Source organism: Armigeres subalbatus, chromosome 3 (assembly GCF_024139115.2).
Source record: "Armigeres subalbatus isolate Guangzhou_Male chromosome 3, GZ_Asu_2, whole genome shotgun sequence".
NCBI classification, from domain to species: domain Eukaryota; kingdom Metazoa; phylum Arthropoda; class Insecta; order Diptera; family Culicidae; genus Armigeres; species Armigeres subalbatus.
The window spans coordinates 336,306,438-336,594,795 of NC_085141.1; the positions used below are offsets into that span (position 1 = coordinate 336,306,438).

Here is a 288,358-nt window from a genome sequence, read left to right on the forward strand (position 1 = left end):
CGTTGGCGGGGAAGGCTCGACTGTGGTGAGAGAAATAGGGCCTACCTCAAAGCTTGCGGCAAGTATGCGTCCCGGTGTGGCTTGACTATATTGCTTACTCCATAACTACAACTTCCTCTGAAGATACATTCAGTGGATCTACGGCTGTGGCAGCAGGTCTCGGGTGCCAACAATTTTCGTCAGATCTGTTGTCGCAGAACTCCCTGTAGACAATTCCTTTCGGCCATGTGGAGGTTGATAATGCTTTGGATTTCAAGTCCATGCTCAACCCCACTTTGAAGGATACAAAGGTTAAGGTGCTGATGTCTCTTCCTTTGGCGACAAAGGGTAACCTGAATGTCTTCGCTGCCCATAGGTGTTTTTTAGCTAAGGCACACACTTGATCGGCAGTAACACCAACATCTCTGGCGATCCGAGACAAATATAACCACAATTTGGGCTGAACTGCAGGAACAGTGGCAATTCCAAATGATGGAGAGGAATCACCAGCTGACACAATAGGATAACCGGTCTTGATCACTCCTGAAATAAAGCAATTTAAGAGAGTTTTAGTTCCAATGGGAGTATATCCCTTTAGTCTTTTACGCTGCTACTAACTGATCGATTATTTTTGAAGAATATGTATTTTCATGGTTGGCCAAATTAAGCCAATTCAAGTGGACAAAACCGGTACACTTACTCTAGTTAGAAACGAGCACTGGTCTGGCAACATGCTGCCGTAGTCATACTTTTATCGTTTTTCATAAAGTATCAATTGTCAATACGTTGATAATCATCCAGGATGGATAAATCTTGACTTGGAGATGGGATGGTCCTACCAGAGACCAGCCTCATGTTCGAGCGTATTCACCGGCTTAGAGCTCGAATTCACTAGGTACCTTAAGGGGAAATAAAATTGGCAACCAGCAAACACGTGTTTTAAGTGAGCGTTCATGCTGCCGCTCGGTGTTCCACTACCACAGTTATAATGTTGTGGGAGATGGAAAGAGACAAATGACACACCGTCGATGCTTTGATCAGAAGCCTCTTTCCTTCGTCCAATTTTTCTTGCACCTTAATCCAACTCACTTGAATGAAACATGCCCATCTTTTGGCAAACCAATTGAGTTGGATGATCAACTCAGTGGATCAAGTCTTTTGCTAATTGGCAAATTTGATGTACTAAGTTCAGATTTGAACTTGATTCAAAACGATTAATATATTTGAAATAAAAAATGCAATAAAAAATTAAAATAGATATAGGTATTCAAAAATTAAATATTCAAATCGAGGAGCGCATAAATTCCACCATCACAAATCCCACTCTGGTGATTTATCATCATCGTCATCACTGACAGTCTTGACAGCGGAAAATGACATCGGTCCGGTGATCGGTTGACGCAAGAAACGTTACTCCTTTCATGGAGGACCCATTGTTGCGCTTTCCGTCTCGCGATATCTGTCAGTGGCTGTTTTTGCTTGGCCGCTGCCGTCATTCTTTGTACGCGTCGCAAGTTACCGTAAAAGAAAAGTATAGCTTCCTTGTACGAATCAACCGCAGATTGGTTCACTTTTTTTCCTCGACGTCCGGGTTAGTGTTCCGGCAAAATTCCCCCGCACTCTGTATGCACTGGGAAAGTGGTCCCCGTTGAACAGCGGACGCGAACGGTTCTGATTAATGATGGCCCCTGGGGCATTCGATGTGACGGAGTGTTGCAGGATTTGCTTGAAGAATGCCTCTAGCGGGGCGGCGGTACGGATCGATCTGCACCAGGAGAAGACGGTGGCGGAGATTGTCGAAGAGTTGTACGGCATCTACGTGAGTGGTGAAACGTCCAGGAATCGATTGCGTGATGGGTATCGGTTTTGTTTTGATTGCAGATCAAGGATTCCCACCGGGGTTCGAGCTTTATTTGCGTGCCCTGCTACCGGAATGTCGCCAATCTGAAGGCCAATCTCGATAGGCACAACACGAAATCAAGGCTCGTAAAGATAAACCAATCGCTGATGGAAGCGCAGGATGATGCCTTCCTGGAAGAATCCGATGGTAAGTTTATTGAACTTGATTTATTAGATGTTTGTGGGGGAAGGGTTGGGGTTTTGAATGGGTGTTCCAAAATGGAGGCTTAGCGAAGACTCGAATCGCTATTGTTTCGAACATTGGAACAATGTTCGAAATCTGTTGGCGACATCTGGTGGATCTTACTGATACTTATCAGCACAGTGGGATAGATGTAATAAATGCTGGGCATAATCAATTTTTAGTGATATTTACCAAGGCTTTTATAAACTATAGCCTATCTACAATATTTATTTGATGAGATTCAAAGTAATAATGATCGATAGGATATAAATCCTCGGATATATGTCGGCTTGGGGCGGTATTGCCAATTGTATTAGGAACAAGTTCAACTCCAGGATTAAGATTTGCCTAACCATTGCATTTCAAAAATGATCAAAACAGTTTCTACCTGAATCAGAGATGATTTCAAAAAACGCATATGATTTGCTTTAGGCAAATTTTGATATTGTCGTAGTGCCAGTGGACAAGAAATCAACATGGAACACGACATTTTCAAGCGAAACATCATTTGAACATAATCTTAAATAACCTTAGCAAACTTTTGATATAATTTTTGGACCGTGCTCGTCCTGCTCCGAGGGCGGGAACATTATCACCCAATGCCAAATGCACTTTAAGTGGAGCAGATGGTGGTAGTGTGTAAATGTCAAATACAAGCAAAATCGATGAAAGCGCCATCGGTGACCGATCGACCACCTACACACTAAGTTTTTGTTACTCGAGCTCGGCAAAATCGGGCACCGCTGTAGCTCAGTAAATTCCAGAACTGAACTTCGGCAGAAAATTTGGTTTATTACTGATTTTCGGCAAAATATTTACCGTATCTCGGCAAATGAAACGTCACTTTTACTGAGATCTCGGCAAAAATCGTGTTTGCTGAAACTCGGCGGTGCCCACCTCGGGAAAATAAACAAAAATGCTGAGATCTCGGCGAAAATTTTTAAGTGTGTACACAAAATTGAATCTACCGTTGAAAAGGTGAACGATGAAAAATGTGTTGAGTAAAACGTCTGTTTCTCTATGCCCATAATGTTGGGAGCGGGCCATTTGGCATAAAGTCATTTGGCATAAGTCCATTGGGCATAAAGGTCATTTGGCATAACGGACATTTAGCATAATTGTGATCAGCGTCAAAAGTGAGGGTTTTTTGGCATAATGGACATTTGGCATAATGTTTCGTTGCGTTCGCTAAATGGTGACTAAGAGGTGCGGGAAACACCCAGAAATAGTAAATATAACATCCGTCGATAATAATATTAAAAAGACATTATCATCTCGTGGAAAGAATGCATTTGCAATGCAATGCAAAAGTAGGCGCATGCCCGGATTAGAGCAATGGTGGATGTAATCCCTTCTTTAAAAGTAGGCGTGTGGCCGGATTATGGCAATGGAGGATGTGATCCCTTCTTTAAAAGTAGGTGCTTGCCCGGATTATGGCAATGGAGGATATGATCTCTTCTTTAAAAGTAGGCGCTTGTCCGGATTAAAGTCATGATGGATTTGATCTCTTCTTTAAAAGTAGGCGCATGCATGGATTGTAGCAATGGAGGATGTGATCCCTTCTTCAACAGTAGGCGCTTGCCCGGATTATGACAATGGTGGATGTGATTCCTTCTTTAAAAGAAGGCGCTTGAACGTAATGAGGCAATGGGGGATGTGATCCCTTTTTTAAAAGTAGGCGCATGCCCGGTTTAAGGCCATGGTGGATGCGATCCCTTTTTTAAAAGTAGGCGCTTGAATGGATTATGTCTATGGATGATGTGATCCCTTCTTTAAAAGTAGGCGCTTGTCTGGATTATGACAACGGTGGATGTGATTTCTTCTTAAAATAAGGCGCTTGCCCGGATTGAGGCAATGGTGGATGTGATCCCTTCTTTGAAAGTAGGCGCTTGCATTGATTATGGCAGGTGATGTGATCCCTTCTTTAAAAGTAGGCGCTTGCCCGGATTATGACAATGGTGGATGTGATTCCTTCTTTAAAAGAAGGCGCTTGCCCGGATTGAGGCAATGGTGGATGTGATCCTTTCTTTAAAAGTAGGCGCTTGCCCGGATTATGGCATGGTGTATGTAATTCCTTCTTCAAAAGAAGGCGCTTGCCCGGATTGAGGCAATGGTGGATGTGATCCCTTGTTTAAAAGTAGGCGCTTGCCCGGATTATGACAATGGTGGATGTGATTCCTTCTTTAAAAGAAGGCGCTTGCCCGGATTGAGGCAATGGTGGATGTAATCCTTTCTTTGAAAGTAGGCGCTTGCCCGGATTATGGCATGGTGTATGTAATTCCTTCTTCAAAAGAAGGCGCTTGCCCGCATTGAGGCAATGGTGGATGTGATCCCTTGTTTAAAAGTAGGCGCTTGCCCGGATTGAGGCAATGGAGGATGTGATCCCTTCTTTAAAAGTAGGCGCTTGCCCGGATTATGACAATATTGGATGTAATTCCTTCTTTCAAAGAAGGTGCTTGCCCGGATTGAGGCAATGGTGGATGTGATCTCTTCTTTAAAAATAGGCGCTTGAACGGATTATGGCAATGGAGGATTTGATTCGTTCTTTAAAAGTAGGTGCTTGCCCGGATTGAAGCAATGGTGGGTGTAATCCCTTCTTTAAAAGTAGGTGTGTGGCCCGAATTGTGGCAATGAAGGATGTGACTCCTTCTGTATAAGTATGTGCTTGCCGGGAATAAATCAATGGTAGATGAGATCTCTTCCCCGAGTAGCACAATTAAGATTGATTTGGTTGCAGTAACTCATATGTGACTTGATTGGTTTTAGTATCTCGTCTACGACAAGTGTATTGCTTGTGTTTTTAAAGCTAGGCGCTTGGCCGGATTAAGGCAATGGTGGATTTGATCCAGTCTTAAGGCACATGTTAGAATTGAAGCAATGGTGGATGCAATCCCTACTTTAAAAGTAGGCATGTGGCCGGAATATGTCAATGATGGATGTGATCCCTCCCTCGGAAGTAATTCTGCCGTTTTGTTATTTCGTTCTTCCGGAAAATGTCTTCCATCAGTCTAAATTTATCAGAAAACAGCCTCGACCTACTTTCTCTATGCTAAACAATACATGAAATATCCCCTTCGCTTTCACAGTTCGAAATTATGCCAAATGACCCACTCTTTTCATGCAGTTCAAAATTATGCCAAATGTTCGTTATGTCAAATTACCATTATGCCAAATGGCCTTTATGCCAAATGACCTTATGCCAAATGGCGTTATGCCCAATGACTTTATGCCAGACCCCTCCACAGGTGCTTTCTCGGTTATATATGCGCTCGTTGCCGCAATTTCAGTGGTAATACGATTCTGTCTTCTCTAACAAGGGTACCGTCAATCAACCCTAATTCTTTATCGAATGCTTGGTATCGGATGAGCTCCGTCGGCCAACTGTGTCCTAAGGGCTTCAATAACCCCGCTCAGCGTCGAATCATGCAATGTCTCGTTACGTATCTCTTCTAGAGTAATGGCTGCTGCCGATTGCACAGAGGAAGTGCTGTGTATTGTCATCAAATGGCGCATCTTCTTTAGTGCACAAGCGTGGAAATACATCTGATATGTTATTAGTTCTTCAATATGTTTTATTTGGAAGTCTAGAGGCTAGAGGCGTAAGGCCCAACCTTGCGCTCGGGAACAAGCTCGCTTACCGTCTCTGAACTTTCCCGCGAAGATGTATTCGAGCGTTTTATGGTCGGTGAAGATCGTGAAATGTCCGGCCTTTTGATGCGAAGCTAATGATCCTAGATCCTACAGGAGAGGCATCTACGAAAAGTTCTTTTGAATCCTTAAGATCGAAGAATCCTAGCTTGTGACCCAAATATTAAAATACCAGCCAGCGAATCACGTTTGTATGCTTAGTAAAACTCCTGGAAATATTTCCGGAAGAATTCACCCCCAGGAATGGGTGGTTTAGAAATTCTATGTGAGTTTCGAAAGGTGTTCAGTGGAAATTTCTCGAGAGTTCTCAAAGTAATTTATGAAGAGTTCGTGGAGGAATTCCTGGAAGAACTCCAGGGAGATTTTCAGGAGAAATTCCTAGAGAAAAAATTGGCGGACATTCTACGGGACTACTCGTAATCAAATCTAAATAATCCCCAGGTAGTTCCTGAAGTAGGTCACGGAGGAAATTTCGTAATAGCTCCTTTGGAATATGTGGGCTCCATAGGTATTTTCACATGGAATTTGGAGGATTTGTTTAGGATCTTCCGAAACCAATCTTGCAAGAATATCCGAAAGAATTATCTGAGATACGTCCGGACGAACTTCCTAAGGAGTTCCTGGAGAAAGAAATTTTTGAAGAAACTTCATGACGAATTCCTGGAAGAATTTTGGTTGAACTTTTGTAGGAATTCAGGGTAGAACTCTTGGAGGAGCTTCCAGAGGAACTTCAGGATGAATTCTTGGAAGATTTCCATGAGGAATTCTAGACTTCCGGACTTCCGGATGAGTTCCTAGAGGAACTTTTGGAGGAGTTCCTGGAAGGTTTTTCGGAAGAATTCCTGGAAGAACTTCCGAGGGAATTCTTGGAGGAACTTCTGAGGAGGAATTTCTGAAGGAGATTTCTGAGGAATTCCTTGAGGAATTTTTGGAGGTACTTCCGGAAGATTTTCTGAAGGAACTTCCGCAGGAATTTCTGAAGGAACTTCTTGATGAATTTCTGAAGGAACTTCTGGAGGAATTTCTGAAGGAACTTCTGGAGGAATTTCTGAAGGAACTTCCGGAGAAATTTTTGAAGGAACTTCCGGAGAAATTTTTGAAGGACCTTCCGGAAGAATTTTATAAGGAACTTCCGGAAGAATTTTCGAAGTAATTTCTGAAGGAACTTTCGAAGTAATTTCTGAAAGAAATATCAGGAGAATTTTTGGAGGAACTTTCGAAGGAATTCCTAGAGGAACCTGCGGAGGAGTTCCTGCAAGAACTTCTGGAAAAACTTCGGGAAAAATTCTGGAGGAATTTCCGGAAGAATTCCTGGAGGAATTTCCGGAAGAATTCCTGGAGGAACTTCCGGAGGAATTCCTATAGGAACTTCTGGAGGAGTTCCTGGAGGAACTTCCGTAGGAGATCCTAGAGGATATCCCGGAGGAGTCCTTGGAGGAACTTCCGAAGGAGTTCCTGCAGGAATTTCCAGAGGAGTTCAGGAACTTCCAAAAAAATCCAAGAGTTTCCGGAATTTCCTCCAGAAATTCCTCCGGAAGAATTCCTGGAGGAACTTCCTGAGAAATTCTTGAAGGAACTTCCCGAGGAACTTCCGGACGAACTCCTGGAGAAACTTCCTGATTAATTCGTAGAGGAATTCTCTGAGAAACTCATGGAGGAATTTCCTGAGGAACTCCTAAAGGAATTCTCTGAGGAACTTTTTGATGAATTCCTGGAGGAATTTCCAGATATATTTTTGGAAGAACTTCTGGATGGATTCCTGGAGGAAATTCCGGAAGAATTCCTGAAAGAATGTCCAGTGGAATTTGTTGATGAACTTTCGAACGATCTCGTAGAGGAACTGCCGAAGAAACTGGAGAATTTTTGACGTTTTAAATCAGTGCACGCCGCCGCCGATCACAAACGGCGTGACACCGCAACGCCGCCGACGCTGGCTGAAAATGATCTATCACGCCGCCGCCGGTGAATTTTCAATCAGCGCCGGTATCGCCCATTCCTACTCCTTCTGCCGACAATTTCTGCGGATATTGTAACGCAGTGTTCGCTGCGTGATCTTTCGATAGATACAGCTGACAACCGTGCTCCAATTTTACTGACAACGAGTTAGTGATAAAAATCAATGTTCGGACCTCTGAATATGTGCACAAGGATAACATCCGAGAAATGCCGCCCATCTAGCAGAACATGGTCTATCTGATTGCAAGTTTTGCCATTTGGGTGTCTCCAGGTGTGCTTTCGTGCAAAGTAGGGGCTACTGATGGCCATCCCTTTTTTTTCTTTTTTTTCTTGAGCAAGGGTAAACGGAAATCTGCAACCAGCCACCTGAGGAGGTAACTCAGGTAGTGTGGGGATGGGTATGTCATGTAACTCTTACCCGACACACTAAAACCAAAACCCTTTCGCCAGTCCGTACCCCCGGCCCGCAATTAAGCAATACATCAGGGGAGGACTATTGAGAACGCTCACGCCTATGCAAACGCACTTGACGTGCGTTAACCGCGCATAAACCGCAATGACCTCTATATTTACATACTGAGGTCCCCGCAGCCCACCCGCGACATGTTGGTTGTCGGGGTGAGCAAAGTGTTCACTGCATCACAGGTGCCCTTACTGCACTCGTTGGTTTTGTTCAAGACGCCACCACCGCTGCAGTTTCGACATAATCTGTTGAGATGCTGTATTCGACGCATTCCATATAGCTTCCACCCGGCACATCCTCTCGACGAGGTTGTCCGTGGTTGTATACATACCGCTAACAAGCAGCAAGGCATTGCGTTCTACCTCGAATCGCGGGCATGCGAACATCACATGCTTTGCCGACTCTACCTCACCTACACATTCAGGACACTCCGCAGAATCTGCGAAGCCAAACATGTGTAGGAATTTTTTAAAGCAACCATTTTCAGACAACACCTGTGTTAGGTGGAAGTTGACTTGACCATGCTTCCCATCAACCCAGTTGGACACATCCGGAATTAGTCTGTGGGTCCAACGACCTTTGACTGCGGTGTCCCATGCTTTTTGCCATTTGAGCAACGAGGCTGCTCTCTTGACACGTCGCACTTGCACCGATTCCCTTTCGTTGTAGCACTCTACATTTTCCTCTAGGAGTATGTCAATCGGCATCATCCCAGCTATAACGCACACTGCCTCATATGATATGGTGCGATATGCGCTTGCGACACGTAGGCACATCAGCCGGTGTACTCTGATCATTTTTTTTACATTGTACTCGGCTTTTAGTGCTACGGCCCATGCCGGGACGCCATAACGGATGATAGACAATGCTACGCCAGCTATCAGCCTACGCACTTGACTATGCACCGCCGATCTGGTAGACATCTTTCGTGATAAAGATTTTATCGCCAAAGAAACTTGCTGACATGCATAATCGACGTGGCTCGTAAAATTGAGTTTTTCGTCGATCATCACGCCTAGATACTTGAGAGACCTCACGGAGTTAACTGTGCAGGTCCCTACTCTTATCCTCACTTGCTGCAACCCATGGCATTTCTATGCACCACCATGACTTCCGTCTTGTGGTGTGCAAGGGACAACCGCCTCGAGTTGAGCCATTCTTCCACTCTGCCAATCGCGTTTGAAGCCTTCAGTCTGACTTCGTCGAGAGTGTCTCCTGTTACCTCCAGCATTACGTCATCCGCGAAGCCTTCAATCTTCACATCGGCCGGGATACTTAAGCGTAATACTCCAACGTACATAATATTCCACAGAACCGGTCCGAGGATCGATCCCTATGGAACACCCGCTGACACTTCGATCGACTTTTGACCAGCATCCGTGTCCGTGCCCCGCATAGCATTGTTAAACGCGTTTTTTACATCAAGTGTAATCAACGCGCAGTACCTAATACCTCTTCTGTTTAAGCCTTTCGCTATCTTGGCCGTATCCGTTACCGCTCGAATTGCTTCGATGGTAGAACGGCCCTTACGGAAACTATACTGGTTGCTGGATAAGCCACCAGCACACTCTGTATAAGTCGACAATCTATTCATGATGACCCTCTCTAGCAGCTTCCCAGCTGTGTCGAGTATGCAAATTGGTCTGTATGCCGAAGGGTCCCCCGGCTGTTTGCCAGGCTTCGGTAATAGCACCATTTTTTGCCGTTTCCATCGATCTGGGTAGTTTCCTTCGTCCATGTATCTCTGGAGGCAGCTCCTGAACATATCTGGATCGGCAAGAATGGCGTGTTTAAGGGCCAGGTTTGGAATACCATCCGCCTTATTGAGCTTAAGTTAACTAAATTTTCTTGCGGCTACGATAAGCTCTTCGTTAGTCACTAGCGGTATCATGTCGACTGACTCGTACGGAGTAGCGGGCCAGCTCGATGATTCATGCCTCGGAAACAACCCTTCGATTATTTTGGCCAACATATCCGGAGATTTCTCAGGTGGCGTGCTGTTAATCCTGCATGCATCTCCCTATGGGGTGTCATTCGCCATCCTGAACAGTTGTTCAAAGCAGGCTGGCTTGCTACATTTAATCTCGTAGTTCAGAGCTCTGCTCGCTGTCTAGAATACCCCACGTCTATCGAATCGCCCAGCGTCCGTTCTATCACGTCGCAACCTTCTTTTAGCTCTAAGACAGGTTCTACGAAGATCTGCGATCGTGTACACCACCAGTACACTGGTTGTCGATTGCCTGGGGGCTGGGTCTTCCCTGACATCGCTATATCACAGGCACGTGTTAGTACCTCCGTCAGTTCGTTACCGCTCAGTCCTATAGTCCGACTTTCTCAGCGCAGCGCCTCCTCCAACAGTTCTTGATTGAACTGTGAGGTGCGCCATCCGGGATCAGTTGCACCACCCCTTCTTGTCGTACTTTTCCGGGTATACTCGACCATAAAACGTACCTCCTGATGGTCGCTAGAAGTATGACCCTCGTGGACCATCCATCCTGGTTCTTCGGTCCATCCTGCGCTGCAGAAGGTGACGTCGATACATGAATCACCGCTCGGTCCTCTAAACGTTGGCACTTGACCTTCGTTCAGCAGAACTACGTTCAATACCGCTAGTGACTCTAGCAGGATATAACCTCTAGCGTTAGTGAACCGGGAACCCCAGTCCACTGCCCACGCATTGCAGTCACCTGCTACAACTACTGGTTTAAGGCCAGTTAGTTTCGCCGCAAGACTATGAACTACCCTAGTGTACTGCTGCTCTATACTCCATCTAGGAGGACAGTAGCAGCTACAAAAGTAAACTCCGTTTACCTTTGCTATGACAAAACCCTCATCGTCGGGAGAAGATATTATCTTCTGGATGGGATATCGCCCACAAGTCCAAATTCGCACCATACCGGACGTGTCCGCAATCCAACTGCCGTTCCCAGCAGGGATGCGGTATGGGTCGGACAGCAAGGAAACATCAGCTTTACACTCGATAACCGACTGTTGTAGCAGCAGTTGAGCCGCCTCGCAGTGGTTCAAGTTTAGCTGTGTTACTTGCATGTCTCGACCCTTCTAGAGGCCGGACAGGCCTGAGCACCGGTGAGATACCTGTTGTCTGCCCCCGGAGGACAGATCAGACATCTTGGTGCAGCCTGGCCATCCCTCTGGCAGCAGCAATATTTACTAGCCGTAGGCCGTTATTATTGGTAGCGGAGTAAAGGCTCTTGCTATCGATTATGGGACGGAAAGAGTCCTCTCGACGACCTGAGCGTTAGTGTATCGGATAACTATTTTCGATTCTATAACATTCCCCAGAAAACCATACCCCAGAAAACCATTCCCCAGAAAACCGTTCCCCAGAAAACCACTCCCCAGAATGTACCATTCCCCAGAAAACTATTTCCCAGAATGAAACATTCCCCCGAAAACCATTCCCCAGAATGCACCATATCCCAGAATTGTTTTCATACATTTAAAAAGATTCTTGCAATGAAGAAAAAAAATTTTGGTGACTAAAAAACTGGAATGAAAAGAATGGCTCGGGAAAAAAACTACAAAGAAGTACAGTTCAATCTGATATAATATACTTTTCCCATGATCTTGGTTCGCTTGATAACATGTACAATGCGCGCCGCAATACTTTCTGTTTCGACGGCATGTTAAGCAATGCTGGAGTAAAAGTGTGTGTCATATTTCTGTGAAAGCATTATTATTCTGATAGAAAAGTATTGAAGTCATTCCATTTTTTAGGTTGTCACCCGTTATAAGCCTAAACCAATGGACCTTATTATTCACGCCAATTTTCGAATTACATGAATGGTCGCTCTTAATTGGTATAAGCGAACTTTGCAAGAACAAATGTAGAATCTGCAATGAGATACTAAACGCGTGCTGTAAAAAGTAAGTTTGAGCAAATGTGTGCTTTTCTAGAAGCCTTAAATTTTTTTTTTTTTTTTTTTTTTGTCTTTATTTAGGAGACTTTCAGCCCGAGGCTGGCTCATCTCCAAACCTTAAATTATGATTTACCTTATTCCCGGAAAATGCCTACAGTAACCTTTATGTGGATTCTCCTATGCTGCCATCATACGTATATTTGTCCCATATTTGATTGGATTACTACTTGCATAAGACAGTTTTGCGTATAACGACAGTATTTGAAAATTAATTAAATTTTATCCAATAAACCTGTGGATTTTTATTATTGCGGGTAAATTCATATTTCAAAAGAAGGCATCATCCACTTGTTTGCTATACTCCGGGCAAACGCGTGATTTGAAAGAAGGCGTATTTCAGGAAAGTGTGTGAGTCAAAAGAATGTATCACTCATTTGCCCTTTTACGAGCAAATGCGTAGTTTAAAAGAAGGAATCATTCGTTAACATTATTTCGGGCAAATTCGTGCCTTTAGAGAAGGAATTATTTACTAATTTTTATATTCTGGTGCTTTATTTAGGACAAACGCGTGCGTAGCACACATAAATTATAGACTTATTTGCCTTATTCAGGGAAATGCGCGTTTTAAAAGAAGGAATCATCGACTTAATTGAATCATCGACGGGTAAATGATTGAGTCCCTATTTGTTTCCCCAATCAAGGCGTGCTTCAAAGAATTTTTTTTCTGTTCTGGGGTGAAGCCAGAATAGACGTGATCATATGCTATAGCTATGCTAAAGCCAGAATAGCCGTGACCATGCGGTGCGACGTGACGTGACAGTGCAGTTTAACAGTTCATTGATAATAATTGTTATTCCTTTGCGTGAATCGAGTCGCATCGCACGTCGCGTTTACTCTGGCGGCACCTTCCCGAGCAGCACCCATGTTTCAAATAGATCACTGCAACTTCTATACGACCAGATGCAGTTACAAATAAGTCGCAGCAACCAAATTTGCATCAATTATGCTGTTTGAGTTATGGTCATTATGCCAACAGGCACATTGTATTGGAAACTATCACCCTTATTCTTGTTTACGGACGAACGAATCGCTTTCGTTCGAACCGTTCCTCCATTTGATTTTGCTGGCGTAAACGAGAATGCACGCACTTCAACTTTCGTTCGAAAGCGCGTTCGTACGTAAACAAGAATATGGGTGTATAGTTTCTAACAATTGCCACAATGGCCCTTGCACATCCAACTCATCAAGACATTTTTTTTTATGTATGGTCTTGCGATGATATTTGTAAGAATACAAGAAAATGAAATCATGTGCATCTATATATTCTGTTTTCTGGGGAACGGTACATTCTGGGGAATGGTTTTCTGGGGAACGGTACATTCTGGGGATTGGTTTTCTGGGGAATGGTACGTTCTGGCGATTGGTTTTCTGGGGAATGGTACATTCTGGGGAATGAAATTCTGGGGTATGGTTTTCTGGGGAACGGTTTTCTGGGGAATAGTATAGAACCATATTTTCACGTCATGCTTTGGGCACTTTCCATTAAGACATTTATACAGCGCGTCCATCACGTCGCGTCGTCGGATTTATTGTTTGTCAGAAGGCTGTATTGAAGAATTTGCTTTATCTGCTTGTCCATCACTACAAAACCAACTCCATGTTCTGCTTTTTCGCCTCCGCTGTAATAGATGTTGTATTTGAATGCTGTTTTGGAATCCACGGCTCTGAATTCACGTTCTCTGAATATAGGCCACCGCATTTCTTGGATAGCGACCACATTTATTCCAATCTTCAGCAGTTCACGAGTAGGCTCACTCGTCCAAGTTTATTTAGGGTACTTACCTACCCGTACCGAGTTTCCAATCATAGTCCTTATTTCTTTGCCGGGTCGGTTGCCAAAACTAGATAGAGCTGATAGAGCGCTTATTCAACCAAAAATAGCCTTCTTTAGATAAACTAGCTTATTCAGCTTAAATTGTTTGTGGGGAGGCGCTATTTGAGCCACCCTCTTGTGGTGGACAGACGTTCGATACGTACTTGTTCACTCTGATGTCAGAAGTTCCCTAGTTCTCTAGTTCTAGAAGTTCTCTAGTTCCCAGGCTACACTACCAGCCAAGTACGCAACCCTGAGCTGGCGGTCGACCCGTGGAAGCGTGTGATACGAACTAGTGGGGATCAGGGCCGTATTGAACGCTCTTTCCTTGATGTCAATCCACAATTTGCAGCCCGCCTTAGTGATTCTCAAAAATCTGGTATCTACGCTTTCACATTCATTCCGTGCTATCACTTGTTTTTAAAGAATGTGTAATCTACTCTCAAATTATTTCGCGCAATCTTTTAAAGAAAAAACCACATACTTATTTTCCTTATTCGGACAAGAAATAATCCTCTTCTCTTTTGCTTTTCTTTTGGGCAAAAGCGTGCTATACTTAAAATAAGAAGCTTTTAACTCTCTCTGCTTTGGTCATTTCGCCAAATGGCCCATGTTTCTAACGATTAACATTAATGGAACTTGGACATCCATCTCATTAAGATAAATGATAAATATGTCACACAGTAAGTCATAGGCTTCCATGTGTCCAGTTGATATGTCCATATGCAGGATCTAGTGATGATGTCTCATAAGAAAACATGAAAGTTAAATCTATTTTCTAAGCAACGGTATATTATAGGGAATGGCGTACTTGAGGATGGATCAATATCAAACAAGAGAGTTCTGTAACTCGTGCTATATTAGATAGAGTGGTGAACATGCACACATGATTTTCTTTATACACCCATTGATTAGTTTCTTAAAAAAAATTCTTATTTATTCCAGACGACGATATCTATTGCGATTCAAAGCCGGGATACCGTCGACCAGCTTCCTCTCCGGTAGACATGCTACTCAATTTGAAAGACTGCATGCAGAGCAAACGGTTCCGAGAAGCGCTAACCGACCGCTACGAGCTAGGTCATCTGCTGCTGTCGGGGCCAATCTGTCAGAAGGGTGCCGACAGTTTGGACCAGTGGCATCCTGTTCAACTGTACTGCCACAAGTGTCGCTGCAAATTTGACTGTCGAGCCACGTTTGACGAGCACATCATCTCATGTAAGTTTAAGTGCATATTCTGTTCGCGAACCTACACGCACGAGGAAACGTTACAGCTTCATTCGTGCCCTAAGAGGGATAACTATAAGAAGTCGAAGAAACGCAGGGCGAAAGTTCATCGTTTCAATAATTCGATTAAGTTGAACGCCGTTGTTACGCCGTCTCCTGCGAAGGAGCAGCCACCCGCCAATGCAGCTGCATGCGTTGAGGAGAAGGACAAGGAAGAACAAACAAATGTGATCACAATTCCAGAACTATTGCCTCCTCCTGTGAAAGCCCCAACCATTGAGGGAGAAGCTAATCTAGACGCTGAATTGACAAATCTTTTAGAAAGATGGTACGGGCAAGGAGAAGAGATTGAGGAACTAAGCCATCTTAGTGTGGGAACTATTGATGCGCCTCTCGAAAATGGTGTTTTTACAAACTCTGAACTCTACAGTCGTATTATTGACTCTAATTATCAAAATAATGCGAGTGCGCCAAAGCCGGCTATTTCCGTTCGACCCATGAGTCAGTTGATTGAAACACCAGTGGAACAGAGCCTACCTTCCAATGTTCCGGATTTAGCGCCTATCTCCAATATAAATACCCAGATACCACTTCCGATGGACGTAATAGAGATCGATGATGATGATGATGGACACGCCGCATTACCGGTGGGACCTTCAACAAGCGTTCCGGTAACTGATAAACCGGAGCAGACTTTGAGTGAAAAGGATATCCTTAACATTGTTAAACATTTCCGAGGTATTGACGAGAATGAATCATATCTCGTAAAAGCTAAAATAAATGGAGCGCAGAAGCTGATTTGCATCAGCAAACGGAAAAACGAAGGAGGTACGCAAGGTTCTGTTGTGACGTCTGTTGGGCAAAACAGTAACTCAGCTCTTCAATCAGGCAATAGAAATCCTCAACAAATTATAATATCGCCTGCAGTTAAGCAACCCTCAAACGTACATAATGCCAACACGATAGTGCAGCCTGCCGCCCCAAAACCTTCTTTGACTGTTAAAAACCTATCAGTAATCAATGGGTCCTCAACGGTCTCTGTTACGGATAGTTCTGCGGGTCCGCAGCTGAAAATTGCACACGTACAATCTTTAGTTGCGGATCCGAGTACATCGCAAAATACAACTGCGACACACCCACAAAGGCTCCTAAACGGGGTTACTCAGTCGATCACAACGGTTGCTACCAAACCCAACCTAGCAGTTCGGAAAATGCCGACCGCGACGTTCACCGTCAAAGCTGGTCAGCCAAAAACTAGCGCTGCAAATAAGCCAGCTCCGCAAAGGATAATCGTAGGTAGCAGCTCACTGAAATTCGCCAATGCCGCTGGTGGGGCAGCTACTCGTTATGTACCCATTGCCCCGAAACAGGCAGGAGTAAGCCCACCCCGACTCATCGTACAGAGGAAGCAGGTTCAAACCATCATCCAGTCGTCGACGGTAACGCGCACTAAGGTAGCTGGGAACGTGGAGTCCACTATAACAAGCAGCAGCAGCACAACTACCGATATTAACAATTCCATGCTGAGATCACAGCTGCTTCAGCAACCGCCGAAGACGTATCCAAGCGTTAGCGGTGTCGCGCAGAATGGGAATCGAAACATCGCTTGCAAATCGACTACCCTAGGTGGAGCGTTAGCTGGCCTGACCGGCCCGAACAAACAGTTCAAGCTGAATAACACAACTATCAAACGAATGAATTAATCTCGCGCGAGCCAACAACCAACTGAATAAGATTCACAGGTATTTTAGTGGTTAAATACTAAGCAACATTCTACATTTATGTATTGTAGAATTGCACCTTATTTGCTGAAATGGTTAGAACTTTGAGCACGTCGTCCTTTCGACAGAAACATTCGGAAAATGGTGTGCAATTGTATAATAGGTCTACGAATTGGAAAATATTATCGCACTAGCGTTTAAGTGTATATTTTCAAAGCAAGTTTACTAACATATCACAATCCTTAAAAAAATCATATCACAATCCTTAAAAAAAATGTTTACTTTGTCAGTATCTGAAAAACACCATTCAGCGACAAATTATGCGCGAGGGTAAACGTAAATCTCGCTTATCTTTTTAAAAGACCTAAGAAACCATTTAAGGAAATTCGAGCTAAGTCATTAGTCCTACACAGCTCCTCAAAGCAGGCTCTCTTACTCAAAGTTTAAAGCTTTGCTCGCTGTCTTGAACACCTGCAGTCTTTCTATCCTGTATAAAACTTATATAACGGATTCAAAAAATCTGATTGCACCATTGAAGCGAATTATATTACGAAATGGTTTGGTAAAGATTGAGAAAAGGTTGTGAAACATGCTGTAAAGTAGTTATACAGGCACGTCAAAAACAGCTTATAGATTCGCCAGATTTGTTGATCATATGTACAGCACACATAATCAGCCATTTTCCTAACCTTATCCCTACGTTTGACAGTATCGTATCTATTCTCTCTGGTGGCACTAACTTCTTTATGATCGGAATTCTATCCGTACTGAGCTTAGGTCTAGGAGTCTAGGTCTAGGAGCAGCGGTCATGCGTCTTCGGAGTTCCGCAGTCTGGCTCACTGCCATCTCCTTCTCCTCAGTAAGTCTACTTACTAGCCTCCAGCGGGGACCTCCATTCCTGCTTTAGGAACATCCATAAATCACATAACGCTTAGAATTGGAAGGAGGGGTTGCCTAAAGTGGGGCAATCCATAAAAAAATTCAGATGTTTCATACAAACAGTGTGACAGGGGGGAGGAAGGTGGGTTAGTTGGAAATGGTCAATTTTTGCGTTACGTAATTAATGGATTTTCACTTTGCCTTTACAACTATGTTGCAGAGGGTCATCACAGACACTCTCACAGACACTGTAAATAAATACCACACGAGTGTATTTCGCACAGAATTTGGCCTAAAAAAATTATAGAAATATTTGTAAAGCTGCATAAATTGGTACCTAGGATGTTGAAAAACAGTTGAAAAATGCAGTGTTTGGTCACATTACCTGGAGGGCACATACCTTGTTAGAATGACAGGTGGGAAGTCTTCGAAGCCCTTCGAGGGTCTTCTTTCTCGCCATAACCACACGACGCATGTCATCCATACACCAATCGAGAGCCTTTCGTTGTCAACGAGTACAATGGCAACGACGGCATCGAGGAGGACCACCTGTCTTAGATGAGCGTTTCGTACATGATACATTTGGTGCGGCCTTCCTCAGCCGTGCGGTAAGATATGCGGCTACAAAGCAAGACCATGCTGAAGGGTGGGTTCGATTCCCGATCCGGTCTAGGGAATTTTCTCGACTTCCCTGGGCATAAAAGTATTATCGTGTTTAGATGGTGTTAGCCTCATGATATACGAATGCAAAAATAGTAAGTTGGCTTAGAAACTTCGGAATTAATAACTTAGTGCTTAGAGAACACTGCGAGAGAAGCTGCGAAACGGTAATGTCCTAGTTGGGGATGTAATACCCATAAGAAGAAGAAGAAGATAGTTGGTGCGGCTGAAAATCTTTTTGCTTGCAGTTTCTTCTGGAACCCATAGCTGCGTATCTTACGACTAACAACCGTCAGCAAGGATTCAAGGTAAGGGGTCGTACCAGTGGCGTAGCCAGAAAATTAGTCTGGAGGGGGTTTTCTGAAAAAAAGTTTTCGAGAAAAAAAATTTCTTCCAAAAATGTTGTCTTTGGGGGGGGGGGGGGGGGGTTATACCCAAAACCACCCCCGTGGCTACGCACTGGGTCGTACACTAATTACGTAAGGAACCACGTCCATATACCACGTGGACAGGTTTTGATCAGTTATTGATATCCCCCGTGAATAATTGCTCATATAAATTATGAAAAAAATGTATGAACCGTGGAAATTCGCCATACCCTCCTTCCCCCTAAATTGTCCACGTGGTATACGGATAGCCCCTAAGCATATTTTCCGGGTTTTCGAACCCCCCTCCCCCCATGTCGGATTTTTTTCCCATACAAATGATTTTCTTTTTATATGGAGCGTAACAAGAAATTAACAGACCTCCCCTACCAAGAAAAATGCTTACGTAATTAGTGTACGACCCCTAACACATTTCTGACCACCTCGAACTAAATACCCACCCTTTGATGATTTAGTTGTCTTGATTTGTTGAATTATTCTCACCTTCCTGACATGAATGGAACCTTTTGGTGTAGTCAGATATAGAAAAAAATGCGTGAAAAGTAAAACGGAGAAGAATTCCTGTTTAATTTGACCACTAAAAATCCATAGTTCTGTCAGTACCTATTCGATTGATAATGTAAACTACTGCCATCTATGAAAACTTGTCGTAAGATATTCGAACATGTGTGTCTTATCTAATTTAAAACGTAACCTCCCAAAAATAGAGGTATAATAAATAAAGGTAATTGTAGTTTATTACCTCTATTCTCCCAAAGCAAAAGTAAATAATCATTAGGGTTACTATTCCGATCATCCTATAAAATTTTAATTATTAAATTATCCTATAAAATTCTAATCTACGAATTTGTTTGTGATAAAAAATCAATTTATTGCTTAAAATACTCGTTTATTCATTTATTTGTTTCACTATACATCCAAACCTTCAAAATCTTGATCATACAACCACAAAACTAAAACATTACTTCTCCAGTGGGGCGTAATTCAGCAGTTTCTCAATAAGATCGACATGGCCCAACAGCATACGGCGGCAGCAATACCGCTTCAGTCCGAGAGCATCCAAAGCATCACTAGAAAGGAAATAGTTTCGGAAAGTTGAATTAGCGCATAGGTATAATATCTCAGGGTATAATTGGTGAACGGACTCAGGGACATCAATTACTCACCCTTCCGTATATTCGGCTTGTAGGAGTCCCAAATAGGATTCCCACTTGTTACCGATAACTTTGCCGCATGTGAAACACCTCACGGGGATAATCATGTTGAGGAACCGAATTGGATGCTGATGCCTGTAGAGTTTGTTTTCAATTGCTAATAGGTTCAGTTATCATCAATTTACATACCTATTTTATTATCCAATATGAAGGAAAATAACTTTTCACAGGGAAATTCTAAAACCCGCGTTCAAGCTGTTCAATAAAACGATGTGGATACTCGGGATACTCTCGATCAAAACAATTTTTGACATATCAGCAGTTGTCGAAAACTCGAAATGACTTCGAAAAGTTGAGCAACATTGAGCAACCCCACTGAAAAAAAGCTAAAAGGCAGGGTTGCCGATTTCCATATGCACTGGTCAAGAGAAAATGAAATTTCACACTTTGCGACACACAATTACCATGAGAAATTTTTTTTTTTTTTGTGTGTCTTTATTAAAGAGACTTTCAGCCCGAGGCTGGCTCGTCTCCGATACCATGAGAAATGAAAATGCCCAGAAATGGGTGTTTTTTCACCCATCTTCGAGATAACTGGACTAACCCATAAGGTGGGTAGAGTGGCTTTACCCACAAATGGGAAGAAGGTTTGTACGTCAAAATGTATGTGTAGTTTTCACCTGGGTGCTGCGGATAGAGCCGCTTTTTTGCTCTCAAGCAAGTAGAGGGATATTTTGAAATCAATCCCATAAGCAAAATTATTTTGCAGTTACTTGGCTGTCAAACATTTCCCGCTCTTCGAATTTATCTTTCCATGCTGCGTGAGGGCGCACAAATGCGCTAGACTCTACATGACTTTATGATGGTTTATATATATTCCTGATCCAATCAGCTGATGAATCTCGTGACATTTAGTAACGAGTGGTTTTTAATTGCATTCCTACTAATTTCCCACTCGAAATATTATGTGAAAATATTTGTTACAAAGAATACAAAACTCAAACTAAGTTAATTTTAATTTTTTGTTTTTCAAATTATACCAATACTTCTCGATAAAGGATCTGAAACGAACATAACCACAATCTTCAATGTTTGGCTCCGGCACAATAGAAAAGTTTGGCTTCAGTTTGACAACCAAATCGATTCTATTCGCACCACCCAGGTTTTCACTCACCTTCCTAAAGCTAAAATTTCTTCAAATGGGTGAAAATCACCCATCTGCAGCAAAATATTTTCAGCGCTGATGAATTTGTTATGTTAAATAAATATTATTAAGATATTAAACGGAAGTACATGCAATACATTATTTATTGATTATTCCTCATGTAAATATATACAAATTACAGAAGCTTAAGATTAAGGTTTTTCCAGATTTGTAGTTGTATCAGCCATCAGTGCATTAATCCTCTGGGTCCTCTTATATGTATCCAAATTTCACCACTGTCTTCAAATGCAATGTAATCGTGAGATTATCGTGTTATTGACCCATCCGTTATAGATCCATGACGAAGCAAGCTAAAAATCACAAAAAAGGTTTACTTAGGCTGTGAACCATTCCACCGATTCGTTTAACTTTTAGTTAAAATTTGACAGTTCGATGGTTATTTCACCGTGGTTAAAAATAACCCTGCTCCGGAGCATGGTTAGATTTGACAGTTCAATAGTTAAACTTTGTTCACGAGAAAATTGACGCCAAATCCATTTCGTTCCGAATAACTAACAATCTGTCAAAACTCAAATGGGTCGGCTTCGGAGTAAATTTTTAACCACGATGGGAAAATAACCATCGTAGTGTCAAATTTTAACTAAAAGTTAAACGAATCGGTGGAATGGTTCACAGCCTTAAATATCAGAGTCTAGTGGAAGCCGATTTACACTGCTCTCATTTTCTTATAAATTGAACAGTTTTAAAAACCCTGAAATACTTACGTTCAATGTCTTGACTGCATTATTATCATTACTCATTACTTAATTGACGTGATTATTTCTGGACTTTGTCTCTTATTTGGTCGTTGAAATAAATTAAAACAATTTACAGTAAGTTTTCTAAGGATTCCATTCTAAAATCTCGCGAAAAACTGCAAACAGATTTTTCATCCATAAAAGGATAAAAAACCACCACACCTTGGATTACACTCAGAATTGAGAATAAACGAAGACTGTTTAAATTTTAATCATTCTAGTGATTTGTTACATTTAAACATAGCCTTGTATAAAAAGTATACTATCAAACATTAAAATTTATACTAAGGCAGATTTTTGCTTGAATATTTAATATTGTATTACTATATTGCTTGCCAGGGAGACATGTTTTCTATACTGAAACACGTGAAACAATCAAGAACGTTTTTTCGATGTAAAGATTTGTGGCGCACTTATGGCGAATCATTCATATTTTTAACGTAAGTAATTCTGTAGAAAACTATATTGACAGAGAACATTAAACATGTAAAAAAAATATTTTATAGGTATTTACCTAAAGGCAAAAATCTGTTCGCACGATCCGCCATAAAAAAATGGCAGAAAGACATCGAAATTTGTGCCTTGAACCGATCGTTTTTTATGTGACTGCAGTGACCACGAATATAGATCCATCGTGACCAAAACGTACACTGACAAAAATCCAATCATATCCATTATGTGTGGCACACATAAATTTTGACTATAGCATTTACCACATAACGGCTATGTGAATTCGCATAGCATATATGTGGAAACACACATAACCATTATTACCTAATAACCTTTATGTGGATTCTCCTATAGCGGGTGGTTATTAACGCACACATAAAATTTATTTGGAAATTTCTTTAGATTTTTGCCATTAAAAATGTGTGGATTTTTATTAGTGTAGGAATGCCAAAGTAAAAAAAAACAGCACCCGGGTACCTCAAGAGTCAGAACTCAGAAGCCATCAAGTGGCGGAACATGTTTAACGGACGAAAGCGGAACCCATGTTAATCGGACAGAGATAAAATATAGAGGCAAACCGTGGCCATACCAGATCGGGACTTGGGGAAAAATGTCAACGATAACGCGCTGTACTGGATGGAGATGGATCGCGGTCATATGGACCTGGTATTCGACAAGATTGATAAGCATCGGTATCTGTGGGACACTTGTTATATCTGGCGCCATTCACCGAGGTGTTGGAACGGTGTCGTCAGTGAGTCGGTGTCGTCGATGCCGTGCAATAAGAATGGCGATGGAGGACGAAACTCTGACCGAGTAAAATGAGGAAAATAACAGTTCATGGACGATGTTATTTTCGTGCACGTATGTATAGGATTGTTTGCTGCTGTTGGCGTGAATACCGTCGTTGCGATACGGGCTCAGCATGGACGGTCATCATCATTCCGCCGGAAAATCAGACATGCCACTGGTTGACTTGACAGAATTCGAAGACCAGGATCTCGCGGATTTTATGTGCCGAATTAGTCCTCCGAGCGTAAACCTATCATCGAATTTGCCTTTGCACTTCCGTCATAGAATGACTCAGTTAATTTCTGCTATTAAATAAATCAATGAAACATAATTAGTAAGACCTAAATCGACCTAAATGTTATGAAAGAAATTAAAAATTTATTGTGTTTATTGTTTCTGACAGAACAAAAACAAAACTAAAATCATTAAAACGGCTTTATACTATTGCCAAATACTGGGAAGTTATACTATGCGTTAATAAGTTGAAGTTATACTATCTCCGTTTTGTCCAAATTTAAACTAATGCGGGGTCAACCAGGCGAATAGCCAGTTAGCATGAATTTTAACCTATTTAGTATACATTTATTTCTGAGTGTACATGAAACTGTTTGAAAGTGGGCACTTTTCACCCAAATTCGAAATTTTGAAATCACCCATCTTTTTGACAGCTTCATATAGATCTCGAAGGTGGGTAATTTTAAATCATGTCATGGGTGTTCTCAAATCTCCGTGTCTGCGTTAGTGCCCAAACACAATGTGAACGACAATGCGGCACAACGGTAAAGAGCCCCGCACATAGGATACGTTTGCGTTGCGTTTGACACATTTTCCATGGGAAAACTGTCAAACGCAACGCAAACGTATGCTATGTGCGGGGCTTTTAACGGCAAATTTCCAACACATGTAAGTGCCCAAACACAATGTGAACGGCAATGCGGCAGAACGGTAACGGCAAATTTCCAACACATGGAACTATATGGTGCAGCCCACAATGACGGCGCTGCGGCAAAAGTGACATTGTACTAAATCTCAGGAATTTAGAACTTGGCGGAACAGCAAAGCGGTAAACGTCAAACGTCCCAATCAAGATCAACGAATGAGAATGCCTGAGGTACTTTTTAAGATGATTTGTAAACAAATATATTTTTGCCTCAAAATCTGCTCACGAATGTATATATTTTCGAAGAAACAGCAATTCATGATGCCCTCCTTTTATTATACTAATAAAAGTGAAAATAATGACAACAATGTTACAAAAATAAACTGTTTGTGGCTATTTTGAACTGTCAGTATCGCCTTTGAACCGTTCACATTGTGGGGTTGGTTAGCGGCAAAGCGGCAACGGCAGAACGGCAACGGCAGTTTTAGAACAATTCCACTCTGCCGCAGTTCCGTTCTGCCGCATTGCCGTTCACATTGTGTTCGGGCACTAACAATATGGTGCAGCCCACAATGACGGAGCTGCGGCAAAAGCGACATTGTACTAAATCTCAGAAATTTGGAACTTGGCGGCGCGGAACAGCAAATCGGTAAACGTCAAACGTCCCAATCAAGATCAACGAATGAGAATGCCTGAGGTACTTTTTAAGATGATTTGTAAACAAATATATTTTTGCCTTAAAATCTGCTCACGAATGTATATATTTTCGAAGAAACAGCAAGTCATGATGCCCTCCTTTTATTATACTAATAAAAGTGAAAATAATGACAATAATGTTACAAAAATAAACTGTTGGTGGCTATTTTGAACTGTCAGTATCGCCTTTGAACCGTTCACATTGTGGGTTGGTTAGCGGCAAAGCGGCAACGGCAGAACGGCAACGGCAGTTTTAGAACAATTCCGCTCTGCCGCAGTTCCGTTCTGCCGCATTGCCGTTCACATTGTGTTCGGGCACTTAAGCCCCAAACGCAATGCAACGGAACGGCGACGGAAACGGCAAATTTGACAGAAAATATATGGGCTAACTGTCAAATTTTCCGTTTCCGTCACCGTTCCGTTGTATTGCGTTTAGGGCTTTATATTCAAATAACTTCATAACATCTGATGAAGGGTGTGTTATGTAGTTTATGTTTGCATACATAAAAATTATAATGATATGGAAATGCTAATATCATCTTCCAAACTTGGACGTACATGTTCATGATAGAATTAGAGGCGAAAGTATAGAATTGATAGTTCCGTTAGGATACGGCAGGCATGAAGAATGTTTTTATAGAAGTCGATTTGAAAGCGAGCGGAGGGCCAAATTTCCCTTTTTGTGGCACAGACCTGTTGGTCCATATATAGGGCAATATTTGTGATGGCACATATCACACGACCAGGCTTGTAAAATGTCATCTGCATGTCATTTGACTAATTTGTTCATAACTTTCTTTAGAAGCCAAATTTATTGCATAATTTTAGATGTGCTCATAACGCTTGAGTAGGGCTATATTTTTGTCCAAGGGTACATTGCTCTAAATATAATATCTTAGGCTGGAGAGTGAAAACTCTCCAAAATGTCACGTGTCATTTGACATAATGTCATTTGAATGACATTTTGCCTCCCACGCCCCAGATTACATATTTACAGCAATGTCTTGTTAGACAAAGTTGTAGGCACATTTAAGCGCTATAAGTTCGTCATACATCATGAATTGATAGCTATCTTCTGGAAAAAGTTCTGGGAAAATTATACAAACGAATGCAAATGACATTTTACAACACTGCACACGACCTTCCTTCTGCCAAGCTCCCGTATGAAGGGGGAAGGAAGAATATCAGTGTGGAAGCTGATATATCTCCACTGGCAAAAGGAAGGTGGTTTGACTTGCTCATATGCCATCGCGTGCGGAAGGATTTGCTATCGACGAGTACTGTCTCCAAATTTCTAATATGGCATCAGCATAATGAATCGTATATGGGTTAAGTAAATAAATTATACGATTGCATTTTTATTAGTCTATACAAGTATTAAATTCGCGAAGTCGAAGCAAATTCTGCTCTTCCCTCTTATGGGAAACCCCATTGCTATCTGTCAGAGTTTGAGTGAAACATGGCCGCCATCTTCTCCTCTCTGTTCCTCTACTGTAAAAAGCCATAAAGAATTGTCATTGTTTGTGTGAAGAATTTTGCTTCGACTTCGCGAATTGAAATTAATAAATCTATAAAATAAAAATGAAATGGTCTGTGTTCGTATCCGCATAATTTTTTTTTTGTTCTTTATTAAAGTGTTTTTTTAATTTTAAAATTAAGTTCAACACTTCGTATCCGCATAACTCGAAAACGGTTCGAAGGATTTTCTTCATTCCTTCAGCAGATATGTTCTGTAATGTTTCCGACGGGTAACTGGATACCAGCTTTTCGCGTACGGTAATGGCGGCTTCTGTGGATTTCAGTGTTTCCGTCCCTGTACTTCTTTGACATCTGGCTTGGGTTTGACAGCTTGATGAACATCTCCCCTCATCATGGAACAAGAGGAAAACGGAATGTCAAACCCAAGCCAGCTGTCAAAGAAGTACAGGGACGGATACACTTTGAAACCCATAGAAGCCGCCATCACCGTGCGCGAAAAGCTGGATATGATATTTCTTCCTACGAAAATCACGACTTAAGTTGAGTAAATCGTGAAAAACTGAAATTAAGATTTGTATAGGATTTTCGCTTGGCCAGTTCAGAACGCATATTTTCGCCTACTATGCAGGACAACGTCTGCCGGGTCGACTAGTATTTAATATTAATATTAATACAGTAGCCGTTCGATAGCTACAAAATGTTTACTTTTCAGTTAACGAATGCCGTTCGATAACTGCAACGCATTCTGGACGTCAAACGGTTGTCAATCGACGCAGGACCAGATTTAGCCAGAAGGAGGCCCCCGGGGCCGACAGATTGTGGGGGCCCCAAAATTTACAAAAAAGGTTGTTTTTGGTACATAAGATTTGTGGGGGGCGCCCCCCCCCCCCCCGGACCCCCTATATACATACGGCCCTGAATCGACGTCAGATGCAATAAAAGTGCATCTAAATGTGCGCAATGCAGCTGTTATTGAGTTTGACACCAGTTTGAAGTTTAGCGGTCCGATAACTGCAAAACTGTTGCAACTATCGAATTGCAGTTTAAAAGCATTGCAGTTAAATGACTTGCAGTTATCGAACGTCTACTGTAATAATAATATTAATAAATTATTTTATCTTAGGGTCTGTCTCATTTGGAGACTTAAACTTAAAAGTGACAGTTCGAAAATTAAAAAATCACCCCGTTAAAAGAATGGCTGGTGCTACCCAGCAATTCCAATAGGACATCGATGGAAAATGATTCGATATCTGTCAAAAGTAATCTTGCTCTGCGAGCAGGGTTATTTGATAATTATTGAAATGTCACTTTTAAGTTTAATTTCAGTTTAATTATCCAATTGAGACAGACCTTAGGGTCTGTCTCATTTGGAGTATTAAACTTAAAAGTGACAGTTCGAAAATAAACAAATCACCCCGTTATAAGAATGGCTGGTGCTACCCAGCAATTCCAATAGGACATCGATGGAAAATGATTCGATATCTGTCAAAAGTAATCTTGCTCTGCGAGCAGGGTTATTCGGTAATTATTGAAATGTCACTTTTAAGTTTAATTTCAGTTTAATTATCCAATTGAGACAGACCCTTAGTAGGTAACTGTTATAAACTATAGTTTCTAGTTTCATATATTTTCTTTATGGCAGCACGGTTTAAAAAATTCGGAATCTGAGTGCACTGCTGCGAGACCTGCGACCTGCGACACAGACACACTGAGAGGTAAGTCGAGTAAATAAATAAAAAATATTATAAATAAAATTATTTTGATCTGCGATTCCTTTTCAAACGTAAGTTTTGTTACTTTCTTTCGAGGTAAGGTCTCCTGCTGCGTAACATATTCTACATGCTTTATCTTGGGTAGTCTTCTACTTCCACGCGTAGATAATTCAAATAATTTTGTTGATTAAATTGTATTATCAAGATATCAGCTGAGAAGCAGCTGAAACACAGCCGAACGAAAGAAGGAGAATAATTCTAATCAGTCGATGAAAAAGGTGAGTAATCAACCGTAAATAAGTACCTACCTACATAATAAAAGAATTTTATTCCATTGAAGATTGTCGTAGATGTGCATCGAAGATAATGTGATATTTTATTTTCTGTTTTGCAGACATTGACTATATCAAAACTAGAATATTCGTAACATGAGATAGTGGTATTATTTTGGCCATAAAAGGGAAATTTCACAATATTCTATAGTGGTAAGTGTTACAACCAAGTTCAATTATAGCTATTTTCATTGATTTCCTTTCAATTTGTTCTATGAATTATAGTTACGCAATTTGTTGCACAAAAAACGCAAATGCAGTTGTTAGTAACAGTTTCCCGGCTGCAAATAGTGCTTGCACTGCTGCTGACTATGGGATCTGGAACTCCACCAGCAGATGCGTATGGCGATCTACCGGTGAGCAACATTCCTATCTACAGCGATGGGATTTACTTCGAGAATTTGAAGCCGGTGAAAATTCAAGTTAGTACCTGGACACTCCAATCGGAGTACGAGCTGAAAGAGTTTGTCGACGAGATAACGTTAGCCAACAGCAGTGTAGCTAAGCTGATTACGGCATGTAACGAAATGATGAAAAAGTTCCCAGGCAGTTGCGAAAGCATTGGGAATTTAGTGGAGCTAACCAGGGAGTTGAACGATTTTCAAAGTCTGCTGAACAGTTTGTGCTCTGATAAAAGACGCACAAAGAGAGGCATTTTGAAATCCTGGTTTGGAATGATGGACGACGAAGATCGAGAAGAAATTTCCGGAAACTTCAGGAAAGTCGATGAACAATTGGATACACAATCCTCGAAAGTGGAGCATTTTTTCAATAGTACCAACAAGGCGATTGCTGTACTGAGTGGAAACATGTTTCAAGTAGATCCTAAGAAGCCGGGTACAATCGATTACAGTCGTGAAGGACAATTGCTTATGATGGATATTCTGTTGAACAAAATTATTCGGAAAAAGGAACTGTTCATGAAGCTTTTGCAGTCCTCAAGTTCTGTGTCATTGGTGATGACATTGTTGGCCCTACTCGATTGCTGAACGAAATCGAAAAGCTGCAAAAGATACTACCGGAAGATTTTACTTTTCCGGTGCAATTTACATTGCGAGATGTCATAAAGTTGTATCCACTATCAAAGGTGGTTGCTTACGTGGATGATTGTAAAATGAAAGTCAGCATCCTGCTACCTTTATGCAACAAAGTGGATTACACTACACTGAAAGGAACGAGCGTTCCAATGATGAAAGATGGCATTCTGAAGATGTTTCCATTGGAGAACGATGTATTGGTGTACAATATGCAACATCATCTCGGAATGATCATGAATTACGACGAGTACAAAGCCTGCAACCATTTGAACGATTTTGCCCTTTGTAACACTCACCATTTAATTAAAAACTTATCCTCTGCCGAAGACTGCATTGTGACATCATTCTTCAATCGCACAACCGCCGATTCGGACTGCCGAGTTAACCGACTGCAACTGCGCCATCAAATCTGGATTCAGCTAGCGGATCCTAACCGTTGGATTTACGCCGTACCCAACCGTACTTCGGTCGTGGTCAACTATGGCCTAGGAAATAGCAAAACCATCGAGCTCAGCGGTGTCGGAATGCTGAAACTTACTCGGATGTGTCACGTGCGCTCACAGGACATCGTTCTCCAGTACGTACCTGAATTGCGCGGGAAGATGCAACCGAACACGCTCGGTTTCCAACTACCAGCCGTGGTAACACGAGACCAACCCAGGATAATTTCCGCCAGTGACAACAACAAAGTGATCCTAGCCGGCCAAAATACGGAAACCGCTCTGCAAGATCGATCGCATCTAACCGGCATTCACTACGAGCCGGCATCGTTTTCACCGTGGGCCATCGTTGGCATCGTTTGCGGAGTATTTATCGTCACCGCGGTGGCGGTTCAGGTTTACTTCAAAATGGTCAACGAAAAGCGACGACAGGCGCAGGTGCTGACACGAATGCAACAGCAGGAAATGGCAAACCCAAACGAAAGTTTTACCAGCAATAGATCTCCGAACAATTCGCAGCATGCATTCCTGCCTGAGGGGAGAGCTACGGCCCCGCCATACGATTTGTCAAGGGAGGATTAGTGCTGCAGCGAATGAAAAGAGGATTGATTTAGAAGTGTGCCTTTCGTAAACAACTGAGGATGCCTGCATCCTTTTTTGATGTGCAGTGGACTATTTTAGGACAGTTTGGCTTGTGTGATGAGCTGATGATGGGCTGTGTTTAATTAGTTTAAGATTGCGAAAATAATCAGAAAGGTTTCGCACTGCTTATGACTATGTAGTTAGGTTTTATTAAAAATAGTTTCGATGGAGTAATATGATTTAGAAATATACGTTAGAATTATATATTCGATTTAACAGATAATCACAAATAATAAACTGATTCCTCTACAGCAAACAATTTCATATACATAAATCAACGATTAAGCAGTATAAAAAGTTAATTAAAGAGCTTGGCAGTGCAAATAAAAAGAATCCACGTGTTTGGGTGATACTCAAACGCATAACTTTACATAGGCGTAATAATGACTAAAAACCAGATCTCCTAGTGGTATGCGCAGCCAAGGTATTTAATTACCAGAATTGAAAAAAGGTTATAGACAAAAAAGAAAGATGGTCGCTGAGGATCCCTTTCTGTTCATTCTAAAACATGCTGATCTGAGTACACAACTGAAAAACGATAGGGATTTTGTGTTGACATTTAGCTCCCAGGCGCCAGCAAAAGATGTATTCACCAGTGGTGACATATCTATGACATATTTCTAAAATTATGAGAAAATATAAATTCCTAAGAAAAAATCTGTTAGATGCATAATTGCCGAATATTTTACTCTTGAGAATTCGACGAGTCCCGTGAAATAGAAAAAGTATGATTAAATAGGGTCACGGAGTAAGTTTGTTTGTTTGTTTATTAGAGACACTTCACACCGCCATGGGTGCATTCGTACTCCCTACAGTGCCAGCCGCTGTCGAAACCATTACACTAGTCTTGAAAACACCGACAACAGCCAGCACTGGGGAAGCGCTTTGTGTAATATTTCTTCGACGATTCGTCGGGGCCCTTTCCCGGATGAGAGGACTGCTGCTGCTTGGTAGCGACCTGGAATTTTTTGCGAGACAGTATCTGTTGGCGGTTGGAATAAACGAGTACTGACCTGTAGGACGTTTTGCCCCACAGTGCCAGCCGTTGCCGAAATTACTACACGATTGTATCCCGATCTACCGGCAACAGCCGGCACTGGGGAAAGGCTTCGTGTAGCTCTGCCGATGATATAATTTTGCTGATACCATTTTAAGACCTCCCACCATTCAGAGTTGCTCGTATAATCGCGTTTGGTGCAAGAACACCATCAGTTTCTTTGTTCTTCCTTCATCATTACTCAGGGCATCTCTCAGACTAGTAGTGCTGATGTCGTTCTCCTGTCGTTCTTTCTCATACTTCCGGCAATGCAAAATAAGGTGTCGTACGTCGTTTACGGTTCCACAGCAATCGCAGGTGGGCGGAGGAAAGAGTGGGTCAGCCGCGTGTGGCCAATTCTCAACCGAGTTAGGGCACGCTGGTCGGCTACGCTACCCTGGTCTGCCCACCTATTCGTATCATATTTTATCTCCCTCAGCTTCGCGTCGCTACACTCATACCACTGACGGAGTCGTATCGCCTGTTTTACCATTCGTAACGCATCTTCTCCAGGGATAGGCGTGTCAATGACAGGCTGTTCCCTGGCCTCGTTCGCTAGTTGATCAGCCACAGTATTTCCGTTCACACCAGTGTGCCCGGGGATCCAGCAGAAACGGACAGGTTTGTTTTGTGCTGTTTGTTCTATTTCCTGGATCCACGGATGTTTCGATGCTCCCGATTCTAACGCCAACAAGCAGCTTGCAGAGTCCGTTAGTATCACCAAGTCGTCATTGATATTTCGCATAGTTACCGCCTTCTTGATGGCATACGCCTCCGCCGAGAAATCGCTGCATTCTTTCGGGAGACTAAACTTTCGGACTAGGCCATGGGAGCGGACCCAACCTTGTCATCATGCTTGGAGCCATCTGTGTAAATTACTGTCGACCTGTGAAATTCGGTTGAAAGTAGCTGTTGGACGACTGGACGAACTCTGTCTGGTGGGTCGCCGGCTCGGACACTGTTCTTTACATCCCATACTATCGACGGTTTACGTGCGTGCCAAACACGATTGCTCTGCCTTATGAGCTGGCCAACAGCGGGAAGCGCTGTACCCGTTACTTCGAGTACACGGTCGGAAGCTCGATGAACCAGCGGAAGGATGCTGTTGTGTCGACTTTTAGCTAACATCCGAATGGCCGTCCGTGCAATAGACTGAACGGCCAATAGTTCGAACGGTAGATTGCCAGCTTCAGCCATGACCGAGTTAATCGGGCTAGTTACGAATGCTCCGGAAGCGTAGCGGACCATTGTGTTATATGCAGGAGCGAGACTTTGCAGGGTTTCCGGACCTCCTCGGCTAACTAATCCTATTCCATATGTCAGCTTTGCGGTGATTAAAGCCGAGCCCACCTGCAGAAGAGTCGTGCGATTGCCACGCGGAAGTTTCGCTCCGATCATCTGCAGGATCCTTAGTCGCGATTCGCAAGCTTTCTTGGCCATCTTACAGTGCGGTTTGAACGTAAGTGTTCGGTCGAGAGTGACACCTAGAATCCTCAGGCGATTGGTCTTCGGGATGAAGGATCGGTCTATAGTGATGCTCTGTGTCGGCTCACGGCGTGCATTTGGACTACAATAGAATGTTTGCGATTTCGTCGCTGATATGGTGAATCCAACACTCTTCGTCCACTTATCCACTGCCTTGACTGCCGCATGCAGTTTCCGGTGCAAACCTTCTCCCTTTGACCTTCGTACTACGAGAAGGATATCATCCGCGTACAAAAGAATTTGAACTCCGTCTGGCAGCACACGGAAGATCGGCTGCATGGTCACGAGGAACAACGTCACGGACAAACGGAACCCTGTGGAACTCCGTTCTCCTGCGAATATTGTTGAGACATGTGTCCCCCTATGGACACCTGGAAGGTGCGCTCCGAGAGGAAGCTTTGCAGCATGTTCAGCATGCGCCCTCGAATTCGCCAAGATTTCAAGGTTCGTAGTATGCCATGTCGCCAGGTGGTGTCGTACGCCTTCGACAGATCAAGAGATGCAATAAGACAGTGTTCGTCAGTGGTAGGTAGCGACCTTTCAAGCTCGGCAAAATACGTGTCCGTACCGTGTCCTGCACGAAAAGCATGTTGACGCTTGTCGAGTCGTCCACTCAACTCTAGTTCGGTGATCAACCGGCGATTAATGATCCGTTCGAAGAGTTTAGCCATGCAGCTGGTGAGTGAGATTGGTCGAAATGCGTTGACACCGGTCTCGTGGGAGTTAGATTTCGGGATCGAAATGACTATAGCATTCCGCCAACTTTCAGGAAATTCGCCACTGCGCCAGATATTGTTAAGCAGTTCAAGCAGGCACGTCTTCACGGACAGAGGCAGATGTTGTAGCAGAGGATACCCTATTGAACCTGGGCCTGTTGAGGTACCTTGTCCTTTGTCGAGGGCCCACAAAAGTTCACCGAGGGTGATATCGATGTTGTACACATCATCGCTGTTTTGCGAAAAATCGATGAGTTTTCGTTCAGCCGCCGCTTTCGCTATTTGGAACGAAGGAGGGTAGCTGGAGGTCGCAGATCTGTTAGGTACGACCTTGCATGAAGGCGAAAGGCAAGGTTCGGACCGGCTAGGTAACATAAAACGCCTCAAAACATGAATGAGTTGTGTGCAAACATTTATTTTACATTCATCTGCCCGTCTCACAGTAAGGTTTTCTCCTGGGGTCTTAACAACTACCCTGCATGCCTGCTAGATATTTCCTACTCTCTTCCCCTCCTCCTCATCTTCTTCTTTCACTTTCTTTCCATTTTCATCCACATCTCGTGGCTACTCACGTATCCCACTCTATACAGTTTGGGTTGCTTCCACTGTACCATCCGGCGAGCGGTTACAAAGGTGCACCAGAGTGCCTGCTCCTGGATCCCGGTGGGAATTCCTGAGGAGAAACTGGCCTACAGCTAGACCACCTCGCAGATCGTGCCCGAATCCACCTCTGACCACACGGTGAAATGCTGCCTGCACAGACTACCGTCTCATGTCGTTTTCGGTTTTAAACCTGGGTCAGGTCCGACCCGACTCTGAATAACCGAACGAAACACGAATCGGGATCGAGTCAGTATGATGGTGTTAGTGAGATCTCAAGCCCTATTATCTGTTTTGTTTTCAGTTCGCACTGCCAGCTGATAGGCAGAAATAAAAATATTTTATCAGATTTTATACAGATTTTATCTTTTGAATTTTGTTATTAGTGTTATTTTGTTTCTTATTATATAAATTGAATGGGGAAGTCAGATTTTTCTTCTGTTAATTGTTTATTTTAAAAATGACAGTTAATCCATCAATAAATTTATGTGATTAGAAGCTTGTGATGAATGGCGACGGCAATGTGGATTGCCGTGAAGGAATTTTGGCGCTCTGGAACATTTCCGGTAATTATGCCAATCCGTGTTTCCCGATAAACTGTTATACTGGTTCTAAGTGGCGTTCTGGATAACAGTGATTGTGTTACATTTGAATTATCAATTATGCCATTCAAATGTAATAGAACAAGAAAATATGGAAACACTTTGTAAAAAATCCAATAGAAAAATTATTGAGATTTGGGGCCTTTTATTTTAAAACAAAGAATCAAATCGCTCAAGAGTTGACTAACATTTTTGTATTTTCCTCCCAAGAGGGGATCCTTTGGGATAAACCGCGATTTCGCCAAAACTGCAACAACCAAGTATACAAGAAAGGCAAATATTTTTTCTCTACATAATTTTCCACTACATAACAGGAGATTCAACATAATAAATATCAACGGGGTAAAATATGTCTTTGTCGGTTTTTTAACGAATTACAACTAAAAATCCTTCTTCGATTCTAAAATTATGCTTAATTCGTATAAAACTGTTCCTAAATTTACATTTGAATTTATTTTCTGGCCAAGTATCATCTGGAGTGTTACTAGGTAGCAAATACACCCTCTGCAAGGTGAATAATTAATAAAACTATTGTACATAATTGGGCTTATTCTACGAGTCGAGTGACGTGAGGTGAGTCGATTTTAGCAATTCTCACGTGAGGTGACCATGTTATTCAAATGGGGCTATACGACTCTTCTCACGTCATTCGAGCAATCTCACGTCACTCCACTCGTAGAATAAGCCCAAATCAGAAAAACGTATCATTTGTTGATGGCAATATAGTTATCAGGGTTAATACATTATGTTTATATTCTTCAAATCCGTAACCTTAAACAAATTATTCACAGAGCTGCAATAACGAATAAAATAATGGTATGAACATTTTAGTATAAATAATAATCCAATACTCCAGTACGCTATTTTCCCATTGAGAGAGCAATTATACCCAAAGCATATAATCGAATACACAACGTAATAGTGAATAAATAGCAGCCACAGCTACCTTCTCGTCATTGCATTTATCAATCACATTTTCATCAAAATTTTTAACCATCATTTTGTTTCTAACGGAGCTACCGTCTGAAGTAATCAGCAAAAAATATGTCGGTATCTGAATCCATTTCACCATCAGAGAAACTTGAAGACAACACACAATTAAAATAATCCATTTTTACGTGCAAGACAGCAACAAAATTGATAAATTCAACAAATGAAACAAAAACGATTAAAAGTCAAATACCCATCCGCACCCTTCCGTGTCTTTCATATATATGTTTTCATTTTCCTTTAGCGTAAACATAAACACCTGTTCGACAGTTTGTGTTCGAATGTATTGGTGAACCTAGGTTCGATCTCGATAAATCGGCAGAGCGAACCTCGTTCGTTTTGGTCGGATCTGGTGCGGATCGCGATCCAACCTGAACGAATAACCGAACGTTTTGACAGCTGTTAGAGCGGCTCCGGGGCAGAACTAGGTTCGACCCAGCAATAACCGAAAACGACATCAGGTTGGACGTACCCGACGAATTCAAGGCCAAAACAAAAGCCCTGTCAAATAGGTTTCATAAGATTTTGCTTCGTGCTCAATATTTGTGGTCAACTTACTCCTAGTGGAAACTCTTTTGGGTGGCAATCGTTCGTCCTACCGTCGATGGCGATCTGCTTGACCTGAACAACAATCTGGAGGAGCAATTCGCTTTTCCGTTGGGCTGCGACCTTTGCTTGAAGGTACCGTCGTTCCCTCTTATGCGTGTCGCCTGCACTTCGAGATGACTGATTAGAGGACTATATTTGTCTTTTTATGCCACTACTAACCTTGACTCGTTCAAATCGTCTCTGCCGATCACGTTCCGCGTGGCTGTGGGATCGTTGAGGGGTTCGGTCCGTGCTGTTGCCAATCCTTTCTGTCTTCTATCCTATCCGAGCTTCTTTGCTTATGGTGAGGGAATTGTCACCGCTTGCCTAAATTTTGAGACTCATAATGGAATGTTCCTTGCCAACTGAATGGGAACTAACCTCGAAATGTGTTGCCGCCTTCCCTTGGCGTGTTCCGCCAACAACCGTTTGAGAAAACGGGTTTTCTGTCTTTGACGAATTACTGCCCACGGCGGTATCGATGTCGGCGATTTATCTGTTGTGGAGCGCCTCGCTCTGTGGTTCCGGTTACGTTTGTTCCTTCCGAACACCGGAACGTCTACACTAGCCGTTCTTTTTCCTTCCTTGTGTCACGAGCAGCACTCCCCAGATGCCGCGGACATGGCAGACACCACAACTCTGTCTCCTCTACTTCGTTTGTGACAGCCAGCGGCTCTCAGTGTGTCGCGAACGGAAGCGACGAATTATTGTTGTGTTGGTTGCGAGTGACAAGATAATTTCCTATTCCCCTCTTGTTTGCAAGACAGACTTCCCTTGCAGCACGATGTTTTAATCGCAAAGTGTTCACTTATGCTCCAGGGTTTGTTTATTTTTATTTTCTTGAGTTTGCACACATAACAAAATACAATTAAAAAAGCTTCAAAATACGAACGTAACAGATCTTTCGCTGTAAACTTTCGCTAGTTCTTCTGCTACTTCTTTGGGATCATCCGTGAACCCGTCCGATCGCTGGAGGACTACCGGACGCTGTCGCCGATTACCACGTAGAGTGTTCACGGTCCGCCACAATTCAGTCGACGTGCTGCTGGGTGATATTCTCGCCACGAACTTTTCCCACGATTGCTGCTTTGCCTGAGTGATCGCTTTTCGTGCTGCTGCCCTTGCTTCTTGAAATCTCGCCAGTGCTTCGGGGTGATCCGGGTCGGATGACTGGAGTCGTCGAAGGGAGCGAAGACACTTTCTTCTCCATCGGATTGCCGTTTTTGCTTCGGGGCACCACCACGGAGCCGCTTTTGGTCCAATTTTGCCGCTGGTCCGAGGTATAGATTTTATTGCTGCCGCTGTAATCTTCTCAGTAAAGCTGCTTACATCCCATTCGACATCTGGCCGGATTGTTTCTGCCGTGAGCTGTTCGTACAACGGCCAGTCAGCATGGTCGTAGAGCCACTTCTGCCGCGCTGTCCGTTGATTCAACCATCCCTGGATGGAAACCGTGATCGGGAAGTGGTCGCTATTGTGTGTGTCCGTCAAAGTACGCCATATGAACTTACGAGCCAGGCTCTCGGAGCAGATGGTCAAGTCGATTGCCAAAGTATATCCCGTAGCCGGGTCGATACGAGTATGCGAATGATCGTTTAGAATTACCAACTGTTTATTCAAAGTCGTTTCGGCGATGAAACGACCAAGCCGGTTCGAATGGTTTGAGCCCCACGCGACATGATGCGCGTTGAAATCTCCACTGGACCTTCTAGTTGCTCGAACAACTCACCCATTGCGGCCTGACATTGGACAGAGCTCGGCGGAATGTACACAGAAACTACGGTTTCCTGGATCGTTGCGTGAATGCGAGCAGCAATAAAATGCAGTGGGGTATCGATCTGTACACGATCAAATGGTATGCCTTCCCTTATAGCAAGGCCAACCCTGTGTTGCCAATAGTACACGCTTTTTGATTCTAAGAGTAAGGTATAGTTCCTGCCGACGAAATCTGGTGGGACAACGGTTTAGTTCGCTTTGGTCTCCTGGAGTGCCACGACGCAAGGTTCCAGATCGGCGATGAGGAGCTTCAGCTCACTAATGTTGGCCCTCATACCACGCAGGTTCCACTGTAGAGCGAAAACGCCGCCAGAGCGACTATCCGTGATGGAGCATGTGACAGATGACGATGTGGATACTCTTCGCGTTGGTTGATCAATTCGACTATCCGATGAAGGGACATCTTCAGGAACCGCAGCTTGGAAGTGACCTGGAATGTTGGACGAGACAGTATCTGCCTGTGGTTGGAATAAGCGAGTACTGACCTGTGGGACGTCTTGCCCCACAGTGCCAGCCGTTGCCGAAACTACTATACGATTATTTCCAGATCTACCGGCAACAGCCGGCACTGGGGAAATACTTTGTGTAGTTCTGTGGACATCGTCGTTGCTGGTAACGCTTCTATCGGGTGTAAAGCTGGGTAGATTATACTTGCTTGTGAATGGCGGTGGCCAGTGAAACGAAGGGCTACCTCTTCTCTCTGCCGTCTATTTCGAGTTTCCGTTATCGTGGTGTATTCAGTATTTTGATCGGTTACGGAGGCGAATTCGTCATCAACGGGTTGGGTAAGACGTTCCGGATGACTTCTTCAACCTGCCATACTTGCGTCGGAAGAGGTACACTGAAAATAATCAACACGCTCATCCAATGTTCTTTTACACGTAGATCTAATGTGTTTTATAACACACTAGTTTCACTAGTAAACCACGTTAGTTTGAATGCTTCTTCCCATGTGCATCTAACGTGTTTCATTATTTTTCATTTTGACTAACAATCCACGTTAAATTCATCGGAAATAGTATAGAATCGATACCACTTGCCAATCCTGTACATTTTAACGTGTTTTAAACATCGATTTCTTTAGGTTCATTATACTGAACCCCTTGTTAAGCATGGTGAGAAAAACTTTGTGCTTTCATATTTACAACACAGTTCAGCGTGGTTCAAACGGTAATAACGGCAACGGAGATGAATTTTACAAAAGGTAAGTTCGGCTTAGTCTTTTCTTAATACTTAATACTTAATAATTGAATTTACAGTTACATACAAGCGACCGACAGCTGTTCGTATATTCCAGCAGCATGGAACAGATTTTTGGCAGCAGGATGTAGACGACATTCCATATAAGTGGCACCATTGGATTATTTTGTGCCATGCACACTAGTCGGATGTTTAGTTCTCGATGCAATAATAAATTATTTTAAAAAGTAAATTCTAAAATGCGTTTAATTAATGTTTGTAGATAGTTTGCATTTAGAAGTGGATGAAATAAGGCACGGTACCCATTTTTGACGTCCCCCCCCCAAAAGCAATCCATAATGATTTAACGTGTTTTTCATGTGTATTCTTCTAGTAGTTCAAATGAATCAATCGTTTTGAATTTTGACATTTGCAACTGGAATTACACGTTAATTTAGTATGAAACTCAACTAGTGAAGATTCACGTGTGGAACCAGTAGTATGAGCGTGTATAATATTTTCAGTGTACTACACTTTCCCTACTTTCGAACCGATTGAGCTCATTGTCCGTGTTCGTGCCTTGGTCGTCGTTGTAATTCATGCGCTGCTGGGGAGTGGAGTTATCGAAAACCATGTTGACTAGGGCATGTCTTCGGTATCTCCGATTCCTCGCTGGAAAAAATCCATTTGCGTGAGGTCGTGGGTAACAGCGGTTTTTTCGGTGGCGGTCTATGGTCTGGTGAGGTTGCCGGTTTGGTGTGATTGCTTTCTTGAACGACTGGGGAGTTGCTCCTCGACCGAGTGGCGACGCCTGTCGTCATGTGGGTTGGTCGTTGTTCATGGCCGTGGTGCGGCATTTCGCGACTGATGGTTTCGTAGTCTTGATTCTGTTTTACTTTGCCGATTTGCTGCCTGATTTCTATTTGGTTCACAATTGCCGTCATTTGCTCGATACTGATGTCCGTTTACTTTATTCATGCAGTCGGGCGATTTCTTTATCTTTTTTCATCATGGCCATTTCCAGTTCCTTCAGCTTTCTCTCGATCACGGTCTGCTGTGCTGCTGCTTGAGCGTAACTATTTCCTATTTGCTGTTCAGCACGTTTTCTGGCCTCTGGAAAACTCAGATTGTTACGCACTTTGATTTTGATTACCTCTACTTCTTTTTTATAAACCGGGCACTGGCGATTAGTCGGTCTGTGGTTGCCCTTGCAGTTCTGACAGGACGGTGCCTTATCGCATTCTTCTCCGTGAAAATTATCGGAACAGTTAAAGCAGCGTTGCGGTCCAGGGCATCGTATACGTGTGTGGCCGTAGCTGAAACACCCATAACATAGCATGGGATTCGGAAAGTACGGACGGGTGGGAACACGTAGCAGGCCGACTTTGATGAATTCTGGGAACGTGGTCTTACAGAATGTAAGGATCAACGCAGGCGTATTTACCTTTTTACCACCCTCATTCCTGGTGATGCGTTGTACACGGACAACATTTTCGTTGATTACCCAGACAACCAGAATGCATGCATAATAGAATTGTTTTTTTGTTATGCGATGCCTATGCACACAATTTTCATCGCATACCAGTCGCGAAAACGCTTTTTACGTACAAAAGTGGAGGCGATATATGTGTATTTTTTACGCGACGTTGCACGGCAGTATATGCGATGTGTACGATTTTTATGCGAGTTCGTTCGTTATACATTGCGATGTAGTTTGTGATAACAAACTCTGTTTGACAGATAATCCGATTTCATTTGAGTTTGTTTGCATGAATATGCGATGACAACAAATGAAACTGGAATTAAGTCGTAAAAAAGCCTACTATGCGGGAAAATTCATAAACTGATGAGCTTCGCACCTCAATGCGATTTTGATGAAATTTTGATCGGTCAACGATTTTATTCGTACATTCTTATGCGATGCGTGGTTGTCTGGGTAGTTCTGTTAGGATATCCTTTTCTTCCATGTAAATCAGCTCAAAGCAGGAGATGACGCATCTGCTAGTGTTCAGATTTGGATGGGGAATGACTTCAACGTCGGTTCCGTCGATGAGCGATTTCAGTTTGAGTAGTTTGGTAACTTGGGCTGGATCCCGAACACACAAAGTGTATTTTGTGCCTTGTGCTTCGGTTTTAGCACTTTCGATGGCTCCACCGGCACATGCTTCAACCGTTTTTCCAATGATAAAAGGATTGATCGGCAGTGTGGCACCATCTTTTGCGGTTAGCTGAAGGAACGTTAACTCACCAAACTTGTTTGTTGGATCCATATAATTTGGTAGTCTACGTCCAACAGACCATCCGGGGTCGCCGCTACTAGCGGCCGCCATGTTGAATTAGGTTGATTGTACCACTATGGCAACGGTCACCCGTTACCTACCCCAAATGGACTAACGAAGAATACACCCAACTTTCTATGTCCCTTCAACCTCAAATTTATGTAATTCTTGGTATTTCACGCCCCACTGTAGGCACACAATTACGGTGGGCACTGTAAGATTCCCAGTATACACTTTCGGACACTTTTCAGTATTTAATTTTTCCTTCGAGATTTCGAAACTTTTCGACACTTTTTATTTCTACCAAAAATCTTCCTCTGGGTGTACCGCTACCCACACCATCGACAACTGAATGAAAACAGCCGGACGATGGCTGTTTGTTTTGGTTGTCTCCAGCACGTGTTGAATACACTTTTCACTTCGCTTATCCGTTTTTTCGTCGATTCACAGCTAGTCTTCACTGTTGCGATTTTGTAGCACTGTATACACTTGTTCGTGAACGTTTGAAATGCGGCGGCCGCGAATTACAGGGGGAAATACCTGTCGTATTCCGAGAGCGCGCACTATGCCACCGCACGAGACGGTGTGTCAATCACGATGGTCACGGGGTAAGAGGAACAGAATACGTGACATAATTTTGTACGCCGAATTAAGGAGGGTTATTCCTCGGTAATTGGCGCACTCCAGTCTGTGCCCTTTCTTAAAGAGAGGGCAAATGAGGGCGTCCAACCAGCCAGCAGGCATTTCCTCGTCTTATATTTTTGACATAATATGGTTGTTGCGAATGCAACGAGAGGAAAACGCGGTTCCGTAATTTTAATCGTTGTTTATTGTCGCAGCGATAAGCGCAGCGATTAAAATTTTCCTATAAACGAACAATTGTTAAGTTTGTTACAATAAGCTTAGTATTAATGCACTTACGTTTGTAAGCTTTCCTAATTCCGTTGGGAATGGATCTACAGGTTTCAATAGTGAAAATAAGCAGCCAAAATACTACTATTTACGAGCTACTATTAAAGCCGTTGCATGTACCTGAAAATCTATACCAATTATTAGCTGTAACTACAATATACGCAATCTCAAACTTTACTTCTAATCACGCAAATTTATAAATAAGTAACTATTCGGGAACAGAAAGCACATAAGTATAATGCCGAGAGCTAATTATATCCAATTACATACTCTATAATAGAACCTCTATGGAATAAAGCTACAACAGTATTTCAATCAAAATAGCTAGTCATCGTTTGACAGCCACTCTTTCTGATCGACGTTTATATGACATTTGTGACGAGTATCGCAGTCAACTTCACTATAACAAAGCAAAGTTTCAATGTAGGTGCCGCGTACCAGTTAGGGTGTACGCAACAATGGTGCAGAACTTCATAAAGCTGCTCACTGCTCTTTAACAGTTTTTTAACCTCATCTAGTGTAGGTGACTCCACAGCTTGTCCATCGTCGCTAATATTTATTCTGTTCACCGATGCACCGTCACTTCCTCTATTAAACAAAGTCTCGAAGTGTTGCTTCCACCTGGCAGCCACTTTGGTTTTATCTGTCAGCAAATTCCCTTGTTGATCGTTGTACATGATGGGAGATGGCGCTGTCTTTCTCCTTTTTTCTTTCTGCGGTGTGTTCGTTTTTCGGCTGCTCTTGCTTCCTTGTACCGATCTCTATTCGATCGGGTACCCGACACCTGGCAACGTTCTTCCCAAGATTTTTTTATGTACAGGTTATCCGACTTGTCAATATCCCCAACTCAGCCATCTTGGATTTTTGTATGGAATTTATGCTCGTTTGTTTACGTTTTGCACTGAAAATGTATGTTTCCCCCCCGCGCTGGTTATTCCCATCTACTGACGAAGTCGGATAACCTGTACATAAAAAAATCTTGGTTCTTCTCGTCTGTCACTCTCTGACACTCCACATCGAACCAACCCGCCTCTGTGCAGTGCCTACCACTTCTCGTGCTGTTGTGCTCATCGCTCCATGGATCGACTCACATAGATCAGAAAAATATATTAAGCTCTTTTAGTGGAATGTATTAAACCGTCTAAGACGAATTAAGTACTGTCCATTTAATTCCACCAGTTTTTTCACATAAATCGTTGATGTTGTCGCTAACGTTGATTGCACTTATCCGTTCGTCGAGATTCTGGCGGTACTCAGCCGATACTCCTTTCGCCGACAATCGCTAGATATTGTAACGTATCGTATGCTGTGATCTTTCGTTCGATACAGCTGACAACCATGATCGAATTTCACTGACAACGAGATAGTGATCAGAGTCAGTGTTCGGACCTCTGAATGTCCGCACATCGATAACATTCGAGAAATGGCGCCCATCCACCAGAACATGGTCTATCTGGTTGCAAGTTTCACCATTTGGGTGTCTCCAGGTGTGCTTTCGGATGTTCTTTCGTGCAAAGTGGGTGCTATTGATGGCCATTCCTCTGGCAGCAGCAAAATTCACTAGCCGTTGGCCTTTGTCATTGGTAGCGGAGTGAAGGCTCTCCCTACCGATTATGGGACGGAAAAAGTCCTCTCTACCGACCTGAGCGTTAGCGTCTCCGATAACAATTTTCACGTCATGCTTTGGGCACTCTCCATAGGATTTATCAACACATTCATAAAACGTGTCCTTCACGTCGTCGGATTTATCGTTTGTCGGTGCGTAAACGTTGATTCGGCTGTAATTTAAGAATTTGCCTCGTATCCTCAACACACAGATTCGTTTGCTCATGGGTTTCCATCGCATCACTCGCTTCATCTGCTTGCCCATCACTACGAAACCAACTCCATGCTCTGCTTTTTCACCGCCGCTGTGATAGATGTTATACTTGAATGCAGTGTTGGTCGTGGGTTCCACGGCTTGGAATTCACGTTCTCCGGATCTGGGCCATCGGATTTCTCGAATAGCGGCAACGTTCACTCCAACCTTCTGCAGTTCGCGAGCCAGAAGGCTCACTCGTCCAGGTTCATTTAGGGTCCTGACATTCCAGGTACCGAGTTTCCAATCATAGTCCTTATTTCATTACCGGGTGGGTTGCCAAAAACAACGTCTCGTATTCTATTCAACAGATAGAGACCGCTTGAAGAGTCCTTCGTCGGCGAAAACCAAGCAGGTTTTCGTAAGGGCCGATCAACGACGGATCAAATGTTTACCCTGAGACAAATCCTTGATAAATTCCTGGAGTACAACTTGCAGACACATCATCTGTTCATTGATTTCAAGGCGGCGTACGATTCAGTGAAACGGAATGAATTATGGCAAATTATGCTTGAACATGGTTTTCCGGCGAAACTGATACGGCTGATTCGTATAACGTTGGGCGGATCGAAATCAAGTGTAAGGGTTGCGGATGAAATATCGACGTCATTTGTTACCTTAGATGGATTAAAGCAGGGTGATGCACTCTCGAACCTACTGTACAATATAGCGCTCGAGGGAGCGATTAGGAGAGCTGGCGTGCAAAGAAGCGGTACCATTATCACAAAATCGCATATGCTCCTGGGATTTGCGGACGATATCGATATTATCGGTGCCGTGAAAGAGGCTTTTGTGCCTCACGAGGATTGGACTCACGATCAATACCAGCAAAACGTACATGGTACATGGTCGTTGGCAATCAACATGGGTTTATTAGTGGTGGTGGTAGCGAAATGGTGCTGGATGGTGAAAAATTTGAAGTGGTAGAAGAATTTGTGTATTTTGGAACATTAGTGACGTGCGATAATGATGTGACCCACGAGGTGGAAAGGCGTATTGCAGCTGCAAATAGGGCTTATTACGGGCTTCGTAACCAGCTTAAGTCCCGTAGTCTGCAAACGAAAACAAAATTCGCGCTGTATACTACTCTGATTCTTCCGGTGGCTTCATACGGCCATGATACATGGACGTTAAAGGAGGCTGATCGGAGAGCTTTCGGAGTGTTAGAGCGTAAGGTACTGCGGACAATTCTCGGCGGTAAACAGAAGAACGGTATCTGGCAGCGTCGCATGAATCACGAATTGTACCAGGTGTATAAAGGGCTGGATATTATAAGGCTTATACAACACGGCAGATTACGGTGGGCTGGTCACGTTGTTCGTATGCCGGAAGAACGTTGAGCGAATATTATATTTAGTAGAGAATCCGGAAGAGGCCGCAGGCTTCGTGGAAGGCCGCGTACGCGATGACCATTTGCAGTTGAAGAGGACCTGAGGGCGCTCAATGTTCAGGGCGACTGGAAGCGATTGGCCCAGGATCGAGTCCAGTGGAGAAGGATACTCCATTCGGCGTAGGTTCATCGAAGAGCTGTAGCCCATCAAGTAAGTATGCATTTAAATGTGGAGATTATGACTTTGTAGGAGGGATAATTTGGTTCTAATTTATTGTCAATCGATTTGATGATAAAATATCATTTTGGAAGAGTATTTATGGCAAGGTAAAATAATTTTTAAGCATTGTTTCTAATGCGAAACACAGTTTCTATAAAACGTGTAATCTCGTCGAACAATGTATAATTTAAACATTAGTAATATAGTGAAAGAATCATAAGTAATGTTGGTGGTGTCGAGGGTGGTGTTGTACAAAAGATATTTTAGTTACCAGATAAAGATTGTCCCTTCGGTTCCCTTTGTTCTGCTGTCCGAAACATGTGTGGTACATAACTGTCAAATCGTATGTATTTTAACTTCATTGACATTTAGATCCCCTATCCTCGCCAGCCAAAGACGGACAGCGACGACAGCGACAATCTTTATCTGGTAACTAAAATATCTTTTTGTTGTACTAATTGCGTTGAAATAAATAAATTTGATCGAAAATACGACATTCTAACATGAAGTTGCAAATGGGGCAAGATGGATCAGCACAATCAACAAGAGAGTACGGAGCGGAACCATCGGCGAAGACCACTGCGACGAAAAGGGACTAGCGATTGGAAACTCGGTTCGTGGAACTGCAAATCTCTCAACTTCATCGGGAGCACACGCATACTCGCCGATGTGCTCAAGGACCGTGGATTCGGCATCGTAGCGCTGCAGGAGGTTTGTTGGAAGGGATCAATGGTGCGAACGTTTAGAGGTAATCATACCATCTACCAGAGCTGCGGCAACACACACGAGCTGGGAACAGCTTTCATAGTGATGGGCGATATGCAAAGGCGCGTGATCGGGTGGTGGCCGATCAATGAAAGAATGTGCAGGTCGGTATTAGGTCGGTTCTTCAACTTCAGCATAATCAACGTCCATAGCCCACACTCCGGAAGCACTGATGATGATAAGGACGCAGCTGCGCGGAACGTGAGTACGACAGCTGCCAAAGCCACGACGTCAAAATCATCATAGGAGATTTGAACGCTCAGGTTGGCCAAGAGGAGGAGTTTAGACCGACTATTAGAAAGTTCAGCGCTCACCGGCTGACGAACGAAAACGGCCTACGACTAATGTCGTTTTCGGTTTTAAACCTGGGTCAGGTCCGACCCCGACTCTGAATAACCGAACGAAAAATGAATCGGGATCGAGTCAGTATGATGGTATTAGTGAGAACTCAAGCCCTATCATCTGTTTTGTTTTCAATTCGCACTTTTATCAGCTGGCAGAAACAGACATATTTTATCTATTGAATTTTGTTATTAGTGTTATTTTTTTCTTGTTTTATGAATTATGGGGGAAACCAGACGTTTCTTCTGTTAATTGTTTAATGACTAAAATGACTATTAATCCATCAATAAATTAATGTAATTAGGAGCTTGTGATGAATGACGACGGCAATGTGGATTGCCGTGAAAGAATTTATGCCAATCCGTGTTTCCCGATAAACTATTATGCTGATTCTATATGGCTTTTTGGGTAACAGTGATTGTGTTACAGTAGATTTGAATTATCAATTATGTCATTGAAATGGAACAGAACAAGAAAATATATAATAAAATATAATAATATAATAAAATCGAATACAAAATTTATTTAGATTTGGTGCCTTTTATTTTAAAACAAAGAATCAAAGCGTACAAGAGTTGAACAGCATTCTTTTTTGCTATTTGCATTCTTTCTGCTATTTTTATCCCCAGAGGGGACCCTTTGGGATAAATTGCGATTTCTTCAGAACTGCAAAAACCAAATATACAAAAGAAGCAAATAATGTTTTTCACTACAAAATCTAAACAGGAGATTCAACATAATAAATATCAATGGGAATAAATATATCTTTGTCGGTTTTTTAACGAATTACAATTAAAAACCTTTCTTCAACTCAAAAATTATGCACAATTCGTATGAAAACTGTTCCTAAATTTGTTGAAGGCAATAGTTGCTAAAGCCTTATAAATAATTAATGCCAGGGTTAATACATTATGTGTATATTCTTCAAATCCGTAACCTTGAACAAATTATGCATAGAACTGCAATAATGAATAAAATAATGGTAAGAACATTTTGGTATAAATAAATTCATAGCGGCAGATACTCTGGTACGCTTTTTTCCTGTTGATAGAGCAATTATACCTAAAGTATACACACTTAAAATAAATCGCCGAATTCGGTAAAATTTTACCGAAATCTCAACAGCAGAACTGTTCGGTAAAAAATTTAACTGATTTTCGGTGATTTTGACAGTCGAGCAATGGAAAAAATACAAAAATCTGTAGAATAAATTACCGAACAGTTCTGCTGTTGAGATTTCGGTAAAATTTACCGAATACGGTGAAATGAGGTAAGTGTGTATGTACGAATACACAACGTAATAGTGAATAAATAGCAGCTACCTTCTCATCACTGCATTTTATAAATCACATTTTAAACAAAATGTTCAACCCTCATTTTGTTTATAATGAAGCTACCATCTGAGGTAATCAGCGAAAAATATGTCGATATCTGAATCCGATTCACCATCAGAGAAACTTGAAGACAGCACAACATTAAAATAATCAATTTTTGCGTGGAAGACAGCAACAAAATTGATAAATTTAACAAATGAAACAAACAAAATCAAATACCCATCCGTGTCTTTTACGTTTTCATTTTCCTTTAGCGTAAACATAAACACCAGTTTGACAGTTTGTGTGCGAATGGATTAGTGAATCTAGGTTGGATCTCGATAAATCGGCAGAGCGAACCTCATTCATTTTGGGTCGGATCTGGTGCGAATCGCGATCCAACCTGAACGAATAACCGAACGTTTTGACAGCTGTTAGAGCGGTTCCGGTGCAGAACTAGGTTCGACCCAGCAATAACCGAAAAAGACATAAGTGATTTCGCCGCCTCCAAGAATATGGTCATTCGCAGCACCTACTTCCAACACAGCCTCCCGTATCGGTACACCTGAAGATCACCACTGCAGACAGAATCACAAATCGACCACGTTCTGATTGATGGACGGCACTTCTCCGACATTATCGACGTCAGGACATATCGTGGCGCTAACATCGACTCTGACCACTAGCTGGTGATGGTTAAATTGCGCCCAAAACTATTCGTCATCTACAATGTTCGGTACCGACGACCGCCGCTGAACGACATAGAGCGACTGAAAAAACCTGATATCGCCACTGCATACGCGCCGCATCTCGAGGCAGCGTTGCCGGAAAAGGGTGAGGGCTCCATTTGAGGACTGCTGGAATACAGTCAAAACAGCCATTAACGACGCAGCGGAGAACAACGTCGGGTATATGGGTCGAAGTCGACGGAACGATTGGTTCGACGAAGAGTGCAGACAGATTCTGGAGGAGAAGGACGCAGCGCGGGCGGTCGCGCTGCAGCAAGGTACCCGGCAGAACGTGGAACGTTATAGACGGAAGCGGAGACAGCAGACCCGCCTTTTTCAGGAGAAGAAACGCCGCCTGGAAGAAGCGGAGTGCGAGGAGATGGAACAGCTGTGCCGTTCTCAAGATACACACAAGTTCTATCAGAAGCTCAACGCATCCCGCAAAGACTCCGTGCCGCGAGCCGAAATGTGCCAGGATAAGGATGGGAGCATCTTGACGGACGAACGTGTGGTGATCGAAAGGTGGAAGCAGCACTACGAGGAACATCTGAATGGTGCTGAGAGTACAGGCAGTGAAAGTCAAGGCAGCGGAGGAGATGACTACGCCAGTTCAGCGGACGATGGAAGCCAACCAGCCCCCACCTTGAGGGAAGTTAAGGATGCCATTCAACAGCTAAAGACCAATAAAGCAGCTGATAAGGATGGTATCGGAGCTGAGCTCATCAAGATGGGCCAGGAAAAGCTGGCCACTTGCCTGCACAAACCGATAGTCAGAATCTGGGAAACCGAACAGCTACCGGAGGAGTGGAAGGAAGGGGTTATATGCCCCATCTACAAGAAAGGCGACAAACTGGAGTGTGAGAACTTTCGAGCGATCACCATCCTTAATGCCGCCTACAAAGTGATATCCCAGATCATCTTCCGTCGTCTGTCACCATTAGTGAACGAGTTCGTGGGAAGTTATCAAGCCGGCTTCGTTAACGGCCGCTCGACAACGGACCAGATCTTTACTGTACGGCAAATCCTTCAAAATTGCCGTGAATACCAGGTCCCAACGCACCATCTGTTCGTTGATTTAAAGGCGGCATACGACAGTATAGACCGCGTAGAGCTATGGAAAATTATGGACGAGAACAGCTTCCCCGGGAAGCTTACCAGACTGATCAAAGCAACGGTGGATGGTGTGCAAAACTGTGTGCAGATTTCGGGCGAACACTCCAGTTCGTTCGCATCGCGCCGGGGACTAAGACAAGGTGATGGACTTTCGTGCCTGTTTTTTTTTAAAGACGCGACTACTCCCGATGGAGTTCAAACCTAAACTGGTTCTATTCAATTGATTTCCTATATTACAACAAATGCTTACATGCTATATGCCTCGTCAGCTGTCGTTGTCGTCAAGTACGGTCATAGTCTACTCGGTGGTGCGCTGACCCCTGACGTCAGCAGAAAATATGCGCGTTGGTGCCCTGGTGCACCGGCACTTCAGCTGTCCGGGTTCTGAGTCTTAAAAGAGTGTAGATAGCAAAAATTATGATCATAGACGAAGTGAAGGAAAATCCTCCAATTATTGTCCAATGATGAGCGGTGGTTGTATGCTTTAGGTTTCCCAGATGATCCAAATTTTTGTGGTGAAGTTTCCGTAATAGATGAATGTCTGTTGGTTGTTCGATGTGTCGCATGGTTACGTTTAAGCCTGTTGATGGTGTGAATATGGGATGATCAACTGCATTGATGATTTGGTTAGTGAACGATATGTTCCGGATTGAAACTAAGCAATTTGTATAAGTGATTAGAAATGAGCCAACTAGTTTTCTGTCGGATACTCCACAAGTATTGAAGAGAGTGTCATTCACTTCGTTTAGAAGTAGAATCGTCGAGCTCATTTCGGTTATGGTTGGGTAATGCTCAATGGTTTCATAAATGCACTTGCTGTCTTGACCGGTAACTATGTTGGACAAGCATTCGTCTGTAGACACATCTTTCAAGTTGTTCGATCCGCCTTTGGTAGCACCGCAACCGCTGCACTTGGCATGGTACCCCCGGATCAGAGAAACGACTGGTATGACGGCGAATGTGAGCAGTTATTAGAAGAGAAGAAGCATGGGCAAGATTGCTCCAACACCGCACGAGGGCGAACGAGACACGATATAAACGGGTGCGGAACAGACAAAACTCGATTTTCCGGAGTAAGAAGTACCAGCAGGAAGATCGAGACCGTGAAGAGACGGAGCAACTGTACCGCGCTAATAACACACGAAAGTTCTATGAGAAGTTAAACCGCTCACGTAAGGGCCACGTGCCACAGCCTGATATGTGTAAGGACAAAAACGGGAACCTTCTTACGAACGAGCGTGAGGCGATTCAACGGTGGCGGCAGCACTACGAAGAACACCTGAATGGTGATGTGGCAGACGAAGATGGCGGTTTGGTGATGGACCTGGGAGAACGCGCGCAGGACATAATTTTACCGGCTCCGGATCTCTAAGAAATCCAGGAGGAGATTGGCCGGCTGAAGAACAACAGAGCCCCTGGGGTTGACCAACTACCAGGAGAGCTATTTAAACACGCTGGTGAGGCACTGGGTCATTTGCAAGATTTGGGAGGAGGAAGTTTGACCGCAGGAGTGGATGGAAGGTGTCGTGTGTCCCATCTACAAAAAGGGCGTTAAGCTAGATTGTAGCAACTACCGCGCAATCACATTGCTGAACGCCGCCTACAAGGTACTCTCTCAAATTTTATGCCGTCGACTAGCACCAATTGCAAGGGAGTTCGTGGGCCAGTACCAGGCGGGTTTTATGGGCGAACGCTCCACCACGGACCAGGTGTTCGCCATTCGCCAAGTACTGCAGAAATGCCGCGAATACAACGTGCCCACACATCATCTATTCATAGACTTCAAAGCTGCATATGATACAATCGATCGGGCCAGCTATGGCAGAACACGGATTTCCGGATAAAACTGACACGGTTGATCAAAGCGACGATGGATCGGGTGATGTGCGTAGTTAGAGTTTCAGGGGCATTCTCGAGTCCCTTCGAAACCCGCACAGGGTTACGGCAAGGTGATGGTCTTTCGTGTCTGCTATTCAACATCGGTTTGGAAGGGGTAATACGTATGGAAGATGTAGGAAGCCTACATCAGACTAAAGAGGGAAGCTAAGCGGATCGAACTAGTCATCAACACGTCGAAGACGAAGTACATGATAGGAAGGGTTCAAGAGAAAACTCACATTCCACCCACCGCGAGTTTGTATCGGTGATGGTGAAATCGAGGTGGTAGAAGAATTTGTGTACTTGGGCTCACTGGTGACTGCCGAAAATGATACCAGCAGAGAAATTCGGAGACGCATAGTGGCTGGAAATCGTACGTACTTTGGACTCCGCAAGACGCTCCGATCGAATAGAGTTCGCCGCCGTACCAAACTGACAATCTACAAAACGCTTATTAAACCGGTAGTCCTATACGGACACGAAACTTGGACGATGCTCGTGGAGGACCAACGCGCACTTGGAGTTTTCGAAAGGAAAGTGCTGCGTACCATCTATGGTGGGTGCAAATGGCGGACGGTACGTGGAGGAGGCGAATGAACCACGTGTTGCATGAGCTGCTGGGAGAACCATCTATCGTTCACACCGCGAAAATGCGGTGAGCGGGGCACGTAGCCAGAATGTCGGACAGTAACCCGGTGAAAATGGTTCTCGACAACGATCGGACGGGCACAAGAAGGCGAGGTGCGCAGCGGGCAAGGTGGATCGAACAGGTGGATGACTTGCGGATGACTTGCGGACCCTCCGTAGACTGCGTAATTGGCGACGTGTAGCCATGGACCGAGCCGAATGGAGAAGACTCTTATATACCGCACAGGCCACTTCGGCCTTAGTCTGAATAAATAAAATAAAATAGTGTAAACAAAATGATTTCGTTGGAGCAAGTTGCCATCACGGAGACCATCAAAACTCTTCCCAGAAGAAATAAGCTGGTAGAAGAATTACTAAGAATGATGATCCCTTGGCACAAAAGGTGAAATCAGTGCGATGTTTGAATTGTTTATTTTTATTTTTATTTTTGTTTTCATTATTTTTTCAATATTAAACATTCACTCACTAACAGTAGCACACGTTCACATATTCACTCAATCTTTTTTTTCTCATCTACTTTCAAACTGATTCTTTTCTTATATCCAGCTTTTTACGCAACAGTGCCATAATGCTTTGAATAACCCCTCTTGACACATGCTGTGTACACTATAATTTTGCACCATAATTTTATTAAATGGATCTTAGCAATCTATGAGTAGGTAGTTAAAATTTTCAATGAAAACATTTAACTGTCACAAAAGGTGAAATCAGTGCGATGTTTGAATTGTTTATTTTTATTTTTATTTTTGTTTTCATTATTTTTTCAATCTTAAACATTCACTCACTAACAGTAGCACACGTTCACATATTCACTCAATCTTTTTTTTCTCATCTACTTTCAAACTGATTCTTTTCTTATATAATCCCTAACTCTTTCACTTTTCACTCAATCACATTCTCACTCAGTCACTAGCTTACACACATAGTGGCTCCTTATCTCATTAGCTAACTTCCTTACCCACTATTATACTTTTAAATTTATTCTTATATTCACCTACTCACCCACTATCTCGCATACTCAGTCACAAGCTCACTCACTTTTTCACCTTTTGATTAATTCGTCCGTTTTTTCCCAAGCAGCACAGTGTTTTTTTTTTTTTTTTTTTTCAGGTTTCGGCTGATGCGATTCGATCAAAAAACCCAAAAATACACAAATCAGCTCCTAATAAATCAGCCGAAAATTATATAAAAGTTTATTTGATCATCATGCTATGTTCTGTGAAATTGTTCTGTAGCATACCAACTGCCGTTTTTGCAATTCTGAGGTCAATCGAGCAATCAGAACCAACTTTCAGATCGAATGAGTGACGGAGGTGTATTTTCCTATACATTTTGGCTGAAATCCCCATACAAACTTCAAATCAAATGCGCCAGCTTATGCAACAAGCGATTGAGCTGAAATTTTCAGAGATTGATTTTCTCACCCAACGACACAATTCTGGGGGGTGCCCCGTGGAATTCGACAACATTTTTTTCTTCCCATAGTAATCTGGGCCAGTCTACAGCACACTTTCCATAAACGAGTTGCTGTCACTTATGTACGACCAAATCCAGTAATATATGAGTTGTTGCAACCAAGTCGGTCCAAATTGTGCAACTCGGGTTTTATTCTTACTCAAATAATCATTAATTTGTTTTCTCGCTTACTCACTTACCACTCATTCACTCACTTACTCATTTATTCATTTGCTCACTCAACCAATCAGTCACTCACGGTTTCACATGCTTACTTCCTCACTAATTGATTAACTAGTCCTTCAACTAATTCACTCAATCTCTCGTTCCCCTTGTTCATTAAATTTTTCTCACTCTCAAGCTTTCCTCATCATATGATTAACTCTTCACTCACTCACTTATTCACTGATTTAATTACTTACCTACTTATACACTCACTTACTCACTCACTCATTAACTTACTCGCTCACTTACTTGCTCACTCATTTACTCACTCACTTACTCACTCACTCACTTAAGTAGTCACTCATTCTCTCATACGATTATATCTTCATTTATTGGTTTATCACGTTCGTTTACTCATTTATTATATGAACAATTGTCTTTCATTCACTCGTTCGCTTAGTCACTGACTCACTCACTTGCTCACTTACATATTCACACACTCACTCACTCACGCACGTGGAAAATCTGCACTCTCATCAACTTTTTGATAGGATTCTACATACAGTCATATATTTATGGCACTGGGGTTGCTTTTCACGCAATTTGTTTTTGTTTGTTTTGGCACTTGGAATTAATAAAGCTTTGCGTTTATCGCTCGAAAAAATCTACAAAAAAAAAACAAGGAAAAATAAGGTCGTTAATTTGAGGTCACCGAAAAATTGATGAAAATCAACCGCATAAAAAGCGAGCTCGGTGTATATGAAGGTCATGTTATCCTTAAAGCTGTTTTTATATCACAATAACCAAAAAACAAAGTAGTTTGAGTGGTTTCAACGAATAAAATAGTTTATTCCGGCTAGATTGGCAAAATACCCCTATGTGGTCGGCTCCGGGGTAGATCCCTACACTCGCTGGCGTGTGTAAAGACAAAAGGTCGAAGGTCAAAAAGTCGAAGGACAAAAGGTCGAAGGTCAAAAGGTCGAAAGGACAAAAGGTCGAAGGGTCAAAAGGTCGAAGGGACAAAAGGTAGAAGGGACAAAAGGTCGAAAAAAATCTGAGTCAAAAGGTCGAAAGAACAAAAGGTCGAAATGACAAAAGGTCGAAGTGCCAAAAGGTCGAAACAAAAAATATGAGCCAAAAGGTCGAAGGACAAAAGGTCGAAAGTCAAAATGTCGAAGGTCGAAAGGACAAAAGGTCGAAAAGTCAAAAGGTCAATAAAAAATCTGAGGCAAAAGGTCGAAAATCAAAAGGTCGAGGGTCAAAAGATCGAAAGGACAAAAGGTCGAAAGATCAAAAGGTCAAAGGGACAAAAGGTCGAAACAAAAAATCTGAGTCAAAACGTCGAAGGACAAAAGGTCGAAAGTAAAAACGTCGAAGGACAAAAGGTCGAAAGTAAAAAAGTCAAAGCACAAAAGGTCGAAAGACCTGGACAAAAGATCAAGTGTTAATCAACCATTCTTTTGCTCATTTATGTTTTCCCTGATAATATTTCATTTTTCATTTTTCCTTCTTTTAGTCATAGGTCGTTATTTCGTGATTCGCATACAGTCCCATCCCGATTTTGGCAACACCCGTTTTTGTCTACCCCCGATTTTGGCAACACCCGTTTTTGGCAACATTTTCTTCCCGATTTTGGCAACAACCTCGAAAATATTTTTTTAATACTTTTTAGTGCTAAAACTTTTTTATAATTATGTAATATGATCAACAAAACCAAAAGTGAATGTCATTAAGGTTTATATGCGTACTATGGGCTCTGTACGAATAGTGGGCACTTTCGCTGAATTAATGAACCACAACTCATATTACCGCACATTGCAAACAATGTCTATTGAAACTTTTCTGCTCTTTTTATTCACGTTTTCCATGTCCCTATTCACACTACCCTGATCTAACCAGCCCACCGTAGAATGTCATATTTTTTGGCATCTCACTGATTTTGTCGTCGATAAGCTGACTAACACCGTTGTACATAGTACAACACCTATTAAGCGAAGCCCGCTGTTTACATCACAATGCAACTAATACTGCATGAGTGATCCAGGAACAAGCAACCCCCGTAGGTTTAATTGCTAGTGATTGGCACATTCGATTTTTTAAATGCGCTGTCTAACCATCAAGTCGTTTTGCTAATTACGCGCCACTTTTCTGATATCAGCCGAGAAACCGTAATTTTATCATTTTATCCGTCTATCTGCTGAATTCCCGTATATAAAACAAGCAACAGTTTTATTTCAAAGAGTCTTATTTTTTTTAATTAGGCAAATTTGTCTAGCGATTAATATCAGAATACTGTTGGGTCCTGATGTGTCAATTGCATAACGAACCTTTTGATTCCAGCATGTTTGCCAACAGATCAATAGTAATGGTAAGAGTTTGGTAACATGTAACCGTAAGGCTCTCGAGCAGGCATTGACTTAAATCAGATCATGAGAAAAAATCGGGTTAATCTAAGCCTACTTGATGCTCTGCCGTGAAATTGAATGTTCGATTATTCATCGTTTATTGATCTTCAACGCTCATCAATGGAAGCTGATTGAGTGAAGTGAATCACTTGGTGACACAAAAATAAGCGTCGTTCCAGTGCGCTGATAGAGGAAGTCATTTAGGCATTCTAAAAATGAAGACCTCCATGAGTCTGGAACACGAGTACACTGAATGGGAGGCGTTGATGCTTTCTCTTGACTATCTTATCACCTTCAAAGAAGGGCGAATAAAAGAGAATACATGATGTGGTTTGATTGTTTGGTTTCATTGTACTAGAGCAAGCGGGGTACGAATGCAAAAATCGTTGCTTACATGGATACCTCACCACGGCTTGGCTTGTTAGACGGTGTTGCTCATTGTTTATCACAGCAACGATCGCTCCTACTCATTGTTTGACATCCCTCTTAGTGAGGCAGTTCACTCATTGGCTAATGATGTAGCATAGATTGCCACGTTGCGTCTCCGAATTTGTCTGCTGATATCGTTATCGGAGGTCAAGTGAGCCCTACATGAATTCTTCAACCACTTCATTTTTTTCGAATAGCCGTTGTCTTCTCTTAAGCCTACTTTGTCTTCAACGTTTTAATCACTAGCATGGAGAACTATAGTGCGATGAGCTGCAGCGAGCACCAGTAGGTTGACTGCTATCGAGTGTCAGAGGTGGCATGCCGCAAATGGTCTTCTAGCTTCCACTTGACCACACTATCACTCGTAGTGCGAGGCGCAAATAGTGCGCATGGATCAATCATTGCCGCCTGAAATATTGCTGGGTTGAGTGCTAGGAGACCGACTAGTGAAAAAAGATTTGGTTTTAGTTAGTCCAGTGTAGTTAACACATACTCACACTACATTGGATACGCTTGACCAATGTGCAGAATGGAGATTTCCGCTACCATTTTCTAAAACAATAGAACGTCTTATGCCTTGTGTTCGTTTTTTCCATAATGTCAGCGAAAATTGTGCACAGAACTTTATTCTTAATCACACCGACCACAAGAAAGTTTGCCTCCATCAAAATCCATAAGAAGCCGAAATTTATAGCACATTTAGTCATCTCGGATCGCTATTTGATTTATATAGTGAATTATGATAAAAACAAGCATTTTCGGTAGACCAAAATTTATATGAGATGTGAGATTGAAGTCAGCACTTCAATGGACTACTATAGAAACGTTTTTTATTACTACAATTTTTTGTAAGGACATGGCCGACGCTATTGTTAATTTCAAATATTATTTATTATTAAATTTGTATTATGAAATTGACTAATTAGTTACATTATGTTACAATCTCCGAGTTATGAATAATATCGCAAAAATGACAATTATGATGCACGTGCATCACTTAAACACACTACACATACTTTGTAGTATATATTCTAAGTATTTAGCTTCAATCATGCAAACAAAAAAAAATTGAAATTTTGTATGAAATTTTTTTCCCGTTTTTGGCAACATCCCCATTTTGGCAACATTAAAATCCGGTCGTGTTGCCAAAATCGGGAAGGGACTGTATAGCATCTTCTAATGACAGTGATTTTATTTTTATGTGCTCAAAAAATGATACGTTTTTGTTCACAAAATTTGTTTTTAAGTAACTATAATCGAATATACATTATACATTTATTTTTATTATTAGAAACCGTTACACACTTAATTTTTTTTACCGGGATCTCAGCAAAATGGTCAACTTTTACCGAGATTCGCACAGCCGTGCCCCAGCAATCATGTTTTTTGCCGAGATTTCTGTCAAAATTACTGAAAATCAGCAAATATTTTGCCGAAAATCAGCTAACAAACGTCATTTCTGCTGAAATATCAGTTTTTTCAGGATTTTTGCCGAGCTGCAGAAATAAAAACTAAGTGTGTACGTTACGCTGTAAAGTTGGGAGGGGTATGGAATTGCCAAAATTTGCGTTAGGGAAGATCCACTAATTACGTAACGCAAAAATTGGGAATTTTCAAACCCTCCCTCCCCCTATGTCTCACTTTTTGTAAGAAACATCTAAAAATTTTGTATGCTTCGCTCAACCCCCTCTAAGCGTTCCGTGATTTATGGACGCTCCATTACGTGATTTGTGAACGTTTGTGTTTCATTTTGAAGTCAACTAGTAACCCTCTAACGCCCAAGACCGCCTTCAGACGGAAAACTTTAACATTTTTTTCAAATTTGTAATTGCTCAGATTTCAAAATTGATTTTTTGACCTGTTTCATTTACCCTTGTTATTTTTTCGACCCTGCTTTCCTTCGATCTTTTGTCCTTTCAATTTTTTGAATTTCGACCTTTTTTCCTTTCATTTTTTTGACTTTCGACCTTTTGACCTTCGACCTTTTGTTTTAGACTATTTATCCTTTCGACCTTTTGTCCTTTCGACCTTTTATCCATTCGGCCTTTTATCCCGACATTTTTTCCTTTCGACCTTTTGTCCTTTCCACGTTTTGTCTCTTCGACCTTTTGTCCCCTCGACCTTTTATCCCTTCGATCTTTTGTCCTTCGACCTTTTGACCTTCGACCTTTTGACACAGATTCATTGAGGAAGATGCGCGTGCGGCCGGTGTACAGGGACTAGGGAGACTGGCGATTGGCAGCCAACCCGGGCAGCAGCCACGAACAGAATAGCAAAACATGGTATGGACTTGATTGATATAAGAGATAAAAGAACAGGCAATCAAAAATTTGCACCGAAATGTCATTTAAATATCAAATATTAAATATCAAGATATGCTATGGATAAGAACAAACTAAAACTAATGGCACTTGATATCGATCACTTATTACAAATAACATATCTTGATATCTTCGTGATATATTAGTGCAAAATATGGATATTTTCGTCTGATCTTTTATCTCTTATATCAATCATGTCCATATCTCATTTTGCTATCTTATCAACATTTGATATTATTGAGCTATTTTCGTCTACTCGGGAAAGAACGAGCGACCTGGAATAAAACATTACATTCGGTTTTGCTCCGGCCAGAACAGAGTGTACGACCATCATAGGTATGGCTGTATTTCAACAACAAGAAGGGTACTTTCGAAGAAATTTCTATTTTAAACATCAACAATAACTTTAGACTTTTGTTTACTTTTATTTCATAAACGACCATGACTTTCCTGTTGAGCCAGTCTTTATCCTTCGTCTTCATAAACTTTTTCGAAAAACACCATATCTTATGCAGTTCTTGGTTTGCTTCCTTCTTCTAATAATATTTTGAGTTTTTTTCATTTGATGAATGTATTTCAGTATGTATGCATGTATGTATGTATGCTGTAATGGGGTGTCTCTGCGTATGTTATCAGTGCTGTTAAAATTAACTTTCGTTATTCTGTTAAACCTACTTCCTCTAAGGATTAATGTTACCTTTTGTTATATCGCCCGTTTTAGTCTTCATTCAATGGTTGTTCGTGAATCGATTTTGTTTTCTCTATCCTACCGCTTAATTTCCTCCACAAATTGTGACCACTTGTTCGGGGGTTATCCAGTCATGTTAAGCAATGTAATAATAGTTAATTGTAATTGTTTTCCAACGATCGACTACGTCGCACCACATTCCGTTGTAGCACATGCTTTCTACTGTTACCGTACGGTTGATAAAGTGTTGTTTTAATTCTTCATTAAAATGTGTACGTTATTGTTGCTTGGATATTAAATTCTTGCTCTCTACACCGAAACGCTGGGTGTGTAGGTTTGGGAGGTGTTTATTTGTTGGGTATGTGGCGAATTTGTTATTCTAGTGTGGGATTTTAGATTAGCGTGTGTATGATTGTGTGTACTGTTCAAATATTTTGTCTAATGCATTAAATGTGATTGTGTTATAGGTAATCGTAGTTACTTAGTTTGAATTACTATAAAATTGGTTTCATGATTAAGAATATTTCATTGGCAATGACTTCGGGGTCATGCTTCTATGAGAGGGGTATATTACTACAAAAATGTTAAAGATTAGGCATAAGGTTCTTGTTCAGTTTTTTTTTTCAGTGGAGTGGCCTCAGAATATATGTTCTAGGAGCGGGGATCTACGTGTCGTGTAGTGTTGCGGAACCTTGGAACGCTTCCCGTAGTGCACGCTAAACTTTTTGTGTCGTCTTCAATGATCTACTACTTAAAATCGGCTCTTTCGTTAAAATTCGTTTCATTTCGCAACAAACAACCTCTACCCAATCATTTTACACGTAATGAATAACCTTTATTATTGGTAAATTGATTCCGAGTCAGTCCACCGAAATTTGTTCTACACTTTTGCTGTTCGTATATATCGAAAACATCGCTAAGGAACATTAATCAAATGCGGTCTGGGGTCCAATGGATGTATTTTGGACCAGTATTTTTGTCTCTCTGGTAATTTCGGTAATTTACCCAGAAGCAGCTCATGGTTTTGTGCTATTTATGATAGCTTGGTGATGAAGGTGTCAATTTTGGTCGATGTATTTCCATTAAAGAAGATTTTCAAATTTAATCAGCGAAATTTGTTTAATGATCGTTTCAGCATTTTTATATGTTCATATTTTCAGTTGCATAAATTTTATCTATTTTTTCGAGGCAAATTGATCATTTTGAATCGTTTTGAAAAATAAAAAAAAAATAAACCAAATCAATATATAATCTGCATGATAAATGTGTTCAACAATATTCTTACTTCGTTACAAATATTTGATTAAAATTATGTCCCATTCGTATCGGGCTTATTATAAATTAATTTTAATATTAATCAACCTAATGAGTTTTTGTACTAATAACAACATTGAAGCAAACTGAAAATCCAGTAAAAATATTACAAAAAATAATACTTTAATATCAGATTGCGACACAAGATATTAATTACATTTTTTCCAACAAGGCCGCACTCTATGCGCCAAACAATAATAAAGTGGTTATACCCCGATGGGCAGTTTTTGGGTGCACTATCATAGGGTGGTTATGCTTTGCAGTAGGCACCGATATCGAAATGCTTTCAATGGGATTAAATTTTGCTTTTTCACCGCATCGATGTTGCGTTTCTGATTCCAATGTTTCGACGAAAGGATTAACGCGGTTTACGTTTCGGTAATTGATTGGTTTGAGGTGGTGGTTCAATGATTTCGGGATACCGTTTGGATGATGGAAATGGTTTCAGAGCACACTGCGAACAAATGAGGAATGACTGATAATAAATGAAGTTTGATTATGGATGTTTTTTTTTCAGAAGTATGTATGTAGGGAGAGGATTTACTTGAGCAGCACCCCTTTCCCTGTCCCCTGTTTTCACTACATTCAGTTGGATTCCATCCAAATGACTTGATGGTTTGTTCTCATCGCTAGACACTTACAGAGAAAAAGGAGCAATGCTCATCTTCATCTTGAAACTGTAAAACATCCTAATGTTAAGGTGCCCCCAACACACGTGACGCGATTCTGTCGCCGTTTCATTGCCTGCAGCGACCCAACGATAGAATCGCGGCGATTAGTTGTCGCCGTCGCAGCGATAAAATCGCTTAGGTCTGAGGAGCCTTTATGGGGATTTTACTGTTTCCGAAAACCATGTCCGTATGTTTTTTCGCTCTATGCGGTCAGTACGTGGAGGCGCGTGGTGTATCTTAGGGTAATGTTTTTTGGCCTTGGGAATTTCAATTCACCAAAACGGTAGATGTTTTCATGTAGAAAAGCCTAATTTTTATTGCTTCGTGTCTCTTAATCTGATAAAGAGGGAGGGGCTTCTGTCTTTTTTTTACAATCCATACATAAAAATGTGGGAAAGAACTTACTCTGGGGGAAATGAAGACACAAAATTTGAAATTTTGGTTAGAATGTGGCTAAGTAATACATTTCGGAGAATATTGGAATATGTGTGCAGCTCAGATAGCGCAAAAAGCACTCCCAGAGATACGAAGCCTTTTCCACACTAAAACCTCCTCATAGAATTATTTCAATAATTAGGTAATTCATGACTTTCCTCCGGAGTTCTTATAAGTACAGACGACTCGTCATATCTCGATATCTCTCCCCATGTCGTTTGTTTTCTCTGTCGCTTCAATTCACATACATTTTTGCTTTCTACATCTTGGTAACCTCTATATTTCGATATCTAGCTTTCTCTATGTGTTCTGATCATATTCAAGGATCTGTTCAGAATTCATTTTCCCGATGTATTCGCACTTCTAGAACAAAAGACACTCCTTGTGCAATAAAAAAACACTTCGGATACAAGAAATGACATTTTTTGTTGTTGTCGCAACGAAATTTTTAAATCTAGTACTCATTTGAATGTTTACTTCCATTTCCCAATCACTCCTGGACCGTTCAATATTGATATGTAGACAGTCGACTGTATTTTGCCCACCAGTAAGATGAGCGGCTAAAAAGCAAAATCTTGATAAGATCCATTGCAATTCTGTCTTTCACACAGGATACCGTACTTCTCCTAGCACCTCCTAGCATCAAATGTTTGTACAGGTTTGTACAAGTGGCTCGACTCGCTCGATGTCTCTACGCATCTTGATACTCTGCCGATCAGCTGATTACAACCCATTTTCGCGCTGCGGTCAATTCATGATCCGATCCCGTACGGCACTGCATGGCTATTGCGGCTAATTCATGAATCCATGCTTGCTAGACCAAGTACTATATCACTCCAAAGGACATAAACTTGTGGACAGGCATCACGCCGGCTTCCCACTACACAGCGGCACCGAACTAAATTAACTAAAAAATTAATTAATTATCGTACAATGTTTTGTGGAATGATCCTACAAAATATTAACGGCGTTCCTGCGATTCTGGGATCAATCGGGCTTCAAATGTGACAGCTTATGTGTCAACCGATAGTGCTATTTTTAAAGATAATATTTTTCTCATTCAAGAGCAAACTTTTGGATGGGTGCCCCCTAGTTTTGAGCATTTTTGTCCATACTAGATGGGTCAGTCCAATGTCTTTTACCAACTATTTCTGGATTCATGACTTTGTGGGAAGACATTGTTTGTCCTTTTCTGGACAACGAATTTTAATTCCGAAACACAGTTTGCCATGCTAAGTATTGCTTAAAAAATATTACCAAAAAAGATTCGGCTGCCAATAAGACTCCAAGTAACATTCGAACAGCACTTTGCCATTTGATGATATTTATTGTGGTTTTATTGCGACAATCGTCATGCTCTTCAGTTTAGGAAAGGCATTTAACAGGCATGAATTATGATCTACCCATTTCGGAAATAACATTAAAGCTCATTGACGTTAGTTTTATTTGTCATAATGAAATACTGTCGTATACTGTAACCATAAAAGTCATCACTGAGGATCAGAACTGGAAAAGGTCGTGATCGTCATAAGATAGAGAGCAAAGCGCCTTTCTCTATTTCAGGTGACCAAATGAAAGAATCGTGGGTTCTTTGATCAATTTCGCATGAAAGGCAGTAATGAAAGGATGTTGTGCTTTATTTTAAAATTAATATTTCTAAATTACTTTAATAGATATATGCGAAGAATAGTGATTAGTCGATAAATTAATAATATTCCTTTAATTCACCGGATTGAAAGCGGTAATAAACACAAAAATAAATCAGATATTGCACACTTTCATGCCCTGTCACGGGACAAACATTGTTTGAGATTTTTGAAGCATGCCATTCATTCTTTGCATTTCTATAGATATTGAAAAGGGCAGATATGTAAACATCGCGTACAGCTCTCATTGAGAATGAAAAATTGCAGTACTGCTGAGGATACTGGTCGTAAGAACATCATACGTTTCCCTTTTGAAATTTCGCCACAAGAAAATGTATTGATTTTCATACGATTCTCTAATGGAATGCATTTCATACAACAATGTTATGAAATATTTTAAGTTTGTTCTAGAAAAGTGTAACCGGTTTCGAACCATGGACGTCGTGATTAGGAGGCGTGTGTTCACCCAATACGCCCACCGACGCTTCAAGAAACTGTCTCGTTGGATACCAAATAAAGAGTTAGAATTGATCGAGAACAGGATCCTACGATTTTCATAGTTCAATTCGTATAAAACATTCTCATGAGTTGCTCATATGAAAATCTTACGGCCAGTATCCTCAGTGATTTTCAAAATATATGGCTGATTGAGATCAATTGGCATTTGTGGTTGCTACAAATTTTGCATTTCGGATTGAAAACAAATCATTTTTGCGAGTGAATATTAGTAGTAAGGACTGAAAACCTTATTTAAATAGCAGATATACTTACTTTACATTTACCATGCTGCGTGCCTACTCACAATATACGTGATGACACATTTTCAGCTACATCAATCATCTTGGTACTGAAAATTGATAAGAAAATTATTTTGAGCTTTTTAGTGGAATGTTTTCACCTGTCATAAGACGAGTTTGAACAATCCCATTGAATTCCACCACTAATTAAGTGGTGGAATTCAATGGGATTGTTCAAACTCGTCTTATGACAACTGAAAATTGCATATCCACGATAATATATAATATATATAACACGATGCGTAAACGCGCCACGATGCGTAGACGCGTCCCTGATACCTTGAACTTCACTATCATTGACGGTGGCACGGGAATGTGCATTTTTGTTTCAAACCGATGAAGTGCCATCACAGGCCATCACAAGCGAGTATTTTATTTCTTACTTACGTGTAGTAAAATGATCAATTCGAAGTTATAATCCGAAACTTCTCCAGTTTCCCATGTTTTTTTTTCGAGAAACTTGAACTGTCAAATTTTCTTTAACAATGGCCATCATATAGGGGAACGGTTCGGCACTTCATCTCATAACTCCCATTTCCATCCCATCAAAAACAAAGCAATGAAAAGGAATTTGATTTGTTTATTTTTGTGATTTTTTTCAGCATTGAGCACGCATGTTAGCAAAAAGAAGCGACAAGATTGGTGCTGTATTTCTCTGTTTTGCGATGAGATGAATATATGTTCAGGGAGATGGAAAATGGAACAGTTCCCCTATGTGAAACAATTTGTAACTGCTTTTGTAACAGCCAATCTATCTAGTACATAAGCAATCCAGCATGGAAATAAGCCTCATTATTCTCTAAGTATTATGATTTTATAGTTTATTCCATCGAAGTAAAACAATTTGAATCAATGGATCTCGAAAAATCATCTCGTATGCCATCACCATATTTTTTTCACTACACTTCAGTAGTGATTTTGAATCCATACTTCATTACATTTATGGTTACAGGTATACGATATTGAATAAACGAGTCAGCTACGAACAATAAATAATTAATGATGATTATTTTTGTATAAAAGGGCAAATTTTGTTTTCTTGAAAACAAAATGTTGTTTTTTTAAATTAATTGTTGAAACTTGGTTTACTGAGAGCGCATCATTTCTTAAAATTCTTCTTCTTCTTCTTCTTATTGGCCATAATGGCGGCTGCTATAAATATTTCTGACAGTAACTGCTTCCGACGCCGAACTGTATTCGACGCTGTCGTATCTAAGCAACAATTTTCACTTTGTTTATTTATTATGCTCAGAGAAAAGACTTATTCTATACAATCGAGTTTGAACAATTTCATCATTTTCAGGACATTTCTTATTAATAATTTGTATTTTTTTTAGGTTTTGGCACTAATAAATGATTGAACGAATATCATTCTGATGCAGCAATACTCGGGCTTACTAGGGAAATAATCTGATTGAGAGAAAAGTTGCTCACACCAAAAAGGGGAAGGTGGTTTCGATTGAAGACGACTGAAACCCATGCAGATTATATGTACATACGAATAAACTTGTTTGTAATTGAAAACTGATCAAAGTTGAGACCATTCAGGAGGACTAGGAGAATACGTTTTTCTTCCGAGTGTACAAGTCTAACCGAAAAATTGTCATCGCCGCTGAAAATTTCAAAAAATCTGATTTATCACCTTTGGAAATTGGCAATGATTCAAATCTGACAATTCCCTGACTTTCCAGACCGAAAATTTTCAGGAATGAAAATATGAAAGGGTTAACTATTGCACGTCATAGACAAAACAATACTTTGGGGTTTTTGGAGATTTTTTTATCTATTGTACTACAGCGTATGTAGTTTGGATTTTGAACTAACAATCCAGCCGAAAACAAGCTCGAAAATAGGTCTGGATAACCACTAAAGACGCCAAAAGGTCGTTTTGCTACGAGGGTGTTTATTACCCCGGTTTACCCTGATGTGATAAAATGTGATGCATGATAAAATATATTAAACCGTTTATCTCATCAAATAACTTTTTTCTTACAATCAAGGAAAAAATAGGGTGAAATGACTGTATGGGAAATTTCGACAGATCTCAGTAAATACTCCCAAATTGTGAACTCTTGATAGAAGAGTTGATCTTGATCTGAAAGTTAATAAGCATTTCTTCAAGCCTGACATAATTAGTAAAAGCATTTTAAGATCCTCCAAGGAAGTTAACTTTTATCGAACTGAATTCATCGAACTAGCTTGTAACAACTTGAAAACTTCATGTAAACAGTTGTAAACACTGTTTTAGCTCCTCAGGTGGAATACCACAGGAATTACAGGATTCTGACCTCAACAGCACAGTCAGCAGCGATGATCCCGTTTCGGATGGACTCGTACACTGGGAAGAAAGGCGTCGGTCTGAAGTATTTCGACCAATTCTCTTAGTCCTCCTGATTGGCCCCAACTTTGATCCGTTTTTAATCAAAAACAAGGCATTCGGATTATTTCCCTGGTAAGCCCCAGCTGCATTCGTTCAATCATGTTTAACCGCCTAAACCTACAAAATACAAATAATTAATAAGAAATATCATCATAATATATTCTAAAAATGAAAAAAATGTTTGAACCCGATTGTAGAATGTGTATTTTCTCCGAGATTAATAAATAAACAAAGTGAAAATTGTTGCTTAGATACGACAGCGTCGGATACAGTTCGGCGTCGGAAGCAGTTACTGTCAGAAATATTTATAGCAGCCGCCATTATGGCGAGCGTGGAAGGCTGAATAGTGTTCATTAGGGGCCCCACACACGCTCCGACATGTTGTACAACTTTGACTCCGCCCCCAAGTTTGTGCGACCAATTCAGTTTGTACAACCGTCTGACGAACAGTTGGTACAACCAAAACTCCAACAAACGTAATATTTCGTCATTTTCTTTGTGTATATGCTGATGTGTTTGCAACCATGGTGCTTTTTCACGAATACTGAATTGGATGAATATAATTAAAGCGCAATTAGATTGGATTTGAATTGGAATGGGATAAGAATTAGATTGATTGTGGATTGAATTGAATTTTATTGGAACGTGAATGGCCTGTTATTGGAATTTGTTTAGAGTTGGGATTGAATTTGATTGTGATTGGATTGGAAGTGGATTCGAATTGTATTGGAATCGGTTTCCCACAGTCCATACAGGAATTCCTACAGATGCTCCTCCCGGAATTTATCCGGAAGTTCTCCTGAAATTCCTCCGGAAGTTCTTCCAGAAGTTTCTCTCAGAATTGCTCCCAAAATTCCTCGGAAAGTTTCTCCCGGAGTTCCTCCAGAAGTTCATTCTGGAATTCCTTCAGAAATTCATCCCAGAATTTGTCGAGAAGCTCCATGCGAAAGTTCTTCCCGGAATTCCTCAAGAAGCTCCTCTCTGAATTCCTCCGGAAGTTCCTCCCGTAATTGCTCCGGAAAATAGAATTGGATTGTTCCAAGTTCAAGTTCCTCCAGGAATACCTCCGGGAATTCCTCCGGAAGTTCTTCCAGGTATGTCTACACCTTTTGGGACATCACCAGAAGTTTTTCCTGGAATTCCTCTAGAAGTTCCTTCTGGAATTCTTCTGGAAGTTCCGTTCGGAATTCCTACATGAGTTCTTTCCGTAATTCCTGGAATTACTCCAGAAATTCTTGCCAGAATTCTTCAGGCAGTTCTTCCTGGAAGTTCCTCCAAGAATTGCTGCGGAAGCTCCACCCGATTTCAATCTGGAAGTTCCTCTGGAAGTTACTCCAAGAATTCTTCTGGGAGTTCCGCACGGAATTTCTCCAGAAGTTTCTCCAGGAATGTATTCGGAAATTTCTCCAGGAATCCCCCGGGAAATTCCTTCAGTAATTCCTCCGGAAATACCTCCGTAGCTCCTTCCGGAAGTTTTTCTAGAAATTCCACAGAAAGTTCCTCCAGGATTTCCTCCGGAAGTAATCCAAGGGTTCCCTCCGGAAGTTCTTAAAAGGATTTCTCCGGAAGCTCCTACAGGAATTCCTTCTGAAGCTATTCCAGGAATTCCTCCGGAAGTTCTTTTACGGGTTTATCCGGAAGTTACTCCAGGAATTCCGAAGTTCCTCCCATAATACATCTGGAAATTCTTCCATGAATTTCTCAGAAAGTTTCTCCTGGAATTCCGAAGTTTCTCCAGTAATTCCTCCGGAGGTTTCTCTTGCCCAAATAGCACAAGCAACATCTTCCTAAAAGCACCTTGTTTCTATTTAGTTTCATCAAAGGCATTGGAAAAACATCAAAGTACGAAAATGTTGCATCAAGATGTCAAAAACGATCGAATTGTGATCAATGTTTCATTAAAATTGCAATGCAGTACGTGTTTGACATTTGGAAACAAACAACCAAAGAATACTGCACTTCATGTTGCAAACACGAAACAAAATCATTAGGTTGTATATTTTTCGCCATGTAACTTCAATGCATATTTCAAAATAGAATTGTTTGTTTAAATTAAGTTACAGATAAGTTGGGTGTATCTTCATTAGGGTGGCTCAAAAAACACTTTTTCAAATTTTTGTATGGGCCGCCCTCTTATTCGGTTCTATTTGATGCCCTGATGCTCTGGACAAAATTTCAGCCAAATCGGTCAACGTTTAGGCGGTGCTAAACTTGTTGGAAGTTTATATGGAAAAATGTATGCAAAAACATCCAAAAACAGTGATTTGCAGTTGGACGGCACAATTTACGATCAAGAACCATGATGAACCATGGCCCATCAAAAAAATTGAACAAAGTTTTTCCCATACTAATTTGAGCCACCTTAGTCTTCATGTTAAATTTAGCATCGTTCAACGTTTTGACAACTCACATTTTTTTCCTGTGATGGTGCAATCAAGTAACAGGAAACCCGAGTACAAAACTTCATAATCGTATGGTTTTTATTGTGAGTCAACATGCAGTCCCTTCGAAGTGTTAAATGGTGCTGTGGTAGAGTGAAGATCTATCAATCACAAGATCCATATATCGAATCCAGTTTTATATTATTACATATTTCTTTCTACTGTAGTATTTATTGCAATTTTACTGCAATCGAAGGATGTTTCCGTAGGCTGCGTAAAGATTGTTTCTTTCCGAATAGTTGCAACACAGTGAAATGTTCAGTAGTGAGACAATTTGTGCTGCTTGGGTGGAATTCAACCGGAAGTTCCTCCAGGAAATCTTCAGGAAGGTCCTCCAGCATTTCTTCCGGAAGTTCCTCCAGGAATTCCTCCGGAAATTCCTTCCGGAGTAGCTCCAAAAATTCTTCCAGGAAACTCTTCCAGGAAATCCTCCGGAAGTTCCTCCAGGTGTTCCTCTGGAAATTCTTCCAGGAATTTCTCTGGAAGTCCCTCCAGGAATTTCTCTGGAAGTTCCTCCAGAAATTTCTCTGAAAGTTCCTCCATGAATTTCTCTGAAAGTTCCTCCAAAAATATTTTATTGCTTTGCCTGTTTTTTACCATGGGTGGGGCAAGTGAAAATTTTCCGACACTGAATGCATTTCTCTATTTTTTCAAACACAAATAATTTCTATTGAGCGTATATAAACAAATGATACCAATTCGAACTCATTCGAAGGCTTCTGGTTATTACAGTGATACGTGGTAATACTAAATCAGGAATCCAAAGTGCCAAGCGTGTCAGTGTTTTAAATAATGCATGTTTGATAAATAATTCGTGAAAAAATGTTATTTATATAGCTTAAATACAAGAATCACTACTATTGTAAATATATCAACAATTATGATTTATTTAGTTGAAATTCATAAAATTTATTTATTTGTTAATGTAGACTCTTCTACTGAAATCATAAGTGGATTGTTAATGAAACACAATATGATTCCAGGTTTGATAAATATTTCAAAGATAAATTCTCTGCATTATCGCCAAGGTTCATTATCTTACTATAAACCTGAAATAGAAAGTAGTGTTGGACACAAATGGAGATAAGTTATTAGATCTCAAAAAATTCAAGTAAAGAAAACATAAAAACATAAAAATCATTTAATGGAGGCACTCTAGTGCCCTTTGACTTTCATGAAGTGTCAAAAAGCATCACAACAGATTACAGTTATGTTCTATTCAGTATAATTATCATTTGCATAAAATATATGAACAGAAAATGTGTTCTAATATTGAAAAAATCCTCTTTTAAAATCATTTTTTCACTTACCCCACATGTGGGGCAAGTGTAAAATTGAAACCGATTTTTTTGTTTTCCAAATATTTTGTATCCTAAAAGTATTTTTCAAAGATCTTGTTCGCAGGCATATAAAGATTGGATAGATGATTCGTTATGTCGTAAATATTATCAATTTCAATATTGTTTTCAACTTTTATGACTTGATGAACATGAAATATACGATTTCCTTTACCCACTTGTCCCACTGTACCTTAACGATGATTGAGAATATTTTAATTGAATATTTGATTATGGTATTTTGGGTTTATATGTTTAATATATTAGTTTAATTTATTTTATCAAGACTGAACGTATTATATAAATTCATATGATTGTTTGAATAAAGCTATCCCAATCAGGAGAGAATAACAAATTTATATCATATTGTGTTACTAAGTTCAACAGTTTTTCTAACATAGGCTGTTATAAACTTGGTTCAGGATGATGTTAAAATAACTAAACTTTCTAACAAACTAATGAAACATAACTAATTCTGATATAATTTTATTAAGAAAAAATTCGATAATAATGTATAACTCGATTATATCAACGATTGTTATAAATAACTGATGTTGTTAAAATCATGTTATAATCTTGTTTTGCCTTCCTAGTCGGGATATCTAGAGATTTCGGCAGACATGGAGTTTAAGTGGCTTAGAAAAGGCTTTAAATGATGCCATCTTTCTTTTATAGTAGTTTGCAAAAGGATTTCGATAGGTTTTTGGTGCCGAGATTGTATTCAATTTTCGTCATACTCTGATCTTGAAGTCCTTTTTATATTAACACTTCAAAACCATTGCAAGAGTGGGCTAACTACCCGACTAGAAGAGCATAACAAAAATTGAACACAATTTTAACATATTGTGATATTTATAACTTATTTTGATACAATTTTGTTCTCAGTAGCCATTATCTTTCAAATGTTGTAACAGGTTTATATCATAATATGATTTGAAAAATGCTTAACACCCAATTGCCCAATAGTAGGCAATTATGATAGATGTAGCAAAGTCTCCCAGCAATTGGTAGCACAACGCTGATATAATTTGAGAAGGTTGCCTTATTTGTTATGTTGTTAATTTCATGTTCTCGAAAAATATTCTTGTTCAGACAAAAACAAAAAATATATGATTGTTGATCACAATCTGGAGACCTATCTAGACCTGTAAAAATTCCAACTGCACAGAAACAATATATTTTGTATCTGATTCTGTTATAAATTTCTAACAGAATATGTTATTTTTATTGTAAAATTGTAACAAAATTTGATAGTTTTTTGTTTCCAGTAATGCAGTTTTTGAAAGAAATTTAGTTATTTTAACAACATCCTGCACCATGTTTCTAACAAATTTTGTTATAAAAATTTAGTATAACATAATAACATAGCATGATATAATTTTGATACGACCGTCTAGTCGGGTAGGCAGATGCTACTCTTCAAGAGGTTTTGGTGTAAGCTACGTAGAAGCAAATGCCTTGACTAGGGTTTTGTTGCCGTAGAAATAAAACAGTCTTGTAGTAAATCATAAAACTCAAAATGTTACTTGGGTGAATCATTCAATAGTCTTTTAAGGACAAGCCTCCCGAAGTCCACATTTAAGTAATCAATCACCAATCATCAATACGGAAGCAACGCACAACTGTCATCATTTTATTTCAGCTTTGCCGCGTAGCTGCATGCGTGAAATAATAAAAAAGACAGTTGTGCGTTGCTTTTGTATGGAGTGGTGAGCCCTTGAAATCGCGAGTGAATTTAGTTCTGGATTCTGGGACGCTTGTCCTTAAGTACACGGACTTATTAATAATTAAACAAGAGCCGTTCTTGCGAGAAATTGTTCAATAATCAGTTAGAAACATAATTTAGCAACACTTATTACTTTTTCTCTCACCACACTCCGTGTATCGGTATTGAACAAAAGAACAGGAAGTGAAATACGAGAAAAGGAAATAAAGTTGTAAAGGAGAATGGAACAGGTTTCTGGGAAACATGTACCCCAGGTTAAGAAACGCTGCATTAGATAATTATCTAATAAACTTAATGAGGAAAGAAAACAAGTATCATATCCGCTCTCTAGCTAACAGTCCACCTCTATTTAATACTTCCAGCGTTCGGTCATTGCGCTCACCGAAAAACTCCTTGATTTTCTATCATACGATGACAATCGTGCAGCAGTCGCTAAATAACGTACTCAATTGCCTGGTCAGCATCTGGAAGACTCTAAAATGCCGTTACCGTACAATTCTGGTAGGTATGGCTAAATCCTCACTACCCGTCGCTACTACAGTCAAACCTCCATGAGTCGATATCGAAGGGACCATCGACTTATGGAAATATCGAGATGAGGAATAGCAAATCTTTGGAAAGCAGTTTGAACGGACCATCACAGTAATCCAGAAAATATTTTTTAACATGACATAATTTGCTTCCATGAGTCGATATCGAGTCATAGAACATCGACTCATAGAGGTTTAACTGTACTTGATTTCTGGCCTGGCACACGAATTGTTTTTCCACTTAAACAAGTGGATGCACCTTCTTCATAGTTCAGGCCACAGAGCTTTTTCAACAGCGACACTTGCGTCGTAAATGTAGTCTTTTCGAGGTATTTCTTTTACTTTTCCCAAAATTTGACTACCGATTTGACGAAATTAAGAATTATATTTGCCCTCGTTGGTCTTGGCGCATACTGCATCAGTGGTCATGGCTGTACCAAAGGGTTATCCACATCAGCCAGGATTGGGAGAATCAATGGATGGCATCCAACACTACGCAGTTAGAGAAGATCATGGAGTCCACAATTCCATCGACTTACTGACCATAAAGTGCGATAAATTGTTTTTCGTGCTGGACACCGGACACTTCTGTTTCTCGCACAACTTCTTCCCGGGAAGTATGCGATTTATTCGTGATTCTCAACTTCGTGGAACTTAAAATCTGATGGTGCTCCAAATACGAAGGTCCCAGAACAAACTACGGGATCACTTCCAGTATCCGTGACGCACGCTTCGGGTGTGTGTAAACATATAGGCATCCCGGAAACTCCAAATCGTGTGTTGTGGCGAATACTGTAAACCGTCAAGAGAGAAAAGCCTTTCAATTAAATTAGATTGCCCAGTCGTCATTATGTCGTCCAGTCCATGTCTACCCGTTTTAACTTCATATACAATTTTGAATTATTTTAAACTGATGGTATTGGTGATGGTGAGATCGGAAATGAACAATACTATCCTCACAGCTACCAACATTTTAAAGACAGCCAATTTGAATTCCATATACATTTCCTGAACACCTAACAAATTGTCTGCGCTTGTAACACATATCAGTAGGTATGCCACATTTTCCACGCACACATACACACTCCTCACAAGAGGTATGCAAATTACAACATTATGGCACATATTGCATTATTCCTAGCACGATCGTCGTTGCCGGTTTTCAACCGAATGGAATGTGCTTTGGCAAGAACTGCAACCGGAAACGGCATCGCTGTTGCACCGCCGTAGCACACAGGATCGACGATGAATATTCATTCAGCGCTCGCAAACGCAACCCACGTGCCGGTCTCGTCTGTTTCCGGCAGTCGTTCTCCTTCGATGGAAAAACAAACTCATCGAAGACCTTGGTAGAGGGAGCGTGCCACCAAGCAGCACAGATAGAAAAATGTATTAAACTTTCTGGGCAACTTTACGCCAACGATTTTCAGCGATTTGACGCCGAAATATATTGAGTGTTCAACTGTCGGGCAAACTTGTTGGAAAACAATAATCTCTGTGAGAAAATCGTTGTGTAGTTAATTTTTTTCGGTGTATATTGGTAGACGTGCTTGGAACATACATCGGTGCTTGTATGCAATCACGTGCATATATTTGCATACAAAACAACTTCTTTCGCAGGTTGAGCGAAAAATCTGTCAAAAGTGCTCTATCGTGTCAAAACATAAATATCATGGACCATAGTGCTGTAGAGAGCCATACTTCTGTGCATAACATGCATATTGAAAGTCAAGAAGTAAAAATTCCATATTTTCTATAACGTTATCAACGGTTATTAACTCTACTGGTCAGAAGCATGACTCAAATTTAAGGTTTTTAGTTTCACTATTGGGTTTGCTGATATTTGCTGTTTGCTTTGTTTTGGTTGCTTTTGAACGTCGGGTTCGTCGCTTGAAACATAGAATTTAGGTCGACGCGTACTTTCATTATAGGCCTGATTTCTAGTACAGTCAAACCTCCATGAGTCGATATCGAAGGGACCATCGACTTATGGAAATATCGAGATGAGGAATAGCAAATCTTTGGAAAGCTGTTTGAAGGGACCATCACAGTAACCCAGAAAATATTTTTTAATATGACATAATTTGCTTCCATGAGTCGATATCGAGTCATAGAACATCGACTCATAGAGGTTTAACTGTAGTGGCTGGCCGTCCAGTTTTTCTATGCAAATTACAAAAAAACGTAAGTAGCCTTGATTTTAGAATAATGTTTGAAACATATATTCGAAACAACGAAAACGTTTGAAGTATGATTTTTGCACCGTTTTCCCCTATTATGAGTTACAGGTACAGCAAATGCTATCAGCACCAGCTTTCCTCGAATTGTCGATTTTGGAGCAATTGATTTGATCAGTTCAATCGCACTTTTGAGTGCATTAACTTTAGATGCCTTTCACCATACCCATTTTTGGCAGGTTGCTTTGCCCTACCTTGCAGGCTGCTCTCTACATGAAGGTTGTAGGAATGTGTATCAAATCATTCACTGCTGTTGATTATAATTCGCAAGCGAAGATGAAATTTTGAAGGTAATAGATTGACCTCTGAGTCGTACGAAGGTGTCATACCATGCGTCTCCATTTGTTTCTAATACAGAACAGTAGGGAAAGAGATGGTAATGTGAACAGATCTGTGAAACAAACAGTTCGCTATATTTTGATTAAAACGCTATTCAGGCGTATGTCAATCATGCACAGGTACTACTCGAAATAAAATAAAGTACTTGAGACAATATTTGGGTTTAAGACCGAACGAATAGCTTCAATTAGAGCTTTAAATAATCGAATATTTTTCATGAAGCCCATTGGCCTTCTTTGTCATCCTCACTTAGTAACATATTCGTATTCGGTTGAACATTGTCAAATTTCGATCAAATATCAGTCAGTGAGTATAAAAGTCAATATGTTTTCTTCGGACGCAGTGATTATTCTCAGTAGTAATCATATGAATGACTCTGTGAAAAAAAACGAGTTAGTCATTTTATGTGTTGACGCGATGTTGGTCAAAATTCGGGCTGAAGTTGAATATTTTATGCTTTGTAGACGACTAGCCTTAAGCCCCATTGTTATCAATACAGCTTCGTAAGTTCTAATCAATCACGGAGTAGAGAAAAGTGCAAATAATGATGGGATGCTTCAACACCTGCTTGACGCGTTATCTCATGAAAAAAAAAACAGCCATTTGCTTTCATTAGAGACACATGTCACATTGGAATGAATTATGTACTAAAACGAAACCCATCCACCGTATGATTTGTAGCTGGATTCCAAGGGTTTGGATGTAATTAATGTGTTTGAGATGATTAATTCATCAAATCACATTCATGTGTTGCGTGGCGTGCTTTTCCGACAGAGGTGCTGTTATTTCATACAGCATTTGTGATCAACATGGTTCAGATTCAACCATAGTGACTCGAATTTTGCATAAAGGTTTTGGTTGGTTCCTTGAATGTTAAATTTATTGTTTTGATTTGCTTGTTCTTAAGTATAAAGTACCGTCTTGAACAAAACATGTTAATCACAAGATTTATGCACCCACTGGGTGAATCTCGATAAAAGTTCCAGAATTTTCTAATATCTTAGGTAAAACATGGGCGTGTATAAGGTTCTTCAAAATTCGGTTGCATGCCTACTAGATTTGATTCACTAATAGTATATTTAGCGAATAAAATGGACTATAAACACGCACAACTTCAAATAATTCTTCTCCATGGTATGAGTATATATCTCGTGTGGCAAGCACAATGAAAAAATCCTTCAAATAAATTAATTGTTTTAATAATAAATATAGTGAAACTTTATTGTAAAAACTCATTATTTTACTTTTCATTGCGCATTATATACGATCCTTTGAGAAATTAATAAGATTTCCCACAATTGTAACTGAAATCCTGAATGAGAATTGAATTTCTAGACGGTAGTAATATTTTTTAATCGCATCGCCTGCTTCAGTTTTTTCACAAGCACAAATGCCATATATATGATATGGCGCTGTTCAAAATGCTGAAAAGTTTTCGAACGACATCATTGGGAATACACACTTACACAATATGCACATCCACATCCAACATTAACGATTCATTTTAAGCAAGCTCTTGCTCCAAATCCATGTAGCAAAAAAACATTTTTACTGCAGTAAAAATTTTCACCGGCTTTTCACCTACTACATCCATCCGACCACTCATCCGTGGCGGAGAAGGCACTGCTTTGACTTCATAGCCGGTTTGGTTGCTGTGGGATTTCATTGGTTACTTTGGGGAGATATTTATATTTTCATTATCGAGGTTCGCAACTTTTCTGTTAATGTTGAAACAGGTTGAAACAAAAACAGGGGGTGAATATGAAGCTATTCACCATTTTCCAACACCTGAAGTCATATGGATTGCCATTTTTTCTGGGATTGTTGTGGCAAATTTAGATTTGACTTAATGCTTTCTTTCATTTTTAAAACTGATATACATCACTTAGAATCCCATTAGGTTGTGAGTTCCTTTAATGTGTAAGGAATAGTTCATGAAATAAATTCACAAAAAAGCTGACTGACTATTTTTCCATGAACGTATGATAAATGATTTAAAAAAAAAAAACAGGTATTACAAACTATCTCATCATTTGATCCTGAGAAAAGATACTGTTGAAATCAGGGGATATTGATCTCATTTATCTATCCGGTCAGTAAATAAAGTTCAATGATCGTCATGGAGAAACATTTTTCTCAACTTTGGTTGTAGCGACACCAACAAATTTCGTAACGCTTACAACGTCTGTTGGGTAAAATAAATGGAGCTGTTACTTTTCCGTACGGAAAATATTCAGTACGGAAAAGTGACATTTCTCCCATGCTGAATCAGCTGTCAAATTTACTTTGGTAATTTGAATAAATGTTCCGTAAACCCATTCCCTATCAGCAGCGTACTATGCTTTATACTGTTCAATGATTGACACACACTGAAAATAATTTACTCAAACAACATAAAGATGATTTTAGTAAGATGATCCATAATTTTGATGATATGCTCTATAAATTTGACCATGGGGAGAGCAGTGCTCATGCACTTTTTCTAAAACTCCGGCCTCTAGCTTAAGCTAGTTCGCCGACTGGCTTGCGGAGATCCACTACTACGTTGTCTCGATCCCTCGGTGGTCGTGCCACAAACTTCCTAACTCGAATCCTCCTGATTTCCCCCGACGTGATCCACCAGTTCCGGTGAAGAAAATTTCCGCACTGATGGTGCCCCGACTACCGGCGGCTATCGCAGGGGACGCTTTCGCACATTACGCCGACTTCGTCTTCGGGTTGCAGAGGTGGTTGTTACCGACTGATCGGAACAATTTGGAAACATGGTAGTCAACTCATAAAATAGGAGGTAAGATGTCTGACGGGATTGATTTGGTACTGCGCGGTAGGAGAAATTTGTTTGGTTATTTATTAAGTTAGGCACACCACATTGTACAAGAAAAATACACAGATAGGAGAATATTTGATAATTTACAGCACATGTAAAAGTAGTAACCCCTTTTTGTTGAAAATCCCTTAATACGTCAGTGATGATCAAACATGTAGCCTACCTATCCCCCTAAAACTATAAAAGTCTTCAACGTTAAGGAGGTGGTACCCCTGATATTAGTACCTGTGAGAGAAGAGAGATGGTGAAAACAGAGCGAACTGGTAGAAGATTCGGGAGGGACGAACGATCGAGGACAGAGTCTTGAGAAAGCGACGAATACGGACGTAAGCAAGCTAGTTAAAAGCAAGTTAAGAGGAGTGTGTCCGACCGCGTGTGCGAAATTTGGAAGGTTCTGATACCGATTGTTGGGACAAGCACCCGGGATCCTCGAGTGCGCCGTGAAGTGTCGCTCTGGTGTATAGACGGAAACCAGCGCAAGGGAAAGGCTTTAAGAGCCGTTTGTCCACGACAGGCAATTTGGGACCTCAAGGCGAGGAGTAACCGGCGAGCTCATCGCTGGTGGCCAACGAGCAACGCTATCGTTGGGCCACACGCAACGGTTGACGGTAGCCCTCGTTTTGGCGGTGAGAGCGGTAGTGAGGCCCGGCGGGTTCGCCCCCGCTTGCTATCGCTCAAAATCCTATGGGTTACCTTCCCGTCAGCGAGCGATCGGGACGTCGGTAACAACCGTTACCAGATCAAGGATCATCGGGCCGAGGGAAGCTTATTGGCCGAAACACGTGAAGATCGACCAACCATAGCCATACGGTGGTGGGAACCACCCCCACTCCCACATGTGCAACCAAAGAAACCGAAAACAACTGATCGTTTGGAGTACCCCGTTCCTCCCCCCCCCGAGCCTCGATCGAGCAGCAGGGAACCTGGCAAGTAGCACAAACAAACTTCTCATTTTCTCGCATGGGCCCCAACGGTACCACCGGCCGGCCGCAACGAACCCCCCCCCCTTCTTTCTATTAATGTATGTTGAAGGTCAATAAATATGTTTAAGGCTATTTGATTGTGCGTTATACTGTATTCTTTCCTTGGAAGAGATTCTTATTTATCCTATCATTGGGTCTGTCCCTATCATGTATCGTTCACTTTGATTGCGTTCAGTTAGGTGAAGGTAAGTGATTCTCCTGTAGCAAGCAGACGCCGACCCTGAGAGGGTGTAGCCGTGGGGCTAGCCGCAATTACATGGTCCGACAGTTCCGGTGGTGGATGACGTCCGCACTGGCGGTGCCCTACATACCCGAAGCGCTTCCTTCTTCTTTCTTCTTTTTCAGCACGTTGGTTGTTCGAGTGCCAAGGTCGGTCCGACGATTCCGGTTGACAGAAGACTTCCAGTTCGCGAGATCCTCGACGACTCGAGGCCAAACACTGCTCACTGCCCTGTATTTACCCTCGAGACTACGCTTATTCGCTGGTCACTTCTCCATCTATGCTGTGACTCACGACTTGCGTCACGACTCTGCTGACCGCATTCCACGTGCCTTCTTCGTGACACATTCGCTCCGGGATGTTGTCCGCCCGTAGGGTAGGCATTCCTCTACGTATTTCCGCAAACTTTGGGCAATCGAATATCACGTGTCCTGGAGTCTCTTCAACATTCTCACATTGTTAATATAGGAGAAATCGCCGTTCCATAGTAAGGTGCAAGATGAATACACTACTAGGTGCTCCAATCTGCCAAGTTTATGGAAGATAAGAAGGTGAGGGTGAGAAATTCATGTTCAGTGCAAAACGACAACAAACCGGCTGGCTCTCCCATACTAAAATCCAAGATGGCTGAATCGTGAATTTGGCAGATTGGAACACCTAGTGGTGTATTCATCTTGGTAAGGTGGTTGCAGCCAGCACTTGTGTTACTTTTTCCTAATATTCATTCCAAACAAGAATCCCAAGTTGATTAGACGTTTTTCAATAAATTTGTCCGTTTCTTGTTCGCATTCGCCTTCCTGTTTGTAAGCCAAGTTCACATAACAAGAGGTAATGGGCACCACCCAGACGGACCTCGCATACGGAATTCAGCAAGGAATTCAGTACCGTGGGAATTTGTAGAATATGAGAAGAATAGCTGTGTCAAGCTATTCTTGGAAGCGGCAGGAGTCGCAGAAGTTCTTACCGAAGATTCGCCAGAAGAAGCAGCTGAGAGGACCAAATTTCAGGAGAAGGATCGCAAAGGATAAGCTTTGTTGGTAAGGCTGGGCTGACGAATGTTTGGAGGTAGTTCGAGAGAATAAATAAATAAATAAATTTAAAGACAACGACAAAAAAAAAATGTGGGAAAGTTTGGAGTCAACTTACGCGAAGAAATCGGTTACGAGTCAAATACATGCATGAAAAATGGATCCGGAATGAAAAGCCATTTTTTTGGAGATCGACGGTGAAAAAACTGAAAACGGCTGGGGCTTCTTTAGTCGAAGCAGATGTGGTGTTGCAGCTTTTCTTAACATTGCCAGATTCGTATGACCGCTCGTCATAGCCTTGGAGAATGTGCCTGACAAGGAGTTAACTCTGAACCTCGTTAAGCCAGGACTGCTGGCAGAGTCAAAGTCAAAGCAAACAGATCGTGAGGAAGAGTTCGAAGAAACGGTTCCAGCAGCATTTGCAGGACATAAGCAGAGAGCGTTTTATGGCTTTATGAACGATGCGAAGATGGAATAACGAGCAAAATACAGGCTGTAGTGATCACATAGTAGGAGATAAAACTGTTTTTTCGTTCCTACGTAAGTTAAGTGATCCTGTAAAAATCGATCTCGCGAAGAAAGGCCACGCAATGTTAGCCGAGCATATTGGAGATATTAGCACTGTAAGTGATGGAGGAAGGCGGCTCAAGATCAAGAATACTTTGTTTGTACCGAACTTGAGAGATAATTTTCTATCGATCAAGAAAATGAAGGAAGCTGGATTCGATGTAATTTTTTCTGGTCGGCAATACTAAAGAAAAATGGCACAACGGGTTACCTACGAGGAAGTCTGATCGAAATGGAGTTGATCATGGAAAGACATTGTGCGAATGTGTGCAGCACAGGAGCCAGAAAAATGAGGCAACGTCATAAACTGGATGAAAAGGTCTGGATACCGAAACGAAAGAAGACGTTAAATTAAAGTTAAATTAAAGCTTATGGAAAGTGAGAAGAAGAAGGTTGGTGAAGAAGTTCAATGGTTAACGTGGATCCCTGAGCAAAATTGGAAAAATGAGGCTGTTTCGGTAGGAGAAGGTTTTCGTAATACGGCCCATCGACGTCAAGGAAGATAGGAAGCGGCATTGAAGAACACTGAGAGGAAACAAAGAAAGACAAAGAGGCACATAATTGGAAACTGATCAGGAAACATTCAGACGTACTGCTCTGTCAAAATGACCGATTGAGAGGGTGTGTTAACATTCGCGAAGTCGAAGCAAATTCTGCTCTTCCCTCCTATGGGAAACCCCATTGCTATCTGTCAGAGTTTGAGTGAAACATGGCCGCCATCTCCTCGTCTCTGTTGCTCTACTGTAAAAACCCATAAAGAACTGTCATTGGTTGTGTGAAGAATTTTGCTTCGACTTCGCGAATAGCAGCAATCGCCGTTCCATAGTAAGGTGGTTGCTATCATAGCAACCAGCACTTGTTACTTTTTCCTCATATTCATTCCAAACTTGAGCCCCAATTTGAATAGACGTTTTAAATAAAATTTATCCGTTTCTTATTCGCGTTCGTCTTTCTGTTGTAATCCGAGTTCATCTCGCCATCGAACGGATTCTCACCTCCTTCCTTACGTTCCTGGTGTCCATTCGCCGATAACACTCGATGTCTTCCTCCAGGGTGATGCAGTTGGGTAGCATCCCAGCAATAACGCATACAGCCTCCGAAGATGTTGTTCTATATGCGCTCGCGACTCGAATGGCCATCAAACGGAACACACTTTTCAGCTTTTTCCGGTTCCGGTTAGTTTGCAGTGCATTGCCCCAAGCAGGATCCCCATACTGCAGTCGATTATAACTCCCAGGTGCTTCAGTGATCAATCCGAAGCAATCGCATGTCCTCCGACGATGATCTCCATCCGCTGGATTGCTCTACAATTTTTAACTAATAGCACCTCCGTTTTGTGGTGAGCTATCTGCAGCTTAACTTCGTTCATCCAGCGCTCGATCATGCTTATCGTCTCCGTCACCAACCCCTCCACTCTAAGTGCCCATCGCCGCTAGTGACACGTCGTCCGCAAAATCCACGATTTTCACTTTCCTGGGTAGCTGCAAAGTCAACACTCCACCATACATCCCGTTATAAAGAGTTGGACCGAGTATGGAGCCCTGGGGAACACCCGCTATAACGCGCATCGATTTATGTCCTTCGTTCGTGTCGTACATCAGAACTCTACCCTGAAGATAACTTTTCAGGATATTGCACAGATAGTTGGGGACCCGCGTTCTAGGCAGCGCTGCCGCGGTGGCTTCAACTATTCGAATTCGGCCCACCGTCAATATTGCTTTACGGAATACAAACTGCATATTCGACAATCCGCGTCCTCCCTCTGTACATGTCAGCCTATTGATCCTCTCCAGGAGCTTCCCGAGCGTGTTTAACAGGCATATAGGCCTGTACGCAGCCGGATTGCCGGGTGACTTTCCTGGCCTTGGCAGCAACACCAGGTTTTGGATCTTCCACATTTCTGGAAAATTGCCTTCGTCTAGGCACTTTTGCAGCGCCTCCCTGAACATGTTCGGGTATCCCAGAATCGCAGCTTTTAACCAACGTTCGGTATTTCATCCGGAACGGGGGCTTTCTTCGCTTTCAGGCGTTTCGTCACTTCTACAAGCTCGCTATTGGACACTTGTCGATCTACGGGGTTTGCTTCTCTTTCTTCGCCGTACGGTGTTGGCGGCCACATGGTCGGATCATGTTTCGGGAAAAAACCCTCCACAATTGCTTTCAACTTGTCCGGGAACATTTCAGCTGGCTTCGACGGGCCTTTGATCTTCTCCATCACGACCCGACACGCGTCCCGAGTTGACGTCTGATTTCACCAGTGTCTGACAGTGGTGTTTTGGAAGAAGCTGTCTGTATTACAAAGTTTTACAGTCAGATTTAATCCGGGAGTTAGAAAGTGCTATTTATAAGACCTATTTCAGACTGCCTGATATTTCAAGACCAGTCCAAGGCCACTTTTGCTTACAATTGGGCTTATTATGTAATCCATAAAATCATATGGGACTGTTGTGTAATTAAAACCTCAGGATCTTAAAATCCAGCGCGTATTTAGTTTTAGTCATTATATTCAAATTGTGAAGAACAAAACATTTTGTTTCAAAATTTAATCCATACCCGGCAACCAGAAACTTCAAAGGCATATACACATTAACTGGCAATAATCCTAAAAAGCGCGTCTATGATGCAATCCGCTATAAAGTTCCACCCTTAATCAGCGCTGTACCGTTTTTCTTGACAAACTGCTGTTACACTTGCGCATCGTCCTATTTCAAACTTGAAAGATCAATCCTAATTGACGACTACTTCATCCTCCGTTCAACCGTCTGATATACAGTTTCAAAATCATTTCCTGAAGTCCTCCGCAAACTGAAATTTTAGGGATATTGATATCCAATTTCCAACACGACATTCTTTTCCTAAGGTAGCTTTCAAGCAGCAATCTTTATCGATGCTACAAAGAAAGATCTGCTTCCACCAACAATCAGTCGTCACAGGGCCATTTCTTAATTAGCACTTTTTCTAAATATAGATTCTGACGAAATGTAGTTCAATTCACAAAACCACTTCATTTTTTTCTATATTGAAAGCACCAGCCGAATTGTGCTTTCGGCCCAAGATTCGTGAAGCAAAATTTTGACACGAGAAAAATACTTCTTTTCCGTAAAACAGCACACTTTGATCCTTGCGCAAATTTGCATTATTATGAACCAAAATATAGTTTTTTATGGATCAATTTCCAGATCATTTGTTATATATGTTCATAGGGAAATAGCAGGAATGTTTTTAGGGGTATTCACTTGACGGCCTAACTTGCTTATAATATCTTGAAATATGTTCCTTGTGATATAATTAAAGGTGTGTGTCAAACATTTCAATAATCAGATACGCAGTTGCTTATGCAGTTAAGTGAATAACGTTATTTTTTTTCCTGGTCATGTCTAATGAAACATATTTCCCTATTTATTGCCGTAGTTATGGATCTTTAAATTTTTCCTAATGGTCATTGGATACTCTTGAACTATTTTATGGATTTATGAAAGCGTCAGGTTTCATTTATGGATTGTTTTTCATTTTTCATGGATCGTTGTGCACATTTTACGGTGCAAAGTATGGGCTGCCCAAAAAATCGAACAAAAGGAATGAAGTGTTGTTATTCCTGAATAAGGGTTTGAACCAGTACGGAAATTGTTGGCGTGATTTTGCTCGTTTTTGGCGTCACGTCGGAAGTCACTTTAGCCGGCATTGACAACGTTAATCGGGGTGGTAATATTTTTATCGGGATTTTTTTTCATCACTTCTGCAGGATTCTTCGGAGTTTCCTCAGGTAATCCTTCGAAATATCCTCGGAAAATTCTTGAAATATTACTAGAGCAATTCTTCGGAACACCCTTGGAAAGTTTTTCGGACATTCTTCGGGAAATTCTTCGGATTTTCTTCCTCGTGTGGTTCATAGAATGTTTTGGGGAAATTCTCCGGATTTTTATCAGGAATTTACCAGGATTTTTTTTGGGAAATTACTTCCAACTTTCTCGGAAAATTCTCAAGATTTTTTTAATGAATTAATGAAACTAGAATTTCTTCGCATTTTCTTCGGGGTATTCTTCGGAATGTCCTCGGGAATTTCTTCGTATTTTCTTCAGAGATTCCTCGCGATATTCACCAAAACTTTTTTGGGGAAATTCTTCAGAACTATTTCTGGTAAATTCTACTTGCTTACCTCGGAAAACTCATCGGAATTTCCGTGGGAACACAATCGGGGTTTTCTTCGGGAAATTCTTCGAAATTTCCTCCGAAATTTCTTAGGATTTTCCTCAGAGATTTCTCGGGAAATTACCAAGAAATTTCTTAGGATTTTTTTTGGGAGACTATTCTGAATTTCCGCGGGTACTTTCCGGGATTGAGCAATTCTTGATTTTTTTTTTGAAAACTCTTCGAATCATCCGCTGAAATTTTACAGAATGTCGCCGGCATTTTTTAGATTTCCTTTGAATTTTTTTCAAGAAATTCGCAGGTTTTTTTTGGAATATTCTTCGGAATTTACTAAGGAACTCTTTGAAACGCCTACGGAAAATGCTACGGAGATTTTTTGGAGTTCCCCTGGAAAAAAATCAGAATATCTACGTTGTTATAACCAGAGCGTTAATAATTAAAGATTCCAATGAATGATTAAATTTGTTATGATTAAATCATTCAACTGTTTAATTTATTTTTGACAATGATTAATGATTATGATTAAAGATTGAATTAATTTTTGACAATGGCTAACGATTATGTTTAATGATTAAACGTTTGGAATATGATTAACGATTACCGATCGTGATTAAATATTTACACAATATGTATATGCATAATGATTAACGATCGATATGATTAATGGTTATGAATAATTATTTTGAATTATTAGCGTAATGATCAATAATCAAGTAATCTTTCTCTAAGGTCACTAATTTGGGTTATGAAAGTACTATGATTATGATTAAAGATTAATGAATAAAAGCGATTTATGCAATGATTAAGATTGATGAATAATGAATATAATCAAAACAATTATGAATATGATTAGTGATTAATGATTGAATGCAAAATTCTATGATTGAAGGTTAGTGATTAATGACTACATCATATTTTCTGAATGAATAAGATTAATGAATAATGATTATATAACTCATTGGGCCCTCCTTAGCCGTGCGGTAAGACGCGCGGCTTCAAAGCAAGACCATGTTGAGGGTGGCTGGGTTCGATTCCCGGTGCCGGTCTAGGCAGTTTTCGGATTGGAAATTGTCTCGACTTCCCTGGGCATAAAAGTATCATCGTGCTAGTCTCATGATATACGAATGCAAAAATGGTAACCTGGCTTAGAAACCTCGCAGTTAATAACTGTGGAAGTGCCTAATGATCACTAAGCTGCGAGGCGGCTCTGTCCCAGTGTGGGGATGTAATGCCAATAAGAAGAAGAACTCATTATTCATTATTCAGCGAGTTAACTATGTTGCCACCCGGAGTCCACAACATTCTTGTCGGAGTCAGCAGAAACGATGCACATCGCAACCGCGATCAATAGGTCAGTCGATCGGACTTGGGACCCATCGAGTAAAGTGCTGAAGCAGCAGTATCAAGTGTGGCCATCGGTTAGGAGTTAAGTAAGGTAGTTCAATAAAGTTAGTCTTAGTCTAACAGTAAGTGAAGAGTGTTCTTTTTTAAAAAGAAAATCCAACAGCAAATTATTCAACTGGCGCCCGAATAGGGACCTCCGCGTGTGGGAACGGTATAGTGTCAGTGGTGAAAAATCGTATAAAAAGTGAAGTGCAAAATCTTAAAAGTGATAAATCACCAAATCCGTAGTTGGTTCAAAGAGCCAAGCATTCACATCTCCGGTCCAACGAGCCCTCATCACAGAAGACGAAGCGAAAATCAGGACACAGCAGCAGACGCTCGATCGCTATCAGGGACCAGAGTAGCAGCCATCTGTAAAACGGATCACCCCGAAGTAGCTGCCTGATTTTCCCCACTAGGAGCGAAGGCCCAACCACTCTAGCAGACTCAACCCAAAAGTCCAACTATGCTGTTGTTGGCATTAATGTAAGTAACACATTTTTATTAATCACAATCCTCATACAAAGTGCAAGTTAACATATAAAATTGTGAAAGAACAGTGAAATTTAAATTTGTGTAAATTAAAAAATAATAGTTTTCAAAAAGTTTGAGTTAATTTCGAAGTGACAAAAATCAAAATCAGAATGCCCCCTGTAGTTCCACCAGCGGTCGCAGAAATGACCACTCAGCAGTTTCTCGAGTTGGGAAAAGTACCGGACCTTGTCCGTGATTTAAGATCTTTCAACGGCGATCCAACCAGACTCGTCGACTGGTTGTCCGACGCCGAATCCCTCTTAGAAACATACAAGCAAAACGGAGCTACTAATGTACAACAGAGTGTATTAGAAAGAATTATCCGCCGAAAAATAGAATAAAAATAGAATGTCCAATATTCGGTTCGATTGGACAGAAATTAAAAATACTTTGATCCTTTACTATAGGGATCAAAGAGATATTAAAACATTAGACTATCAACTTACGTCAACTAAAAAATCTCCCGATGAAACTCTAAATAGTTATTATAGCAGGGTAAATGAATTACTATCTTTAATTATAGTTCAAGTGCAAACGGACGATAAAATGAAACTTAATGCCGCAGCACATATTGATTACTTCCGAGATAAAGCACTAGACGCTTTTATCAGAGGTCTTGACAAAACGTTGAGTATTTTATTGAAAAGCACTAAACCTCAGTCCTTAGGACAAGCTTACAATTTTTGCGTGGAGTACTTCAATATGGATCTTAGATCCGCTCCCTACCGAAACGAGTTTGGTGGTCAGTCTTTTCCCAAACCACGTGATCCACCCAAATTGCCTCCTAGGATGAACACACCACAAACCAGATTATTCGCATTTCCACCAGTACCGCCACGAAGACCTCCACCAATCAACCCATTTTATAATCGTTTTCCACCCCAAAGGCCATTCCCCAGAATCATATTGCACCTCCAAGGCCAAATCCGTTTTCGCAAAATCCGTTTTCTCAAAACCCTTTCAGACAAAATCTAAACCCACAGAGAAACCCGTTTCATAATTCGTTTAAACCCGAACACCACCAGTTGTTGACACCAGTCAACAAACAAAAATTGTAGATTACGGTAACAGACCAATAATGAATTTAAAACGCCCATATCCATCAGCACAATTCCAACCCATCAAAAGGCAAGCTCATCCACTTGAAGGTATGCATGATTACTATGATGATACCGATTTATACAGTTATGGCTATTTTGATGAACAGTACTGGAACGATGGTTCCTATGACAGCTCATATGACCAACCGCCTCAACACGACGTTGAAATAGGAGAACCATCTGGAGTCAATGTAAGGAGTAACACCAACGATGCCATATATTAATTTAAAAACTAACATTGGCGATTTCCCTTTTCTTATTGACATTGGAGCGAATATCAATCTCATACATCCAATGCTGGCAAATAATTACTCATTGGCAAAGCCATATCATTTTACAGCGAATGGTATCGCAAGTGCTAATGGTAAATTCGATGCTAACACTGCGATTGACATTGAATTTTTCAGACCCAAAATTAATTTCCAAGCTCAATTTTTACTTCATGATTTTCATCCATTCTTCCATGGTATAATAGGAACCGGAATATTAAATGCACTTGATGCGAAAATTGACCTCGGTAATAAAACTCTCCAACTTAGGAAAGACGATGACTGCTTGTCAATACCGCTTTTACAATATTCCCCTATAGCTAAAATAACTTCAGATAACCCCCAACATAATGAAACTAACGAGGTTCAAGCAACTTTCCAACCAAACAGTATATCAGACCACGTCACACCTCATTCAAAATCCGCCACCGGACAAATGTTTAGAACGTCTCATCTTTCTCCCAATGAAAAAGATAGGCTTCTCGAGGTACTGAATCGGCACGAACAAGTGTTCCATAAACCAGATGAAAATCTGACTTGTAGCACTGTAGTTCAATGCACATTAACACCATTGATGATACCCCTATTCACCAGAGAGTTTACCCATATCCAGCTGCATATGCTGAAGAGGTGAACAAACAGGTGGATAAACTTTTGAACGATGGTATAATAAGACCATCGCGATCCGCTTGGACATCTCCGGTATGGATTGTTCCAAAAAAATCCGATGCCTCAGGAGAGAAAAAATTTCGGATGGTAATCGACTACCGTAAATTAAATGAAAGAACTATTTCGGACAGATATCCGATGCCCGAAATAAATTACGTAATTGATCAATTGAAGGATCAACAATATTTCACTCTTGATTTAGCCTCTGGTTTTCACCAGATAAAAATGAAGGAGAACGACATCGAGAAAACTGCATTCTCGATTAATAATGGCAAGTACGAATTTACTCGTATGCCATTTGGACTAAAAATGCTCCCGCAATATTTCAACGAGCAATCGATGATGTATTAAGGAAGTACATTGGAAAAATTTGTTACGTCTATATTGACGACGTTATTATTTTTGGCAAAACTCTCGAGGAAACGCTACTGAACTTAGAGTTAATTTTGAAAGCTTTGAATGAAGCTAACTTAAAAGTCCAGCTAGACAAATCAGAATTTTTACAGAAAGAGATCGAGTTCCTTGGATACATTATCACATCGGACGGTATCAAACCAAATTCAAAGAAAATTGAAGTGATCGAAAATTTTCCAGAACCAGCAACGATCAAACAGCTAAGATCATTCTTGGGAATGACTGGCTATTACAGACGATTTGTAAAAGATTTTGCAAAGGTTGCAAAACCTCTTACAAACCTTTTAAGAGGGGAGGGAGTTACTTCCAATAAAAAATAAAATTGAGAAAAATGAGAATGAGAAATCTTGTTTCAGCAAGATGAGAAGCATTTTATCTTCCTCAGACATATTGATTTATCCTGATTACAAAAACACATTTTTACTTACGACGGATGCATCCGACTTTGCCATCGGAGCAGTTATATCTCAAGGTGAAACAGGTAAAGATAAACCCATCCACTTTGCCTCTAGAACTCTCTCTAAGTCCGAAGAAGGATATTCGGTACCAGAGAAAGAGATGTTAGCCATCTATTGGGCCCTACAAACTTTCAGGAACTACCTATATGGTACCAAAGTAAAAATACTAACAGATCACCAACCGCTAACATTTGCATTATCAGCTAAAAATACGAATGCGAAGTTGAAGCGCTGGAAAGCGTACCTAAACGAGCATGACCATATTATAGAATATAAACCTGGCAAAAGTAATGTTGTGGCTGATGCTCTCAGCCGTATAGTTTGTTCAATGACCGGAACGCAGCATTCAGCGGAAGATAGCGATCACTTTTACATCAAATCGACGGAAGCCCCAATAAATGTATTCAGACACCAGGTGATTCTGAAGCAAGGTCCACCACGAATCATTACTGAAACACCATTTGAAAAATTCATTAGAATCAATATTCAAATTCCAGATATTAACGAAAATTCTCTTTTACAGGTATTAAAAAATCATTTTGATACTAATAAGTTAAACGGAATTTTAACAACTGAGGAAATAATGGGAAAATTGCAAGAAGTATACAGAAAGCATTTTGGACATACAAGGTCATTAAAAATCCGTTTTTCTCAACATCAATTGATTGACATCAAGCAAGAAGATGAGCAATGGGACGTAATTCGGAAAGAACATCATCGTGCACATAGAGGTGCCGAAGAAAATAAATTACAACTTTTAAGGAAGCTTTACTTTCCAAAGCTTTCTCAAAAGATTCATGACTTCACAACCAATTGTAAAATTTGCCATGAAAATAAATATGATCGTAGTCCGATCAAATATCCCCTCCAAGAAACCCCCATTCCTAAATCCGATTTCGAGATAGCCCATATAGATATCCTTTTTCTCGAAAACGAAACATTCCTGACGTACATTGACAAGTTTTCCAAATTTGCACAAATCAGACCAATATCCTCCAGAGCAGCTGTTGACTTGATTCCGGCAATTAAAGACATATTGACTAAATACAAAACTCCTGACGTACTAGTTATGGACGGAGAAAATCCTTTGCAACAGGCGAACTAATAAATTTCTATAATACGCATGGAATACAAACATACATTACGGCCACTGGACGTAGTGAAATGAACGGTATTGTTGAACGTTTCCATTCGACAAGTCTAGAAATGTATAGGATCACCAAAGCTGAAAATCCTAATACAAACCTCCATGACCTCCTTATTCTTTCCTTGACTAAATACAATAATACGATACACAGTTCGACAAAACATACTCCACTGGAAGTCATTTTGCCTTCTGCAAGAAGTCCTTCCATTATTAATAACGTTCATAGAAACTTGATCCAGAAACAGAAAAAAGACCTCGAATATCATAATAAAAACAGGAAAGCAGTTGACCCAGAAACAAATCAAGAAGTTTACGAAAAGACAAGACAACGAATAAAACACAAACCTCGGTTCAAAAAAATTAAAATTGATAAAGTTAATAAGAGTACAGTGACAACCCAGGAAGGCAGACGAATTCACAAAGACGACATTAAAATAAGATAATTAAAGTAACGTATAGTCTCCTTCATTCTAGGCTTTGGACATTCGAACTTTCCGTAACTCAGACGATAACTATACAAAAACTAGATGGACAACCTTTAATCTTGCTTGACCATGGAACTGGACGAATTCAAAACGGATCATATTATTATATTCATCATTTTAATATTTCTTCTATTCGAATACATGTAGATATATTAAAGAATCAGTTTGAGGATTTGCAGAAAAATCAATTTTCATCTATTGTACTTAATCAATTCAATTACATAGATATGCTCCTTCAGAGAATAACACCTATTCGACGGCAAAAACGCTGGGATAGAGTAGGCACTATTTGGAAATACATAGCAGGTACCCCAGACGCCGATGATTTGAAGCTAATTAACTCCTCCATAAACAATCTTGTAATAAATAATAATCAACAGGTAAAAATAAACAGGGAAATGACTATTCAGTTAAAGGAAGTTGCTTTTAAAACCAAAGAAGCCATGAAGTTGTTCAATTCTAAATCCAATGAATTTCATAGTATCTCAATTTTAGAAAATCTAAAAATTATCTCCCAGACACTAGAACAAATCCTCGAAACAATAACTTTAGCCAAAATAGGAATACTAAATATTATTACTCTCAGTAACAAAGAAACCACTACTTTCTCACGACTTAGCTAGGGAAAACATAAGCGTTGCCACAGCAGCAGAAGCTTTCTCCTATGCATCCACCTCCATAGCCACCAACGGAAAGGAAATCGCACTCTTGATCAAACTGCCTAAGCTCATATGGAAAACGTACACGAAGGTTCACATTCATCCGATCACCAACAACAAAGAACAAATCCATCTACCAAACCGGAATTTCATATTTCATGACAATGAAATTAACATTGTACCATCTCTAACTCCATCTATATTCCGATCCGACGAAATAACCCTCGAAAACTCTACATGCATTTCAAACCTTATACGAGGACAGCCAGCCATCTGTAATTAGACTTCATATCCAGTATCAGATGAAATAATCTCCATTGATGATCACCACTTGCTAGTTTCTACTACAAGAAACTATACTATGAATTCAGATTGTGGATTTTCCGAACGAAATCTCACGGGATCATACTTGATCTCATATGATAATTGTACGGTCAATGTAAGCTACATTATGGTCAGTAACACCATAAGGCACTTGAACGGAAAACCAATACGTCTATTTTTGGACGGACTAACCATAGTCAAAGATCAGCACATCCCTAATCTCAGTTTGGAACATCTAAATTTTCTCCAGACAGAAACGAGAAAAGATTTGGATCTGATACGGTTGGAAAACAACAGCATAAATTGGACACCTTGGACGATCTTCGGAACATTCTCTCTCACCCCCATCATAATTGGCTTAGCCATTTTTCTTAGTATTTTTATTCGCAGGCAAACTATGAAAATCGAACTGAAGCCACAAACCCACGAAGTACCAACAACCAAAGACGTCACGTTTAGCTTCCGCCATGCGAACTTAGAAGAAATCATTCGGACGGAGCCTCATAACTAAGGCGGGGCAAGTTAACTATGTTGCCACCCGGAGTCCACAACATTCTTGTCGGAGTCAGCAGAAACGATGCACATCGCAACCGCGATCAATAGGTCAGTCGATCGGACTTGGGACCCATCGAGTAAAGTGCTGAAGCAGCAGTATCAAGTGTGGCCATCGGTTAGGAGTTAAGTAAGGTAGTTCAATAAAGTTAGTCTTAGTCTAGCAGTAAGTGAAGAGTGTTCTTTTTTAAAAAGAAAATCCAACAGCAAATTATTCAACTAGCGTAAAGGATTGTTTTTCAAATTGGTACAAAAATAGAATCACTATCGAAAAACCCTTTTTGGTTAGCCTGGGCTTTAGGGGAGCCCAAAACGCAGGGAAAAAAGTTAATGAAGCGTTTTTACTCCGTTATGGCTGCCTGCTGCTGATTGAACCTGCTGATTATTGTCGGAAATATGCAGCTGATTAGTGACGAAGGAGAACTATGAGTACGTTCCAGGTCTTTTCTTTCAATGCCATTACTGTACTGCTGTTCTTCGCACAATTGTCCCATGTTACTTTTGATGAAAAATCTTAAACTCGAGTCAACTTGTCCCACTAAAAAAAATGAAGTAGTTGTTTGATGATAATAGAGTCTTAGAACCGTTTAAATAAGTAGTGATTTGTTTTATGTCCTGGAAAAGTGTTGCCTACGGTCATAACATCCCTCAAATATTTGTTAAATTTTAAGATCCAATCGAGTAGTTAGTACGAATAAGGGCGTCCTTGTAAAGTTTTGCTGTACCTGTTATGAACGATTAGTACATCCCATTCCCTGCATTTTTCAAAGAAACCTTCCCTGCATTTTGTGGTACTAGTCTTTGTAACAAAAAGGGCACTATTACGGAGCATGAGATCCGATCAAATTATTCGTAGTACTACTTGACTAACGCCCCCCGCTGGGCGAGGGATTGAGTATGACGCACACACACGCACACACAATAACTCATTATTCATTAATCATAATTAAATCTATGAATAATCACTAAGCTCTGGTAATAATACGCTTTTAAATAATGTAGACTTCTACAAATTTTAAATCAGGGCCGTGACAGATTTTTAACCGTGGCGTCCCTTTTTCTGAATTAAAAGTAGGGTAACTGTTCCGTTTTCCATCTCACTGAACATATATTCAAAACAAAGAAATACAGCACTAATCTCGTCGCTTCTTTTTGCTAACACTTCTGAAAAAAAAATCACAAAAATAAGAAACAAACCAAATTCCTTTTCATTGCTTTGTTTTTGATGGGATGGAAATAGGAGCTATGGGTTGAAGTGCCGAACCGTTCCCCTATAACAGTTGAAAAAAAAATCTTCCCCTTTCTTGTTGTTAACCCATACAGCAAAACATCAAATTATCACGAGTGGTCACAAATTGGATGACACGAGACTAGCTCGTCGATGATCATAACGTTAACAGCAAGAAGGTAGCAAGAACGTGATACTGCTGTATACCTTTGCTACCTTGCTCAAAAAGTTTACATTTCATTCGTAAACAGAAAACCCTCGAACGGGAGCAGTAAGGGGAGAGAAACCTAATATTTCACATCTCGTTAGGAAACGAAGATGGGTAAATAAATAACAACTCGACAGGCTCGTAAAACATGTCCGAGGAAATTGTAGGCCTCTGTACTTACTGCCGAGCATCAAACTCCCATTGAGCATACCATCCAAAAAGTCAACCTTAACGAGAATAAATCTAGGAACTTTTTTCAAATGGGCCTAATTGATTCTGACCTTGATTTTTGGAACGGCGATTGTGCTCTTCATTCAAACTATTTCGGTGAACTTATGTGCCCAACAAGAAGAATTGATTCCGATCTATCTGATAGTAACGTCAGTTGTATCAAATATGCAAAATTGAGAGAGTATTAGCCGTTTCAAATTTCAAGGTCAAATACAGTTACGCCTATTTGAAAAAAGTTCCTAGATTAATAATTCACAATGCGACGATGGAAGATAAGGTGTGGGCGAAGGTCACAAATGGTCTAAACGGTGCGCTGTTACGACGAAGTTTTGGAAGGCGCTTTTCCTTTTATATTTGCTGTCTGCCGGTGGCTGTTTGGACAAAGTAATCAGTTCATCATTCTGCGGTGTACAACTCAAAGATTTTCGGTTACGGTGTATTGTTAGATTATTGGCCAATTGTTTTATTTGTTCAGCTTGTTTAATGCTATACATTCAGTATGTTTGAAAAATAGAAATATTAAATTTTATGACTTTGGAAACGAACATTAGGAGATGGAGATTAAAATGCTTTTGAAAGTTTTCAAATCTTCATTTAATTGAAAATTATTTAAAAAAAAAATGGTGTTAGGTTGAAACGCTAATACTCCTGAATATGATTTTGTGGTGCCCTCACAGATTATTCAAAACTATCAATGAACTATCAGACCATGTTCTGTTCGATCAGCTGCTTCTAGGTTATACCGTCTTGTGTACACGAATTAATTTTCGTATGGATTAAGTCCAATTCCAAACCGCATATATTTAATTAACTAAATTAAGGCAATCCGTATGGGCAGATATCTTGTTGACAGTGTACATGTTTCGTGTTTTTATGACTTCTTTTGTTCTACTTATTTCATGCAATTCGTATCATCAACGTGTTTCTGATCACAATAAAATATGTTACTATTTCTTTTGATTTTCTTCGATCAACATCATAGAGTTTTCTCGACAGCTCGACTGCAAAATCATGGAATCCATTCTCAAAACTCAACACCAGAAAAGATTCCTTTCAACAACAATTTGTACAACGTGGTTTGTTCGTTTGTGTTTTGATTTGAACCATTGAGCACAATTGAATCAGAAACTTACTTGTGGCAAAAGTTGATCTGATAAACCATATATCAAATGTTCGACGTATCACCACGGTGGGCGACGGCATCACTGTCCAGGGAAGCATTCGCAAGATCCGCGGAGGCCGCGGCATTGACCGCGGGATGCACCAGGGTTCCGGAAGCGCTAAGCGGATCCTGCTGGTACTGATGATGGAAGGTGGCTAGTGTTCGGGGATCCAACTCGAGGGTGATTTGTTTGCCACTGCTGATGCTGCTGCTGCTGCTTCTCCTCTGGTTGGCACTACTGCTGCTACCGTCGACATCGTCCGGGGCTGGGGGCAGTGGGTAACCACCGCCCAAGATACTCCTACTGCTGCTGCAACCCTCCACGTAATTGTCATCGTCACCATCGTTATCTTCGTCGTCGTCGTCGTCGTTAGGCTCACCACCCGGGATGTTGTGCACGATGCTCGGGATGGTGGCATTCTGCTTGGCGATCAGCTTTAGCAGCTCAATTGCGTCAAGAGCCTGTCGCTTTTCATGCAGGATTCTGTTTGGTTTTTTTTTGAGGAGAAATAAAAGCAGACGGAAAAGAGGTGGAGAAAAAGTCCAAATTTGGATGAATTCGTTAGGATGTTAGTTGGCAGAACACTACATGTGAGATGGCATTGACAGTTATAGTTATATGATATGTAGAAAACTTCATAGTTTCCCAAGCGTTTTTACAATGTTAGCAATGAAATTATGATTCGGTCTACTGCATACAATTAAACAACTATTTTGTTTCAGTACTGTGTCAACTAATCTACTGGGTGCTATAAAACAAATCACATTGTATCATCCATAACATATTTATGAAAAATGATATTCAATAGAAGCAGTACTAACACAATAAGTCTGCTTATATTTGACCGGTACGTTGCACTTCAGATTTAAATTTAAATGCATTTGCACAGGCTTCCTGGAAATTGTAACATATTTGTTAGAGCGATAACAATGCCAACATGTGCATATAAATTGTCGGAATCCATATCACTGCGACAGGGTTTGAAAAAAAATGGATGCAATCAGCGTTACGGTGAGCACTTCAGGTGGCAGTATAATAAAGTTACGACCACACGCACCGGACGCCAGGAACACACAATTTCAGGTGAGGTGATCGATGGGTGACTACCCGACCAGCAGATAGTAACAGATTTATATCAGAACTTGTTATTCTATTACAACATTTTTTTTATAGCAGAGGTTGTTACATGTTTTACATGTACTATTTGTAGTTAAAATAACGAAAATTGGAACAAAACTTTTTCTAGTCTTAATAAAAACGTTACGAAATATGTTTTCAATTGAACAAAAATATAACTCGATGTGTTACATGAAAAGTGATGAAAATAACTAAAAGTATTATAAATTATATTATTGAAAAAAAAAGTTATCCCTGGTTGTGTCACGTGTTATATATTCATGTTAGGACGATCCTGTAATATTCTTTGCTTCATTCGGGACAGAGAATTTCTAACAAAATTATGCCACATATTGTTATTTGTAACACATATTGATAAAATTGTGACGTAATTTTGTTATGACTAACTGGTCGGGTGATTGTCAGTTGTTCAAAGCTTTGCGATATTTTAAAATTTATTTGTTGAGAAAATATACATTTCACATTTTCCTTGTGCCGGTTCGTCGCTTGTAGATTTTATATATAACGACATGCAAGACAACGCGTTTCAAAAGGTGTTCTATTAGATGGGGTTCATAATACGCTCTTTACTCGAAAGCATCTGAGAAAAATACGCATCGAGCAAATTATGGAGTATGTGTCATACAGATGGCTTCTAGACATTGGTGGATATAATCATTTAGTCAGATTTTGACTCATCAGGACATACCTCATTCTAGAGGCGTATTTCAAAATGTGCTATATAAAGAACTTGAGCATGATGTTTTCTTTACAATTTTGCCAATTTGTTATAAGTACATCAAACATACTTTAAAATTCAGCTCCGGTATGACAACTTGGCACGCGTCAACCATAGTCAACCTCTGACTAAATAATTGGAAACATCATTGTTTCTAGAAGCATCTAGATTCTAGATAGATACTGAGCGCCTTCGGAAACAACATTTTGTTCCAATCATTTCACAATTTGGAATCGACCTCTCGTTCCAAACTCATCCTAATATAAATTCTTGTTGGAGTTGGAAATGAAGCTATTTAATGCTCCATTTGGCGGATGATGAACTTTTAGTCACAGAGAAACAGACGTAACAGCTTGAAGATTTTTCTGAAAAATCCATTGCCCAACTCCTCTACCACCATCTTGCGAGCATGCTACACGAAGCAATGTTTCGTATGACATTGTCACCAGAAGGCGCTGGAGTGAAATGAAACTCGAATGATTACGTCGCTAGCACCTTTAGTTGTGAAACGCGCAATCAATCAAATTCAAATAGATAGTTGAAGTCATAATCGATGGTAATTTCGCTAGTGTTACGTCTGTTTAAATATGATTCAGTTTTTGTGAACGCAGATACCAAACGGCACAAATAGATTCCGACCTGCCAAAAAAAATCACACAACGAACTATTATAATATATGTGTCGTTGTGTGGCTTCTGTAAAAATAACGTTCGATTAGCCACTAAAACGAAAACGATAAACAACATTCCTCGTGTATGAAATATTTTGTTTTGTGACATATGACTCCGTTCATTAAAGAATTTCTTCGTCGATCTCTGCATATGATAGGGAAACACCAAGGCCGAAGTTCGCGGATGAATATCCTCTGAAATGTCATTCAAGTATGGGCGAGTATGGGCTACATAGAAGTAGAGTGTGGGTTCAGAATTATCGAGCACAAAAAATGTCTAATAGATGGGGACGCATGGTATTAGGTAAGTTTCGCTCGAAGTAATTAATTTTATTGGAGAACTCTAAGCAAATAAACTTTTGCATTGATTGTCGTAGGGCGCAACTGCAGCAAGCGATTTGATTTAAGTATCCCTCAGACACCTAGTCGCCGCGATTCTATCGTTGATGGGTCGCTGCAGGCAATGTTCCATTTACGCTTCCATACCAGCGGGGACAGAATCGCAGTCGCCGAGCGATAGAATAGCGTCGCGATTGTCTCGTACCATGTATTTGGGGGAGCCCTTATGCTTTGGTTTTTTGTTTACTTTAAAAATATGCCATCAAATGGCGACAATAACAATAATAAAATATGAAATCGCTACATTTAGATGGAGAAAGCGTTTCCTAACTGAGGAGTCTGAGCAACCTGTAGCCGCTAGCATACGTATTTTTTTTAAATAAAATGAAGTAAAAGTGCGTCCAGAGGAAAGGAGAAGAAGGAGGAAGAGTGAAAATTTCCTTCCGAGTGTCTCGAGCATACATACATATGAAAAAGCTATACCAAACATTGGAGATTAGTCCCATCATAAATATGTTGGGATTAGATCAAAGATTTTGCTACCCAGTGTAACAAAGCATCGCTTCAACATAAATTTAAATTGCTGTAATTTTCTACTGTAGTCAAAGTTTTTGTGTAACAGTGAAATAGAATTTCCGTTAACTAAATAAGTGAAATGAGAGTGAAATCAGTAGTGATTCAGTTTCATTCCAAATTTTCGACCACTATTCTAATTTGAATCTGGAGCAAAATAGAACAAACTCGTCGGTTAACTCAGCAGTGTTCCATTCATGTTTTTCAAATTTTCAACTCAATTTAATCATTATGTTGCTGCCAAGAAATGCGCCGTAATTGCAAAATGGATTGATCCGTAGATAAAATGACGCTTTCATACACCAAAACAATTGAAAAATATTTGAATCTCGTGATTCATTCGTGGTTCAAATCTGCAGAAAATAGAACTGAGCTTTAGCCAGTTTTATTTTTTGACAGTTGACTGGCTGACTGAATCTAGACCAGCTGGTGGGAAAATTTATGTCTCAGATTCATATTCAAACTGACAGCCCCGAACTATTTGAATCACTGCTAATTCCACTCTAAGGAAAGGCTTTGAAACTGTAAAAGTAGGCAAGATAGTGATAGGGTAAGACACCCAGAAATTACTGTCCCCCCAGTTTTCACCCACCAATTTTAAAATCTTAATTTCTCGATAAACATTACTAAAATTACGTAACGAACGCTGAATTTGATGATTTTCGACACCTACCCTCCCCCTCGTAACACTTTTTGTATGGAAGGTTTAATATTTTTGTATGGATCGTAACGCGAAGCTTGACCCCCTCCCTCCCCCTTCAGCGTAACGTAATTTGTGAAAGGACCCATAATTGTTTGATAATTGTATGGAAAAATTAGAACTTCAACTGTTTCTTAGGGGGGTCCCGTAGCGTAGTTGGCTACACGTTCGCCTTACAAGCGAATGGTCATGGGTTCGATTCCCAGCCCCTCCACCAGTCAGTCGCCGGATGCGCAGCCTATGCGGTGGCGTATTGGGTGCACGCCTTACCATCGCGGCTGCCTGATGACGACTGACAACTTGTTCTTCTCGGAGGCATTCCTCCAACGTTACCCGGATAAATGGCAACCGAACAATGCAACAATCACTGGATACACGACATGGACAAAACGGACACAATGGACTCACGACGAGATGGACCAGCAACGACAATGAATAATGGAAAAATCTAAAAATAGATTCTGTGTGGATTCTGGCTGCAGAATACCATAGTAGATCTCGGCACAGTAGCGGTTAAGTAACACAGAGTGCCTACCAAATAAAGAAAGGAATAAAAAAAAAAACTTCAACTGGTTCCTACAATTAGTTATCGAAAAGTGAAGATTTTAAAATTGGTGGGCGAAAACCGATCAGTACGACGCTCACCACGAAAGAAGCGAACTAGCATAGTGTAAAGGCAGGAGAATGTTTTAAACAATTCTCACGGTGGACATTTGGGTGGCAGTACCAGGAATAAAAATAAAGGAACTTTCGGAAGGCGTTCTGTAAATGTTTCTGTGGAAATTGCTGAGAAATTTGTAATATACATAATTTCCAAATTTCCGAGGAACTTCCGAAGGAATTCTTGCAGGAAGTTCAGGAGAAATTCCTGGAGGAACTTTTGAAAGAATCCGTAAAGGAACTTCCGGAGGAATTCCTGGATGAACTTCCGGAAGAATTCCAGGAGGAACTTCCGGAAAAAATCCTGGAGGAACTTCTGGAAGAAATCCTGAAGGAACTTTCGAAAGAATTCTTGGTAGAACTTCCGAACGAATTCCTGGAAAAAGAAGTTTCTGGAGGAACTTCCGGGAGAATTCCTGGAGGAACTTCCGGAAAAATTCCTGGAGGAACTTCCGGAGGAATTTCTTGAGGAACTTCCAGAGGAATTTCTGAAGGAACTCCCGGAGGAATTCCTGGAGGAACTTTCGGAGGAATTACTGGAGGAACTTTCGGAGAAATTCCTGGAGGAACTTTCGGAGGAATTCCTGGAGGAACTTTCGGAGGAATTCCTGGAAGGAACTTCGGAGGAATTCCTGGAGGAACGGTCGGAGGAATTCCTGGAGGAACTTCCGGAGGAATTCCTGGAGGAACTTCCGGAGGAATTCCTGGAGGAACTTCCGGAGGAATTCCTGGAGGAACTTCCGGAGGAATTCCTGGAGGAACTTCCGGAGGATTTCCTGGAAAAATTAAATGCAGAAGGAACTTCCGGAGGAATTCCTGGAGGAATTTCGGAGGAATTTCTGGAGGAACCTCCGGAGAAATTCCTGGAAGATCTTCCGGAGGAATTCCTGGAGGACCTTTCGGTGGAACTGCTGGAGGAATTCCTGCAAGAACTTCCGGAGGAATTCCTGGAGAAACTTCCGGAGGAATTCCTGGAGGAACTTCCGGAGGGATTCCTGGAAGAACTTCCGGAGGAATTCCTGGAGGAACTTCCGGAGGAATTCCTGGAGGAACTTCCGGAGGAATTCCTAGAGGAACTTCCGGAGGAATTCCTAGAGGAACTTCCGGAGGAATTCCTAGAGGAACTTCCGGAATACCTAGAGGAACTTCCGGAGGAATTCCTAGAGGAACTTCCGGAGGAATTCCTAGAGGAACTTCCGGAGGAACTTCCGGGAGAATTCCTGGAGGAACTTCCGGAAAAAATCCTGGAGGAACTTTCGGAGGAATTCCTGGAGGAACTTTCGGGAGAATTCCTGGAAGAACTTCCGGAGGAATTCCTGGCGGGACTTTCGGAGGAATTCCTGGAAGAACTTTCGGATGAATTCCTGGAGGAACTTTCGGAGGAATTCCTGGAGGAACTTCCGTAGGAATTCCTGGAGGAACTTCCGGAGGAATTTCTGGAGGAACTTCCGAAGGAATTCCTGGAGGAACTTCCGGAAAAAAAATCCTGGAGGAACTTTCGGGAGAATTCCTGGAAGAACTTCCGGAACAACATTCTGGAGGAACTTCCGGGAGAATTCCTAGAGGAACTTCCGGGAGAATTCCTGGAGGAACTCCCGGAAGAATTTTTGTAGGAACTTCCTGAAGTATTCCTGGAGGAATATCTGGAGGAATTTCTGGAGGAATTTCCAAAAGTAAAATTTCAATCGGCGCACAGATCTAGTGCATACATGATCAAGCATCTGCTCTTCATGTTAGGAGTGGCGCACAAAAGCGTCTGGTAGGTCCAGGGAAAAGAGGGAATGATCTTCTTGAAATTTATGGTATTTTGTGTCAGGCACTGCAAGCCAGCCTTTGGAAAAAAACATCAAAAACTTTACCGGAAACTCCCTCCAAATTCCTCCGGAAATCTTCCCCAAAATTATTTTAGGAACTACCTCCTAAGTTCCACCGGAATTTCCCTCGTATATGCTACAGAAACTTCCCCCGGGATTCCTCCGAAAATTCTAGCCTCCCTTCCTCCGGCAATTCTTTCGAAACAATTAAACAGTGGAGAACTGTGGAGAATTTCCGGAGAATTCGGAGGGGAATTGCCGGAGAAATTCTGGGGGGAATTTTTGGAGGAATTCTAGGGGAATTTCCGGTGGAGTAATGGGTGGAATTTCCTAAGAAATTCGAATGGGAATTGCCGGAGGATTTCTGGGGGGAATTCTCGGAGATATTTCGAGGATAATTTCCGGAAAAAAATTCTGAGAGATTTTTGCTGGAATTCTTGATGTAATTTCTGGTAGAATTCCGGGAAGAATTTCCAGAGAATTTCTGGGGGGAATTTCCGAAGAAATTTTCGCAAAGTTCTCGGGGGTAATTTCTATGGGAATTCTGGAGACAATTTTTGCTAAATTTCCGGAGGAATTTTCGGAGGAATTCCTGGGGAACTTATGGAGAAATTCCTTGAAAAATTCCTCAAGGAACTTCTGGCAATATTTCTGAAAGAAATAACGGAGAGATTTTTTTACGAACTCCAGAAGCAATGTACGGTGGAATTCAGGGGAGAATTTCGGGTGAAATAACCGGAGGGAGGGGGAAACAATTTTCGGACTAATTCTTGGAAGAATTTGGGAGATTTTTGCATGCATTCCAAAATTAATTTCCGGTGGAATTGCTGAGAGAACTTCCGGAGATTTTTTTTTGTCGCAATTGGGGGAATTTTTCAGCGGACTTTAGGAAGGAATTTCTTTTGAAAATTCGGCGGGATTCCCAGGAGAATTCTCGGAGAAAGTCTAGGGTGAGTTTCCGTAGGTATTTCGAGGAGTATTTCCGGGATAAATTCTAATAGATTTTCGCCGGAATTTTTGAAGCAAATTCCGGTGGATTTCCGCAAGAATTTCCGGAGATATTCTGATGGGGAATCTCGGGAAAATACTTTTCAGATAATTTTCTTTGGAACTTTTACGGGAATCTCCGAAGGGACTTCTAAAGGAATTTCAGGAAGAAATCCGTGGAAAGTTTGTGGAGGAATTCTGGGGGAAAAAAATTCCATCGCAATTATGGGGGTAATTTACGGACGAATTTTGTGGGGAATTTTCGGAGGAATTTCTAGGGACAGTTTGCATATGCACCTTGGAGAACTCCCGGTTGAAGTTCTGGGAGAATTTTCGAAAAAGAAAATCCTGAAGGGATTTCCGCACGAATACTAGAAGCAATGTTCGGTGAAGTTCCAGGAAGAATTTCTGGAAGAAATTTTCAGAAGTTTCTGGAAACATTTTCAGAAAAATTACCCTGAGAGTTCTGAAGAAGGGAAAAAGTTTCCGGAGGAATTTCGGGGACATATTCGCAGGAATTTCAAAAGAAATATTCGGTCGAGATTTGGGTAGAATTTAAGAAGGAATTTTGGTTAGAATTGCCAGAGGAATTCTTAGGGCAAGGGAAACAAGATTTTTTGGAGGAATCCCGGGGGAATTTTCCGAAGCATTTAAGGGGGAATTTCCATCGAAGCTTAGGAGGGAGTTCCTAATAAAATTTCGGGGAAGGTTTCGGGAGGGATTTAGAGGGAGTTTCTGGTAAAATTGTTGTGAATTTTTTTTTTAATCTTTGTTAAAGTTTTTTTTTAAATAATTTTTGTGGAATTTTAGGAGAAATTCAGCGAGAGGGTTTTCCGGGGAGTATTTTTTTAAGTATCCCTGAGGAAGTATCGTAGGAGTTATCGGAAAACTTTTCATTGGAATTTGCTCCTAAAGCTCTACCTCGTTTATGTTTGCAAACTATAGTGCATCGGTCAAAAATACTTGAACCGATTTTATAAAAATTCTGGTAAAAGTCTAAATAAGTAAAACTAATATTTTCGTGTTTAACACATTTTAAGGCAAATTTTGGCTGTGCAACATTTCAGAACGAATCAACCATCAGGCCCATATATTAACTGTTAAATGTTGAGACAAGTACCCTGCGGTGTTTACTAGTGCGTTTGAATCATATTATTCCGTACGTCAAACAAGACCAAATGTCCCCGAAGACATGTCGAGGAAGCATTTTTCATCTATTTTCAAATTTCAAATTGAACAATCCTCTCGATTTTTGGGTCGAAAGAAAAACTGACGAGTTTAGGATAATGAACTTCATTGCTCCCAGAAAGAAAATCGAATATCGATTCTTTATTTTAGGACCCAATTGCTCGAGCAATTGTCACAGGAGCAATTTCTGTTGAAATTCCTGAAAAAATCTCCGAAGAATTTTTGGAAATTTTTTGGACATTTCCGAAGGAATTCCGGGAGAACCTCCTGGAGTAGACGCTTGAGAAATTTCCGGGATAATTCTTGGAAAAAAATTGGGAACACATTCTTGGAGTAATTCTATTCTCGGTGTAATTTTTGTGATTTCTTTTTAATTAGGCCGATACAAATATTAAATTTATTTTATGTCACCCCCCCTTCAAATTTTCCAAAATATTGAAGGGGCGAAAAAAAAATTTTTTTTTTGAGTTTTTTATTTTTTGAAATATTTTGAATTTTATGTGATGGGATTCGGCTTTATAGTCTCAAAATTGTTCAAACAATACTGTTTTAACTGCTTAACTTAACAATAATGTTTTAAGTGGGCAGCTAAAACATTATTGTTTGAACAATTTTGAGCCTGTAAAGCCGTATCCCAGAACAGATATTGAACAGTCGAGACACCATAGAGTATGAATTTTATGCATTACTGTTTTTATCTTGATACGTAATATATTGTTATTATATTATATTATATATAATATATTATATATTAATCTATTGTTATCGGTATTTGACGGCTTTTATGTTGCTCGGCACACGATATCCAGCTGTAAGCTCGTTCGTATTATAAATTTTAGACATCATCTGCGTTACCTTTGCCTGAACCTAATACGTTTCACGATAGAGTAGTACATTTGAATGTTGGTGCGTGGATCAATCCAGTTGGGTCTCCAAATATTTCGAGAACTCGCGGAGGTATCCCCAGCCTTCTTGACTTATTATTCCATGTCAATCATAATTTCGCCATCTGATGATATCAGTCTGTCCTCCGATCGTTCATCTACTGCAAAGTTTGAGGAGCTTTTCCCGTTGCCATACGGTCCTCCTGGCGTTGAAGGTGGTCCCGTCGCGAAGAAGCATACAGCTCATTAAGCACACACAAACGACGATCGCAGTACTAATATAGCGTTTCGTGTTCATTGGCCAAATCAGAGTCGTCTAGGTGTTCCACAACAATAAACTGCCAAAGCAGCTCAAGGTATGGTACACGGTCAATCGCACCCACCAAGATCTTTTCGATTACGCTGAGAAGTAACAGTGCAGATGAAATGCATCCTTGCCTCAATGTCTCACATTAGCCACTACCCGAATGAAGTCAAACAAAGCTCTGATCCTATATAGGGTCTCCTCCACCAACTGCCAATCGACCTTTGGGCGCCTTTAGATTTCCTGCTTCGGATGGCTGCTTTTTGAAGACCGCTGGCTGAGACTTGAAGAAGCTGTCCAAAGTGATCGAACCAACATTTCAGCTTTCCAAGTCAGTGAGTTATTGAAGCGATAATCTTCGGTTGTTGCAGCCATCTATTCTTCATCGGCCAGGATATTCACACACGCAAGCCTGTCCTATCTGCAGCAACGCCCGACTCCCACTTACAAAGATTCATACTGGAAACGGGACTCGTACTTTACTCCTCTGATTCTTCCCATTCCTCAGCCTTTGATTCTATACGCTTCTCAATCTTCAGTCGGGTTACATCTGTAATCCTTCAGTGCGCAGCTCATCCAAGTTGATCCCACCGGATTCGATACAAGCATTCTTCGCCACTTCGAACATCCACTACCTGAGTTCCATATTCTTCAACGAACGAAATACTAGTCCTGACAACTAAAAGCGGCTCTAGAGAAGTAAGTCAAACGCTGTTTGCTGCATATGGGAGAAGTGGGCGTGGGTGGACTCTCCGGTTAACGATGGTAGGAAAGCCACAACAACCGGCGATAATCGCCTCCTCTACGATATTTCACGACGTCTGATAGGAGCAAGGACAAATCCGTGGGTGTCAGAGAAAGACGCGACATGTCAGTCACTCACCGATCCAACTGAGCAGCTAAAACATTGGTTCGAAAATTTAGAACAACTTCTTCGAGTTTTGACTATTTATCCTAATTCAGATATAGGGAAAGGTTGACAATTATCCGACGGCAGCAGGCAAGGATGATCATGGCCCGGATGATCATGTGAGAACCATACGGCCATGTATTCCACCATCCTGGAGCAGGTAAATGAATTTCAAGAGTCTCTGATTGACCACGAAAAACTGAGGGGAGTTCCTAGAAGCAAGGGAGGTCTAGACAAAATCTATAGTCCAGCACAATATAATCGCAAGTGAGGCAAAGCTGGATGTATTATATCTCTGTTGATATTGCAACCCACCCCCATAGAGCAACCATACTACCTCGACCAAGATGACGCTACTGCAGTACTAACACAACAGTGGAGTAAATTGAATGACCTGGTTGAACGCTCCCCTCATCAACATCAACAACACCGAATCATTGGATGTAAACAACTCCAACTCCACGGTAGCCAGGCAAACAGTGGAGAAGGTCGAAAACAAAAGCCAATGAACGTTGGGCGGCGGTGTAGGCAATGCACCAAATCCCGAATACTCAACTCTAACGTGGAATCTGTAATTTTATACGCCAGTGATACTTAGTGCGTATTAGCAAAGATCTCTTAGATTTGCAAGTATTCATCAACCGATGTCAATGTTTTACAACTCGGACATGGTGGCCTCACAACTGGATTCTGAATGTTGAATCCCATCGAAATCCGATATCAACTCCACATTGGGAATGGACGTAGGCCTTCCATACACAACGTAGGAGCGGAGACGAAATTTGCAAGCAAGCGCTGGAATCTGGCAGGACATCGCAGCAGGGGAGACCTAAGATCCCCTGGCGTCGAAACCCTAACAGAGAAATAGATGAAGTCAATAGGAATCAAGGCCCAATTCAAGGATGGAGATCTTTTACGTTGGCCCTATGCCCCTCAAAAAGTGCTCAGAACACAAGAGTGAGTGTGTGACGATTGGATCCCAGTTTATAAATACCACATGTATATGAGAAGAAAACCAATGTGCCATATAACCTATGTATTGTGTAACTCTGATTAGCTATTTTTACAAAGCAATAGAGATTTATTTTGAAACTTTTTGTTTTTGGAAGAATGTATTACTTTTCATAAATCAATTGGAACTGTAACTCTCGAAAAGCAAGGTTATTTTCAGTGTATCGTACCTTTGCTTGGAGTAAGGTAAACGAAAATCTGCAACCAGACACCTGAGAAGACATCTCAGATCGTGTGGGGGTCGAGAAGCGCCCAGGCAGCAATCGCCGTCCATGAGCCAAAATGACTTCCTTACGACTATACAGAAACCCCCGCAGCACATCCACGCATGTTTTTTGTATGGGTGAGTTTAACGTCCATTGCATCCTCTCTACGGGTTTATCCGAGGTCGCTATCAAGTAGCATGGCATTCCAATAATTGTAGGATCGTGGGATGATATGGCGTGATCCACCGATTCTACTTCAGATGTCCCCTAAGTATTTTACAGTCCAGGAAGTCTGCAATTCCGAGTCTATGCACGAACGTCATGAAACAGACATGTTCAAACAACACATATGTGATTTCAGAAGTACATCTGACCTGTACCTATTGATTAAACTAGTTTTAGTGTCATACTTGCCTTAAACAAAAGCTTTTAATTCTAGCAATGCTTTGGTGTTATGGATTATGGAATAATTGCATTTTGGACTTTTTTTTGTTTCCTTATTATTTTTTTTATTCCCCCCCGTACATTACAAGAGCTGTCGGACATAAAATAAATTTAATATTTGTATCGGCCTTATTTGCAATAGACATTTCCTGTACAAATGTTGGATGACTTTTCGGACAAATTCATGTGGAAATTTTTTAATACATTTTTGCAATAATTTCCGTAAGAAAGAATATGGAGAAAAATTCTTGCAAGTCCCAGTTGAAATCTCGGAGAAATGTCTGAGGAAATTCCTACAGTAATCCTCTATAGGTTGCTTTAGTTATTATCGGAAGTATTCCAGGAGGAACGATTTTTGGAGGATTGCCTAGATAATTGCCTGAACTATACGTGAACTTGTTATTTTCTTTATTATTGTTTTTTGAAACTATTTTTTGTTGATTATATCTAACCTAACCTCTACTTTCTGTGCTATTACCCTTAACAGCTTAAGACATTCATTTGAAAATGGTAGAGCTGGCACCAGAAATGAAAAAATGATGAGTTAGGTAGATGGCTGTACTCGCAGACGTCAAAGCGTCCATGGTTCAAAATTGAATATGGGACGAGACTACATTCGAACTATGTGTTGTCTAACGTCCAATCACTACACTCTAAATGCACGTCTTTTCAGAGTGGCAGAGTGGGGGTCTTGGAAGGCAATCTCTGCGTTTGAGGAGAGGATTATCAACATATTGATCACGTCGTGGGGGCGTGCTAAAAGCATCGTGGCCCCAGATCTGCGCTACCAGAGGTCCGAAGAAAACAACCAATTAGGAAAGTGTTGGCATAAGAATCATGAAAAATTTTATTAAAAACATGATGTTGTCTCCATAACGCCAAATGAGCCTTGCAAATAAAAGAAAGTTAAAACAAATCTTTCCACGTGACTTATTGATTTTACCCTGAGATATTTTAACACATCCGCAATGTCAAATTGCGGACAATGTTTGATGTTTCAATGAAAGGACAAAGTTTGATGTTTCAACTCGATGAAAAGCAATTACCTACAATAAGCAAATTCATAATCAACGTGTTTTCAATACATAACGAAACTTAAAAGAACAAATAAATCAACCTAAATTACTAATCATCTACAAAGAACACCCGTCAAATCAACAAAAAGAAACACTCGTACTTAGTATCACATGGGCATAATAAAGGTGAAAGAAAGCTTTTCATTGATTCAATCCTTTGATAATTGATATTTTTTTTGTGATTTTGATAACAAAAAGTCGGGTGGTTTTCATCAGACTATTCAGTGTAGAAGGACAAGCAGTGATTATGAAATTTCTGAAATTTAGTTTCATTTAAATAGAAAACATCAAAGCCCGTTGTTTCGATAATTTTTTTTGCGAAAACATAAGAAACGTTAAAATGAATCTACTAACAATAATTATCCCATAAGATACTCAGTGCGAGAACTCAAACCAAACCAAAATTGCAACAAACGAAAATAATTTGCTTCAGAGAGACGCATTTAGATGATGGGGGGTTTCTAGAAACCAGAACCACATCCGGTCTCCTGGCCCCCTAACCTGCCTGATGCTTCCTTGAGCTGCTCGATAAAGTCCCGCCCGGTGATGTCCGCCACCGAGTTGGGGTCCATGTTGGAGAGCAGTTCCAGGTCCGGTTCGCTCAGCACCGACACGTTGCACAGGTTCGATTTCATCTGGGCGACCAGCTTCTTCAGATGTATTCGTTCCACCTCGGGGCTGTCGGTCGTGTCGCCGGTTTCCTTGTGGGTCGTTATCGTCACGTAATGGGTCGGCTGCGGGATGGAGGGAGAGAAAATAATGTTTTGTTTAAAAATGAAAATTCAATTACGCGACGTTTATGCTGTGTCTGGTCTTTACATTTCAATCACTTATTTTTTGGGGGGGTTATGCGAAGTGCTTTACATTTTTTACACTTTAGTCGGTTTCTCAGAAGGAAAACAGGCGGAACATCGATGCCAAAACGTGCCACTCGATGATCTTGTCTGTCACGTTCACCTCGTTATCATATTTTTATTTTTGCTCCAAAAAGGTTCCTATAGACTACTTTCTAATAAAAGTTGGCAGAGAACGAAAAGCAGATGGTGATGGAAAAATACCCGCCAATCCATTTACCGGAACACTTTCGGTTGAAAATGGCACAAGTTAAAAACCTCAACAGCGTGAGAACTTGTGTGTCCGGTCTAGGGATACCATCTGTTTGTGGCTTAAGAAATTTTGCGAAACGATACTTACAAAGCGGTTTACCATTTTTATTGTGCCATTTAAGATCCTCATCTTCATTCAGCTGTTTTTTTCTCGAATGATATGATAGAGCGAATAGCTACATATTCACTCCAAAATCAAACTTTCATTCAATTGATTTGATAGATTTGTTCGCCTTCCTATTTCGAACGAACTTTTTGTGTCAAGGCTTGCCCAATTCCATGAATCAATAAAACAGATACCAAAACAAAACAGATACCAAAAAATGGAATGGAGTCCGTGGGAAGGCGAAAATAGCATGTGTCAGATTGGTCGTATTCAATGGATTTTATTTAATAAAAAATGTTAATTCAAATTCAGCAACAATATAACTATTTGCGAAACGTCTTTTTCAAATGGTCATTACACGGTTAGATCAGACAACCCAAAATGAAGTTCAAACAACTCAAAATTAAGTTCATTTCACTTAATTTGGACCGTTGGTGGGGGAAGCCAATTTTGAGTTGGATGGCCGAACTCGGATTTGAGTAGTTTCCGTTTGATCCCGTGTGAAAAAGTACCTAAATATTAAGTTGTTTTCACCTAATGTTAAGTTCAAATAGGTTTAAACAACCTAAATTTGAGTTCAACCCATTTAACCTAACGTTGGCTTTCCCCATTGAACTGCTATCGTTAGGTGGTTTTTTCTCTGTTTTTGACATCAAACGATGGAATGAAAGAGATGCCAGATCGAAAACAACTCAAAATTTTGGTTGTTTGATCTACCCGTGTAGGAAACCGTCTTACGAAATCGTAATGAACGAGAAAGGCTTTATAAATACTGGGAGGATAAATGTGGATTTCCTTTTTTACTGGGTGGTAAAGGATACACAAACATGCTTTGGCTGTAAGACTTTGAAGCACTAAGCACATGTAGGATTCGGAAAAAGCATGATAGAGAGGTAGTGAAATAGAAATTTCAAATCCGAAACAATATTAATATTATAATGCCGGTAGCCAATTGAATTTCGCTTTCAAAGAGAGAGAAAATTCTTGGGAAAATAAAACCTCACGTGTTCGTTGCTAAAATTATGGTAATCCTACTGAACCAGAACGAATGGTAACCCGAATCCATTCGTTTTCATCGTTCTGCTAAAAAGATTGGAATTGCAAAGCAGCCAAAGCTGCACAAGCAGGTAGTCAAAAAAGAAAAGTAAAAAAAAATGTTGAAAACTTAAGTTTTTAACACCTTGCCATTTGTATTTATGGGGAAAACTGACGTTGCGGACCAAAAGCACCAATAGTGGTGCTCCCAAGTCGTTGAGAGGGCATCAACGAGAAATTACCGGTTTGCGGTGTTCTGAGTCGGATCTTTGCTTCTATTCAGAAGAAGGCTCAATGGCGAACAGAGCAGAGCAGAAAGAAGGTCAGTTTCGCTGAGTTGGTTTGGCAAAGATGAAAGTTTTGCAAAGACGTCTGCTTTATTTGGAAGCGTTGTAGTACAAATGCGAAAGATAATTTTATTTAGGGTAAAGTGCCCAATAGTGGATCCTCCAGCCATTTTTGCATTATTACAGCACAATGTAAACATTTCGCTATGAAATTCCATCGAGAGAACCTGCCTTACAGTCATATGATTTGATTACATGCATTGGAAATGCTATGGAAAGTAAAATTCAATGATTTTTTACAATTCTATAAAAAATAAACACGAGAGTGTCCATTACAGGAATATTTTGGGGGGTCCACAATAGGGAAGAAGAACATCCCGTAACGGAACATGAAAATTAAATGAAGTGTCGGCTATAGGGAAGCAAATTCTATTGTGGACCCCTGGGAGTCTACTATAGGGCGAATTCAGTCAGACTTCAAAATGTTAATTCAAACGAATAACGTCGTGCATTTGAGTGAAAATTGAAAATTTCTACTTCTTATGACAGGAAGAGCAAAATTCCGTTACTAGGGGGTCCACTATTGGGCATTTTACCCTACCTGGTGACAGTGCTTTTTCTTATTTTCGATGAGGAAAGGAAAATATCGTGCTGTGGTTGGCCCATGTTTATTTGAAATGTAGCGTCGATTGATGCTTTATTTTAAATGGACAAATAACCGTATTGAGATCCTGATATAGATAAGAAACTATATACATTATGAGGTAGCTTTTTGCGCGGATAGTTTTCATCAATTACTTGTGTTCATGAATTTCCACGATTTTTAAAACGATGCTTTTTCGCTTTTCACCTACACAACTCAATGTTTCATCTGATTTGAATACCATAACCGATTGAAAACAAACCTCGTTAAAAACGGCCCATAGTATTATTCAATTTCTGGAAGTTTTCACTTTTGATTTGTTTCAGATACTTAGATGACATTCGGGCTGTCGAAAACGCAAGGTGAGTTCTAGGATGGCCATTGTGGAAGCCATTTTTGGACTCTGTCGTGATTGTCCTTAACCCCTCTAGGACGGATAGGTCATATTTAGATTGGCTGTGTAAGGGCTGTGTAAAAGCTGTAAAAGTATGCAGATGAACCTGAAATGCTTAATTTCTATACCACATTGCATGATAATTCTGAACACTCTCTTCTGAGCAAAAATTTAGCCATCCTGGAAGCGAAGCCAGTGATCAATTCGTTAATACGACCTGTTTAAGATTCTCCGAAACAATCTCAAACTCAACCCAAGGTATCTACCGAAAAAATATGAAAAAATGTTAATAATTCAAAAGCAATATCTTTTTTAAAATTGTTTCATTTATCATTTCCGATCCGAATATGAACAAGGTTTCGTCAAAAGACGATCAAAGGGGACGAATTTTATGATATAGGGGAAGAGGTTTGATTAAGGGTAGCAAAGATCCGGAAGAAAAAACGAACAGTGGGCAATGTCTGTGACATAACCGCTAAGTGGACGTAGGACTTGACTTGACCATGCCTTTAAGATACATAATATGTCCAAATTTCTCACATCAACTATTTTGGATAAATAATCGACGTTGCATACCATTCCTTGGCAAAATCTTCTCATCAAACCGACACAGAAATCAAATCTACCTCGAACAAAAATCATCAAAAAAAAATTCAGGAAGTATCTGTCCGGTCACGAAATATTAGCTTCGACAGTGGCAACCTTCCCTGAAGGACAAGTTGGCTCAGCAGGGGATGTAGACTTTATCTCAGCCCTTTCACTGAAGGGCCTTCTAATCCGTGCGATAGCGACTGAAGGAGTACATTATTTTTAACTCTTAGAGCCTTGAAAAAGGCTGTTTGCTTCGGCTAAGTGCAAAAAGTAAGAAAACGATCTTTTCTAATAATCGCGAATTTCTAGTGATGGTATAAAAAAGACTGAATGCTCTGCGAGCGAATGCACTTTTCTTTTATACTACTTAATTTTGAATCTTCTCTGCTTCCCAATTGGTGGGCCAATCAGCTAGTGTCTTGTATCCCGCTTCCTTGTCAGCCAAAGCGTCATCATCATCAACGCGTTCGAGAAGGGCTTCTTTTTTTTCACGCTTGTTGCTCGCTGCTGGCGTCTATTTCTTAACGGGACTTTCTACATATTTTTTTATCAATGCCAATATTGCATTGATCAATGCATTGATATTTAACGTGTATTTGCTTAGAATTTAGTTTTGGGTCGCGTGAATTTGGCGCTGAATGGATTTTCATGTCGCGCGGAAATGGCGTGGATTTGATTTTAGTCGGCGCGGATTTGGCGCGGAAAATATTTCAGAATCTCCATAACAACCCTGCAATTTCTATCCCGAAGGAAATTGAAAGCTTTGATATTGATCTCTATCATTGGCTCTCTGAAGAACCTTTGTTTTTTGGACATACATGCTGCATAATGTGGCTTTTCTTCATCCTGTCTCGGCTCATCACCGATGCCGGCCGGTCTCGGCTCGACTCTGCTGCTGCTGCCGGTATCTGCTCAGCATTGCTGCTTTGTCCGGTCTGTAGGGTGGACTGCTGCTGTACTGGCTATGTTTCGGCTGATGATGGTGGCTTCGATGGTGTCGAGCCGAAAAAGCGGTCGAGTGCTGTTCAATCGATGATGCGGTTGCTTCGCTTGTCCCGGTCAGAATGAAAGGAAAAAATCGCGTTGCGCTATTTTATGGCTTCTCGGCAGACCCAGCGGCTGCTCATTCGCTGGTGTCTGCACCAATGAGAACGTGGTAATGGAATGATGCAAGAATTATGCGGCACCCATATTTATAGGTTCCCTTGATCTTAATGTTTTTCATTGAAAACAGTTTCATGCCTTTTGAAACAAGTTTTTCGGGTCTTATCAAGCATGGACATGAAAGGCATACTTGAAATCTGTCGATTGAGGGGCTTACCGCAGAAATTCGTCCACTGAGACTAACGCTATTAACGTTTAAAATCTTTCAACACAGCGTAACGCGGTCGATTTGAATATTTTGAAATGACACCTGGTATAGTAAAGAGAGACGTAAGTCCTACGTCAAAATCAGAAGTAATATTCTGGAATGTTGATTGAATTTATAAGTGATCTACGTCTAATTCCGCAGTTTTACAAGATAATAGTCGTGAAACTGATCAAAGTGCCGATTGTTACGACCTCCGGTCAACTGGAGAACCAACGAAAATTCCATAAGACGAATTAAGTATGAATTTAATACCATCGTAACGAGACACTGAATACGGCCTTACAGTTCAGGTTGAAATACGTATCTGTTAAGATTCCAAATGCGTTGGAATTAAATGGAGCAGTACTAAATTCGTCTAATAACGGGTGAAGAAGTTCCACATTCCACTGAAAGAGATTAATAATTCTCTTAACCCTTCCAGGGTTTTTTTATTGGATCCTGTCGAAAGTAACATAGAAAGAATTAAAAACCCATTGAAATATTTTTTTCCGAATGTCCTAGGCCTTCCAAACTTTTTTTTATTGTCTTTATTAAGGAGACTTCCAGCCCTAGGCTGGTTCGTCTCCGGTGTCAAAACTTCTATGGAGTCACACGGTTATACGACTATTTTCTTCCTTTTACTTCCACTAATTTATGTTTGTGTATCATACAGATACGTATTTCGTCCTCCACTTGAGGAGTTCTTCAATGTTTTTGTTATCGACACACTGAAGAAGTCCTCAAGTGGAGGACGAAATACGTATCTGTATGATACACAAAAATTAATTGGTGAAAGTAAAAGGAAGAAAATAGTCGATAAGCCGTGTAAATATTTCCCCTAAGACGCTCGCAAATAATTAATCATTCTCTGGAGTACATATCCTCGACTACAGCAGAGAATATGTCTAGAAACGAAATTTCCTAAACCGGGATGTATGTCCAAAAGTATCCATGTGGTCACAACACATAAATTAATCGAGTTTTGAATAAACGTACACTATTCCAAAACGTCTTGGAGTTCAGAGCATGTGATCTACCCGATCAACCAATGTATCCGTGCATCGCCAAACATCCCAGCAGGTTGATTGAGCCGATAGGATTTCACTAATTACTTTTACAAGCAACTACAAGCCCTTTAAGGTTCTCCAAAACGTCCTGGAATTCAAAATATGTGATCTACCCGATAATCATGAAAGATGTACTTTTACCAGCTATTGCAGGCCTTTTTGGTTATCCAAAACGTCCTATAGTTCAGAACATGTGACCTACCCGATCAACCAAGTCATGTATGATGTATCCGTGCATCGTTGAACATCCCAGCAGGTCCATTGAACCGAACTGATTGCACTCATTTTTTTTACAAGATACTGCAGGGGTTTTCGGTTCTCCAATAAGTTTTGAAATGTTGAGTATATGATCTATCCGATCAACTAAGTCCTGAACAATGTACCCGTGCATCGCTTAACATCAGAAGTTAATAGGATTGCGCTAAATAATTTTAACCTTTCCTTCCCCGACGTCTATTTTTAAGGGCTTTCAAAAATTAAAACTGCTGTGAAAACCACATTTCTTGACCGATTCCTTCGCAACTAGTTGCATTCGATCCGGATGAATCTCAATTTTTTATTCATCTGGAGGACCCCCGGATAATGACCGATACGGCAGGATTAAACGCGAGTGGCCCAGGAACCCTGAAAATATCATTCCGATCATTGTTTTGTGAAATCATGAAGTTTGAGGTGTCGCACGACCTATTTTGACTCAATTTAGGAAATGGCCATTCCGGAGGTCCCTCGGATTGTGGCCGGATTGAACCCGAGTGGTCAAAAAACCCTGAAAATATCAATCCCATTATTGGATTGCGAAATCATGAAGTTTGAGGTGTCACATGACTTACTTTGACTCAATTCAGGAAATGGCCATTCCGGAGGCCCCCCGGATTATGGCCAATGTAGCCGGATTTAACCTTAGTGGCCCAGAAACCCTGGAAATATCATTCCCATTATTGCTTTGTGAAATCATGAAGTTTTAGGTGACGCACAACCTATTTTGGCTATATTTGGGAAATAGTCATTCCGGAGGTCCCCCGAATTGTGGCCGGATTAAACCCGAGTGGCCCAGGAACCCTAAAAATATAATTTCCTTATCTTTTAATAAAATTATGAAGTTTGAGGAGTTACACGACCTGTTTTGACTTAAGTGTGTAAATGGCCACTTTTTCTAGGGACAACTGACTCGAACGGATTCGAGAATAATTCTAGAACGTTACTGAAATTGAGATTCATCCGGATATAATGCAACTTGTTGAGAATGAACCGGTCAAGTAATGTGATTTTTTCAGCAGTTTTAATTTTTGAAAGCCCCAAAAAAACAGACATCAGGGACGGAAAGTTTAACAAGCAACTACAGGCCCTTTATGGTTCTCCAAAACGTCCTGAAGCTTAGATTATCTTCTCTACCCGATCAACCAAGTCCTGGACGATGTATCCGTGCATCGTTGAACATTCCAGTGGGCCCGTTGAACCGATAGGATTTCATGTCTTTTAATTTCACAAGCTTCAGTGGATAATCCTTGAGTCGATGTTCTAAGACTAAATGTCAACTCGTGGAAGTACATGGTTCTATACTGAAAGTTTGGCTGGGATCTTATTTTGGGTCACAGTCTAGGAAATTTTCGGGTTGGAAATTTTCTCTAATCATCGCGTTAGCCTAATGATAAATGAATATAATAATGGTAACTTGGCTTAGAATCCTCGAAGTTGATAAGTATGGAAGTGCAAACTGAACACTAAGCTGCGATACTGGGATGTACTGCCAAGAAGCAACAAGAGAAGAAGTTACTCTAACTTTCAACAATTTTCCAAGGAACTTTGGAACCAATAAAAAAAGTCCGTTTCTGCATTCGAATGAACATTGCTCGATACATACCTCCTTAGCCATTGTGCATCTGGTATATAGCTCGATCTTAACTCAAGAATATTTTGAAAGACCTTGAACATCTCATGTTCAAAGAAAGTTGAACCATATGTTTATTGAACCAGATTGAATGTATATTGGATGATAAGGACATTTGAGCTGAGCTCGAGATCGTTTTCGAGGAAATTGGGTTCTTAAAATGTTTGATTGTTTGTTTGTGTATTTACGACACACGATACCATAGTGGTGGAAGATTTGTTGAACGGTGAAAATGAAGGTGTATTAAGGAGCAGGATGGACATAATCTGCGACGGTCAAGCTGTGGAACCACCAACGCTGGACGATGTTAAGAAGGCTGAAAACAGTAAAGCTGCTGGGAAGGACGAGATCCCGGTCGAGCTTCTCAAACACGGAAGTGAGCAGCTGCATCAATCAATCCACCACATTATTCAGAAAATATGGGAGGATGAAGAACTGCCTGCCGGCTAGTTGGATGGTCTCAAATGCCCAATTTATAAGAAAGGGCTAGAGTGTGCCAATTACAGAGGGATCACCTTTCTGAACTCGGCGTACAAAATCCTGTCGCGTATCCTGTTTAAAAGACTGAGACCGCTTGAGGAGTTCGTCGGCGAATAGCAGGCAGGTTTTCGTGAGGGCTTGCAGACTCATTGTTCTGTTCATTGATTTCATAGCAGCGTACGATTCAGTGAAGAGGAATGAGCTGTGGCAGATAATGTCCGAACATGGTTTTCCGGCGAAACTGATTAGACTGATACGTGCAAAGCTGGATGGCTCGAAATCAAGTATTCGGATTGTAGATGAAGTGTCAGCCTCGTTTGTAACATTAGACGGATTGGAGCAGGGTGATGCACTTTCGAATTTTTTTAATCTTTTATTTATTTGAGAGGCTCGGCTCATTTGCCGTAAAGCGCTACGGAGCCGAAATCATGTTTCTAGTACAATTTTAATCTTGATTCTTATAAATAATGTTAGATTTGGGGAACCGAAACGGTTTGGTCGAGGTTAGGGAATACAATAATACAAAGGGAAAGGAAAGGGATTTAAGGTATTGACTTATTACGATTCTAATGGTTACATGGTTTAGATGCTTAACGATGTTTCATCTGTAACGGAACAAACAAATATTTCCTTGGAAGACAACAAGAGGAAGAAATACGAGAGGGAATAACGACAGACATTGATGAGCAACAAGAAGAAGATATTCGTGATGGGGTACGACAAGGGGACAATGGTTACAGCCTAACATCTGCTACTTTCAAGAAGTGGTGGACAAGGGACATGTTTTCGAGGTCAAGACCCGCCAACACTTCCCTAATAGGTTTTCGTTGTTTTCCTCGGACCAGGAGATGTTCATTTAGCGTAGATCTGGGGCCACGATACTCATCGCACGCCCACACGACATGGTGCGCCGCAAACACAAAGATTGCCTTCTGAGAGCCCCACTCTGAAAAGATGTGCGTTTAAAGTGTAGTGATTGGCCATTAGACGACACATGGTTCGAATGAAGTCTCGTCCCATATTCAATTTTTTGAACCATGGACGCTTCGACACCTGCGGGCGAATTGAATACAGCCATCTACCCAACTCCCCATTTGTCCATTTCTGTTGCCAGCTGTTCAAGGTTTCATGACGAACTAATGTGAAAATTTCGAATTTATTATTCAACATTGTACTCGAAGGCGTGCAGATCTGGCGTGCAGAGGAACGGCACTATGATCACACGGTCGCATATGCTCTTGGGCTTTGCGGACGACATCGACCCTATTGGAATCGATCGCAGAGCCGTAGTGGAGGCTTTTCTCCCACTGAAGAGGGAGACGGCGAGGATAGGCTTACCCATTAACTCTACCAAGACAAAGTACATGGTGGAAGGAGAGATAGGGGAAGAGCTTGTGGTGTTGGTGCAGAGGTAGTGCTTAATGGGGATGTGTTTGAAGTTGTTGAAGAATTTGTTTACCTTGGAATGCTTGTGACATGTGACAATGACATTTCCCGTGAAGTGAAAAGACGTATTGCTGCTGCGAATAGGGCCTTCTACGGATTACGTAACCAGCTTAGGTCCCGCAACATGTAGACAGAAACGAAATTTGCTCTATACAAAACTCTGATTCTACCAGTGGACCTTTATGGACATGAAGCATGGACATTAAAAGAGGCGGATCGGAGAGCTTTCGGGGTTTTCGAGCGAAAAGTGCTGCGTACAATACTCGGAGGGAAACTAGAAAATGGTGTGTGGCGCAGACGCATGAATCATGAGCTGTATCAAGTAAACAAAGAAGAAAATATTGTGAATCGTATAAAATACGGCAGACTTCAGTGGGCTGGTCACTTAGTGCGAATGTCGTAAGTAATAATAGCGAAAATAATATTCAACAGAGAACCAGATAGGGGCCGACGACTTCGTGGGAGGCTACGAACACGCTGCACAATGGTTCGAAGGCAGCCAAAATCTCAAAAATCGAAATTCGTATTTCGGTCGGAATTATATTTTTCTCATTTTATATAACATTTATGTGGTTCAAATTCAAAATTTAAAGAAATTCTGTTGAGTTTTGACTTTGTTATATCATTTTTTATTGAACATAATTATAGATTTCCAATCAAAAACGCAGTTTGACAAATCGTTTAGATCAGCATCGTAAGGCTTCAATTACATCGCTAACCCCAATATTATTTCAAGACTGCATTATCAAGGTCTTAAATAGTATACCTAAATCAAATATAGGTGACAGAACTCAACTTAAGTTAACTATATACAAATTTATTTAAAATACTCACATTTTTTTTATTGAAGTGCTCCAAAAGTATAGGCGCCAATGATAATGCTATGCTCATTACAAAGCTGAAAGCAATATCTTTCTAATAATCACTATTTTGTTTTGCGGAAAGTTGCGATAAGCTGCTTTTTGAACGTTTTAGTTTGAAATGTGCATTGTATTTTTTTGGTCTGTTTCTATTTGAAACCTTACAAATGCGTATTTTATGTTCACAAGAACCTTAAAAATGCACCTGTCATAAGACGAGTTTATACAATCCCATTGAATTCCACCACTTAATTGTATCCTGACAGATACGTATTTCGACCTCAACAGTAAGGCCGTCTTCAGTGTCTTGTACTTGACTCGACTCAAGTCGACTCAAGTCGAGTCAAGTACAAGACACTGAAGACGGCCTTACTGTTGAGGTCGAAATACGTATCTGTCAGGATACTGGTGGAATTCAATGGGATTGTATAAACTGTCTTATGACAGGTGAAAACATTCCACTAAAAGCTCAAAATCATTTTCTTAACTTAAAAATGCCTTTTTCTAATTATTAGATTGAAGTGTCTTACTTCCAAAATTTGCTCATGGCATCCGAGATTCTACCAATTTTAGTTTTTTCACATGAATTTTATTGTTGGAATTTTGTTTTTGTCTATTATTCCGAAATATGTAATCATGCTGAAAACTTTTCTATGGCATATGAAAACTCATAGTATTGGATATAAGCATGGTTCATCACTCTGCATTCAATATGATTCTACATATGAAGAGTTTCGAATTCTCATGTTTGAGCCCGATCTAAACTGTAACACACTATTCTTGCCAGCAATAGACAATGTTGGTACTGAAATTTGGACTGAAAAGCTGAACCGAAACAACTATTTGAACAAGCATAACAGATGAATAAAGCTACCGCGATTCCATCAATAAAATCACACACTATTACTATATTTAACTTTGCTTAAACGAAAACATTTGCTATTTCAATAGTCATCTGTTAGATATCGTGGAATGAACTCGAGAATGTTTTGGAGTACCTTGAACATTTCGAATTTAAGAAAATTGGTATGCGCATATGCTTATTGAACCGGATTGGGTATATACAAACGATGAGGACATTCCTTAGTCGTGCGGTAAGATGCGCGGCTTCAAAGCAAGACCATGCTGAGGGTGGCTGGGTTCGATTCCCGATCCTGTCTTGGAAATTTTCGTGTTGGAAATTTTCTCGACTTCCTAGGTCATAAAAGTATTATCGTGTTAGCCTCATGAGTCATAAGCTTGAGCCTGAGCTTGATTGACTGCCCGTAGTTGCAACTACATTATAACCAGATCAGCTGTTCCTGCACAGAGAACCAACAGATGTTTACTTGGGACTAGAACTCATCTTCAATGTACGTACAAGTACTGGTGATCTCATTTGTTAGGTCACCCTGGTGCCTGCTACGTCAGAATGCAAGTCAATGTAGGGAAGGGGAGGAAATGATGATGCAATCACTCGCTCACTGCAAGCCTAATTATAGCTCTGCACTTGTCACGAGTTTATGCGGAATTTATTGGAATTTTTGGTTAGGTTCGAGAGGCAGAGGTTTGTCTTGGTTAACGAGAGCTAGAATAGTCAATTTGAAGGTTTAGGATAGCGAAGATACCGTGATACCGTGGGCTGAACTCGAGAATGTTTCGGAGTACCTTGAACATCTCGTATTCAAGGATGTTATCGATCATTTAGTAATTCGCGTTCGATCATTTAGTAGTTTGTTAATAACTCATTCCAGAAGCTGAATTTCAAAAGGTGTTGTATGGTGGACTTCTAGTGCGAAGGTTTTTCTACAGCGCTGCCTAATGATTCGTTGTTTTCGAATTCCACTACTAACGGAGTTACAGCTGTAGTTTCAATAACTTAGACTAAATGATAACGAAATTCCAATCATTTAGTTTAAGTTACTGCAACTAGTGCTATAACTCCGTTATTAGTTGAATTCTAATATCTAATCATTAGGCAGAGTTGTAGGAAAACCTTCGCACTAGAAGTCCACAATAAAACACGTTTTGAAATGATCAAACGCAAATTACTAAATGATCGATTACACCCTTGCTCGTATTCAAGAAAACTCATAATTTTTTTTTTAAAGAAATTCAAGAAAATCCATATAAAAATGTAAAAGACATAAAGCCTTGGTTGATCTGGAAAAATACGTTGGCATCTCATATTCCTGAAAATTGATCACTGGCTTGACGTTCAAGATGACTAAGCCTTATTGAGTATTCAAAATTATCAAACAATGCGGTGTAGGGCTCAAGTATTTCAGATTCATTTGCATGCTCTCAGAAGCGAAATCTTCCCATGGTGTCGGATATCTGGGTCTTCATGGTATAGTCACACTTGACCTTCGATATTTCTCCTGTAAAGTCAACATCATGATGAGCAAAAGTGAGGACCTAGCTCACTTCTGTAATGCTACACAGCCTATTTAAAATGCTGCGCATATATTACCCATCCGTCCCGAAAGGGTTAATGAATCGCAAATCGTATCGGATATCTTTCAACTCTACTTCTAGAGCAGCTAAGGATATCTTTCAACAAATGTACGTATGAATTGATATGAAGTGATTTTCGTTTTCCTTGTACGTGATGGGTTAGGGACAAACGGTCAAAAGACAAAGGGTCGAAGGGACAAAACGTCGAAAGGGACAGCAGGTCAAAAGGACAAAACGTCGAACGTGACAAAACGTTGAACGGGACATAAGGTCGAAAGGACAAAACGTCGAACGGGAAAAAAGGTTGGAAGAGACAAAAGGTTGAATTAAAAAAAATCGAAATAGAAAAAAACATCAATCTCACACGAAACAAGTTTTATTCATTTCTTAAATCAACAATCTTTATCTTTTATCTTTACCAGAACTATCTAGACATTCATAATATTGTTTCATAGTTATTACTCCTCCTTTGAAAATTGCTCATTCGTTAACTTTGATTGATGAGATGTTTGTATAAACCTATGACAAAATGCTGAAAGGAAAAAATGTCGAAAGACAAAAGGTCAAAATGACAAAAGGTCAAAAGGACAAAAGATCGAAAGGGACAGAAGGTCGAAAGGACAAAAGAGATTTCAGAGAATATTTGTCAATGTTATCATCCTGCTGTTCTTTTAACTTGTTCATGGTGTCTAATTTTTATTTGAAGAGCTTAGAAGTGCTTATGAATGACTGTTTTCTGAATTAAGTTCCATATAGATATAAATTCTCAATAAGATAATATCAAGTCAGTTGGAATAAATAAATACAAATACAAATACAAAACGTCGAAAGGAACAAAAGGTCGAAAAGAACAAAAGGTTGAAAAGGACAAAAAATCGAAGATCAAGAGCTAGTTGATAACAAGTTGGGTGTATTCCAAAGTAATTTGTGAAATGCATTCAACTTCAAGCAGAAGTAATACACTCATCTTATCACAGTTGAAGAATGAGCAATTGTCAAACAAGAAGTAATTACTATTAAACAATATTAAGAAAATCCAGTTCTGTTGGAGATAAGAACTTGTTAATTCAAGAAATGAATAAAATTTGTATTGTGCGAAATTGATTCTCTCCGTTTCAGTTTCTTGTCTATTTCGACAGTTTGTCCCTTTCGACCTTTTGTTCTATTCGACCTATTGTCTCTTACGACCCGGTCGATGTTTTGTGCTTTCGATCTTTTGTCATTTCGACTTTTCGTTCCTTTCGACCTTTTGTTTTTTTCGTTCATTTGTCTCATCGATCTTTTGTCTTTCGAAGTTTTGTCCTTAACCCGTTTGTATTACTTCTGCTTGAGATTAAATTCATTTCTCAGATCCCTTTGGAACACACCCAAATTGTTACCAACTTGCTCTTGATCGACCTTTTGTCCCTTTCGATATTTTGTTTCTTCCGATCTTTTGTTCCTTTCGACATTTTGTCATTTTGAATTTTTGTCCTTTCGACTTTCTGGCGCTTTCGGCGTTTTGTCATTTCGACCTTTTGATTTTCTTCCTTTTGTCTTTTCGACCTTTTGTCATAGATTCAGGCGTGATAACCTACGCTACACCCAACAAGACCACTGTCACGATGAATGCTTCGATAGCACGTGCTATTTATAATGCGGATGAATTTTGCACATTTATAAGAGCCTTGGAAAATGATCACAATAGTTGTCATTAGTTAAACGTTAATTTATTTTTTTTTTGTAAACTGTTAGTGTGAAAGTATTAAAACATCAGTTTTTCATAACTGGGTAACTAACGGTTTGACAAGGCAAAATTCCTTAATGATGCTAGTCTGTGATGTACCATGCGCCTCCACAAATATCAACGCACTGTTAACCTTCTGTCTGTGCTCAAAAAAACTTACGTTGTCTGTGCTCTGGGGTCAAATTGACCCCAAATTGAAATTGCTATAACTTTTTTAATGCTTGGCCAATTTTTGATTTTTTGGGCTGTTTCGAAAGATAATTTAATCATCTTTCAGGTCATTACAAAAGATTAACTATAGGTGGGCGGGTACATTGCGGGGAGGGGTTTTAGTGAACAAGGGTATTAATCCAGTGGTTTTTTATGATTATTTTACTTATATTCGAAAATCCTACCCATTTTGAACTGCACCTTTTTTAAAAAGGTTATGTAGGAAGGCATGTGCTCTGGCATGAGGCGTTGATAAGTTTAGAACTCGGCCGCCAGGTGGAGGTATATTTGAATTCATTATTTTGGACTACTTAAGATATTCCGATATATAGAATTCTCCTCAGTGTAAATATTCTTATCGCACAAATTCAAAAATTGGAAAACGTACTCATTATATTGAGCACCGCTTTGTAGTGCTAGACATCCTGAACAATGTTATCGAATACAACTTGAGTGTAGATATGAGGGATCTCAAGCTAAAGCAATATTTCATATATGCAAGAATATTGCAAGTCCGCTAGCGCCGCCTATTTGTAAATTTCCTAATTATTCATTTCGTCACATGACAGTCCATTCCCACCAGACGAATTTTATTAAAGACGTCATCTTCACAAATTTCAAATTTGTGCGATAAGGAATAATAAGAATATTTACAATGAGGAAAATTCCATATATCGGAATTACTTGAGTAGTCTAAAGTAATGAATTCATATATACCGCCACCTAGCGACCAAGCTCTAAACTAATCAATGCCTCATATCAAAGCACACGCCTTCCTGCATAACCTTTTTGAAAAGGTGCAGTTCAAAATGGGTAGGATTTTCAGATATAAGTAAAATAAGCATGAAAAATCACTGTTTTGTATCCTTTTTTACGAAAACCGTCCCCGCGATGTACCCGCCCACCTATAGTCAATCTTTGGTAACGACCTGAAAGATGATTAAATTATCTTTCGAAACAGCTCCAAAATCCAAAATAGGCTAAGCATTAAAAAAGTTATAGCAATTTCAATTTGGGGTCAATTTGACCTCAGAGCACAGACAACGTAAGTTTTTTGAAAAAGTACACTGTAGCGCATATTTTCAAGATTTTTGAAGTGAATTTGCACCTAGGAGACAGATCTCGGCGAGTTTTACCAAACTACCAAAAATTAGGAGAATCGGTTGAAAATTAAAAAAATGTCAGCCACTCAAAGTGGCCTGGGGTCATATTGACCCCAGAGCACAGACAAAAGGTTAATATTGTGTCTTGCAACAAAATGACTGTCATGTTATCATAAAATCGCCAATGAGTTACAAAAGATTCATTCGAAGTTGGATGGAGAGACGGCTTATTTAGAACATCTTTGGCAAGTTTTTGTCCACCAAACATGCAGTGTTGGTTTCTTATTATACACTTCTGCAGCCAATCATTATAATTAAGAGATTTCCTAATCAAGTTACTAGTTAAGCATGGATATCTTGTGATTAGCACAATACTGTTTTGATCTGGTAAGTCGAGGATTTTTTTTTGCTAAACTGGAACCTGGATTCGAACCCAGCTTCCTTCCGCTTGCTCTGCTCCGAAACACCCAAAGCATCGCGAGTTTTCCAATTCTAAGAAGAAGAAAATCTACATCAATCATGATTATACTGTGCCTTCGAGCGACTTCCCAGCTGAACTGCGGAAAAATGTTGTTTTTACTGCTCCGAAAAATATGTTTGTTTCCATCGTCCCGACTGAACTAAGAGGTACGGATAATTCGTTTCCGAGAAAGACATAACTGAGTGCCATCGGGCCATCCTATACCGAATGAAAAATTTCAGACGTTGCCCGATCCGATGGAATCCAACGATAGGATGACGCACACTCCTACCTCGTATACACATCCGAGAACTTTCCGCTTGCCATGCAATAAGCGGAATAAAGCGGCAATGCACCATGAAACACGAAATCACTCTTTCCGAAAGTTATCTTTTTCCGAAGAAAAATGAAAATGTTATGCTTAGTTAAAGGAAATGAGCTTACTGGAATTTAAGATCCACGTTCCCTTGGAGTCTTGTAATTTGTTCAAGTTGCTGCTTTGCGTACGTACCACTCAGTATAATATTCTTTATTAATATGATAATTCCCTGTTGTATAAAACTTCGTGTTAAACGTTAATTTTGATTTGTCACTTTGTGTGTTACAATCGCGCCGAATTGCTTAGCCTTGGTGCTTATCAAAGGTCGTATTCTTCAGCATCTAGTCCCATCAATCATGTCTAATGGAAACAAAGTAACACTGGTTTCGCAGATTGCATTAATCTCGTTGGCAGCCACTCAGAAGGACGAGTCATGGTTCTCGCCATGAGAGACAGAGCCTAATGATAATTTGTGGTAGGTGTTGTATCGTAGCGTAGAAGAATGAAAGACAGAATTTAACGGTTTCATGGGAACATGTTGACGGTTTCGTGCAATGGAGGCACACTTAGAAATCTGATAATTTTCTGAAACGGCGTTTCAACTTTGCGATTCTGAAAAAAAACTTCTATATTTTTGTGATTATTCCAAATTCCAAATCTGCAGATCAGTTATGTATGCTTCAACAAAAAAAGCAATTATTTAAGTTTTCATAATTTTTTATATATTGTAAATTTTGTCCTAGGTCTTCGTCAAGTGATAGTTTATACCAAAGGTAGTAAGATTTTTGCTGTGATGCAAACTGTAAAAACTAGCTCAGCTTGACATATAACTCGATGTTAGAGGTGAGCCAGCCTAAAACCTTTCAAATAAAGACAAACAAAAAATAATTCGATTATATTTTAATAGTTTATTTGTCGGAATACACTATGCGATGAGAAATGTTGACAATTAACTCAGAAGGTAGCTTAATAAATCGATTTTCATTATATCTTAGTGCAATTTTTATGTAATCAGTATACGGAAAGCGCTACGTACTTGTTTGAAAAAAACATGTTCTCTGCACAGCTTAGAATGGGTCTGCATAAGTTAAATCCCAAATCAAGCAGAACACTCGTACGAGCGTTTTCACTAATTACCAGCTTGTGCTAATTTCGGTGCTTAACAAATTTGTTAACGTTCTCGTGAGATCATTACCTGACAATGTTACGGCTTCTTGAAAGCGTGGATATTTCTCAAAGGCGTATGATTAAAGAAGCCTAAGGGGGTACAAACTAGCGTAACTTTGTGTAAACCATAAACATGATGGGGACTTTTTTTTCTCATAACCATACAGTTGCTACTGCAATATCCCACATGCTTCATCTGCTCTCCGGACTTCTATCGGGCTGACATGGTGGAAGGTAAACTTGGTGAGCAAAGTTTTACGCCTCCATATAAAGTGATATAAGGATCATGACAACGTGCTGCACAGTGGCAGCATGATTTACTTTGCCTAATATTTACAAACTGTATATGCCATAGGATGTTAGCATACGAATTACATATTAAACCTAATTTGCCACTACACTTGTGGAATGTTTGAAATGCACGATGTACCTACTCATCATTCAACGAACTGTGCATACGAACTATTGAATTTATTAAAATATATATATATATATATATATATATATATATATATATATATATATATATATATATATATATATATATATATATATATATATATATATATATATATATATATATATATATATATATATATATATATATATATATATATATATATATATATATTATATATATATATATATATATTTATATATATATATATATATATATATATATATATATATATTTATATATATATATATATATATATATATATATATATATCGCTATATATATATATATATATATATATATATATATATATATATATATATATCTTTTTGCCTTTCTCGTATACTAAGTATACGGTAAAGGCTATATGATCGCTCCAAAAACAAACTTTTTATAGAAGGCCCGGAGACCCATAGTGTTATATACCAATCGACTCAGTTCGACGAATTGAGGTGATGTCTGTGTGTGTGTGTGTGTGTGTGTGTGTGTGTGTGTGTGTGTGTGTGTGTGTGTGTGTGTGTGTGTGTGTGTGTGTGTGTGTGTGTGTGTGTGTGTGTGGGTGTGTGTGTGTGTGTTTTCGGGCACTTATCCTCAACCGATTTGCTCGCAACAAGTTGCATTCGACGCAGAATCCTGTCTCATTGTTTCCTATTTGAAATTGGCCAGATCGGACTATGGGATCGAGAGTTATGGCCAAAATACAAAATCATACGAAAAAATCGCGTGAAAAATGAACCGGTGCCAGCGAAAGTGGTACATAAACCATTTTTGTCGATTTTGTGTTTTTTACACCAACTGCTTCTGTGAGCAAAGGTCTAGTAAGAGAATAACGAAAAAGTGATTTTTGACAACTAAATCTGGAGATATGCACTTTTTAATTTCTGGTATATATCACAATGGCAATTTCGTTGCCAGGAAAAGTGGTACATGTGCAGTTCTACCCACTAAAATCAGCTTATTGAAAAGAAAATTTGACAACATGGATGTTTCCGCAACAGATTTTAACCCTATTTTGAATTTCAAGATGGTTTACTGCCGTTTAAAATAATTTTATAAATGTACATGTACCACTTTTACTGGCAACGATTTTCGGTTTCTGTTGCATTTTGTTCCCATTAATAGTGGTACATGTGCATTTTGTTCCAACAAACTTGAAATTTGTCAAGAAACTTCGCATATTTCTCATTACTACCTTTAGGCACATCAGTCATAACACGTTGGTACAGTTAAGTTGCAGAAAATTGCAAATTCGAATTCTATTTTAGAAGTTTTTGGAAAAACGCGTCTCCTGTAAAATTTACTCAATGTAACATGTACCACTTTCGCTGGCACCGGTTCAAATGTCACTCATTTTTCGGGCACTTATCATCAACCGATTTGCTCACAACAAGTTGCATTCGACGTAGAATCCCATCCTGTCCCGTTGTTTCCTATTGTAAATTGGCCATATCGGACTATGGGATCGAAAATTATACCATTTTTGCCTTTCTCGTATACTAAGTTACGTAAAGGCTATATGATCGCTCCAAAAACAAACTTTTTATTGAAGGCCCGGAGACCCATAGTGTTATATACCAATCGACTCAGTTCGACGAATTGAGGTGATGTGTGTGTGTGTGTGTGTGTGTGTGTGTGTGTGTGTGTGTGTGTGTGTGTGTGTGTGTGTGTGTGTGTGTGTGTGTGTGTGTTTGTGTGTATGTGTGTGTATGTGTGTGCGCGCAAAACTACTCAAAAATGTCACTCATTTTTCGGGCACTTATCCTCAACCGATTTGCTCGCAACAAGTTGCATTCGACGCAGAACCTTGTCCCATTGTTTCCTATTTGAAATTGGCCAGACAGGACTATGGGATCAAAAGTTATGGCCAAAATACAAATTCATACGAAAAAATCGCGTAAAAAATGTCACTCATTTTTCGGGCACTTATCCTCAACCGATTTGCTCGCAACAAGTTGCATTCGATGCAAAATCCTGTCCCATTGTTTCCTATTTGAAATTGGCCAGATCAAACTATGGGATCGACAGTTATGACCAAAATACAAATTCATACGAAAAAATCGCGTGAAAAATGTCACTCATTTTTCGGGCACTTATCCTCAACCGATTTGCTCGCAACAAGTTGCATTCGACGCAGAATCCTGTCCCATTGTTTCCTATTTGAAATTGGCCAGACAGGACTATGGGATCAAAAGTTATGGCCAAAATACAAATTCATACGAAAAAATCGCGTAAAAAATGTCACTCATTTTTCGGGCACTTATCCTCAACCGATTTGCTCGCAACAAGTTGCATTCGACGCAGAATCCTGTCCCATTGTTTCCTATCTCAAATTGGCCAGATCGAACTATGGGATCGAAAGTAAGGGCTAAAATACAAATTCATACGAAAAAATCGCGTAAAAAATGTCACTCATTTTTCGGGCACTTATCCTCAACCGATTTGCTCGCAACAAGTTGCATTCGACGCAGAATCCTGTCCCATTGTTTCCTATTTCAAATTGGCCAGATCGAACTATGGGATCGAAAGTTATGACTAAAATACAAATTCATACGAAAAAATCGCGTAAAAAATGTCACTCATTTTTCGGGCACTTATCCTCAACCGATTTGCTCGCAACAAGTTGCATTCGACGTAGAACCCTGTCCCGTTGTTTCCTATTGAAAATTGGCCATATCGGACTATGGGATCGACCTTCTGTTCCCCAAGCAACTCAAGTTCAACACATCTGGTTGCAGTAACCATATTGTGACTTAATCCGGTCATATATAACTTACTGTGATTGATGTGCAATATGTGTGCTTCTCAGGTCGCTCGCAACAAATTGCATTCGACGCAGAATCTTGTCCCATTGTTTCCTATAGAAACTTGGCCGGATCGAAAAATTGGGTCAAAAGTTATGGCGAAAACACTAATTTTAAAACTACAAAATAAAATGCCATTTTTTGCTCTTATGCTCATCCGATTTGTTTGCAACAAGTTGCGTTTGTCGAGATTTTTTTTTATGCATAGGGACACGGCAGGTATTTCCGTCCATCGTCATAGGGGCTAAAAACATCGAAAGGAACGTCCTTTTGCTAGAACTCCAATGTAGCAGAACGTATCTCCTGAGCTTACGATTTGATACGGATGAGTTTGTCAAAAAAGTTTCTCTTTTATTGGTTTTCGAGACTACGACGAAAAGACGAAAATACCTGCCTTAACCCTATAAACAAATATGAAAAATAAGACCAATCCACATATTGGTGTTATTTGAGATTTTTCCAAACCTTTTGAACGAACGAGAAAGGCACCATCACCGCTAGGTGGATTAATCTGGGTTTTTTCATTATGTTAGATATATGGTTTAGATTAGCGATCTCAAAATATGGGAAAAACTTAAATTCTCAAAATTTGTGGACCATTCAAATCAAGAGTTTAAACGAAACCATATCAGTACATAGAAACAGTGGAAAAAATGAATCATCCATTTAAATCATCGTATGTTTTTTTGTTCTCCTTCTTTAAAAACAGTGAATTGACGTTCATCGCATAAAACAAGGTGCACTCGCTAGCTAAGGCGGGTGCACAAGAAAGGCGAGGTTTATGATATACAAATCTCGAACAACGAGTTTTTCCCATTAGTCCGTCCCACAACGAATTTGGACGGCGGCTATTTTCCATAATTCCTAAAGTTTCTAGGCGAGCGTGGTTCAGAGGGCCCTCCTTAGCCGTGTGGTAAGACGCGCGGCTACAAAGCAAGACCATGCTGAGGGTGGCTGGGTTCGATTCCCGGTGCCGGTCTAGGCAATTTTCGGATTGGAAATTGTCTCGACTTCCCTGGGCATAAAAGTATCATCGTGTTAGCCTCATGATATACAAATGCAAAAATGGTAACCTGGCTTAGAAACCTCGCAGTTAATAACTGTGGAAGTGCTTAATGAACACTAAGCTGCGAGGCGGCTCTGTCCCAGTGTAGGGATGTAATGGCAATAAGAAGAAGAAGAAGAAGTGGTTCAGAGGTGGGGACTTAAGTCGAGACAGTCCAATCACATCTGTACAGAACAAATCTTGTCGATAGCAACTTATATAGGTTGTGATGACATCGATCACGTGGTTTGGTTCTGCTCCGAAAATGACGCCTCCAGAGAGCGACTTTTGGATATCCTTATGGCCCAAGGTAAATAACCCATAAGGAAATTCGAGGTGTTTCCTTTATGCTTGTGACATTAAAATCTAATATTTTTTTTCTGGGGGAACTTTTGGGACCTGTGTGAAAAATTCTGTTGGAACTTTTGGGACCTGGGTGAATTTCCAGAGCCATTTTCGAGGTTACCTTCTAAGGAAATGGGGAGCTCTGCCGGAATTTCGGAAGGAATTTCTGATTCATATTTGGTCATATTTGAGTATCAGAAACTGATTTTCAGCATGTGCGTTGCTTGGAATGAATCTTACTGGGGAATTTCTAGATTTCTAGATCTCCTGGTGGAATCTCCAGATCAGTTCCGGGACGAATTTGTGTAGAAATTCTCGGAGACATTTACGGTGGAATCTCAATGGGAGTATCTCCGGAGAAATTTTTGTATTATTTGGAGGAACTCCAGGGGCAACTCTCGTAAGAATTCCCGGAGAAACTCCCCACAGGAATTTCTGAGGTAATCTCCGGTGTGATTCCTGAAGAATTCCCCGAGATATCATCGTAGAAAATATCGGGGAAATTAATAAGGAAATTTCCATAGGATACCCTGGGAGAACCTCACAAGAAACTCCTGAGGAAATAAATTTTGGAAGAATTTCTGAAGGAACTCCGGGGGGAGGGGGGGTTATATCCTGTAACCTCCCATTTCGGTTGCATTTATTTTGTTAATATTTTGAACATAGTTTTTTCTTCTGGTAAATTTATTATTAGTATTTAAATTTTATATTATTACTCTTTTTTATCTCTATTATTATTACTATTATTATTTTGGCTATTGTTTAAAAATTATGGATTCGTTGAACTGGAAATAAAAAAAATAGAATGAATTAAAGAAAAACATATCGAAACAATCCTTCGCCAACCCCATTGAACACCCCTGCATCCCTCCTTACCACACACCGTTACACCATTACGCCACTGTTGACTACGACTGTCAACCAAAAATCCTATACCAGGAAAGACGAATCCCTTTAAAAGCCGCTGTCATCGAGACGGACGCTCTCTATTAGGTGAACGTTTTTCATTCGCTACGGTTGTGCCTAATTCTAAAAGTTGGCTTTCCTCCGGGCAGTGAACGCGAAGCCATTTTCAAACGGTACGACTGTGTAGTAAAGCATCCCGAAGTGAATCGATTCCGGTCTAGGGAACTCCGCCGGTGAGAACGAGCTCGTTGTGTTTGGTGAAGTTGAGCTAAAGTGAGATCCCGATCCAATATCGTCGCCATCCGATGCGGAGGGTTTCTGGCCGAACCTTAATAGTTGGGAACCACGAAGAGAGGGGCCATCGAATTTCGGTTCCGGTAGGCTGTTTAGCACGCCACTAGAAGGAAGCACCGGCCACGAGGGCATCTCCATCCAGAACGACAAAGGTTTGAAGCAAAACCTCGGCATGGCTCGGATCCGTCGCAGTTAGCCATTCTTCGGGCTTGGATTGTGCCACAGCGAGCGAGAATTCAACAATGGTATAAATTTATAAAGGTGTGAAACCCTACCTCTTTTCTTTCTCCTTCCTTAATAATGATAATTAAAGTAAAACCATGAATGAAATGTAAATAGCTCACGTTTACTTAATTTTTATGCTGAGCCCTGCTTGTTCTCCCATCTTACTTGTGTTTGGTCCACTTTGGCCATTTTTTAAGGGAAGTTCTTCCGTATTTCAATTCTAATTATTTCTGGAGCCATCTATATTGAAACGACCCTGATTCGCAGGATAATAGGTGTCCTAAGCAAGTTTTTAGTCTTACAATCCAATCCAATGTGTATATCCGTTTGTGGAATTCTCCAAGGAATCCCTGGAAACTCTGTTGAATAATCTTAGAGAAAAAAATCCCTGAAGAAATTTCCGGTGTAGCCCCCCTGAGAACTTCCGAAGAAATACCCGGTGCAGCCTCGGTAGGGATCCCTGGGTAAATCATAGGCGGAATCCCTGAGATGATTTCAGGATGAATTCCCTGAAGAACTTCCGGGGGAATCCTCGAACCCTTCTAGAGCGGAACTCCAATAAAAAAATCCCTGAGGAAATCGCCGGATAAAACCCTTGAAAGGACTCCTGGGGGAATCTCCAGCCAGTGTTGGTAAAATTACTCATAAATCTTAATCAATGAGCGCTCCCGTGCGAACGAAATCGTCTGCGATTTTAAAGGAATGCATCACGCTTGCATTTTTCATGCTAAAACGCATCATTTCACTCATTTGCCAAAAAATCATTTTGGTTTAAAACGCATTTGAAATCACTTTGGGGGCAATTTATTGCTTATACATAAGAAAGTGTTTAATATTTTATGCGACAAACGTCAATTTACTGTTTTTAATGAAGGAGAATAAAAGAAAACCTACGATAATTCAAATGGCTGATTCAACTCATCCATGAGTTTTTAGGTGCTGAGTTGGGTGCGTTTCAACTCACGCTTGATTTAAGTCATCCATGAGTTTTGAGATTTTGAGTTTTTACTAACACTGCTCCAGACAAAATTTATGAAGCAAATTTTGGAAGAAAAATGGAGGAAAGTTCCTGCAAGTATCTCCATTTGACCTCTGACAGAATATACTTATGAATTCCCTGGGAAACCTCCGGAAGAACTCCTGAATGAACTTGCAAGATAATCTTTGGAGGGTTCACTGGATGAATTTTTGTAAGCTTTCTTTTTCTTTAGCTTTCCACTTGTTGTTTTGTTGACAAAGCATTCGTCTGAACTTTTTAGGATCTTTCTCAAATATAAAAAAAAAATTAAATATCGATTGGGAATGATCTTTCACGCCGCCGTCGACAATATTTTAAACGGCGTTTAGGTTTAATAATAAGAATTGAGAAATAAGGAGCGAGAAGTGGGATGTTATAAATGAATAATGAGAAGTGAAAAATAAGAATAAAAAAAATGAAAAGTGAGAAATGAGACGTCAAAGGTAGGAAGTGAGGAATCATAAGCGAAGCGTGAGTAATCAAAAGTCCAATGTAATGAATGAGAAGTGAGAATCGAAAACTGAGAAATTGATCCTTATTCTATTTTTTGTTTTACCTTGTTTCATCTTATTTCTGCCTTTTTCCTTCCTCTTTCTTCATTATGTATTATTTCTTTCTATTTTTTCATTTTTCCTTTCTTTTTAGTCCTTCCTTTTCTTCTTCTCTTCTTGCTTCTTTCGTTTTTATTTCTTCACCCCTCTTCTTCTTTTTTTCCTTCTATTTTCTTCCTTCTTACATGATCCTTTTTTTCTTTCTTCGTTTTTTTTTCTTTTCCTGCTTTCTACCCTTCCGTTTTTCCGTTTTTCTTCTTCTCTCTTCCTTTATCTTTTTCCTTTTTTTCCTTCGAGAATAGTAAATTCTTCGATTTTTTTCCTTCCTTGTTTACCTTCTATACTCTTCCTCCCTCTTTCTTTATTCATTCTTCTTTCTGTTTTCATTCTCCTCTCTTCTTTTTTCAAGCTTCATTTTTCCTTTCCGTTTTGCTTCTACTTCTTCCTTTCTTCCTTCTTCTGTCTATCTTTTTCGTTTTCCCTTTTCTCTTATTTCTTCTCTTCCTTTCCTTTTTTCCTTCTTCTTCCATCCTGGATTCTTGAATTCTTCTTCCTTCTGTCTTCTTCTTTCTTTCCTCATTCTTTTTTTCTTCCCTCTCATTTCCTCCTTTTCACTGCTCGTTTGTCACTTCAAATATCTCGCTTATCCTTTTTTTACATTTTCTTCATCACTACTCACTTTTTACGCACGTTGCACTTCTCATTTCTCACTTCCTAATGAAGAAACAAATTTGAACTATTCGGCCGAATGGCATTCGCCCAAAAACCCCAAAACTGCAATAACAATTTACCAGTTAACACACTTTTTACTTGTCCATAAGACGAGTTCGTACAATTCTCTTTAATTCCACCAATTGATTGTACCTCAACAGTAAGACCGCCTTCAGTGTCTAGTACTGAAGTACAAGTACGGGACACTGAAGACGGCCTTAAAGCTGAAGCCGAAATATGTATATGTCAAGGTACAATCAAGTGGTCCAACAAGATGGAATTGTACGAACTCGTCTTATGACAAGTAAAGACATTCGAATACAAGCTCAAAATAATTTTCAAATCAAACTTTTTACGATGCAATACTAAATGTCCCATCAATACCATCTTTGCGAGGAAAGTAACCACTAGTAAGTTATTACATTTAATGGAATCAAATTCCTCATTCATATTAACGGGGTCCTCTTTTAATTTGAATTTCTGGTTACTCTATGAGCATCAGATTAGCTGGATTTCAGCTGCACTTTTTACTATTTTGTTTTGATTCTGCTTTCCGGTTAAAGACTTCTTTTTTTTATATCTTTATTATAGAGGTTTGCAGCCCTAGGCTGGCTCACCTCTTAGGCGGTTAAGGATGTTTAGTTTTCCTTTTCTCCACCCACGACGCTTGAACCATATTGAATTTAAACAATGTTCAAATCAGCGGGAATAAAATTCAATAAATTCACAACTAAAAAAATCCCAGATTTCTGTGACATTTCACCGAAAGCAGAATTTTTTAGTAAATAATTTGACAGATTTTTGGTTGTTTTAACAGTTGAACAAGGAAAAGAATCACAAAAAAATCAGTGAAATGATGACCGAACAATTCTGATATTGAGATTTCGGTGAAGTTCACCGAAATTCATCGAAATCTGTTAAATAATTCAAGTTATTTTCAGTAGTTCAAATATTCATTCCTCAAAACAATACAGGGGAAGTTGCCCGATTGTGGGCAAAGTTAGCTAGTTTTGTAATAACTTTGTTGAATTCGATATTTATATGTATATACATAATGCATATCAATGAACCTTAGATAACTAATGATGGAAAAATTATATTGATATCGTCAAAAGAAAAAAATGCAACTTTCTGTGAAGTAGTCAATTTTGATCAAAGATTTTTTTTTCAACCAGTTGTGGGCACCTCTGATATATTTTTTTAAATGGGAAAATAATGAACATAGTGAACAACTGGCAATGTAAGCATGAACATTTATTTCTTGATATGGCATACAAAAAATACCCACAAAAAACAGAATAATCCTTAGCGGTGTTGATGCCTTTTTTGGTCATTATAAAATTAAATCTTATTTTATAAAACGATGAAACATTTATGCCCGGGTAGTCGAGAAAATGTCCATCCCGAAAATTTCCTAGACCGGACCGGGAATCGAACCCACCTTCAGCATAGTCTTGCTTTGTTGCAGCAGATCTTACCTCACGGATAAAGGAGGCCCCTAGATTCAGATTCTGTAGTGAGTATGAGAAAAGCCGCCGTCGCCGGCGTTAAAGCTCTTGCAAGGAATATAGAAGACAAGGAATGACAGAGGTCGAGAAAGGAAAAATAGTAGTAATGGAGTGCTGCTAAAAAGAGGGGCTAACTTTAAGAAAGTGACGGATTAAAGAAGAATAAAGTGTCGTAATGTGAAGTTCTGTGGTTTTCCCTGCATTTTGATTGAGAGAGTTCCCTGCCCGCGACTAACTTGCGGTGAGCGTGCCGACCTTTAGACCTTTGATGCACGGAGTCTCAGCATAGCTCACGGCATACTTACCCGATAAATACAAACGAAATGCCCGATCGGGCAAACTTTCAATAGCAAACAATGAAACCGAATTCCCTACCGAATGAAAACATAAGTTCTCAAAACCAGTAAAATTTCAGTGCCCACAACCGGAAAATGCAACGCTTAAAAAATATCAGCAAATTTTTTGACTTGAACATTGTTATTGAACCGATATAAAATCACGAAATATAGTAAATTACCTGAAAAAAAAATAGTCATTACACAAGAATTCAGTCCATTTTGTGACACATTGACCACATAAATATATTTAATAGCTAGGATTTTTCTCCCTGTGAAAACATGTGATTGAATGTAGCTACTGCACTATTGTAGCTGTTTGACCCGGTGTCAGCAATAAAACATAGTACAGACATTTTGCACAAATGACAATCATCAAATTCTATGAATAATCAGTTTTGTAAGTTGAACACACAACTGAGCTGAGTAATGGCCACAACCGGGAAACATCCCCTATTATACAGTTTGATTATTTTGGTATTGAATTGTTAAAAAAGACAATGATGATGAACCCAGATCTCGAGTATTTAAGAATGCGTATACCTTGTCTGAAATATGAAGCCAAAAAATATTTCCAAATGAGTTTCCTCATGCTTCTATTAAAATGATGCTTCTATTGAAGTCCTCCACTGTTCAGTGGCTGGTGTGCTGAATAACTTACAAGAATATGGCATGCAGCAAAAGTTGTAACTTGAGCTTGCTTTTGAAGAGTACGAAAGCGATAAAACTTCACATTCTTGTTAGCAGCGCAATATAAGGACAGCCTACGGATATGGATGCACATTGAGCGGTGATGCCGCCCAACGAAGAAAGTTTTGCTGTCATGTGACGAGTGACGTCGTGATTGAAAGGGCAGAACTGATCGATATCACCATCAATAACGTGGTGCTTTCCGGCGCTATTTGTGATAACGGACGGGAGTTTCTATATTGGTGACTTACATCGATCCACTGTTCCCCGGGAAAAACAACTATCAGTTCGGCGTTGGGTTCCAGCGTTTGGAAGTAATCCTCATCGTCCACCTCGGTCCCGTCCGAGTCCAGGTGAATGTTAGGCAGCTCTGGTCGATTGAATTTTTCCGCTGCTTTCGAGCGTACCTCATCCAAGGAGCCGGCAACGACTGCCTTCTTGATGGCCCGGGTGATGTCTTTGATCTGCCAGGAAAAAGGGATAATGGACGAAATTAGATTCGGAATCAATTTGGGTTGTAAACTTTAGGTTCTTTATATTGTTTTATTCAATCAGCAGATTCAAATTACATGTAAAAAGACATCAATAGAAAAAAACTGGGACTAAAAAACCGCTAAATTTCACATTACATTCAGTTACATTCTCCACTGCAGCATTTACTAAGAGTATTGAAAGTGTATGAAATAGTGTATTATTAAATGCTGTCTAAATATTATACTTATAACTTATCATCTAAGAAATATAACTTAGATCAAAGGTGATTTGAAACAAAGAATATAACTAAACTATTTATTACAAATAGGATTCCTGGTACAAAAATGTTTCGTTGTTTTTAGTTGATGGCCTCCTTGCTGCCCTGGCGTCCAACAAAAAAATCCATCAATGGATTTATGAACTAGAAAGGATTGCTGGTAAGCCTAGCCATGATGTCTGATAGAGAAATAACTTTTCTGAATAAATGCCACACCGCCAGCACAGTGGGAATGGCATCGTAAAAAAACGACATGGGACAACTATGCTTGGCACGGCAGTATAGTTTAAGGCAAAAAATAACAAACAAAAATCATGTGTGTTCTACATGCTTTTTTTTAAGGCTGCAAATACATGTACTCATATGAATAACACACCATTCATATTCTCATTTTGAGCGTCTGTTTCCTTTGCTAATATTGCAAGGCCGCGCCGTGACATTGACGTGTAGTAAAAACAAATCTTCACCTGGGAAGCAGAGAGGTAAACTTCTCAACCTTTTCACGTTCTGTTTCCGTGTACTACAGTTACATACCGGATTTTAGCGTGTATACAAAAGCCTCTCTACTACGACTAGAGTATGGTGTCGATCCTGGAGGGACCAGCCATTTATTTCGAAATGCATAACCTAATTTGTCGAATAAATGAGCTTAGCGCCGTATGGTTGATGACGTGATTACAACGGCAACCGTTCTCACTATTCGTGACGGTGGACAGGAGCTTCGCGGGTTTGAAATTGGTGGTGACTTGCATTGGATGAATAATGTTCAAATTAGTAAGACGAAGATGAATAATGTTTACTGTTGGGAGATAGAAATTTACATTTGAAAACATTTCCATTAAAATTTTAAAAAAATCCTCAGAGAGTCTGGAGAGCCTTACAGAATAGATTTCCCTTTTTACAATTCCGGAAACCTCCGCGATTGTCAGTTTAATCTCTAATAAACTTTCAAATCTCTGATTGACTTTGAAACGTTTAAACAATATTTTATTAGATCAAGGAATTGAAACAGTATTAGACCATTTAGTTATCAATATCGTATGTTCTTACCATAATAATGGATAGGAAAATGCTTCGACTGTCCTACCCAGGTGTTTTCATGCGTAGGACATGTCCTACTTGTCCCACCCACTCCCGGTGCCACTGCTGAGGTTTGATAGACCGATAATTATAAACAGTTAATTGGCGGTCAAAAAACAACATAACACATGGGCCAGGATTTCGAGTAGGGTGGGGAGGGGCAACTGTTTTAGGTCTTCTGAATCGTAGTTTTATAGTAGTTTTATAAAAACACATGAGTATTAGTGCTTGGCACTATTTCTTTCTAAGTTCTAAAAACTTTGAAACCAAATTCACAACCAACAGTAAAGGCTGGATCACAATAGCGCGTTGCACGTTGCGTTGAAGTCAGCGTTTTGTACTAAAACGCAACGCCAATGATCGTGACGCATTCACGCTCACAATGCAACGTTCGCGTTGTGCGTTTATTTAACAACAATAATGATTAAAGCAATAATGGACTTAAAAATGCGTGATATATTGCTCATCAGATATTTTTAAACAGAGTGAAAATTATAAACGAACTTAGTATTCAGAAAGAATATAAAATCGGCTATAACAATTATTATGAAAATCCTGCATTCTCCATAAGTTTAAGAAAACTAGAACCATACATCTGAATTTCTAAACAAATCCTGACTGAAACCTGAATTCCCCAGGAATTTCTTCGACAATTGCTCCAGGCATTCTATCCGGAATCCAGGCATTCTTTAGGAATGCCTCCAGCAACATCTTCGACAATGTCTTCCAAGGCAAGGAGTTCCACCATAAATTTCGCCGGGAATTGATCCGGAGATTCCACCATTATTTACTCCAAGAAATGCTCCACGAACTCCGTGAATTCCGTGGACATTTCTGAGAATTTCGTAAAAAATTTTCGAATTTCTTGGGTAAATTCCATAAAATTTTCCGTGAAAGTTTCGAATAATTTCTTGTGAAAATTTTGAAGAATTTCTCCAGGAATTCCACCGAAAATTTACATATAAATTATACCGAAAATGAAATCAACAATGGAATTTTCGGAGTAATTCTTAGATTAATTCCCAAAGAAATCCTGAAAGAATTCCTTCAAGATTGCCACTGGGAGATCCTCCAGGAGTTTCTCCGAAAATTCCTCCGGGAACTCTTCCAGGAGTTCCACCGGCAGTTCCTCCACGAATTCCTCCAGGATTTCCTCCGAAAACTATTCCGGTAGTTCTATCGGCAGTTCCTACGGGGGTTCCTTTGAAAATTCTTCTGGGAATTTCTCCAGAATTTCCTCCGGGAATTCATTCAGTTTTTCTTTCTGGCATTCATTTAGGCTTCTTCAGAAATTTATATAGAAATTCCTTCAGAAGCTCCTCTGAGAATTTCTCTGGGAGCTCCTCAGGGAATTTTCCGGAAGGTCCTCTGATGATGATGATGGTCCAGCGTGGTCCAGCTACATATCCCTACAAAGGTTTCAGGTAGACGAGATTTGTCATTAAGATGAATTATCCAAGATTTTTTCCGAGAATTCTTATGGTAGTTTCTCTGGCTTTAAAAATTCTCCCGGGAGTTCCTTCGGAAATTCCTCCGGGACTTTCTTTGGGAGTACCACCGGCACCTCATCCGGGAATTTCTCCGGAAATTGCTCCGGGAGTTCCACCAGCAGCTCTTCCAGAAAATCATTCAGGTTTTTTTTTCAGAAAATCATTTAGGCTTTCTTCAGAAATTTAGCTGGAAATTCCTCCCGAAGTTCTTCCGATAGTTTCTCTGGGAGTTCCTCCGGGTAGGCCTTCTAGGAGTTCCTAATTCTTCTATGAGTTCCTCCTGAAATTCATCCGGAAGTTCTTACGGGAGCTCCTCTGGCAGTTCCTTCGGGAATTCCACCGGGAGATCCACCAGCAGTTTCTATGAGAATTCCTTCGGGAGTTTCACCGGCAGTTTCTCCGGGTGTTCCTATGAGGATTAACTCCCGGAGGAACTCGCAGAGTAATTTCCGGAGGAATTTCTGGATGAATTCTCGGAGAAACTGCCAGTGGAACTTCTGGAGGAATTTCTTGAAGAATTACAGGAAGAATTTTTGGAGGAAATTCTAGAGGAATTCCTGGAGGAACTCTCGTAAGTATTACTGGATGAAATCACAAATGAAGTTCCGTAACAGTTCCTAAATGAATTCCTTAAAAAAAGCCTGAATGAATTCGCAGAAAAACTACTGGTGGAACTCCCGGAGGAATTTTTAGAACAGCCGGTGGAACACTCAGAGTTGAATTTCTAGAATAACTTCCGAGATCCCATTTCCCTTGGAATTCGTGCCAAATATCCTCCAGGAATTCCCTGTAAAGTTCCTAGAGGGAGGGAGGAACTCTTGGAAAAACTCTTGGAGGAACTCCCACAAGCATTCCCGGAGGAATACCACAAGGAAATTCCCGGATGAAATCATGAAAGTATTTCCAGATGAATTGAAGAAATTACCGGATGGATTCCCGGGTGTTTGTTCTGAAGAAATTCCTGGAAGAACTCTTGGAAGATATCCTGGAGGAACTCTCAAATTAATTTCCGAATGAAATTCTGGAGTAAATTCCTAGTGAAGTCCGGAAAAAATTTTAAGACAATTTCGCGGAAAATTCCTGGAGAAGTAGGGTAAAATGCCCAATAGTGGACCCCCTAGTAGCGGAATTTTGCTCTTCCTGTCATATAGAATAGAAATTTTCAACATATTAATTCTGCTTGACATCTAATACCAAGTTCTGCATCGGCATCTCCTCTTCACGATACATATATAAAACACTCAAATACACGACGTTATTTGTTGAAATTAACATTTTATAGTCTGGCTGAATTCGCCCTATAGTGGACCCCCTGGGGGTCCATAATAGGAATTTGGTTCCCTATAGTCAACACTTCATTTGATTTTTATGTTCCGTTTCGGGACGTTCTTCTTCCCTATTATGGACCCCACAAAATATTCCTATAATGGACATCTAATTTTACTTTTCATAGAATTTCCAATGCGTGTAATCAAATCATAGGACTGTAAGGTAGGTTCTCCCGATGGAATTTCATAGCAAAATGTTTACATTGTGCTGTAATAATGCAAAAATGGCTGGAGGGTCCACTACTGGTTGGGGGTTTATTATTGGGTGCTTTACCCTAAGTGAAGAAATTTCCGGAAAAATACGTTTGAAAAGAATTTCTGGGGAAATACTTATACGAATTCCTGGAGAAATTCCTAAAGAAATTTCTACAGGCATTCTTGAAGGATATTCTGAAGTAATTGCGAAAAGAATTCCAGAATGAAATCCTAGAGAATTTCGCTATTGTATTTATGGAAGTATTCCCGGAAACATTCCTGGATATTCCCGGAGATGTCCCTAGAACAATTTCCAAAGGAATTTCTTATAGATTTACAAGTGAAACTATGGAGCGAAATCGGAGGATTTTCGTCATAAATTTCTGAAGAAACTTTTGGTGGAATTTTGGGAGGAAATTCCGTATGTATTCTTGAAGAAACTCTCGAATGCATTCCTGAAGGAAACGCCGGATTTTTTTTGGAAGAATAGCCGAAGAAATGTCTTGAAATAAAACTTGAAGAGAAGAAAATAAATCTTCAAGGAATTTCCTCATGAATTTCCTAAAAAAAATATGTAGTGACGGTTTTCTAGATAAGGAGGAATTACAATTACATGAGTAGGATTTTCAAACGATTTTCAGAGAAATTTGTGGATAACTTTCCGGAGAAGTTTAGAAATTCCCAGGGGAGCTTCTAAAAGCAGAATTCTTGAGCCCAAAATATTTCGAGTTGTTTTGAACATTCATATATTATGGATCCTGGATACCCTTATAAGTTTTTGGGAATCTTTTGAATTTCAACCAGCTATTTCTGAATATAATTTGAACGTATAGTGCACATATTTAGGAGGGGGAGAGGCGGCGCTGCTGTTGCTGTTTTTGAAGTTTGGCCCAACGTTCATCCGATTTTACACCAACATCAGCCCAAATCTTCATGCTGGTTTACAGTTGTAGCTTTTTTTCAGTTCCCGGTTTTTTGAATAGTTCAAGGCTTAAGGCTCAAGAAAAGTTGGGCTACGAAAAGAGTTTTCTGAACGAAATAGAACCGAGAAATACCACAAACACTTATTCAAAAAATGTGGATTTATGTAGTGGTTTGATGCCAATCTTTGTTCCTCCTTAAAACATATGAGTTCTTTTGAAAATGCGCTCTTTCATAAGTCAAAGAATTGCCAATAAGTCAACTGGTACATAAGATCTGCTCGCACTGGCATACCATAGAAAGTCAAAGAATCAACTGACACAATAGAACGAGATAAAAATTTTGACCGCAATGATCAATTATTTCAGATATTTCTTCGAAGAAAATTTCTTCGGATTGTCTCTCAGCAATTCCTTCGGAACTTGCTCCAGGAATTCATTCGGAAATTCTTTGGGAAAATATTTTAAAATTCCTTAATGAAAACTTTCGGAAATTTCTTTGGGAATTTCTCCGAAAATTTCTCTTCCGAATTCAGGAATTTATTCAAAAATTGCTTTGCGAAATATTTTGTGAATTTCTTTGGAATTGATTGAGGAAATTGATTTAGAATTTGATTTAGGAATTGCTTTGGTTTATCTATGAATTCCTTCAGAAATTACCTAACTATTTTTTTTTCGTAAACTCCCTAAAGGTTTTGGGTATTGTTCCAAAAATTCCTTTGGTAATTATCTCCCGAATTAAATAAATCTCCTGTTATTCCTTCAGACATCCTGTCAATTTTTGTTTTTCAATGATTTTTCCATCAATTCCTAAATTAATTCCTTTGGAAACTCTAGGAAGAAATTCGTTTCGTTTCATCAAAATTTCCCACAGGAATTCCTTCAGAACCTCCTTTAGGAATGCTTTTGGAAGTTCCGTCCTTCGGACGTTTCTTCGGAAATTCCTCTAGCAACTTTTACGGAAATTCGTTTAGACCTTCGGAAATTGCTTTAGAAATTCATTTAGGATTTCTTTGGACAATTTCTTCAAAAAACCATTCAAATTTTTTTTAGGATCTCCATCGAAAACTTTTTCATTCTTTAACACTCGAGCAAGCGCGCTGTTGTATTTTGTACAACACTAACGAAAAAACATCGCTCGCGGTACACAGCACGAGCATTCCAGGACGCTCGTGCTGAACGGTTAATTAATTTACGGAAGAGTTCACTCAACAAAATTTCCAGAAGAACTCTAGCAGAATTCCAAAGGACCTTCTAGAATTTCTTTTTAGAAACTCAAAGAATTTTCAGGAGGAAACTCCGAGGGAATATCTGGGGTAATTTTCAAAGGCATTCTCGGATGATTATCCAAATGAATCCGCACCCAACCGGCGGTTGTTAGATTTTCTAACAATTCTGTATAAGAATCTTCCAAAACATGTATAAGATCTGGGCATATGCGAAATTGTTAGATTTTTATACAAAAAAATGTAAGAAAACCTTACATAATTGTTAGATTCTTATACAATATTTGTATAAGAATCTAGCAATTTCGCATATGCCCAATTCTTATACAAAATCGTTGGAAAATATAACAACCGCCGGTTGGGTGCGGGTTTAACGGAATTCCTGGAGGAATTTTATAATTTTTTACTGGTGGGAATTTCCGAGAGTATTTCTGGAGGGTTTTTAGGACGAATTTACGAATGAATACTTGAAGGGGAACCTAAAGAAAATTTCGGTAAGAAGTTCTTAAGGTACTGCCATAAGAATTCCCGGAAAGGTTTACGAAATTCTTAATTAAATATTCAAAGAAATTTCCGAAGGAACTGTTATTTTCCGATATTTTTTAACCCTGCAGTACTATAGGGTCATGGGTTCGAGTCCCATCCAATACATTTTCCAAATCAATATCTTCCACATAACGTACATATTCACATATGAGTTTTCACAACATTGTAAAAAAAAGCCAATATCTGTTTTAATATCATCAGCTCATCAGCTAAGGGGCCCTCCTTAGCCGTGCGGTAAGACACGCGACTACAAAGCAAGACCATGCTGAGGGTGGCTGGGTTCGATTTCCGGTGCCGGTCTAGGCAATTTTCGGTTTGAAAATTGTCTCGACTTCCCTGGGCATAAAAGTATCATCGTGTTAGCCTCATGATATACGAATGCAAAAATGGTAACCTGGCTTAGAAACCTCGCGGTTAATAACTGTGGAAATGCTTAATGAACACTAAGCTGCGAGGCGGCTCTGTCCCAGTGTGGGGATGTAATGCCAATAAGAAGAAGAAGAAAAAAAAGCTGATAGATATATCTATAAGCTTTGGTTTGCGTGTATGGTCAAAGCTCATTTTTTGTGTGATAAGCAAATTAAGTAAAAAATATGCCCAGAATGCTGAACACCATTGGCTTTATTAATAGATTGAGCCCAACGGTTTCGGGGTCTAACCAATTTTTCTAAGAGAATTTTGAAATTGGAGCGTTTTCCTTGAAAAAAAAAAAAAAACCCGGAATAGTCCACCTAGCGGTTATGATGCATGGTGCAAATATAACATGAAAAGCACATAAGAGAGGTCAAAATTGCACTTTAGGGAGATAGTTCCAGTTATTTCCATTAATTCAGATTTTTTTTGCATTCATTTGAATGCATTGCACAGTTTTTGAAACTTTTTTTTTTTGATTTTTGATTTTTTTTCTAAGGGGAGACGCGAAACAATGTTTTGCCTTTCTCGTACAACTAAGTTGTACCGAAAGGCTATCATTTCACTCCGCAAACGAACTTTTTATAGAAGCCTCTGAGACCCATAGTATTATATACCAATCGACTCAGCTCGACGAGCTGAGCACATGTCTGTCTGTCCGTGTGTATGTATGTGTGTATGTGTGTGTGTATGTGTGTGTGTGTGTGTGTGTGTATGTGTGTGCACAAAAGCTATAAAAAACATTAGACAACTTTTCGTATAGTAATCCTTAGCCGATTTTCTCGAAACAAGTTTCGTTCGACAGGGGACAAAGCCTTGTTGATCACTATTGAATTTTATAACGATCGGTTCGATTGCGTTTAAAAGTTATGAAAAAAAAAGGTACATCGGACCATTTAAACCCCATATAAGGTTGGTGTCTTAAATAAATGCGAGAAAGGCACCATACCAACGCTAGGTGGATTAATCTGTTTTTTTTTAAATAACTCCGGAACGCAATGGCCAATTGGCCCCATTTTCAATAGCGAAAAATTAGGAAGGATTCCGCGTGGAATGCAGCCTGTTGCAAGCAAATCGAATAGGGCTATGTATAAAAAAGTGTGTCTCACATTTTTTTTGTACACACACACATACATACATACATACATACACACATACTGACATCACCTCAATTCGTCGAGCTGAGTCGTTTGGTACATAACAATATGGGTCACTGAGTCTTCTATCAAAAGTTCGGTTTTGGAGTGATCCTAAAGAGTGATAGGTCATTTGGCATAAAGTCGTTTGGCATAAGGCCGTTTGGCATAAAGGTCGTTTGGCATAATGTCGTTTGGCATAACGGCCGTTTGGCATAATGGTCATTTGGCATAATAGTTGTGTAATCATCAATTTCGAAACTTATGCATAATATGTTCAATTATTTATAATGATTGTCACTTAAACATTATAACAGAAATGTTCTAAATTGATTTTTTCGAATTAAAGTTCAGATTCAATCAAATCACTGCTTGAAGGTATTTCAATTAGAATATTTATTAACTGCCTATTTCACTTCATATTTTTTACCTCTGGGTCAGCAGCAAGATCGTCGTTGAATAAAACAAATTACAATATAGGGAAAGTCAAATAGGAAAATCGTAAGTGCAATAAAAAGCAAATGAAGTTATTTCAGCATGACATATATTCATCTCTTTAAAAGCATACTTTGTCATTCATAAGTCTAAAAAGTACATGCTACTTTTTTTCAAGTAATGCATTTTTTAGTAATGACACAAGGGCGAATATGTATGCAATATTCAGTTCTAGGAAAGGGAAGATATAGCTCCTTTTTTGGAAGAATGCGTTTTCTTGGCGAAGGCAAAGGGAGATTTCATTCATTTGTTCAATGTAGGCATTTGCTCGGTTTAAGGCAAAGAGGGATATGATCCCTTCTTTCAAAGAATGCATATTCCCGACAGTTACATCGGAGAAGATATGGTTCCATTTTTCAAAGGATACATTTGCCCGGAAGATTGCGAAATACGATATGCTTCCTTCTTCCAAATCAGGCATTTGCTCGGTTTAATTCGGGGGAAGATATGATCGCTTCTTTCAGCGGGCGGCAGAAGGTTCAGAGAAGGCAAAAGCTGATATGATTCCTTCTTTCAATTCAAGCATTTACTCGGTTAGAGGCAAGGGAAGATGAGATTCCTGCATTCAGAGGATGCATTTGCTCGGAAAAGGGTAGACGACGACATAGTTCCTTTATTCAAGGCGTTTGCTTGGTTTAAGGAAAGGAATATATGATCCCTTCATTCAGAAAATGCATTCGCCCGGCAGAAGTCCAGAGGGGAAATGGTGGCTCCACCCATGTATCCCAAATACCATTACCCCGGAATACATTTCGAATCTGTAGTTTTCGACTAATATTTTTTTTTAACACGATGAATCGTAAAAATACAATATTTGAAAAGAATTTGTTTAGAATAAAAGTATATACTACTTAGAGTTACTTAGATAAAAGCAATAAAGCTTATGTTTAATAAACATTTTTGACTTAAATTATCATTCTACGCCACTATTATCTGGAAAAGTTCTATTCTACGAAATGGTGTAAGTGAGGAGATAACACCTTCTTTCTATTAACATAGGTGTACAGTGGAAATAATACCTTCTTTAAATGAACGGTAACGGTTTATGGCAAACACAGGACGTAGGGGAGACTGGGTAGACTTGATCCGCTTTTCTGATTTCCGATGTACCACAGCCAAAAATAAATAAACATACGCGATTTCCACACAGACTCTCTAAGAAATATAGTATTTAACTTTACTGATGTATGACAGTCCCTCAATTATTGTTGTTATTGATACACAATCGTTTTTTTGGAGTGCTGTCAAAAATCGACTTTTTGAATTTTCGGGGGAAATTGATCCCTCTCCAAGAACTTGCTTTGATAAAATTAGAAAGGTGTCCTCAGATTTTTTAAATATTTTTCCTTCAAAATATACAGAATTTTCGAATTGCTGTGCGTATACATGAACGATTTTTTTATTGAATTCGACAGCACATGCAATTTTAAAATTTGGGGAGACTTGATCCCCTTTTTATGATATCTACGCAATAAATATTTTTTCCTGCCAAAACTTCATCACATCTGTCAAATCTACAAAAAATTAGAAGCCTGAATACAGGTTTAAATTTTTTTGAATTTTTTCGCCAAATTTTTGTATGGGTGACTAATGGGGGATCAAGTGTCCCCATATTGAGGCAATAACTTCAAATCCAAATATCCTAAAACTTTGATGGAATTTTGACATTTTCATCAGTACAGATCATTAAGCATATTTATGGCTTTGTGCTGTGAAAAAACGAAAGCATTCGGTCATTGTTATGAAAAGTAGTTCAAATTTTGCGTGGCCAATAAAAAAATCTTTGGGAAGGTCAAAACATACAAATCGCCCTGCAGAATAAATAAGGTTGTCAATCCAAAAAATAACTCACCACATAAAGGTCATTTGTTTAGAGGATCTATATTAAAAAATACGCTAGAGCAAAACTACTTTAGTTCTCGATTAAACAGGGGGTGATCAAGTCTCCCCGGGGATCAAGTCTACCCACCTTCCCCTAATGCCTTCTTAGAATGGACGCATTTGCCCTGTATAAGGCAAGCATAGGAGATAATGCCTTCTTTAGATGAATGCTTTTTTTCAATATAAGGCAGACAGAGGAGGTTATGCCTTTTTCAAATGAACGCATTTGCCCGGTTTAAGGCGAACGGTGATGATAATGCCTTCTTTTAATGAACGCATTTGTCCAATATAAAGCAAACAGAGGATAATGGCTTAAGGCGAACACAGGTGATAATACCTACTGTAGATAAACGCATTTGCCCGACATAAGGCGAACAGAGTTGATAATGCCTTCTTTTAATGAACGCATTTGCCCGGTATATGGCGAAAATATAAGATAACACCTTCTTTAAATAAATGCGTTGGCCCGGTTTAAGGCGAACAGAGTTCATAATGTCTTCGTTTATTGAACGCAAATACGCCCGATATAAAGCGAACAGAGTTGATAACGATTTCTTCAAATAAATGCGTTTGCCCGGTTTAAGGCAAACAAAGTTGATAATGCCTTCTTTAGATGAACACATTTGCCGGATATAAGGCGAACAGAGTTGGTAATACCTCCTTTTTATAAACGCATTTGTCGGTTTAATGTGTACAGAGATGATAATGCCTTGTTTAGATGACTGCATTTACCCGATATAAGGCGAACAGAGATAACACCCCCTTCAATGATTGCGTTTGCAAGGTATAACGAAATTATTCCTGCCATGCCATGAGAGGAACAAGCATATTGGAAGAACAGAAGAGATTTTCTTACTGTAGGGTTTTGTCGTCATGCCCTTCTTGTCACAGTAAGGTTTATCCCCGGCATTTTAGAAGCAACGTTTTCTACCCCTTTACTCTGTTTAAATACATGTTCGCGAGCCGTCTCAAGCCCAGTCGACGTGGGTTGAAATTTTCTTGAAATTCTCACCTCAGCTTAAACAATCTTCAAAGGTAAATCATGTGCTGGGAGTTTTTGGACCAAGAACTAATCGTTCTATACTGTTTTCAAACAGTTCGAGTTTGATGAAATGAATCGCGAGCCCAACACGGTCAACCTTGTAAAAGGATCGATAAATAAGTAAGGATCCACGATAAAAACTCTCGTAAAAATTGTGTAATTTACTCAACTTGAGTCGACCTGGTATTGAATAAGTCGTCAAACAAGTAATAATCATTCACATGAATTATAAATAAATTTCTATTGATTAAATTTTTTTCACTGAAGTAAACTATAAACTTGAAATCAGGACTACTGGGGGTACTGGCTCATTCGGGGTAGTGTCCCACTCGGGGTGATGGGTGATGACATTCATTAGGGTAATGGCGTTCGCGGTAGTGGGTAATGGCATTATGGGTTATGGATATATGGGTAATGTCATAGAGTCGAAATGGTTCCTTCTTTCAATCCAGGAATTTGCTTGGTTTAAGACACGGGAAGATATTCCTTTCTTTCAAAAGGTGCATTTGCCCGACAGACGGCAAGAGACGATATGATTTCTTCCTTCAATTCAGGTATTTGCTCGGCTTAAGGAAAAGGAAATAATGATCCCTTCTTTTCAAGGATGCGTTTGCCCAGCAGGAGCCAGAGATGATATGACTCCTTCATTCAATTCAAGCATTTGGTTCGCTCGGTTCAATGCAAGGGATCCTTTCTTAGAAACCGTTTGCTCATAAAAGGGAGAAATGGGCAAGTTTTCTGGCTTGCCCTTACATGAAAAACAAAACAAGCCACCAATGTCAATTTAATTTAATGCTGATCTATCTTGCTGGTAGGTGCGTCAACATTTCAAATGGCCCCGTTTTGACAGGAAGCTTCTTTATTCTTAATTTGTCACGTCGTACTTGTCCTAAAGCCTTTACGAATACTTAGTATACGCAAAAGGCAAAAAATTTATACGCGATTTTGTTCATCATCGGTTTAGGGCTCTAACCAGTTGTTTTACAAGGACTATGAGTGGTTTAAAAGCAATATCAAAAATAAAAAAAATTAAAAGAAATTTTGTGTTGCCAAAATCGTATAATTTGGTTGCAAAAATCGAATATTGCCAAAATCGAATGGCTTTGTTGCCAGAATCGAATGTTACCAAAATCGATTGTTGCTAAAATCAAATGGGGTCTGTATACAAAGATTTACAACGATAATTATGCCAAACTACAACAAAACAGGCTAAGGTTAAGGTACCTTATGTCTGAGATATTTTGACCGTGACAGTTGAACCGAGCGCTTAAGTTGGCAATTTGTGATCAAAATTAATGAGAAACTATAGTGTGGGATGTATCTCGGCATTTCTCAACCCCTGTTTGACCCAATGAATAACCTATTTTCGAGAAGGTTAATATAGTCCTCCTGGGGCAGCCGAACAGCACTTACCAAATTACACTTGTGTACCGCAATATAAGTTGATGTACGTCCATTCTGTTATTGACGTCAACTACGATGTTGGGTTCTCGTCGGGAATAAGCAACACGTCCCGAATGGCAACGGAACGGTGATAATGATGTGAAATGGCACCGGTGAGAACCCATCGAATTTTTATGTGCATCAGCCAGACATTTGGAGAACCAGCTGATACACGTGTTTCAGTTGCACATTGAATGGTAAAGAATAATATAGTTTCATCGCAATCGGTTCAATAACTATTTTTTTGAGAAACATTTCATTCATATTTGATCAAAAATATGATGAGACATCCAATATCGAGCATATCTTGGAAAATTACATAAAAAATATTGCCCCAGTTTTCCAAGTAATCAAAAATATCCTCTAGCAGCAAATGATAAAAGCTGACGTACACAATGTTCTACATTGATATGCGGGAGCCGATAAAGCTTGATTGTGAGAAAACTGGGGTTAATTTTGCTATCAATATCTACAGTACCGCACGTGCTATTTGTGGAGGCAAATATTGATTTATCCACTCAAAGATATTTCTGAGCTGATCATAAATAATTCAATTTTTATTAATAGGATAATTTTTCCTGTCATCAATAGGATAATCGAATGGGTTATGAAATTTAACTGTAGAATATTTCTATACATAAAAAAGATTCAGGCGTGAATGTATTGCCTTTCGTGTATGAAAGATGATTCAGATGATGCAACCAGTTTTTTTCCAGTTCAATGAAGCCTATTCTGTGAAGTCTGGAAAAGAAAATTGAAAGACGAAGAGTATGAGGTTCAGCGTAATTGAATCAAATAGGATATCCTTGTTCAATCAAATGAATTGTATGTTCTATCATCCTGTGAGCTAAGCATACATGAGCTTGATGAAGAATCATGCAAACAGAAGACTAATTGATATATGTAGAATACAAAGGGGCTATGTAGCTCGACTACCGACTACCATTAATGTTAAGATGAATGGATCAACTTTGTCGACAATGAAGTTTTGCGCTACTTCCATCTAATCATATTATTTGAAGGCTTCTTCAGAAATAGGCGGTTGTACTTTTATACACGTTAAAGACTGTTGTACATATAAATGGAATGGCTTCTTGAGGCTTAAATAATAAATAAATTGTCCAACTATGTTTAATATCATCTAAATATAGTTTAGTTGAGCTAAAAAAAAGTTTACTAGCAAACTTTTGATTGATTTTCATTTATTCTGTGTAATTGAGCATCTTGATTGTTGTATGGTTGTTCGCTTGTCGGTGATTTTTGTATCGAAAGGCTATCATTTTACTTCAAAATCGAACTATTTTTAAAAGGCCCATGCTGTTATATATCAATCCACTAAGGTCAACTCTTTATATAACGTATATCAGATTGAACTGTACTTCTCTGTAGTTTTTTTTTTCGAACTTTTCATTCCCGCTATTTAGTGGCCACCCGTTAATCTGCCGAAAATCAGCTAACAAACGTACTTTTCGCCGGGATATCAGTTTTTATTTTGTTGAGCGAACGGCTGTGCGGATTTTCCCCGATCTGCAGAAATACAATCTCAGTGTGTGTGTATGCACGTAACTTAGATTCGAACGATCCGAACCCACAATTTAAAGTATATTGTCGGCATTGGCATTTATCTTGAAATTTTGTAAAATCAGTTAAAATATTCGTTATTTTTGTCTTTCAATTTGGCGAACGATTGGTAAGAGATTGCGTTTTCTCCTGTTTTAATTTTAGTGTAATAAAAAATTAAAAATTAAATATTAAAAATTCTTCAAAAAAATTTAGTTAGAAACAAAGAAAAAAACGGAAAATTTTCATTAAAATAGGGAAAAAAGTCATGAAATTAAGTAAATTTGAGCGATGAATGCTTTTAAGAAGGGGGCATCTATGGAAGGAATGCACAGTCCGTAGGCTGTAACCCGTAGTTAGTTTTTGGGAAGTTATCAACCCAAGTTGACTTAGTTGACGGCTACTCGACTGTACGGTAAATTCTTGGGAAAAAAGCCGAGAATATCAGGTCCCATTCGCACCATTGACTTTACCGCAAAATTATGCTTCGTTTACTTACAAGGAAATTTACATCTGATATGAGTGTATACATAACAAAAGTGGCATCAGAAGTTGACAAATTGCTTCCAGCGTGTTCGTTAAGACCCACTGCCAAACTTCCTCAATGATTAAAAAGGGTCAGGGCCGCCATTCTCATCAGGGAGGCACACTGCAATTGTTTAATCCATGGGATGGGTTTAATAATCTTTGCGGTCGTAAAAATCCCTACCGTTCATTGGAGTCTAATTTATGGTTTCCATTTCGAAGAGAATGTTTTGCCCACAATGAAAATGACTAACTCGATCCCACGGTAGACATGCAGACCGCTCGGAACAGTATTCCGCACGTTCTGGGCTCTGTTCACGACAATCCTTTTCACGTGAGTTGCGTTTCGCCTGCAGCGCTGTGGTCTGGTAGTATGGAAACAGCTCGCCGGTTGTTTCTGCTTGTATGGGTTGGTGTTTGGAAACCCACAAACCGTTGAACATAATACCCACATAGGAAGCGCAATGGAAAATGCGAAGCGGAGGTGCGGTGGCACCGCTATGAAAGCTGGGGCACGAACTTTCCGCCAGCTTTCTATATTTCCGTAGTGGTGTGCGCGTTAGGGTGTGTCAATTATCTTAATTGATGGAGCATATGTCTGACCCAGCGCCGTAGCGTGTGGTTGGCCAGGTTGGCCCCCGCCAAGGGCACCAGCCTGTTGGGGGCGCCAAAATACAGAAATATGCTACGAGAAATAGAACATTCTTATTAGATAAAATCGCAATTCATAACAAAATTACTATAAAGTCCGAAAGGCTATGGAAGAAATATTTTTAGATATCAAGAATTCCACTTCATCATGTCAACTGAATTAGACGAAATGTATCAACACTGCAGGTCTTAGTTTTGACCTCTAGGTTGAAAACCTTGAAGTTTGATATCCGGATTGGATTAGTTCCATTGTTGACTACTGTTATGATCATCGAGAAACTTTAAGAACTATACATAATGCTTTACAGCAGTAAGGACAAATTAAACTAAAAATCGTTTCAAAATTTTAGCTCTTTCCAGTGGATTTATTCAAAATCTACATCTATAGGGAATACCGGAGCTGGTTGGTCTAAGGGGCAGGCTGACCGAGTGACATTTTAAGGCGCATTTAAGGCTCATTATAATAATTTGGGTGGGGTATTAGATCGAATGTAATTTCAGGTATTTTATTGTTTCCGTTTACTCACGTTCACGTTTTTTGCTATTTTGGTTCGAGTCTGTTTGATTCCCCATTAAAAGCAGCATTGAAAAAGAGAAAAAATTTCCGTTGCATTTGATTTGTTATAACTTTTTTCTCAATTTGTGTTCATCGATGAAAATATGTCACAAACAGAGCTTTACATAATCGAATATTTTTTGTGAAGCCCCTCGGCCTTCTTTGTCATTCTCATTCCGTACATATTCATATTCGGCTGAACATTGACAATTTTCGATCAATTATCAGTCAGTGAGTATTTATTTAGATTTCGCAAACTAATAAATTACTATAAATCTAAGCACATAAATGATGATTTCAACAATTACTCACATAGATCTGACCCCGACGTTGAACTGAGGGGAAATTTTAGTGCCAAAAGTCAACATAATCAAGGCCAATTATGTTTTCTTTAAACGCAGTGACCATTCTCAGTACCAATCAAATGAATGAATATGTGAAGAAGAAAACTGAGTAAGTCATTCTATGTTTTGAATAGTCATGCGACGTTTGTTAATATTCGTTCCGAAGTTGCTTCGCGAAGGTGATTATTTTATGTTCTGGCCACAAATGTGCTCAAGACTTGTATATTTATGACAGTGAAAACCGTTTTTTGAAAAGTCGAACCAGATTTAGAACAGACATTATGGAAGCAAAACTTGGCCAACCAGCCCCGGTCTCCCTTAATCAGCCTGTTGTTTAAGATCCGTATAGCCATAATACTCTAGAGATTGATTTCGAGAAGTAGTAATATGGATTTTATGAAGATTTGAGATCATTTTCCTGTGTTATTCAGAGAAACTTCCTGTGGACCGATTCCAACTACAAAAATTAAAACGATGCGTATTCCAAGTTTTGGTACTCATCTAAGATTTTTTTTTGGCAATGAATATCTATCTAGTCCATTGTTGGTTTTTTTCTTAATCCTTCTGCTTCTGATGGCAATTCCAACCATCGACTAATCCACTTCAGAGTTGGTTTTGAATCACCCAACTATATCCAGAAGTGCCTTCACCAGTGCTGGATTATTATCGTTCTATTAGGTCCAAAGACAATTTCGGCCACCAATTGATCCGATTACGTTCAATAGCCATTTCGATCATCTACCAACTCACCCCAGAGTTGGATTTTGTTAATCTAATAAAGCTCAGTTGTTCCTTCAAACCAACGATCAAGCGACATCAGGTTCAGATTGTTCATAACTTTTGACTAGGTCCGACAGCGAATTCAAAAATCGATCAACCCACTTAGAGCTGGGTTACACTGAGTCTCCAAAACTTCGACAGCCATGTCCAAGTTCAAGTCCAAGTACTAGTCGAAGTCCAAGTACAAATACAAATCCGAGTTCAAATCCAAATCCGAGTCCAAATCCAAATCCGAGTCAAAGTCCAAATCCGACCCCAAGTCCAGGTACAAATCCAATATCCAAGTCCAAGTTCGAGTCCAAGTCCAGGTCCAAGTCCAAGCCCAAGTCCAAGCCCAAATCCAAGTCCAAGATTACATCCAAATCCAACTACAAATCCGAGTCCAAGTCCAAGTTCAAGTCCAAGTCCAAGTACAAATCCAAAATCCAAGTCCAAATTCGAGTCCATTTCCAAGTTCAAGTAGTCCAAATCCAAGTCCAGGTCCAAATTCAAAAGTTCAAGTTCAAGTCCAATTCCGAGTCCAAGTCCAAGTCCAAATCCGAGCCTAAGTTCAAGTCCAAATCCAAGTCCAACTCAAAGTGCAAGTTTAACTCCAAATCCAAGTCCAAATTCGTGTCCAAGTCCAAGTACTCCAAATCCAAGTCCCAGTTACAATTCGAGTCCAAGTTCAAGTCTAAGTCCAAATTCAAGTCCAAGTCCAAGCCCAAGTCCAATCCGAAGTCTAAGTCGAAGCCCAAGTCCAAATCCAAGTCCCAGTATAAATCCGAGTCCAAGTTCAAGTCCAAATTCCAGTCCAAGTCCAAATTCAAGGCCAAGTTCAAGTTCAAATCCAACTCCAAGTGCAAGTCCAACTCCAAATCCAAGTCTAAGTCCAAATTCATGTCCAAGTCCAAGTACTCCAAATCCAAGTCCCAGTCCAAATTCAAGTCCAAGTCCAGGTCCAAGTCCAAGTCCAGGTGCAAGCCAAAGTCCAAGTCCAAGTCCAAGCCTAAGTCCAAGCCCAAGTCCAAGTCCAAGCCGAAGTCTAAGACCAAGTCCAAATCCGAGTTTAAGTCCAAATCCAGGTCCCAGTCCAAATCCGAGTCCAAGTTCAAATTCGAGTCCAAGACCAAATCCGAGTCCAAGTTCAAGTCCAAATTCGAGTCCAAGTCCAAGTACTCCAAATCCAAGTCCTAGTACAAATTCCCAGTCCAAAGCCCAAGTCCAGTTTCAAGTCCAAATCCAAGTCCCAGTCCAAATCCGAGTCCAAGTTCACCTACAAGTCCAATTTCAAGTCCAAGTCCAGGTCCAAGTCCAAGTAGAGGTGTGCGCCGGTCCAAAAATCGTCGGCGGCGGCGTTTTCGGCGTCATGTCGAAAGCTATTTTAGCCGGCGGCGGCGTGGCAATTTTTATTACAATCATATTTTTTCAAGTCTTTTTTGCATTTTTTAAAATATATTTTTTAGACATTAAGACAATAACGGAAGAATCTTTAGAATTTTACGGGAAAAGTCTGAGGTACTTCCCCACAAAAAGTTTTTCCAAAATATTCATTTTCGAATTTTTCAAGGGAACTACTTTGAAGTTTATAGAATTCTTTAGAATTTTCAAGGGAAGCTTTTTAGAACTCGCAAGGAAAATTATTAGTTAAGACCAAATCCGAGTCCAAGTTCAAATCCAGATTCGAGTCCAAGTCCAAGTACTCCAAATCCAAGTCCTAGTACAAATTCCCAGTCCAAAGCCCAAGTCCAGTTTCAAGTCCAAATCCAAGTCCCAGTCCAAATCCGAGTCCAAGTTCAAGTCCAAGAACAAATTCAAGTCCAAGTCCAAACCCGAGTCCAAGTAGAGGTGTGCGCCGGTCCAAAAATCGTCGTCGGCGGCGTTTTCGACGTCACGTCGAAAGCTATTTTAGCCGGCGGCGGCGGCGTGAATCGGCGTGGCAATTTTTATTACAATCATATTTTTTCAAGTCTTTTTTGCATTTTTTAAAATATATTTTTTAGACATTAAGACAATAACGGAAGAATCTTTAGAATTTTACGGGAAAAGTCTGAGGTACTTCCCCACAAAAAGTTTTTCCAAAATATCCATTTTCGAATTTTTTTTTTCACTTTGAAGTTTATAGAATTCTTTAGAATTTTCAAGGGAAGCTTTTTAGAACTCGCAAGGAAAATTATTAGTTAAAAAGTCTTTAGAATTTCTTACTTTGAATTTCTACAAGAAATTAATCCAAATTTCTTCAGGAGAATGTTCAGAATATCCACGGCAAGTTTTTTGGAATTGCTGTTTAATAATTTCCATGGGAAGATCTCTGGAATTTTTACGAGATGTTCCGGAGTTTACACGGAAAATTCTTCAGTCTTCGCGGAAAACTGTTCGGAAACTCCATAGGAAATTTAATGGAATTTGCATGTTTTTTTTTTCAATTGCTACAAGGAGAAAAATGTGTTAGAATCAACGATAAGGATTCTGCAACAATAGCAATATTTATTGTTGATACAACCACAAATAGGGTTGAATACGGTCCATACGCGATAGTTCACTGGTTTGTTTCTTGAATTATACCAACAGACTAGACACAGTCGAGTTGATTCAACTCTCGTGTATTTGTGTATACTTCCCAGCTATCACTGTCAATAATCACTCATTCTCACGAGCAAAAGATGCTCACTCGCGCAGATTTTCACCGGAAAATCATTTTGCGGGAAAGAAAAAAGGGCCTGATGAGAGATAACTATTTATCCCTCACTGTTCGATCCGCAAAAAGTTGATTTGCTTGTTTTCTCACTTCTTTTATCTTTTTCGTGCCTTCATTAGTTCAAACAAGGGTAGCCTTTATGGAACAAATACCTATCCCAACAAGCAGTCAACGTGGAGGTATGACTAAAGTGGGCGCAACCCAGTGCTATTTTTATTGGTGTTCTAGGTTCGAATCCCATTGCGGCTTTAATTTTTTTTCATAAGCGCTCACTGAAAATTATTGTGAAAAACGAATGAGGCGTAAGAATGACGAAATGAAAAAAAAAATTCATCAAGTAGGTACATTTTCGTTTATTTTTTAAGTCTGCTTTGAAGAAAAAAGAGCGAGTGAAATGTTTCTCGTCACAGACTGCCAAAAAAGACTCTCGACCCAAAATCGCTTGATTTTTTCTCACCGAAACGAAAAGTGCGAACCCTGCAAATAATACATCAGAACAACAATATTCATGGTTGTTTTTACTTACGAAACCTCTGCAAAACTACTTTATCGAAAATATGATGATATCATTTTTTTTGGGCTTCGTGGCCGTGCGGTTAGCGACGTCAATCGTCTAGAAGCATGTGCTATGCAGTGAATCAGTGTTGAAACTACAAATTTGAAGCTTGAATGTCCTCGATGTTCGAAGCAACAAAGAAACAGTTGTTTCAATCGTGCAGGATTCTTCCGCGTGTATATATAATTTCCACTAAACCAGAATTTAAACATCCAAATTTTTATTTTTCTTTACTAAAAGCAGTTTTGTTTTTCGGAATTTTGAACCAATTTCTTTGAATTTCTACGGGACATTCTTTGTTTTGCTCATTGGAAATTCTTCGAAAATTCTTCAGAAAATTACAATAAAAAATTGGAAAGGGTCATTTGGCCGAAAATCATTCGACAGAAAGACATTTCGTGCGAAACGGTACATGGTGAACGGTTTGACTAAAAATTTCATTTGGCCAAAGCGACAATCGGTTGAAAAAAAAAACGTTTTCTCTAACAGGTTGTTGGCCGAAATTGTCGTTTGGCCGAATGAGTCAACAGGCCGAAAATGCCGGTTGGTCGTAATGGTCGTTTGGTCGAAAGGGCCATTTGGCCGAATGGATCATACGAGTAAATGGCCTAAATGGCCAAATGACCTTTTCGGCAAACGCTATTTTCGGTCGTATATCCATTTCGTTAAATGACATTTTCGGTCAGATGGGCCTAATGATTTATTTGAACAAAAATCTTTCGGCCAAATGGCCCTTCCTGTCGTTTGGTCGAAAGTCATTCGGTGAAAACCGATTTGTTCGAATGTCGCTTGGCCGAATAACACTGTAAGCCGAATTCCATTTGGCGGAATTATGTAAACGTTTGTCCGAAACGGTTGTTGAGTCGAAAATGGTTTGACCGAAAATGTAATTTGACCAACAAAGTTGTTTGACCTAGCAACCCTGTAGACTGAAACTGTTATTTGGTCGAAATAATCGTTTAGCCGAAAATGTCGTTTTGCCGAATAGATCATTTAGCCGAATTGACCTTTCTGCAAAACACTCCGACACTTTAGGCAAGATGTTCATTTCGAACGAATGAATCTTTCTTTCAAACGACCATTTCGGCCAATTGAGCTATTCGGTCAACTGATTCTTACAGCCAAAGGAACTGTACTTTCAATCAAACGACATTTTCGGCGAAATAAGTTTAGGCTACATGAGTTTTGGCTAAATGGTTTGTTCGGTCAAATGCCACATTAGGCCAAACAACATTTGGCTTTCGGCCAAATGTCTTTCTGTCAACAACCCTTCTTCTCTAACTCTATTTCAACGAGAAATTCTTTGGATTTCAACGGAAATCTTAAAACACGGTAAAAAGGTTTGAAAAACGAGTACCTAATCCTTCAGAATTTGCATTCGAAATTCTTCTTAGTTTTTCCAATTAAATCATTGGTATTTTCACGAAAATTTCAGTGGAGTTTCAACGTGATGAGTTGGAGATATTTAACGGAAAATTCTGCGGACTTCTTCGAATTTCAGTCGGCGTGGAAAATCATAGTCCAGCGGCGTGACAAATTTTAAACGGCGGCGTGGCGCGGCGGCTCACATCTCTAAGTCCAAGTTCAAGTCCAAATTCGAGTTCAACTCCAAGTCCAATTATTTTTTATAAATAGATTCGAATGTCAAGTCCAAGTCAAGCTCCAAGTCGAAATCCAAGTCCGATTCCAAATCCGAGTCCAAGTTCAAGTCCAAGAAGTCCAAATTCGAGTCCAAGACCAAATCCGAGTCCAAGTTGAAATCCAAGTCCAAATTCGAGTCCAAGTCCAAGTACTACAAATCCAAGTCCTAGTACAAATTCCCAGTCCAAAGTCCAAGCTCAAGTCTAAGTCTAAGCCCAAGTCCAAATCCGAGTTCAAGTCCAAGTCCAGTTTCAAGTTCCAATCTAAGTCCAAATCCGAGTCCAAGTCCAAGTCCAAGTCCAAATCCGAGTCCAAGTTCAAGTCCAAGTCTAAATTTGAGTCCAAGTTTAGGTTCAAGTCCAAGTCCAAATTCGAGTTCAAGTCCAAGTCAAAATCCAAGTCCCAGTCCAAATCCGAGTCCAAGTTCAAGTCCAAGTCCAAATTCGAGTCCAGGTCCGAGTCCAAATTCAAGTAATTTTTATAAACAGATTGGAAAAAATCGATATCAGTCATTGTAACACATTGACAAGTTATGCGCTGCCAAAATCCATGTACAGAATAATGGAAACAATGTAGTTTTTTTTTCATTAGTGTAGATGAACAGTTTGAGCTTAATACTTGAAGAAGCACCCTAGTGTGCATTACGTGTCTACTATACGACGTTGTCTACTCTAATGGAAAATCTACTGGCGAGACTGCTAGCCTGGTGGCTGCTACTCTTCGTTGCAAAAGTTATTGCAACAATATTTATCTTATGCATGATTTAAAATTGCAAAAAGTTTAAATTAATGGATTTGAGCGACCGGGCGTAGACCGCAAATAACGAACGCCATTACATTGTGCAAACTTGATAGGTGTGCATAACCTAGCATCTGCGGAATGGCATCTGAATTATTCAATAAGCTCCAACGCCAATCAATATCCATTGGGAGCGGGAGGAAATGAAACTACATACAGCACTCCATATAAACGCCATTGGTTGTTAACATTGTCAAAGGTCTGTGTGCGCTGGCAGGAAGCATGTGATCTCGAAAATCAATCAATCACTTAGCAGGGGTAATGTCTTTTTCTGTCATTTTTTAAGTGACTTATATTTTGTCCAGACTATAGACTCACAGCATGCTCTTGGACTCTCTTAATATTTCTCTTGGAGAATTTTCGCGTCTGAGGATGGAATAGAACCCGTACTCCACTGCACGGTATTTTTAAATTCCTGACATCACATCACCGATAAGTATCATTGTCAAAAATAGTGTTGATAGGATCATTGATCATCAAGCTTTTCCGTGCATTTCGTTCTGCGAACAAGCCAATAACAGCGGAAGCAATATTCCCGGAAAGTGTGCGAAAGAGTCGTTTCATATTCATGAAACGGGTTGAAGCTATTGCGATTGAACTTGACATTGATGGTGCTTGTCACCAGCTGGAAACGCTTCGAATTACGAGTGCCTTAGTTGATATGATTTGGTTTTCCGTTTACAGTCTCATCGATGCTCAACCGACCACTTGTAAATTTGTTATCAAATTTGGTTTTACGCTAGTCAAATTTGATTATTCAGAGAAAAAAAAACGTTCACATACAAATCGAAAAGTTTAAATCTGAATTTTAATCGAAACCGAATTTCAAATGAATAATCAAATAAAGTTTTAATCCACATTGGGACAAAAAACGAATTGGATTCCAAAATCAAATTTAAATGCAAATCCAATATTCAAAGCTGAACTAGGTTTAGTTCATGGTTGCTATTCCGTGATTGACTGAGCCTGGGTTTGCCTTTGGATGAGGAAAACATTCATTGAAAATATCATCTTAATAGGCTTAATCAACTTAATAGGAATTTTTCAACTTATATGGTTTAGAATTGAAGTAAAAATTCGGTTGCAGGAAATAAATCCATTTTTGCCTTTCTCGTACAACAAAGTTTTTCTTTAAAATTGGCTTTAAATTCATCGATTGAGTCAAATAAAGTTCATAGTAACTCAATACTTCGAGTTTGTTTGTTCTGTGAAACTGTTCTTTGAGATGCCAATTTCCATTACTGCCAATCTGGATATAATAGAGCTATTCGAACTAATTTTCTGGGGAAAAGAGTAACGGTAGTGTATCAGAAAAAAACTAACCGGTACTGAACTGTTATAAAATGTACTACGATTCAAATGAATAAAGGTTAGGACCCTCCACCTATTATTGAAGTGCTCATTCCAACAGACATCGAATTTTGGCCAAGTTCTCTTGGTAGGTTGGAATGGAAAGAAAATGTAAGGGCGAATACCTCGGCATCTTCCATAATTGCCACATTTTTTACGTCTCCTCGAGCTTAGTATATAACCTCCATAAAACGCCTATCGTAGGATTTCCTACCAGCGAACCACCCAGGTATTATATTCTGCCAGGAAAGTTTAATTTAATTTCCAGTTTCCATAATCATCGTTCGGTATGCCGGAAGCTCTGATGGTGGTGGTTCTGTGAACCGCCGGGTCTATGTTGGTGGCTGCATAGGCGGCATGCACCGCGATTCAGAATAGCCAAAGACAAAAAGAAAAATAGCGAACCTAATCATTCATACTCAGCATCCAACTAATGGCAACGAGTCGGAAGCATTCGGCGCAGAACTAAACTTCTTCCTACCGGAAATGGCTCTACTAATGGTAGGGCGTCACTGCAGCAATTTCCGAACTATGACGACGACGATGATGCTCATGAACAAAAAAAACCGCTCCGTCTATCCACCGCATACCCCACAAGTTGTGGGCGAGAAGTTGTAGGCCGAATATGGTTTTCCCGTCAAGGTCAGTCAGGAAGCCTCCGCGCCGTTTGCACTGTTTGCAGAAAAGCGTGAGCCGGAGGATATTTGAGCGAAATTAATTTGCCGTGAAATTTACACAATCATGTTAATATTTATGGCGCGTCACGATGAGATGGGAAAAAGTGAAAATTCATAATTCATAACTTTCGTAATTTGTTTTCGTGGTTAATTTTGAGTAACCACAATTGGGGAACTTTTCGATCAAAATGAAAATAGTTGGTGGTACAGGAACGGAATGCTCGATGTTTTTTTCTCAAATTTTGCTTGTTAATTGAATTCTGTTTACAATCCAATTAAACCTATTTCAGGCAGCATAACTTAGATTTAGATCTATAGTGGCATTACTCATATTATTAGTGTATAAGTGCATGTGCATTGAGAAGCAATGCAGTATCGGCTTTGATACAGTTGTTTTTTCCACATAAACTTCAGAAAAAAATAAAATATTATGACAAGGTTTTTAAACCTTTTAGACCGCTATTTAGACCTTTGTGTATTTTGTTGTACGGTCATCAGAGAGTATTGCTAGAAAGGGCTCAATACGTTGAATCCCTGATTTGCCATTTTTTACTTTTTGCCCTAATCTAGAAAAATTGATTGTACGACCCTTAACGCTGGGTAGACACGTTTACGTGGTGTGTTACGGGGTTACATTGCCAGCTACAGGCATATCCTGACCCATTGAATACCTTCCTCATTATCCAATTCCGTGGTATTTATGAGGGTGTTGCTAAGTCGGTGGCCTCTCGTTAAGTAAGTACCACATCAACACTTCCTTCCTCTCCCTAGTTACGGTGAAGATGGGCGTGGCCAGGAGCAGTGTTATCCTACACTCAGGGCAAAAAATTCTGCTCTTTGATTTTACTCCATCTAAACGATTTTAAAGTCTTAACTAAGTAAGTTCAACTAATAGAGGGATATTTGAATTTTCTAAATGTCATGTCAAACTGTCAAAAAAATGCACGCCAGAGCTACAGGAGCGCGCGTACTGAAAATACACTGGAGTGTAGGACAACACTGGCCAGGAGTAGTAATCCTCATGCTTTAGTTATTTTTGTTTAAGACTGGAATCACGGACCACTCCTCTTCTTGATTTCTGATAGCATTCTAGATAAGGATCTCAAAAGTAAAACATGAGTAACAGTAACAATGCTAATGCTAATGCTAATGATAAAATCTAGAAAAATTGATTGTATATTTTTAGAGAAATTCCAAAACAGGGCTTTTATTACAGTATTTTGTAAGGAATGTATTCTACAATTTTATGTGTTTTATTGGCGTAACTAGCCTCGTCATCTATTTTATATATTTTGAGCATTAAGCTTTCTTAGTGGTAATGTGATAAATACGGTCCAACCACCTAAGGCAATTGCGGATCAATCACACTCATCCATATTGTCTTTTCTCAAGCACGTGCTTTCTGTTGTAGCCCACAGTATCGAAGTGTGTTTGTTTACCAGCCGATTATTGCTACTACGACTCAAATTGATAGCGTATGCCTATTGCATCTAGGTTTGAATTGCGTCTAGGATTGCGTCAAGTAGCGCTCAGCTTTGTCCAGCACACTCAATGGACATTCCTCCAGGGATTCCGACGGTAATCTTCCAAGGATTTCGATGAGAATCCTTTAGTGGTGCAACTGGAATGTTACAGGAATTCCGACAGAAATCTCCAGAGACTTCGACGGTAATCCTCCAAGCATACAGTGAACCTCCTCCAGGATTGTTACAGGGAGCCCGACGGGAATGTTCCAGAGAATCCGACGGAAATGATTAAGGGATTCCAATGAGAATCTTCTAGAGCTTCCGAATGGAATCCTCCAGAGATTCCGACGGGAGTATTCCAGGAATTCCGATGGGAATGTTCCAGGAGTTCCAGAGATTCTGTTGGAAATCCTTCAGGAATTCTAACGTAGGCAATGATCCAGAGATGTAGAAGCAAATCGTCGGAAGACTCCGGAACAATCTGTCGAGGGATCCCGAAGCAAATCGTCGAGAGACTCCGAATTAATCCTCCAGGGATTCCGTGAAGAATCCTCCAGGGATTCCGTAACGAATCCTCCAGCGATTTCGAAGGGAATCCTCCAGGGATGTGGATGAAGCAATTTTTCGAAGGATTCCGAAGCAATACGTCGAGGGATTCTAAAGTAAATCTTTTAGGGAGTCCGAACTAAGTCTTCGAGAAATTTCGAAGCAACCGTCGATATATTCCGAATCGTTAAATGATTCCAAAGCAATTCTTCGAGGGATTTCGAAACAAATAATCAGAGGGATTCTTATTATGGAGGGATTCCGAAGCAAATCATTGAGGGATTCCGAGACAAAACGTCGAGAGACTCCGAATTAAATATTCAAATTCTCCGAACGATTCCGAAACAAATCTTCGAACGACTCTGGAGGAATTCCGAAGCAAATTAACGAGAGATTCTGAAGCAAATCCTCCGTGGATTATGAATGGTATCCCCCACAGGTTTCCAAAAGTATCCCTTAACTATACCGAAAGAAATCCAGTGTAAATTCTTCTGGATTCTGGTTGGAATACTTTGGTGATTCTGGAAAGAATTCTTTAGAGATTCCAATGAGAATTCTCGAATTCTGATGGAAATGCTTCTCGGATTCTGATGAGAATCATTCTCGGATTGTGAAGATTATCATGCTGTTGGGCAAGCGAAAGTTTGTAAGAAAACTGCCACTCCAGTCCGTGATGGTTAAACACATGTCTTTGACTGCTGGCGAAGTACCACGATTGCTTTGATTGATATTTTTGTGGCTCTCCATTGTTGTTCATATCAAGCCCCCCCTCCCGGGGCAAAACGACTTTTGGGTATTCACTCATATTTACCATGTTTGAAATAGCCTTAATAAAACTAGACGTGAAATTATGTAGGTAAGGCGAAAAAAATGTCATAATAATAGATAAGAATATGGGAAAAACTGAAATTTTCCACATTTTGAAGAAACATCTAACACTTCGGCAAGGCAAAACACCCTAGTGGAACTATGCTACAATGTACTCGCGTCTCCACGCACTGTCCATACCAGAATGCTGATGTGCCGACGCGTGGTACATTGTTCCCTGAGAGCTGCCGGCAAAAAGGCGTTTTGCCTCATGAGTTTTTCGGCAACGAAATATCACCACTTTTTTGAAATGTGAATATTATCAATATGGTTAACATTTTTTCTAATTTTAATATGGCATCAGCTAGCTATATTGTTTAATTGTTGCGTGAGGTAGAAACACCCATGAAATTCGTTATAGCTAAGGCATAAAAGCAGTCTATGCTTAGCTAGGGCATATTGCCTCTCCTTCCCCTTTTCTTCTTGTTTCCTTAGAAGGTTGCTGTTCGATTGAGGTTTCACTGGATGCTCTCCATTAACCCCGGCTTGCTTTTGCCATCTTGGAAGCCACCAATCGCATTGCATGATCGCTTCCGGCTTCCGGTTTGCAGAGCAGGCATCTCGGTTGCTTCGTGCAGTCCCTAGCAAGGTGGTCCTTTTTCGCCACACTTTTTGCATACGCTGAATCTGTACTGGCCTTTGGAGTTTCGCTCCTGTTGGCCAAACGTCATGCATTTAAAGCATCGTTCCATTTTTTTGGTGACTCTCGGGGTGAGTCTCAACGGGCACATCGAGCATCATCTGCGCTCGACTACTGCCTTCTGTGTTAGAGCTCTTATATTTGCTTCAGGGAATTGGGAACGAGCTCTTGATCGTAGGATATTTCTCTAGCTCGAAGTTCAACTCCATTTCCATTTTCTAGGTACGCCTAGTCCTCACCACTTTCTCAACCAAGTCTTTGAGCTCCGTATTAATATTCAAAATCGCAAACCAGGAATAACAGGAGAACCGTTCCAGCAGCCCGTACCGTCCTTATCACCGTAATGAAGAAACACAAACAAATAGTTAGTGTTTTTCATATCCCAGCAAATGAATACTTTAACTATGAAAAAGGTAGAACTTTTGCTTCGTAATTTGTTAATATCAATACGAACAATCAAGCGAAACTAAAAACCCCTTTTCATTATTCTCGTTTTTTCGTAGGTTACATTGAGGAATACGTAACATGTTCAGGGTAGAAATATTTCACAGTCAATGCAGTGAAAAACATGGATCTCAGTATAATCTGCAGTCGCCTTCATCGCCGCCGTGGTGAGTGCGGCGATGTGCAGCCGAAAAATCATTTCCAACACCGATTGTTCAATTTCGCATTCAGCCACTCACAAGTCGCTCTGACAGGCTGCTCAGTTCGCGCCTTACCGTATGACTGTGAGTGGCCCATTTAAACGCGTGGTGATTTTTTCCAATTTGCTTGGTGAATGTGTATATTTTGCTGTGGTAGATTTCATCTTCGCAGCGCAGTGGGTGATGTGAGTTCTGTTGTTTACTTTTCTGCCTCTCCGGGAATGTGAGGTTGATTTCAAAGCAGGAAGAAAATAAAAACATGATATAAAAAAACATCACCTTCATCCAGTGCTGCCGAAAATTTACAACCCTGAACATGTTGAATACGGCTTTGTTATGTCCTTCGAATAAAATACTGTTATGGGTATGCTTTTTATTTTCAAAACATATTTGGCGTAGAATATTATTATTTAATTATTCAGACTAAGGCCGAAGTGGCCTGTGCGGTATATAACCCGAGCAAAGGCAGATAACTGAAATGATATCAAACTGATAACAGGATTAGTTATTCTTATTTTCATTGATATTTAGTTATCAATCGTGTGATTAACTGATAACTGAATAATAACAAAATGTATTATCAATACAAATTTGGTATTTTCTTCTAAAATTCGCGTCGTTCAGATATCGGGCTAAGCATTCTATTCTTTCAAACATATTATACAGCGCATAAAAAAAATCTACTCATTCGCTTATTTTCGGACGCAACCAAAAATAAGCGCCAGAAAGTCGCCTAAGAAAAACATACCTGTAGCAAAAAAGCTACTTTGATAATTTTGAAAATTTGACCGCCACGTGGTGGTTTGTAGCGATGAATGCCAGATCTGTAGAAGCATAGAAAAAAATATCATGAAAGATGTCATTTTGTTGCAAGGCACAATACTTACTTCTGCTAAATGTACCCGGCCTATGCTATGAATAGTGTGACAAGAACTGTTTCCAAACACTTAACTGAAATTTTCGTCTAAGCAGACTGTGATTTTCCTCGTTACTAACGATATCTACTGATTTGTTCATTTACTCTGCCGACGAAGGAATTACCACAAAAGTTGAAATATGTCGGATAATCAAGAAATTTCAACGATCTGGTGTGTTGTGGAGAAAACAATCATGCTCGCACTTTAGTCGATTTAGCAATGTGCTCAATCCTAATTCCGCGTGGCCATGGCCCCGGGCTCCCACATAACCTTATGTACCAAAATCAACCTTTTCCGTACATTGAGGGCCCCGAAAACTGTCCGGCCCTGGATCCACCGAATAGCAACATTTTTACACGGAATACTTCTTCCTGGAATCAGCAGTGTTTATGTTTATATATGCATATGAAAACATGAAAGGTTTTGGTTCAGTTAGAATAAAACTTATAAACGAAATCGTTTTATAGCATGGCGCTGCTAGCAACCTAATGATTGATAATATAAGAGAGAAAAACTAACCTAAGCCTATTGTTTAATTGATCACAACTGAAAACAAAATGTATTCAATAAAAGGACGATGAACCGTATTTATCCTAATAGTTTGCCGATTCGGTATTTTAAATTAAATCCATTTCGGTTATCATTTTTGTTATGTTGACCTGTAATTCAACCAGAAAGATAACAATTTTAGTTATCAATATAACTGGAGAATTAAGTTTGTTATTAATAAGTTATTCTGCTTTGCACTCTGCAGAGTCCAGCCAACTGTTGGTTGGTAAATGGTTATGGCATCATGATGTGATTATAAATAGTCTTCAGTAAATGCATGATCGTAGAAAGCGTAGTGCTCTTCTCTCCTGCTCCTCAAGAAAGCGTAAATGGGTGAGTGCCTAGAGACGACGCCGTGCAATCATTCGATTCGAGTTCGAATCCCAATGAATGCCAACATTTTTTTCAATGCGTAACGAAGTCGGTAAAGAAGATTTAACTATTTTGGTCGATAAAACAGAGATGGCTGATAACTAAATAATAACTAAATTAGTTATTTGAGTGAATAACATGTATAACAAAATGTGTTATCAATTTGGTATCAGTGATATCCTAATTTGTTTTCAGGTAGTTATTTCAGGAACAAAATTCTGGTATCATTTTTGTTATGTTGGCTGTTAATTCAGCCAAAATGATAACAAGTTCAGTTATCAATATGTTCGATAACCGGATAATAGAATTTGTTATCAATTAGTTATTCATTTTTGCTCGGGAAGAGTATTCTACATTCGGCTCGGTCCACGTTGCCAACGGCTACACGTTGCCAACAACGCAGTCTACGGAGGGTCCGCAAGTCATCTTCCACCTGATCGATCCACCTTGCCCGCTGCGCACCTCGCCTTCTTGTGCCCGTCGGATCGTTGTCGAGAACCATTTTCACCGGGTTACTGTCCGACATTCTGGCTACGTGCCCGGCCCACCACAGTCGTCCGATTTTCGCGGTGTGAACGACGGATTTTTTTTCTCCCAGCAGCTCATGCAACTCGTGGTTCATTCGCCTCCTCCAATGGCACCCGTACCGTCCGCCATCTGCACCCCACCATATGTGGTACGCAGCACTTTCCTTTCGAAAACTCCAAGTGCGCATTGGTCCTCCACGAGCATCGTCCAGGTCTCGTGTCCGTAGAGGACTACCGGTTTAATGCGCGTTTTGTAGATAGTCAGTTTGGTACGGCGGCGAACTCTATTCGATCCGAGCGTCTTGCGGAGTCCAAAGTACGTACGATTTCCAGCCACTATGCGTCTCCGAATTTCTCTGCTGGTATCATTTTCGGCAGTCACCAGTGAGCCCAAGTACACAAATTCTTCTACCACCTCGATTTCGTCACCACCGATGCAAACTCGCGGTGGGTGGCTCACATTGTCTTCTCTTGAACCTCTTCCTATCATGTACTTCGTCTTCGACGTGTTGATGACTAGTCCGATCCGCTTGGCTTCCCTCTTCAGTTTGATGGCTTCTCCCATCTCTCAAAGTTACGTGCCATAATATCTATGTCGTCGGCGAAGCTAAATAACTGGACGGACTTATTGAAAATTGTGCCACTCGTGTTAATCCCTGCTCCTCGTATTACCCCTTCCAAAGCGATGTTGAATAGCAGACACGAAAGACCATCACATTGCCATAACCCTCTGCGGGTTTTGAAGGGACTCGAGAATGTCCCTGAAACTCGAACTACGCACAACACCCGATCCATCGTCGCTTTAATTAACCGTGTCGGTTTATCCGGAAATCCGTTTTCGTGTATTAGCTGCCTTGTCCCGATCGATTGTATCATATGCGGCTTTGTAGTCGATGAAAAGATGATGTGTGGGCACGTTGAATTCGCGGCATTTCTGCAGTACTTGGCGAATGGCGAACACCTGGTCCGTGGTGGAGCGTTCGCCTATAAAAAACCCGCCAGGTACTGCCCCACGAACTCCCTTGCAATTGGTGCTAGTTGACGGCATAAAATTTTGGAGAGTACCTTGTAGGCGGCGTTCAGCAATGTGATTGCGCGGTAATTGCTACAATCCAGCTTATCGCCCTTTTTGTAGATGGGACACACGGCACCTTCCATCCACTCCTGCGGCAAAACTTTCTCCTCCCCGATCTTGGTAATGACCCAGTGCAGCGCTCTAGCCAGTGCCTTACCACCGTGTTTATATAGCTCTGGTAGTTGGTCAACCCCAGGGGCTTTGTTGTTCTTCAGTCGGCCAATCTCCTCCTGGATTTTTTGGAGATCCGGAGCCGGTACATCTACCAGGTCACCCTCATAAAAATCATTTTTTCTAACGGAAATGTATTAGACACCAATATTAACAAAAATAATAGCTTTTAATGCGCACATACTAAAACAATAATACTATTTTTTGGATCAATAAGTTATTATTTTTCATTGATACCACCAAAATCACATTGAATAACAAAAATCAGTTTTAAATTTCAGTAAATTTGATATAGAACGTTATTCAACAGATTCAGCGCATAGTAAATCATAGTTGTAGGTAGTGCAAAAGAGGTTTAGTATTTTGTGTATTATTTGATTGTTTCAAAATGGGGTACTCATCTTGCCCCCTATTTAAGATAAATTATTCAAATCTTGTTAATCATTGTCTAACATTTCGCTGTGATTATTTTAAATAGCCCTAAAATATTCTTTGAAGACATGTAAAATGTGTAGTTGGTAAAGATTTTAATTAAAAAATGTTCATGTTTTGAAAAACTTCATTTTCTAATGCTGATTTCTTATAAGAAAATCCAAGTTTTCACCAACTATTGCTAATTCTTCTGTATTAAAGATTCATTTTATTTTTATAATATTTTTTCAGTGTCAAGCCTTTCGTTGGACTAAAGTTTTGCAGTGTGCTGGATAATTTAGTGACAAAGAGGAATAATAGCGGAAAATTAAAGGGTACTGTTCTTGCCCTGAGTGGCGATCTTGCCCCGTCGTCCCCTACATAAATATTGTGCTAATATGTTATTAAAATCTCAAACGTTTTTTATGTAGAACTGAAGTAAACATTTTTGTAGAGAGTTTTAAAAAAGAAAATCCAATATGATTGCTAAAAGAGTTAAATGACTTTCAATTCAGAATAGATTTGGTTTTGTATTCTTAAATGGTATGAATTCATGATCCTGTACTCGTTTTATCTATTAATCACTGCCCAAGCAATCAAAAGTTCAAAATTTACTCAAATTTGTTGCTCATCGAACCAATTGGTTCACTGTTTGTTCACATTGAGTTCCAAGCACCTTAACGGAACTTCAAAGGTCTCTTTTGCTCTCCTACCATACAAAAAATTACTTAAAATGCGAGCTGATTGCCAATACATCCCCTCTTATCCGAGCTTTTGGTTGCTTGGGTGAGATTCTTCTATTCGTAAAAAAATATCGAAATTTCTCACTGTTTACCAAATGGATTTCATTCGAAAACCCGTCATAAGACGCGTCAAGTACGAGACACTGAAGAAGCCTTATAGTTGAGGCCGAAATGCATTTCTGTAAAGATTGCTACGGGGTGGATTTAAATGGAATATGTTCTTACTCATCTAATGACAGGTGAACACATTCCACTAAAAAAGCTTAATAATTTTGTATCATTCGAAAACTATTGAAGTTTTGAATTTTTTCATCATTAGACTATCAGACTCAAAATATTGTTTAAAAAACAATCATGACTGTATGTAAGTATCAATTCAACGCTTCTACCCTCAGTGCTTATTTAAAAAAAAATTGAGACAGGTTAGAAGATATTGGACTATTAAAGTAAAACCAGTTGCATGGATTAGATATGCATAAAGGTCGCAGATGCTCAGCTCACTAAACAATTTCGTTTATGCTGCCATGGAGTCATCTAAAGCTGAGCACACTCCGATTCAGATGTCTTACATACATTTAAACAAATTCCATATCCTGCCCTCCTATCTTACGGCTGGTGCAGCAAGTAGAATGACGATTGACCTTACACCCCAAGGCTGCACTGTGGGGTAAGTTGTGTGTAACCTGGTGGTATGGCGTTGCAGCAGGATGGCTGACGAACGGTCAGTCGTTATTTGGCATGAATAATGGAAATTCTCTGACCCGGAAATACCGCGGCAAGGCACCCTGCTCACAGATAGAGTTGATGGTTTCTCCATTATTCACAGTGTGGTTTGATTCGATTAAATTGCTTTGACATTGTTTACGGAACTTTAATTGCAACGAACATTCTTTCGTTGGCGGAGGAATTTGTGATTTATTGTAATCATGCTTCTGGGGCATGGTCGAAAATGAGATTTATGGTAATCATTCATGATATTAAATTTAAAATTTATACATTCGCTTTGTCCGGTTCGAGGAAAACGTGACAAATGATTCGAACTTGATGAGACTTTCCATGGCTTGGTCGTATTATCTACCACTGTCACAGCTAGTGAAAATCTGGGTTATAATTATAAGTCAAGTTCGGAGTCCTAATACGTTACATCATACCGAAATATGCGAAATCAGCATTACATAATAGTCGCTTACATTTTCATTCCATAAATCCACATTCTTTGAAATGCTTTATATGAAAGTGATGTTATGCTAAGGGAAGATCCATGAAGCACGTCACGCAAAAAAATGACGATTTTCAACCCCCCTCCCCCTTCTTCACACTTTTTATATTAAACCTACACAAATTTGGTATGAATCGTCACGCTAATCTGAAAGGCGTGACGTACTTTGTGGTCGCCCCTTAATATCTTTGGCATGCATCTCGTTTTCTTTCTCCAGGGTGTTGATCCCCTGTATCAGAAACATGGCAATATCCCAATACAATACATGCGAACGTAATACCGTGGACAACGCTGCCGAGGTGTGAGGATGCCTTAAAGCTCAATCTCTTTTGCGGACTCGTTCCAGAACACGTGAGGGTTGAATGCCACCTCATCAGTAATCGATTGATAACGAATCATTCACAGCCGGATCTGTTTGCCCACTTTCGTGGAAATGTTTCGACTCTTGCTAGTGATACATCGGTTCCTATGGAGATCTATCATTATTCTGCGAATCTATATTGCCCGAGTTGTTTGTTTAGCCAAAAATTGCTAGCTGGGTGGAGCGAATTGGATCGCCGGAAGTTGACGGATGGTTCTTAAAAATAGGCGACCAAGAAATAAGAATTTCGATCAAGTTCAAATATTTACATTAATCGGTCTCAGTCACTAGACATTAAAGATAAAATTGAAAATAGAAAATAGAGTGTCATACCTACACATCTGTATTACTGAGGTAAGAAATATATATTCACAAGGAGGCTGCATTTCCTTCATAAACTGACTTTCAGTAGGATAAAGCAAAACATTCGTAGTTACAGCAACATTTCAATAGAATTTGAATAAAAGATTAAAAATGATAATTCAAACCAATTTTACACCACTTTTGATCAAAACTATGCTTCAAACTCCCTCAAATAAATGAGAATAATACGTGTTTGATCATACAGTCTTTTAAACCGTGGATCATCGATATTTAAGGTATTTTATTTTCGTTTTTATTGCAATAGATTTGCAAAAGTCAAAAATGATGAAGAATTATTGAAATGTTATCAAAATATTATCATGATGATTCCATATCTTCACCTCACGTGCTAACTAAGCACTTATGTAGTGACCCTTGTAAAGACCCAGAAGACTTATCGGTACCTTCTTAGAACAAATTTGCTCGTCTGTCCCATCTCCAAATATTGTACGTTGGGCAAAGGACGTTTATTCTAGCCTGAATTTCGTGGATGATGGACTCTCACGGAGGAGTAACTACGAACCTACCCTCTAAAGACATACTTTCCAGAATCCAATTATCCACTATTTATTATATCTAGCGTTCGAAGTTAATATTTTTATTTTACGCTTGCTGTTGTTGTAAATTATCAATTGTGTTAAATCCTCTGTTGGGTTATTATTGTTTTGACTTCTGTACAGTTCCACCTCAGATCAGGGTCCATGAGCATACAAATAGTAAAAATAACACTTGCTACTTGATTTCAACAAAGCTGCATCCACCTGAAGCAAACCTGAAGATATTCGCCAAATACCTGAAAGAGAAAAAGAAATATGGACGTATTAATCAGCGTTCAGACAAACAGTACAAGGTAGAGAATTTTTATCTCAAAAACGACATATGCATAGAAATATATACACCCAATATATACACTGTCGGTATTCTTGAATTTCCCGGTTTACCTGATTTTTCACAGCTTTTTAAATACCACCTGAATTTTCTTTGATTTTTTGTGAATTTTTTCATGGGGTTAACTCATACTTTCATTAACGCTAAACCTAAAGGTCATAATCGACTAAAATCCACTTAAACCTAATATATTCCCAATATATCGCCCTAATATATAACCCACTAAACCTATATAAAACCATAATCAACTAAAACCCACACCCGAATCGGGTGTAACCTCTTTAAACTAGAAGCTCCTCGTAGTTTATTATAGAAGTTAGACAGGACAGGAAAATTAAACAAATATGACTAATTTGACTAATTTCTTTGACCAATTAGGCAAACCAGAAGAAAAATTCACATTTAACTCACTCTCACTCATTTTTCGATTGATGCATAAGTTGTCGATTTAATTTTCAATATGGGGAATGGGGAAGGGCGATCCACCAATCATCATTTTGGAATTCTGAAGGAAATCCTTTTTGTATTCCAAAGGGAATACTTTTGGGAATCCAACGTGAAATCTTTTGGGAAATACTCTGGGATTCTGGCTTAGAATTCTTATTGGTTTCCGACGGAAATCTACTTGGGATTCAGTCGAGAATCCAAAATAATCCTTTTGAGAGTCCAAAAAGAATCTCTTTGAGCACCAAAAGAAATTCTTAAGAGAATCCATATCCATTCTGGGGGAAATCCTTTTAGAATTCCGATGGGAATCCTTGTGGAAGCCTTTCGAACTTCTGATTGAATTCCTTTTGGGAAAATAATTAAGCTTTTATAGTGAAATGCCTCCACCTGTCATAAGACGAGTTTAGTACTATTGAATTTAATTCAAGTGCTTTGGAATTCCGAGTGACTTTTGGGATTTCGTGTGTAGTCATTTTAGCATATCGATGGGAATTCTTTTCGCCTTCCGAAGATATATCTTTCTGGGGACCCTAGCAACACTATCCGGACCAATTTGGTTGCAACCACTAAATTCGGTTGCATAAAGGTCGCAGACATTCGTGCAACATGTGTGCTACTCGGGGAATTCCAAAATAAGGGAATCTGTATCAGTTTGAAAGAGAATCCTTTTGAGATTCTAACGGGAATCCTTTGAGATTTCGACTGGAATCCTTCAGAGATTCCGATGGGAATTCATTTGAGAGTCCGCAGAGAATCCTTTAAGAAATTTCGAAAGAATCCTTAAGAAATGCTGAGGGGAACCATTTTGGTATTCCGATGAATAACTTTCTGAGATTTCGACGAGAATCCTTTTGAATTTGCGAAGGGAAACCTCTTGGGATTTCGAGATGACTCTTTTTGGGATTCCAAAAGGAATAAAGAAGAGAGTCCATAATCTATTCCGAAGAGAATCCACATAAGGGTGTCCCAAAATTGGACAAAGTCTGGAAAGCCCGACCCATTTTATAAAAAATCCCGGGAAGGATTCCCTCCGGAATCCGGGAAGGATTCCCTCCGGAATCCGGGAAGGATTCCCTCCGGAATCCGGGAAGGATTCCCTCCGGAATCCGGGAAGGATTCCCTCCGGAATCCGGGAAGGATTCCCTCCGGAATCCGGGAAGGATTCCCTCCGGAATCCGGGAAGGATTCCTCCGGAATCCGGGAAGGATTCCTCCGGAATCCGGGAAGGATTCCTCCGGAATCCGGGAAGGATTCCTCCGGAATCCGGGAAGGATTCCTCCGGAATCCGGGAAGGATTCCTCCGGAATCCGGGAAGGATTCCTCCGGAATCCGGGAAGGATTCCTCCGGAATCCGGGAAGGATTCCTCCGGAATCCGGGAAGGATTCCTCCGGAATCCAGGAAGGATTCCTTCCGGAATCCAGGAAGGATTCCCTCCGGAATCCGGGAAGGATTCCCTCCGGAATCCGGGAAGGATTCCCTCCGGAATCCGGGAAGGATTCCCTCCGGAATCCGGGAAGGATTCCCTCCGGAATCCGGGAAGGATTCCCTCCGGAATCCGGGAAGGATTCCCTCCGGAATCCGGGAAGGATTCCCTCCGGAATCCGGAAAGGATTCCCTCCGGAATCCGGGAAGGATTCCCTCCGGAATCCGGGAAGGATTCGCTCTGGAATCCGGGGAGGATTCGCTCTGGAATCCGGGGAGGATTCGCTCTGGAATCCGGGAAGGATTCGCTCCGGAATCCGGGAAGGATTCGCTTCGGGATCCGGGAAGGGTTCGCACCGCAATCCAGGAAAGATTCGCTTCGGAATCCAGGAAAGATTCCCTCCGGAATCCGGGAAGGATTACCTCCGGAATCCGGAAAGGATTGCCTTTGGAAATCGGGAAGGATTCGCTCCGGAATCCGGGAAGGATTCCCACCGGAATCCGGACAGGATTTCCACCGGAATCCGGACAGGATTTCCACCGGAATCCGGGAAGGATTCGCCCCGGAATCCGGGAAGGATTCGCCTCGGAATCCGGGAAGGATTCGCTCCGGAATCCGGGAAGGATTCGCTCCGGAATCCGGGAAGGATTCCTTCCGGAATCCGGGAAGGATTCCCTCCGGAATCCGGGAAGGATCTCCTCCGGGAATTTTTAAAATTAATTTTTTTTCGTTGTAAAAATCGGTTTTCTATTTTTTAGATATTTTTTCAAAAAACTTCTGGGATTTTCACGACATTCCGCCATACAACACTTTTTCGTAAGTCTTGTCATTTTAGAGTTACATTGATTTTCAAAAAAAAAAAAAAACAATGGAAAAAATAGGCCCTCATCAAATGTAACTCTTGACAATATTTAAAAAACTAAGTACGCAGAGTGGTCTAGAAATACCATATCTTTATGTCCACCAAGTTTCATTCGATTCTGAGATGGTGCTGCCAACCACTGGTCGAGTTGGCGCGAACTTCGTCAACATCTTCCCAAATAATGCAATATTTCAAAACACATGAGAAAAATTTCCAATATCTAAAAAAAAACAATTTTAAACGTAAGAATTGCAATTATTAAAGAAAAATTTTTCATAACAAAATCAAAACTTAAAAAAAAAATAAATACAAGATTTACATAAATGATTCATTATTACCAATAAACAATTGTAAAATTTACACTAAATAAATATTTTTCCCATTATACAATAAAAACTTTTCACCAAAAATCCATAAAGAGCAATAAAAAAATTTGACAAATTTCCAGTTCAGAAAAAGCAATAGTGTGAGGATTACTCCGATGGAATTGGTGTATTCGGAACACTAATAAAAACTTCGTATTTGATACTTAAGATGACCACACTTTATTTCCGTTCGTTCTGCACTACGCTTCGTACCGTCACTCAGCTCTTCTCGCACTCTTGTTCTTACACGTCTTACCTTTGCATCGACTGATGCCCTATCTGCAATATCTATCAATCATACACTGAATCTAAACACTACATGTCAGATACCACATTCCCCCTTTACTTAGTATTAGAATAAATATTTGTTACATAGTCCTTTAAGTACATTGGTGCTCTAGGATGACGACGGTCTCGTGTTTTCTCCGTATCTTCTTGATTAATATTTCCTTCCGACGTAAGGTTACCAGACGATATCTCTGCTGTGCCTGATTCGGATTCGTTAGTTGAATCAGAAACAACTGGTTTAAGATGGGATACGTTGCGATAATATATCTTTCCGGTCGATCTTGATTGTATTTGAGCTTCGGTTCCTGAGCGACTGATGACGTCGAACAATTCTGTCCCAAAGTTGCTGCAGAGCTTGTTCTCCTTCATAGTACGCTTCGCTATTACTGTGTCACCTTGCTTCAGAATACTTTTCTTCGCATCTCTCCGTTTATCTGTTGTTTCAGCTCCTTGTAACTTTCTACCCCAATCTCGGTCTCTTATTCCTTCCGTCATTTGAGTTACTCTCCCATCCACACTTGGCAGCTTGTCCCTCAAGATTCTCCCGAACATCAGCATTGAAGGGGCAACTCCAGTTGTAGAATGAGGGGTAGAATTGTACATGAGAAGAAAGTTTCTCAGGTCCCATCTCCAGTCAACACATGTTGATTCTTGACTTATACGCAGTCTCTTTAATATGGTGTTATTCATGCGCTCGACCTCGCCATTGGCCTGTGGCCAATATGGGGTTGTTCGCTGTTGCTCGATTCCAAATTCTTTACAAAATTTCTTCATTGCATCGCTTATGAATTGTGGTCCGTGATCCGATCGAAGAACGTCAGGAATTCCAAACCGACTGAATGTTTCGAAAAGTGCTTTCACCGTAGCTCCTGGAGGACTTTGTCCGTCTTGGTCGCTTGTATTACTTCATTCAGTAGAACTGCATCTGAAACTGAATGATCTACTAAATGACGGATATACGAATCCGCTGGGGTGTCAAACGCTTTGGGTGACGATAGTGATAGTCGAGATAAGGAATCAGCCAGATTACTAGATCCTGGTTCATATTTTATCTCGTAATCGTATGCTTGGAGCCTCAAGACCCAACGTTCGATTCTTGGACAAGGCCGAGAACGGGGATTGAACAGATACTTTAAAGCCTTACAATCAGTAATTAGCTGAAACCGTGTTCCCAGCAAATAGAGGGTGAATTTCTCGACTGCCCAAACGATGGCCAGTGCCTCCCTTTCCGTCTGGAAATATTTTCGCTCCAGATCAGTTAACGCCTTGCTAGCAAACGCAATTATTCTAGTTTCGCCAATGTCATTTTCTTGCAGGAGTACAGCACCTAACCCTTCTGGGCTAGCATCTGTCACAAGCTTTGTGAGGCTATCGCGATTGAAAAAACCTAAATATTCAATATTTGATACTGATTCTTTGATTTTTTTGAATGCTGAACATTGTTCTTGGCCCCAACGGTATTGTGATCCGGTTCGTAGAAGGTGTCGAAGCGGTCCTGTTTTCGAAGCAAGGTTGGGCACAAAACGACCAACATAAGTGACAAGACCTAAAAAACTCCTAAGTTCCGAAACGTTTTTAGGTTCTCGGAAGCGTTTGATTGCTATGATTCTATTTTCTGTTGGTTTAACTCCCTCTGCATTAATAACGTGTCCCAGGAACTCAATTTCATTAACGCCATAAACACATTTTTGATTGTTTAGCAGAACGCCGTATTGCTCCAATCGCTTTAGTAACGCTTGCAATCTTCTATTATGCTCTGCTTCTGTAATGCCGAATACTACAATATCGTCGAGATAGATAATAATGCCGTCCAAGCCTGCTAGAATGGTTTCCATTGTTTTCTGGAAAATTTCAGGAGCACACGATACGCCGAACATTAACCTTTTATATCTAGAACAATATGAGTAAGATATACATATTTTTGTAGTTAATTGAATTTTATTTAACAAAAAATTTCAGTATGCATTTCACAGAATTTTCGCAAAACCTTCAACAATCTTAAAAGGTAATCTACCTGTACAAACCGGTCTTCGTAATGAACGTTGTGATTGGACGTGACTCCTTAGAAATCTCCAGCTGATGGTAAGCGTCCTTTATATCTATTTTAGAGAAGACAGTTGCTCCATCGACGGATCCCAGAAGTTCATCTACTAGCGGAAGTGGGTGAGCCTCTCTCATTACGGCTTTGTTAGCGCGACGCATATCAATGCACAAGCGTACATCTCCTGAGTCCTTGAGAACTGGGACTATCGGAGAAACCCAAGGGGATGGCTCGTGAACTTTTTCAATAATCCCTTGGTTGAGCAGCATGTCCAATTTCTCCTCCACTTTGTCTTCTAGCGCGTAGGGAACTCGTCTGTAAGCTTGACGCACTGGCTGAACATTCGGATCCACTGGAATTTCGACAACTACGTCTCTCATTTTTGGGAATTCCATTGAAGTGGTTTCTGTAACACGACCAACATCGAATCCAACCTTCAATACTTTGAGTAATTTGGCTGTTTCATCTCCAAGGAGACACTGTTTTTGGCGACATAGAACTGTGCTTCTGTTTCGTGTCCTCCTCCTACAACTGTTGCCGTAAAACAGCCAGCTATCTCCATCGCTTCATCTGATCCATAACACTTCAGAGTACGATCAACATTAGTTGTCATGTTGTGAACCACGACCCCTTTCTGCTTCATCTCCGTCCATGTTGGCTGACTTATTATGTTTGCAGCAGCGCCGGAATCAATCACCATTGGAATGTCCACTCCTCCAACTACGAATGAGAACACATTGTTGCCCATCGCATAGAAGATATAATCGCTTTCTTTGTTGCTCTCAGCCGCGGCCTCGGCGTCCTGCACTACGCGAATTTTCTTCGAAGCTGGCTCTTGTTGAGGATCTCTATTAGGACGCTTGCGACATTGTCTTGCAAAATGTCCTACTCTTCTGCAGCTCATACATGTGGCTTGCTTGGCAGGACAGTATGTGGCTCCTATAACGTGTCCACGGCGACCACAAGCGAAGCATACAGGCTCCGAGCGACTTCCACTTGGTTTCCATTGGTTCGGACCATACACTTGAGAGGTATCCTTTTTCCATTTCGGTCGAATGTTCGACTCACGATCCTGTACGTATCTTGTACCTCTTCCCGAAACTCTACTGATGTTTTCGGCAACTTTAGTACCCTCAAATTCCTTCAGCTTCTTCTCACTCTCCTCCAGGCTAGTTCCTATAGCCTCCACCTCATCTAGAGTCATGTCTTTCTTGAGCATTTTCTGTCGCAACTTCGTCGAAGTGCATTTTTCGACAATTTGATCGAGTATAATTTCATCTGGTTTCTCATATTCGCACCGTTTGATTTGTGTTCTCAAGCGGAGAACAAAATCCGAGAATCGCTCCAAGGGCTTCTGCGCAATTTGTCGGAACTGGTGGCGTTCATAAGTCCGACGGCGAAACGGCTCAAAATGCGAGTCTAACTTAGCGATCGCCGCATCGTAATACGGAGGGTCACTCAAAACGTAGGAAATCGTACCACACTCTGGTAAATTGTCGTAGATATCACGCAGATCAGAGCCGCCCAAATACAACAGTTTCGATCTCCTGTCATACTGCGAGTCAATTTTTTCGGAATTGAAATACGCTTCCAAATCTCTCTTCCACTTTGCCCATGCCACAGGTAGCTGAGCAGACTCAACATTTGTTTGGAATGGCTTGATTCTGCAGTCCAATCCAGCCCTGAAGATAGTGAATTGTAATGGAATCAATTATAATTTGACTCATTACAAAAAAAAAAACAACTTACATCATTCATCTCTGTGGTTGATATTTGAGTAAAAATATTTTCAAATTACTAATAACTCATAGTATAAAAGATTATTTATTTTCAATTTGAGACCTTTAAGGGAAAATCAATTGCAATAACCTGTTACATATGATACAATGATCTTTCCATTTTTTCAGCTAAAAACTCTTGTTTTTAAATCAGGAATACCAGTTAGACAACTATCCCCTTGTTGCTGAGTCTGGCGCTGAGTGCTTGGCGCGTAAGCCCAAGATGGGAATAAAATTTTGAAATTTATGCACAATACCATCTTTTTCCATTCATAGCGAACCCGCCAAAACTTTTAGTTTACATTGACGAATCCGCCTTATGTTTCATAAATGGCGAACCCGCCTTTTCATATCTTGGCGAACCCGCCCTTTCCTGTCGGGGCGAACCCGCCTAATTTCTGTCGTGGCGAACCCGCCTTTACTCTTAAGCGGCGAATCCGCAGTAATTTAAATTCATGGCGTATCACACCCTTTTGACATTCAAGGCGATTACGCCTGTTTACCATTTATTGCAAACCTGCAACCTTATCATGAATGACGGATACATCGCTTTTGTAAATTATGATGAATCGCCAATTTGATTCATTTAGTAGCAAATATGTCACATTCTCATTTAATAGCGAATCCGCTGTCTTGCCAACACAATAGCAAATCTATTCAACTTAGTCTCCATCTGTTTGTTTTTCTTAAGTTATGGCGAACCCGCCGAGCCACTGTCTTATATTATATTCGATTTATTACGTGATGCAACAGAAAACGGATAAACACAGTATTTCAGTTAGAATAATTTAGAATCAGCTCAATGTCAGAACATCAAATTCATGATGAAGAAAAAAAAACTTACCCAAAAAAATATGAATGGTCCCTTGCTGAAGATCTGATTATCTGTGGTCAACGATGTAGACATTAATGCATTTACACAAGACACCATCACTTGCCGATACGTTTCCCATGTTGTATTTCCGGTAATTTCAATGCATAATATCAACTTTAATTCTATAACACTGCTTTTGGATCCAACATATTTGACCTTGGTATTCAACACATTTTTCGGGAACTTAAGGAATTCTCAGAACCAAAAAAAAACTTCCGTTTTTCACTTCCTTCAAGGTTTTCTTTTTCACTGAACATAACCTTCTACCACACCTTCACATAGCAACCCAATCTTCCGGGTGGCAGAATACTAGCCCCACACTAACCACATGTGAGATGAATGATATGAGTTGTCGCTGAATTTTCAAAACAAATTTTGGGTTTTTTTTTTTGTTAACTTACATTTTTACCTCGTCGCCAATGTGAGGATTACTCCGATGGAATTGGTGTATTCGGAACACTAATAAAAACTTCGTATTTGATACTTAAGATGACCACACTTTATTTCCGTTCGTTCTGCACTACGCTTCGTACCGTCACTCAGCTCTTCTCGCACTCTTGTTCTTACACGTCTTACCTTTGCATCGACTGATGCCCTATCTGCAATATCTATCAATCATACACTGAATCTAAACACTACATGTCAGATACCACAAATAGAATTGAATAAATTTTCAAGAACAATATGCTTCTAAAGAAAAAAAGCGACGACGGTGGTCCTCCGTAGATTAGTAGGGAAAGCACCTGTCTAGCGTACTGGTTTCGTACATATCCGTCAGCATATGTATAAATCGGCATCTTTTTATCGTTTTTTTGCTGATATTAATTTGTTAAATAAATTTGCCTTTTGTTTTTTTTTTGCAAAAATTTCTATTGCTTACGAAATTTTAAATTTATTTTAGCAATTTCTCTTTTTAGGAGGAGACAATTTATATAAACGTTAAATAAATTCGACAGAAAAGAATGGCATTGCATCCTACAACGGCGGCGTTCAGCCTCGCAACTTAGGACATACACAGTTGTGGGAAGCCAAGTTACTAGTCAAGCATTGGTATATCGTGTGACTAGCACGAATAGTCTTTTTTTCAGCTCTTCCATTTGGGCCTAACCTAATTGACAAAGAAAGGTTAATGTAGCGTCATGTCCTCTTATATCCACACCCAACCGGTGATTGTTAGATTTGTCAGAAAAGTGCCAGATTCTTACACAAATATTGTATCAGACCTCACAATTTTGCAAGCTCTTCTTTCTTTGTGAGCTTAGCTACATTTTTTGTATAATAGTCCAACAATTTCGCATATGCCCAGTTTTTGTTCAAGTTTTGGTAGGTTCTTACACAGAATTGTTAGAAAATCTAACAGTCGCTGGTTGGGTGCACTTACCATTTTTTTCAGAATATGCCCTCCTGCTCATCTGATTCATATTTAGCAAACTTAATTTCTCTGCTTGGAAGCTATAAATGTAAAGAATGAAGGAAAAGCAGCATAAAAACACAACATAAAAAGATTGTTTCACTCAAACTCCATTCACTTTCTATAGATGGGATTCACTGGTCTTTTGATTGCTAAAAATAAGTATTTTCGTTTTACCCTGAAGCGTTTTTGCCTTTGCACATTATTGAGAAAAGAAATCGACTTTCCGAAAGCTGAAATGCCGATGCCATATTGTGCGCTTTGCTGGGCTTATCGTCCTTCGCTGGTTGTTGGTTGTTCACATTGAACGGTCGGTCGAATAAATAGATTGCTATTCTGGTTTTGTCATATACCGCCGCGTTTGCTCGTTCGCAGCATTTTAATGAGTACGAGAAATGCATTGGTTAGCGATACCCGGAAAAGAGGAAACGATTTCCAAGAGTTGTTTCCATGGAAATTCGCGGACTGATGGAAAATTTCCAATTTTAGTCGACACAACGCTAATGAAACTAGGTAAGTACCTAATTAAAGATTGATCGAAATGAAATGAAAATCAGAATTTGACATTTCCTATGTATAAAATTAGTTCATGCTATATTACCACATCTTTTATTTCCATTAGTCATTAACATCGTAGATTCCTCTTATATCAATAACTTACTTACTGATGAGTAACGTTCGAGATGATGGCGTTTATGAGAATTCGCGGTACGAAAGAAAACTTCCATTATCATTTTCACATAATATTCTCGGAATCTGGCAGGTGCTCTTAAATGATTATTATGATACGCCTTGAAACGGGAAGCTCAATGCTTTGGACATGTTCCAAGGTACAGTTTTCCCGGGCAATATTATCGTCAATCTTATCGCTGTAATTGCTCTTTCCTTCTATGGTTTGAAGCAATTCTATATCGAAACAGCCAGATCAACACGGTTTTCATATGCAACCGCATGAAGTGGGAATCTTTTGTTCGGAAATTTAGCGCAAGCATGAACACACAACACAAGATGTCAGTTGGTGAAAACTAATTTAATAAAGACAAACATGCAATTCTGTGCCCTATCTATCTGCCGGCATTTATATGCGATACAACACAAGGGAGAGATTTCTATAAGTGGAGCACTGCCGCTAACAGATTGCGTTCTTTGGGGTTGTTGTCAGATTCAGAATGGTGCAAACGTGCTGCACTGCACATGTTGAGGAAGAATCGAAAGAGCTTATCGTGTAGTTTATAACCAAAAAAAAATGTGAAGCAGTTTTCGGAAGTTCAGATAGATTGAAAGCATATCGCACATTGTTTTGCAATATTCATCATAGCTCATGTTGCCGATATCAAGTTCATGGTCAGGACTCAGAAATATCGGTCGGCTGTTAAAAATTGCACTGTGGGGCAAAAGTTTTTCGTAGTAGCTATTTCTATGTAATGATTACGAAAGTCATTTTTTGCAATTCCTGATCATAATACCTGGTTTACAGTTCGTCTTCGAATGATGAAACGGCCTACTTTTCCATACCAACAAAATGGGTGCTTTAATGAATATTATGCAACTCAAATGGGTTGCATAATATTCATTAAAGCACTCATTTGGGTGCTATATTGAAAAACCAACATCATACAGTAGTTACATGACTACATTTTGTTGAATGAGCTTGGGTAAGTATTCAAACAGTGTATTCTCTGCGTCGCGTAATAATTGAAATATTGTTCTCTGCAGCAATATAATTTATCGGCAAGAATGATCACGTGGAGAAAATTAGTAGACTGTACTATATGTACTGGAAATTACTCCTTGTTCTTGTTTCGGTGACGTTGGCAGCAATTCGATGAAGGCCTGTGCCAGTAGATGGTTAATCCGGGCGAGGTAATCCTTTCCACTTTCCACACTCTTCCTTAATGTATACCGAGTCTTTACTGAATCGACATGCCCATACACTCTTGAAAACCCCTGAGCTTCGTAGTACCCAAAGGCTTCGTAGGTACATCTGCAGTAGGGTGTCCCAAAAAAAATCGATGTTCGAAAAGTCATGGTGCTCAACCCTGAAATAAAAGATATACCTGTCTGGATAATTTTTGTAGAACAAACCGAATTTCTAAAAAATCGTTTAGAGGTCGCGCCAGATCGATTTTTGAAAAATGAGCTTTTTTCAGGTAAAAAATCAAATATTGGGACCTTTCGCAATTTTTTTGAGGGTCACCTATTCGTTTTATATATTTTTATTTTTCTGTGGATCTTTGCCCATAATCTCCATGAATTAGTTTTTGGTATTATGCGTTTTTACAGTCTGCAGAACTTTTTAAATATCGAAAAAAGCACATTTTTTTGACTAATTTTTGAAGTTATTTCATTTTTACACAAAAAATATTTTTTTCTCATTCAGAAAAACTTACACACTACAAAGAGCTTTTTATAAGGACTATTTTCATAAAAAAAAGATCTAAGAAATGTTGTTCTGGGGCTGAGATATAGCAGTTTTAGTAAATAGTCAAAAAGTGTATCGATTCAATCATAGGATGCTTTTCACGGTATATAAAAAACAAGGCAGGCTCAGCACGTATGTAAACATTCAGTTTGAACGTAAACATGTGTCGTCACTACTATCTTCGCACAAGCTGAACTGAGATGATGCTCTACGGTCTCAGCATGCTTAATTTTGTACTCTAACATGTGGCAATAAAATATGCGTCTCACTTGGAGTGTCATTTTTTCGTTTTTACTTTAAGTTTATTCCTTTTCAACTTTTGCAATATCTCAAGTGAACTCATGGAAAAGCTGTCGAACTGATACGACGAAAAAAATTGTTTGACTGTCATATGACATATCAAAAGCATCACGGTATACAGACAACAAGGTTGGCTTATAAGAAAAGTGACACGTCAAGAGTGACACATATTTTATCGCCACATGTTAGAGTACAGAAGTAAGCATGCTGAGACCGTAGAGCATCATCTCAGTTCAGCTTGTGCGAAGATAGTAGTGACGACACATGTTCACGTTCAAACTGAATGTTTACATACGTGCTGAGCCTGCCCTGTTTTTTGTAAACGGTGAAAAGCATACTATGATTGAATCAAAACTAATAAAGAGATCATACTAAATTAATGATTTCGTGTGTGTTACTTCTACGTGAAGTTAAACGATTTACAATGATATGGAAATGCTAATATCATCTTCCAAACTTGGACGTACATGTTCATGATAGCATTAGAGGCGAAAGTATAGAATTGATAGTTCCGAGGCAGCCAAGTTGGTTGCGACGAGACGGACGCAATGAGAAAACAGAACTGTGCAATAAAAATCCTATTCGACTAAATGCTGATGTCATATTAGAAATTTGGAGACAGTACTCGTCGATAGCAAATCCTTCCGCACGCGATGGCATATGAGCAAGTCAAACCACCTTCCTTTTGCCAGTGGAGATATATCAGCTTCCACACTGATATTCTTCCCTCCCCCTTCATACGGGAGCTTGGCAGAAGGAAGGTCGTGCGATATGTGTCATCACAAATATTGCCCTCCGCTCGCTTTCAAATCGACTTCTATAAAAACATTCTTCATGCCTGCCGTATCCTAACGGAACTATCAATTCTATACTTTCGCCTCTAATGCTATCATGAACATGTACGTCCAAGTTTGGAAGATGATATTAGCATTTCCATATCATTGTAAAGAGATCATAGTAAACCTGATTACTTGTATATTGCTACATATTAACTGTTGAGTGTGATATAATTTTATAACTGGCTCCATCCATATACACCGACCAAATCCTGTAATTCAGGTAACCAACTCCATCGGAAAGGAAAGCTATGTTACCTAGGAAATATTCCCATTTATTTGCTTTTGAATTGTTTTCAATTTAAATTAAAATATTGGTGCAATCTTGATGAAATTATAACATGTAAAGAAAAATTACCGAATTTGTACACTTTTACTATTTACTAAAACTGCTATATCTCAGCCCCAGAACAACATTTCTTGGATCTTTTTTTATGAAAATATTCCTTATAAATAACTCTTTGTAGTATGTAAGTTTTTTTGAATGAGAAAAAAATATTTTTTGTGTGAGAATGAAATAACTTCAAAAATTAGTCAAAAAAATGTGCTTTTTTCGATATTTAAAAAGTTCTGCAGACTGTAAAAACACATAATACCAAAAACTAATTCATGGAGACAATGGGCAAAGATCCACAGAAAAATAAAAAAATATAAAACGAATGGGTGACCATCAAAAAAATTGTGAAAGGACCCAATATTTGATTTTTACCTAAAAGGTCATTTTCAAAAATCGATCTAGCGCGACCTCTAAACGATTTTTTAGAAATTCGGTTTGTTCTACAAAAATTATCCAGATAGGTATATCTTTCATCTCAGGGTTGAGCACCATGACTTTTCGAACATCGATTTTTTTTGGGACACCCTAATCTGCAGTCATCTCCTAACTTCACTTCACTTTGATGAAGTGTTGTTTGGTGTCTGCCATCAAACGACGAAGGCAGATCAATTCTTGGCATGTTTCGCTCAACGCGAGATATTCTTCTTCCATTAACGACAAACTCATACTGGTCTGTCGGCGACTGACCCATGCAATAGGCCCACCGCCGAAGAAAACCATAAAACTTGTAGTCGACTTTCTGTTCCCATGATCACCTGCCAAGTCTGTGTCCGAGTAAGCAATCAATGACCAGACCAACCGTTACCTGGTCTGAACAACAGCTTGAGGTCCTTTGTACCCTTCAAGTTCTTTACAACTCGTTTTGCAGCATTCCAGTCCATTTTACTAGACCCGCTGACTTTGCGACCAAGTAATGACACAATGGCTGAAACTTCAGGAACGGCGATGTACAGAAGCGAACCTACCAAACTTTTGAACGTTCTTGCATCCTCAAATGCCTTGCTATCTCCATTTGACTTCAGATATCCTGGTTCCATTGGTGTTTTGGAGAGTTTACAGTCACTAAGACCAAATTTTTCAATCAGGGTATCGATAAAACACGTCAACTTTCAGCTGCTTCGTATCCAAGGAAATACTTTGCTGGTCCGATTTCGGTTATATCCAGATCCTTCCGCAGTGCTTTAAACACGTTCTTAGCGGTTGTTTCATTTAAACAGGCGACCAATATATCATCGACGTACATAGATGAGTAGTAGATCCAAGCCATCTTCATTATCGCGCACGTAGAGACAATTATCGGATGGACACTGCTTGAATCCAAGCTTCTTCAACTTTCTACTCCTCACCAGTTACGATGTACCCCGGCGGTTGACGCATTTAGATCTCTTCCGTAACGATTCCGTACAAATAGGCTGTCCAAACGTCCAAATGCCGTAGACCAAATGCGCGTTTGCTCGTCACTGCCAGTAATGCTCGAAACGTTTCATGGTGGGTAACAGGTACGCAAATACGTCCAAATAATCAACTCCGCATGGCTGGTTAAAGTCTGCACAACGTCTTCCTGTTCGTTCCGCTTTAATTTAAAAACCCAGCGCGACCCTATGGATTTCTTCCCTTTTGGTAATCCAACGAGTTCCCAAGTGGCATTTCGTTTGTGGGCATCCATTTCTGCATCGATGGCCAGCTTCCACGCTGAAATTTTCAGAACACTACGATAATCTTGGAGTTCTTCGGCTGTTGACTTCGCCATTCGAACGACATAGTCGTCAAACTTCTTTGGACGGATTCCTCTGGTTCGCCTCGCTTCCCGTCGAGGCTCCGGCTACTCCTGTTCAACCGCATTTTCTTATCACTGGGAGAACTATCCAACATATTTTTGCTGGTGTCATTCCATCCATCTGGATCATCTGACAAATCTTCTTCATATGGTTTCTGTGGCATCACCACCGAAATTTCATCGCATTTAGAACCAACTGCGATGTCAATCTCGTCTTTCACATCATCAACTTTTAGCCCAACGAACAAACTCTTTTATTTTACCCGCAGCTTCGTTCTTACTTTTCAACAGGTAAACGACTGTAATCTTCGATGCCCGTCATTATATATTGGTTTCCCGATGGTGGTGTCTTGGTCTCCCGTGGTCCACAGAGATCTGTTTGGATCAAATCCAACGGTCGATGCACCAAACACTACCGCAAAACCTTTCGCTGACAGCTGACAGTCACCGTTGAGCTCCGGAACAATTCCGTAGCCGACACCGCACACTTTTGTTGTGTTCCCGTCAGCTAGCATGACTTTAGAATCATCACTTGGTTTCAGCTCCGCGAAAAATGAGCGGTCACTTGTCATATGACGTGTCGCTCCGCTATAGATCACCCAGCTGTTCAGTAGTTGTCCTCCGGCAACAAAACACACCGTATTATTATGATCTTCCACTTGCTTCACCTTAGGATTGTCATCTCTAGGCTTGCATTCTCTTGTAACCACTTGCATTCTTTTGAGACAACTATTTTTTTGTATTGCTTGTTAAAATGTCCCGGTTTACGGCAGAAATAGCAACTTTCACTGGCTAAATGCCAGTCGCTGCACATCGCTTTCACATCATTGGACAGAGATTCATCTTGCTTCCGGGGCTGATGATACTCCTCCAGCAACCGTGCTTTCACTAATGTCACAGTTCAATCCAAGATGAATACACGACTAGGTGTTCCAATCTGTCAAATTCACGATTCAGCCATCTTGGATTTAAGTATGGGAGAGCCAGCCGATTTGTTTATGTTTTAAACCGAAAATGAATTTTTCACCCCCGCCTTCTTCTCGTCTATAAATTGAGCAGATTGAAACACCTAGCTGTGTATTCAACATGTCATATGTCACGTGTACTGTTCACAATTTTAAGAAGCGTGAATTTCCATGCGCTGCTGCCACGAAGCCCAGTTACTCTGGCCTAGTTTCGGAAACGACACCCCTGCACTGTCCGCCATCTCATTTTCGGCCACATTGAACCCGCTCGAAAAAAAACTCGCGCTGGCTACGGCTACGCCACTGGTCCCTGCGTGAACTGTTCAGGGTGCACATAATATTTGTATCCATAATGGTTGAAAAAGGGGCGGGTCTAAAGAGTATATAAAATACAAGAAAACTGCTTTTCTGCGCTCGCGAGCCATTTTGTTCGAGATCCCGCGGAGAACGATTGTTCCATCAAAGTCGAAGAGCCATCTCAGCATCGGCATTGGGGATGGTAGTCGCCATGGCTCTTACAGAAAACTTATTTCCGTCGTAAACGTCGGTAACGTGCCGAACTTTACCTCAACGATGCCACCTGCTCCAGTTTAGCAGTTTAAAAAATAAAATTTGATGGCATCAGTATGATGATTGACGGTGAATCATCGCGATGCTGTCGTCGTCGTAGAAAGAAATTTTCACTCTAGATTCTAACTTTGGCTTCATTGCTGTTAGTGATTCAAAACCACCGCCACTCAGCTATTGCTTGTTCACTATGCAGCTGCCGACCAAAGAGCTATCGCTTCCATCACTGAGGTTGAATGATCTGCAGAAACCACACCGACGACCTCCACCGATGCGATGATTTTCCGTTGAGACTCCTGCCAGCGACTTCGTGCTGCTGTGTTCGCTTCGTTGCGTTTGCTCTGCGTGAAATTTATTTTGAACTGAGGATTAGATTCAAACTTGCAAGTTGCTTGATTGTGTTGTCTGTGCTTGCGATGCATGTACGGTATGGGTTAGCTTATTTGCTTCTAAACTTTTTATCAATTATCAATAATAAATAGTTGAATATTAGTTCTTTTAGGAAAATACAAAGAGCCGTTGACTCCTCCTTGATCGAACGGTCAAAAAAAAAAATTGAAAATTCATCAATAAACGGCTGAGATATAAAAGTTCAAAGTCTGTCATATTTTCGTGACGGTCTCAGTTTCTCGCAATTGTAAGGTGTACCCCAATATAGAAAAGACAGACGTAGTCCTACGTCAAAATCGTGTTCTAATGATTTTTAACCTTGGCCCGTTGAATTCACCAACTTTTTATACATACAATCCTTACAGGTTCCAAGACGAATCGATTAGGAAGAAAATCTTGTAAATCCGTCATTCTTTTCGTGAGTTAAATCGTCAGGAAGGAAATTTCGACTCATTTTTATTTAAATAGATTTACGCGAGATTTTTTTTCCGAACTTCAACGTGAAATTCTTCTGAATTCCCATGGGAAATTCCTCCAAAATTCCCTGAAAATCTTCCGAATATCGGCAGGAAACTTTTCCAAAATTCCTCGGAAAACCTTCCGAACTTCCACGTGAAATTCTTCGGAGTTTGGAATTTGAAAATTCTTCACGTCAACGTTTTCCAATACATTTTTAAAGCAAAATCAGCAATACTGCCTCTGAAACTGAGCCATCATATAATTGATAAGTATACATACACACACCCGTTGAAAAATTGACGACAATTTATCAAATTACAATTGCGGTCACTTAAAATTTTCCTTCCAATGCAATTATCAAACTCGATACAGTTTGCTTTGAGGTTCAGTCACCGAGCCCGGGAAATCGACAACTGTGCCCGTGCCGCAAAACGGTTTCGGCACCATTTGCTCCTGACAGCATCAATTAGGTTCTCATTTGCTCGGTAGGATATCCGACGATGCACTCCACTCCACACTTGCGTCCGGTTATGTAGCAGCCATTTAGACAGGATGACATCCTCCTTGGGGGTGCATCCCGGGCTCTCTGGGAGCCGGGGATGCTGACATCAGGTCTACCTACTTCTTGTTCAAATATTGTGCTAGGTGACAGTGTTCCATCTGTTTAGTTCACGATACGCCGAGTTAGGATGAGTTGACGACGCTATAATTCTGGTTATAGACAGCCATATGGAGCGGTATAGTCAACTGTATGGCGGTGGCTCACTTGATAGGATAATATTTTGATCAAGTTGGATGTTCCATCAATCAGTGTCGTCATCATCGTTGCGTTGTTAGCCGCCGAACCTGTTCGTTGCCGAGACAAAGTTAAATTTCGTTTTAATGACTCCATGGCAAGCGTCTGGCTCACTTCCTCGCTGGGTTCGATAAAAGCAAAATTAATTAAATCTGTTTTAGGAGGGAGTGTGCATTTCAGCCGTGCGGATAAAGTTTGTAATTTCTCGGTATGCTGACGGTTCGGGTTGCTGTTATCTATGTCTATCGATTTATGTCGTTCTAATTTATGAAACATCGTTCCGACCATTTCACAAAGTCATGAAACGGAAATCGTTTACGAAGTTACTTCTTAGTATGATTTGAAGGTTAAGCAAGAACAAATAAATAGTAATTGAATCCCCCAACTAGAGGAATTACCGAGAATCGAACCTTCTCAGCTTCAGCATGATCTGCTTTGTAGTTTCACACGTCACCGTTTAAAACAAAAGTTTACAGACTCCGGTCCACCGACTTTTCGAATCAGAACTATGTAGAGAGTTGAATACGGGAAATCGTTATCCTCATATTTCGACACTTAATACCGCACATTTTCAACCAATTTATATGCTCAACGTTTTCTTAATTAATTATTAATTGAACTGGTCCCGAAGGTTTCTCCCACAGATTTCGTGTAAAATGGAAAGGGGATGCATAATTAATTTCCCAGCGAGAGTTCGCAATTTATGTGGTTGCGAAGGAGATGGTCCGAGGTATTAATTAACGTGCCTGCTGGACTATATATGGCCTACGATTGCTTCATTACAGTGCGAGATAAAATTCATCGTGGAAAATGGGCGGAACTGTTATGCGAGAATAATAAGAAGATTACATGATTTATTTTGCGGAGATTTTTCTCGTTTTAAAATTGGAATATTGCAATACAAATTAATATAACCAGTCGAAAGAACAATTCCCAAGCAGCATGCATCTCAAAGATAGCAACCAATAGGTATAATAACTACAACAAGAATCTATAGAATAAAATGGCTCATTCAGTTTGTTTTTAATTGTTTCATTCATATTCTAAAATCATGTTACAAAAAATAAGCCATAAAAATGGGTGCAACTTATACGAATCAATGGAAATAATTGGACCTATCTCGATAAAGTGCGATTTTCACCTTACATGACCTCTCATTTTGACACGAGAAATGTATCAATTAGGGTTTTACACACTCATTTCTTTGACCTGAGCAGATTGTAGGATCATCCAGGTCTTCTCCTATCATATATATTACAGTGACCAGCATAATAAAAAGCCCACTTGCCGTTTTTCATACAAAATGGTCAAATTTGGAGATCTAGATCTCGATTGTGTGTGAACCAATTTTGTTGAAAATTTGACCAGAGCTCTGATGTAACTTGAATTTTACCTGAGTTTCGGCCATATTGATTCATAGGGTAAAAAATTATGGCGGTAATACCAAAACGATTTTTTGGCAAGAAACTACAACTACTACTCTTATGTACAAGTATATTCCGCAAACTTTTTTGTATTTCCAAAATACGCGTTTTTGCTGAATAAGTCATCAGTTTACAACCTATAGAATTCAAGATATTTAAAAAATATTTTTTTGCCAAAAAATTCATTTTGGTATTACCGCAATAATTTTTTACCCTATGAATCAATATGGTCGAAACTCAGGTTTGGTAAAATTCAAGTTAAATCTGAGCTCTGGTCAAATTTTCAACAAAATTGGTACAATTGTGGATTTAATCGTTTCTTCAAAAGTAAGCATTTGCCCAAAATAAGGAAAATGTAAATGTAATTCTTTTTTTAAGTAAGAATTTGACCAGAATAAGGCAATGGAGGATGTGATTCGTCCTTTACATGTAAGCGTTTGCCTGATATAAGGCAAAGATGAAGTTAATTCCTTCTTTGAAAATAAGCGTTGGCCAGAATTGAGGCAATGTTTCATTTGATTCCATGGTGTTTGATCGACACTAAGCAACGGGAATTGAGATTACTTTTTCGGAAGTAGCATTTGCTATTCCAGGCATCAATATAACATCAATGATGGATTTAATCTCTTCGTCGGAAGTAGTTCTGTCGTTTCGTTCGTCCGTTCTTCCGAAAAATGTCTTCAATAACTCTAAAATTTTCAGAACATTCCTCGATCTACTTTATCTATGCCACTTTTTTGTTGAAGTTCAAAATTATGCCAAATGTTCGTTATGCCAACATTGGCCAGATCGAAATATGGGATCGGAAGTTATGGCCGGAGCACCATTTTTGCCTTTTGCCTACAAAGTATACGAAAAGGCTATACAGGGGTTAGACAAAAAGGTTGAGATAGGTAAAATTATGTCGAAATTCAAATCATCATAACTTTGCGTACAATAATCCGATTTTGATAAAATCAGGACCATCAGAACCGGATGCTTTTCTAGTATACTGCCCCCTGCAGAACGTAAGATTGGTCCTTGGCCACCGTAGATGTTCCGGGTTTTCCGAAGGTATGTTCAAAATGCATTTTTTCCACTGCTTGTCCTTTTATGTGACGTTTAGTTTCATCATGTTTTATGTTTTTTTTTTCCAAAAAACTAGAACTAATATGCCGGCCAATGGTGGCTGTAGATCGAGAATCCATCAAAACTACGCAGAGATATGGCCATTTCCGTAAAAACATAAAATTTGTTTCATCGAAAAAATTCGCTCCAAAACCAAACTTTCACAGAAGGCATGGAGACTCATAGTGTTATATACCAATCGACTCAGCTCGACGAACTGAGATGATGTCTCTGTGTGTGTGTTTGCGCGCACCAAAAGTGCGAAAAGTTTAGTTCACTTTTTTGGTACTTATCCTCAACGATGCTGGGTCATTAGGCCGAAGGCCATTAAGCCGAATGGTCATTAGGCCGAATAGTCATTAGGCCGAACGATCGTTAGGCCGAATGGCCATTAGGTCGAATGAGAATTGGGGAGTGAGAAATGAGTTGTGCGAAGTGAGGAAGAAGAAAGAAGGAAGAAAGAAGAAAGAAGAAAGAAAAAGGAAGAAGGAAGAAGAAAGAAGGAAGATGGAAGAAGAAAAAAAGAATAAGAAAGAAGGAAGACGGGAGAAAGAAGGAAGAAAATGGAAGAAAGAAGAAAGAAGAAAGAAGAAGGAAGAAGAAGAAGGAAGAAAGAAGAAAGAAAAAAGAATAAAGAAGAAAGAAGAAAAGAAAAAAGAAAGAAGGAAGAAGGAAGAAGAAAGAAGAAAGAAGAAAGAAGGAAGAAGAAAGAAGAAAGAAGAAAGAAGAAAGTAGAAAGAAGAAAGGAGAAAGAAGGAAAAAGGAAGAAGGAAGAATAAAGAAGGAACAAGGAACAAGGAAGAAGGAAGAAAGAAAAAGGAAAAAGGAAGAAAGAAGAAGAAAGGAGGAAGAAGGAAGGAGGAAGAAGGAAGGAGGAAGAAGGAAGAATGAAGAAGGAAATAGGAAAAAGAAAAAGGAAAAGGATAAAGGAAGAAGGAAGAAGAAAAAAGAAAAAAGGGAGAAGGAAGGAGGAAGGAAGAAGGAAGAAAAAAAGGAAGAATGAAGAAAGAAGAAGGAAAAAGGAACATGGAAGGAGGAAGAAAGAAGAAGGAAGAAGGAAGAAAGATGAATGAAGGAAGAAGGAAGAAGGAAGAAAGATGAATGAAGGAAGAAGGAAGAAGGAAAAAGTAATAAGGAAGAAGTGGAAGGAAGAAGGTAGAAAGAAGAAAAAGAAGAAGAATGAAGGAAGATGGAATGAAGAATAAGGAAGAAGTTAGAAGGGAGAAAAAACCGAAGAAGGAAAAATGAAGAAGAAAGAAGGAATAATTGAGAAGGAAGAAGAAGGAAAAAGAAAACAGATAGAAAAAAGGAAGAAGCAAGTAGGGGTAAGGTGAAGAAAGCACTTCTCATTTTTTAATTTTTGCTTCTTTTTGCTAATTCGGCCTAATGGCCATTCGGCCTAATGACCGTTCGGCCTAATGACCTTCGGCCAAATGGCCTTCGGCCTAACGGCCTTCGGCCTAATGGCCTGACACCATCCTCAACTGATTTACTTGGTAACAAATTCCATTCGACGCGGAATCCTGTCGAATTGTTTTCTATTGAAACTTTGGAAGATCGGACTATGGGCACAGAAATTGTGGCCAAAATACCTTGTGTTATAAAAAGCGCGTAAAAAGTCTAGCTCATTTTTAACCTTCTGTCTGTGCTCAAAAAACTTACGTTGTCTGTGCTCTGGGGTCAAATTGACCGCAATTTGAAATTGCTATAACTTTTTTTTGTTTGGTCGATTCTGGATTTTTGGGGCTGTTTCGAAAGAAAATTTAATCATCTTTCAGGTCGTAACCAAAGATTGACTATTGGTGGCGGGTAAATCGCGGGGAGGGGTTTTAGTGAACAAGGGTACAAAAACAGTGATTTTTCATGATTATTTTACTTATATCCGAAAATACTACCCATTTTGAACTGCACCTTTTTTTAAAAAGATTATGCAGGAAGGCATGTGCTTCGGCATGAGGCGTTGATAAGTTTAGAACTTGGTCACCAGGTGGTGGTACATTTGAATTCATTATTTTAGACTACTCATAATATTCCGATATATAGAATTCTCCTCATTGTAAATATTCTTATCGCACAAATTCAAAATTTGTTAAAATGGCGTCTTGAACAAAGGTCTTCCTGTGGGAATAGACTGTCTTGTGACGGAAGTAATGATTGGGAATTTTACAAATAGGCGGCAAATTGGCTGATCTTTGGTTACGCATGTAGACCCGAAAGCCTTAATTCCAGGGTTTTCTTGGATGACCTAAAACATATTCTGTGAACCCATTCTATTATTTGCAGCATCGCTGGAGCAGGTTGAATACAAAGAAAACTTTTGATTAACTCTACCACAACATTCATATTTGTCAAAAATGCTACAAACCAAAATACATCAGATCTCACATGGAACAATATACTCAAATGTAACAGCTCACTAGCGCCGCATCTCGGAAGAAGTGCTCATTATATTGAGCACCGCTTTGTAGTCCTGGACATCCTGAACAATGTTGCGGTATGAGGGATCTCGAGTTAAAGTAATATTTCATATATGCAAGGATATTGCAAATACACTAGCGCCGCCTAATTGTAAATTTCCTAATTATTTATTCCGTCACATGACAGTCCATTCTCACCAGACAAACTTTGTTGAAGACGCCATCTTTACAAATTTCAAATTTGTGCGATAAGAATATTTACAACGAGGAAAATTCCATATATCGAAATTACTATAGTAGTCTAAAATAATGAATTCAAATATACCGCCACCTAGCGACCAAGCTCTAAACTAATCAATGCCTCATGTGAAAGCACACGCCTTCCTGCTTAACCTTTTTGAAAAGGTGTAGTTCAAAATGGGTAGGATTTTCAAATATAAGTAAAATAAGCATGAAAAATCACTGTTTTTGTACCTTTTTTTACGAAAATCCCTCCCCGCGATGTACCCGCCCACCTATATTCAATCTTTGGTAACGATTTGAAAGAGGATTAAATTAACTTTCGAAACAGCCCCAAAAATCTAAAATCGGCCAAACATTAAAAAAGTTATAGCAATTTCAATTTGGGGTCAATTTGACCCCAGAGCACAGACAACGTAAGTTTTTTGAAAAAAGTACACTGTAGCGAATATTTTCAAGATTTTTCAAGCGATTTGCACCTAGAAGATAGATCTCGGCGAGTTTTATTAAACTACCAAAAATTAGGAGAATCGGTTGAAAACTAAAAAAATGGCAGCCACTCAAAGTGGCCTGGGGTCATATTGACCCCAGAGCACAGACAAAAGGTTAATGCACTCACCCTCAATCGATTTACTCACAACAAATTGCATTGGACGCGGAATCCTGTTCTATTATTTCTATTGAAAATTGGCCAGACTATTACCTTAGAAATTATGGCCAACATACTTTTTGCCTTTCTTGTGCAACAAAGTTGTACCGAAAGGCTATAATTTCTCTCCGAAAACGAACTATCGGATGCTTCCACACTGATAAACTTCCCTCCCTATTCATATGGGAGTTTGGCAGAAGGACGGTCATGAGATTTATATCATGACAAATATTGCCCTCCGCTCGTTTGATGGGATAACATTTTCGTTTTCTTTTCGTGTAGTTGGAGCTTTAACAAACATCCAAAAGTGATATCCTTAAAATATATGACTGGGTAAAATAAAACAGGAGTATGAACGTCAAAAATATTGGAAAAGGAAAAAAATTGTCGAAATTCCTATTAGCATATTGTAGATTAAGTTGAAAACCGAACCGAGGTCTCGCGAAAATCGCATTTCCGGATGTTGCAACTGCATCGCGAGTAGTGCGCATCTGTGCCATAGTCGTGAGCCACCATGCGCACCACTCGCGATGCAGTTGCGACATCCGGGAATGGGACAAAATATGATTTTCGGTTTTCAACTGGATCTACAATATCTTTGCTTGAAATAATCCGATTTTCATAGAACGGACAAAGAAATTTTTCTTTTTTACTCCTAGCTACTAGCTCATCTATTTTCAAGCACACACATTCTACGAAGGTCGAGAAAGGCACCATCACCGCTAGGTGGATCAATCTGGGTTTTTTAAAGAGATTTAGCCTTTAAAATAAACTAACTTGAGTTAGTTTTTGGCCAAATGGTGCATGTGACTGTTATGCGAAGAAAAAGCAAGATGGGACTACACAAGTGGGTTTTGATTTTCAAATTTCTAGAACAAAGCCTATCAGATTTTATCAGATTTTCTTGAAGATGAGGTCATTTTAAACTTATTCCTGAAAGAAAATCAAAATCGCCAAAAACCAACATGGGACTCTTATGCGACAGAAATCATTCCCGCAGTTACATCGAGCTTGTAGGATATCACTTAATTCTTTTACAAGCTACAGTGGACCCTCCATAAGTTGATGTGTTAAGTCTCGAAATCGAATCGTTGAAACAAATGATGCCATACTAAAATATTTTCACGGTTTGATAGTCCTTTCGAACAATGTCCTGGATTTCAGATCATCTTTATATCAAATTTTCAAAACGACTTTGGCCTATCCAATGATCCAACTTTTGAATGATGTTAGATATGATATCCCAGTGGGCCAATTTTAGCTTATATGAGCAAAGAAAATTATTACGATTTTGTCACTGTTCCGATTTTATCAACTGAATATAACGCCACAATACTTGGGTCGCGGCCACAACTTGCTATCTATTGTAATGCCCACGCCCATCGCTGCGCTCCACGCCTCCGTTGTACCAACCGGATCTAAAACGAAAACCATTCAACATATCCTGCCAATTGTATTCAGCTGGGTTCGACATTGAACTGGACGAACTCGTGGTTCGTTCTTTGCCGCCATGTACTATTCTTTTGCAAACCACTAAAGGATAGTCCTAAGAAAATATTATGAATTGTTCATGGAGGATAAACCTCCTGAATGTATGCAAAATGAGAATTTTGGGTATGAATATTAAAACAAATTTAAATTTACAACGATTTGCTAGTGTGAAGTAACTAAAATGCGAAATTGATTATCATAAAATCGATTCATGATATAAAAAAATGCTCCAAATTGTATATAAAGTAAATTCCATCAAATTGTATATGTTTGGGAATAACGATTTCGGCACTTCTGAAACGATTTTCTTTCATGTAATTCAGAAATATAACACTAGTACATTCAATTTCTGCATACACGCAAGCCATTATTACCGAAGATGGAATGCTGGATATACAATTTCCAAAAATATATTAGGAGGGAAATCTGTAACCTAAAAGAATCAGAAATTTGAGCTATGTGAATGTGAATAAAAACACAACACAGTTCAGCCATGGCCCAACTTTTTACCAGACGACTTCTTCAGTTTCGCAAGCTTCTTGTCGGGTAGTGCTTTTGACATACTTAAAAATATAATAGACACCAGCCTCAAAAGGAGACATTATTAAGGGTAAGGTCACGAAAGCATGAAAATTTCAGTGCTTCTCAACGCAGCATGTATCAAACGTATATATGCGAGGTCAATGCAAGCCACCAACCTTCACCTTAATATAATCTAATTCTACTCCGCTACAGCCGTATAACATCACACATCAACATCGCTTGAAGCGCATAGCCTTTTGTTCAAAGCTTCACTTCCCATAGCTCAAAAGGTGGCAAAGCGTGATTTATTTTCGTTGGTGCCAGAGCCAATTTCCATCCACCCGTCAATAGGATGATTAATGTGCATACACGGAGCTCGGTAAATAAAAGCAATCTGATTGAAAAAAGTATAGCATAAAAAGAGGTTAGGCAAAAAGGAATAGGGACGGTGAATCAATAGTGGACCGTGCTAGGCCTTTTGTTCGGAGTAGTTTAGGTCACTGATTTTATTTAAATAATTTGTTGGGATTCTCCATGCTCCCAGTAAACCCACAATTCTGATATCTTACCAGAATCTCACAAATACCTTATACATATATCATCCATCATTGACTGACAATAGCATTTCTTGTCACAATCCATCTATTTTCTGGTAAATTATGAAGCTATGTTAGTCCACGATAGAGCCGTTTGATGAACCAAGTTGATAAGCTAATATCGTCATCCACTTCTACCAGATTTTGATTATGGGGGTGGTAAGTGGGGCAAGTGAGAAATTCAAACAGATTTTTTGATTTTCCAAATATGTTGTGTCCTAAAAGTATTTTTCATAGATCTTGTTCGCAGGCATATAAAAAATTGGATAGATGATTTGTAATGAATATGATTAATTTCAATATTATATACAGGAGGATATTTGGGTATAAACTACGATAGGCATAATGTACGTTACGCATAAAGCGTAACAAAGAACAGCATGTGGCATAAAGAAGGCAGAATTATACCAAACGTCCATTACGCTTAACGTACATTATGCCTATCGTTCTCAAGCTTAGCATCCCTACGCCTAACGTCGCGGACCCAGGATATTTGCATATCGCGAATATATGGTACAGCATGGAGAAAACGGTTAATTGCACACCAATTAACTCTTCCACGTCATGCATGACCCTTTACATCATTTCTGTTTGATATCCCCCGCCACGTTCGCTTTTTGACTCGTGTACCTACACTTCACTGAAGACCATTAACCTAATGAACCAATCAACATTAACGGGTGGTGGTGGTGGCTGCGGTTACTGAACCACTTTTCCTCGCAAACAAGGTCGAAGGTCAATCACAGGATGATGAGGAGTGATTGCTCTTCTCGCAAATGAAGATAAAAGGATCTGACGGGTTTTCATAACTCCGTTCTAAGGGATGGGATGACGAGCTCTGCCAGCGGAAAGGTGAGTTGTTTTGATAGACTTGGATGTTTGCCGGTGCAGAGTCTGTTAACCTGTGCGTTCATGAGAAAATGTTTACTCGTTTTAAATATATGTAAAATTAGTAAGCAGTACATATTAATGTGGGATGCTTTGAATGATACCATGGCTATAAAGCATTACATTTGCATTACACAATTCCGGGCATATTAAAATGACGTGAATAGTTTTGAAAATGGAATTTAAATCGGGTAATAGGGTAAGAATGCGACTGTTCCCAGCAACCACAAAAATATCTGCGTAATCCATCATCTAAATGGCATTACAAATGCTGGGTAATGTGTGCCGTTCGTACTTCGCATACTTACCTGAAGGAATTGACCTTTCCCGTCCAAAATTTTTATTTGCTCAATCGATTATTTGGTTTATTGGAGTCGCTGTCACAGAAGGACATTTTCCCAAATAACCCATATTTTTTGCCGCCTTTAAGTATTTTAAAATTTAAAACAAAAATCGAAAAAGAGCTTTTTTTTAAACTAATTTTATTTGCTAATTATCTAATACATGCATTCATCTCTTAGACTAGGTGTTCCGTGTTTTCTTAACACTATCATCCTTATTTACTATGTTACGCTTTTAGTTATTATTAATACATTTCAATTGCCTCTGGCAGTTAGAATTTTTCCTCTGGTTGAATTGAACCATGTAGGAATTACAATGTTTTCAACTTAAACTAAACTTAACCTAATTTATACTAAGGGTACAAGGAGCTAATCGTTGCAATAGAAGATTTATTAGAAATTCTATGAAGTTCATTGGTACTATACCACGGAGGCAACTTCAGAATCATTTTCAGAATTTTATTTTGAATCCTCTGAAGTGCCTTCTTTCTGGTATTGCAGCAACTAGTCCATATTGGCACAGCATACAACATGGCAGGTCTAAAAATTTGTTTGTAAATCAAAAGTTTGTTCTTAAGACAAAGTTTTGATTTTCTGTTTATAAGTGGATATAGACACTTAATATATTTGTTACATTTGGCTTGAAGGCCTTCAATGTGATTTTTAAAAGTTTATTTTTGATCTAGCAGAAGTCCTAAATATTTAGCTTCGCTAGACCAATTAATTGGAACCCCATTCATAGTGACAATATGTCTGCTAGAAGGTTTCAAATTAGAAGCTCTCGGCTTATGTGGGAAAATTATAAGCTGAGTTTTGGAAGCATTCGGGGAAATTTTCCATTTTTGCAAGTAAGTGGAGAAAATATCCAAACTTTTTTGCAATCTACTACAAATGACACGAAGGCTTCGTCCTTTGGCTGAGAGACCTGTGTCATCTGCAAACAAAGAATTTTGACACCCTGGTGGTAAATCAGATAAATCAGAAGTAAAAATGTTATACAAAATGGGCCCCAGTATGCTGCCTTGGGGAACACCAGCTCTTACAGGTAATCTATCAGATTTAGAATTCTAATAGTTTACCTGCAGTGAGCGATCTGATAAATAATTTTGGATCAGTTTAATAATGTACAGAGGAAAATTAAAATTCATCAATTTTACAATCAAACCTTCATGCCAAACACTGTCAAATGCTTTCTCTATATCAAGAAGAGCAACTCCAGTCGAATATCCTTCAGATTTGTTGAGCCGAATTAAGTTCGTAACTCTTAATAACTGATGAGTGGTTGAATGCCCATGGCGAAAACCAAATTGCTCATCAGCAAAAATAGAATTGTCATTAATATGAACCATCATTCTATTTAAAATGATCTTTTCAAACAGTTTGCTTATAGAAGAAAGCAAACTGATTGGGCGATAACTAGAAGCCTCAGCTGGATTTTTGTCCGGCTTCAAAATTGGAACAACTTTGGCGTTTTTCCATTTATCTGGGAAGTATGCCAATTGAAAACATTTGTTAAATAAATTAACCAAAAAGGATAAAGAGCTCTCAGGAAGTTTTTTGATAAGTATGTAGAAAATACCATCATCACCCGGGGCTTTCATATTTTTAAATTTTCTAGTAATAGATCTCACTTCATCCAAATTAGTTCCCAACGAGGGGTCAAAAACATTATCTTGGTTGAGAATGTCTTCGAAGCTTCGTGTAACCTGATCCTCAATTGGACTAGTGAGACCTAGACTAAAATTATGGGCACTCTCGAACCGCTGAGCAAGTTTTTGAGCCTTTCGCCATTTGTTAATAAAATTTTATTTTCTTCTTAAGCGCTGGAATTGGCTTTTGAAGGTTTTTTTAAGATTTTTTGTTAATTTCCAAAAGGGTTTCGAACTGGGATCCAACTTCGAGACATTATTCTCAAAGTTGGTATTTCTCAGAATAGCGAAACGTTTTTTAATTTCATTTTGCAAATCTCGCCAAATAACTTTCAACGCGGGATCGCGAGTTCTTTGGTATTGCCTTCTTCTCACATTTTTAAGACGGATCAGTAGCTGAAGATCGTCGTCAATAATAATGGAGTTGAATTTAATTTCACGTTTAGGAATTGCAATGCCTCTGGCTTCGACAATTAAATTTGTCAAAGATACGAGCGCATTATCAATATCACTTTTGGTATCGAGAGGAATATCAACATCAAAATTCCTATCGATATACGTTTTATATAAATCCCAATCAGCTCTATGATAATTGAAAGTAGAGCTGATTGGATTATAAATGGCTTCTTGTGAGATTTCAAATGTCACAGGAAGGTGATCAGAGTCAAAGTCAGCATGAGTTACCAATTGGCCACACAGCTGACTTGAATCCGTTAAAACCAAATCAATTGTCGAAGGATTTCGAGTGGATGAAAAACAAGTTGGGCCATTGGGATATTGAATAGTATAATATCCCGCAGAACAATCTTCAAATAAAATTTTGCCGTTTGAATTGCTTTGAGCATTATTCCATGAACAGTGTTTGGCATTGAAGTCACCAATTACGAAGAATTTTGATTTGTTGCGAGTCAGAATTTGAAGATCAGCTTTCAACAAATTCTTTTGCTGCCCATTGCATTGAAAAGGCAAATAGGCTGCAATGAAGGAAAATTGACCAAAATTTGTTTCAACAGAAACTCCCAAGGTTTCAAAAACTTTAGTTTCAAACGAAGACAATAATTTATGTTTGATACGTCCATTAATGACAATGGCGACCCCACCACAGGCGCTGCCAAGACGATCATTTCTGTAGATAAAATAATTTGGATCTCTTTTAATGGAGAGTCCTGGTTTTAAATAAGTTTCTGTTATAATGGCAATATGCACATTATGAACTGTTAGGAAGTTGAATAATTCATCTTCCTTACCCTTTAGAGAGCGGGCATTCCAATTTAGAACTTTTACACAATTATTTGGATCCATTGAAACGGAGTCCGATAACAATTTTTTGTGTGTACTTTATACCAACCTGAACAGCTTCAGGAATGGTATTTGCTTTGAACATTGCATCAATCATGTGATGCAATTGTTCAGTTAAAAAATCTAAATCGGAAGCAGTTATGCTACCTGAATCGGCAACATGATCATTATTTTCCGTTGGGACATGGGTATAAACCTCATTTTGAGAAGAGAAATTTTGTCTACCAGCAGCGATGTTTGCATACGTAGGTACATTCGAAAAATTTGAATTTACTGAAGTGCTTGCTACCCGTTGACGAGCGGCAAAATTTGTTTGTGAATTGTGGTGGGTATGAATTGCTCGACCGGTAACCGGTTTGGAAATTTGAGCGTTTGAAAAATTTCTACCTGTCGAATCTGGGATCCGATTGGAATTTCCCGTCATCAATTTTGCACGGGAATTCAAAACTTTTTGCGTGAAGAGTATTCCCAGAAATTGGATTTATGATTGCCCCACAATTTGCGCACTTAAATTTGTTGGAATCTTCTCTCACAGGACATGCGTCCTTGGCGTGAGAGGTTCCACCATAAATCATGCATTTAGCATCCATGTGACAATGTTTGGTTCCATGACCCCACTTTTGGCACTTACGGCACTGGGTGGGGTTTTGGAAATTTCCCCCAGGCCTGCGGAAATGTTCCCATGTAACACGGACATGGGACATAGTACAGGCCTTTTCCAAACTTTTCATATTATTTAGTTCACTTTTGTTAAAATGAACTAAATAAAATACTTGAGAAATGCCCCTCTGGGAAGTACCAGAGTGGGATTTCTTTTTCATCTTAATTACTTGGACTGGTGAAAATCCAAGTAATTGAGAAAGTTCAATTTAAATCTCATCCAGTGATTTATCATCACTGGGGAGACCTTTCAAAACGACTTTGAACAATCGCTCAGTTTTGTCGTCGTATGTGAAGAATTTATGGCGCTTCTCAGTTAAATACTGAAGAAGACATTTGCGATCGTCAAAAGATCCCGGCAAAACACGGCAGTCACCCTTCCTAGCAATCTGAAATGAAACCTTGATCCCCTGAAGGTTACTCAAAATCTCATTCCGAAAACTCGGCAACAGATACCACAATTGGCGGAATCCTTTGCTTTTTCGCATGAATCGAATCACCTGGGCTAGAGGTATATTCGATTTGCTCAATTTCATCATTAATCAAATCGAACTGATTGCTCAGTTCGATTGGAGAAGAATTATTTCCGATATTAGAGTTAGAAGGAATATCTGAATTCTCCAGCTTCCTTCTATTTTTTCCGCGCTTTGGCAGGACGGTCTTGAAACCTTGTTTCTTTGAAGGAAGTGGAGAATTCAGAGACTCCCTTCCTCTTGTTTTTATTAATGCTCATGGCTGAGCGTGGAGACGTGACCTTCTAAGAGGTTTTTCCCAGAACGGTGTCCCTGCAGGATTACCACCGCTTGTCGGAATTTTACTTCCGCAAACGGGTCCAACGTAAAACGAAGGCACGGGTCCTTGCAAAGATCGTAACGGGATCAGTGGGTACAAATAGCGCTAAGAAGCACCGTTGAAAATTAAAATAGCTTCGGGTAGTATTAAAAACTTCCTTCCGCAAAGAGAGAAAGAACCGCACAGCACGAAAGCACGATGCGGTCTGAGACAAAAAAGTGCTGTTTTTTAAGATTGGCCCGATTTTAAACGAACATCGGGTGAATTTTTCAGGCCGGTTCACACGTACAGCACTTTTCCGGTTTTGTTTTCGATTTAAAAAATAGTTATAGGTTTAAAAAAATATAGGTTCTTTGGGAAAGTTAACCTTGGAATTGAATTGAATTATCTTTATTTACGAGACTTTCGGCCCTAGGGCGGTTCATCTCGTAGTTGACCAGTAGTCAAAGAATCGACTGAGACAATAAAACGAGACACGATTTCTGAAGGGAAAGGTCAATTAAATAGATCATATTTCGTGGTCCATAATCTCTTACTATATGAATAGAAACGATATGCAGAGGTTTTACGCGACTATCTTACGCAGGGTGTCCATTCAAAATCGATTTTCGGATTCCCTGTTTTTTTCCCGGTTTGAGGAACTGATACTAAAATATCACATTAGCGGATCTAAACAAGAAATCAGCAAATTTTTATGTTTGTTTTATTAGAGGGAAGACTAGGAAGCTCTTAGACCCGTTCAGTATGAATCAATCCCATTTTTGCCACATATCACAATCAAAGGAATTAGAATCCACAATAATTTCTTGTGGTTTCTTATTCTAGAACAGAGAATTTTCAAAGATGAGCCAGCCTAGGTTTGCCTGTTTATTTAAAAAAAAAGACAATCAATCAAAATAAGAAATTTTTCAAGAATTGCTTCAGAATTTTTATTTATGATATTATTTAACCCTCTACGACCAAAATTTGTGTTTCCACTGCTCAAAAATACTTTCTTAAATCAATCTCCTAGTGCGTTTAAATTTTGAATTTTTAGAATTTTGGTTTCAAGACTGTTTATTCATGCCACATTTGATGTTTGAAAATGTTCATCCTTTATTGCAATATTCTAATTTTCAATGTAATGGAACTTATTCTTTATTTTCTATGTAAAAAATAGAAAAATATTTTGGATTAAAAAAAATTTCAAATTAATTTAAATTTTCTTAATTACCAAATTTTTTTCAGAACTCCAGATATTTTTTTGAACAAAATTATCAAAAATAGTTCGAAAGCTGTTCAAGTTCACCCACAGTCTTCTCACGAATCCTTCTAATTCCTCTTAGATTAATCGGTTTTCATTAAAAATTTTTAACCGTTTGGTTACACAATGTTAATTTTTGTTTTGTAATTATGATGTTGTTTCGGAACCTTCACGTTTCTCGTGTAAAAACAGCAGAGCTACCACAGAACCGTTAGGGTTTGGTACCGCTGTAATGAGAGTGCTATAAAATATCCAACCTGCCATCGTGCTTGGAAAAATGCCATGTTGGATGAAATGACATGCAAAATAGCGGAAAAATATGGAGAGAATTTCTTTTAAAAGAGGAGCCATTGCCCAAATTCGGCCTTTTTATTATCAGGCGTCCGTGTGCTGAAGAAGTGTTTTTTAAAAAGTGCAGTTGAAACAGTGTGTGAGAACACCCCCCTCCCCTTCCTAGCAGGAGCTAGATTTTATAATTGGGGAAACCTCTATTCTCCTTTCCTACGTCTTCAAACTGTTTCAAACTGCTTTCCGTCCAGCACACGGTTTGGCCCGCGAAGCCTCCGAAGCTTCCGCGCCTATAACCGTAAAAGACCGTGGATCCTCAAAGGAGGACCTTTATCTCGGGCCGTAGGCCCTAACCGCAAAGGAGATTTCCCTTCTCGGCCGTCCAAGGTGGCTAAGCCACGGCCGGCCGATCGCGCCTACGAGGGAAGACGCCTGCCCACCATCGTCCAGCAACGCCCGCTGGCTCCGTCGGACAATAATCGTCCGTATCGACGCTCGCCTCGCTATTTCGTCAAGATTCCTGGCCGCACAGCTGGGCTGGAGTCGCTGTGCCGGCTATTCCGGCCTCGTCATCGAGAGTACCAGCGCAGCGGTATGTACCGGTACCATCGTTAAAACTAGGTCACACTTAACAAATTAACACAAATTTATTACACTGAACAATACGCCACAATTAGGAACAAATAAAATGCATGAGTAATGTGAAAGTTCTGTGTTGTTAGTTTTTGTTTACCACGAAAAACCCTTGATTACCTAGTAGTTAGCCGACCCTGGGATTGCCGGAGAGTTTCTTTTGTCCTGGTCTGGCCTAATTACTGCTAGTTGACGATTCAAGAAACAGTAGTTTCAAAATCATCTATATTATTTATCATAACTTGAAAAATTTAAAGATATTCAGCAAAAAGATCATTTAGCAACTCTTGAGAATGCCTTGCTCTTCGAGTTCCTCGAGAAATTTCCTCATTATTTTCTAGAAACTGGCTCAGGCCCAGCATGAAGATTTTCAAAAAATAGTGTGATAACTTGTGTATAAGTAGTGGATTGGTCGAAAAAAATAGTTCATGACTTTGGTAATGCATGTTTATGATTTGATCGATAGTTCAATTTCCCTATTGGTTTCATGATTTCCCGAATTTATCCGATTTTTTCCCGGTCGGGTTCAATTCCCGTTTTTCCCCGCTTTTCCCGGTTTTCCTGACTGGATGGACACCCTGCTTACGCCATGAGCAAAGGCCGAGAGGGGAATTTGGTTACAGACAAGACTATGGTGAACGGTGAAAACGGAGATATATCAAGAAGCAGGATGGAGATAGTCGACTTAGTTTGTGATCGGTTGTCGTGTAGTTTGAACACACAACGCAGTACAAAATAACACGGACTTCGAAATCGTTCTGCACTCGGACACACGGTACTAAATAAAATGTTCTTTTCGACCGCACCAGACTGAATAACATGACGCGGACCTCGAGATCATTTTGCACTCCGAAACAAGATCGGACATGCACTAATCAATATTCTTTTTGGTCGACCAAGGGTAGCAAAATAACGCGGACCTCGAGATCCTTCTGAATTCAGAAACACGGTCAATCGCGCACTAGAACAAATTTCTTTCCGACTGCCCAAAGCAGCACAAAATAAACGCGGACATCGAGATGCGTTCTGATCATTGTGCACTTTTTTGACCGCATCTGACAGAACAAAAAAAGCGGACCTCAAGATCACTTTGCACTCTGAAACAGGGACGGGAATGGTTGACATTTCTTTTCACCATTCCTTTTTCTATGCAAAAAAATAATACAAAACCACGGCAGCCACAGCAGCAGCCACGCCAAGCAGACGACAGTCAGCACATGCTTTTACCATTTTCTCTCCCCACAATTAATGTTTTCGTACAATAATTTCACAACGTGTAACCGTTTTTGGTGGGAAATATTCATTTCATTACTACTTGCTTGATTTAGAGACAAGAACGAATAAATCAGTACCTACGGATAGCACTCCTTCTAGGCTTTGCGCCACAGGTAATTAAACTCGATTCTGTGCTGTTTGCGCTGCGCACGAGCCGAAACAAAAAATCTCACGCAAATGTTGACCGCGCGCCGGCACGACTCTAACGTAGCAGCAAGCAAACAGTTTGCTTCATCGGAAAAATAAATGTCACGATGTCGCGTACATTTTTTTGGCAAACTGTTTCGGCTTGTTTGGCGCAAAAAATTTGACTGAAAAAAAGATAAACATTCGCATAATCAAAGTGTTTTAATGTACATTTCCCAACACTGCAGTCTGAAATACGTTCGGACGCGCACTAACTAATTTTCTTTTTGGCCGACCAAGTAGAACAAAATAACGCGAACCATGAGATCGTTTTGCACTCCGAAACACGGTCGATTGCGCACTCCACAATTGAGCCTTAAAAATCAAAGAAAGCTAAAAAGGAATAATGAATATATTTATTATTAAGTTCCGACTACGACTACTTGCCACGAGCTCTTGCGGAATTTATTGGAACCTTCGTAAGGTTTGTCTTGGTTAACGAGTTGCCAATGTGATGGAATAGTAGTTGGTGGATCTAAACACGAGAACGCGTGTTCGTGTTCAAAAAGTTCTGAACACTGCATACTGTTCAAGAACATTGACCTAACTTAGCATCTTATATCCTAGGAAAACAAACTCAAGCGACGGCATGCGACTCATTTTTCAACTAGTAATGGGTATCTAACGGATAGAAATCAAGCATGCTCGTATGTTTTTGCATAGTTCCAAACCTAAGGAATCTTAGTTACCATGATCATTTGCTTGCGTACCGACCCAGTGCACACTGAACTATGTTCAGAGTTCAAAACTTACAACACCAAGGCACGCTCTTGGCTCATGTTCTGTTCAGGATGCATCTCTGGTGGATAGTTTCTTTCTATAGGCCATATATCGATTGTCTGTTTAACGGCCTCTAGCACTCAATTATCGCTCACTTTTAACTCACTTCACGTAAGAAAAAATATTCAGGAAAATACTTTATTAAGATTGATCCAACAGTTATTCACGTTTCACTGACACGCTTGTGGGGTTTGAGTAAGATGCCTTCAGCGCAGTGTGTGTTTATAGATTCACTCCTCAGCGTGTCAATCGGCGAGCAGCAAGCCATGACTCTTGTCTCCTGGCAGGATCTCCGTGGCGTGCACACGCATCAACGGAGAGTCGCTGTCACAGAATTTCATTCCGGCCATTAAGGGCCCCACATTTTGGCGCTTCTGCCAGTCTATTTTTTTATCCTGTCGCTGATTTCATGAGATGAGTTGAATTCATGTGGTTAAATTATGAAAAATGATATATATTTAGTTTGATAAGCACATGGAGCGTCTGGAGGACCGTCGAAAATGATTTGTGGTTTGCTAAATCACAAGGCGCGTCTCGAAGACCGTCGGAAAATGGTTTGTGGTTCGCTAAATCCCAAGACGCGTCTCGAAGACCGTCTGAAAAAGGTTTGCGGTTTGCTAAATCCCAAGACGCGTCTCGAAGACCGTCGGAAAATGGTTTGTGGTTTGCCAAATCACAAGACGCGTCTCGAAGACCGTCGGAAAATGGTTTGTGGTTTGCAAAATCACAAGACGCGCCTCGAAGACAGTCGAAACATGGTTTGTGGTTTGCTAAATCACAAGATGCATCTAGAAGATCGTCGTAAAATGGTTTGTGGTTTAGAAAATCATAAGACCGTCGTAAAATGGTTTGTGGTTTGCTGAATCACAAGACGTGTCTCGAAGACCGTCGGAAACTGGTTTGTGGTTAGCAAAATCACAAGGCACGTCTCGTACTTAGACCGTCAGAAAATGGTTTATGGTTTGCTAATTCACAAGACGCGTCTCGAAGACCGTCGAAAATGATTTGTGGTTCGCAAAATCACAAGACGCGTCTAGAAGACTGTCGTCAAATGATTTGTGGTTTAGAAAATCATAAGGCATGTCTGAAAGGTAGCCGAAAAAAGTTTGTGAAACTACAAGGTGCGTATGGAAGACCAACTGTTTGTTTGCGATCAAGAAAATCTCAAAGTACTGCTAGCATTGGTTTTGATTAAAACAAATTTAGACTTCATGTAGCCACTAGGCGGCGGTAGTGTACATGAGACTACAAGTAGAGCTATGATATACACTGGATTCTGTTTTTACACGATTTACATTTTTTCAATTTTGTACTCATCTTGAATGTTTAACGCAGATTAATTATCTTGGGATTTTTCTTTTATTTATTCTGGATTTTTTGAAGCGTGTTGCGAAGATTTTGGTGGTAAGTTGAAGTAACACGATCAAAAATACGATCTAAAAAATCGGGTAAAAACAAAATTCTGTGTAATGCAATCTGAGAGAAATGGAGAAATATTCTATGCTACAAAACTGTTCGGAAAGCCAAATATATTATCTGGAAATTTATCTTGAAATGCACTGACTTAGTACCCATAGCGGGATCACCTGTAGGAACAGATATTTTGGAGTTTGCAAAATTAATAAAGTTGCCGGATTTCACAAAGCTATTCAGATGTTCGAATTTATTATGCATAAGTTAGGTTGGCGTTATTGGGTAGCAGTACTAGTTTACGCTTCTCTCATTTGGGTATTATATCTCAGATTTTGCGAAATTTAAGATAACCGTCATTTGCAAGGCGTTTGCTCGGAAGGTCATCAACATCAATATGCTGAAGTTCAGATGGATGGTATACTATACGCGAGACTAAATGTTGGATTGAATGTACGGATTTGAATTGGATTTGGATTGAATGTGAATTGAATTTGAATTGGATTTTGAATAGATTTGGATTGTATTTGAATTGTATTTACCCAAATCTCGGATAACAAAAGAAGACTTCGAAAGTTTGTTGTTCTCTAATTCCATTCCATAAATCCATTCATTACTTACATCCTATTCTAAAAGCTTGTATAGATTTGTGGCACGCAATAGGAACGGAAGTATGAATCACGTTTAATCTTTCGCGACCCACATTTTGGGAACTCATAGTCTATATCATTGTTTTGGTATTAAAACCATCATGTTGTTTATTTTGCTTTTCAATTAAGTTAACCGGTTTCTCAGATGCAATAGATGTTCATCTTTACTGCCGTGAACCGCATATTTTTCCCATATGAATAAGAAACCCAGCAAAGATGAGACAAATATGCGATTCACGGCAGTTTAGCTCATTTAAATAACCTAGGAGATAAACAAGCATTGCATCCTATATCAGAAGATTTTTTTTTGCGTTTTTTAATGAGAGAAGAAGGGAAATGTTGGGTTTTTATTAAAAAACCTTCAGCGTGTGTTTATAGATTCACATCTTAGCGTGTTAATCGGCGAGCAACAAGCCATGGCTCTGCTTCTTCTAGTCAGATCTCTGTGGCGTGCACACGCATCAACGGAGAGTCACTGTCACAGAATTTCGTGACGGCCATTTAGGGATACACAGTCCTCACGAATGTTTTTATGTTTTGTTGACACCATTCTCGATACAGAAACTTTTTAATTCATTGCACTTTTTTTGCACCTGTGATCCATTGTCTGCTCTAATTGTTACCTTGGAATCTGTAACGACCAAAGCTAAGTTCAAGCTCTATCTGGAATAAGGGCGAATGTCGCAAGAGAGGATTCTCTTCATTGACTTCCCCTCTTTTTAATAAAAGTGACATGCAGCGGATTTCTTTGTGGTTTATAACCGCAGCACGATGGAAAACAATGCTAACTTGCATTCTGAGGTGATAAACTGCAAAGAAATCCGCTGCTTGTCACTTTTATTTAAAAGAGGGGAAGTCGACGAAGAGAATTCTCTCTTGCGACATTCGCCATTTTACCAGATAGAGCTTGAGTTCTGCAATTACAACTGTGGCAAATATAGTCGACATTTCCCTAACTTCAATATATCGGCTACAGTAGTCAACTAGCGCTAATAAAAATACTGACCATCTGGTAACGGACCAAAAAAATGTATCGCGACGTCTTCCCATGGCCCTGACAGCATTTCTTTTTTTACCATTATTCATTCCGGGCAGACATCAAACGACATCCTCTGCAATCCTTCGCAAATTTTTCGAGATCTTGATTTGGCCACCACTGAGTAATTATAGCTCCTAAACCAACTGGACTGACGTCTGTTGTTGTAGCAGCTGTTTGGTCAGCAGGGACGGGAACGGTTGACATTTCTTTTTATCATTCGTTCTGCCATTTTTTTTCCCCGAACTCGACTCTCCCGCAGCAGCAAAAAAACAGTTTGCCTCATCGGCAAAAAATGTCACAATGAGGCGTACATTTTTTTTTGAAGACTGTTTCGGTTTTTGCGGTGCGTGAAATGTGACCAGATAAAATGTAAACATTCGCATAATCACAGTGTTTTACTGTTCATTTCTCAACACTGGATCGGTGACTCACATCATAATATGCCAATTGTCCTGCTTCACTCATAGCTTTCTTAATTTCTTCAAATGATTCCGTATTTCATGGAGTCCATTCAAAAGGTACTTTTTTTTTCATTCTGTCTTCCTGGTAGGCACTCTGTGTTACTTAACCGCTACTGTGCCGAGATCTACTGTGGCATTCTGCTGCCAGAATCCACACAGAATCTATTTTTAGATTTTCCATTATCATTATTGTTGTCGTTGCTTGTCCATCTCATCGTGAGTCCATTATGTCCGTTTGTCCATGTCGTCTATCCAGTGATCGTTGCCATTTATCCGGGTAACGTTGGAGGAATGCCTCCGAGAAGAACAAGTTGTCAGTCGTCATCAGGCAGCCGTGACGGTAAGGCGTGCACCCCAGAACGTCACCGTATGGGCTGCGGATCCGGCGACTGACGAGGGTTTGGTGAAGGGGCTGGGAATCGAACCCATGACCATTCGCTTGTATGGCGAACGTGTAGCCAACTACGCTACGGGACCCCTCCCCCCCAAAAGGTACGCTTTTCTGTGTTAATTTTTGTAGCAGTTCATCAATTGATGATTGATTCCAAATCAATTTATTCATTTAAATATCGAGACCCCAGAATAGCAACTGTCTTAACTTTAAACGACTGGATACTATCAGCCGTTGTGATGTGTTCAAGGAAGTCTAACTCTTAAACTTTGAACAGGCATTTATCCCAGTTCAATTTCACGTTACGTTGATTTAAACTATTGAGGACCTGAATAATACCCAAAAGGTTTATTTAATTTATGTTAAAACAAATTTATTTAAAATAATAATATAAGAGTAAATTAAACTACCTTGTTTAAACGAATATGATGTTCTTCTACTTATTTCTTGCTTCTGGAGCAGTTACCAACTCAAACGGCAATCGTTTGAATATGAACAGACTAAGGCTTGTTACGTTTATTGTTACGTCTCTTGCTCCACCACTTCACTGTTCCCTTACCTGATAGAGGAAAGCTTATTCTGTAGAATACAAGTCGTGGTTTTCCCAGGAAATACCTGCTTTGGCAGGAATTCGCCTTCCACTGTTTGTTTACAAAATAAGTTACGCCCAAATTGCTCAAATTAAATTGCAATCAGCTCCTGAATCCTCCAGCATACCCTGGTTCACACCACCAACGCAACACGTGATAATATTTGACTTTCTGGAGTAAAAAGCGTAATACGTTTTATCTGAATCATGTGTTTCAATCTGCGATTCAGATTTGGTTTCAGAAAATCGAACAAGCCGTACTTTCATCAATGTCTTGAACTTGAGATCCTTTTGATAAGATGGAGCACATTTCTTGTCCTTTCGATCAGTCGACTTTCTACATCTCGATGTTCTATATCTCGATATCTCTCTCTATGTCGATGGTTTCCTCAGTCCCTTCAATCTACATACATTTGGGCCTTCTACATCTCGATAACCCCCTATCTCGATACCTCTCTATCTCGATGTGTTCTGATCATATTTTGTTCAGGATTCACTCTCCCTATGTCGATATGTTCAAATTTTTAGGCTACTAGACCATCTTTGGACAATAACAAACACATAAACACCAGGAAACGACATTTGTTTTGATGTTTTCCATAGCAATGAGCTTTTTCGGATCTAGTACTCATTTCAATTTTCCTTCCATTCCTCGATCTCACCCTATCTCGATGGTCCCTTCAATATCGAGATGTGTGACTGTACTGTCTCAAAATGACCTCGCATCCGAGCATTTATACATTCTTAATTTCGCGCAGGGCAATACGGAGAATTTGAAAAATGAACATCTCTTCCACATCTCAAACATTTCATTCCACTCCGCTGATTACAATTGTTTTCGGGCAAAACGGGATTGTTCCTGTCATTTGAATCCACTGGCAATGTGTTTTGCAATACGATGGACATTCTCTCCCAGCGGTTCGGTATTAGAGAATCCCTGCACTTGTCCTCCACGCTTTTTATCATAGCTCCCAAAGCCTATATCTGTGACAGTGTTTGATCCTCCTTTAAAATCCGCAACCGCTCGTCCTTTTTTGTCGCATTTCATGTGGGCGGTGCCTCTTTAGCGTGTCTTGTCGTACTGGTTTGAAAAAATCATACAATTTATCCACCTCCAATATACAGCATTTTAGCTCTTCTGTTCCTGAACAACGTGAGCTTCAAAATAGCATTCGAAACCACCTTTCCATGACTTCCACTCTCTAGCTAGTTGTAAACGCCTTATTTGTTCACAGCAAAATGATGGAATAGCTCGCATTTCGATTTGCACCTGCAAGTTGTGTTATAAATTAATAGATCAATACATTAATACGAATTCGACTTATCATCATTACTATTACCATAGCCATAACTCTAACAGATTTTTCTTCTACCACCAGGTAGATACTCCAAAAAATAATACGTTCGCCAGGGACACGGCAGGAATTTCCGTCTATCGTCGTAGTGGCTATTTTATTGGTTTTCGAGACTATGACGAAAAGACGAAAATGCCTGCCTTAACCCTACATTTAAAGTAAAAAGTCCATAATCTCGATCCAGGACTCAAATGTTACCATAATGGTAGAAAATCCATCTTAATTTAAAATACATTTGATTATGCACACATTACAATATAGGTATATTTAAAAAAAAATACCTTTTCATCCCATCCTCGTCGCCAGATTGTAACGTTTGAATCTTGGTCAATTATGGTTCTGCATTGAAATGAAACATCTGTTCATCAGTACGGTTAGAGCAAGAATGACTTTTCTATTTATTCTGTGTTGCTTAGAAGCATCCTAGAATCATAGCTTACTATTACATGTTCAGATCTACATACCTATTCAAGATCCGCCTCATTTTTAAATGGTCAAATGTTTCTCCTAAACTTTAGATGTTCAGATCTTGAAATTACGATAAGCATTGTTAACATGTCAATCGAGTTCTTGCCCGGTTTGCTAAACCTTTCAACGATAGCAAACACCACCATCAAAACGCAAACAAACGAACCTCTCCAGAATCAATTAAGTCCTCGTTCACCCGGAGTCGACCATGCTTGAGACTTTTCCAGCAAGACCCTGCATGTCATTAAAATAGCGAAACCCCACTCCTTATTTATCGCGATATTCCCTCTGATCCAATTTTCCAAACAATCAACAGAGTTGATAGCTTAATACATAAATGAGCATCGAGACTTGTTTCTCTTCCTAGGAAGCCTTTGCGAGAGTTTACGACAAAGTGTTGTATCGTGCATTCCCATATTCCTCTCAAAATTTCAACTCTCGCCAATCGCGTATCAAACACCATACTCTGAAACTCTGAAGGAAGCTACCGAAGCAGTTTTCAACTAATTCCACCGTCCTAGGGATATGCTTCCTCTATCGCGAAAGCAGGTCACCAGAGCTAGGATGCAAAAGATATTGGAACTATTGACCTACCTTGTAGGGCTTTTTGTTGTCGTCCTCCATTGTCGTGTTCTGCTTCTAATCACTTGACAGATAACAACACTTCTGTTTCTTCCACACTATTTAGCACAAATGCACTTTCGAGCTAGCTTTACTTCGATCCAGGAGATTTCTGCACTTGGATCTACCTGACTTTTTTAATCAGGTCACTGGGAAGCTTCTTCTACTTCCTGGACACTGCAACTAAAACACAAATTTCACTTTCACTCGTTGTTGAGACCAGGCTTAGCACTAATTTACAGCACTTTGGATTCACTTTTGCAGTTTGGAAACACCAAGCACCAATTTCGCGGACCGCACAAGGGAACACTACCGATTCGAACGATTGCAAGATTGGTAATAAAATTGCTCGTCTTCGGTGTCCAGTCAGTCAGACGGCTCCACCTCAATTTACGAGAACAAAACTTTTCGCCAGTATAGTTCTCCGGTGTTGAGATGACGCGTGAGAATATTCTCCGACGGTACCCCTCACTAATACAGTCGATCGTTTGTTTTGTTTGTTTACGCATTCGGCCGGATGGTGTCACACATACCATGACAAGGAAGCGCGCGAATTCGCACGTGTTCCTCTCCGCTCTCACTAGTTGAAATAAATAATAAAATAAATAAGCTCCCGTTCTCTATCGCAGAATGCAATTTCAGCTGGTGATGTGTGTCAGCGTGCTTCACACACCTGCTCATAGATGCATTTTTATCGCAAATATGTTCAAAGTAAGGGGTGTCTAATGAAGTAATGGAATTTACCCACCCCTTACGTGGCCCTACGCTGTAATATTTCGCTTTGCAAGTTAAATCGGAAATTTTCAATGATATATGTGTAACATTCGTTTTCATTTAAAGCAAATATCGCTCAATCTGTTCAAGAGTTAAATCATGACAAACGAAAACCACGATGGTGTTATAGAAATGCCTAATGGAGCTGTGGAAGCTTGGTTCATTACAGCAAATATCCCATAGTGGAGCTCCATATACGAAAGGTTGCCTTTCTAGCAGCAAAAAGTTTATTGTTCCATACTTGTATTGTTGCCAATGTTCATACTTACTTGGAGCACTGCAGAATAACTCATGAAGTAGCTTCAAAGCTGCTTTGTGTGGGAAATTTCGTTCTGAGGAATTAATTAAAATTTTACAGATGACTGCAAGTAGTTCAAGCTGCGAGACTTGTTTGAAATGTTGATGGGTGACCATGAAACCTTGCTCTTTTGGCACAATGTACCGAGAGATGAAAGATGGAATTGAATCATGTACCTATAATTTTACTACTTGCGATTCTGGCGCCATGGAACAAAGCATTTTCCACGGAAAGGCACACGTTGGGTCGATGCAGCTCTTTTTGTTTATACATAATAACATTCATGAGAGGGAGTGAGAAAACTACTTAATTTTGAGTTAAAAATTTGAACTTTCTACTCAACGTTAAGTTCTTTAAACTTTTTTTAAGGTTCTTTATTTTGTCTGTGCATGTCCATGTTGTGTATCACAAGCGTTGTTATTGTCAATAGCCGGCGCAACAATGGCTCAAATGGTGGTGCGAATGGGTCACTGTTTCAACTACTAAGGGTCAATTTCTTCACCTCCGCTTAGGCCTTAAACCATGCTTAAACGTATGGGTAAGCACCGCTTAAGAGTTAAGCGAAGGTGAAGAAATCGGCCCTAAGAATGCTCGTGAAATAGATTCAATGTATCTGAGAGCAAGAAGTCTAAATCTCGGGTACTTATTCAAAAGGACGTATGTGATTTTGTAAACAAAGATACAAACATCGATTTGTCCAATCTGATAGAACTCCCACGCAAACCATCACCACAGACTGGTACGGGATGCCTTCTGCTACCTGTTGGTGGTATTGATTTGTGTGGGAGTGCTATCAGATTGGACAAATCGACATTTGAATCTTTGTTTACGAAATCACATACGTCCTTTTGAATAAGTACCCGAGAAATATTGAGACCTTTTTGAACGGTTTTGCTATCAGACCTCCACACTGTCGGTGAGAGCAATGACCTATTCTCACTCCCAGACCCATTGTCACCCCCGATAACGGAATTGAATTTTGACAACTTTTTAGTTCATAGTCCGCGGCATGCCGCGGCATCTGTAAAGCTGTAAGGGATCACTATGCTCACATCCAAAGTTTTGACTTTGTTAACATTGATGACTGAATCTTTCGATGAGGAGCATTCGGCAAACTGGATGCGCTGTTATCTCTTACCGCCGGGGTTGGCGGTTCTCAATATGGGGTACATGTACCCCTGGGGGTACCTTTGCTGTCTTCAGGGCGTACCTCGAACAGAAATGCGTAATGGCGGATGAATTACAATTTCAACAAAAACTTATTGATAAAGTTTTAAAATTTCTAATTTCAAACCTTTCTATTGTACATAATATGCATGGCGATCAGAAAATCAAAGACTTTTAAATCTTGTCCACCCCTAGCAGAGCAATGTATGATAGGGCTGTGGGACAACAGATCATAAGGGCTAAACGTCGAATGAACAAATTTTAAAAAAAGCTTCAATGAAATCTACCTGATCCAGACAAAATATTGAATAATATGCTTCCGAGCTAAAATCAAGAATCTAAAGGTTCAGAAGCCTCCAGTTGAGAGACATGACGGCCTTTTTCTGAAAAGCTCAGTAGCTTCGTTGCAAGAAATTTGGAAGTCTCCTTTCAAAAGTCTCCTTCCGACTCGAAAGCCTCATTTAAAGAAGTTAGGACGCCTCCTGCAAATAGGCTCGGAAAGCTCCTGGTTCAAAAGCCTGCTTTCAAGACGCTTGAAAGCTTCCGTTCAAGATGCTCGGATACCTCGTTTCAAGAATTCTTCGGAAAACATCTTTCAAGGGGCTTGGAAGACCTCTTTTTAAGAGGCTTGGAAGCCTAGTTTCTAAAAGCTCGAAAACCTTTATTCAAGACACTCGGGAGCGTTTTTTTCACAAGGCTCGGTAGCTTCCTTTCAAGAGGCTCGGGAGCCTCCTTTCAAGAGGCTCGGAAGCCTCCTTTCAAGAGGCTCGGAAGCCTCCTTTCAAGAGGCTCGGAAGCCTCCTTTCAAGAGGCTCGGAAGCTTCCTTTCAAGAGGCTCAGAAGCCTCCTTTCAAGAGGCTCAGAAGCCTCCTTTCAAGAGGCTCGGAAGCCTCCTTTCAAGAGGCTCGGAAGCCTCCTTTCTAGAGGCTCGGAAGCCTCCTTTCTAGAGGCTCGGAAGCCTCGTTTTAAGAGGCTCAGAAGCCATCTTTCAAGAGGGATGGAGGCCTCCTTTCAAAAGGCTCGGAAGCCTCCTTTCAAGAGGCTCGGAAGCCTCCTTTCAAGAGGCTCGGAAGCCTCCTTTCAAGAGGCTCGGAAGCCTCCTTTCAAGAGGCTCGGAAGCCTCCTTTCAAGAGGCTCAGATGCCTTCTTTCAAGAGGCTCAGAAGCTTCCTTTCAAGAGGCTCAAAAGCCTCTTTTCAAGAAGCTCTGAAGCCTTTTCCAAAAGGCTTAGAAGCCTCCTTTCAAGAGGCTCGGAAGTCTTCTTTGAAGAGGCTTGGAAGCCTCCTTTCAAGAGGCTCGGAAGCCTCCTTTCAAGAGGCTCGGAAGCCTCCTTTCAAGAGGCTCGGAAGCCTCCTTTCAAGAGGCTCGGAAGCTTCTTTTCAAGAGGCTCGGCAGGCTCCTTCCAAGAGGCTCGGCAGGCTCCTTTCAAGAGGCTCGGAAGGCTCCTTTCAAGAGGCTTGGAAGCCTCCTTCAAGAGGCTCGGAAGCCTCCTTCAAGAGGCTCGGAAGCCTCCTTTCAAGAGGCTCGGAAGCCTCCTTTCAAGAGGCTCGGAAGCCTCCTTTCAAGAGGCTCGGAAGGCTCCTTTCAAGAGGCTCAGAAGGCTCCTTTCAAGAGGCTCAGGAAGGCTCCTTTCAAGAGGCTCAAGGCTCCTTTCAAGAGGCTGAAGGCTCCTTTCAAGAGGCTCAGAAGGCTCCTTTCAAGAGGCTCAGGCTCCTTTCAAGAGGCTCAGAAGCCTCCTTTCAAGAGGCTCAGGCCTCCTTTCAAGAGGCTCAAGCCTCCTTTCAAGAGGCTCGGAAGCCTCCTTTCAAGAGGCTCAGCCTCCTTTCAAGAGGCTCGGAAGCCTCCTTTCAAGAGGCTCAGCCTCCTTTCAAGAGGCTCAGAAGCCTCCTTTCAAGAGGCTCAAGCCTCCTTTCAAGAGGCTCAGAAGCCTCCTTTCAAGAGCTCGGAAGGCCTCCTTTCAAGAGGCTCGGAAGCCTCCTTTCAAGAGCTCAGAAGCCTCCTTTCAAGAGGCTCAGGAAGCCTCCTTTCAAGAGGCTCAGAAGCCTCCTTTCAAGAGCCTGGAAGCCTCCTTTCAAGAGGCTCAGAAGCCTCCTTTCAAGAGGCTCAGAAGCCTCCTTTCAAGAGGCCCGGAAGCCTCCTTTCAAGAGGCTCAGAAGCCTCCTTTCAAGAGGCTCAGAAGCCTCCTTTCAAGAGGCTCAGAAGCCTCCTTTCAAGAGGCTCAGGCCTCCTTTCAAGAGCTCAGAAGCCTCCTTTCAAGAGGCTCAGAAGCCTCCTTTCAAGAGGCTCGGAAGCCTCCTTTCAAGAGGCTCAAGCCTCCTTTCAAGAGGCTCAGGAAGCCTCCTTTCAAGAGGCTCAGAGCCTCCTTTCAAGAGGCTCAGAAGCCTCCTTTCAAGAGGCTCAGGCCTCCTTTCAAGAGGCTCAGAAGGCTCCTTTCAAGAGGCTCAGGAAGGCTCCTTTCAAGAGGCCTGGAAGGCTCCTTCAAGAGGCTCAAGGCTCCTTTCAAGAGGCTCGGAAGGCCCTTTCCAGAGGCTCGGGATGCTCCTTTCAAGAGGCCTGGAAGGCCCTTTCAAGAGGCTCAGAGGCTCCTTTCAAGAGGCTCAGAAGGCTCCTTTCAAGAGGCTCAGAAGGCTCCTTTCAAGAGGCTCAAGGCTCCTTTCAAGAGGCTCGGAAGCTCCTTTCAAGAGGCTCAGGAAGCTCCTTTCAAGAGGCTCAGGAAGCTCCTTTCAAGAGGCTCGGAAGCCTCCTTTCAAGAGGCTCAGAAGCCTCCTTTCAAGAGGCTCGGAAGCCTCCTTTCAAGAGGGTCGGAAGCCTCCTTTCAAGAGGCTGGAAGCCTCCTTTCAAGAGGCTCAGAAGCCTCCTTTCAAGAGGCTCAAGCCTCCTTTCAAGATGCTCAGAAGCCTCTTTTCAAGTGGCTCGGAAGCCTTTTTTCAAGAGGCTCGAGAGCCTCCTTTCAAGAGGCTCGGAAGCCTCCTTTCAAGAGGCTCGGAAGCCTCCTTTCAAGAGGCTCAGAAGCCTCCTTTCAAGAGGCTCGGAAGCCTCCTTTCAAGAGGCTCAGGAAGCCTCCTTTCAAGAGGCTCAGAAGCCTCCTTTCAAGAGGCTCAAGCCTCCTTTCAAGAGGCTCAGAAGCCTCCTTTCAAGAGGCTCAGGAAGCCTCCTTTCAAGAGGCTCAGAAGCCTCCTTTCAAGAGGCTCAGAAGCCTCCTTTCAAGAGGCTCAGAAGCCTCCTTTCAAGAGGCTCAGAGCCTCCTTTCAAGAGGCTCAGAGCCTCCTTTCAAGAGGCTCGGAAGCCTCCTTTCAAGAGGCTCAGAAGCCTCCTTTCAAGAGGCTCAGAAGCCTCCTTTCAAGAGGCTCAGAAGCCTCCTTTCAAGAGGCTCAGAAGCCTCCTTTCAAGAGGCTCAAGCCTCCTTTCAAGAGGCTCAGAGCCTCCTTTCAAGAGGCTCAGAAGCCTCCTTTCAAGAGGCTCAGAAGCCTCCTTTCAAGAGGCTCAGAAGCCTCCTTTCAAGAGGCTCAAGCCTCCTTTCAAGAGGCTCAGGAAGCCTCCTTTCAAGAGGCTCAGGAAGCCTCCTTTCAAGAGGCTCGGAAGCCTCCTTTCAAGAGGCTCAGGCCTCCTTTCAAGAGGCTCAGAAGCCTCCTTTCAAGAGGCTCAGAAGCCTCCTTTCAAGAGGCTCAAGCCTCCTTTCAAGAGGCTCGGAAGCCTCCTTTCAAGAGGCTCAGAGCCTCCTTTCAAGAGGCTCAGGCCTCCTTTCAAGAGGCTCGGAAGCCTCCTTTCAAGAGGCTCGGAAGCCTCCTTTCAAGAGGCTCAGGAAGCCTCCTTTCAAGAGGCTCAGAAGCCTCCTTTCAAGAGGCTCAGAGCCTCCTTTCAAGAGGCTCAGGAAGCCTCCTTTCAAGAGGCTCAGAAGCCTCCTTTCAAGAGGCTCAGAGCCTCCTTTCAGAGGCTCAGAAGCCTCCTTTCAAGAGGCTCAGGAAGCCTCCTTTCAAGAGGCTCAGGCCTCCTTTCAAGAGGCTCAGAAGCCTCCTTTCAAGAGGCTCAGGCCTCCTTTCAAGAGGCTCAGAGCCTCCTTTCAAGAGGCTCGGAAGCCTCCTTTCAAGAGGCTCAGAAGCCTCCTTTCAAGAGGCTGGAAGCCTCCTTTCAAGAGCTCAGAAGCCTCCTTTCAAGAGGCTCAGAAGCCTCCTTTCAAGAGGCTCAGAAGCCTCCTTTCAAGAGGCTCAGAAGCCTCCTTTCAAGAGGCTCAGAAGCCTCCTTTCAAGAGGCTCAGAGCCTCCTTTCAAGAGGCCTGGAAGCCTCCTTTCAAGAGGCTCCAGGAAGCCTCCTTTCAAGAGGCTCAGAAGCCTCCTTTCAAGAGGCTCAGAAGCCTCCTTTCAAGAGGCTCAGAAGCCTCCTTTCAAGAGGCTCAAGCCTCCTTTCAAGAGGCTCAGGAAGCCTCCTTTCAAGAGGCTCCAGAGCCTCCTTTCAAGAGGCTCAGAGCCTCCTTTCAAGAGGCTCAGAAGCCTCCTTTCAAGAGGCTCAGGAAGCCTCCTTTCAAGAGGCTCAGCCTCCTTTCAAGAGGCTCGGAAGCCTCCTTTCAAGAGGCTCAGAAGCCTCCTTTCAAGAGGCTCAGAAGCCTCCTTTCAAGAGGCCTCAAGCCTCCTTTCAAGAGGCTCAAGCCTCCTTTCAAGAGGCCTGGAAGCCTCCTTTCAAGAGGCTCAGGAAGCCTCCTTTCAAGAGGCTCAAGCCTCCTTTCAAGAGGCTCAGAAGCCTCCTTTCAAGAGGCTCAAGCCTCCTTTCAAGAGGCTCAGGAAGCCTCCTTTCAAGAGGCTCAGAAGCCTCCTTTCAAGAGGCTCAGGAAGCCTCCTTTCAAGAGGCTCAGAAGCCTCCTTTCAGAAGGCTCAGGCCTCCTTTCAAGAGGCTCAGAAGCCTCCTTTCAAGAGGCTCAGAAGCCTCCTTTCAAGAGCTCAAGCCTCCTTTCAAGAGGCTCAGAAGCCTCCTTTCAAGAGGCTCAGGAAGCCTCCTTTCAAGAGGCTCAGAAGCCTCCTTTCAAGAGGCTCAGGCCTCCTTTCAAGAGGCTCAGGCCTCCTTTCAAGAGGCTCAGGCCTCCTTTCAAGAGGCTCAGAAGCCTCCTTTCAAGAGGCTCAGAAGCCTCCTTTCAAGAGGCTCAAGCCTCCTTTCAAGAGGCTCAGGAAGCCTCCTTTCAAGAGGCTCAGAAGCCTCCTTTCAAGAGGCTCAGAAGCCTCCTTTCAAGAGGCTCAGAAGCCTCCTTTCAAGAGGCTCAGAAGCCTCCTTTCAAGAGGCTCAGGCCTCCTTTCAAGAGCTCCAGAAGCCTCCTTTCAAGAGGCTCAGAAGCCTCCTTTCAAGAGGCTCAGGAAGCCTCCTTTCAAGAGGCTCAGAAGCCTCCTTTCAAGAGGCTCAGAAGCCTCCTTTCAAGAGGCTCAGGAAGCCTCCTTTCAAGAGGCTCAGAAGCCTCCTTTCAAGAGGCTCAGAAGCCTCCTTTCAAGAGGCTCAGAAGCCTCCTTTCAAGAGGCTCAGAGCCTCCTTTCAAGAGGCTCAGAAGCCTCCTTTCAAGAGGCTCAGGCCTCCTTTCAAGAGGCTCAGAGCCTCCTTTCAAGAGGCTCAGAGCCTCCTTTCAGAGGCTCAGAAGCCTCCTTTCAAGAGGCTCAAGCCTCCTTTCAAGAGGCTCAGGCCTCCTTTCAAGAGGCTCAAGCCTCCTTTCAAGAGGCCCGGAAGCCTCCTTTCAAGAGGCTCAAGCCTCCTTTCAAGAGGCTCAGGAAGCCTCCTTTCAAGAGGCTCAGAAGCCTCCTTTCAAGAGGCTCAGAGCCTCCTTTCAAGAGCTCAGAAGCCTCCTTTCAAGAGGCTCGGAAGCCTCCTTTCAAGAGGCTCAGAAGCCTCCTTTCAAGAGGCTCAGGAAGCCTCCTTTCAAGAGGCTCAAGCCTCCTTTCAAGAGGCTCAGAAGCCTCCTTTCAAGAGGCTCAGGAAGCCTCCTTTCAAGAGGCTCAGAGCCTCCTTTCAAGAGCTCAGAAGCCTCCTTTCAAGAGGCTCAGAGCCTCCTTTCAAGAGGCTCAGCCTCCTTTCAAGAGGCTCAGAAGCCTCCTTTCAAGAGGCTCGGAAGCCTCCTTTCAAGAGGCTCGGAAGCCTCCTTTCAAGAGGCTCGGAAGCCTCCTTTCAAGAGGCTCAGAAGCCTCCTTTCAAGAGGCTCAGAAGCCTCCTTTCAAGAGGCTCGGAAGCCTCCTTTCAAGAGGCTCAGAAGCCTCCTTTCAAGAGGCTCGGAAGCCTCCTTTCAAGAGGCTCGGAAGCCTCCTTTCAAAAGGTTCGGAAGCCTCCTTTCAAGAGGCTCGGAAGCCTCCTTTCAAGAGGCTCGGAAGTCTTCTTTCAAGAGGCTCGGAAGCCTCCTTTCAAGAGGCTTGGAATCCTTCAAAGGCTCAAAGGCCTCCTTTCAAGAGGCTCGGAAGACTGCCTTCAAGAGGCTCGGATTCGTCCTCAGACCAAATCCCAGAGGTGTGAACTTAACCCGGATTTCGCATAAACGTCAAATTTATTGTTTTTACCTTTTTTCGTATCCAGTTTTCCGCGAGCGGTAATGGCCGGCAGCATGCCTGCGGGTTAATCTCTAATTTGACGTTTGTGGAAGTCAACTGCACCCTCAGTTCGAGCATTTTGATCAATGTGGTACATAAGAAGGCTTGAATTCACATAATCAGCACCTTCTTATTTGCCACATTGGTCAAAATGCTCAGAGCGGTGGGTGCAGTTGACCTCCAAAAACGTCAAATCAGAGACTAATCCGCAGGCAAGTTGGCGGCCATTAACGTAATCATGACCAAAAAACCCTAATTAAGCCACCTAGATGCCTTTCTCGTACATTTTAAAAACAGTATTTTGGCCATAACTTTTGAGACCCAATTTTCAATAGGAAATAATGAAACAGTAAATTGATGTATGGTAGGCGCCTTGCGGTGCACGGAATGCGGGTTCCTAACTTTTTGTGTAGAATCCTTAAGAGCAACTTCTAGAACCGGATTCTGGTTTACGAAACGAATTCGGCTGGCGTTCCGCAAAGCTCCATACTCGGCCCATCGCTATAGAACGTGATGTACAACGGGGTGCTGATGCTAAAGTTGCACAACGACGTGAAGATATTTGGACTCGCGAATGATGTCGTCCTTACGATAACCGAAGAGTCGCTGGAAGAAGAAAAAATACTAATGCGGAGATGACCGACGAAGATGAAACCTGTGCAGTCCGCTACCGAATTGGAAATTGAATGGCTCAGCGTAAAAGTGATGCTGAAAGGCATGATATAATGGTGGGAGTTGAATGAATAAAAAAACGAAAGATCAAGTTCGGGGGCTATATTCACTGCCCAGAACTGGCAAAAACAAGGGGGTCTAAAGGCCCAAAAGAGCATGAACTATGAAGCCAAAGGACTCAGAAATCAAGAATAACAACGAAAAAAAGGAACCGTAAAGCCTGTTATTGCAGAAAGAGTACATTTCCTACTGTATATCTCCCAGAAGAAATACTGGAAGGGAGTCCCGCGGGAATTATGGTTGGGTCTCAAGGTGGTTTAGTAAATAGGGCCAGTCACGGCTGGCGGATTCCCACACTCCGGCACACTTCCGTGCTTTAAGTTGGCAACAATCATAACAAGTCTGCTAGGTCAATGCATAAAGCATTCTTTCTTGTAAAAAAAATGCCTCAGTTCGTCGGTCAAGCTGAGTCGTATACTTAGTGAAAGAGAAAATAAAACAAATTAAAACCCTACCAATTTGTACACGTGAATTGAAAAACCGGTTAACTCTTGCTTAGTTGAATATTGCCGTAGTACTCATTTCTTACGCACTAATATTTTTGTACGCCGTCATTTGTGAATTATTCCGACTAATATAAATTTCAATTACTGCCTCCACCAGATAATTAACGCAGCCAGAATAACGAAGTTTGCATTTTTTTAACGTAGATAGGTATCCGCGTGGTATCTCCTAACATACTTATCAGTGACTTCCAGACGCGCTCCGTCTCAAAATACGAATGCGCATTGTCTAGGCATTGTACAGGTGACGAGGCTGATAAAAGATATATTTTCAGCAAATGCTAACTGGTTTTCAATTTCAATCGCACTTTATTGCTCCATATATGGGAGCGTCTGTTATCACATTACTTTACTCCAGTATCGTAACGTTCTTCAAACAGAATGGAAGTCAATCTCATATGCGCGGGAGTACTGTTGGCAATATTCGCTTACCTGTACCGCTGGATAACACGCAACAATGACTACTTCCACGATAAACCGATCCCGTCAATGGCCGTCAGACCGATCCTCGGGTCCACGGGACCTCTGATGCTGCGAAAAGTTGTCTTCCAGGATTTCATTCGACAGATTTACAACAAATACCCCGGAGTGAAGTAAGTAAAACTAAATAAGACGGGCATGACGGTTATCTCACTTTAAAAATCGTTCAACGCAGAGTCTTCGGCACGTTCGACACGATCACGCCGTTCTTCGTAATCCGCGATCCGGAATTGATCAAACAGATCGGAATTAAAGATTTCAATCATTTCGTGGATCATCGTCCGATATTCGGTCACGACGACGACGACCATGCGGAGCACCCGAAGGCGCTGTTCATAAAAACATTGGTCGCGAAGAATGGTCAGCGATGGAAGGAGATGCGAGCGATTCTAAGCCCCGCCTTCACAGGGAGTAAAATGCGTCAGATGTTCTCACTGGTGGGCGAATGCTGCGACGGAATGGTGAATCACTATCTGGATCTGGCTAAGGCTACGGGAAGGGTGGAAGTCGAAATGAAGGATATGATGAGCCGGATCAGTATTAATGTTATTGCTTCGTGTGCTTTTGGGATTAAGGTGAATTGCTTCAAGGAACAGGAGCACGAATTCGTGTACCATGGGAAGAAAATGATTAATTTCTCAAGGCCTATTGTAATTGCAAGGCTGATGATGATGCGAATTTTTCCAAAGTTTGCTGCCAGATTCGGAATAGATATGCTGGATGGAGAGCAAGCCGATTACTTCACACGCTTATTACAGAAGACGATAGAAACTCGTGAGAGTAAGAAAATAATTCGGCATGACATGATAGATTTATTACTGCAGGCTCGCAAGGGCAATTTGAAGCACCAGGAGGAGAAGGACGATCAGGAAGGGTTCGCCACTGTTCAAGAGTTCAACGTGGGCAAGGTGGAAATAACGAAGAATATGACGGAAGCGGAAATGATCGCACAGTGTTTGATATTTTTCCTGGGTGGGTTTGAAACGGTGTCTTCCTGTGCCATGTTAACGGCATACGAGTTGGTTCGGAATCCAGAGGTCCAACAGAAGCTTTACGAAGAGATTCTGCAGACCGAACAGGAACTCGGGGGAAAGCCATTAAGTTACGACGCGCTACAGAAGATGAAATACATGGACATGGTGGTGTCGGAATCTCTGAGAATATGGCCCTTGGCACCAGCTGCGGATCGTTTGTGCACACAGGATTACATCGTCGACGATGGCCAGGGTTTAAAATTCACAATCGATAAGGGAGCGTGTGTTTGGTTTCCTACTGCCGGACTGCATCACGATCCTCAATATTTTCCGAATCCGGAAAAGTTCGACCCAGAGCGGTTCAACGACGAAAACAAGAAGGAAATCGATCCAGGAACGTATCTTCCATTCGGCATAGGGCCGAGAAACTGCATTGGTTCGCGTTTTGCACTAATGGAAGTGAAGGCATTTATGTATTACATTCTGCATAAGTTTTCATTCGTTAGTGGACCGAAAACTGAAATACCTCTCCAGCTGCGAAAGGGACTTACTCATTTGGGTGCCGAGAATGGAGTGCACCTTGTGCTGAAGTTGCGGTGAATATATGATTTAATTTGTTTGATACAATAATACCTTAAGCAGGTTATCATTAAGCTAGATGTACGAGTCCATAGTGGATTCTTATTCAATTTAACTATTGGTTCCTTCGTTCACTGCTAAAAGAATTTTTATATTTTTGGATCCTTCATTTCTGTGAATTTTGAATCTGGAGTGAGTTCTTTACTTGTCAGACGAAATAGATACCAGGGCCATAAAAGCGCCTGGTAGTGGGGAGAGCTTTTATTTAAGCTTTCCTCCTTTTCAAATTAGTGACATTTGAAATACATGGCATACATAATTAATGTAGACTCTGTAATAAAGTAAGACGTACCACAAAACACCATTCGAAGAACATTGAGAAACTAACACTAACTCTTGAAATTTTAATTACAAATTTGTTTTAGGTGATAAAAACGCTGGTTGACTGTAGGAAATAGTACAGAAACCGATATTGTGAGTAACCGCAAAAGTCTGGCGATACATGACGTAAAGTATCGGGGTGAAGGTTAGGAATAGGAATAGGAATTCTGGCTTCCCACATAGACGAGATTATGTATTGTATGTATAGCCGTTGTGTGGCGCCCGTGGTGAAATTATTTCTCGAACTACATGAAGTTATAGGATCGCGCAAATGTGTCTTAAATCTACACAATCTTTAGCCTTACCCTTACACCAGCATAAAAGATTAAAGCCCTTCGGAATTTGGTCAACTGTTCGGTGATAGTGATAGATGATGTTACTACCATCTATTGTAGCAAAGGCACCTGCCGATAGCACTGGTCATATCTGACAAACGATTTGATCCTGTTTATATTATTGAATGCATTTCATCAAACTCCTGTATGAAGGGCCAAAAATGGATGAGGTGGTTCCATAAGCAAAGACATTTATGCAAAATCCACGGGATGAGTAGAGAATCTCCTTCCAGTTCAACACCCAGGACCTCACCCGTTAGCTTTTTGTACTCAGAACTCTTCTGAGCAGCATCCCACTTCAAGACGAGAATTATCTCTCCTTTCCGCTTCCTTCGGATGCAGTTGACATCCCCTCCTAGGCCAGAGAGTTTATCGTTAACTCTCATGGCCTTCAAGACTTCAGCGTAGCTTTTACCATCAGTCTTGACGATAATCGCCTCGCCTCTGTCTTTGCGCTTGCCACTGCTATTGGAAGGCGCAACCGTCTTCTCCTGGGCTCTACCCTTCTTAGCAGCAGTGGTGCGCACCGCTCCACCTTCCGCACTTTTTGCGGCCAGCTGTCGACTCCTCCTCGCCTTTTTGGGGTTCACGACCTCCCTCCAGGGCAGGTTTTCCTCCTGGCGAGCTTCAGTAGTCCTCGCTAGTTTCTCCGTCTTGGGAGGGCCGGCCTTCCGCTGGACCTTCTCCCGTCTTTCCCACTTAGGAGTTGCTGACTTCTCGGTAGCTACTTTCAGGTTCCGCCTCCTGCGTAACCTTGCTGAGCTTCGGAGTCGCCCCTGTCACGGCCATCCTCCTGTAGAGTTCATCGGTCTGGCTCTCCGCCAACCGTTTTCCTTCGGCCAGGAGGCGAATCCTCGATTCAGCCTCCTCTTGACCTTCTCCGCCTGGCGTTCCGTCAGCTTCCGTTCTTCCCTAAGTTTGCGGTTTTCGGCTCCACATTCTTACTGGCCTCTAGTAGGGTTCTCCACTCAGACTTTGTCTACGCTACTAAGGCGCAGAGCCCCTGTACAGCTAGTTTGATATCCTTGCTGTAGTTAACGGGGTTGTCCAGGAACGACATGATCACGTCCGAAACGTCCGTGATCATCTCCATTGTGTGGCCACCGCGTTCCTCGTGGTTCGTCATCACCGAATTGATGACTCTGGTCAGTGTGGGGCCGTCCATCTTCACTTCGACCGGCACCTCATCAGACCCTCCAAGGACTTCTTCTTCGCCTTCCCCCGGCGACCTTTGGGAAGACCTCTCGAGGCCACTGCGTTTAGCGAAAGGATTCTCCTAGCCGACAGTCGCCACTCCTCCATCCTGCGTTACTTTTGTGATTTTTGCTGATTTACTCTTTGCTATTTGGTCCCCTTGCGGCTGCTGTCGAATCCTGCTGGTGTAGTCGCCTTCACGATCCCATGGTTGTCTCTTGTCTTTACAGGGAGGCCATGCGAGGGTTGACACTTTCGTTTTCAGAGCCAGATCAGCGCTAGTCAGGAATCTGAGCCTACTCCCACTCAGCTGGCAACTGAGTGGCAAGATTGTACGGCGTGCTACAAGGACCGCCACGGTTTTATAAGACGGAAGACAGCCTGATCATTAGCCCATTTGCCATTTCAGGTGTTGCAGAGCAAACATAAAATACGTGTGGAAGGTTTGGTTGTAAGGAATGAAATGATTTATTAGGAAAAAATAACAATGTTGGTTTCTAGGCAAACGTTACTAAACACCCGGTATCTTGGATCGCTCGTCCAGTTAACACTTCTCCTCGAGTAGTCCAGATTTCACTCCGGCGTTCGTTCGGTGAGTGGCCAACATCCTTTTTTGTCGTGGTTTGGTCAGCATATCAGCAATCATAGTTTCTGTAGGGCAATAGATAACTTTGATAAGCTTCTTCTTAACCAGATTTTTGACGAATTCGAATTTGGTATCCACATGTTTAGACTCTTCTCTAACTTCTCGGTTTTAAGATGTTGGTACAATTGGTTATCTTCATATAGTATTATTTCAACTACTTCATTGAAATCTAGCATCATTTTACGAATCCATAAAAGCTCCTGACTTGCTTCGGCAACTGCTATAAATTCTGCTTCAGAAGAAGAAATCGAAACACATATTTGTTTCTTTGCACCCCAACTGATTGCTCCTCCTCCGAAGAATACTATGTAGCCTGTGTTCGATTTTCGATCGCGATGATCTCCTGCCCAGTCAGCATCTATGAAAACAGTCATGTTTGACTTATCTATTCCTAAATGTAATTCATGTTTGGCCGTTGTTACAATGTATCGCATCACTCGTTTTGCTTCCGTCCAATCCTCTGCCCTTGAGGAACTAACTTTGCGACCCAGTAAGGAAGAGCTGATGGCTATGTCCGGCCTTGTATTCACTGCAACGTAGAGCAATCCGCCAAATAAACTCAGATATGAATTATTATTGGGCAAAATCCACTCTCCTCCTCCTTTGCTCGAAGGTAGCCCTGTTACATAGGTATGGCTGATAGTTTCGCCTTGTCAAGACCAAAACGTTCTGCTAATCGCTGAATATAATTTTGCTGATTGATTACAAAACCTCCTCCTGAACATTGATTGACTTGAATTCCGAGATGGTGGCGTACAACACCGAGTGGGTTAACTTTGAACTTTGCAGAAAGAGATTTGAGAATCGCTTCATATTCTTCCAAAATGTCAATTAGCATGTCATCGACGTATAGTAGTATGAATGTTTGCTGATTTTCATCGTTGATTTTAATGTACAAACAGGCATCGGAATTTAATTAAACAAAGCCGAGCCGTTTGAAAAAATTATCAATGGTTTTGTTTCAAACGTGTCCAGCCTGTTTCAAGCCATATGAACTTGCTTCAGATGACAAACTGCCTGTTTCATATCCTTTAGGTTGCTTCATGAATACGTCTTCAGATAGAACACCATTGAGATATGCATTCTTGGAATCTACGTGCTTTACCAACAATTTTCGACGAGCAGCATCCAAAAGTAGTATGCTTTGCAATTGGAGCAAAAACTTGGTCATAGTCGATGCCAAACTTCTGCCTGAACCCTTGAACAACTAATATTGCCTTGTATCGAGAAATTCGACCATGTTCATCTAGCTTGCGCTTATACAACCACCTACATTCAATGGCCTTTTTGCCTTCAGGAAACGTTGTGTAATCCCATGTTGAATTCTGCATTAGTGACATGAACTCTTCATCCATTGCGTAGGTTTGTGGTTCGATGCTTTTCACCAAATTGCTTGAAGTCTTGTATCGTGCCGGTGGAACTCCCTCATTACATTGCTCAGACTTGTGTGTTGTGGTACAGGTAGTATCTTCATCACACGAATCAAAATCATCGTCTTCATCAGTGCTTTCATCGTTATTTCTATCAGCAATAGGTTGAAGCGCGATCGGCAATTGTTTCATAGGCTGTAAAGGTTGTAACGCATCTTCGACAGTTTCCTCCAATATCGGGATATACCTTCACTAGCTTGGATATATTCTTCTTCTACGACAGTGGCGTAGCCAGAAAATTGGTCTGGGGGGGGGGGGGGGGGTCCGTTTTTTCCGTAGGATTACGTCTTTCCGGAACATAGGGGGGTCATTCTGCAGTTTCAAATCTGAGACCGTCACGAAAAGTGGTCAGGAAGTATGGGCTAATAACTCAGCCGTCTTTCAACCGATTTTAAAGATTTTGCTCAACTATCGAAAAAAATGCATTCAAGGTGCTAAACTATTGAAAAATTGAATTTTACTAGACACTGAAAAATCGGTAAACCAACCAATCGCGTATGTGCATCGCAAGCACAGACATCAAAATCGTGCAACTTACGGGCTTGACTCCAATCCTCAGGTCAATTTTTTTTTTCGGAGAGCGGGCACAACGATGACGCCCGTAGCAGCAGTCTCAGCAGAAAGCGAAACATCGAGAGGCCATCGCCAAAAGCAACAATCTTCGGACTATCGTTTAGTTACTGTTAGTGGTGCATTGTGGAAAGAAAATCGGTTCTTCTCAGGACCAAAATTTTATGAGAAGAAAGAGTTGATTGCAAAAATGGCATCGATTACGGTCCCGTGATACCAGTGGTGCCACTGAAAATGTTTTCTTAATAGTGGCTATTTAGCAGAGAAGTGAAATTTTTATGCAAGGTACGGACTATCCTTTGTTTGCTATGGTCCTATGCAGAAGTTCATCAAATTCACTCACCCGATGGATTTTGACATTTGAGCGAGTCGTCCACTCGAACAAAAGTTTATTTTGCGTTCATTATGCGACCCGCTCAAAAGGGGAAGTTCATTTTGCGTTAGTCTATGAATGGTTAGAAAGGCGCATTGTGGATCAGAATCGATTCTTGTCAAATCTACCATTGTACACAAGTTGAAATAGATAGCAGTAAAAGTGCAGGAAGTAAACAACGTCATCATTATTTACTTCCCGCACTCACATCATTGAGTTGCATTAGCATTAGCATTAGCATTAAGCAGTTCGCACAAATTCGTAGGTGGTACAAGCCAAGATTATTGCATGAGAGTAGCGTCACTTTCATCCGTTATCATAAATATTGATTTGGGACTAATCAGTATCTCTTAGATGGAAGTAATGCACTCTCCAATAGTCGACATCTGTCCTGGCCACGTCCTTGCAAATGCTGAGGAAGGGGAAATATGGTTATTTGGACACCTACTTAAGAAAGATGCAGAGAACTCTACGACCTCTCTTAGTGCCACGGGAGGTTTTGGATTTGTTAGTGTGGAAGGTTTATAACAGTAGGAATCGTTTTGGTAGAACGTGAAACACATAAAGAACTAAAATAGAAATACAAAGTAGGAATTGAACCCATGACCTCCTGTTTATAAGGCAGAAGCGGTAGCCATTAGACCACCGAGCTCGTCCGCATCATTGAGTTGCATTAGTAGTCAAATGAGATTTTCCCACACCGAGAAAATTCTTTATATTGAATATATTTGTCGCACACATAAATTTTTGCAATTTGGCGACCCAAATATATGCAATTTGAAGAAAAATTCGACTTCGGTATAAAAAGCGTTCTAACTTTGTTCCGGATAGACAATATTTATCTTGGACATCCGAGATGCTTCAACCGTGAAGTCCATGTGACAGCGTTCATGATGGCTACTAGCGAGGTGCGAGATCGACGGGGCGCGAGACCGGAGCATATTTTGTATATGCCCATGAAAATCATGCGGCTGCGGGTATCGGAAGGATTAAACAATACCTTTAAATGCATGGGCACTGCCAACATAACAAGGGCGCTGTCCGCAAATACCGCAATATCAACGCCAGGAAACATATTCAGAATTTCAATCTTTTACACTTCACGTAATCCTACGTCCAATTGGGGTCGTGTCTCGGATACAACCTTCTACTTTTTTTTTTCGAAAAAAATTTGTTCTGAAAATTTTGTCTTTTTGGGGGGGGGGGGGTTATGTTCAAAACCACCCCCGTGGCTACGCCACTGTTCTACGAATCTTGCATCTCGACTGACCAGTTGATTTGTGGAAACATCGACAAACCGGTACGCTTTGTGGTTGTTTGAATACCATACAAATGTCATTTGTCTCGATTTCTCATCCAACTTCCGTCGTTTTTCTTTAGGGATGTGAACCAAAGCTTTACACAAAAAAACTCTGAGATGCTTAACGTTAGGTTTCTTATCGCACCAGGCCTCGTATGGAGTAACATCAGAGATCGATCTGGTTGGTAAAAGGTTCTGTAGATATACCGCTGTATTTGCTGCTTCTGCCCAGTACCGCGTTGGAAGTTTGGAATCAATTTACATACAACGACATATTTCTATAATATATCTGTTCCGTCTTTCCGCCACTCCATTTTGCTGCGGTGAATACCCAGCTGTGAACTCAGCATGAATTCCTTTCTCTCGGTAATATGTCATCAGCCGTTTGCTTGAGTATTCCCCTCCTCGGTCGGATCTGAACCGCTTGGGACATCGTCCAAATTATGTTTTCACGTATGCCGAAAATTCTATTATTTTGCTTGGTACTTCAGACTTACATTTCAACAGGAAAATCGTGCAGTTTCGGCTGTAATCATCTACAAGTGTAAGGATGTAGCGTTTCCGACTCACCGACTTATCTTCCAACGGTCCATATACGTCAGAGTGAATAAGATCCATAGAAGCTGTGGTCTTTGTCTCTGATGTCTTGGGAAATGATGTTCGAGATTGCTTTCCCTTCAGACAACATTCACATCCTGTACGAATTCCACAATCAGATACCTCCATTCCGTTGACAAGGCTTTTCCGCAAAATCTCAGATAAAGCTTCCGCATCACGATGCCCAAAACGCCGGTGCCAAGTGTGTTGACAGTCTCCTCGATGAACTTCACTGTTGCGTGCACAAGCGTGATCACTACATTGCTTGATGCGATATAAACCCCTCGATTTCACAGCTTCTGCGATTGTCTTGTCATTGATCACATTGATCACCTTGAAGGCTCCCTCAGACCTAAGGGATTACATCGCTGCGACGGCGACAACTGGTCGCCGCGATTCTATCGTTGGGTCGCTGCAGGCAATGTTCTATTTACGCTTCCATACTAACGGCGACAGAATCGCTGTCGCCAAGCGATAGAATCGCGTTGCGACTGTCGCGTCGCGTGTGTTTGGGGGAACCTTCAAGCACTTCGTTTCCTCGAATTTCAGTTCAGCTTTTCTTGTAGTGAGAAAAGGAACCGACAACAAATTTGCGGCTAATTTTGGAACGTAGATTAGTCCATTCAAGTGTATCGTGTTTAAGTTACCATTCTCATCGCTACACTTGATAACTCAGCTGCCAGATCCCACAACTGTAAGATTCCGTCTATCAGCTAGCTCAACATTTCCTGTCGCAGGAACTATTTCTTCAAAGAATTTACGGCTTGATATCATATGAGAACTGGCTCCGGAATCAACAATCCAGTCTTCCGAATCATGTCCTCCGCAAATTATTAGTGCGTACATTTCACCCTGATTGCCAACAGCCGTTTTTGCATTTCGCTTCTTCTCCGTTCTCGACTCTTGCTTCCATCTGCATTCCTTGTGACCTGGTCGCTTGCAATTATGGCATAATTTCAATTTAGGGTTCACAAATTCTCTCAATGCCGATCCACTGGAAACAGTACGAGCATGCTTATTTACTTCATCCAAAAGCTTTTCACGTATTAAGTTCAAGGTCAACGCATCATCCGAGCATTGAACGACTTCGGCAGTCCTCGCAGTATGAAAGCCACCATAGTGTCTTCGCCGGGATCCTTCCCTGCACTGTAGAGTTTTGTGTATCGGTCTTCCATCTTGTTCAAATAATTATCCATATCTTCGCCATCGTTATAACGAGTTTCACACATTCGCTGTAGTAAAGAAACCCTCGTGGTAAGTGTTGCTTTTTGATGGTGTTTTTCTAATGCTTCCCATGCTTCCTTGGCTTTCAGATGTGCTCGAATTACGCCATACTGATTCTCTTCCAATAGGAGCAATATGGTAGCACGAGCCTTTGCATTACCCTTTGTCCACGCCTCAGGTATACCTTCAGCCTGACCTGCTACCTAGGGATCCTATATTAAGAGATGTGCGAATACTTTTCCAGACGATTTAGCAACGCTGTTACTTTCGTAAACAAACGCTGCCAGCACTTGCCGCAGTGACAAATGTTTAGGCTTGCACATGACTTTACATTCGAAGACACTTTTTGATTATTTTGTCTATCCTCTAGCAGTGCATTTTCGCTAAAATTAAAGAGCAATACGATTGAACACGATATAAAGCATCAACTAGACTACTTTTACTTACGAAAGCAAAACAAATTGTTTATTCGATAAAACTTTTCATAAAATCTATTTCACCAAAATCGCAATACCTTTCGATATGCAACAATAACGATGTTCATTTGGCTCAGACTTTGACAGTTCTCAATGCTCGATTGGCTCAAGATGGCCGCTTTCGCATATCTCTGAATGTAGGATCCCTACTGCTACCGGAGCTGGTGGCCCGTTCATAATATACGTCCACAGTCCCTCTTGGATCAGCAGTGCTTCCGTTCTTAACTTCCACGTCTCATAATTTGAATTATTGAGCTTCGTAGCCTTGACGCTTCTCAAATTCATATCTATCGCAGAATAGGCTCCAACGTTCAATAGAGAAATACTGTGATAAGGCCCATAACCTGTTGCAGAGCAAACATAAAATACGTGTGGAAGGTTTGATTGTAAGGAATGGAATGATTTCTCGCTTAACTTTTCAAAAGGTCCTAAGTAACATTTTTTTCATGATTTAATTTGACTACTGCAATCAAAAGCTTTCATATTAGTCTGTTGATTGCACTATTCAAATTAATTCATGAAAAAAATGTTACTTAGGTCCTTTTGAAAAGTTAAGCGAGATTTATTAGGAAAAAACTGAGATGAGATAAGACATCTCACTGTCCCTTTTTGAAACCATTTTCCTGACAGAAAAGACCAGTTTTGATTGGAAGATTTGACAGACGCCGGCAAGCGCAGCGTTGCTTTATTTTGCTGGTTGGTACTTTGTTATTACTTCCGCAGTGTTGCTAGTAGCCGGGGATTTTTCAACTTCTGTTTCCAAAGATACAAGTAACACGAATAAACGTTTCTTTCATTAATTTTAACGTGACATAGAATGAATAATAAAAATGTTGTAATCATAGTCAGAAGTGCAATCGTGACGTACAAATGAACAGCTCCGCACTCGGTAATTATTGATTGAAAATTACCCGTCTGGTTAATTTTCGGTTAGTTAAAAAAGCTGGTCACACTGGAGCTGCCCGTTGCGTGGATTGTGGATAATTTGTGTGAGGGCATTCAGCTCCGAGGTGACTTATCTCATCTCAGGGAAAAAATAACAAAGTTGGTTTCTAGCAAACGTTACTAAACACCCGGTATCTTGGATCGCTCGTCCGGTTAACATAAGGTCGGTGCCTCCCGGCATTACTAAGAGAATAGAATAACCAGACTACCAGCCCTTGCTTCAATATATTTTAATATCCAAAACATAGTCCAATAACATGCAACTAGTATACCATAACCAGGATCTTGCTGGGATCAACCCTGATACGCCGATGGCACTCCCTGGGCTTGTGCTTTTTCAGCGGCACACAGATGCTTTGATAGAGTCTGCTTACAGACACTTGTGTTTTATTGGGAGGGATTTAGCAGAGCCCACTTCTAAGCCCCACCACGTCCTAGGCAGTTCTCCCTGACTCACAGACCCCAGGGGAGGGGTCGTCAAGCCCTTTGACATAGTCCCTGCTGCCCACTCGTTACCCAGGTCTGAATATGGAAAATTGTAGAAGTTTCTGATGTGACGCCGTTGAAGTAAATAATGAGTTTTAGATTAAGGACCACAGCAAGATTCAAAAGCTCAAAAGGTTGTCAACGTGAATGAGGAGGCTCGGGTTAACATATGACGATACTTGAAAGTCTTCGGCCGTCCACGTGACTTGCGGATATTACCGTTGTTGATAGAGTTCGATTTGGCCTCTTCTTCGCCGAGCGGTAAGATGCACGGCTACAAAGCAAGACCATGCAGAGGGTGACTGGGTTCGATTCCCTGCTGCGAGGCAGCAATGTCCCAGGAAGGTAGCATTAATATAAATAAACAAAAATGAATTATGCGTTTTAGGTTGCACCATGCTTGTTTTAATGATTTGCGCAAGAATGGTGCCCCTTTTTTCATTGGCTCTTATTATAATAATATTATTAACAGTGAGTGGATTCTTCTGGCAGAAGTGGACCCGAAAATGTTTACCAGAAACGAACAGACAGTAAGCATTATTTTTTCTACTTTCAGACAGCCGACAGTGCCGTTGTGCTGTAGATGTGATCTTTCACACCCTGGGCTGATTTTTATAGAAACATGTACTAAAATACGATATTAAATTCAGACCATAAATGTTAGCAAGTTATTTGGTCGGTTTGTCAACAGCATGAATATGAATGTATTACCATTTACTCTCCATATGTCAAGCTCATGTACCAGATTCTAAAGAAGACACAATCATAAAATTCCACATTAACCTCCTTTCCCAACCCAAGTTTTCCATAGTTTCCAAAATCGCTGACGATAGTCCCTATCAAATCTGATTACTTCTTTCGCATTGACCGAGATCAGGTCCCATTTTCACTGCGAACAATCTATTCCATAGTCACCGAAAAATAACCAGTCAGCATTTCAGTCACGCTCCCACGCTCACCAGACACTGCGAATAAGGGGCAGGTTATTTAGTCGATTTTTATGTGTCTGGCTCTGACGGGTGGCAGATGGGGTTGACCGAGTTCCACAGAAGGAGAACCGGTGTTATCATCGGTCTTTAGAAACTGCCGGTCTACCGTTGACGTCGTCTGCTGGCTATGCTAGCGTAGAGTCGTTCACGAGAACAAAGAATCCAGACGAACAACACTGCAAGCGAATTGCTGCGCGGTCGATAAAGAGCGTTCCTCGTCGTTGAAGTTTAACCTATCTCAACAAACACCCAACTTGGGTGGGGTTATGGTTTGGGATGCTGGGTAGGTACATTGCATTACCGCTGTGATTGTCTAGCGGTTAGGGGATCTGAATTTGCGTCATCAAAATTTTCTGCATTTGTTTGCAAACGTAGCAAATTCTTGTAGCATCAGACAGTCTCAACAGAACGAATGTCACGAACAAAGTTCACTCTTCGATTTTATTTACAAATGCAGTTGGGTAAATATTATTAAATGGATATTTATAACGAACTATTTTTCAAACCTTTTCTTGGGTATGAGAGTAAATTAGAAATAAAACATCGCTCCCTGGACTATAGGGCCGTTTCCAAAGTTTAATATCTTTTTCTTCTTCTGTCTCCACCGTCTTTACCCCCTTCGATTTTTTGTGACTGTATTTTGTTAATTGAGGGGGTAATTCAGAATTTTATTGGAAAAATAATAAAATATTCATGTTTTCCAGAAGATTCATCAAAAAAACTGATCAATTTTGCCAATTTATCAATTTATTCATTATTTTTTTATTTCCCATCATCTTCGTTTTTTCAAAACTAACAGGACAAAAGAAGGAATTCATATTTGGCCTCAAGCAAGCAATAATTTCCACGAGCGTTAACCATTTTCAAGCTTAACAATGTTCACATAAAGTATAAAAATATCCCAAATGAAAATGTTTTTTCAAAATAAATCTTTCTAAGGCAAACATTGCATAAGCATTAATGGTAGATGTACCGGCGTTGGCATAAGTTCACCTTTGGCTCATCTATCTCGAATAGAATTTTCCATATACCTACCATTATAGTCTCGGGTCTCGCTTCCTTCATGTACATATATGTTTTTCCAGAAGAAAAGCCAGTTACCTCCCGAACTTACTCCTTGAGGCAGTCAGTGCGGTTTGGTTTGTTATTTATTCCACTCACATAATGCTGGGAAAATGGTCGTCTAGACGGTGAATTAATACCTAGAGAACGAAGCGTTGCAAACACCATCTGGGATGCTGCGCTACCAGGTTTATGGAGTGGAAGAAAAATGGATATAAATCAAAGGACTTGGAAAGTTTACGTTGTTCAGTTCTGCCGTCTTTCATTTATTACTAGAAAATTGATTATGCTTTGAATTACACTGATAAAAAGATGAAAATACGTTTAGTTATATGGAATTGATTGTATATGTAATTGAAGTTAAATTTTCTCTATTACTAAAACTGTCTTTTATGGCTCTATATTCCAAATGAAATTTGGCCTGCTTATCAACAACTAAGCATTTCTTGATTACCTTGTGGAGTTTGTTCTCTTAATATACACGCGGGAGTGTCCAAGAAAACCTTTTACCTTCGATGGTGCAGCACATGTGACTGATCCACGTGCAACGACTGCTTTGATTGTTGTTTATTCGATTATTGGTAGCAGGCCTAGCCTAGCACCACTCGCACTCATTTAAAAAATTAGCAACACTTGCTGTTGGACTGAGCACTTTATGTGAGTACCACTCGCGCTCATTACAAAAATAGCAACACTGAGCACTTTATGCGAGCACCACTCGCGCTTTTTAAAAAATTAGCAACACTTGTTGTTGGACTGAGCACTTTATGCGAGCACCACTCGCGCTCATTTTAAAAATAGCAACACTGCACTGAGCACTTTATGCGAACACCACCAAAAATTAGCAATAATAAGTTGAATAATGTATTCCACCAATGAAAATAGAGTGGTGGCGTCTTCATTCCAGAGACACTGAAAACGGCCTTACTGTTGAGGTCGAAATACGTATCTGTCAAAGTTACAATAAAGTAGTGGAATTAAATGGAATAGTAAAACTCGTATTATAACAAGAAAATGGATAGTATCAATTATCATTGGTATTCCACCGATATTTTAGTTTTGGAAAAGTTCGTGATGTCGAGCCGAAATATAGTACCACTAAGTGAATACGGGTCTGTTCACGAAATAAATAAACCAAAGCATGGCAAGCGTATGAACATTGCAAGCGCCCTCCGCACGTCAATGCAAGCAGAGAACACAATTGCCAAACTGAAAGGCAATTGTGAAGTTCTCACGTTGTTACCAACCGTTTTTGGTAACAATGTTGTTATGTGTTGGAAAGGCCAGCTGGTGGTTTGGAGAATATTTATTGTTCTTTTTTTATTCAAATTGTATGTTTATATTACTAATTTAAATGTCTAAGTGTATAAGAATATTTATTGTTATTTTTTTATTCAAATTGTATGTTTATATTTCTAATTTAAATGTCTAAGGGCCGATTTCTTCACCTCCGCTTAACTCTTAAGCGGTGCTTACCCATACGCTTAAACCTGGTTTAAGCCCTAAGCGGAGGTGAAGAAATCGACCCTAAGGGCCGTTTTCTTCACCTCCGCTTAACTCTTAAGCGGTGCTTACCCATACGTTTAAACCGGGTTTAAGCACTAAGCGGAGGTGAAGAAATCGGCCCTGAAAACGATTCTTCACCTCCGCTTAGTGCTTAAACCAGGTTTAAGCGTATGGGTAAGCACCGCTTAAGAGTTAAGCGGAGGTGAAGAAACTGGCCCTAAGTGTATAATAATCGTCTGTTTCCACATTTTTGTGTTTGATTATGATGTTTATTTTACGCGTAGTAGCTTAAGGTGTCTTTATTTATTATTTATTTATTTTTGTTATGTATTCCGATTGTAGATTTTCTTTATTTATTTAGATGCTTTATTTATTTACTTATTTATTTATACATTTATTTATCTATTTATTCAGAGCATTATTTATTTATTTCCTATTTATTGAGATAGTTTATTTATTTATTAATTCATTGTTTATTATTATTCTATTTATTTAATAATTTATCGAGATGCGTTATTTAAATCTATATCTAAAAATTATTCACAAGAAATGAAAAAAAAGGAAAACAAGTGTCCGGCTAGGATTGTAAAGGTTTTGCATGTAGCCAACAATCGGAATTTAAATATTAGTAGTTTGACACGACACCTACTTGTAATTCTAGACCAACATTTGAAAAGGGCGTAACAGCCAAAATTTATTCCTTCTGATCCTTCGTCCACATATATAGCTATACAAGTAGACGAAAAATTAGAAGGAATAAAATTTGGCTGTTACGCCCTTTTCAAATGTTGGTCTAGAATTCATTCAATTGTTTTGGCTGTAAGAAGACCATTGTTGCACCGAAAACGCATCCGTTATACGACTCTTTCCACATGAAGAATGACTGGCAGAAGTTTCGAGAAGTGATGATGTAAATATAAAAAGGGATTCGAAAAAAAAGAGAGGGGCTATTATATGGGAAGTTTGGTCCGGAGTGGTGCAGAGAGACGGTCCGGTTTCGTCCGTTGCATACACGATCAGGGGGAAATTCGCGTGAAAACTAGCCCTAACAAAAAAAAAACTATAAACAGCTAAAACGTCACGATCAGTTTTAAATAATTAAAATAAATAGTACGGATCAAAGTGTAGCAAACCACATGAACGGTTGGCAAAAGACACCATTTTGCAAAAGTTAGTGCCATCCGAGCCAAGCTTGCTTTGATCGGAACGTACGGAACAATTCGAGCGAGTGTGGAAAAAACTGCAGTGAAGTGTGGTCGGAAGTGGCAATGGTGTTACTACAGTGACGTTCCGTAAAGTCTGTACCTTGCCAGTTAGTTATGGTGTCAGCTCGCTCGAATCCCGACCAGAACAGTGTGCACTACGGTACCACCCTCCGGACTCGCGAAACAATGGCCGTTCGTCACTTAGGCCTAACCGTCGAAATACACCCCCCCTTTATGCTGTGATAGCTTGGTGATGAAGAAGAAGCCAGAAGAAACGATCCAGAGAAGAAACATCAGAAGCAACATCGATCATCAGTAGCAGCAACGGCCGCAACGCATCGGTGAGCTCACCCTGTTAACCCCCCCCTCCTCCCCACTCTTTAGTCCTTAAATAAAACAAAACATTTCAAAAACAAAACAAAACACAATAAAACAAAACACATTAATTTCATCAAACATTGTATGGCCCTCCGAACCACAGCTGTCCGTTTAGTCTAAAGTCCAAAAATCTTGTTTTCCGATGTTACCATCCACCTTGTTATTGTCCGCCTTTCCACCACATAAAACTAAATAGAATTACAAAAGGAATTATCTCCAATGACCAACACAGCAAGTAATTAAAACGACCCTGAGGACCAGGGAGAATAATAAAAGAAGGCCTTGAGTGCCCACCCCGGAAGCTGCCGTGGCTCTAGACCAGCAGCTTGGGGCTTTGCTGGTCCTCGTCTAGGACCCAAATTCCACTCCCTGGGTCTCTAACGGTTTCAACGTATATATTTTCACAAATATGTACTCACCATTTATGTATTCTGAAATATACTAATTTCTTAACGGGAATTTCCAAAAGATACCTCCAGTCTCCCCCGATAATGACAGTTTTTTTTCGAGCACTTTACTTTTACTTTTTTTTATTTATTTATTACCAGACTAAGGCCGGAGTGGCCTGTGCTGCACATAAAAGTATTCTCCATTCAGCTCGGTCCATGGCTGCACTTCACCAACCACGCAGTCTGCGGAGGGTCCGCAAATCGTCCTCCACCTGATCGATCCACCTTGCCCGCAGTACACCTCGCCTTCTTGTTCCCGTCGGATCGTTGTCGAGAACCATTTTCACCGGATTACTGTCCAACATTCTGGCTACGTGCCCGGCCCACCGCAGTCTTCCGATTTTCGCTGATGCAACTCGTGGTTCATTCGCCTCCTCCACGTACCGTCCACCATCTGCACCCCACCATAGATGGTATGCAGCACTTTCCTTTCGAAAACTCCCAGTGCGCGTTGGTCTTCCACGAGCATCGTCCAGGTCTCGTGTCCGTAGAGAACTACCGGTCTAATAAGCGTTTTCTAGATAGTCAGTTTGGTACGGCACATATCTGAAAACTTTTCTATGCCTGCCATTATTGCATAAATATATACACACTTAGTTCAGCTCGACATGTTTTGATTCTTTTGCCGAGATCCGCACAGCCAAGCGTTCGGTCCATGATTTTGTTCATGATATCTTAGCTAAAAAGAATAGTTTGTTTACTGCGGCACTCAAAGGGGCCACCGTAAACATACGTTAATTTAGCTGATATTCCAGCAGACGAGCTTAAACTGAGATTTGCACAGGCGAAAAAAAAAAGTCTATATTGTGTGGACACTCTATGCGACGGTAGTCGATAGTGTTATCAACCCATTGACGTAAATAAGTACTCAAAAATATTTCCTCATTCCTCATTGCAACGAATGTAAAATATCGAACTTGTCTTTGAAAAATGTCTATTCCAAGTAATATAGATTTATCGGATTTGCAATGCTAATCACTAAATAGTCATTTCCCCGAATATAACATTTCAACGAAAATTACATTCTCCCAATAAAGTTTCCGAATAAACAACTTTTCTCCGGAAATAACATTTTCTCACTTACTTATCCTGTACACCTCCGAAAGATCTCCATCCTGAGCGTTGTCCAGCTATCGCTTTAACCTGTTTCCAGGTTAGATTTCGGTTGACTTCTTTTATTGAGGCTTCGCCGCTATGAGTCTCCGGGTCTGCCTCTGATGTGATGTCCCACTGGATTCCAGTCTAATGCTTGTATACAGATTTCGTTTCCGCCATTACGTAGAGTGTAGCCGAGCCAGCCCCACTTCCTATCTCGAATTTCTGTTGCTATCGACCTCTGGTGACAACGAAGGTGGAACTCGTTGTTTGAGATCCAGTTGTGAGGCCACCAGGCCCGAATTATATACCGCAGGCATCTGCTGATGAACACCTGCAGCCGTTGAGTGTTCTCCACTGATACACACCATGATTCGCTAGCGTATAACAGCACAGATTTCACGTTAGAGTTGAAAATTCGTATTTTGGTGCGTTCACTTATCTGCCTGTTTTTCCAGATATTCCTTAAACTTGCCCTTGCTTTCTTGATCCGTGCGCCTATGTCGATCTTGGTACCGCCGTCTGACGCCATTTGGCTACCAAGATATTGGAAGCTTTCAACATTTTCCACTGGTTGTCCGACTACTGTGAAACTGGAAGGGGTCACCGTGTTTACATCCAACGATTTGATTTTTGTTGACGTTGACTAAACCTGCAGAAGAGGACCGCTTGGGAAGGTCGTTAAGCTTACTCTGCATATCAGAGCGCCGTTGAGCAAGGAGTACAACGTCAGCAGCCAATTCGAAATCGTTTAGGTGCTCCATGGTTTTAGGCTGCCATAACAGCCCGCGGTTTGATTCACGGTCAATCGCACCAACCAGATTACGATGAGGAACACGATTACGATGAGGAACAGTAACGGTGATAGAATACATCCTTGCCTCACACCAGCTACGACCCGGATAGGGTTAGGCAAGACCCTATTGTGCAGCACTCTACACGAAAAGGCCTCTTACTGTGCCTCGATGAGGCCGATGATTTTCTCAGGAACTCCCTTGCGTCTCCGGGCGCCCCACATATTCTCGTGATTGAGACGGTCAAAAGCTTCTTCGTAGTCAATGAACACCAAGTAAAGGGACTCCCGTTGACCTGCTCCAGAATGATACGGAGCGTGACAATATGGTCCACACATGATCTTCCGGCACGGAATCCGGCCTGCTGCCACCGGAGAGTCGCATTGATCTTCTTCTGAATCCGAGCTAGGATAACTTAGAACTTTGAGAACGGTACACAGCAACATAATACCTCCTCAGTTATCGCATACAGTCAGGTCCCCCTTTTTTCGTACCTTCACTAAATTACCTTGCATCCAATCGACCGGGAAAGTTGCGGTGTCCCAGATATTACGAAATAAACGATGCAGTAGTTGAGCGGATGACATGGGGTCAGCTTTGAGCAGGTCGGCTGATATGGGATCGACCCCAGGGGCTTTATTCGATTTCATGCTTTGGGTGGGTGTTTGAATCTCTAGCAGTGATGGAGCATCGGTATTGACGCGTGTTATACGTCGGATCTTAGAGAGATCGACGTCGTCTGTAAATCGTACGCTGCTTTGAAATCAATGAACAGGCTAAAGATCTGATCCGTCATTGATCGGCCCTCACAAAAACCTGCCTGGTATTCGCCGACGAAGGACTCCTCAGGCGGTCTCAGTCTGTTAAACAGGATACCCGACAGGATTTTGTACGCCGAGTTCAGAAGGGTGATCCCTCTGTAATTGGCACACTCTAGTTTGTGCCCTTTTTTATAGATTTGGCATATGAGGCCATCCAACCAGCCGGCAGGCAGTGCTTCATCCTTCCATATTTTCTGGATTATTTGGTGGAATGATTGATGCAGCTGCTCACTTCTGTGTTTGAGAAGCTCAACCGGGATCTCGTCCTTCCCAGCAGCTTTACTGTTTTCAGCTCGTTTGGAGCCTTCTTAACATCGTCCAGCGTTGGTGGTTCCACAGCTTGACCGTCGCTGACTATGTCCAACTTGCTCCTTAATACACCTTCATTTTCACCGTTCAACAAATCTTCGAAGTGCCCCTTCCACCTGGCTGCCACCATAGTCTTGTCTGTCATCAAATTCCCCTCTCGGTCATTGCACATGGCAAACATTGGCGTAGTATTGTGCCGCGCGCCATTGACAGTTACGTAAAACCTTCGCATATCGTTTCTATCCATGTTGTCCTGCGCTTCAGCTATCACACTCTCTTCGTGTTGCCTTTTTTCAGCGATGGATTCGTTTCTTTTCTGCCCTTGCTACACTGTACCGCTCTCTGTAGTTGTATAGCTCTCCTGGTTGTTGGTCAACTCCAAGGGCTTTGTTGTTCTTCAGCCGGCCAATCTCCTCCTGGATTTCCTGGAGATCCGGAGCCGGTAAAATTATGTCCTGCGCGCGTTCTCCCAGGCAGTGTTGTAAAATGTCATTTGCATTCGTTCGTATAATTTTCGCAGAACTTTTTTCAGAAGGTAGCTATCAATTCATGTTGTATGACGAACTTATAGCGCTTAAATGGACCTACAACTTTGTCTAACATGACTTTGCTGTAATTATGTAATCTGGGGCGTGGGAGGCAAAATATCATTCAAATGACATTATGTCAAATGACACGTGACATTTTGGAGAGTTTTCACTATCCAGCCTCAGATGTTATACTTAGAGCAATGTACCCTTGGACAAAAACATAGCCCTACTCAAGCGTTATGAGTACATTCAAAATTATGGAATAAATTAGGCTTCTAAAGAAAGCTATGAACAAATTAGTCAAATGACATGCAGATGACATTTTACAAGCCTGCTCCCAGGTCCATCACCATACCGCCATCTTCGTCTGCCACATCGCCATTCAGGTTCTCTTCGTAGTGCTGTCGCCACCTTTGGATCACCTCACGCTCGTTTGTAAGAAGGTTCCTGTTTATGTCCTCACACATATCAGGCTGTGGCACGTGGCCCTTACGTGAACGGTTTAACTTCTCATAGAACTTTCGTGTTTTATTAGCGCGGTACAGTTGCTCCATCTCTTCACGCACTTCAATCTTTTCTATTTGTTCGTTTCACTAGAACTAATATAAACATATTAGAATACATTTAAAAATGCATCATCAAACCGAGCAAAACTTCACCTCGGCATAAAAACTTCTAGCCGCACCGTGCTGCCAAAAGGCCAGGAGTCTTTTTTACTATGAAAAAAAAAATCCTTCATCGTTCATAGGAAAACTATCTAATACGTTGACGCTATCATGTTATTTATAATTCTCTCGATTTCAAACAGTGAAAAAAATATAGTTTTTAATCGTTTGGAAGAATATAGTTTTTAATCGAATCGTTTCGAATTTGGATGAGTAAATATATCTTTTCAACCAAATAAAAATTATTATAAATAATACCATTTGTCACCATGTCGGAGTTAAACGTGCATATTTTTGATTACGTCGCATTTTCTACCGCCCCGAGAGAGAATGAGAATAAGATGTTGAGAGATTGAGCGAAATTTTGCTTAGGCCGGGAACTGGTTTGGAAGTGGGCCGGAAATGAAATCGCTATGACTGAAATGAGTGCTGCACCTCGTTAATTTAAATCAAATAAGAGCTTAATCAAACGATGTTTACCAAGAAAAGCTATTTTTAAGTAGAAGTGAATCCCATTGCAGTATTGGACGGCTCACAAAATTTTGGAAAAGTTACTTCCTGTCATAAATATCAATTAAATAATGCAGTTGTATACATGTAAGGCCGGGAATGGGGTAAGAAAATCTATTGAAGAAAATGAGCTTCCAAACAAAACGTCAAAAACTGTACCTCAGACAAAATTCGACTAAAATTGAATAAAAATTCACATCAGAAGAGTGACCCAAAGGCCAAAGCTTGTGACCGGTTCTGTGTATAGGGCCCAAACTTTTAGCCGGTGCATACCATGCACTACAGTAAACATTTTGATTTTTAAAATATAACAATTTTTTTCCGCCGACATTTTATCAATAAAGATGAAAATTGGGCACCATTCCACTTTTTATTACGATATTTTGTGGGCTCAAATTCGAGAAAAAATAATTCTGACACTTGCTGGACGGGTCTTTTGACAAAAATAAACCTTTAAATATGTTTTCAATCGAGCATGAAAAGTGATGAAAACAACTAAAATTAAAACAAATTGAGTTTTAGAAAAGATCGAAGTTTTCACTCGTTGTGTTAGGGAAGATCCATTAATTACGTAACGTAAAAATTGGGCATTTTCAATCCCCCTCCCCCCATATGTCACACTTTTTGTATGGAACATCTGAAAATTTTGTATGAATAGACACACTTAGCTCAAGCCCCACTTCCTCCCCTGAGCGTTACGTAATTTGTGGATGCGCTTTTTCGTTTTTCACATACAGATTACTTTTGGTCTTATAATAGATTAATCAATCGATTCCTTCTGAATATGCTATTCGTATTGATTATGCATTGTGTTATAATTATGTTATTATTATGATCATGATCATCATTGAATTCATGGGCAGCAGGGACTATGTCCAAGGGCTTGACGATCCCTCCCCAGGCCATCTGCGAGTTGTGGGGCTTGCCTAGGATGTGGTGGGGTTTGACAGTGGACCCTGTTAAACCTCTATAAAAAGCTGCATGTATCCGCAAGTAGGCCCCACCAAAGCGACCGTGTGCCGCTCAAAGCGCACAAGCCCAAGTCCTGGTGTTAGGTGGGACGCTAAACAGCCCTGACACGACGGCCCTCCGACGAGACAGGAGGTTTGCGCAGGCCCAATAAGCCGCCTTTAAAAACAACTATTACGAACGACATAGAAGATAATACGACTCGATACAATCGGCAACGACCTAGGCGACGAATAAAGGATCACGATTGGAAGCTTGGAACATGGAACTGCAAGTCGCTAGGCTTCGCAGGATAGGCGACAGGATAATCTACGATGAATTACATCCCCGCAACTTCGACGTCGTGGCGCTGCAGGAGATTTGCTGGACAGGACAGAAAGTGTGGAAAAGCGGGCATCGAGCGGCTACCTTCTAGCTGTGGCACCACCAACAAGCTGGGAACCGGCTTCATAGTGCTGGCTAAGATGCGCCAACGCGTGATTGAGTGGCAGCCAATCAACGCAAGGATGTGCAAGCTGAGGATTAAAGGCCGTTTCTTCAACTAAGGTACCCCGGGGCAAGTGGGACCTAAAAAAACGCTAGTTCAGCAAAATCGCTAACGCATACTTAGAAAACAGGGTATTTCAGGACATTAACCACGGATACATCATTATATGCTTCCGTTGTTGAAGTGTAGACGTGTTGTAAGCCATTTATTCAGTTACAAAAATATTGGTAGTGACATAAATAAATTTACCTGTAGGGCCCACTTACCCCTTCAAACGGGGCAAGTGGGACCTATTCTGCTCTATACTGTCGATCGAAACTAATTTTAAGAATGTAGATATAATGTTCATGTAATTTCTGAGTCGTAGTATTTCAAATCATGGATAGAGGTTTATTGCTTGTCATACTTTTGTTTTTGACAAAAGAAAGGGATTACAATGTTAGCAGATATAAAAACGAGACAACATCCGGTTTACTTTTTAATTGTCTGTTGTCTGGCTTTACATTAGTTTATTTTCGTACCAAATGTGTTAGATGGAATAGATAAAAAAATCTTTGTTCACTTTTCAAATGAATGTTTCTCTGTTTAACACAAATTATTACATAAATTAGAACTTCAAAAGGAACGTTTTTATTCAGGCGATGCGCAGTGTTTTAAGTTTGTAATAGAACGAAATGGTCAATTTATGTCTTAAGCACTTTATTTATCTAAAAATCTGTTAATTGGTGTGAAGTTTAAAAATAACAAAACACAAGACAAAACCTATTGTAGAATAAATGGATTGTTTGCACTGTAAACGGAAAATTTTGCATAGTTATAACCATTTCTCTTTTCCATGAGGGAGATAATATTCAGAAAGTAAAATACACATTTGGTAAATCAACTGTACACTACTTCTTAACAACTAAACCAACGATATCAACTGCATTTGATTCAGATCTATATGATATATGAATGTCGAAGTTATTTTTCACTAGACAACAATCTAAAAACAGGTAAAATGGCTCTATCGAAAATGTTGTTCAAATATGTCCCACTTGCCCCATGTATGTTAAAAATCAAGGGAAAGTGAAAATGGCAGATTTTGGCTTTAATCAAAACTTTTAAATCGTTTTTGATGTCACACAATTATTAAATTGCTCAAAATATTCACTTTCCACATCAATGATGAATTTAGAAACGACTATTTTGTTGGAAATCCATTGAATGAAAATAAAAGTAATAGATTTTGCCGGTAGTTCAAAGTCATGATTAAACAATACCATTAGTATGGTGCCGCAAAGGGTTTTGATTCCAAATTTTTTTGTCTCAGGCGAATTCGTTGATAATTGTACTTCATCTTTCTAGAACATTGTTACCATTAAAAACGTTCACCTATCAATCGGCAGCCATAGTACCCACTTACCCCGTATTTTCACTTGCCCCGGGGTACCTTATAGCATCATCAACGTGCACTGCCCACACGAAGGGAGACCCGACGACGAGAAAGAAGCGTTCTACGCACAGCTGGAGCAGACATACGATGGATGCCCACTGCAGGACGTCAAAATCGTCATCGGTGACATGAACGCACAGGTAGGAAGGGAGGAAATGTATAGACCGGTCATCGGACCGGATAGTCTGCACACTGTATCGAATGACAACGGCCAACGATGCATAAACTTCGCAGCCTCCCGCGGAATGGTAGTCCGAAGCACCTTCTTTCCCCGCAAAAATATCCACAAGGCCACATGGAGATCACCTAACCAAGAAACGGAAAACCAAATCGACCACGTTCTAATCGACGGTAAATTCTTCTCCGACATCACGAACGTCCGCACTTACCGCAGTGCGAATATTGAATCCGACCACTACCTCGTTGCAATATGCCTGCGCTCAAAACTCTCGACGGTGTACAACACGCGTCGAAGTCGAACGCCGCGGCTTAACATTGGGCGGCTACAAGACGCTAGACTAGCCCAAGAATACACGCAGCAGCTGGAAGTGGCACTCCCAACGGAAGAGCAGCTAGGCGCAGCGTCTCTTGAAGATGGCTGGAGAGATATTCGATCCGCCATTGGTAGCACCGCAACCGCTGCACTTGGCACGGCAGAGAAACGACTGGTATGACGGCGAATGTGAGCAGTTAGTGGAAGAGAAGAATGCAGCATGGGCGAGATTGCTGCAACACCGCACGAGGGCGAACGAGGCACGATATAAACAGGCGCGGAACAGACAAAACTCGATTTTCCGGAGGAAAAAGCGCCAGCAGGAAGATCGAGACCGTGAAGAGACGGAGCAACTGTACCGCGCTAATAACACACGAAAGTTCTATGAGAAGATAAACCGTTCACGTAAGGGCCACGTGCCATAGGCTGATATGTGTAAGGACATAAACGGGAACCTTCTTACGAGCGAGCGTGAGGTGATCCAAAGGTGGCGGCAGCACTACGAAGAACACCTGAATGGCGATGTAGCAGACGAAGATGGCGGTATGGTGATGGACCTGGGAGAACGCGCGCAGGACATAATCTTACCGGCTTCGAATCTCCAGGAAATCCAGGAGGGGATCAGCCGGCTGAAGAACAACAAAGCCCAGGAGTGGATGGAAGGTGTCGTGTGTCCCATATACAAAAAGGGCGATAAGCTGGATTGTAGCAACTACCGCGCAATCACATTGCTGAACGCCGCCTTCAAGGTTCTCTCCCAAATTTTATGCTGCCGACTAGCACCAACAGCAAGGGAGTTCGTGGGGCAGTACCAGGCGGGTTCTATGGGCGAACGCTCCACCACGGACCAGGTGTTCGCCATTCGCCAAGTACTGCAGAAATGCCGCGAATACAACGTGCCCACACATCATCTATTCATCGACTTCAAAGCCGCATATGATACAATCGATCGGGACCAGCTATGGCAGCTAATGCACGAACACGGTTTTCCGGATAAACTGACACGGTTGATCAAAGCGACGATGGATCGGGTGATGTGCGTAGTTCGAGTTTCAGGGGCATTCTCGATTCCCTCCGAAACCCGCAGAGGGTTACGGCAAGGTGATGGTCTTTCGTGTCTGCTATTCAACATCGCTTTGGAAGGGGTAATACGAAAAGCAGGGATTAACACGAGTGGTACAATTTTCAATAAGTCCGTCCAGCTATTCGGCTTCGCCGACGACATAGATATTATGGCACGTAACTTTGAGAAGATGGAGGAAACCTACATCAGACTAAAGAGGGAAGCTAAGCGGATCGGACAAGTCATCAACACGTCGAAGACGAAGTACATGATAGGAAGAGGTTCAAGAGAAGACAATGTGAGCCACCCACCGCGAGTTTGCATCGGTGGTGACGAAATCGAGGTGGTAGAAAAATTTGTGTACTTGGGCTCACTGGTGACTGCCGAAAATGACACCAGCAGAGAAATTCGGAGACGCATAGTGGCTGGAAATCGTACGTACTTTGGACTCCGCAAGACGCTCCGATCGAATAGAGTTCGCCGCCGTACCAAACGGACAATCTACAAAACGCTCATTAGACCGGTAGTCCTCTACGGACACGAGACATGGACGATGCTCGTGGAGGACCAACGCGCACTTGGAGTTTTCGAAAGGAAAGTGCTGCGTACCATCTATGGTGGGGTGCAGATGGCGGACGGTACGTGGAGGAGGCGAATGAACCACGAGTTGCATCAGCTGTTGGAAGAACCATCCATCGTTCACACCGCGAAAATCGGAATACTGCGGTGGGCCGGGCACGTAGCCAGAATGTCGGACAGTAACCCGGTGAAAATGGTTCTCGACAACGATCCGACGGTCACAAGTAGGCGAGATGCGCAGCGGGCAAGGTGGATCGATCAGGTGGAAGATGACTTGCGGAGCCTCCGTAGACTGCGTGGTTGGCGACGTGTAGCCATGGACCGAGCCGAATGGAGAAGAATCTTGAATACCGCACAGGCCACTTCGGCCTTAGTCTGAATAAATAAATAAATAATGAATTCTAGGAACTTCTTTCAAATAGGCGTAACTGTATTTGACCTTGGAATTTAAAACAACTCGTATACTGTGTTTTAAATATATTCTGTTCAACTGACGCTACTATCCGATAGATTTCAATCTATTCCCTCTGTTGGAGTTGACCAAAGCACGCGCGCTGTTGTTTTTTTGTATGTATAACGCTGACGAAAAAAATTGCTCGCCGGGCCCCGCACCGCTCGTCATGGCCCGGGCCCCCACTAATATTATTAGCATTAGCATTAGCATTAGCATTAAGCAATTCGCACAAATTCGTAGGTGGTACAAGCCAAGACTATTGTATGAGAGTAGCATCACTTTCATCCGTTACCACAGATATTGATTTAGGACTAATCACTAACTCTTAGATGGAAGTAATGCATTCTCCTATAGTCGAGATTTTTCCTGGCCACGTCCTTGCGAATGCTGAGGAAGGGGAAGGGTGGTTAGTTGGACACCTACTTAAGAAAGATGCAGAGAGCTCTACGACCTCTCATAGGTGCCACGGGAGGTTTTGGGATTGTGTGGGAGGTTATAACATTAGGAATCGTTTTGGTAGAACGAGAAACACAGAAAGAACTTAGATAGAAAAACAAAGTAGGAAAGGGTCGAGCCTGGAATTGAACCCACGACCTTCTGCTTATAAGGCAGAAGCGGCAGCCACTAGACCACCGAGCTCGCTATGGCCCGGCCCCCACAAATATTATGTACCAAAACTAACCTTTTTTTGGACATTTTGGGACCCCCACAAAATGTTGGCCCGGGGCCCCCTTCCGTCTAAATCCGGCCCTGAATCGAGGTCAGAATCAAGTATGCCCATTTGTAAAATGTTCCAAGAATTCTTTCTGAGTGATTTTTGTGAGAGTGAGTGAATTCTTTTTAGAGAATAAATAACAGAATTATGGAGAAAAAATATATTGTAAAATATATTGATATATTTGTGATGTGATTTTGCTATGACTGAACGGATGGAAAATCAATGATACATATCAGAGAAATAAAAGTTCTGCTTTAGTCCTAAAAATGTTTCAATCTTTATTCTAGAGACTTTCAGGCTAGGCTCGTTTCTTAAGCACTAGGGTAAGACGGTATAATGCGCCCCACCTGGCCAAAACGCCCCTCTTTGATTTCTAGAAAACTATAACTAACTAAGGGTCAAAATCAGTTGGTACCTATAAATATTTGTAAAACCATCTTACTATGTGAATGTGGAAGTATTTTTGTATTACATAATGAAAATAATAGCAAAATACAGAAAGTGACAGTTTTGATGTAACTTTTCATGTTTGGTTGCTCAACATTCTGGAGCGACGCTAGCATACTGTCCGCAAAACTTGCACGGGAACACTCAGTTGGGCAACAAAATAACTTTTCTCAGTGGATAACATGATATAAAATTGCTTCCATCTTCAAAAATGTAACGATTTTTGAAAATATGTTTTACTGGCCAAAACGCCCCAGGGTAGGCAGGACGATATGCCCTTACCAACTGGACACAAGCGCGGCGAACTTGCGACAGTTGCTTTTAAATTATATGGAAATTATTGTAATGTAAATAAAACCTGATTAAATGGACATATGTTGGTTTTTTAATGTCAAGCACATAAGGATTTGTAACCTTTTTATTATGGGATTGATAAAATACTAATGAAGGGCTTTGGAACGTCTTTGGCTAAGGTGGGGCGTATTGCCCAGGCACTTTTTGAAATCAATTTTTTCACGACTTTTCAAAAAAGCATTAATACGTGTTATCTGTAATATTTTTATATGACTACTCACGGGCAATGCATTTGTGACTTCTTGCACTACCAAATAACACAAAGTTTGCATAAATTGCGATGAAAAGTAAAAAGTTATCAAGGTTTTGCCTTAGGGGGGGCATATTATACCGTCTTACCCTATACTGCTTCATCTTTAAATAAAAAAGTAATTATAATAACCACAGACTGAAAGGCAAGAATTTTATTTACGATGACAAAATCATTCATAATAATCCTAAACTATACTCTGACAAATGCCTCATCATCGCTGTATAGCAACAGCTTTTATACGTCACGTTATTCAATTCAGAAAACCTCTTTCAAGCTTTTCCTCAACAATGACTGATCTGCAAACATAACCTATTAACATGGTTTCATTACGAATGTCCTTGCACTACTAGAAGGCACAAAGGCCACAATCGTCGTCGTCGTCGTTGTCGTCGTTCCATTCGTTCATTCAGTCAACAGTGCAGCACCGTGTGTTGACAGCCTCCAGTCAGTTCGTCAAGAATCAAAACTGCAGTCTGGAAGTGTTCGCTCAAATGCAGGTGCAGGCTTCAGGTTACAGCCAGCATCTCGCTGCAGTCAAAATCATCGTGCATGAAATCCGAAACATCAAGGCTGCTTTAGGGTAAATGCATGACTGTTAGAGTTAAGCATTTTTTTTTAATCGGGAAACCAAAAATAAAGGATCTTACATTAGCCATTTTCATCTAGCAACCGCCGGTTGGGTGAGCTTTTTTCAACTTCGATTTACAAATTAATTCCAATTTATACAGCCTTACAAATTTTTTTTAGGGGCTAAATCTATGCGAAATGCATTTTTGGAGGATTAATTTTCAAGCAAGTTACGCAATCTAGATAGGCATCCCGCGTTTCGCAGGACGCTTGCTGGTCACATTATCACTAGTGGATACACAAAATTTGAATCTAGCATAATTTTTGAAAACATCCATTTCAGAAACATTCACTCTAATTGCGCACAAAGTGCATGAATGAAGAATTCGGTGCAGTTGCACTGCATCATGATGCTGCTGCTGCTTCTATAGGCTATGTTTGAGGGAAAGCGAGTGTTTTTCCTTATGTGGGCTGTTGTCGTTATAAACGAGTTCTCCTTCAAGGGCCAACTCGGAAGCCGAGTGAGTGGGCACAACTTGCGGTGGCTACTTGTGTTTATTGTAACAAGAACGTTTTCCAGTCTGTCACTTTTGTATAAATTTGTGAGAATGAAAAAAGACCTCAATTTCTGAAAAAAAAGCTGAACTTAAGTTAACTTGTGAGACATAACACATCCGTATCTGATTTACGATTATATAAGATGTTTTTCATTATAATACTTTTCATACTTTGGCTTATTTAAGGTCAACTTTCCCGAAGTACTCATATTTGTTTAAGCCTCTAACTATTTTAAAAATCGAAAACAAAAACAAAAAAAGTGCTGCACTTGCGAACTGGCCTGAAAAATTTAATTTTGTTCAATCTTGAAAAACAACAATTTTTCGATTTTTTGTTTTAAATTTATTAAATACTTAGAGGCAGGGTTCGGATTTCTCACTCACTCACGCGACAACATATCACTCCACCATGCATTTTATCCGGATAAATTACAGTGCGATAAAGTCCGGCACAAGCGATGGTGCGAAAAATTGTTATCCTTCTTCCCACGTTTCGCGAAAATCAAATGCTGCTTACTTTGCCTCTCCAAACTGATTGAATCTGACGATGCGCCACGATAAGCAGAAGGTTAAATACAGCAGTTTTTCCCTTCGCTTTCAATCAATTCTTGTGGTGGCGTGGTTATAGTGGGCGCTCTAAACATTTTAAAATTGTTTTAGGTTCGAATCCCGTTGCAGTCCTAAATTTTTGTAAACATGCTTGTAAAATTTATCTGGAGAGGCGACGAGAAGGAAAATTTGTGGATTAAAATTAAATTATCCGGCGAGCCGGCGCTCATGAATTTATCACCCGCCATTCTATCCGGATAAAAATGTTGGGTGAGAATACTTCCTCACATTTATTTATTTATTTAATCAGACTAAGGCCGAAGTGGCCTGTGCGGTATATAAGAGTCTTCTCCATTCGGCTCGGTCCATGGCTACACGTCGCCAACCACGCAGTCTACGGAGGGTCCGCAAGTCATCTTCCACCTGATCGATCCACCTTGCCCGCTGCGCACCTCGCCTTCTTGTGCCCGTCGGATCGTTGTCGAGAACCATTTTCACCGGGTTATTGTCCGACATTCTGGCTACGTGCCCGGCCCATCGCAGTCGTCCGATTTTCGCGGTGTGAACGATGGATGGTTCTCCCAACAGCTGATGCAATTCGTGGTTCATTCGCCTCCTCCACGTACCGTCCGCCATCTGCACCCCACCATAGATGGTACGCAGCACTTTCCTTTCGAAAACTCCAAGTGCGCGTTGGTCCTCCACGAGCATCGTCCAGGTCTCGTGTCCGTAGAGGACTACCGGTCTAATTAGCGTTTTGTAGATTGTCAGTTTGGTACGGCGGCGAACTCTATTCGATCGGAGCGTCTTGCGGAGTCAAAGTACGTACGATTTCCAGCCACTATGCGTCTCCGAATTTCTCTGCTGGTGTCATTTTCGGCAGTCACCAGTGAGCCCAAGTACACAAACTCTTCTACCACCTCGATTTCGTCACCACCGATGCAAACTCGCGGTGGGTGGCTCACATTGTCTTCTCTTGAACCTCTTCCTATCATGTACTTCGTCTTCGACGTGTTGATGACTAGTCCGATCCGCTTAGCTTCCCTCTTCAGTCTGATGTAGGCTTCCTCCATCTTCTCAAAGTTACGTGCCATAATATCTATGTCGTCGGCGAAACCAAATAGCTGGACGGACTTATTGAAAATTGTACCACTCGTGTTAATCCCTGCTCTTCGTATTACACCTTCCAAAGCGATGTTGAATAGCAAACACGAAAGACCATCACCTTGCCGTAACCCTCTGCGGATTTCGAAGGGACTCGAGAATGCCCCTGAAACTCGAACTACGCACATCACCCGATCCATCGTCGCTTTGATCAACCGTGTCAGTTTATCCGGAAAACCGTGTTCGTGCATTAGCTGCCATAGCTGGTCCCGATCGATTGTATCATATGCGGCTTTGAAGTCGATGAATAGATGATGTGTGGGCACGTTGTATTCGCGGCATTTCTGCAGTACTTGGCGAATGGCGAACACCTGGTCCGTGGTGGAGCGTTCGCCCATAAAACCCGCCTGGTACTGCCCCACGAACTCCCTTGCAGTTGGTGCTAGTCGACGGCATAAAATTTGGGAGAGTACCTTGTAGGCGGCGTTCAGCAATGTGATTGCGCGGTAGTTGCTACAATCCAGCTTATCGCCCTTTTTGTAGATGGGATACCTTCCATCCACTCCTACGGCAAAACTTCCTCCTCCCAAATCTTGGTAATGACCCAGTGCAGCGCTCTAGCCAGTGCCTCACCACCGTGTTTAAATAGCTCTCCTGGTAGTTGGTCAACCCCAGGGGCTTTGTTGTTCTTCAGCCGGCCAATCTCCTCCTGGATTTCCTGGAGATCCGGAGCCGGTAGAATTATGTCCTGCGCGCGTTCTCCCAGGTCCATCACCATACCGCCATCTTCGTCTGCCACATCGCCATTCAGGTGTTCTTCGTAGTGCTGCCGCCACCTTTGGATCACCTCACGCTCGTTCGTAAGAAGGTTCCCGTTTATGTCCTTACACATATCAGGCTGTGGCACGTGGCCCTTACGTGAACGGTTTAACTTCTCATAGAACTTTCGTGCGTTATTAGCGCGGTACAGTTGCTCCGTTTCTTCACGGTCTCGATCTTCCTGCTGGCGCTTTTTCCTCCGGAAAATCGAGTTTTGTCTGTTCCGCGCCTGTTTATATCGTGCCTCGTTCGCCCTCGTGCGGTGTTACAGCAATCTCGCCCATGCTGCATTCTTCTCTTCCACTAACTTCAAGAGACGCTGCGCCTAGCTACTTTTCCGTTGGGAGTGCCACTTCCAGCTGCGGTGCATATGCTTGGGCTAGTCTACCGTCTTGAAACCGCCCAATGTTGCGTGTTGTACACCGTCGAGAGTTTTGAGCGCACACATACTGCAACGAGATAGTGGTCGGATTCAATATTCGCACTGCGGTAAGTGCGGACGTTCGTGATGTCGGAGAAGAATTCTTCCTCACATGGCAACATGAAAAATCACACTCATGGATTGATCGCAGGTTTTTATTCATATGAGTGAGAATTCCGAAGCCTGCTTAGAGGCGTCAAAAATATGGGATCTTCGGGAAGGCAAATGAAAAATCGATTGAGCGAATGAAAATTTTTGATGGAAAAGGTCAATTAGGATAAAAACGGTTAGAGTAGATAGGGATTCATATTAAGTCAATAAATACTTTGAGGTACAAAAGCTCGAGTAAGAGAGAGCTTATTTTATTTCACATGACATTTTATCTAATTTAATTTGAGTTCTATGTAGAACAATTGAAGTTTAGAGCAATATATCGTTCACATTCCAAATTCTGAGCAAAAAACTTTGAGCCATATTACCTATTATCTAGGGCAGGACAGGATTTATGGGGGAGGGGGGGCGGTACCCCGGGCCCCCACAATTCTTATGTATCAAAACCAACCTTTTTTGTACATTTTGGGGCTCCCACATACCGTCGGCCCCGGGGCCCCTTTCCGGCTAAATCCGGCCCTGATCTAGGGTTAACATAAAACAAATCTTTCGACTAGGTTTCTCAGCTAATGTAACTGTGTTATTCGCTTCAAATAGCCTAACTCTCATACCTATGGTGTTTTATAGTGTGAATCAATTCTAAATCTGTTTCAATACTGGTATAATTCAGGGCTAAAAGACGTTTCACCAAAGCAAAAAAATCTATTTGTTCCAATATTCAGAACATACAGTGACAAACAAAAACACCTATCCTGAATATTAAATTTCTTTGTCCATCGTATACCGTAGATGCCATTTCACATAGACCTCATACGATAAAGGGTGCTTCAACTCTTATGTATAAAAAAGTTCCTCTGTTTCCTCTTTTATACATTTCCCATTCCATAGGTAGATAGCGGAAGCTTGTAACTTGAATCCTGATATTCTTACCGGTTCGAATGATTCGAATGAAAAACAACCTTTTCTCTGCTTCAATAACAATCAGGGAGAAAGACATTTTTGCACCTTTATGCATATAGCTCTATGCGCTAATCTTGTTTGAGCTCACTGCGGAGTGCAGACAGAGCAATGTTGAGAGCTCCATATACTGGAATCCGACTCCACGTCCCGCCAGAGACACTGTCTGAATGCAAATCTCGAAAAATGGAACTACGAACTTAAATGAACTCTTGATTTAGAGCTTCCAAATTTTTACACGATTTTTAGCTTTGATATTTAAGGCAGTCATTTCATCAAATTTGTTGTTTGGACCCCTATAAATGAATTATTATAAGTAGCGTGAACAGCAGTATTTAGTTAATTGTGTGGCGAAAAACATCTAAACTTTTTTGAGAGAAATATTTTGGTACCAGTTATGCAGGTTCCCAAGGGCGCCCCTTAGCCATGCGATAAGTATACAAGTATCATCGTGTTAGCCTACCAAATACTTTTTTGATGCAGGCGTTTATTTCAACCTTAGCGAAAGGCATCGCTATTTTGATTTCAAAAAAATAAACTCATAGTGTGCCACTGTAAGCACGCTCAAAGCGTGCCTTTGTCAAACCCGAAGCTGCCAAAACAAGTCCATCTATGTACGTCATTACATTAGATATAAGTATGCTATCTACTAATGACATATGTGCTCATCTTTGTATGAAAGGCTCACAATCATGGTGATGCCAAGTGATCACAGATTCATATTGAAATACTTTGCCTGTTTCTAAAACAAACAGTCCCTACTACATCTCTCTGAAATATTCTCGCTTCACACGCCCATCGCTGGCTTCTTCATCTGGCTGTTATTATTTGTGGTTTCGCTTGCAGCATGAAATACCAGAGGGAAAATGCGTTGGAATTCATCCAACATAACAACAGCAGTACCAACGTTTTTCCGGCTACCATTTCCTTCACACTGTGGAACGCTTTTTGAGCAAAATATAAAAGATCCCTCATATATCTACCTGCCATCCGTTTGGAATGCATTAATAGAAAAGTGCGCATTAGAAACAATATTGAATTGGAGCGAACAGCAACCAATTTAAAATTTGAAGCTTATTAGATAATATATATATAAATAATTTTATTAAAACTAAAAAATGTATTTTACCTTGGGGCGCTCCTTAGCCGCGCGTTAAGACGCGCGGCTATAAAGCAACACCATGCTTAGAGTGGCTGGGTTCAATTCCCGGTGCCGGTCTAGACAATTACCGGATTGGAAATTGTCTCGACTTCCCTGGGCATACGAGTATCATCGTGTTAGCCTCATGATATACGAATGCAAAATGGTAACTTGGTTTAGTAACCTCGCAGTAAATAACTATGGAAGTGCTTAATTAACACTAAGCTGCGTGGCGGCTTTGTCCCAGTGTGGGGATGTAATGCCAATAAGAAGAAGAAGTATTTTACGTTACACTTTCAGAAGCCTTATAATGCAGAACTTCTTCTACAAGTAAAATTTATACATGTTGTATATCGTCACCAAGAAAGGGTACAGGCAAAGGTTTGTGTTACGGATGAAATAGTTCAACGAATTTATTGATTTCAACAACTCGTTATGTTCATGTTCGAAGGAATGTACTTGAGCGAAACAAGAACTGCACAGGTAAAGCAATGTACGTAGAGATCTAAGGAAGCATATTTGATTTTTATACGTGCTGATATGCTCTGTTGTCTAGTGACTAACACTTCTCCCTTACAATCAGGAGGTCGTGGGATCAATACCAGGCTTGTCCTTATTAGAACAATGTGGCATGGACTACACCCCAATCTGTTTTTACACGGTTTTTTTACACGGCCGTGTAAAAAAAATCCCATGCAAAATTTTGCAAAGTAGCTCCATTTTGCATGATTTGTCGATAAATCATAAAAGTTTTACACGGTTTTTCACATTATGAACTGAAAACTGTTTTTACACGGAACGCATCCCCGGTGTAAAAAAAGAATCGGGTGTATTTCACTTTCTTTGGTCAATCCTCGACTGAAACTGAAGCATAGCTTTTTGGAATTCCGCCTCTGGAATGAGTTATTGGCTGAATACTAGGGAAAGAGGCCCCAAAACGCCCCCCCGATGCAAAACTCCTTTTGTGGTTTCCCTCATATTTACCGTCATTAATATGTCCGTAACAAAACTAGATCTAAAATTATGTAGGATAGGCGAGGAAAGTTTCAAAATAGTGCATGGGAAGGTCGGAAACACCGAAAATTTCCACATTTTGAAGAAACATCTAACATTTTGACGAGGCAAATCGCCCTAGTGGCAATAACCTACAAAGTACTTGCGTCTCCACGGACTATCCATAGTGGAATGCTGATTCGCCGACGCGTGGTACTTTGTTCCCTAGGAGCCGCCAGCTGAAAGGCGTTTTGCCTCATGAGTTTTCCGGCAACAAAATATCACCACTTTTTTGAAATGTGAATATTATCAATATGATTGAGATTTTTGACAATTTTTGAATGGCATCAACTAGCTATCTTGTTTAACTGATGCATAATGTAAAAATACCCATGAATAGCGTTACAAATAGGACAATAGAGCAGTGTTTGCTTTGCTAGGGAATATTGCCCCCCTTCCCCTAAATGATAATGAAATGATAAGTTCAATCCCTGGTAGCAACCATGTACAGTCAATCTTTATACGTACATATGGAGGCGCATGGTACTGAAATGTTAAAAAAAAAATGCAACTCTTGAATCACATTCCATATTTTCTTCTTCCACCGCCTTTGATGAACCCAAGTAACACCGAAAACATCTTTCTTTGCATAGACTTAGCAAACTTGTTGTATGACAGTTACCTACCTAGATACATGGTTGGCTACAGCGTCGATACACCTATGCCTGGGGTATTGTAAGTTGAAGTTGCACCGTCATTAGTGGCAATGTGCTGCTTCTATGTTCTGGACATGGAGCTGCACCGGAATTTCGGACACAATTTCCATCTGTGTCCCCGAACACCATTCCATATTGAAAATACAGTTTCCACTGGACATCGCTCACGAATCAACTCCCGCGATCTGTTCATCTTTCACCTCCGGAAGTAGACCGAAAATCCGGACATAACGGACGTGCCATTCGCATACTGAAGTCTTCCTGATACATAGCACTCAGGTCATCACAACTCCATCTTTGCTCCTCAAAGAACGTGAACACTTCATCATCATTTGCTGTTTACCGTACAGATAGTAATTCAGCTAACAGCACTAAGTCTCGAGGAGGAGGAGTTTTGATAGCAGTCTCAACACGCTGGAATAGCTACGTTGACTCTACATTGACAAGCATAGCATTGGATCAGTTATGGATTAGACTTTCTACGACAGATCGATTGGTTAGCATAGGAGTATTATATCTACCTCCAGACCGGCGTAGCGACATAAATTGCATTCGGGATCACATGAACTCTTTAAGCTCTATTAGTTCCAACCTTGACTTCAATGACTTCGTCTTGCAACTAGGAGACTATAATCAATCGAACTTGGAATGGGTTGCATCGGAAGACGGGTTTATGCATGTGAACCCCCAATCTGTTTTGTCCACCAGTAGCTCCGCATTGGCCGATAGTTTTTCGTTTAATGGCTTGACTCAACTCAATGGAGTTCCTATCAGAAATGGTCGGTTTCTGGATCGCCAACGATGCAGCTAAATCTACTAGCACCGTTTCCGAAGCCATCGAACCCCTCATCTCCCTGGATGCTGACCATCCTGCTCTGGACATAGCCGTCAACCTTCCGGGCCTGTTTACGTTCGACGATGCTTCTGACGTTCATTAAATGTACGACTACCGCCGCGCTGATTATGATAGTATTTGTGCTATCTCATGTATTGACTGGTAGACAGTAGAAACCCAACGTTTATAATCGATGAGCAGACCGTTCTGTCAGCCATCAGAAAATCGAAAAGCTCGTACACTGCCGGCCCGGATGATATTCCGTCTTCTGTGCTCAAGAATCGTTCGAACTCGCTGGCTACCCACTTAGCCAGGATTTTCACACTGTCGCTCCAGGAGGGAAAGATTCCTAATGAATGGAAGATGTCGCACATGTTTCCCGTTTACAAAAAAAAATCAGAAGGGTTATGTACAAGACACAACCGCCCAACGTAAACTACGTAAGGCAGTTTTGTTCACTAAGGATTGTAGTGCCATCATGCATGAATATTTTTAGAAAATTCATTTGATTACTTATGTCACTGGTTTCGAACAAAACTAGCGTATCTTAAGATATTAAAATTGTTGGATACGACAATTGTTTAAAAAATTTACTATGAAAACCCAAATTTATTCCTCAGTGGTAATGATGCCTTCCTTGGATCCGATAGAGATGTCGTAAAATCTCGATTACTATCGATTCTTGTCGATTATTGAATCGATTAATCGTTGGGTAGTAATCGATTATCACAACGATGAATCGATTAATCGAAGTAATCGCTTAATTTGCGACATCCTTATGATGTCGTAAAATCCCGATTAATCGATTAGTAACTAATCGATTACTGTTGATTCTTCTCGATTATTGAATCAATTAGTCGTTGGGTAATAATCGATTCAAAATTAATCGATTATCACAACGATTAATCGAAATAATCGATTAATTTGCGACATCTCTAGATCCGAATTGCCTACATTTGGGTTTTGAAGCATTTGATGAAATATTTCAATATAATGAGCCCTAGTCGTCTAAAACAATGGCTAATAATTGCATATATAAACAAAACATACGCCTCGATTGCGTTTTGACGCTTTTAAGAACGAAATCATATTTCGGTGAGTGAGCGAAGCGATGCGATTCTGGCCGTCGCTGGAGCACTTACTGGAAAGGGTCGCCAGCGACCAGCGACGTTTCAGTCGAGCGACGTAGTTGAGACAACTTCATACATGTTATTCAAACTTGTTCTTTTATCTGCATCGACAATATGATTCTACCAACACTGAATGTCACTATGGCTAAAATATTCGTGCAACCATTTTCTTAATATCATTGCAAGACTTTTGAATCGGGGAGCAAGAAGGTGATAGGGGCACGGCAGGTATTTCCGTCCATCGTCGTAGGGGCTGAAATCAACGAAAGCAACGTCCATTTGCTAGAACTCCACTATAGCAGAACGTTTCTACTGAGCTTACGATTTGGTAGGTACGGATGAGTTTGGCAAAAAAGTGTCTCTTTTATTTGTTTTCAAGACTATGACGAAGAGACGAAAATGCCTGCCTTAACCCAAGCTCAATTGTAACTCATATAGCCCGTTTCAAGAACGTATGCGTTCCGAAGCTTTTGTCGTGTATAATAAGTACCGCATGTTTGCACCCACGTATTATAAAAATATCTTCAGTACATTCACACTTCCTGAATCAAAGTTAAATCCTTCTGATTCAGGCGCGCATTTGATTGGACAAAATATTATTAGGCCGACATATTCGGATTGTTTTGCTCAAAAATAACAATTTGAGGAGCAACAAAAAAAATCCAAATTTTGAGAACTTTCAAAACATTCTTTAACAATTTAACATATTTATTTTTTACTAGCAGACCCGACGAACTTTGTTTCGCCTAAAATTGATTTATTCTCTGATTAGTTCTCGAGATATGCAGAAATTTTTGGTTCATTTGTATGGGAGCCCCCCTTTCCAGAAGGGGGAGGCGTTGCAAACCACCACAGAAACATATCTTCTCTTCCAAAACCTCCACACGCCAGATTTGTTTCCATTTGCTTGATCTCGAGTTATGATGAAATTGGTGTTTCGTTTGTATAGGAGCCAAGTTTCAAAGAGGAGAGGGGTCTCGAACCATCTTAAGAACCTTCCCCGGCCCCAAAAACCTCTGCATTTAAATTTTCACGCCGCTCGATTCAGTAGCAGAAGAAGAAGATTACCCCCTCCCCCTTGACTTTGCGGAGACCAGTAGATCTTGACCTTGCGTAGACCATAATTTTTAAAAAATATGTCATTTCATTTCATTTATTTAGTTAACATCTAAACAGATAACACTGAATCAACAATTTGACGCCACAATACACGGTTCGAGGCCGCATCTCTCCATCCTCGGATACGCCCCACGCTCGCCAAGTCGTTCTGCACCTGGTCTGCCCATCTCGCTCGCTGCACTCCACGCCGTCTCGTACCTGCCGGATCGGAAGCGAACACCATCTTTGCAGGGTTGCTGTCCGGCATTCTTGCAACATGTCCTGCCCATCGTACCCTTCCGGCTTTAGCTACCTTCTGGATACTGGGTTCGCCGTAGAGTTGGGCGAGCTCATGGTTCATTCTTCGCCGCCACACACCGTCTTCTTGCACATCGCCAAAGATGGTCCTAAACACCCGTCTCTCGAATACTCCGAGTGCTTGCAAGTCCTCCTCGAGCATTGTCCATGATTCATGTCCGTAGAGGACAACCGGTCTTATAAGCGTCTTGTACATGACACATTTGGTGCGGTGGCGAATCTTTTTCGACCGCAGTTTCTTCTGGAGCCCGTAGTAGGTCCGACTTCCACAGATGATGCGCCTTCGTATTTCACGACTAACGTTGTTGTCAGCCGTTAGCAAGGATCCGAGGTAGACGAATTCCTCGACCACCTCGAAGGTATCCCCGTCTATCGTAACACTGCTTCCCAGGCGGGCCCTGTCGCGCTCGGTTCCGCCCACAAGCATGTACTTTGTCTTTGACGCATTCACCACCAGTCCAACTTTTGTTGCTTCACGTTTCAAGCGGGTGTACAGTGCTGCCACCTTTGCAAATGTTCGGCCGACAATGTCCATGTCATCCGCGAAGCAAATAAATTGACTGGATCTGTTGAAAATCGTACCCCGGCTGTTACACCCGGCTCTCCGCATGACACCTTCTAGCGCAATGTTGAACAACAGGCACGAAAGTCCATCTCCTTGTCTTAGTCCCCGGCGTGATTCGAACGAACTGGAGTGTTCGAAGTGTATGTGTATGTGTAACGGCCTTATAAGTTTTCAGTTTGCAAAAAAAATGCTCAACATTTTTCCAAAGTCGTTTTTTAATATAAACATGTTTGTGCAATTACATTGCGATGAGTATTGGCATTGATAACAATTGATCGTCTCATGCCTGCACAAACATACCCCTATCTGCATCACTTTTTATACACCATGCACTACATTACGCATTTTTGTTACATTTGTTTCGACCGCGGTCACTGGTCCGGCTCCATTGTTTTACCTTTTGTGCGAAACACCGCACAAAAAGCAGAGTCCAAAAGCCAACCGCACTGAACGGCGACGACCGAAACGAGCCTCTTGCGGACAAGAAAAGAGGGTGCTGCCAAAATGATCCGATACCCTATTTTAACGTTCATGACCCAAAGTTTCAATGAAATTGACGAATTGGTAGAGAATTTCCGAGTCGATTGATATATAAATCTCAAAAATCCATCGGAAGATAAAGGCGCTATTAAATTTCAAAATCTTACATGATTTCGTGACGGTCTCGAATTTGGAAATTTTCATTTGTCACCCTGTATCCGAGTCTTCCCCTTAGACGTAGTTTACGTCAAAAGGCGACAAAAGGAATGTACAAAATTACCGAGGCATCACATCCTTATGATCTTGCTCCAAGGTATTCGAGATAATCATAAATGACGTTTTATTCAGTGCCAGTAAAGCGTACATTTCTACTGCACAGCACGGCTTCTATCCAAAGCACTCTGTAGAAACTAATTTAATAGAGTTTGTTTCGCTTTGTGTTCGTACCATGGACTCCGGTGGTCAAATTGATGCAGTTCATACGGATTTAAAAGCAGCGTTCGACCGCGTCGACCATGGAATATTGCTTGCAAAGTTAGAACAACTTGGAGTTTGTCGGCATCTAGTGTGCTGGTTCAAATCATATCTGTCTAACCGTTTGCTTTCTGTGAAAATCGGTTCTTCACAGTCTGAATACTTCTCCAATACTTGTGTACCGCAAGGAAATAATCTGGGACCTCTCTTGTTCACACTGTTTACCAACGAACTCTCCCGACTGCTATCTCCTGGTTGTCGTTTGTTTTATGCAGATGATGTTAAAATGTTTATGCTTATCAACAGCATCAAGGATTGTGAAGAACTGCAATCGCGTGTAGATAGAATGGCGAACTGGTGCTCTGCTAATTTCCTGGCACTCAGTATTCGAAAATGTAATGCTACTTCCTTTTACCGGAAACACAAGCCGATAGTTTTTGATTATTGTATCTCTGGTACTACCCTTGAGAGAGTGAATAAGATTAAGGATTTAGGAGTCACACTGGATCAAGACATGACATTCAAGCCGCACTATAACGACATCATCGCAAAAGCTTATAGGCAACTCGGATTCATTTTCAAACTATCTGAAGACTTCCGGGACCCTCATTGCCTAAAATCTCTGTACTGTTCTCTAGTTCGTTCTATCCTTGAATTTTGTGCTGTAGTTTGGAGCCCTTATCATAGCGTCTGGATCTCAAGGCTAGAAACCGTGCAGCGTAGATTCGTGTGTTATGCACTTCGGCACCTACCATGGAGGGATCCCGCTCATCTTCCCGCATATGAGGATCGATGTAGACTACTTGGTATTGACACTCTTCAAATGAGATGGAATAGATCGCAGGTTGCCTTCGTGACCAAAATCGCGTCTGGTGAAATCCGGAACTTCTCATGAGATTAAACATTTATGCTCCGGAACGAACAATGCGTCAACGAGATTTCCTGCACCTTTCTCCACGTAATCGAATGTATGGCATGAATGAACCTTTCCATGCTGCTGCGGCTGCTTTTAACAGCATTTATTGGCTATTTGATTTTAACTTACCATTGACCACCTTTTTAAGAAGATTGTAATCGTTTAATTTATACTTGTTTAAAATTTACTATATTCATTAAGACCACTAAATGTCAGATGAATCTATACAATAAACATAAACATAAACATATGACCGATTCCGTGTTTGTAATCCAAATAGAAGTTTAATGGTGTTCTCTATTTTCTGTTCCAGAAAGTTAGTGAACTGTGTCAAAGTGAAAAATGTGCTTTAAAATCAAAACGATATATTAAATCATCCGGTTCTTATTAGTGTTAAGATCTGGTATTTTTGGTATGGCGCAATTCTCGGTATTTTCGGTACCGCTACTACCACAACTCAATCGATCACCATGCGTCTCCATCCATTAGTAGTTGCTTGTTCCCAAAATGCTCCAAATTATTCCATAAACATAAATAACATAGGAACGATTTGGTGTTCTACATAAAACATCCAAATGACTTCAACTTGTTTAAGGAAAATTCTCAAATCAATGAATCAACAGACCAAAACATTTTAATTTGATGGCCAAATAGTATCGAATTTCCCGAAAAAAAAATTATGCCGAATAATGGTTAATCCATGTTCGTTCCTTCCAAGCTCATTTTTATTATTTTATTATCAATTCCAATTGGGCTTCTGTTCAAGTACCATGCTTCTGCATCTATATAGATAGGTATGCAGGCTAGACTGTTTCATCGCGAGACACTGCAAAGCGAATGAGAAGCCCGCTTTTCCGGGTGCAATCGTATTGGTGGTAGTTTCTTTGTGTTTGTGCATAAAAAGTATCATGTTCTTGTTACTTGAGGAGAGAACAAGGAGATTAATCTTAATAAGAAAGAAAGATGCAACACAGTGGGAATTGTGAAGTGCTCACGCTCGATGAACTACCTAATGGTAACCTACTTTCTTTCTGTTGCATTCTGTATTCGATTGGTGTGCAAAAGGTACGTGTCCCCGATCAAGAATGCATAACAAAATTATAACAAGTGAAGTTATTTATTTCAGAAAAATATTGTAACAAAATGTGTTATAAATTTGGCTGGTTAGTTGTTAAAATAACAAAAAATATAACTAAAATACCTCAAGCCGTAACATAATTAAAACAGAGGTTGATACATTCATATCAACATTATAACAAACGTTGATATATTTTTTCTGTACCAAAATCTACTTTCAAGTTAATTGCCTACATCACGGATACAAATCTGGTACGCTTCCACGCCGGATTTCCATCCATAATGTAGGCAATTAACTTTGTTGCAGCTATGTATTAATATCGAGCGGGTTCAAGTTCAGTGACGGGAAATGTCATATCGATGTCATGGGACTAACTTGCTAATAACTTTTCTCACAAGTCATTTACAATAATGTTTTGCATATAAACATGTAGCCTTCAAATGACCCGAAAACTTTTTCTAATAGGTAATTTCTCTAAATATGATATTGGCGGCGTGAGAGCCGAATTAGTGTCAGATGACATTAATGTCATGACATTCCGTGACATTTTTTTAATCTCGCTCTCATGGCTCACACTTTGTATTTAGAACAATGATCTGTTCGACAAAGTTCTAGGACCCTTTAAGTACTACATGTTGATCAAAAAATCCGAACTGTAAATGACTTTTGGAAAAAGTTATTACGAAATTAGTAATAGCAATGCCATGACATTTTTTTGACATTTCCCATCACTGTTCAAGTTATACTGATGGTGATTATCTCCGATTTTGTTTCCAATGTCTACAAAAAATGTAGGCAATTATTTTGTGAAAATATTCATAACTAATGTTGTTATAATTTTGATATGAAATAAAACTGGCCGAAGACACATTTTTATCGAATTATCTTATTATAACACACGTTGTTTTAAATAACAACAATTGATAGAATTGAGTTATAATTTTGTTATGCATTCCTGATCGGGTCGGATGCCAATGTTCTGACTTTGCTTAGATGTTAAATTATTTTTCTATTATTTGTTCACTATTGACTATTATGGTATTTTATCACTATCACTAGTATGGTACCTTGTCAATAATAAAATCGTGACACGAATTCTTGTCATAAAATAAAGAGAAGCCTAATAATAGAATAACAGAAGCATGAGCATAGTTCTGACATTGAAATTATAATCGAAAATGTTTAACGGTGAAAGTCGGTTGCCATCCAGTTGACAAAAAAAAATCATTTCGACGCATATTTGTTAAGGTTGCAATGCAGAGTGAATGTCTGTTCAATATAGGATTGCAGCTCCTTGAATTCATACCATGCAGTCACATCATCTTCTTCTGCAATCTACACTCCAACTGGAGCTTGGCCTGCTTTTCAACTTAGAATTCATTAGCGTTTCCTCCGTTATTAATTGAAAGCTTTTCTATACCCGCCATTGCATGAGTATGTATCTTGTGTGGCAAGTACAATGGATGCACTATGCCCAGGATGTCGAGAAAGTTTCCAAACCGAAAACATCCTAGACCGGACCGAGAATCGAACTCGCCATCTCCGGATTTGCAATACTACGCCTTTATATTGAAACCCGTTAGCATCAAATTTTAAATCTAGCTCACGCTTTTAGAGGCACAAATTTTAAAAAAAAATCAGTCATCTATTCTGCAATCCAGTGGTCTCAAAAACACGATGTGAGGGTTAGGGCTACCATTTTAGACTCTGTCGTGCTTTTCCTCAAAACATGCGAACAAATGGAGATGCATGGTGAATCAATTTTATATGACAAATTTCACTTTTGTATTGTTAATTAGGGCATTTGCGTTCTATGTGTATGTCCAAACAATTACTGCTTTATACGCAGGATGTCGTGGGTTTAATCCCGGGCTCATCCTTTTTCTATATTGTACCTACCTATTGTACCTTTTTCTGTGTTTCACGTTCTACCAAACAACCTGATGCTGCACGTCTTTCAAACTAACAATTCCAAAAAGTATCGTGGCACCAATAAAAACTCGAAGAGTTCTTTGCATCTTTTTAAGGTCACTCCTCACGGAATCCAAGTTTCAATGTGCTCGCGTTTTCGGGGGCACACCACTCGATACGGAAGCAACGCACAACTGTCATTTTTATTATTCCACGCATGCTGCGACGCAGCAAAGCTCAATCAACAAAAATGACAATTATGCGCCGCATCCGTGTCGAGCGGTGTGCTCCCGAAAACGCAAGCACTTTGAAACTTGGATTCCGTGAGGAGTTTCCTTAAAGGCTGCCTTACACCTCGGGAAAATTTTCCGCCGGAATTTGGTCCCCGTGTATTTTTATTTTCCGTGCCCAAATCCCGAAAACATCGCATATGTAAAAACACATGGGGAAAAAAATCCGCGGACCAAATTCCTGAGGTGTGAGGCTACCTTAAGTAGGAGTCCTAATTTGATGCAGATGTTCTAGGTTCTCCAAATTGTCCTGGAGTTCAGATTAATTAGTCTACAAGGCCAACTCCACCTGGTATCAAACCAAAACCAACCCAGCATGTCCATACCTAGTCCCTAGAGCCCTTATGGGGCTTGCATGGACAATAGGGTGGTTCAAAAAATCGATTTTGCTCCACAACGCTCGTCTGATTTTGTATCATTTTCGAAGTGTTCTTCGGAATTCTCCGTATTGGGGTGCGCGCCTTACCGTCACGGCTGCCTGATGACGACTGACAACTTGTTCTTCTCGGAGGCATTCCTCCAACGTTACCCGGATAAATGGCAACCGAACAATGCAACGATCATTGGATACACGACATGGACAAAACGAACACAATGGACTCACGACGAGATGGACCGGCAACGACAATAACAATGAATAATGGAAAAATCTAAAAATAGATTCTGTGTGGATTCTGGCTGCAGAATACCACAGTAGATCTAGGCACAGTAGCAGTTAAGTAACACAGAGTGCCTACCAAACAAAGAAATGAATAAAAAAAGTAGTAATCGAATTTAGTCTATATCGTAGTTTTCTAGAGCTGATTGCGTAACTACTCAGTAGGCAACAATGCTGCTCCTGGAGCGAAAGATAGTACAGACAAGTTTAGTTTCAATGTTTATGTTTCAATGATACCTTCAAATATGTTTCAATGATACCTTCAAATAAGTTCAACTATTATGACTAAAGGTTCGCAACCAATATTTAAATCGATTACCTACTAATTATTGGGGCAATTAATCAAGTTGCGGTTTTCGTTGAGTGAAAGCTCTTGAGTGTTCCAGTGTAGCTATGTTGGTTTTATTTCAACCTGCACTTAATAGGAAAGCGCTATATCAGTATAAGGTAAAAATAAATTTCCCATGCTAATTTGCATACCAACGTGAAACGGCTTGTGCTAAATCAGATTTTATCCAAATCAGCTCAAATTATCGGAGGACACTCAGAACATCATACAGAATCAGATGAGCGCTGTGGAACAAAATCGATTTCGTCTTTACTATACTGGGTGTCATTTGAATTTTTGGAAATCGAGAGCGTTACGCTGAAAGGGAAGATTTCGAACGTTACTAGCGCCTTTATCTTTCGATGGATTATGAAGATTTATATATCAATCGACTCCACTCTCCAGCATTTTCCCATTTTAATTGAAACTGAAGATTATTGACGATAAGCTATTGAAAATTTCGATTCTTGTCAAGGCCAATAAAAATTTCATATATAATCAATCCCGTGCATTCCTAACACGAACATCAGAATGCTGTATGTCACGGACCTTCGGGTCCATCGCCATGTGTGAGTCATTCCAGTTTGTGATAGCATCGCGTACTGACGTGCCACAGCGTTAAATAATTTTTCGTTGACGTATTAGCAGAACCTCCTCTATTTTAGTAGGGTTACTGCTCCTGAACTTGTTTCTTATTTTTGCAGTAAGCACACATGTTAGCAATAAGAAGCATTGCAATTGGTGCTGTATTTCTTTGTTTGGCGGTAAGATGAATAAATGTTCAATGAGATGGAAAACGGGACAGTTCTCCTAAAATAGCACCTTTTGCTCAAGTCTAAAAATTTGATTATTAGAATTTTTAAACTATAAATACTATTATCAATACGAAAACTATAAATGCCCTACATTTTTTTGTTAAATATCTTGGCTGTGCATATGCACAGCATATGTTTCGAAATGGACAAATTGATATGAAATTTGCGAAAAAGAATCCACGTGTCTTGGAGGGACTCGAACCCTCAACCTCCTACTCTCTAGATAGGCGTGATAACCCCTACACAACAAGACCACTTAAAGGTAACGTTTGCGGAAAAGCCATCAGAATCCGAGTACCAACCTCCACCGCGGTTAGCTCTCTTTTTTGCAAATTGAATATCTTTCGGATGCTTGATTTGTCCAATCTCCACATGTGCTTTACTATTGTATACCCACAGCCAAGCGAGTGCACATTGTTTATTAAACGAGAGGATCACACTCCATGCCCCCCAGGAACTGTCTGGGCGGGACGGTATAGAATGCGAATTCAATCGCACTCTGCTGTGCCAAAGGCTTGCTTGGCTAAAGCATTTGATGAGTTTGATTGCCTTAACGTAAGCGGTCGCGTGTACTCAGACGACTAATGACGGTGAAAGACCGACACTTGATTACAATTAATTGCATATTATTCGGCAACTCGGCCGTACGAAAACTATTTTTTTGTTAAAGTGCGATTGAATTCGCATTCTATACCGTCCCGCCCAGACCGTTACTGGGGGGCATGGAGTGCGATCCTCTCGTTTAATAAACAATGTGCACTCGCTTGGCTGTGGGTATACAATAGTAAAGCACATGTGGAGATTGGACAAATCAAGCATCCGAAAGATATTCAATTTGCAAAAAAGAGAGCTAACCGCGGTGGAGGTTGGTACTCGGAAACGTGACCTTTAAGGGGTCTTGTTGTGTAGGGGTTATCACGCCTATCTAGAGAGTAGGAGGTTGAGGGTTCGAGTCCCTCCAAGACACGTGGATTCTTTTTCGCAAATTTCATATCAATTTGTCCATTTCGAAACATATGCTGTGCATATGCACAGCCAAGATATTTAACAAAAAAATAGTTTTCGTACGGCCGAGTTGCCGAATAATATGCAATTAATCCCTACATTTGTTTGGGCAAAAGTTAGAAACAAAGCAATTCTGATTATGTATTTAATTATTAGTTTTATTTCCAGAAGTTTTGTATAAACAAATTGCAAATTATTCTGCACAGCATGGAATTTGTTCCCAATATCAAAACCTATAATCAAACACCATGAATTCAAAAATACATTACATTTATATATGTTCTACGTATACTAGCGGTTATGTTTAAAACATTACCCATTGCTCGTTTTTGAACCACCCTAATGGAAAAGCTGAGTTAATTTCCATTATGCAGTTCATCTGAATCGGTAAATTTTACTCTTATTGAATTTGGTAAATCGAGATTTTCTACATTCTAAATGACAGCATCCGTACTCCAGCTGATCTTGCAAGAAATGAAGATCCCATCGTTGGGGGTGACAATGGGTCAAATGAGGGTGAGAATGGGTCACTGATTCAAGTACTTAGAATGCTTGTAGAATAGATTGAATGTACTTGGGAGCAAGAAAACTAAACTATAAGAGGCCTTTTTGAAGGAATTTGTTATCCGATCTCCACACTGTCGGTGAGAGCGATGACCCATTCTCAGCCCCTAGACCCAATGTCAACCCCGACGGCGGACACTTGAAACATTTGGCCGAATGCCGTTTGGCCATAAAAGTGATAGTGTTAAGAAAACACGGAGCACATAGTCTAAGAGATGAATTACATGTTTCTAGATGTTAGCAAATAAAATAAGTTTAAAAGAAGAAGCAAAAAGTGAGATGTGAAATGGGGAATGTAAAGTGATAAAAGTGATACGTGAAAAGTGCTTGCTTCTCTTTTCTTATTTTTTTGCTTTTTTGTTCTTCCTTCTACTTTCTTCTTCCTTCTTTCTTCCAGAATGAATGAAATTCTTCCATCTCTTTCATCCTTTTTCTTTCTTCCATCTTCCTTCTTCCCACTACCTCCTTCTTTCTTTCTTCTTTTTTCCATCTTCCTTCTTATTTCTTCTATCTTTCTGCTGCCTTCTTTCTTCTTCCTTGTGAACAATGAGAAATGAGTCAGTTGTGAGAAGTGTGATATTGGAAGTGAGAAATGAAAAGTAAGTAGTGAGAGGTGAATATTGAGAAGCGAGAAGTGAAAAGTGAAATGTAAAATGTGAAAAGTGAAAACGGCTTGCTTCTTCCCTCTTCCTTCTTCTTTCTTCCTACCTTCTTCATTCTTCCTTCTTTCTACTTTCTTCTTTCTCATTTTTCCATATCCCTGCATTCTTCCATCTTCCATCTTCTTTCTTACTTATTTTTTCTTCTATCTTCCTTCCTCATTTTTCCTTCTTTGAAGAAGGAAAAAACTACTTCTTTGTTACTTCTTTCCTCTTTCTCCATTCTTTCTTCTTCTCTCTTCCTTTTTATCTCTTCCTTCTTTCTTTTTTCTTCTTCCTTATTCCTTGTTCCTTCTTACTTGTTTGTTTCTCCTTCTTCCCTCTTCTCTTTTGCTTCTTCCTTCTTCCCTCTTCTTTCTTCTTTCTTTCTTCCATCTTCCTTCGGTCTTCCTGCGTCCATCTACCTTCTTTTCTTTTTTTTCTTTCTTTCTTTCTTTCTTTTTTCTTCTTCCTTCTTCCTTATTTCTTCCTCCTTCCTCAATCTTCTTTCTTCCTTCCTTCTTCTTTATCTCTTCTTTCTTCTTCCTTATTCCTCCTTCTTCCTTCTTTCTTCTTTATTCCTTCTTCCTTCTTCTAGCCTTCTTCCTTTTTCTTCCTTATTCTTCCTTTCTTCTTCTCTGTTTCTTCTTCCTTTTTTCTTCCTTCTCTTTTCATTCTCCGTACTTCTTACTTGTTCCTTCTTCCTTGTTCTTTCTTCTTTGTTTATTCTTTCATCATCTTTCCTTCTTCTTTCTTTTTCCTCCCTGCTTTCTTTTTCCTTCTATCTTCTTGCCTTTCTCGTATACAAAGTATACGTAAAGGCTATATGTTCGCTCCAAAAATTAACTTTTTATAGGAAGCCCGGAGACCCATAGTGTTATATACCGATCGACTCAGCTCGACGAATTGATGTGATGTCTGTGTGTGCGTGTGTATGTGTGTGTATGTCTGTGGACAAATAAATCTCACTCATTTTTAAGGTACTTATCCTTAACCGATTTGCTTAACCGATATCCTCAACAAGTTGCATTCGACGTAGAATCCTGTCCCATTGTTTCCTATTGAAAATTGGGAGGATCGGACTATAGGATTCGGAGTTATGGTCAAAATACATTTATTTATATGAAAAATTCTCACTCATTTTTTGGCACTTATCCTAAACCGATTTGCTCTCAACAAGTTGCATTCGACGCAGAATCCTGTCTCATTGTTTCCTATTGAAAATTGGGTGGATCGGACTATGGAATCTGGAGTTATGGTCAAAATACATTTTTTTACATGAAAAATTCTCACTCATTTTTTGGCACTTATCCTAAACCGATTTGCTCTCAACAAGTTGCATTCGACGCAGAATCCTGTCCCATTGTTTCCTATTGAAAATTGGGCGGATCGGACTATGGGATTCGGAGTTATGGTCAAAATACATTTTTTTATATGAAAAATTCTCACTCATTTTTTGGCCCTTATCCAAAGCCGATTTGCTCTCAAGAAGTTGCATTCGACGCAAAATCCTTTCCCATTGTTTCCTATTGAAAATTGGGCGGATTGGATTATGGGAGTTATGGCCAAAATACTTTTTTTCATACAAAATGCATAGAAATTACTCACTCGAAAGAAACGAGAAAGGTACCATCACCGCTAGGTGGATTAATTTGGGTTTTTTTTATTCCTTCGTCATGTTTTATTGTCCCTCCTTCCTTCTTCTAGGTTTATTCTTCATTCTTATCTCTCGCTTCATATGACATACTATTCGCTATCTCACTTTTCACTTCTCACTTATTATATATCAACTTCTTACCAATAACTTCTCACTACTTATTTCTCACTTGTCACTACAAACTTGTTACTTCTCACTACTCTCTCTATCTCGTTTCTCACTTCAAATGGCAAAATGGCATTCGGACAAATGACCTTAAACCATTTCAAACCAGCAAAATACAGGAAGTAAGATTAGGTAGATAACACAACCGTGAAAATCGCTTAGAAGACGCGCGAGAACCTGCTGTTTAAAATCATGATTCTAATGATTACTTGATCGCAGTATTCGACATGTTACCCTAGAACATGTACTTCCCAACATGCAATTGATCCGTTTGTTTGAGAAACTGCATATGTGACATTTTTGGCCAAAATGAGATTTTTATGTTTTCTAAATCCGTCCAATAATACGTATTCTGGCAAAAAAGTTCAAAAAAATAATGTTGTTCAGGATTTGTTTTCGTTTGTTTGAGAAACTACTTATGTGCACGTACTTTGAAGAGCAATTATAGAGTACTACTTGCAGTTTTCGCACTGGAAGTACCCCAGGGTGTTGAGTTTTGTCGAAAACTATTGATCTGTATCAAAAAAATTGAAAAATTCGATGCTAATTTGTTAAAAAAGTTTTTTGTTGTTTTCTCAAAATTGTGTAGAATAAATGTATGCAATTTCTCAAACAAATTATTCAATTAGGTTCAGGTTTTACTTAATACAAGTTCAGTACAAATGCTTGCGCACTTGTTCATTTATTCAATACAACGGATGCGATGAAATTTGCATAAAAAGTTTAATCACAAAATGAATCATCGCATAAATGTACCATGCGTCTTCATATGCTTTTATGCTTATATGCTGCTGTTTCCCTTGGGAGGTCCATTTTTGCATGTAAAACACTTATAGGGACATTCAGATATTGTAATCAGAGGTGCGAATTCTCAATCTCAGTGACTGAAATTTGTAGGATATTGATACCATTGCCTCTTCACACTCACTTCTTAGCAGTGAAAACTGAAAATGGTTAGCAGCAACAATCAAAGCTAAAGTAAACAAAAGACCTCTTTTCTCACTGCACACGCAGCCCGCAGTGACAGTCCATTCAGTTCACTCGCTGCTGCGTGAATGTGACGGCCCTATATAAATGCATGGGTGAATACTATCACTTGAAAGACAAAGACAGGAAATTTGTGCCGAATGATCATCAGCTTCAGCCCGCTGTTAGCAAACCGAGTTGGCTAAGCTACTCCTGCTTTGTCTTTCTGACTGAAAGGCACCGTCATACGCAAAGAGAAGCAGAGAAAAATACAAAACAAAAGAATCACACTCAGCAGGCGTTGTTGATAAATTGCACCACTGCTCTCAGTGACGAGTACCGTGAACATGGTGCAAGGAAGGTTCTTGTCTACACTTTTTACGTCTGATGTACCCTGGTAGTAAATGTCATCGAAGTAAACAGTCGATCCGTCATTTCGGCTTCCGTATCCAAATTCCGCCCCTCTAAAAATGCATTCTTCTGATGGTGTATTTCAACTTGCTTTACACAAGGAAAATCACCCAATTACGGCATCAAATATTAAAATCTTAAGAAATGTCTCTTCCCCATGGAAACTCGATGCAGCTGAGAGTTTGGAAATCCACCGACAGGTACAAACAGCGCTGTTGAATAAGGATCAGGGAAATGGCAGCTCTTGGCTCTTCAAGTTTCTACCTAAACAATAAAGTAATTTACTGTATAGGTAAATAAGTAGGCAAATAAGATTAGATTAGGTACCTAGCGTAGTATAAATAGTGTAAGTTGCGATTGTTTTCTTCAAGTCGAGTCAAGTACAAGACACTGAAGACGACCACACAGTTGTGGTCGAAATACGTATCTGCATAGATAACGAAAATTAACTGGTGGAATTAAATGGACAGTACTTAATTCGTCTTAGAGGGTTTAGAATTTTACCTTATGTGAACACTAGCTGACCCAACGAACTTTGTCTAGCCGAAAATTGCTCAATATCCTGATTAAATTTTTGGCGTACACAATTTATTTAGAATATAAATCGCTTCTTCAGAATGATTTTTCATTTTCTTACAGTTTTTTCGGAACTTTTACAATCAAACAAAAACGCCAGTCGTGAACTACAAATGCAACACATGAGCATCGCGAATTCAAATTTACTGTAAACCAGTGTAATTATTAATAATATTGTCTAAAATGTTGAACAGATATAGATAAATTTTAAATATTTTTAAATCAAAATATTAAAAAATCATAGCAAACAAAAATGATACTGTCACACCTGTCCTTCATTTTCCTGAATCCCAATGTCAGTCTGAAAATAAAATAAATTTTCTGACTACACTTTCGGCGTTCTGAATTCAGTTTTATACCAGTCAACGTCAAAATAAAACTGGTATAACGCCTGATTCTATTTCTGCAGATTTGAACCCGCTGCTCGGAAAGATCTTCAGAAGTCTCCGTGAATCTCTGAGACAAAAATGAGTCTCCTAGATTTTTTCACGATGTTCAGAAACTGTCAGACCTCAAGTCCGCCTCAATGAACAAACGTTTCAACCGGTGTTCACTCAAATTTTAGACCAGTAAACCGTTTGAACCGAAAGATTTGACATATCGGTTCTCTTAGATGACTCAGAGATATCTCCTAGACATGGGTACACAGCTCTACTAGAATTTTACTAGATATGGTTGAGAAATGGGTACCTCGATTCTTCTTCTTAGTATTCTATTTATTTTATTTTTTTATTTTCGGTTTGACAACAAAAATTTTTAAACATATTTATTTTAGCTTTATTTTAATTTCATTTAAATTTGTACATTTCTAATGTATAAATATTATTGGAATTTACCATCTGCTTCATTGACAGCCGAAGTTTGTTCGAAAGCACTGGAACCCCTGTTGTGGACAGAGGAATATCTCGACGAAATCCTCCTATAAAACGGTTCCTTATTCTGCTCCTGTGCGAAGAAAAGGACAAAAACGATCCATTTTAATGGAGTTCGGAAGAAAGGAAGGTATCCTGTTAAAGTTTTAGAAATATTGAATTTATTAGAATGGACATACTTTCGGAATTCTGGGAAGACGTCTAGAAATTTCCGAAGGAATCCCAATAAGTGTTCAAATGAAATCGCGGATAACAAGTATCCTGAAACATTTCTCTAGTTCTGGTTCCTTCCGAATCTAATTGGAATTTCTCATGAATTCGATCAGCAACTTTCGGAATCCAGTGCAAAATATTTCTTAAAACATGTTGGGTTTTTTAATCCATACGATTCCATCTGAAAAGTGGTTTCATGCGGAAATTGTGGGCGGTTTCATTCGGGAACTCTATGTCGATTCCTTTGGTGATATTGATGGATTCATTCGAGAATTATGATCGGATTCTTCGGAAATTCGGGCAGATTCTTTTCGAGAATTAAGGGCAGGTCCATCGAAGATTGGCTTTCGAAAATCTGAATTATTCTGGAATAATGCTAAGCGGTTTCCTTTGGGAATTCTGGGCGGCTCATTCGGAAATCATTGGCACATTCATTTGAAAATTAAGCAGATTCCTCCGAAATTCGGAGTGATTTCTCAAAGAGTTCTGTATGGATTGAATAGAAATTCATCAAGTATGAGCGATTACTTTGTGAACTTTGCGGGTTCCTTCAAGAATCGTAGGCAGATTCTTTAGAATTTTGGGTGATTCATTCGGGAATCATGGAGTAGATTTCTTTGATATTGTAGACTTTTCATGAATTGTGAGCAGATTCATTCGAAAATCGAGTAGAATCTTCCGAGAATTTGAGAGATCCATCGAGGGTTCTGATCAGATTACTTCTGAAAATACGGGATTAAATAGAGAATTCTAGGTGAATTCTTCGAGAATTATGAGCGGATTACTTTAGGAATCTTAGGCCGATGCCACGTAGCGTGTTTTCAAGCTATCCCACGTATTCTCCTGAAGATTGTTGAACGAATAGCTCTAAATTCTCGACTGAATCATCCTTATCTGATAGAATCCCCAAGGATTCGCGAAGGATTCTTCTAAGGAATTTCCTTAGGATTCTTATAAGGATTCCCAAAGCAGCTCAAAGATTCCCCAAGGAATTTCCCAAGGTGAAGAACGAATGCTCCCGAAAAATCTAAGAGTCCTTAAAGATTTTCGAATGAACACTTCAAGGATCCTGAAGAATCCCAAGTATTTTCGAAAGAATACCCACGAATTTCTTAAGAATCTCGAAGGATTTGGGAGGAATATCAAACATTTCAAAGGAATCCAGCACGAGTAGTTCTCAAACATTGCCACAGTAATCCTTCACAGATTGTCGAGGGATCCTCAAGGTTCAGGCGCTAACCGCCAGAATACTGCAAAATTTCCCCAGGTGTCCCAAAGAATGCTCCAAATTCCTGAAGTAATCGCTAAGGACTCCTGATGGCATCTCCACGGATTCGTGAAAGAACTCCATAAGAATTTCGGAGGAAAACCTACAAGACCTTCGAAGTAATTCCCAAGTCTTCCTGAGAAATCCTCCTAAGGATTCCATAAGAAAACTCCAAGGATTCGCGAAAACTCCACAAGCTTTTCAGGAGGA

General features: G+C 40.4%; 5 protein-coding genes and 2 long non-coding RNA genes across 7 annotated transcripts; 3 read left to right on the plus strand and 4 right to left on the minus strand.

Moving 5' to 3' along the window:
• Positions 1-1,414: 1,414 nt before the first annotated feature.
• LOC134225768 (uncharacterized) lies at positions 1,415-17,037 on the plus strand. The gene is made up of 3 exons (XM_062706120.1): positions 1,415-1,798; positions 1,861-2,026; positions 14,829-17,037. The coding sequence occupies exons 1-3, from the start codon at positions 1,658-1,660 to the stop codon at positions 16,811-16,813; spliced, it is 2,292 nt and encodes a 763-aa protein (XP_062562104.1). The 5' UTR covers positions 1,415-1,657; the 3' UTR covers positions 16,814-17,037.
• Positions 17,038-19,624: 2,587 nt separating this feature from the next.
• Positions 19,625-20,257, minus strand: LOC134221332 (DNA-directed RNA polymerases I, II, and III subunit RPABC5). The gene is made up of 3 exons (XM_062700530.1): positions 20,100-20,257; positions 19,923-20,045; positions 19,625-19,826 (listed from the first exon to the last, which is right to left on the minus strand). Exons 2-3 carry the CDS (start codon positions 20,015-20,017, stop codon positions 19,718-19,720), a joined length of 204 nt encoding a protein of 67 aa, XP_062556514.1. The 5' UTR covers positions 20,018-20,045; positions 20,100-20,257; the 3' UTR covers positions 19,625-19,717.
• A 7,659-nt stretch (positions 20,258-27,916) lies between these two features.
• Positions 27,917-30,766, plus strand: LOC134225769 (uncharacterized). The gene is given in 4 exon segments (XM_062706121.1): positions 27,917-28,159; positions 28,276-28,366; positions 28,439-29,167; positions 29,170-30,766. Coding segments are annotated over 2 exon segments (1,803 nt in total). The 5' UTR covers positions 27,917-28,159; positions 28,276-28,366; positions 28,439-28,467; the 3' UTR covers positions 30,273-30,766.
• A 5,582-nt stretch (positions 30,767-36,348) lies between these two features.
• Positions 36,349-37,733, minus strand: LOC134221333 (uncharacterized). The gene is made up of 3 exons (XR_009982328.1): positions 36,731-37,733; positions 36,530-36,676; positions 36,349-36,471 (listed from the first exon to the last, which is right to left on the minus strand). It is a non-coding gene; the product is annotated as an uncharacterized LOC134221333 (long non-coding RNA).
• A 4,661-nt stretch (positions 37,734-42,394) lies between these two features.
• Positions 42,395-42,947, minus strand: LOC134221334 (uncharacterized). Its single transcript, XR_009982329.1, has 2 exons — positions 42,505-42,947; positions 42,395-42,448 (listed from the first exon to the last, which is right to left on the minus strand). It is a non-coding gene; the product is annotated as an uncharacterized LOC134221334 (long non-coding RNA).
• A 52,947-nt stretch (positions 42,948-95,894) lies between these two features.
• LOC134221336 (uncharacterized) lies at positions 95,895-221,795 on the minus strand. The gene is made up of 4 exons (XM_062700534.1): positions 221,381-221,795; positions 140,038-140,250; positions 110,727-110,959; positions 95,895-97,087 (listed from the first exon to the last, which is right to left on the minus strand). Exons 1-4 carry the CDS (start codon positions 221,408-221,410, stop codon positions 96,607-96,609), a joined length of 957 nt encoding a protein of 318 aa, XP_062556518.1. The 5' UTR covers positions 221,411-221,795; the 3' UTR covers positions 95,895-96,606.
• A 10,014-nt stretch (positions 221,796-231,809) lies between these two features.
• Positions 231,810-233,482, plus strand: LOC134221337 (probable cytochrome P450 9f2). Its single transcript, XM_062700535.1, has 2 exons — positions 231,810-232,021; positions 232,084-233,482. The coding sequence occupies exons 1-2, from the start codon at positions 231,810-231,812 to the stop codon at positions 233,480-233,482; spliced, it is 1,611 nt and encodes a 536-aa protein (XP_062556519.1).
• Positions 233,483-288,358: the final 54,876 nt, after the last annotated feature.

Excerpts from the sequence above, each read along its gene's own strand:
- LOC134225768 (XM_062706120.1), top strand. The coding sequence starts at position 1,658 with ATGATGGCCCCTGGGGCATTCGATGTGACGGAGTGTTGCAGGATTTGC. Across the intron at positions 1,799-1,860 it reads AAGAGTTGTACGGCATCTAC|ATCAAGGATTCCCACCGGGG; the intron begins GTGAGTGGTGAA and ends TTTTGATTGCAG. Across the intron at positions 2,027-14,828 it reads CTTCCTGGAAGAATCCGATG|ACGACGATATCTATTGCGAT; the intron begins GTAAGTTTATTG and ends TATTTATTCCAG.
- LOC134221332 (XM_062700530.1), bottom strand. The coding sequence starts at position 20,017 with ATGATTATCCCCGTGAGGTGTTTCACATGCGGCAAAGTTATCGGTAAC. Across the intron at positions 19,827-19,922 it reads CAAGCCGAATATACGGAAGG|TGATGCTTTGGATGCTCTCG; the intron begins GTGAGTAATTGA and ends TTTCCTTTCTAG.
- LOC134221336 (XM_062700534.1), bottom strand. The coding sequence starts at position 221,410 with ATGGAGGACGACAACAAAAAGCCCTACAAG. Across the intron at positions 140,251-221,380 it reads ACAACAAAAAGCCCTACAAG|ATCAAAGACATCACCCGGGC; the intron begins GTAGGTCAATAG and ends TTTTCCTGGCAG. Across the intron at positions 110,960-140,037 it reads CCGGGGAACAGTGGATCGAT|CCGACCCATTACGTGACGAT; the intron begins GTAAGTCACCAA and ends TCCATCCCGCAG.
- LOC134221337 (XM_062700535.1), top strand. The coding sequence starts at position 231,810 with ATGGAAGTCAATCTCATATGCGCGGGAGTACTGTTGGCAATATTCGCT. Across the intron at positions 232,022-232,083 it reads AACAAATACCCCGGAGTGAA|AGTCTTCGGCACGTTCGACA; the intron begins GTAAGTAAAACT and ends CGTTCAACGCAG.